The 288,358-nt window shown below is 40.1% G+C and overlaps 10 protein-coding genes and 2 long non-coding RNA genes across 20 annotated transcripts; 6 read left to right on the forward strand and 6 right to left on the reverse strand.

The window, feature by feature from the left end:
• Positions 1 to 74,684: 74,684 nt before the first annotated feature.
• RPS29 (ribosomal protein S29) lies at positions 74,685 to 76,624 on the reverse strand. Its single transcript, XM_037503277.2, has 3 exons — positions 76,507 to 76,624; positions 76,186 to 76,285; positions 74,685 to 74,812 (listed from the first exon to the last, which is right to left on the reverse strand). Exons 1-3 carry the CDS (start codon positions 76,566 to 76,568, stop codon positions 74,804 to 74,806), a joined length of 171 nt encoding a protein of 56 aa, XP_037359174.1. The 5' UTR covers positions 76,569 to 76,624; the 3' UTR covers positions 74,685 to 74,803.
• A 7,527-nt stretch (positions 76,625 to 84,151) lies between these two features.
• LRR1 (leucine rich repeat protein 1) lies at positions 84,152 to 95,544 on the forward strand. Of its 3 annotated transcripts, XM_037503278.2 has the most exons (4): positions 84,152 to 84,399; positions 86,719 to 86,817; positions 89,442 to 90,163; positions 91,819 to 95,544. In XM_037503278.2, the coding sequence occupies exons 1-4, from the start codon at positions 84,187 to 84,189 to the stop codon at positions 92,057 to 92,059; spliced, it is 1,275 nt and encodes a 424-aa protein (XP_037359175.1). In that variant the 5' UTR covers positions 84,152 to 84,186; the 3' UTR covers positions 92,060 to 95,544. The 3 variants fall into 3 exon arrangements, with proteins under 3 accessions (XP_037359175.1, XP_037359176.1, XP_037359177.1); XM_037503279.2 differs by lacking the exon at positions 86,719 to 86,817; XM_037503280.2 differs by lacking the exon at positions 89,442 to 90,163 and having other exon boundaries at positions 91,819 to 92,016.
• Positions 95,545 to 96,527: 983 nt separating this feature from the next.
• RPL36AL (ribosomal protein L36a like) lies at positions 96,528 to 97,815 on the reverse strand. The gene is made up of 2 exons (XM_037501964.2): positions 97,736 to 97,815; positions 96,528 to 96,986 (listed from the first exon to the last, which is right to left on the reverse strand). The coding sequence occupies exon 2, from the start codon at positions 96,953 to 96,955 to the stop codon at positions 96,635 to 96,637; it is 321 nt and encodes a 106-aa protein (XP_037357861.1). The 5' UTR covers positions 96,956 to 96,986; positions 97,736 to 97,815; the 3' UTR covers positions 96,528 to 96,634.
• A 143-nt stretch (positions 97,816 to 97,958) lies between these two features.
• On the forward strand, positions 97,959 to 99,857 carry MGAT2 (alpha-1,6-mannosyl-glycoprotein 2-beta-N-acetylglucosaminyltransferase). The gene has a single exon (XM_037503281.1). It carries the CDS (start codon positions 98,421 to 98,423, stop codon positions 99,762 to 99,764), a length of 1,344 nt encoding a protein of 447 aa, XP_037359178.1. The 5' UTR covers positions 97,959 to 98,420; the 3' UTR covers positions 99,765 to 99,857.
• A 287-nt stretch (positions 99,858 to 100,144) lies between these two features.
• On the reverse strand, positions 100,145 to 109,681 carry DNAAF2 (dynein axonemal assembly factor 2). Its single transcript, XM_037503282.2, has 3 exons — positions 107,700 to 109,681; positions 103,947 to 104,087; positions 100,145 to 102,679 (listed from the first exon to the last, which is right to left on the reverse strand). Exons 1-3 carry the CDS (start codon positions 109,554 to 109,556, stop codon positions 102,173 to 102,175), a joined length of 2,505 nt encoding a protein of 834 aa, XP_037359179.1. The 5' UTR covers positions 109,557 to 109,681; the 3' UTR covers positions 100,145 to 102,172.
• A 3,277-nt stretch (positions 109,682 to 112,958) lies between these two features.
• Positions 112,959 to 181,717, reverse strand: POLE2 (DNA polymerase epsilon 2, accessory subunit). 4 transcript variants are annotated; one of them, XM_054690246.1, is made up of 19 exons: positions 181,468 to 181,717; positions 132,872 to 132,972; positions 130,678 to 130,753; positions 129,269 to 129,346; positions 128,936 to 129,029; positions 127,619 to 127,693; positions 126,791 to 126,874; positions 126,118 to 126,174; positions 125,655 to 125,703; positions 124,692 to 124,764; positions 123,009 to 123,181; positions 122,413 to 122,502; positions 122,180 to 122,234; positions 121,249 to 121,308; positions 121,086 to 121,163; positions 118,680 to 118,788; positions 116,931 to 117,107; positions 116,131 to 116,198; positions 112,959 to 113,404 (listed from the first exon to the last, which is right to left on the reverse strand). In XM_054690246.1, the coding sequence occupies exons 3-19, from the start codon at positions 130,740 to 130,742 to the stop codon at positions 113,386 to 113,388; spliced, it is 1,404 nt and encodes a 467-aa protein (XP_054546221.1). In that variant the 5' UTR covers positions 130,743 to 130,753; positions 132,872 to 132,972; positions 181,468 to 181,717; the 3' UTR covers positions 112,959 to 113,385. The 4 variants fall into 4 exon arrangements, with proteins under 4 accessions (XP_054546221.1, XP_037359180.1, XP_037359181.1 ...); XM_037503283.2 differs by lacking the exon at positions 181,468 to 181,717 and adding an exon at positions 138,636 to 138,739 and having other exon boundaries at positions 112,961 to 113,404; XM_037503284.2 differs by lacking the exon at positions 181,468 to 181,717 and adding an exon at positions 138,636 to 138,738 and having other exon boundaries at positions 112,961 to 113,404; positions 121,249 to 121,305.
• KLHDC1 (kelch domain containing 1) lies at positions 141,222 to 175,280 on the forward strand. The gene is made up of 13 exons (XM_037503286.1): positions 141,222 to 141,396; positions 148,885 to 148,955; positions 149,779 to 149,896; positions 150,298 to 150,416; positions 151,429 to 151,507; positions 153,998 to 154,081; positions 156,728 to 156,811; positions 157,301 to 157,359; positions 158,945 to 159,057; positions 160,766 to 160,838; positions 165,517 to 165,601; positions 168,551 to 168,603; positions 173,993 to 175,280. Exons 3-13 carry the CDS (start codon positions 149,783 to 149,785, stop codon positions 174,177 to 174,179), a joined length of 1,050 nt encoding a protein of 349 aa, XP_037359183.1. The 5' UTR covers positions 141,222 to 141,396; positions 148,885 to 148,955; positions 149,779 to 149,782; the 3' UTR covers positions 174,180 to 175,280.
• A 277-nt stretch (positions 181,718 to 181,994) lies between the features above and the next one.
• On the forward strand, positions 181,995 to 191,260 carry KLHDC2 (kelch domain containing 2). Of its 2 annotated transcripts, none has more exons than XM_037503288.1 (13): positions 181,995 to 182,316; positions 183,495 to 183,574; positions 185,058 to 185,175; positions 186,296 to 186,411; positions 186,714 to 186,795; positions 186,952 to 187,035; positions 187,840 to 187,920; positions 188,031 to 188,089; positions 188,496 to 188,605; positions 188,991 to 189,063; positions 190,274 to 190,361; positions 190,461 to 190,513; positions 190,947 to 191,260. In XM_037503288.1, the coding sequence occupies exons 1-13, from the start codon at positions 182,164 to 182,166 to the stop codon at positions 191,068 to 191,070; spliced, it is 1,221 nt and encodes a 406-aa protein (XP_037359185.1). In that variant the 5' UTR covers positions 181,995 to 182,163; the 3' UTR covers positions 191,071 to 191,260. The 2 variants fall into 2 exon arrangements, with proteins under 2 accessions (XP_037359185.1, XP_037359186.1); XM_037503289.2 differs by lacking the exon at positions 181,995 to 182,316 and adding an exon at positions 182,527 to 182,826.
• An 862-nt stretch (positions 191,261 to 192,122) lies between these two features.
• Positions 192,123 to 234,026, reverse strand: NEMF (nuclear export mediator factor). Its single transcript, XM_037503290.1, has 33 exons — positions 233,891 to 234,026; positions 232,870 to 232,938; positions 232,114 to 232,216; positions 230,478 to 230,603; positions 224,011 to 224,159; positions 222,948 to 223,015; positions 221,932 to 222,018; positions 220,435 to 220,508; positions 218,938 to 219,008; positions 218,782 to 218,857; positions 218,343 to 218,405; positions 217,268 to 217,345; positions 216,973 to 217,181; positions 216,545 to 216,736; positions 216,166 to 216,229; positions 214,450 to 214,538; positions 207,757 to 207,860; positions 207,322 to 207,384; positions 206,476 to 206,588; positions 205,076 to 205,133; positions 204,323 to 204,381; positions 204,117 to 204,237; positions 202,857 to 203,133; positions 201,499 to 201,541; positions 201,325 to 201,374; positions 198,963 to 199,116; positions 196,647 to 196,724; positions 196,058 to 196,255; positions 194,516 to 194,548; positions 193,025 to 193,125; positions 192,897 to 192,940; positions 192,734 to 192,813; positions 192,123 to 192,489 (listed from the first exon to the last, which is right to left on the reverse strand). The coding sequence occupies exons 1-33, from the start codon at positions 233,947 to 233,949 to the stop codon at positions 192,412 to 192,414; spliced, it is 3,231 nt and encodes a 1,076-aa protein (XP_037359187.1). The 5' UTR covers positions 233,950 to 234,026; the 3' UTR covers positions 192,123 to 192,411.
• An 8,109-nt stretch (positions 234,027 to 242,135) lies between these two features.
• LOC129144989 (uncharacterized) lies at positions 242,136 to 258,054 on the reverse strand. 2 transcript variants are annotated; one of them, XR_008549935.1, is made up of 3 exons: positions 257,999 to 258,054; positions 253,600 to 253,718; positions 242,136 to 242,218 (listed from the first exon to the last, which is right to left on the reverse strand). It is a non-coding gene; the product is annotated as an uncharacterized LOC129144989 (long non-coding RNA). The 2 variants fall into 2 exon arrangements; XR_008549932.1 differs by lacking the exon at positions 242,136 to 242,218 and adding an exon at positions 248,889 to 249,342.
• On the forward strand, positions 244,012 to 260,129 carry LOC119239068 (uncharacterized). Of its 2 annotated transcripts, XR_008549931.1 has the most exons (5): positions 244,012 to 244,174; positions 258,108 to 258,171; positions 258,273 to 258,402; positions 259,199 to 259,357; positions 259,893 to 260,129. It is a non-coding gene; the product is annotated as an uncharacterized LOC119239068 (long non-coding RNA). The 2 variants fall into 2 exon arrangements; XR_005123739.2 differs by lacking the exon at positions 258,108 to 258,171.
• A 1,083-nt stretch (positions 260,130 to 261,212) lies between these two features.
• Positions 261,213 to 262,832, forward strand: ARF6 (ADP ribosylation factor 6). The gene is made up of 2 exons (XM_037503291.1): positions 261,213 to 261,263; positions 261,362 to 262,832. The coding sequence occupies exon 2, from the start codon at positions 261,844 to 261,846 to the stop codon at positions 262,369 to 262,371; it is 528 nt and encodes a 175-aa protein (XP_037359188.1). The 5' UTR covers positions 261,213 to 261,263; positions 261,362 to 261,843; the 3' UTR covers positions 262,372 to 262,832.
• The last annotated feature ends 25,526 nt before the right edge of the window (positions 262,833 to 288,358 follow it).

A 288,358-nucleotide genomic window follows, 5' to 3' on the forward strand; every position in this document is an offset into this window, starting at 1 on the left:
GATTCCTGCTATGAGTGAAACCATCTAGTATTTTTATCCCTTTTCAAGCAAGAATTTTCACTAAAGTTTGCATTTTCTCCTTCACCTGGAGTCTCTATCCCTTTATCAAGTCTTTAGAAACAAATTTGTTTCCAGGGCCAGCATGAGGCACAGTTTCTGCCGTAGTCATTAGAGGGGGCTTATTTCAATAAAATAAGAATAAAAGAATGGAGACAAAAGACCAGAAAGGAAAATAGACTAGCAATAATGTGTAAATGCGTCTGGTTGTCATGCTCTCCACTACGAGTTAGGAGCTACAGTGGCAGGGCTTTTGTTTCAGCCATATTTTTACGTGCTCATAGAAAACGGACAATAGAAGCAAACATTAAAGTAGGCTAAGTTAAGAGCAGAGGTTGTTGAGATCAGGGCTAAATCTGCAATGCCTGGTAGCCAACCCTGATTCATTTCTAATACACTTATTAATAGGAAAATCCAAGCAGCTAAAACAAAATAAAAATAGGTATTGGTGGCATAGTGGTGAGCATAACTGCCTCCCACAATAAAACAAAACGGGCCAGAGGACAAAATCATGATGGAAGTCTTGCATTGTGAAAGTCCTGTGGCTCAAAAGGGGCCATTTATACAATCTGGTCTCATCTTTTGCCACTTTCCAGCATCCTTCACTTACCACTTCCCAGCATCCTTCACTTAAAGCACTCTGAATTTACTTTTATCTGATCTTGCATGCTTTGCACACTCTTCCCTCTTTCCATTTGTTTTCTTTAAATATATTTTTTTAATATTTATTTATTTTTACAAGCACTGGCGTACAGACCAGAGGCACGGGAGGGTGAGAGGATTCACCAGCGACAGAGCAGGGAGCAGAACAACAGGCAGACAACCAAAAGCACTGCTGAGGGGAACAGCGGGCACGACAGGAGAGGTCTGCCCCATCATGTGGGAATCTCCCTGGCCGGCCGGGAATCGAACCCATGCTGCAGAGGCTGCAGGACAGCTCCACAGCGCTGCACTCAACCCGCTGTGTCAACAGGGAAGGCATTCAATTTGTTTTCAACTAAATAATTCCTACTGATCTTTCTGTCCTTTTTTCTCCAGAAAGTTCTCTCTGACACTCTAAAGCTAAGTCAGATGCTCCATTTATGTGCATCATAACCCTGTATTAAAACGGCCTCTATGCTCCTCTGTCTGACAGCAAGACTGCAAGCATCTTGAGGGCTATTACTCTGTCTCGTCCTCATCTCTCAGTGTGTGCAAGGTACCTGGCCCATAATACGTGTTTAATAAACATTATCAATGAATGGTATAGCCCACTCTCCTAGCCTAATGGTAAAAATCTTACAGTAGAGTCTACCAAGCCATTTCTTTCTTCAAAATAAAACCAAATAAACTTAAAAGCAAGGCAATACTTTCTATTCTCCTTGATGAATAGCACAGGTAAAGTGCCAAGAGCCAGGTCTGACACAAATCATATAGTCTTGTCCTTTCCATTTTTAACCCTTCATTTCATCCTCACTTCACCCCCTTTTTATATCTTTGTTTATCACACACAAACTTCAAGGATGGCTCATAGACCAGAGATTGTTAAAGATACTCTCTTAAAAACCTTACAAAGTTCCTTCTGGGGATCAAAGAAAAGGGTGCTGTCATTTAAGTGATAAGCCCTGAAAATAATTTTGGTCCCAGCATTTAAAGCCTATCAGAGAAGAAGGAATCTCTAGACTTTGTTATCAAAATATATTCAGAATCTGACCATTTCTCCAATTTTAGTGCTACCACAAGCCCCTTTCTCCTGCACAACCACAGTAGCCTCCACACTGGCCTTGCTACTCTATCCTGTCCCACATCTCAAGAGTAGGACTAATTTCAAGACAGCCAATGAGTGATCCTTTCAAGATATTTTTAAGTCACCTCACTTTTCTGTTAAAACTCTCTAGTGGACTTCCCAGTTCACTGAAGGGGAAAGACCAGCTCCCTCTCCTGAATAAAGGGTCTCCTTTTTGCCCCCACTCATACCCCTAACACGCTATACTTCCTTCCAGTCTTCACGCCAATGGGATCTGCTCAGTGAACCCATTCCTGGCTGCCCTACCTAAAACTGCAACAATTTTTAATTATTTTTTCATATCTCCTTCCCTGTTTTATTAGTGTTAACATGTCTCATTAACACACTCTATGCTTTTCAATTTATTTTGTTCACTTTCTGCCCCCCCCTCACTAAAATGTAAGCTCTACAAACAGTCGCTTCTGAGAGCTTTTCCCACCTTAGATATCTTAACACCCTTAGGTCGTAACAACCACTGCTCTCGATACTTAGCACAGTGCCTAAAACGAGTATATGCATGCAGTAAATATTTACTGAGTAAAAGAAAGAAAAGGAAGGAGGGAAGGAAAGAGGGGAAATGTCATGATACTTGGAAATAAGATGACTTGAACTAAACAAGTATCTCTCACTGAGTCCTTGTTTATATTAACCAGTAAACGATGTGGTTGATTCAAACCTGCTCTTTGCCAGCATTCTACAATTGGGTTGTGAGAAAAGCCATTGGAGTTACAGCGATGCAGACAAATCCTTGCTATAAAACACACTCGACAGGGAAGAAAAACAGCCTAAACAATGATTGGTTTCCAATATATGATGGTTTCCAGGCTCAGCTGGACTCTCCATCTTGCTCAGTAAGCCATCCTTTTTTCCAATCATGCCCTTATTCCATTCTTTAGAGCCTGATATTCCAACCACCTTTTACTGTCCTCAAGCTTTCTAAGTTCATCTCATTAGCAGAGACGAGAAACCATTGGTATCTTTCTTTTCCATTTTCAAATGTATTATAGTAAATAACAAAAAGGGTCACAGCTGTTCACAACCCCCTGTATCTACACCTTTTGCAATGTGAATTTTGAGTCCCTCCCATCAAAAGATTAAAAATCTGTCCCCCTACCCCATAAATCTGGACTAATCTCGTGGCTTGCTCTGGTTAATAAAATGCAGCAGAAATGAAAAGTGTGCGACTTCTGATCCAGGACCTCAGAAGAACGGAGCACATTTCTGCTCGCTCTTGCTGAGCCTACTGGGGGATAAGACACCACACGGAACACAGGAAACACCATGAGAACCTAGCCCAATTTGCTGGCCCACAGAACCAGGAGATACATAAATGGTTGTTGTTTGAAGCCACTAAATGTTTCATAGCAAAAGCTAATTGATAAATGTAGTTAAATCTTTTCCTATACTTATTATCTTCCTTTGGACCCCAAGTAGCTGACAACTCAGCTTTTCCAGGCTTCTTTTACCTAAGCACATTCTATTCTTTTTTCCTGGGATGCCTTCCCCACCTAATCCATGTGGGAAACTCACATCAAGACTCTGTTCAATACCAGAACGAACATCCCCCCTCCCACCAGCTGCCACCACCCTCCTTTTTGTACTGATAGCATGCATTCCTACTCCCATCACAGCACATTTTTTTTAAACATTTATTTATTTACGTATTTATTTATACAAGCACTGGGTACAGTCAGAAGCGCGGGAGGGTAAGAGAATTCACCAGAGCCAGAGCGGGGAGCAGAGCAGGCAGACTGACGCAGTACACTGCTGAGGGGAGCAGCGGGCCGCAGGAGAGGTCTGCGCGCCATGTGGGACCCTCACCCGGCGGCCGGGGATTGAACCGGCGCTGCAGAGGCTGCGGGCAGATTCGCAACCCAGCGCTCAACCGCTGCGCCACTAGGGAGGCCCCACAGCACATTTTTGTGAGATCTACTCCAGAAGACCTAAATCTCCTCCAAGGTTGAGATTATGTTTTGTTCATCTCTATAATTCAGCACTTAACCTAGTACTTGTTATATAGTTAATGCTAAGTAAGTATTGGGTAAATTGACATTAAGTGCTTTGATATCTCTCATTGCTGTTCCTTTTTTCCCCTAGCTGCAATCTCTAGCCTTCCCTTTTTAATAAACTGAGCTGCATAATTTTAAAAAAAGCCCTTCCTTGCTCCCCTGCCTCCAGTCTTGTCCAGTACTCCCCCAGGACATGGCAAACATCTTCAGCATGGTTCATTTCTAATGTGCTTCCTATAGGAGTTTCAGCACTTTTAAGGTAGAGGCAAAATACACATCATTTTTATGTATCTAATACCCGGTCTGGTAACTTATTAATAATAGGTGGCTCAGAAATGATGAAACTAATTTTAACAGTTTAAAAAAAAAAAAACCTGTCTTCCAAAAAATTTTAATTCCACAGAGCTGACTTCCTTATAAGATGCTGATTACAGTCAATACTATCAAGAGTGCTGTCTAGACTGAGCCATGCCCAGGCGAAGAAGGAATCATCTCTTGGCTTGTAGGGGTTTTTCTGGAATAACAAGACTGCAGTCCTTTTTGTCCCACTGTTGGCCCTCAGGGAAGTCTCCTCCACCAACCATTCCCTCGTGAAACTTTGCACATTGAGAGAATATGGAGTCATCCATAGGAGAGACATCCCTCCATGAACTGTCCCCAGGCACTGACAGTGCATGGGTTAACACTGATCTGCTCAAAGACTCTTCCCTTGACAGTCAACGTCATAAGTAGTTTAAAGACACAGTAAGCAGGTTTATCAAATGTGATGACTCAAATCTGGAATGAAGACCTACTACCTAAAATTCATTCATTCCTTCAACAAATACTAATTGCATATTTACCTACTTATGTGTCAGGACACTACTCCAAGTATCAGGCTATGGCAGAGAGCAAAAAAAAAAGTCTTTTTTTCCATATAACTTACATCCTGTAGATAGAAGATAGATGTTAAACAGATAAATTAATACATAAAATGAATAAGCAAAGGTGACACCTTGCCTTGCCATCACTGTGACCAAACATATCACACACTGGGGAGGGGAATTGGAGAGGAAGTACTTTACATCCTGAGATAAACTTTAAAAAACAGGGCCTCCCTGGTGGTGCAAGGGCTTAAGCACAGGACTATGAAGCAATCCGCAGCCTCTGCAGCACGAGTTCAATTCCCAGCTGGCCAGGGAGCAACCCACATGGCGCGCAGAACTCTCCTGTCCGGCCCGCTGCTCCCCTCAGCAGTGTCTTCGGTCAGTCTGCCTGTTCTGCTCCCCACTCTGTCTCTGGTGAAACTTCTTACCCCCCTCATCTCTGGCCTGTACCCAGCTCTTGTATGCAGAAACAAAAAAAAAAATTTTTAATTTTAATTAAAAATTTAAAAATGAAGGAAAAAAAACCAGATCTATCCTGTCTGACCCTAATCCTCAAAATAAATGAGACCTTGAGCCCTTTCCCAAAAACTGCTGACTCCATAGTAAACATATTTATCTCTGGATGTTGCTATCCCAGCATCAGCAGATTCTGATGATCCTACAGATATCTTTATGTGAGAAAACTGCTATTATTTCTCATCAAGAATAGCTACTAATGGTAGCCATGAAGAGTGTTTTCCTTGAATATTTGCTGTGTTCTCTCATTAGAGAACCGATTCTGAAAGCTGGTCTTCTTTGCAAAACATTGTAAGTAAAGATCTTTTTGTTTTCTTACTGCTTTTATCGCTGAGTTTTTTCTTTTAGAGCTAAATAAGCTATGTTACCTGAGAAATACATGATTCAGACCTTTTTCACCCAGGTTTGTCTTTCTCAGTTCTTGGAGTGAAAAGCTGTGGGGTGTAGCCTTACCGTAGTGACTCAAATTCTAACTATTTGTCCTTCAGTTTCTGGAGTAAGTCTGGCTCTTGGCCAGGTCTAGCTCTGCTGTATATGTAACTATTGCTTTATTCCCTCTAGTAAGTTGTTTCCTTTAGGTTGAAGACAATAGGGATTTTGATGATTTCCTTGTATTTTTTCATTTATCAGCTATCTTAAAAAGATGCTGGTGCATCCTGACATTTGAACACCTTTCTCTTTGCCACCAAGTCATGAAACTATAATTTATCCGGATCATTGTGTGGCCTCCACCACAGTGCTGAGAATTCACTCATGTCACATCCTAAACAACTGATTATACATTTTTATTTCCAACTATCAGTAAAACCCTCATGTTTGGCTTGTCAACTATGAGAACAAATCACTCAAAATAAAAATGAGGAAACTTCTGTGCCCCCTGAAACAGTCACTCCAGGGTCAAGGCAATAACAAGGAGGACACTGTGCCTGTGTCTCTTCCCTTCTAACCCTGAAGGTCCTGAAACTGATTGGTGAGTTTTTGCTAAGACCCAAAAAATTGGCTTTGTACTTATTTTTACCTCATGGCCAAGGCTGCTGTTCTCTATATATCCGTGCCCTTTCCCCTTCTTTCAGAAGGAAAGTGGTTAGTCTTTAACAATGGAGCAGGACCAGTTATAAAGGAATAAGGGTAGAAACAGAGAGACCTGGTAGGGGCTAATGCTTCATGAAGGTAAGAGATGACAGTGGCTTAGCCCAGGTGATCATGGCAAATGTATAAGAAGTAACTGCATTCAATATATTTTAAAGCTGAGGTGATAAACTTTGCAGACAGAATGAATGTAAGAAGTGGGGCGCCTAGAATAAACCCGAGATTTCTGATTGATGACAGAATAGGAATTCAAAATTATCTTGACTGTTCTGAAAAATGAAATATAATAAGAAGATATAAGCACAGCTCTTGGGTTTAAAAATTCAACAGCAAAATACAGAAAAAGGGAACACCAGCCTTACAGTACTCTATGAGCTGAGAAAGTGAGCTGAGGGGGTCTTAGTGGAACTTAAGTTCAGTGTGATTCACCTTGCAATCAAAAGAGCCTACAATTTAAAATATGGTAACTGAAGCACAGAAACTGAGTCTAGGGAGATGACACTTTCAGAATATTCTACACTAGTCAACAGATATCTCAAATTCCTTTCAGTGCTAAGATTCAGAAATATTAAAGCCATCACCTCAGAGAAGCAACATGTCCTTGTAGTGGTCTCAAGTGTGATGTGTGTAAAGAAAGAAATTACAGAGAGAGTCTATATTTTAACATAGTAAATAAGAAAGAACATTGCCATCTATCATGGGCTCAGCACCCCACTCGCTCACGTTCCATACAGGATTGCTGGGCGTTCTCTACGATTCCTTCCTTACCAAGTAAGTTGTCCATGCATGTGCACCGAGAACCATATTTGTCCCTGGAATTTCTTTTCATGGATAGGCATGGAGGACAGTGGAAAAGCTACTTTACCCAACATAGCTTGTGTGTGTGTGTGTGTGTGTGTGTGTGTGTCAGAAATGATATAAACATGAGAGCAGTCAACCAAGTCAAAAGAACTCACTCCTGGATGGGCCTCACGCTTCAACCTTCCACACGACTTCAAGCAAGTGTCCTACCCCGCACTTCAGTGTCCTAAGCTGTAATGGAGCGAATAATGGCAGCCTCCATGCTTACTGAAGAGAGAGGCTCTCAAGATAAATGGGGTGTCCTGCAATCAACAACCACCTATGGAACAGTCGTGGAGTACAAGATGGTTTAATTAAGCCCTTAGGAGAAAAATGTGCTCTGAGCTCTCCAGAGAGAAAAAGGAATGAGGAAAAAGTAAATGAGAAAGTGAAAAAAAGGACACTAGGTAGGAACAAAAGTCCCTCCCGAGTTGCTCGTTGAAGAAGTGCAGCTCTCCACAAACATCCGTCTAAGGTACCAGAGCTTTTAAACACACCAGTCGGTAATGGAGTGCAGGAGAGGTCACTGTCAGAGATGAATGCGTATTTGTGGAGCAGCAGAAATGGATGGTTTGTGTAACAAGAACAGATGGCTTTGCCAGGGCAGTATCTCCCCTGTCCCTCCCGCCCCCGTCTGCAATGCTGTGTGTAATGTCAAGGGACAAAGATCAAAGAAGGAAATGACAGTCATGGGGGCAGCACATGAAGACTTTTAGATAGGATAAAAGCCCTTCACCACCTCAGGTAAATTCCTGTTAATTCTCAGTCACACTGACACCATCCCAGACAACACCTCCCCAACCGAACAATACTTTCTTTTGTCTCTTCTCCTCCACACTTTGGACATTTAATTCCCACCTAAGGAGAGCAAGCCTTAAAACATAAGAACCCAGAAAATCAAAACCATTAGTCCTTTTTAGTAATTCCCAGATGAATCTACTAAAAACTGTTTGGTCCACTGGTTTTATACTGAAAAGTCTGTCTGGCTGAAACTATACTGTTCAGAACTAAAATGAACACGGGCATCCAGAATCTGACAGAACATAGGACTCTGTATGTCCACTTTAAAGCAACATTAGTTTTCTTTAAGATGAGTATTTTATTCCTAAGTGGCTAGACATGACCTTTACAAGTATGTGGTTTTCATCTGCAGCTAAAAAAAAAAATGTCATTCCTGCTTCTCTTTCTCTTGTTTCTATTAATCACTTTTTCTCTTTACATTCTACATAATCAATAGGGACATGTCCATTGCCCTTCTAACTGATTCCTATTACTCCTCATTACAGCCTTTGTTCCAATTCCCTGCTTCCCACGGGGTATTAAATATTTAGACACTGAATCTAAACTGTCCTATCCCCACTACTGCCAGATGACAATCCTATAGTTGTGTAATCAATTAGCTTAGCATCTGATCTCTGTTTCAAATGTCTTCTTAGAGGAAATTTAATTATGATTAATATCTTTTCATGACTTTGAAATTATATAGGCATAATTTCTTACTCAGTCATGCATATTAAAAATCATAAATCAATTTATTTTATTCCCTCTAGATGTGAAGAGACCTTTCTAATTCTGACTGAATTTTACCAACAGAAAAAGTCCAGTAGACATTAGTGACTATACTTCTTTCTTTTCCTGGGAAACCCTTCCAGTAAGATCTTTGTGGTTGGGAGATTTGGGGAGATTTCAATGAAAGCTGCACAAATACACTTTCAAGAATGCATTCTATAATTGCAACAGAAAGAATGATATCTGCAGACAAAACTAAAATTTAGATTGCAAGCATACGCTACTTCAAGCAAGAGATGTTTTTCTGGAAAGCTGCAAGAAATCAAATTTTTTTATAAATCAAATATTTTAAATAAATTCAGAAACGTGGCTATTAATAGATCTAATTCTGGCGGCAAATCCTTCTGTGAAGTAGAAAATCCATTTCTAATGAAAACACATACCTTTCAATTTAATGGTTTTAAGTCTGGATTTTGACACTTGGTTTTCCCAAACTGGGGCACATTCAGACATATCTGAATTTTGAAAGCACTTGAAACATCTGTCTTGCCTGATCAAAAACCTGTCATTATCCAAAATTAAGCAGAATATCCCTACAGCAAATTTTCATCTTCACCCTGCCACCTGCAAACATACCCCCGGAACAGATACTCATTCTTGAGAAGACTTTTCTAAAACTTGAGGTAAAGCCGAAGAGTAATTGTATGTCCTTTCAATGTCATACCTGGAGCCTTGTCTCATAGGCCCACACAAAAATTATTTCATTCTCTAGGAGAATATATCTGCTCACTTACTATGGTCCATTGATTAGGACCCATATTTGTGATGTTAACATGTTACTCATACTTGCTTTTATATAGAAGAGATGCCAATTGTCTATTCAAGAAGAAAACAACAAGGTTATTATTTATTATTGACAAGTTTTGTCTCTAACCTAGCAAGCTATTTCAGCCAATTACTCCTCAAATTCTCCTTAGAACCACCATTACCTACCCTGTCAGTCGCCTCATTAATAAATATCTGACACCTAACTCATTATCTGTGTGAGGATCAGGTTTTAATTTCTTAGAAAATTATACTTTGACACCTACCCCTGCTTTCTTTCCAAGCCTCTTTTATAGTTACAGATAGTCCTATAACACAGTTCCAGTCAATTGGATACAAGCAGAAGTCAGATTGGAGTTTCTGGAAAAGCTTTTGCTCCACTGATAAGGAAGACAGCTTGTAACTGAACTTTTCTGCCTTGCTTGTCAACATGATTTCTGGAGTTGGGGCAGCTAATCTCGGTCCCAAAAGGCAATGAGAGCAAAAGAAAGACTGAGCCCCTGACCCCTGGTGGCCCTGATGTCACTGAGCCCACGAAACAGACAGGTAACAGCCACCCTAGGAAAAATAAACACTGATGTGGTCAGGCCAGTGTAAATCATGCTTCTTCTTGCCGTCAACCAAACATATTTGTAGCCAAGACAGTCCATTTAGCCTCTTTTATACTCCCCATTTCATAAAGTACCAGGTTTTCTGCCAGAAAAGCAAGTCCCGTTAGCCTAAAGCTGTGCTGCAAAGAACTCACTTTCCAAAGAGATCATGGAGCAGGCTTGGCAATGCTTTATAAACGCTTCTAAAAATAGTGACTGGACATTTGGTGGGAGGTGTGGGGTGATGCATACAGTTGCTGAGGTGTGAAACTGTACACCTGAAGCCTAGACAGTGTTGTCACTGAATGCTACCTCAATAAAAAGAAAAATGGTGTTTCCAAAAATAAATTGGTAATCTCCATGTATGAAGAAAACAGGTGATGAACTGACTCCAGTGTTCAGTGCTCCATCCCCTGCACCCCAAACAGCAATGCTGGTGAATGATAAGCTAAGGAGACTGTTTCCTTCCAAGGTCATTTCTTCCTAAGGGATTAAAGACCAGAGGAGTTCCCTGGTACACTGACAACAAATGGGATGGTCCATAGTTGGCCATGCAAACCCAGGCTCACCCTTCCATCGCCTTCCATTCTCTTAGACAGAGCTGACTGAGACCTGGCCTTGCTTCTCCCCAAGTCCACATCACCAGAGAGTAAAGCCCCAGGGGAACGTGAGCTAATAAGTAAAGTGACAAGACCCTGAGGCATCCAAAAGGCGGAATAAAAGTCCCCTCAATTCCACTGACCCAAACTTTGTCAGTGTGACTGAGAATTCTCCCCACACTCAGGCACCTAGGAATTTTTTTCCATAGCTGTTGATTGTGTTCAAAGCTTAATCCTGACTTCTCATCAAAAGAAGAGGGCCAGTCCCTTGTTTCGTGTATCTCTTCTAAATAAAGAACATTTGCTTTATATGTACGCAATAAAAATTCTTACTTGGCCTCACACATGAGATCTGAGCCAGTCTGTTCTCTGCCTTGTATAGAAAGAAAAAGGAAGTAAAAGAAAAACGGAGGAAGAGAGGAGAGGAGATGGGATCCCCAGGGAAGTAAGGTGACACACACACACACACACACACACACACACCCCTCATCTTTTTAGTGCTCTTACTTTTTTTAAAAAGGTCAACTTTTCAACATAAAAGCTTGTCATTCAAAAAAACCAAAATGACCTATAAAAGTTGCCTATTTTTTAGATTCCATGAAGATTCTGCATGCCTTCAGTAATCCCCTCTGAAACAGCTGCTTTAGAACAACCACAGGGTAGGATATAAGTCTATTACATGAACTTCTAATATTCCTTTTGCCTCTTAAAATGATAGTGGTCACATGTTCTTTCTTTTATCTTTTTCTCCTTTCTTTTGGATTCAAAAGAGTGGCAGTGACCACTCTCTTATGCCTCCATGCTCCCATACCTTCCATGCCCTCCATGCTTCTTTTCTTGATTTTATTTCTTCCTGACTCTACCATATATATAGAAAATTCAAGTTAAAATGGGTAGGTGGATGGAAGCAACTGAGAAAAGAAAATGACAATTGGAGAAGCAATAATATGATAACATGAAAATTGCCTGAGAGAAGTCTTTAGAGTCTTTAAGCATAGTCATGTTATTTGTAGATTGAAAGTGGGTTTGCCTGAGACCCTGTGAGCTTTGCATTTGAACCTGGACCACCCAAGCAGGCCAGCAGTGGTGACCCCATGGAAAATGGTACCAGATGATGGTCTCATCTTCTCTGGTAATCTCTCCCAGGACTGGCTCTCATATGTCACCTGGCCACTTTTTAATCCGTGTCTTATCTGAGTCCCTAAACCCTTGGGTTTGCTGGATTTAGGATGGACCTAGCAGGATTGTTCCTTAATTGATCAAACAAAAAGGTTGAAAAATAACCTTTGCAAGGAAAGCAACTATGCCTTTGTTCCAGAAAGCAAGAACATGAAGGGAAGCATTTTTCTAATGAGATTATTTCTTTGACAGTCAGTCCTCAGAATGAAAGAAGGCAGCCAAGGAGTGTCTGGTAACAAAGAGGTCTCAGGGAAGAGAGCCAGATTTCCTGTTCCTCCTAACACGGATCTTCAAAAGAACTCCAATGCAAGGGAGCACAAAAACAGACATACTTTCTCAAAAGTAAAAACAGATTTAGAATACTCTCTTTTTTTTAAGTTTTATTATGTATTGCTACATTGCTAAATGTTTTGTAGTCAACATTTATCATTTTTAACCAATAAATAAGATCTTCATTCTAAAACACTACAAAACATATCCCAGAGCTAATTAGAACAGTCACTTGGGTCCTCTGTCATTTGGGATCGCTCACACTACTGATCCCTCCATTAAGTGGTAAGTGAAGTCAAGGCTGCTGGTGACAGTGACCCCAACCCTAACCCTCTCAGGGATTCTGTTGTTTTAGGAACTTATGGGTCTTAGGGAAAAGGGATCTTGTTTAAGCAAAAAGCAAAACACTTTTCCAAGAATAATTATTTTGTCCAACTCCCATTTTGCACAAGTCTTTCTCCGAGTTGACATTTCCCTGAGAGTGGCAAAGTCTTCAGCTCTATGTCAAGTGCAGCGGAGCCTTCTATTTTCCTTAAAGCAAAAAGGCTTCAAATATATTTTACCATCCTGACAGCAGTGACAAATGGGACTTTAACTTGAATGGATTACAGATGGGTTTTCTGAACCACATAAAACTCCATGCAAATAGAGAACCACCAACATTTTTTTTGAAATGTCAGAAATACTCATAGGATTTTTTTGACATTTGCTTAAAAAAAAAAAGACAATTACCAGCTCCCCTTTCTTCATTACCTTTTTCATTTATTAATGGCAGGCGATTGATACAGGATGCAAGGCAAGGAGGGGCCGAGAGAGAAGCCAAAGTCAAGAAAGCAAGAGGGCCCATAACCAGGTGATGGTGCAGAGGTCCAGAGGGCAGCAAGCAAGAGCTCCGACCTGCTGCTGGTCTGCTGAGTGTACAGAGGTCAGCAAACTCTGCCTACAAAGGACCAGACTGAATATACTTTAGGCTTTGTGGTCAACAGAGTCTGTGTTGCAAGCTTGTCTTTTAGCACAAAGGCAGCCTAACACTATGTAACAGAGAGTAAATAAAACTTTTTTACAAAATAGGGTGGTGGGTAGATTTGTCCTACAGGCCAAATGTGTGGACCCCTAGATTATAATGTGGCTGGCATTTCAAAAAATAGTACCTGGCCAGGATAAGGGGTTGGGAGAAGTCCACAAAACATCATCCTCCAGAAGCTTCTACTGGCAGTGGAGCTGGTGGGTTGGGGGCCATGTTAACCCTTTGATTATTGGATTGTGGAAGGAAGTGACTTCTAGATGAAGAAGGGGTTGCCCAGAGCTTCAGGACATCAACTAACCTAGCTAGTAGAAAAAGTTGAAAACACATGAATGAAAAAGACAAATTTTGTGTAACCAGTGGAATGGTTATAATAGGCATAATACATAATAGGCAGACATAATAGGTGACATGGTACTTATACAGGCTACCCTGCCACCCTAAACAAACCTCCAAAACATTATGCTAAGTGAATTAGCCATGCTAATCCAAACTAAAGAGTTCAAGAATAACTTGCATGTCTTTTACCTCACCGAAGGCCACAAAATACATGATAATTTAATAGGAAATATCTAGAGTGAGTAAATCCAAAGAAACAGAGAACAGATCAGTGGTTTTAAAGGGCTAGGGGATAGTGGAAAACTGTTAATGAGTCAGAGGTTCGATTTGGGGCAATCAAAATATTTCAGAATGGGGCCTCCCCTGGTGGCCCAGGCAGTTGAGCGCAGCGCTGTGAAGCTGCCCGCAGCCTCTGCAGCGCTGGTTTGGGTCCCGGCCGGCGAGGGTCCCACATGGCGCGGCAAACCTCTCCTGTCTCACCCGCTGCTCCCCTCAGCAGTGTATTTCGTCAGTCTGCCTGTTCTGTTCCCCGCTCTGTCTCTGGTGAATCCTCTGACCCTCCTGCACCTCTGGCCTGTACCCTGGTTCTTGTATAAATAAAAAAATAAATCTTTAAAAAATATATTTCAGAATAGGTAAAGGTGATGGCTATACAACATTATAAATATATTGTCACTTTTTTAAAAAATTTTTAAAGATTTATTTATTTATGCATATAAGAATTAGGGTACAGGTCAGAGGTGGGGGAGGGAGGTGAGAGGATTCACCAGAGACAGAGTAGGGAGCAGAACAGGGGAATCTACTTAATTACACTGCTAAAGGGAGCAGTGGGCGAGACAGGAGAGGTCTGCTGTGCCATGTGGGTTAGCTCCCCGGCCAGGGATGGAACTCAAGTCACAGTGGCTGGTGATAGCTTCATAGTGCTGAGACTTTAACCCCTGCACCACCAAGGAGGGGCCCCTTAAGTGCCACTTTTAAAGGGCCAAGGTGGTGGGCCCCAGCTAATCAGAGTCTGTGCACAATCTGGAATCCTACTGTAAGGTTATTGGTCTGAGGGAAGGGATTTAGAAAAAAATTAAGATTAAGAAAAATTATTCTTTTAGATCTAAGATTTTTTTCCTACCTCTTCCCCCCAACAAAACAAAAAGCTCTAAGTAAAATTTAAATGATTCATTTGTAAGCTAAAAAGATTAAAAACCATGAAAAGACAATACAATTAGTAAGCTCCAAGGTCATTTTAAAGGAGGAAGAAAGAGTAAGTGCAGTGAAACACTTCCAATTCGGCTGTCTCTAATTGCTTAGCTACATTGCTCAATAATTGGATTAGCATAAGAACTGGGAAGACCACAATAACTTATGACCTCTGGCGGGTGGGGGTACTGCAGAAATGGTGCCCTGGGGAAAACAATCATGGACAAAGGAATTATCTTTGGAGGGTCCCACCCCCCCCCCATACACCACACACACACACCCCAATTAACTTACAACTGTCCCTTCTCCCTATAACCCTCAACTAGTTACCATGAGAAAATTATTAGCCAAACTAATTCAGGCTAAAGCGCTAAGGAATAGGGCCTCCCCGGTGGCGCAGCGGCTGAGTGCTGGGTTGCGAAGCTGCCCGCGGCCTCTGCGGCGCAGGTTCGATCCCCGGCTGCTCCCCGCCCACCGGAGGAGGGTCCCACATGGCGCGCAGACCTCCCCTGCCACCCGCTGCTCCCCTCAGCAGTGTACTTCAGTCCTTCTGCCTGCTCTGCTCCCCGCTCTGGCTCTGGTGAATTCTCTCACCCTCCCACGCTTCTCACTGTACCCAGTGCCTGTATAAATAAATAAATAAATCTTAAAAAAAATTTAAAAAAAAAAAAAAGAGCTAAGGAATAACTTAAGGATGACAGATCTTTTTGCTTGCTGAGGGAACCCTCTCCTTCTGAAAACATGCTCCATTTATAACTGCCCATAGATGCTAACAATAGCACACAATGGTGAAAATTTTAAATATTTTTTAATTAAAGGTAATATCCTAATTTCCAAACATCAGAACATTAAGCATTTTAGAACAAGTTGGATCCTGCACAGAGGTCCCCAACCACTTTTCACTTTTTTAAAAGTAACACGAGACTGTTGTGAACATGGAGGCTTGCAACAGAGTTGGGACAGAGCAGGGTTGGGGGGCAAGGGGTTTCAGGCCCAAAGTGGAAGTGAGAGAGCTGGTCTCAGTGGCCCTGGCCCACTGGGGCTCCCCCGTGAGCCCTGGTCCTATAGGCCTGTAGGGTAAAGAAAATATCAGGCTTTTCTGCCCTTCCGCCATCAGGATAGATGATGGATCCTTGTCCTGAATGCATGCCTGATGGCGGGCACCTGGAATAGGGTGTGGGCATAGGTAGATGGGATTCAGCTGAGCTAAGACTGTGCTTTTAAGGGTGGCGTCACGGGCGGACGCCAGCAGCACCAATAGCAGCAGCAGCACCAGTAGCAGCAGTAGAAGCCGGAGAAGCCGAAGCAGAAGCCGAGAAGCAGCAGAACAAACGCCAGAGAGTCCAGATAGAGTGAAGACTTGCTGGGGGCCTGGGAGGCCTGCCAGCCTCCCAGCCCCCCAGCCAACACCCCTGCCTGCCATATGCCTGGTGAACCCCAAATAAAAGACCTGCAAAACCACTGAGGACTCTGACTCCTCCTTTACCCAGTCTGCATGGGATCAGAAAACCTGCACTGTGGCCAGTCCTGCCCTTACAAGGCCCCTCCCTGGAGCAGGGATACTGCCTCTCTGAAAGTTGGGTTTCACTTTGTAGAGCTCAGCTTGGGCCAGCAGGCAGCCAGGCAATTTCCTTTGTAACAAGAGTATACATGATCTAAAAAAAAAAAAAAAAAAGTTAAAATCAAAGCCTATGGCCTCACAAAAATCACAAAAGCAAGATAGAGGCAGGACCTATGGTTTCTCTTGCCCAGAACCCCAGGCCCTGTGCTCTATCCCATTCAGCCCAACCTTACTCTTTAAACATACAAGCTGCATCTCTTATAAATGTTTAGCCTTTAGCTCACTACATTTAATCAGAAGAAGGAGCTCTAAGCCCCTGGCTCCATGCACTTCAGCAGCAGTGACCTTAGAGGCACCCAGAAAGCATTTGCTTCTCAGGCCCCATTTCCTGGTAAACGCAATGAAAGCCTCCAAGTTTGGGCTAATAAAACCCTCACTATAAACTCTCTCTCTGACCTTACCTGAAGCGCAGAGGAGTGGTTTTAAAGCCTGAGCAAAACCTTTTCACAAAACCATTTAGTTTAGCCAAAGGGATGGAGGTGGGGAGAGAGAGAGGCACGATTCCATTTCAAACCCTGGGAGAGCAGTAAGTAAGCCTCTATCAGCTATGGGAATTCGATTACTGGCTTCTCCAGCCAAGCACTAAAAATGGGGAGCAGGCAAGGGTCAAGGCTGGGTCCCTTGATAAAGTACGATAATCGCCACCATAGGCAAAAGGATCTTTTTCTAATTAAACTCTCCTGTACCTCCTGGGAGAAGGCCTGCCCAGCCAAGAGCCCCAGGACCAAATGAGTCTCACAGCTGTGAGAGATAGAATTGCAAAAGAAAACCGTTCCCATGCAAGGGAGCTTCGGCTCCTTAGAGGAAATCATGTGTGAAAATGCTCCAGTTGGAAAGTCCCGGGCTGGCGCCGAGGCTGCAGTGGGTCTCATGTGAGGGGGCGACGCAGCCATGGGCCTATCTGGACTCCCAGTGCCTCCGCCCTGTGCAGCCAAGCTCCCTTCAAATCATGAGACTCTGAACCCAAAAGCATGTGAAAGTGCTAACGGATGCTGTTATTGCTGGATTTCAGGGCAGAGACCGAAATGAGGCTGAAGTTTATGGGGAAATTGGATCAGGAAGGGAATGCAGATCCTCATGCTGCAGTGTGAGCTCTTGTCAGCCAAGCCCTGGACCAGAACCTGGCCCAGCACCCCTGGGACTGATCAGGGCAGCCTGCAGGGAAAGGGATTTTTCTTTGATGCCCCATCCACCTCCCAGTCGGCATTTACTTTATCTTCTGCTCACCCCCCAGGGCTTCAGTGTCTTTATTCAATTTGTTTCTGAGCCTGTCTTCTTCCTAAGCAAGACCTCAAGCCCAGAAGATTCTCTCTCTCTCTCCCTCTCTCTCTCTCTCTCTCTCTCTCTCTCTCTCTCTCTCTCAAACATATTCTCCAGAGTTGTGTTCTTTATTAGCTAGTTTTTCCCATCAGCTAACCTCTGTTAACAAGTGATAACAAGGGTAACTTCCTCAAGATAGAGATTTGCATATTAACAGGGCCTTCCAGAATCAACACCCTACCCTAAAACTGGGTCTCAAATGCTTAAAATTACAAGTACCTACTCAGACAAAAAAAAGAAAGTATCACAGTTGCCTGCTAACACTAATACCCATAGGTTAGGCATAAAGCTAGGTCCCATCTTTATGTCACCTGAATGTCGCTGTGCCCCAGCAACTCTTATAAGCTAAAGAACAACGAAGCTTGGTATAATAACACTTCATGAGTTAAGGGTGGGAGGGAGAGAAGTGCTGTTCGGAAGCAATAACCAGGAAAGCAATGAAGGTACTCCATTTGCTCCAATCCAAGTCCTGTCTTCCAAGACACACTTCTTTTGGGAAGATTTGTCCCTGGATTCAAATCTAGCACAGGAACAAGGAGACAGGGCATGACACACATAACTACTCAGTCCTTCCTGGCTAGAAAAGAGCAGAAACTTGTTCGATGTGTTCCAATTCTAATGTCACATATTCTGAAGGTATTCTTTACTACACAGGTGTCCCCTGCTATCCAAAAGTTGAGTATTCCGATGACACCTTTTGTAAGGTAAAATGGTGTAAAGGGTAAGAAAAAGTACTATTAATTTATATGGGGAAAATTTGTGAGCATTCCTGGACCCAAAAATGAACCCCCGAATCATACGGGAAAACACTTAACCCTAAGATAATGCTAACATGCAGTGTATTTATTACATATGCTATATGGTACTTATACAGCTTATGCAAAGTACATGCCAGGGAAGGAAGTTGCTAGTACCACTCTCCTGCTAGGGGTGCTTGCTGCCTCTAGCATGGATGCTACAGAACAAATATCAAATGTTATTTTCACTTTTTACCTTTTGTCATTAAAATGGTTAATGGAAACTATTACTAAAAGTGAAGTGGCATAAGACAAACTTTCAGAAAGCAGGGCTACCTTTACATACACATCTAAATTTTTTTTCATTTTTGGGGGGGTAGGGTTCTGAAAAGATGAGAATATTGTGTCTCTTGGCTAACTTGATGAGGAAGGGATGTTTCCCTGTAACACTTAGTCAGAAACCAGAGTGCAAAGAAAAAAAAAAAAAAAAAAGCAGAAGATCCATTTTTTACTCAAAAGTTTCTCACCTGGAGCAGTGGTTATATAAGGTCAACTCAGAGAAAGGAACCTGGTGAGGGAGATGGATGGATGGATGGATGACAATGAGGGGTAATAACAGACCCAGCATTCACAATAGACTTACATAGGCTGTCAAGAAAGTGAGTGGACTCCAGACACATAAAAGATGTTGTCCTACCATGAAGGCAAATTCCTTTTGAATATCAAACTACCGATAACTAAGGGATACCCCAAAGTCTCATCTATAATAACTGAGATCCCACCATAGCAACATTATCAAAAAAACTGAGAGCTATTTGATTGCTTTAGTATGATTTCCTCTTTCTCGTCCTTTAGACCATGTAACAATTTTCCATAACCATTAACAAAAATCAAACAAACAAAAAATCCAATGTTACTGCAGAAAATCAGCCTGAGGGACATTTGAGAGGCAAGAGGGAAAAAAGAGGGAAGAGTAGCTAGATTGGCGAAAGAGAGGAGAGTCAAAATGAATACCTTTCTCATCTGCACAGTCTCAAGATCCCTAAGACACACCAGCCCCCAGTCGGGGAGCCAGGGCCAGGTCCCTCAGCTCCTGAAACTATGTGTGCTCTTCAACACACAGCCCTGAATTATGCTAAAAATATGGTTTGCTGATGAAATTGCATGTGAAACTGAATCTTCCCCAACTGTATTTTCTCGTGTTCTCCCACCCATCATCTCAACACCTCCTCCATCCAAGCAGCATCAAGTGAATGTGGAAGCACAACCTGGAAAACAAAATAATTTTTTTAAAGATTGGAACTTTTTTTCAAAGATTTATTTATTTATATAAGAACCAGGATACAGGCCAGATGCACAGGAGAGTGAGAGGATTCACCAGAGACAGAGTGGGGAACAGAACAGGCAGATCAACCAAAATACACTGCTGAGGGGAGCAGGGGAAGACATAGGAGAGGTCTGCTGCGCCTTGTGGGATTCTCGCCGGCCGGTGGGCTCGAACCCACGCTGCAGAGGCTGCGGACAGCTTCACAGCACTGCACTCAACTGCCTGTGCCACCGGGGAGGTCCCAAAATAAAATTTTTTAAAGACACATCTATAGACGCTGAACTTAAAATGTCCAAAATAGCACTGAATACGACCCACTGTCCAAAGTGCTTGATGATTTCCTGTGCTTGGGCCCACTCCACAAAATATGGTATCCCCTTAACTCCTGCATTTATAGGGGTTTTAAGAGAGTGACATTATAACATCTCTCTTTGAGTATATTAGTAAATCATTTCTCCTTCACTTCCCATGCTTAGCAGGTTGAATCTCTTATTACTAAACAAGCTACTTATTAAATGAGAGAATCAATGAGTGACTGCAACTACCAACAAAAACCCAGACTTATTTTTAGCAGGGGAGTCTGAGTTTGCCTTACAAGAGTGTCGCCTAGTGGCTATCCGTGGAACTGCATGCAATTTTTCCGAACCACGTTAAGAACCTTAACGATTGTGTTGTGGTACAGAAGAGACCAGTTTTATGAAATGCTGAAGTATATATGTTGTTGTGTTTTTGCAAATAAAATTATATTCCCAATTATTTATGGATATTTAAAATGTGCTCACATGGAAATGGTCCCTGAGACACTATAAAGATCACATTTTAAAATGACACATTTAATAGAAAAATAAGTTCCAACGAATTACAGACAGAATTTTCAATCATTAACATACCGTGTTTAAATTACCAGAAACTGTACTGGCTGCTAAAGAAAACAGTCTCAATTCGCTAGAAAAATATTTGTGGATTTTTCTAGAAAAGAACTATTTCTTAAAGAGCACATATGAATAATGATGATGATGACAGATAATTATTGCATACTTACTATGTTCTTGACATTGTGCTGAACACATTACCTACATTATTCCCACATAATACTCACTTAATATTTACAAAGTGTCTAGAGCAGCATCTGTCATGTAGTAAATGATATGTAAATGATACTGAATAAATAACCCAAATTATACTAAAGGAAAATGTTACTATCCTTGTTTTACATATAAGAAACCTGTGTTTAGAGAAGTTAAGTACCTGGCCCAGGATACACCCTTATAAGTGGTGGATCTAGGACTCTGCCCAGGTTGAGCGGACACCAGCGGCTCTGCCCCCTGCCATCTTGCCTCTCCTTACACTCTTCCTGTGGTACAGCCCTGGAGTTACCAGCAAGGGCTATTGTAACAAAGGACCACACATGAGTGGGCTAACCAACTTATTGATTAATAATTGCTTAAAAATAATAACAGGGCCTTCCTGGTGGCACTATGAAGCTATCCGCAGCCTCTGCAACACAAGTTCAATCCCCGGCTGGCCAGGGAGCAACCCACATGGCGCAGCAGACCTTTCCTGTCGTGCCTGCTGCTCCCCTCAGCAGTGTATTTCAGTCACTCTGCCTGTTCTGCTCCCCACTCTGTCTCTGGTGAATCCTCTCACCACCCCCCCACCCCACACCTCTGGCCTGGACCCCAGTTCTTGTAGCATAAATAAATAAATCTTAAAAAATAAAAATAACAACTGCAAGAAACTTATTTTCTCAAAATTCTGGAGTTTATTATAAAGGGGAAATACCAGTAGGGTTCCATCCAAACTGAATAGGACTGAAATGTTCAGTTCAACCCTAACCGCAGGGAGGGTACCACTGTACTTTCACTAAAAGTCTACAAAACTAGAGTCAGATGGTGATGGTTACAGAGCATAGTGAAAACACACTAACATCCATGAATCATGCACTTTTAGATGGTTACAATAGTGAAAAAATGTTAGAACTAAATAGGTACTTAAATATAAACAAGGAAAAGCAAAGCTAAGAAAATTTGAACAAGACCATGGATTGTCAATATCCTGGCTGTGATCCTGTACCATAGTTTTGCAAAATGTTACCATTGAGAGAAACTGGACAAAGTGCACGCTGGTATGACTCCCTACTACTGCTGGAACCCATATATAGATCACCAGCACTATCTTTTTTCAAGATTAGTTTTGTTGTTTAATTTTCTAATAGTATCAGAAGATAGTGATACATAAAACACTTTCAATGATCAGAAACATCTCCTAAATGTAAAATTTTTTCTCTCAGGTTGAAAGATCTCAGCTCTTCCCATTGGCCAGCATTCTTTACAAACTGCAGCCAGGAGTTTTCCAAGAAGTGATCTATGCTGAGATCTGAACTAGATTTTTTCCTTTTTAAATCCACATTTCTTACCTAAGAGTCATTTCTTTTGGAGATCTAGAAATAAAAAAAAAATTATAAAGTGGTTCTTTTGGTCAGTTTTGTTGTGAAGCAAAATTGACCATTTCATGTAAGTTCTTCAACCTGTTTCACTAAATTCAAATCAGGACACTGTGCACATGTGCAAATTTGCAGAAGCTATATCAGAGAGATATCCTTCATCCTAAGAGCTGGTCTTTTGCCCTCTGTGCCCCACTCTTCCAAAGCCATAATCCAGTAAAACAAAAAAAAAATGCTTATTCTGAAAATAGGACATGCTGATCCCTAAAACATTTTGGAAATTCTATCTTACATTTCCTGCCAATGCTTACAGTAGATATACTTTTGTCCATCCAAAGTGGGAATTTTTTTCCTCTAAAGTGAGAAGTTGATGAATGAGAACAGTTAAAGCTAAAGTCAGTAAATAATGTGAACAATGAATCTTGTTGAGACACTTTTTCATCCAAAATGACCATAAAGCAATGAGACTGAATTTTTACATGTGTGGCTCCCAGCACTACTTCTGAAAGCAGACTTAAGAATTCCGCTTATGTTTTAGGCAGCAACAGCAGACTCCTGGGGCTCTCTTAAGAAGACAATTGCTGGAATAGATGATTTCTTGCCGATGCATGACATCAAGGGTAAAGGACATTAAAAAAAAAAAAGAAATGGGGCTCCCAATTTGCACCCCCAGCCCATCCACAAAGTAATGACCCATGACCCCAGAAGGGAGCAAAACTTTTGAGGCTGCAGGACATACAATGGAATTGTCAGAAGCTATACTCAAGATGTATCTCCATAGATTGAGAAACAGCTTGTAGAATACTATCAATTTTTACTCAATGCAGAAAACTAAACAAGGACCTGAGACAGTGAACATCATCTTAAGGAGAAAATCATCCATTTCACAATCGCACAAAAATCATTTATTCTCTCTGTGCTCAGCAGAGGCGCCTGAGAGCAACTGATTTTCCAGTACTAGTCCCAGTCACTGGTTATATTTCCCAAACAGAAACCGTGGCCAGAACACAATGAGGCAACAATCATAATTAGCCCAAAAAAGGATGCATCTGGGCATATGTAGCTGAACTCAGAGGACCACGCAGCTGTTCTCAAGAGGTAGTAGCTAAGCCACAGACAAAGCCTAAGGCAAGGAATTAAGTGATTTTCCTGGGATTGAGAAGAGATGGAGAAACCCTTGGCTGAGAAAAATACATATGGGGATTAAAAAAATAACTCAGATAAGTAGGAGAATGTATTTTATTATCAACTACACTGTTCTTGTCAATATACTGATAACCGTCCCTGACAGTGGCTCCTGTTTGGAAAAGGTAAATGAGGGAAACATCTGCATAGACAGAGCTGATGAATTCAAATATAAATGTTAATTGGGTACAGGAAAGTTGCCTTCTAGGTCCTTAGGGACCGAAAGTTTGACTCTAACTATAGCTCTAACCCTTGTTCTGAATGTCAAAACCCTGACTTGCTTGGAGTATGCAACCTAATTAAAGAAGCACCGGGAGAGTAAAACCAATAACCTTTGTTAAATTACACCATTTTTCCAAAAGCTTATCAATAGCAAACAGCAGAGCCAAATCCCAGGGATCAAGATGAGGGGAAACACAGCCGCTGAGGCTTTTAACAAGATATAACAAGCCTCAAGGAAGATTTCAAAGTCAAGCCAAACCTTCCTGGGCACCCTACACAGGGTCACTGAATTAACCAAAGCTCGGGGAAGGGATCTTCACTCCCTTGTTCAAGAGTAGGAAGGATTTCACACTGAGGATGATGTCATTGTGAGCTCCTTTGCAAATTGTGCTCTGCTATCCCTGAGTCCAGAACAACAGCCAAGTCCCAAAGTCAAGGGTGAATACAAAGCTCTTTAACAGGAACACAGCGAAAGCAGACACACACTCCTCAGTGCACCTCTGTGAGTCCAAGTAATTAATCTGGTTGCCTGTCAACCACTGATTTCTAAAGACTGAGATCTTAGGCAACCTGAAGATCCATGCTTCTCCCTGTGCAGTTCTCACACCAGGAAGCAGGGGCAGTGCTGGGGGCCTCCACCACAAAGAAAGACTCCACCAGCAGGGACGAAGTCCTGTCCAAAAGACAGGCACCCAGCCTGGAGAGGTTCCAGGCACCTGGACATGAACGCAAATCCGCCACACGTTTATACCTGGGGTGACAAGAAAAATGACATCCAAGATCAGTTTCTAATCCCTGGCAGCTGTAAATATGAACTTATATGACAAATATTTTGCAGATGTGATTAAATCAGGGATCTTAAGATGGAGAGATTGTCCAGGAGAGCCAGAAGACAATGGAACCACGGATGCAAAAACCAAGGAATGCCAGCAGCTACCAGGAGCTAGGAGAGAGAGTGCCTGGAGGGCTTCTCCACTAGACTTCAGAACCTGGTTGCTGGATGACAGAATAAATTTCTGGTGTTGTAAGCTTCCAAATACTTTGTAATTTGTGATAGTGGCAGTAAATAACAAATACCCAATTTACCTAACAGGAGAGTTCTCATGTAAAACTTAACTGAAAGTTATTTCAGACTGGAAAAAGTACACCTTTTAATGAGTAACTACTATGTGTCTGCAAAAGGGAAAGAAGTGAGACTATATCCTTGAGCAGACTTTCACCCCCTCCCCCACACCAGAGTCCCCCTGTTTTGGTTTTTTTTTTGAGGATGATTTTTATTTATGCATACAAGAACTGGGGTGTAGGCCAGAGGTGGGGGAGTGAGAACTGGGGTATAGGCCAAGAACTGGATTCACCAGAGACAGAGTGGGTAGCAGAACAGGCAGATCTACTGAAATATACTGTCGAGGGGAGAGGCAGGCGAGACAGGAAAGGTCTGTTGTGTTATGTGGGCTGTTCCCTGGCCGGGGATGGAACTCGTGCTGCAGTGGCTGCAGACAGCATGATAGTGTTGACTTTACCCCTGCTCCACCATCACTTGTGAGGCATAAAGCAACCTTTCTACAAATGGGTTGCAGGCATCCCTCCCCCCTTTTTCTATGCTCTGTAGCATTTCTAAAGGCTAAAGCCTTCTTCCAGGAAAAGTAAACATGCCCTTTGGTGGTGCTGGAGTGCAGTCATACCTAGGAGAAAAATCCAGTCTCCCCATGAGCCAATAGCCCCACTATGAAAGAATCAGTGGGGGAGGGTAAACACTCTGCTGGGTCACTACCCTAGAAAGGGGAGAAGCCAGAAGTGGCACATGGAGACCAGTCACCTTGCATAAGAATAACTGCCCAGAGACAGTGAGACATCGTTATGAGAATGGACAATGAGCATTTCAGAGGTGACCATGATGGGCTTAGCCACATGGTCCCTCTCCAACCCAAGTGAAGGGAGGTGACCTTAGAAACGACTGTTTTAAATTTAGCACTTTTGACTGGTCCAACCACTATGGAAAGCTGTGTGGAGATTCCTCAACCTACTAAAGACAGAGCTTCCATATGATCCAGCAATTCCACTCCTAGGTATTTACCCAAAGGACACAGAAACATCAATTCCAAAGAACACCTGCACCCCTATGTTTATAGCAGCACTATTTACAATAGCTGAGCTTTGGAAACAGCCCAAATGCCCAAAAAACAGATGACTCGATCAAGAAGATGTGGTATATATACACCATGGAATATCACTCAGCATTCAAAAAAGATAAACACATGCAATTTGCAGCAACATGGATGGCGCTGGAAGGGATCATGCTCAGCGAAATAAGCAAGAAAGAAAAAGAAAAATACCGGATGGTCTCACTCATAGCAGGAATCTAGAAAACCTGGACCAGGAAAAAGAATAACTATAAGAAAGAAAAAAAAATCAAAATCAACAAACAACTATGAACCAGAGACACTCTTTGAGGAGGTGGGGAAGAGGGATTAGGGCCAAAATCAGGGTTGCAATTATATAGGGAATATAAAAATAAAAAAAGTGTGAAGGAAAAAATAAATAAATAAATAAATTTAGCATTTTTGATGGAAAGGCTAAAGTCAGGAAGGACAAGAACAAGGGGGCACCCCTAAAAGGAGCTGCCCAAATGGAACTTGATTAGGACAAAGCAAGAAGGAACATGATGGCTAGGAGGGCCCCTCAAAGAAGAGGGAAAATTCTTACAACAACTGATATCAAACTCATCACTTTGCTTTCAAATTCCCGAATGCCAGTTATAGAGAATACCTGTGAGAAAAGCTTTCCTAATTATTCCTGGTCAGATTTGGAAAAGCTTTTGTTACAGGTTGAATTATATACATACCCCCAAAAGAGAGACACTGAAATCCTTACCCCCAAGTATCTCAGGAAATGAGCTGTTTTGCAAATAGAGTCTGCACAGAGTTAATCAAGTCAAAATGAGGTCACCCTGGGTGGGCTCTAATTTGCAATAATTGGTGTCCTTTTAAAAGGGGAACTTGTACACAGGGGGATGACAAGATAAAGATCCAGAGAGAATGTATGTAAAGACCCAAGGAGTGGAGGGGAGGAGCAAAGTGACACACGCACAAACCACGGAACCCTGGAGATGTCAGCAAACCACCAGAAGCTAGGAGGAAGCGAGGAAGGAGGCCCCAAAAGGTTGAAGAGGGAGCAGGCCCCTCTCACCCCCTTGGCTTGAGAGTCATAACTTCCAGCACTGGGAGACAGTAAATGTCTGTTGTTTTAAGTGTACTCCACTACGGCAGCCCTAGGGAGCTAGTACACCATGCTTTTTCAAAAGTAAAATATATGCCAAGCTTTTCTAGATGTATTCATTTTAACTGCCATCCCTCACACCACCACCATTACCACACTCTCCTATCCCTCGCTCAGCGACTCAGGAGGGTAATGGCTCTAATAGACACTATCAAGAACTTTCAAACTGGGGCCTCCCTGGTGGCACAAGGGGTTAAGTCTCAACACTATGCAGCCACTGCAGCATGAGTTCGATCCCCGGCCTAGGAGCTGACCTACATGGCACAGCAGACCTCTCCTGTCTCATCTGCTGCTCCCCTCAGCAGTGTATTTCAGTAGATCCACCTGTTCTGCTCCCCACTCTGTCTCTGGTGAATACCCTAACCCCCACCCCATACCTCTGGCCTATACCCCACCTCTGGTATGCATAAATAAATAAGTCTTCAAAAAAAAACTTGCAAACTTTTTTTTAATGAAAGCGAATTCAACCTACCAACAAAATGAAAAAGATATTTCCCCCACATGCTTTCACTTTGATTAAATATTTATTTTAAACAACATCATGCTCTTGCTGCTTGATAACTCCCCCTTTCAAACCAGGAGGAAATGAAAATACTGCATGCTCTAAAGACAACCTGACAACAGTGCTTGATATGACAATCCTGGTTCAACAGAAAAAGGTACCTCACATATTAGAAGTTTTAAATTCAGTTTCTCATTAAAAAACCAATGCCAAGGGCAGAGAAACAAAAAAACTATCTAGCAAACATCAATTTCTGTCATGATCCTCAAGATATCTTAATGTCTTGCGAAATGATTCAAAAATATAATTACATTATAGGGCCTCCCCGGTGGCGCAGCGGTTGAGCGCTGGGTTGCGAAGCTGCCCGCAGCCTCTGCGGCACCGGTTCGATCCCCAGCTGCTCCCCGGCTACCCGAGGAGGGTCCCACATGGCACGCAGACCTCTCCTGCCGCCCGCTGCTCCCCTCAGCAGTGTACTTCGGTCCTTCTGCCTGCTCTGCTCCCCGCTCTGGCTCTGGTGAATTCTCTCACCCTCCCACGCTTCTGACTGTACCCAGTGCTTGTATAAACAAAAACAAACAAACAAACAAATAAATAAATAAAAACATGCCTCTATAAAATATATATATATAATTACATTATAAACTAAATAAAAATAATTTGCAAGGAAAAAACCTTAGTCTTTGACATAGAACACACAACGATGTTGAAGTTTAGGAGCAGGAATTCTTTAGCAAGTCACTCACTCAGGCTGTTTTGTTTTATCACTCAATGAGATAAAGCTCTGTTAGAACTACATTTGGCTGAATTCCTATGAACACAATAGGAACCTCAACTACATTATCCTCACAAATTAGGGTTTACTTTCCTTATGGAGGGGGTGTAGGGGCCGGACAGGGCACAAGGCAGGTTTTCTGATCCCATGCAGACCAGGTAAAGGAGGAGTCAGAGTCCTCAGTGGTTTTGCAGGTCTTTTATTTGGGGTTCACCAGGCATATGGCAGGCAGGGGTGCTGGCTGGGGGACTGGGAGGCTGGCAGGCCTCCCAGCCCCCAGCAAGTCTTCACTCTATCTGGGCTCTCTGGCGTTCTCTGCTTCTGCTTCGGCTTCTCCTTCAGGTTCTGCTGCTGCTGGCTGGGGCTGCTGGCGTCCCCCCGTGACGCCGCCCTTAAAAGCACAGTCTTAGCTCAGCTGAATCCCATCTACCTATGCCCACACCCTATTCCAGGTGCCCGCCATCAGGCATGCATTCAGGACAAGGATCCATCATCTATCCTGATGGCGGAAGGGCAGAAAAGCCTGACATTTTCTTTACCCTACAGGGGGAAATCCATATGTAGTAGCCCATGGCTGAAGAAGTCACTCAAGAAAATTACCAACAATTCAGGCTTCTCACCTCCTGCTCTTCCTTCTTTAGCTTGTGGCTCTTTCCTCATGGTCCCAAGATAGCCGTTTCACCTCCTGCCACTGAATCTTTCTTCCAGGCTATGCAAGAACAGACATACAGGGCCTCCCCGGTGGCGCAGCGGTTGAGCGCTGGGTTGCGAAGCTGCCCGTCAGCCTCTGTAGCGCTGGTTCGATCCCTGGCTGCTCCCCGGCCACCGGAGGAGGGTCCCACATGGCGCGCAGACCTCTCCTGCCTCCCGCTGCTCCCCTCAGCAGTTACTTTGGTCCTTCTGCCTGCTCTGCTCCCTGCTCTGGCTCTGGTGAATTCTCTCACCCTCCCGCGCTTCTGACTGTACCTAGTGCTTGTATAAATAAATAAATCTTTAAAAAAAAAAAAAAAAGAACAGACATACAGACCAATGGAATCGAATAGAAAATCCAGAAATAAACCCACAGATTTATGGTCAACTAATCTTTGACAAAGAAGCAAAGACTATGCATTGGAGCAAAGAAAGTTTGTTCAATAAATGGTGCTGGGAAAACTGGGTCGCTACATGCAAAAGAATGAAGCTTGACCACTACCTCACACCATATACAAAAATCAACTCAAAATGGATTAAAGAAGTAGACATAAGACCTGAAACCATAAAATACATAGAAGGAAATATAGGCGAAACACTACGTGATTTGCATATCAAAGACATCTTTACAGACACATCACCCAAAGCAGTGATAGTGAAGGCGAAGATCAACAGCTGGGACTACATCAAATTAAAGAGCTTCTGCACAGCAAAAGAGACAATAACAAAAACAAAGAGAAACCCCACCGACTGGGAGAACATTTTTGCACACAACACTAATGATAAAGGACTGATCACAAAAATCTGCAAAGAGCCGATGAGACTCAACAACAACAAAGAAAATAATCCAGTCAAAAAATGGACAGAGGAGCTAAAAAGAAACTTCTCTGAAGAGGAAATGCGAATGGCCAACAGGCATATGAAAAAATGTTCAACATCACTTGCAATCAGGGAAATGCAAATCAAAACTACCATGAGATACCATCTTACACCAGTGAGAATGGCACATATTAAAAAAACTAGCAACAACAAATGTTGGCGAGGTTGTATACAGGATCCAGCAATTCCACTCCTAGGTATTTACCCAAAGAACACAGAAACATCAATTCCAAAGAGCACCTGCACCCCTATGTTTATAGCAGCACTGTTTACAATAGCTAAGCTTTGGAAACAGCCCAAATGCCCAAAAATAGATGACTGGAACAAGAAGATGTGGTACATATATACCATGGAATATTACTCAGCATTCAAAAAAGATAAACACATACAATTTGCAGCAACATGGATGGCGCTGGAAGGGATCATGCTCAGCGAAATAAGCCAAAAAGAAAAAGAAAAATACCAGATGGTCTCACTCATAGCAGGAATCTAGAATACTTAAATAAGGGACCAGGAAAATGAATAACTATAAGAAAGTGAAAATCAAAATCAACAAAAACTATGAACCAGAGACACTTTTGGGGGGGTGGGGGGCGGGAGGGGAGGGATTGGGGTCAGAATGGGGGGATTGCAATTGTATGGGGAATATAAAAATAAAATTTATTAATTAAAAAAAAAACAGTATTTTGACTGTACATCTTTGATCTTTGGCAGAATGTATTATAAAGACAAAGAGAACTGCAAAGAAATCTCATTCAGCAGTTTTCTTGCTGTTATGATATTGCTATTCTTACTTCGAGTTGATTTAAATAAACCATAGGCTAAAGCAAAAAAAAAAAAAAAAAAAAAAAAGAAAGGAAGGGGGCAGGAAAGAGGCTAAAAGTAAAAGTTGGATGCCTACTGAATCTGTCCTTTTTGCCAAGAAAAAAATAGCTTTCCAGGCCTCCCCGGTGGCGCAGCGATTGAGCGCTGGGTTGCGAAGCTGCCCGCAGCCTCTGCGGCGCCGGTTCGATCCCCGGCTGCTCCCCGGCCACCGGAGGAGGGTCCCACATGGCGCGCAGACCTCTCCTGCCGCCCGCTGCTCCCCTCAGCAGTGTATTTCATCGGTCTGTCTGTTCTGTTCCCTGCTCTGGCTCTGGTGAATTCTCTCACCCTCCCGTGCTTCTGACTGTACCCAGTGCTTGTATAAACAAAACAAACAAACAAACAAAGAAATAAATAAAACATGCCTCTATAAAAAAAAAATTATTAAAAAAAAAATAGCTTTCCTGGACTTGCATCTCAATGGCCAGTATTCTGTCATTCTATCTATAAAAAATCCTGGAGGGGCCTCCCCAGTGGCGCAGTGGTTGAGCGCTGGGTTGCAAAGCTGCCCGCAGCCTCTGCAGCGCCGGTTTGATCCCCGGCTGCTGGGCGAGGGTCCCACATGGTGCGCAGACCTCTCCTGCCGCCCACTGCTCCCCTCAGCAGTGTGTTTCATCATTCTGCCTGTTCTACTCTCTGCTCTGGCTCTGGTGAAGTCTCTCACTCACCCTCCCGCGCCTCTGACTGTATAAATAAATAAATATATATATATAAACAGTGCTTGTATAAATAAATAAATGCTTGTATAAATAAATAAATCTTTAAAAAAAAAAAATCCTGGAAACTCTCATTTCAGTCAATTCCATTATTGCCCCAAATGAAATCTGGGTTGTTAGTAGGAAGCAGGGAGGAGAATGGTATTAGGAAAAGGTAGATTAAGCAGTATCGTCCATAAAGTATGTAAAAGAAATGTTCTCTCATTAAATCATAAAACTTCTCCTTGTCTTAAGTTATAATTACAGTACATATCATCACTTAATCTTATGATGCAAGGTAAAACCACCCAACCTGCAGGATAAATGGACTTAAATTGCTATTTTAGAAAAAGGAGCTACAGACTGGAAATAGCAAGAACATCTTAAAAAAAAAAAAATGCCTTCTTAGGTGTGAAAAAATCATATCCTCCAGAAGTTCTTGCACATGTACATGAGATATACGCACAAAGATATTAAATCAGCACTGTCTGTAAATGTGAAAAGTTGGAAACAAACTTAGGGGACCACTAGAATTATTCTGGAACAAATTACAAAGTATATACATGGTTGGGGCCAGAGGAGATATTTTGCTACACTACCAAGTAACCAGCAACACCAGCTGGTGTCCTACAATTTAACTCAACTCTAACATTACCTATCTGGCATAGTGTCCATCCCAGGGCTCAGTCCCATAAGACTGTCCTCCCCACATACAAGCAACCAGTTATAGATAAGAAATTCCAAAAACTCTCAACCTTGAGTCCAATTAATTTGCCACAGCACCTCACACAACACTTAACACTTACTAATTTATTAAAGGATATGATAGGGGCCTCCCTGGTGGCACAAGGGGTTAAGTCACAGCACTATGAAGCTATCCGCAGCCACTGCAGCACAAGTTCAATCCCTGGCCAGGGAGCTACCCACATGGCACAGCAGACCTCTCCTGTCTTGCCCACTGCTCCCCTCAGCAGTGTATTTCTGTATATCCGCCTGTTCTGTTTCCCACTCTGTCTCTGGTGAATCCCCACAGCCCCCCCACCACTTCTGGCCTACACCCCAGTTCTTGTATGCATGAATATATAAATATTTTTAAAAAATTTAAATAAAGGATATGATAAAGTATACAGATGGACATCAAGATGCAGAGACCCACAGGGTGAGGTCCTGAGCTCCGACTACCAGTCCCCAAGGAGTTGGGATGCATCAGCCAGCCTTCTTGTGTGAATGTGCTTGCATATCTGGAAACATCCCAAGCCCTTCTCTTTTGGCATTTTATGGAGCATCATTATGTAGGCCAGATTCATTAACTCTGTTTACCAGAGAATGGAGGTGGGGCTGAAAATTCCAAACTTCTAATCATGTCTTCGTCTTTCTAGAAACCACCCAAGAGTACACCCAGAGTCACCTCAAGCAAAAGACATTCCAATCCCCCAGGAAATTTCAAGACATTCAGGAGCTCTGCTTCAGAAGCCAGACTCTAAGACCATATATTAGAACAAAAGATGCTACTAGTGCTCTTCTTAGAAAATTACAAGGGTTTGGGAACTCTGTGCTAAAAACCAGGAGTAGAGAATGAATACATATATTCTATTATTTCACACCATTATTAGAGAAGTTTTTTGGTTTTTTTTAATGTAGTACACACAGGGGCCTCCCTGGTGGCACAAGGGGTTAAGCATAGCACTATGAAGATACCTGCAGACTATGCAGCATGAGTTCGATCCCAGGCTGGCCAGGAAGCTACCCACATGGTGCATCAGACCTCTCCTGTCTCACCCACTGCTCCCCTCAGCAGTGTATCTCAGTAGATCCACCTGTTCTGCTCCCCACTCTGTCTCTGTTGAATCCTCTCACCCCTCACACCTCTGTCCTGTACCCCAGATCTTGTATGCATAAATAAATAAATCTTTAAAAAAAGGAAAATAAAATTATGAATTCATAGAGAGCTGACAAGGGCATAGGGAGCATGATGATCCATGGTTCCACCTTCCCCTGACATTGTATTCCATGGGGAAGAACATCAAGTTTCCCCATCTAGGTCTCCAGATTTCCAGAATGCTTCTCTTCCCCAAAGATAAGCACATCACTGTGTCCGTCGGTCAGGTGTCAACAATCCTTCATCAATACAAAAAAGAAGAATGATGTAAAATATATTTTAAAATATATATATAAAATTTTTAAAAAACAAAACAATCCTTCATCGATATCAGTAAGTTTCAAAAATCTAATCCTTGGGAACCTTCAGCACAGTGAATAAAACTCCAAGGCACTACATCACTTTGTTTATTGCTTTTTTTCACAGCACATACTGGCATCTGTTCAGCCCAGGATTATTTAAGGCCTAATGTTCATGGCGCTGGAGTGTACAGTGAAATAAATGGGGATTCAGCTAATTAAATGCTGGCGCAAAGCTGAGGTGTTTGAAAAATCTCAAAATCCATCTAGTACCAGCCTGTCCCAGAGCCAAAAGCTGCTGCTGTTATATGACACAATAAAAGAGATGCTGTGTAAATTTTAAATATTTTATTGAACATAAATAATTAGACTATCTAGCCATTTTCTAAGACAGAAATATCTAGCAGCTAATGTGCAAAAAGCATTGCAGATGCTCACAAGATACAGAAATGTCAATTTGCTTTTAAGTTCCTTTTAAGCAATTTTTTACTCTAAAGAAGTAAACATTTATAACTGTGAATAAATCGTTCGTGGTTTGGGCAAATGTTTAGGAATATTCAATAAAGCACCCATATAAATATTCAGTTATGGAGATAATTTGATTTAAATAGATGGTACTTTCAATAAATAAACATTGTTCAACATGAATAAACATTTTAAACAACCAGCAAGCCTCAAACCCCAGCTGATGTTTCATGCAAATCTTTGGAAAACATTTTATTTAGCAGTTCTTACATACACCACACATTGTCGATGATTCCTTCATAGTCTTTATTATCAGGCACATTTGCATGAAAGAAGCACCTTTTCTAAAAAGAACTCATCTTTATACAGCACCACCATTTTATTACGATCTTTTCTTCTTTGCCGAGTCACGCAGCTGGCCTGTCATGCGGCAGTGCCCAAGGTTACGCAACCTCAAGAACGAGCCTGCCTGCCTTCCAACTATTGTACCAGGTTGGTCCCCAGGAAAAGGAGAGGTTCCCTGCCCCACCCAAAGGAGGGTGCAGCTGAGCAGGGAGGAGAACCTGGAGAGGAGACTGAAGAAAGAAGGAAACAGATGGAGATCAAGAAGGAGACCTGAAGGAGGCATGTGGAGCAGAGAGATGTGTGAAGAAGTTGTACGTGATTTTTGGTCCTGCCTGGACTGGAAACAGACATGGGTGAGAGACCCGTGGGGAAGTTAACAGTGGCAGCTTTTTTTTTTTTTTTTTAATAGAGGCATGTTTATTTGTTTATTTATTTGTTTGTTTGTTTATACAAGCACAGAAGGACCGAAGTACACTGCTGAGGGGAGCAGCGGGCAGCCCCTCCTCCGGTGGCCGGGGAGCAGCAGGGGATCGAACTGGCGCCGCAGAGGCTGCTGGCAGCTTCGCAACCCAGCGCTCAACCGCTGCGCCACCGGGGAGGCCCAGCAGTGGCAGCTTTTATCTTGATTTTGATTTTGCTCTTTTCCTCCCAGAAAAGAGCTGTTTCTGACCCTTTTCTGTGGGTGCCCGCCAGGAGGTGCTTTAGACTTGCGGCAGGCTTTCGGGCCTTGCTCTGGGCCAATCCTGTTTGGGTGGATTTTTACCCACAAGGGGATGGGTAACTTTGGGCACTTGATTTTGGAAACTATATTCTTTGCCTTTTCTGTATTACACACTAATTGTATTATAAAGTTCCTTTCCATTAAAGGTCTATATGTTTTATCTTGATGCAGCTGATGACAGAGTCTATTTAGAACAGCAAGTTTGGGGGTTCTGGGTTACCCCTCTCCTTGACCTGTAACACTTTCTCTGCCACATGCAATTCCACGACCTTGGGCAGTTTAGTCTTGCTTAGCCTCAATGTCACCATTTATGAAGTGGAAGTCATAATGTCCTCTTCATGGGAATGAAGATTAAATATGATTTTGTATAAAATACTCACCAAGCACTCTACAGACTTATCTATCACTTTATATGATTTTGTATAAACTGAACTTTCTATCTGATTCATTTAAATCACCCAACTTTGTGTGCCCATTGTTTTAGACTGTAACGAGCTTCATGCACTGTTGGTGGACATGCAGATCGCTATAACATTCTGGAAGAGCAAATTTACAATAGCTATCAAATTTGAAAAGCATATTCTTTGATCCAACAACTCTACTCCTGGGAATTTACTTATCACTAGCTACTTGGCAAATATATTGCTAGCTCTGTGTCCCAGGATGTTCATTGCTGCATTTTCGTAAGAACAAAATAAGGGAACTGAAATATCTATCAAGAAATAATTAAGTAAATTACCATGAGTCCCCACTTATGGGACTTGTCACAATGGAAATTTTGCCTTTGTATGCTTGATTATTGGATTATAATTGTCTTTCTTCCCTGTGAGAAAACACTTGTTCTGCCTTCTAAAGTTTCTTTCCATATGGAGAAAGCCCCAGTTAGTGATACACTGCTGTATCGCTTTCTCTCTTCTTTATGCACTCAAACCAGAGGAGGCAGAGTTATTCATGGAATTGGTAGATCTGAGGAGCATAACTGGACACACTCTGTTCAGTAGGCTCTATCACCTCCTGAGAGAGGTCAGTCCCCAGGGAACTCTGTGCTTCTCCAGTGTCTTAACAGACAGTGCCCCCCAAATGGGGAAGCTTACCCCCAATTAACCTTGCCTGTGACTGGATGGACACACCTGCCCAGCGCTGAACCTCAACATTAGCAAGTCCATGTGGTTTACACGTTGTCATCTATGTCTTTCAACTTGACCTTTAGCAACAATAGCGGTAAATAATCTTTGGTCAATGACTTTAAATGTAAGCCCTTTCTTACCTATTTCAATTTGATAAGAACTGGGAAAAGAAAAAGGGAATCTTTGCCTGAAGGTCGTCCTGAAGGTGCCCCCAAAAAGTGTACTTGGTGAATGTAGGAATTATATCAACTTGGCTCACTAGGACATCTCTAAATAGAATGTAGGCCCCAAAAAGAGAGAATAAAGAATGAATAAAGCACATGGTGACATTTTAAGGTATGTGAGATGCCTGTGTGGGATGATGTAAGTTTATTTCCCTTCGAGAGGAGATTGGAGAGATGCAGCCTGCTCAACCTGGACCTGCTAGAATTGTTGGATTTTTCTGACCATGTTTATGTCTTAGTTATTTGATTCAAGGGACAGGAGTAGAAATTGTCGACAAAAGATAACTAAGAGGTATAATTACAAATTATTTCTTTCCTATTTATTTCTGTATTAAAACATTTTTAAAAGAAATCTCTTTGGAAGGAAAGAAAAAGAGAAATGCCATAGAAAGTCCTTTTATAGAATGAGAAATCACCCCTCTACAAGTTAGAATTTTTGTTTGAAAGGAAAAGTAGAAGCATAGTTTGGCCACATTAAAAAGATAGGGATGCGGGGCCTCCCTGGTGGTGGAAGGGGTTAAGCATCAGCACTATGAAGCTATCTGCAACTACTGCAACATGAGTTCAATCCCTGACCAAAGAGGTGACCCACATGGCGCAGCAGAACTCTCCTGTCTCGCCCGCTGCTCCCCTCAGCAGTGTATTTCAGTCAGTCTGCCTGTTCTGCTCCCCACTCTGTCCTGGTGAATCTTCTCACCCCTCCACACTTCTGACCTACACTCCAGCTCTTGTATGCATAAATAAATAAATCTTTAAAAAAAAAATAGGGCATTTGTGTGCACAAACGGTTAAGAAAGTTCATTGGAAGAGTGGGGAGTCAGCTAAAACTGGAACTGGACAGGTTCCAAAGCAGCCCAGAACACCAACATAACGATTCCAGGGGAACTCACGATGATGACCAGGCCACTGAGGACACTTCCAGGACAGGCCACCACCACTGGATGCTCTCTCAGAGCCTTCGGAACCTTGGCTCTCAGTCCCACTAACTCTGCTGGCCTCCACTCACACCCTCCACAGCCAGGCAGAGGCCACCAGCAAGAGGATGACACCTGCTGAGCAGAGGGTTTAGTCTTTGTTAGGAAGGCGGACACTATTCCCTCACTCTCTCAAACCAGAGGTTGCACAGATTATTTTGGGTACAGATACTGGTGAGGAGGTGGGTTTGGAGAGAGGAGTTAAAGGAATTTCTGATTGTTTCCGTTTTCTCAATGAATTATGCAAAGGGCTATCAGCCAAGGGAGAAGAAAATAATGCTTTTGAAGAGTGATCTTCCAGTTATCCACTGTTACATAATAAGTCACCCCAAAATAGAGACTTATGAGAGTGCTAATCATTTATTTTACTCATAACTTTGAGAGTTAGATGTCTCCAGCTAGGCAGTTCTCACTCCGGGTCCCTCATAAAATTGTAGTCACATGGGGGGCAGGGCTGGGGGTCATCTTGAAAGCTTGGTCACACATAAGTCTGGCTCCTGAGCTGGGAAGGCAACAACTCAGTGCCTCAGATTCTATCCTTCTTTCTCTCCGAAGACATACTCTGTCTTCTTGTGATCTCTCACGTGGTGGTCTCTCCACATGCCAGACTTTTCACATAGCAACTGAAGCTTCCCTATATCCCAAGAAAGAGCTGCCAAAATAATCATGGTATCTTCTAACCTGGCCTCAGGAGTCACACAGTGTCCCTTCTGCTGTCTTCTAGTCCAGGCATCTGTCACAAAGTCCTGCCATCTGTCACAAAGTCCTGCCCAGAATCAGGGAGAAGATGGAGACTGTAATGGGAGAAACGTCAAAGGATCCGCAGGGATTATTTCTAACCCACTACAAGTGGAAAAACAAAAAAACTGAAGAATAAAAGTGCAGGGCTATGTTAAGTGCTCACCTGAGACAGGCAGGCATGAATTAAAGAGAGACCTACAGACAGAGTGGTGTATTTTTTGTCCATAGACTTCTGGATGCTTGGTAAAGATCCAGGGGGTCAAACATAGTTTTTGCCAACCCATCACAGATGTCTACGAGAACATAAACACTATTAGGGCAGGGACCTAACCTGTCTGGATCGCAGAGATCAGAACTGGGCCTGGCACAAAGGTATCTTTCAATATATATCTGCCTTGTGGTCGATCCGACTTCTTTTCACACCTATTATTCAAGCTGTTCTTTCTACTCCGAATGCATCCCGGCCTCCCCTGTCACCGGCTTCACCATACAATTCTGGATAGATCACTTAACTACTTGGAGCTTCCGTCTTCACATAAAATGAAGATTAGATGATCTTTAAGGTCTCTTTCAGGTATAAAAATCATATCTTTCTATCTTATCCCACTCACTTGATGACCTCCAACAATGATGCCAAAATACATCAGCTCAGATGAAGGCACTAACACAGATGCCCTCCGGTCTTACCTTACAACTGATCCGCTTAAGACGCAGCCTCTGGAAACACATTGAATCTGAAAGCAAAGCCTTCTACACTCAATAAATCCTTGTTGAATTTCAGCATGAGACCACAGAGAAAGAAGTATTGATGCTGGAGCTGTAAAGTACCTTAAAAAAAGACAAATCTAGCCCATTCTTTGCCCTCTTGGGTGTTCACATTCTTTCTTAGCTATCACCCAGCCCAGTCAGATAAATATATCTCTTTTTATCTTTCCATATATGTCAATCCCTTTCCTTCCTGAATCATTTTTGTTGCTTTTCTCTGTACCTTCCACGCTCTGTCTCTGCCTTTCTGGTGCTTAATGTTAGGAGCATCTACAAGGTATGGAGCAGGTGGACCACAGAGTCGGCAAAGGGGGTGAGTCCACAGAAACAAATAATACTTAGTCTGTGCGGCAGCATGCTCACTGAGGATTTGCTGTGCCCAGAGGCTGCAAGACATGTGGGAGTGGATTTGCAGAGCTAGCAATTGCCTGTGAGATGGATTGGAGAGCCTCAAGCAAGGTCTCCTGCTGAAAAATGACTAGCCTGTGTTCAAATCTCAACTCCATCAGTAACTAACTGTATGTGTATGACCTTGAACACACCATAACCATAACCATAACCACTCTACTCCTCTGTTTCCTTGTCTTAAAAACGAGGATGATAGGGCCTCCCTGGTGGTGCAAGGGGTTAAGACGCAACCTATGAAGCTATTAGCAGCCACTACAGCACGAGTTCGATTCCCCAGCCAGCCAGGGAGCTATCCACATGGCACAGCAGACCTCTCCTAACTCGCCCACTGCTGCCCTCAGCAGTGTATTTCAGTCAATCTGCCTGTTCTGTTCCCCACTCTGTCTCTGGTGAATCCTCTCACCCCCCTCACCTCTGGCCTGTACCCCAGCTCTTGTGTGCATAAATAAATAAATCTTTAAATATAATGTGGATGGTGGTATATCTGATTTCACAGGGTTGTTGGGAGGATTAAATGAAATAATACACATGAAATGCTTTAAGCACTGCCTAGCACATAGTAAGTGTTCAATAAACACACACTACTATTATCTGTTATCTTCCATGGTGTCCAAAATTCTACCACTAACAACATTCCTAGAATTAAGGCAGGGAATCTAGCCTTGCTGCTAGTCCAATTCTATTCATATTCCCAGGTAAGAAACCTGGTTCTACTTCTACCACTTTCTATAAGGAGTGTGATTCCTACTGTGGGTCCCTGTACCTGTATTCCTACTTGGTAACCTGTCCAATGTCCAATCCCTCTACCATCAACTTCAGTCTCCTTGTGACAAAAAAATCCAAATCCTGAAATCCAGCCCCAGGAGTAGAGTTCTGCCAGGGATAAAATAGCTAGTTAATCAATCAAAATATGTGCTAATTGACCAGCTACCTTCTCTATCTCCTCGATGCTGATGTGAAATAGCACCCCTTCACCTGCACTCCCCCTCTGAGCACTCCTGCTATCCTTCATGAGCAGATAGGTACAAAACATCATCCAAACCACCACCTTTTTTCCATCATCTTAGCTGATTAAGCCAAACCATCCAACCTCTGAGGGGTCTTCAAAAGACCCCTAAGCTGCTATATAATGCCACCTTGCAAGGGTCAGACAAGGCTCCACTGGGTATATTTATCATCACATGCCTAGGTTCTTCCAGCCTCTGCATCATGCTGAGCAGAAGGAGGTGTTTGAACTGAAATGTGAAGAAAGCTTGGGGTTACACCTAATAAGGAGGACTGATACAGGGCCTCCCTGGTGGCACAGGGGTTAAAGTCTCAGTACTATCAAGCTATTACCAGCCACTGCAGCACGAGTTCAATCCCCAGCCAGGGAGCAGACCCACATGGCACAGCAGACCTCTCCTGATTCACCCGCTGCTCCCCTCAGTAGTGTGTTTCAGTCAGTCTGCCTGTTCTGCTCCCCACTCTGTCTCTGATGAATCCTCTCACCCCCTACACCTCTGGCCTATATCCCAGGTCTCCTATGCATAAATAAATAAAAATAAATCTTAAAAAAATAAAAAAGGGGGACTGGTACAGAACCCAGCAAGGAGAGCTACACATTGCACCTTCCCTAGACCTCAAGGTCCACAGCTCCTCTTTATATTCTTGGTCAAGTGTTGCCTTATGGGAGATGGGAAGAAAGGAGGCTGCTTAAATGGAAGATCCCACAGATAGCTGAGGAGAGGGTGGGAATCAGAAAGATTTGAGATGCTGTAATAAGGAAGTTGTATTCATGAGCCTAAAAGCCAAACTGTTTCCCCCAATGATAAGATAAAGGAAAATAACAAAATGTGTAAATCCAGACTAGCATAGCCAAACAGGATCTGATTGAACGTGCCTCTGGGGAAACAGTAAAATTATCCTCAGGGAGCTCAAGGAGCCTGAGTCTTTGAATTGGGTTTTAACAGCAATGGAGCCATTTTTTCTTCTGTGGTCTGCAATTGTGTTGGCCTTTGTGATCTCTTAATAAATCAAGCACAAGGTTTTTCCTCAAGTAGGAAGCCTTCCAAGGCCAGTTTCTTGAGAAGCTTGAAAGCTGTGCTCTGCCTGCTTTGTGACTGCCCAGCAGGGAGTCCTGGAGCTTTGTGCAGACCTGGAGCCCCAGGGGAGACAAGTCAAAGAGTTCCAGAAATCTCCATCCAGAGGAGGAAGCAGAAGTGTCTAAACTTAGAAAAGAGAGACAATGGGTGTGGAGAAGACACGAAAGGTACCGGACATACTTAGAAACTAGAATAGACAAGACTGATTAATGGGAAATATAGAAGCAAAGTAAATGGAGGAATTGAGAATGATGCCCTGATTTCTTACACAAAGAACTCGGGCTTGGATAGTGCACTTTACTGAAATAAGGAGTATGGGACTCCCAGGGAGGAGAGATGGGGTTGGGGTCACTGGAAGAACAGATAATTAGGTCAATTCTACTTTGAAAGTTTTTGCTTTTGTGTACCTTAGGAGTAAACAACAAATATACATTGAATATGCAAGTCTAGCATTCAAACAAGTCTGGACAAAGAGATTTTGGAAATGACAGCACAGAAGTAAGTGGTGACCTCAGTCATAAGCACAGATGAAACTGCCCATGAAGAAAACATAAAATGAGAATACAGGAAAGCCAGGAGAAGATCCTAGGAGAAACCTCTGTTTAGGGACTAAACAGAGGAGACTGAGAAGGAACGAGACAGTCAGAATAATAGTGACAAAGAAATTAAAGGAAGAATTTCAAGAATGGAGTGGTCCAAAGGTCAAATGTCCCATAAAGGTCAAATAAAATGTCAACAGCAATGTGTTTATTAGATTTAACACTAGGAAATCATTAGTAACCTTTTCAGAATGGGTTTTTTGTAACCCATTTTTTGGGTTTTACTCTACAGGGAAGAAGTCAATGGAGAGGAAGAAGGTAAAAAAAAAAAAAGAAAGAAAAGATGGGAAATTGACAGTTGACGGAGAGGCAGCACTCCAGATCACAGCAAGAGTGGGCTTGGTGGGAGTTGTCATCATCACAATGTGATGACAGGAGGCAAAGGCTGGTGTGCATACAGCCAGGTGTGTACAGGTGAATAATTACTGGTCTGTCTTTTTTTCTTGAAAAATATTAAATAGGTTTGTCTGTAGAAACTGAAGAAGCTGGGTAGAAATAGGAGACTAGGAAGAGAGGGAGAAAGTTGAAGGAAATGTAAAAGGATTGTCAGGGTCGTCCACTCTGCTGACATTGGAGACTCCAAACCTACATCTGCACCAGGACCAGGGACTACCTCTGGCATCACTCAGAATCTCAGGTTTTAGAGAAGGAGCACATCAGGTGTAAAGAAGACAGGAGTCAGGAAGCTGCAGGACAGGTATAGCAGGTGGATGTGGGGATAAAGGCTTCAAGGGTGCCAGCAAGAGAGAGACTGAAGACCTTATACACTGTGAAGTTTCATCTGGGATGATAAAGAATTGAAACCAGGAAGGGGGTGATAGACTTGGGAGAAAGATGAAAGAGCAAGAGACTGGGGATCACAACAATGGGAAAACAGATGAGATTTCAAATCCATACTACATTTAACATTTTATTTTTTTTTTTTTTTAATTTTTTTTTTATAGAGGCATGTTTTATTTATTTATTTATTTATTTGTTTGTTTGTTTTGTTTATACAAGCACTGGGTACAGTCAGAAGCGCGGGAGGGTGAGAGAATTCACCAGAGCCAGAGCGGGGAGCAGAGCAGGCAGAAGGACCGAAGTACACTGCTGAGGGGAGCAGCGGGCGGCAGGAGAGGTCTGCGCGCCATGTGGGACCCTCCTCTGGTGGCCGGGGAGCAGCCGGGGATCGAACTGGAGCCGCAGAGGCTGCGGGCAGCTTCGCAACCCAGCGCTCAACCGCTGCGCCACTGGGGAGGCCCTACATTTAACATTTTAAAGGATGATCTTCTCTATCACAAGATGATTGATAGGTAGGTGGGTAAATAGATTTATTATTTCTGGCTTTTCTTTAAAAATTGGAACATCTAGGCAGCAGTTCCTCTGCCTACCTGCGACTATGCAGGTGCTTCTTTTCACCAAATCTGTCCCTCCACAGGGCAGCAGCCTTCCTGCCTGCGCATGACCTCTACCATGCCGGGGCTTCTCCTCACTGACCCCCCTCAGCAGAGGCAGCTCTCCTCAAGGGTGCCCGCCTGCAACCATGCAGGCCTCTGTCAGCAAACCTGCACCTTTCAGGGAAGCTCTTTCTGCCCACTTGTGGCTATTCAATTGTCCTTCATTCTTCTGTCCCTTTCCCTAACAAACCTGCTCTTTAAAAAAAAAAAAAAAATTGGAACATCTATCAACACCAGGTTTCCTATCAGATAACAGTCAGCTGGAGCTGAGTAACTACAGCCCCTTTAGACAAGGCACCCCCTCTCCAGTTTTGCTCAGGCCCTCCTGCTTTCTCTGACATGTCTAACAGTGAGGTCAAGAGTGGGCTTTCACCCAGGAGCTGTCAAGCAGCATCAGACTTGCAGGGATATTTTCTTATAACAGAAAAAACTTTTCTGCATTTATAACTCTACCAAAGTTGGAAAACAAAAGATAGACCAGGAGGACAGAATGTTTCCTGAAAAATGGAAGAGAATTCTGTAAGGTCCCTAGAGACAATTTCACTGGGGGACTGTGTAGGGCTCCCCACATCAACAAGCAATTCTCTGCTACACCGGACAATTCAACTCATGTCTGACACTATTTACCGGGAGATAGCATCAGATTCCACAGGTTAAGAGCTATCTCCCAAGTCCACCTTCCCAAGAGCAAGACACCAATTGCAAACCCAGCTGTTACCTGTGCTTCTGAACAATTAAGAATCAGAACTTCCTCCTCAGGTTTAATCAACTTGCTACGGAGGGTCACAGAACTCAGGAAAACCATTTACTCACTAGATGACCAATTTATTACAGGGATATAACGCAAAACACCCAGTGGAAAAAATGCATAAAGCAAGGTATGGAGCAAGGCTAGGGAGTTTCCAGGCCCTCTCCAAGCTTGCCGCCACTGTCCCCAAATCTTCACAAGTTCGCCAACCCAGAAGCTCTTTGAACCCTGCTTTGAGGGCTTGTATAGATTCTTTGTTGTATAAGCATGATTGATGAACTCATTAATCGCTGACAATTGATTCTACCTCCGGCACCTCTCCCCTCCCAGGAAATCAGGGACTGAAAGTCCCACCTGCTATTCATGATGGTTTCCTGGAAACTAGTCCCCCTCCTTGATTGTTTTACAAAAGTTCCCTTCATTAGCATAACAAGAGGCACCTTTAACAATCTCAAGACTTAAGAAATTCCAAGACTTTTGGAGCTTTGAACAAGGAAATGTGGATAAAGATCATATATGTAAGGAACCACATACATATTTCTTATAAATCATAATATTACAAGAATACTTTCCTTATAAAAGGGAAGAATATTCTTACATATTTTAATATGTGGGTGTCTCTGCATCAAAAAACATAAACTAAGAGACCATTTTCCTTTACTCAGTCCACTTCACTCAATTGTTACCTATCAGGAACGCTGTTAGGCATTGCGGCTTGAGATCCTGGACGAGAGCCATGCAGGCGGAAAGCAGAAAACCCATCTAAATTTCATGATGCTTAGTGATGGTATTCTTTATACTTATTGTTTTCTGCCACTGACATTAAATCTCCAATATCTCTGAGTCAAGGAGATCCCCACCATTACAGTTACCCTCCAAGTAATTTGGGACATCTAGACTGAAAGTTTTGTAGCATTGCCAAGAGACATTCTCTAGGCAGGTAGAAAAATGTTACCAGAGACTAGGAAGTGTGAAGCAGAGATAGTTGAAGGAGTGAAAGTGTTACAGGGAAACCCCAAAGTGAAATGGGTTGGCCTGAGTGTGCGTCCTCACCCATCTGCTTACAGGACTTTTAATGAGACTCAATTGCAGGCACAAATGAAAAAAGATTAATAAAGGGTTTATTTAGGTCTCCCTGCTGGTGCAAGAGGTTAAGTCTTAGCACTATGAAGCAATCTGCAGCTGTTAGGGGGAAAAGGATGTCCCAAAGCTAATTCTATACAGGCTTTGTGGACTCCACCCCCACCCCAGGCCAAAGCCAAAGACACTGGGAACTCCAAATCCCATCACCACCAAAGGGAAGGTGGCTGGGACCTGAGGGTGGGGTTAAGCAGCCAGGTGGATATAAAAGGCAGACACGTGGGCTTTGGGGGATCCCCATTTTGGCTCTCCGCCAGCTCTGAGAGTGACTTTGGGTTTCCAGGTCGGCAGATGGGGTAGGACGCATTAAAGACTTTATTTCCCTATTTTCTCCCTGAGTTGTACATTTTACTTATTTCCTTTTCCCCTGTAAATAAACCTTTTATTAATCTTGTGTGTGTGTCTGTAGTAGAGTATTCATAAGTCCTTTTTAAGCGCGCGGGTGAGGACCCACAGCCAGGAACCCGTTTAATATCGGGGCTGCTCTATAACACAGCCACTGCAGCATGAGTTCAATCCCCAGCCAGGAAACTAAGCCACAAGGCACAGCAGACCTCTCCAGTCTCACCTGCTGCTCCCCTCAGCAGTGTATTTCAGTAGATCTGCTTGTTCTGCTTTTATCTGCTCTCCACTCTGTCTCTCGTGAATCTTTTCAGTGCCTGCATCCCAGTTCTTGTATGCGTAAATTTTAAAAATAATAAAAGGTTTATTTACAAAAGGGGAAAATGAAGAGAGGAATAACCCAGGAAGAAAGAGAAAAAGATTGGTGAACGTGTCCTACCAGTTCCCCTGAGCTGGGACCCCGATAGCACGCTGAAGGCTGGTGAAAAACCAAAAACTCCCCAAAGTCCATATGTCTCTGATTATGTAACAAGCCTGACTGCTTAACTCCACCCTCAGTTCCCAGCAACCCTCTCTTCGGTGGTGATGACATGATGGGATGTGTAGTCCTTGGTGCTTTGGATCTCTTTGGTCTGGGGTGGTGGTGGAGTCCATAAAACTGTGTTTGTGGAGTTGGTTCAGGACATCCTTCCCCTACAGCACCCCCCCAGCTCCCCGCCCACAACAATTGTAGATGAATCCATTTGAATAATGTAGTACAGATAGAAAAGTGCAGAGGAAAAGAACAGAGCTATAAGAGGCACAGAATTAAAAATTGATGAAGGTGATTCAATAGGAGGAATTTAATACAGTGAATTAGTTACCCACAGGAGGCATGCACTAAGATGCTACAATGACAATGAGGCAACATAGCAAGTAACAATATCAAATTTTGCCACACTTAGGGCTAACAGAACACTAGAGGAGGTGGTGCTAGAACCCAGAGATCAGGAGTGATGGTGTGGATTAGAACAAGGACAGAGGCTGCCTAGTATGAGCTACAACAGAATACAAGAAAAGAGCATGACCAGAAAGGGCAGAGGACCCTGAAGTGCTCTGCCAGCTCACCCCACCCCGGCCACACCTACTGTAATATAGGTTGATACAGATAGAATAGGGAAAGAGAAGGAATCTGGGAACAAACACAAATAACTAGGTGGAAATCAGATTATGGAGAATATAAGAGGAATTGAAGACTAAGAAACAGAAGCAATAAATGCAAACCAAACAGTTATTTGTGCTGTTTCAATGTCCCCATGCAAACTTGGCCCTATTTGCATTTCTGAGAATTTCAGGAAACTAACTCCAAAAGGCTTACCATTAAAAAGTTCCCCAGATGGAATAGCTTTTTCCCAAGTTTCTCCTTTCTCCTTTACTGCCGAAATTTATACCCTCTTTGTTAACTTATAATTTCTTTTCTTGCAGAATACTAATGAATATAATAAATAAGTATATGATTTCCCCAATAATATCTTGAATTCCCTCTACATAAGCTCTTGTTAACACAATTTTTAACTCTTCTGCAATCAGAAATTCCTCAACAGAATGCTACTCTTGGTATTACTTTGCAATTATAAGGCAGTAAATCCATTCACTTGGAAGACAACCAGCCTGTGATTTTAAATAACATCTAAGGAGAAGCTAAGGCTACTCCCTATTCATTAAATAAAGTTTCTTTCAATCATATGAATAGCTTAGAGTATACTCTTCAAACTATATGCTCCTAAACCAAGTGATTACTGTTTTAATCATATGATCAGTCAGTGAAACAAACTCTGGTTGAGAGGAAAAGACATTCTGAGGAGATAGAACAAGACCAGGACCTGTATTTAAAACAAAAAACAAACAAACAAAAAAAAAAACTGGGGCCTCCCTGGTGGCCTAGGGGTTAAGCCTCAGCACTATCACAGCTAGGACCTGAGTTCGATCCCTAGCCAGGGAGCTACCCCCACAGAAGGCGCAGCAGACCCCTCCGGTCTCGCCCACTACCCCCCTTAGCAATATATTTCAGTAAATCCACCTGTTCTGCTCCCCACTCTGTCTCTCACCCCCTACACCTCTGGCCTGCACCCCAGTTCTTCTACAAAAAAATAAAGTCTTAAAATATATATATACTTTTTAAAAAATATATAAAGTCCTAAATCTGAACTTCCATTTCCCTATCTGAAAAATTAGAAAAATCATTGGTGCCCCAACTATCTCAAAAAAATTTGGAAGATCAAATGAGATATGTTCCCTATAAAATGCAATATGGAGGGCCTCCTTGGTGGTATAGGGGTTAAAGTTTCAGTGCTATCAAGCTATAGTCAGCCACTCCATCATGAGTTTGATCCCTGACAAGGGAGCTAACCCACATGGTGCAGCAGACCTCTCCTGTCTTGCCCACTGCTCCCCTCAGCAGTGTATTTCACTAAATCTGCCTGTTCTGCTCCCCACTCTGTCTCTCACCCCCTGCACCTCTGGCCTGCACCCCAGTTCTTGTTTGCATAAATAAATAAAAATATATTTTTTAAAAAAAAAAAGCAGTATAAAAATGTATCTGCAGAGTCAGAATGCCTGGACTCCAAACCCAACCTCACCACTTTCTGGCCATGTGAACTTGAGCAAATTATTCAGCTTCTCTGTGCCTCAATTTCCTCATTGTGTAATGGAAAGAGTAGAGAGACCCTCTCCATGGCTTGCAACTAATGGCTGGCTGGAACAGGAGGACCAAAGCCCTTGTCTCAATAGTGAGACAGGTGCAGTTTATACTCCAGCACTCACAGCAGATCACCTGAAATCCCATCCTTGCATAGTACCTTCTCTTTTAACTGCCTCCCTCCCTTACCTGCTTTTCCTAAAAGCACTCTCATAATAAATATTATGCACACACATCGGTTTGCTTTTATACAACCCAAATTTAATCAGTACTACTCACACAGGGGTGTTGATAATACAAGTAGAATACTTAGAACACACCTGGTATACAGTAATTGTTTAATAAGTCTGAGCACAAAATGAGCCAGAAAAAATAGTGATATAATGATTGTGATAAAGCTACCAACCCCTAGCTTGTATGAGCAGGCAAGATTAGAGGTTATTCCTCCGTTCTAACAAGTCAAAAGCTGAACAAACTCAATAAATGGTGCTGGGAAAACTGGGTCGCTACATGCAAAAGAATGAAGCTTGACCACTACCTCACACCATACACAAAAATCAACTCAAAATGGATTAAAGAACTAGACATAAGACCTGAAACCATAAAATACTTAGAAGGAAATATAGGCGAAACACTACGGGATTTGCACATCAAAGACATCTTTACAGACATTACCCAAAGCAGTGATAGTGAAGGCAAAGATCAACAGCTGGGACTACATCAAATTAAAGAGCTTCTGCACAGCAAAAGAGACAATAACAAAAACAAAGAGAAACCCCACCAACTGGGAGAACATTTTTGCACCCAACACTAATGATAAAGGACTGATCACAAAAATCTGCAAAGAGCCGATGAGACTCAACAACAACAAAGAAAATAATCCCGTCAAAAAATGGGCAGAAGAGCTAAAAAGAAACTTCTCTGAAGAGGAAATGCAAATGGCCAACAGACATATGAAAAAATGTTCAACATCACTTGTCATCAGGGAAATGCAAATCAAAACTACCATGAGATACCATCTTACACCAGTGAGAATGGCACATATTAAAAAAACTAGCAACAACAAATGTTGGCGAGGGTGTGGAGAAAAAGGAACTCTTCTGCACTGTTGGTGGGAGTGCAAAGTGGTCCAACCACTATGGAGAGCTGTGTGGAGATTTCTGGACCTACTAAACATAGAGCTTCCTTATGATCCAGCAATTCCACTCCTAGGTATTTACCCAAAGGACACAGAAACATCAATTTCAAAGAGCACCTGCACCCCTATGTTTATAGCAGCACTATTTACAATAGCTAAGCTTTGGAAACAACCCAAATGCCCAAAAATAAATGACTGGATCAAGAAGATGTGGTACATATACACCATGGAATATTACTCAGCATTCAAAAAAGATAAACACATGCAATTTGCAGCAACATGGATGGCGCTGGAAGGGATCACGCTCAGTGAAATAAGCCAAAAAGAAAAAGAAAAATACCAGATGGTCTCACTCATAGCAGGAATCTAGAAAACTTAAATAAGGGACCAGGAAAATGAATAACTATAAGAAAGTGAAAATCAAAATCAACAAAAAACTATGAACCAGAGACACTCTATGGAGGGTGGGGGGCAGGGAGGGGAGTGATTGAGGTCAAATTAAGGGTGTTGCAATTGTATGGGGAATATAAAAATAAAATTTATTTAAAAAAAAAAAAGCTGAACAAACTGAAAAAACGACAGCTGATCTTAGCTCTATGGGAGAAGAAACGTCAGAGCGCAGAGCCTTGCCCCCAACATTAAAGGTGGGAGGTAGATACAGAGAATTACAGCTTACCAGGGCAAAAACCTCAGTGGAAAAACCAGTGCTGAGTAATAAAACCTAAACTATAATTGATGAGCTGCTGGAGGCCCAATATGGACAAGTCTGAGAGAGAAAAATTCCAGAGGGATCCAGTTATGAGAGGAGGGAGGGAGGGAAGAAATGTTGCATTTTATTTCCAGGAACCCTATCAGAATCTCAAAGGGAAGATAAGAGAAAAGTCCCCTAGTGCTTCCTGCAGGGGATGGGGCGAGAAACCATTTTGAAATACACCAGAGCACTTTGTTAACAAGAGAAACAATAATACTAGAGCCTAATTTATTGGGGGTTTTTCAGAACCTGACTGAGCCAGTAAAAGGGCAATACCTAACTCCAGTCTCCTCTAGCCATCCTAAGGGGGGATATGGATGAGGGGCACTAAGAAGCTCTCATGAGGGTCACAGTCCAGGGACTCAGGCTCACCAAAGGACTAAGACACAATCATAGGACTCTAGAACATTCCCTTCCCACCACACCTTCCTACCAGATCATTTAAGACCTATTTACCAGTGTTCATCTTATCGAGTACATCATGTACCTCTTTCAACAATAACAACCAAAAAAAAAAAAAAAAAAACTACAAGGCATCTAGAGAGAAACAGCATAGTTTGGAGAAAGAGCATAAGCACCAGGACTAGACTCAAATATGGAAAAGATGTGGAATTATCACACCAGGAATTTGAAGGCGCTGTGGTTAGTATGTGAAGTACTCGAATGGAAAAGAGCAATCAGCAAGCTAGAACAGATGTGTAACATAAGAAAGAGATGGAAAATCTAGGAAAGAACTAAAAAGAAATACTTGAGATCAAAACCAGTAATAAACATGAAGAATACCATAGATGGGCTCATGGAGTAGACTGGTCACGGTTGAGGACAAAGTCTCCCATCTTGAGCGCTTGTCAATGGAAACTTTTCCTTAGCTTTTGAAAAGCTAAAGAAAAAAAAAAAAAGCCAGAACAGAATATCCAAGAACTATGGGACAACTACAAAAGCCCTGGCTTTTCAAGACTTTCAGACAGATTCCTAATTTTAAAAAAGATTTCTGTTTTCCTGCAGCACCTGTGCTCCAGATTGAATGAAAAAGTTCAGCTGCTCTGTCAAGCTACCAGCTGCCCTTCACAGAGAAGAAGTAAATTTCTGAAATTTGTCTCAGGGGTACATCCTGGACAAAAGGGAGTAGAAAGAAAAAAATAGCTCAGATGCTAGACAAAAATTATCATGAGGTCAGAGACCTTGTTGAAGCCCTAACACCAAGCACAGTGTCTAGCATGTCATTTTAATATAATTGATAACTATGTGGTGTGATGATTTAGAACTATGTCCAAAAATTCTCTGTTCCTCTGCTTAAGAGGTAGAGTTTAGGGCCTCCCCTGGTGGCACAGCGGTCAAGTGCTGGGCTGCGAAGCTGCCGCAGCCTCTGCAGCACCAGTTCGATCCCCGGCCACCTGGGAGGGTCCCACATGGGGCGACAGACCTCTCTTGCCACACCCGCTGCTCCCCTCAGCAGTGTATTTCGTCGGTCTGCCTGTTCTGTTCCCCGATCTGGCTCTGGTGAATTCTCTCACCCTCCCACGCTTCAGACTGTACCCAGTGCTTGTATAAATAAATGAATAAATAAATAAATCTTTAAAAAAAAAAAAAGAGGTAGAGTTTAATTTCCCTGTGACTGAGTATGGACTGCAGTTACTGAATCACAGCTATTGAACAGAGTAAGGTAGAAGAAATGGAATGTCACTTTTAAGAAAAGGTTATTAAAAGACTGGAGTTTTGGTCCAGGAAGCTCTCACTTTCTCCCTTTATCCCCTGATCATGTGCAATGCAGGAAGCCCTAGGAAAAGGCTCATACACAAGGGCCTAAAACTCCTTCCAACAACCCCTTGAGACACCTTGGAACTGGAGCCTTCAGCCCTTGAGATGGCTGCGGTCCCAGCCAGCTGCTTCACTGAACCTCACAAGAGACACTGAGCCAGCGTCTGGGTTCCTGACCCACAGAAACCGTGAGCTAATTAAATGTTTGTTTTAAAATGCCAAATTCAGGGTAACTCATTGTGCAAATAACTAACAATGTAAAAAGACAATAAAATTCCAGATATCAGTGGTTTTGGTTGAAAAACTAGGGAGAAACATCAAGACTGTGAACCAGAGGAGAGCGAGTTAGCTCAAGGATGCAGGGTGTCTGCAGAAGCCGATGGGAGAACACAAGAGTCCACAAGCCAACATGCAAAAGCAGAAACAAGTATCATGACCTACAACAAATTCAGCGGTAAAATTGGATCCCTAAGCTCACGGGGTGGCTTTGTGACTGCGGGGAGCACTAACAGGAGAAACCCAATCACTTTAAACAAATGCAAAGTGCTATTATTAAGGAGAGAGTGAAAACAGAGATTTTCCTTGGGGGAAAGAGAGCAAAGGCAACTAATCAGCCTTTTTTTTTTTTTAATCAAGAATGAATGCTTTCCTCTTCTGCTGCTAGAACACAGGGTATCAGATAATTCAAACTCTTTGTATTCAGAGATGCTTTTTCTGATCACCTGAATATAAATGAATAAGGTGTTCCTGTGAATTCAGTCTGAACTGGAAGGATTTCAAGAAACTTTCCAAAGTCATTATACATGAGTAAACTCTCCGAAATTTTCCAGAGTTCAACTTTTCCAAGGCAGCTGTGTAATTTCTTTTCGGAAGTTTTCATTACTTCGTGATAATGCTATTGTCCTCCTGGCATTATGAAGAGGCCACAGTCTTTCAGGGCTAATATTGAGTTCTGGCCTCAGCTCTATCTAGTCAGTCATCATGTTAGGGGGAAAAGGATGTCCTAAAGCTAATTCCATACAGGCTTTGTGGACTCCACCCCCACCCCAGGCCAAAGCCAAAGACACTGGGAACTCCAAATCCCATCACCACCAAAGGAAGGTGGCTGGGACCTGAGGGTGGGGTTAAGCAGCCAGGTGGATATAAAAGGCAGACATGTGGGCTTTGGGGGTCCCCCATTTTGGCTCTCCGCCAGCTCGCAGTGTCTGGCCAGCTCTGAGAGTGACTTTGGGTTTCCAGGTCGTCGGATCGGGTAGGACGCATTAAAGACTTTATTTCCCTATTTTCTCCCTGAGTTGTACATTTTCCTTATTTCCTTTTCTCTTGTAAATAAACCTTTCATTAACCCTTTTGTGTGTGTCTGTAGTAGAGTATTCATAAGTCCCTTTAAAGCGCGCGGGTGAGGACCCACAGCCAGGAACCCGTTTAATATCGGGGTTGCTCTATAACAATCAGACCTGAAAAAATATCTTTCCCTCGTGAAACTTAGTTCCTCATTTGTCACCGGTGTTGATAATGCCATCCTTCACAGCGCTGTTGTCAAAAATAGGCCATAGAGGGGCCTCCCTGGTGGCTCAGGGGTTAAGTCTCAGTGCTGTTATGCTGTTGCCTAATGCCCCTGCAGCCTGAGTTCAATCCAGGCCAGGGAGCTAACCCACATAGTGCAGACCTTTCCTGTCTTGCCTGCTGCTCCCCTCAGCAGTGTATTTCAGTACATCTGCCTGTTCTGCTGCCCACTCTGTCTCTGGTGAATCCTCTCACATACGCAAACACACACACATACACACACACACCCCAGTTCTTGTATGCATAAATAGATAAAAATAAATCTTTTTTAAAAAAATAGACAATAGATAAAAAAGCACTTGGAAAACCATAAAGTGCTGCATAAATAGAGAGGGGAATTTCTTTCAGCAGACAAGTTTTTCAAAGACGATTGCCTCTCAGCTACTGTCAACTCCTCAGTCATTTCAGACCTTTTATTAGTAGGAAATGCTTCTCTCCAACACTGCTCTCTCTTCAATTATAGCAATAACAATATCCCTGTGCTTTCAACACAGCAGTCCACCTCTCTTTCTCGCCTGTGGGTCACGTTATTATGTCTGCCTTCTCAGACACTTTTCTCTTACTCCCTCTCTGCCTCCCTCTTCCTGGGAGATACTCCTCCCCTGCAAATGCTTCAGCTCTGCCCTTGAGAAGACCATGTTCAACTCATTTTGTTTTCATGTTCCAGAGAAGAGCTGCCTGCTGATGAGGGCTCATTCTGTACCAGACTGCAGTCCTCAGTGTTGGTTCTGAATGATCTGGGCCAGTGCAGACCAGGACTCCCTGAGGACCAGGACCCTGAAATTCCAAACAGCACCTTCTTACTTTCCTAAGGAACCAAATTCCTCAGTGTTCTCAGTTGCAAGATTCTTGCTCCTATCAACCTGGCCTCCCTTCCTTCCCCAGGAAAGCAGTGGGTGGCTCAGAACATGGATTTCAGAACTACTTGGGTCACTCTGAGCAAGAAACCAAGTTTTATTGTTCATGTGGATAAGGGTTACTGCCTTCCACAGTGACATGTAAATATCAATTAAGACAACGAACATAGGGCCTCCCCGGTGGCGCAGCGGTTGAGTGCTGGGTTGTGAAGCTGCCTGCGGCCTCCGCGGCACCGGTTCGATCCCCGGCTGCTCCCCGGCCACCGGAGGAGGGTCCCACATGGCGCACAGACCTCTCCTGCCGCCCGCTGCTCCCCTCAGCAGTGTACTTCGGTCCTTCTGCCTGCTCTGCTCCCTGCTCTGGCTCTGGTGAATTCTCTCGCCCTCCCATGCTTCTGACTGTGCCCAGTGCTTGTATAAACAAAACAAACAAACAAACAAATAAATAAATAACATGCCTCTATAAAAAAAAAAAAAAAGACAACGAACATAGTGATTTAAAATGCCCCAGGCACAGAGAAAATCTAGAGTCTATTTTTTAAAAAAGATTTATTTTTATCTATTTATGCATACAAGAACTGGGGGGTAGGCCAGAGGTGTGTGTGTGTGTGTGTGTGTGTGTGTGTGTGTTTGCGTGTGTGAGAGGATTCACCAGAGACAGAGCGGGGAGCAGAACAGGCAGATCTAATTTTCTTCTTAAAATTTAGCTATTAGACTACCATTACCGTTCACAAAGGTTTTGTTTCCTCTCCCAAGCTCTCTTGGACTCCTGCACCACTATTCTACCTCCCTCCACCTCATCCCTTTCCTTCCAGCCAATCCTCATTGGCCCCAGCAGGGGCTACCTCCTTTGAAAAGCCTTTCTTGCTACATTAACTTGCTTACCAGGCTGTCTTCCTCATTAGAACACTGAGGGCCCTTGTCTCTGCCATTCACTGAAAAGTTGTCCTGTGTTCCTGACATTGCTCATTATCTTTCTGTGTGGGATTTCATTTAGCCCAAGCAGGCTTTATTGGCTGACACTGATTTTTTTACACATTATTGTACCAAACAGATCTCCACCCAGGGCCAGCCATGTATATAGATGCTAATTTAAAACAATGTAAGTAGATACTAATGAATAACATTTAGAAGAGAATTATTGGCTACCTTTAAGTTCCAACAGCGAGGCTAATTTTCCTTGCAATTTCCTTCGTACTTTCTAGAGATGTTCCTATTAAAGAAGAGTATATAGTTCCAACATTATTTTGGTAGTAAAATTATCAGAAATGGAAATAACATGAGAGATACGGACTTGTGTCCAGAAAGGTGGTGAGAGGGTTCTAGAGTGAAAAAGTCACTAGATAAAAATCATTAGAATCTAATTAAGATATGGTCAACTAGTTGGAAATTGGGCACCTGACAATTTCAATCCTTAAAGGCAGATAAAAGTTCGGGTAAGGTAAAGATAGTTGAAAGAGAGGACTGGTGATACGCAGCAAAGAAAAGCAACCAGGAGAGAGAGACAGGCCCCATCACTTCATCTGTGTCACGGCAGAGCTCCCTGAAATCCAGGAGAGGATTTCCATCAGCCCTCACAAACCAGGTGACTTCTGGGAGTGGGATAAACCCTTTGCCTATTTTCCTAAGTAAGGGTTATTCTCAGGCCAATATTAAAGGGTTATTTCAAGGCTCCTACCCAAGGAAATCTCTCTCTACCAGTTTGCTAATTCCCAAAGTCTTTTCTTCCAAAATTAGAGATGGCGGCTTCAAATGTGAATGCAGTTCCGTACATTGACTGAACAATTGACAGATGAAAACAGAGCTATGTTGTCCTTTCTGAGGCTTATTTGGATAGGAAGGAATAAAAAAGACACTAAGGAATAAAACCCCAGGAATAAATCAACTAACTCTGACTTCAAGCACAGCCAAATAGAATGTGGGTCCAGAAAAGCTCCCTCCAGAGATGCTGCTGTGTTTACAGGCAGCTGTGCTAGTTAGGACACTTTGTGACTCTAGCAAAGTCGTAGATCCACATGGGCAAGTCCTCCACATTCCTCAGTTAGTATGAAATTAGTTATAAACAGACTTGTGTCTCCCCAAAATTCATATGTTGAAGCCCTAACACCCCAAAGGGACTATATTTAGAGATAGGGCTGATAAAGAGGCAATTAAAGTCAAAGAAGCTCATAAGGGTAAGCCCCTAATCCCATAGTACTGGTGTCCTCATAAGAAGAGGAAGAGAGGGCCCTCCCTGGTAGCTCAAGAGGTTAATTCTCAGCAATATGAAGCAATCTGCAGCCACTGCAGCACGTTTGATCCCCGGGCAGGGAGCTACCCACATGGCGCAGCAGACCTCTCCTGACTCGCCCACTGTTCCCCTCAGCAGTGCATTTCAATGGATCTGCCTGTTCTGCTCCCCACTCTGTCTTTTTTTTTTTTTTTTTTTTAAAGATTTATTTATTTATTTATACAAGCACTGGGTACAGTCAGAAGCGCGGGAGGGTGAGAGAATTCACCAGAGCCAGAGCGGGGAGCAGAGCAGGCAGAAGGACCGAAGGACACTGCTGAGGGGAGCAGAGGGCGGCAGGAGAGGTCTGCGCGCCATGTGGGACCCTCCTCCGGTGGCCGGGGAGCAGCCGGGGATCGAACTGGCGCTGCAGAGGCTGCGGGCAGCTTCGCAAGCCAGCGCTCAACCGCTGCGCCACTGGGGAGGCCCTCCCCACTCTGTCTTCTGGTGAATCCTCTCAGCCCCCACACCTCTGGCCTACCACCCCCCGCCGCTCTTGTATGCATAAATAAATAAATCTTAAAAAAAAAAAAAAAAAAGAGGAAGAGACACCAGGTGTGCACAGACGAAAACAAGCCATGCAAAGACACAGCAAAAAAGTAGCCATCTACAAATCAGAAGGAGAGGCCTCACCGGAAATCGCTCTAGCACTTGGAGTGGGCAGGTGGGTTTGTTAGTTGGTTTGTAAGCCACGGACAGAAAGACAGAGAGTGTGTTCATGGCCACTACCTATGTAACCCCCAAAAGCCCACCCATCCAGTTCAGCTGGGGAAGGAAACACTGAGAAAATGCTCAGTATTATGGGTTGTATAACGCCCACAATCTGATCAGTTTGCTGATCAGAAGCACTGTCTAGCCTCCCAACTTCATTTAAATAGGGTTCTGAATAGTAATAACTTGTATTTCCACCCCTTGATCAGGAAAGCACCACTGAATGACAATGTGGTATATCCCAGAGCCAATGACCTCTTGTTTCTTGCTGCCAGAAAAGAAACTTCCTGGGTGTCACTTCCAAAGTCTATGTTTTGTCAAAGCCACAAACTGCGTGGCTCTGCTAGGCTCTCCTAGGCTTTCTCAAAGTGCTGCTCCAGAGTCACCTTCCCTGAGCACACTTTCTACAAGGTTTTATAGACACAAGTATAGAAATTAGCAATAAGTACACAAAAGGCAAGGAATTCCAATATTACAAGCCCCGTTTGCATGCTGGAGCTAAACCAGACACCAAAATTGAAAAGGGAGTTGACTGATAGAACAAATAGACCAAAATGATTCGTGCACTAGCTATAATCAAATACTATAATCAAATGCACTTGTTCCTAAATTTTATGTCATTAATTTTCTTCTCTTCCAGAGGTAATTATCCACCATAATATTGACAGATGATATTGTTATCATACAGATATTGGCATCACACAGATAGATACCTCTTTATTAACACACAGATGATCAATGAACTACACAGTTATTCAAAACCACTTTCCTTCATGAGCCAAACCATAGTTGGCTGAACTGAATCTGTTTAGATTCTAGATTTTTGTTTCCACTGCACTTTGATCCTGGACTGCCAGCCTCCAGAACTGTGAAAAACGTAATTTCTGATGTTTAAGTCACCCTGCCTATGATATTCTGCTATGTCAGCCCAGGCAGACCAATAGAGGGCTCTAATTTATCACTGCCACACACACATGTACAAACACAGAAATATCTCCCAGTGGAGAGAGAGAACAGACTGGGCCTTGCCGAGTTCATTTCATGAGCTTCAGGGTGGGGCATGGGAAGTCCATGAATAGCCTCACATTAGTCTTTTTTATTCCATTACAATACAGTCATTATAGAAGAAGGAAGTTTCCTTCCTAAGGTAGTAATACATATGAGTTAACAAACACTTATTAGGCACCTACTGTGAACAAGTTTGACAAGTCCTGCTTAAAGCTTGGCTTAAGGAGATAAAGGTTAGAAACAGCATGAGAATCAACCCTCAGTATCCCCTAGGTAACACTATTCCCAAGACTCACTGAAAGACTACTTTGGATTTGCCAAGAGTTCAATATAATCATCTATATGCGATTATAGATGAGATTTACCTGCTGTCTGTGTCTGCTGAATTCACTACATACCATAGTGTTCTAAGCATAAAGTCTGCCTGATCCCAACAGGACCCACGTGATCTGGGGCACCAGCAAGGCGAGGACATGGGGTACAGTGGTGAAGATGTCTATTTCCAAGGACCTCATGGCGGGCTCATCAAGCCCCATGACTCAGGACACTGGGCTGGCTGCTGCCTTCATAGTCACCCTTTGACAACCCCATCAGAGGGATGCTCTGTACACCTGAACTCTGCGTGTAGCCCAGTCCTCTAGGACAACTTTCTGAAGAGATTGGGTGCAGGCACTTTTCCTATCTTGTCTAGGCTTCATATGTTTTTGCCTGTAGGAGTGTTTAGGGTTGCCTATATTTAAAAAAAAAAAAAAAACTCCAAAGTTCCTCATTTGCTATTGTTTTTATTTGTAGAAAACAGGATGGTGACTCATAAAAGCCAGAAATACTGGGTGGCGTCTTGGACAGTTCCAGGCTCCCACTTCAAAGACATGATCCTGCATGGCCCAATCTCCACTGTAGGTAAATGGAAACAATGGCTACCACAGAATACAAGGATTTATATTTATAAATTTATATTTATATTTACAAGGATTTCAAGAAATGTCTTGTTTTAAAAAGCCAAAAGATTTATATGATGCGAAGAGAAATCTAGAAATGTGTATGTTTAAATGCAAAGCTACAGGGCCTCCCCGGTGGCGCAGCGGTTGAGCGCTGGGTTGCGAAGCTGCCCGCAGCCTCTGCAGCACCGGTTCGATCCCTGGCTGCTCCCCGGCCATGGGAGGAGGGTCCCACATGGTGTGCAGACCTCTCCTGCCGCCCGCTGCTCCCCTCAGCAGTGTACTTCGGTCCTTCTGCCTGCTCTGCTCCCTGCTCTGGCTCTGGTGAATTCTCTCACCCTCCCGCGCTTCTGACTCTACCCAGTGCTTGTATAAATAAATAAAAATAAATCTTTAAAAAAAAAAAAAATAAAAAATAAATGCAAAGCTACATAAATAAAAGACTGCAGTGATAATAATATCACATTTGGACTATTTGCTCTGCCCCAGGGACTGTGGTCAATCCTCATAATAACCATAACCATAGCAACTCTACAATGTAGTTACCCTTACCACCTCCATTTGAACAATAAGAAATGCAGTGTTTGAAGAATTTATCCAATGAGGCCTGGGTCATAGGAGCTTGGCTGGTAGTCTGACACCAGATTCCTAAACACCTACTGCCCCTTATATCTCCCATGATTGTGTAACCTTTTCATCAATTGTTTTAGGTACTTTCAGGTCATTTGCATTTGTTACTGAGCGTCAGAATTCAAAGTAGGTGATGTATTCTTTACAGATGAGAGCCTTGAGAAAGAGAAAGAAATACAGTGGCTAGAAACTTAAGTAAGAGGGCCTCCCTGGTGGTGCAAGGGGTTAAGACGCAACCTATGAAGCTGTCCACAGCCACTGCAGTGCCAGGTCGATCCCCAGCCAAGGATCTACCCACATGGCACAGCTCCTGACTTGCCTGCTGCTCCCCTCAGCAGTGTATTTCAATCTGCCTGTTATGCTCCCCACTCTGTCTTTGGTAAATCCTCTCACTCCCCACACCTCTGGCCTGTACCCCAGTTCTGGCATGCATAAATAAATAAATCTTAAAAAAAAAAAAAGTAACAGTATTCACTGAAAAAGTTTGGAAGACACGCCTCATCCTGCCCTCTGCAGTGTCCATGCCTCTAAATACACCTGCTCATTCTTTTAAAGAGTGCTTATCCATGAAGTTGGTTGCAATGATCAAATCTCTAGCATAGGAGAAATTGCGATTTCTGATGTTTTATAATCTAACAAACTATTCCTCTTGGAAATAGAGAGTGGTGGGTACCAGGGATTGGGAGGTGGGGAAATTGGGGAGATATTGGTCAAAGGGTACAAACTTCCAGTTATAAGATTAACAAGTTCTGGGGAACTAATGCACAATACAGTGTTATAGCTAATAATACTGTATCATATGGGGCTGCTTGGTGGGGCAAGGGGTTAAGTCTCAGCACTCTGAAGCTATCCGCAGCCACTGCAGCAGGAGTCTCCCCTGCAGCTCCCCTTAGCAGTGTATTTCAGTCAATCCACCTATTCTGCTCCCCCCTCTGTCTCTAGAGAAATCCTCACACAAACCCTCCCTCCCAATTAGTCTATACCCCAGCTCCTATATGCATAAATAAATAAATCTTTAAAAAAAACCACTGTTTCATATATTTGAATGTTGATAACAGAGTAGTAAAAGGAATGGTAATTATGTGACAGACTAGGGTAACATAATCCAATGCTTGTAATCATGTTACAGTAAATAAATATATCAAATAATCATGCTGTAGACTTTAAAATTACACAATGTTAAATATTAATATTTCAATAAAGGGGGGGTGGGAATTGTTCCCCACATTAAATTACTTCATCATTTTTTAAAACAGCAAAGTATCATAATATTTTTGTGGCACAAAACATTAAACCAAGATAGGTAAGAACAATGTAAGAAAATCTATAAAATTATAAATTACCTCTTTTCTGTCATTCTGACAAGTAAGCAGGAATTTCTTTTCCACTGGAGATGAGGCCCTCGCTTCTCTCTGCAATGCCATCAAAGCCTTTTAACCGCGTGATTACTCTGCCATCTAGCTTCCTAAGCATATACAGCTGCTCCTGAGGCTCTCCTGGGGCCTGTTAAGGCTAAGCACTCCCTTGGTTTAAAATGCATTATTTTATCACTTAGCAAATGTTCAATGATCAAACACACACACACACACACACACACCTCCCTCCCTTCCCCCCCAGGAACAGTGAGGAAAAACTGAACGACACTGAGCAAGTGAACTTACAGCCAAGGTGGAGGGTTCCAGACATAACGGCCTTACCTCCCTGAGCAGAGGCTAATGGGAATTTGGGGCAGAGCTGGTGACCATGTTTACCTTAAAAACACTGAACTTAAGCATGTGCAACTGGTTTCACTGTCTGGCTTCCTATTGTACCCTAGCCTCCCCTCCCCTCAGTTGACGCCACCTGCTGGTAGAACAGATTGCATCTGGCTATGTGAGAGCTCATAAATTCTCCCTCTCCTCTCTCCATTCTCATTTTTCTTTCTTTCTTTCAAAATTAATTAATCTATTTATTTATGCATACAAGAGCTGGGGTACAGGCCACAGGTGTTGGGGGGGTGAGAGGATTCACCAGAGAAAGAGTGGGGAACAGAACAGGCAGATTGACCGAAGTACACTGCTGAGGGGAGCAGCGGGCAAGTCAGGAGAGGTCGGCTGTGCCATGTGGGTTAGCTCCCTGGCTGGCTAGGGGATCGAACTTGTGCTGCAGAGGCTGCAGATAGCTTCATAGGTTGCATCTTAACCCCTTGCGCCACCAGGGAGGCACCCGTTCTCATTTTTCTATGTAAGTAAATTATTTCTCTCATTATTTAAGCATGCTGCTAAGGACACACCAATTGCCCCAGTGTAAGGGGCAGGATAGGGCACAAGGCAGATTTTCTGATCCCATGCAGATCGGGTAAAGGAGGAGTCAGAGTCCTCAGTGGTTTTGCAGGTCTTTTATTTGGGGTTCACCAGGCATATGGCAGGCAGGGGTGCTGGCTGGGGGACTGGGAGGCTGGCAGGCCTCCCAGCCCCCAGCAAGTCTTCACTCTATCTGGGCTCTCTGGCGTTCTCTGCTTCTGCTTCGGCTTCTCCTTCAGGTTCTGCTGCTGCTGGCTGGGGCTGCTGGCGTCCCCCCGTGACGCCGCCCTTAAAAGCACAGTCTTAACTCAGCTGAATCCCATCTACCTATGCCCACACCCTATTCCAGGTGCCCGCCATCAGGCATGCATTCAGGACAAGGATCCATCATCTATCCTGATGGCGGAAGGGCAGAAAAGCCTGACATTTTCTTTACCCTACACCCCAGTTTCACACACACCACACACACATAAGCATTTTTCTTTCTATTGAAGTATCTAGTTCTAAAATGTTTTCAGTTGAGAATAAGTGGAGAAGGAGGGGGAATATGCTTCTCATTTCCTATCACCTTTCAATTATCACAGAAGATAAGTAAAAAGTGATCAGATATGCAATGTGGCCAGTCAGGAAAAATTGTCAAAGACGTCAAAATGTGTAAAGGACAGGAATGGACGCGGTGCAGGTTTTCTGATCCCATGCAGACCAGGTAAAGGAGGAGTCAGAGTCCTCAGTAGTTTTGCAGGTTTTTTTATTTGGGGTTCACCAGGCATATGGCAGGCAGGGGTGCTGGCTGGGAGGCTGGCAGGCCTCCCAGCCCCCAGCAAGTCTTCACTCTATCTGGACTCTCTGGCGTTCGTTCTGCTGCTTCTTGGCTTCGGCTTCTACTGCTGCTCCTACTGCTGCTGCTGCTGCTTCTGGCGTCCCCATGACGCCGCCCTTAAAAGCCCAGTCTCAGCTCAGCTGAATCCCATCTACCTAGGCCCACACCCTATTCCAGGTGCCCGCCATCAGGCATGCATTCAGGACAAGGATCCATCATCTATCCTGATGGCGGAAGGGCAGAAAAGCCTGATATTTTCTTTACCCTACAGTCCACCCCCTCAGGGTTTTCTGCCATACAGTCTATACATATATATACAATTTTCTAAGCAAACAAACAGTGCAGCCATGGCCCACAAAAGCAAATACATCAAATATAACAAAAATACAATATAACAAAATACAACAGAACACAAATAGGTCCAGGCAGGGCACCAACCTAATGCAAAAGACAATTATTGGTACCAGCAGATGAGCCACCAAATCTGCTGCCGAAGGCACTGCTCATACGAGGGAGGGGAATCACTCACGACATCTACTATATCACACCAGGAGCCGTCAGGCTTCCTGGCCTTCTCTGGCTGTAGTCTCGGCTACAAGGCACACACAGCATCCACCCCCAGGATGCACTCGCTCTGGGATTGGCAATTTTATTCTGTTGGGGGTAATCGCCAACCCTCAGGGTTTCTGTCTGCAGTCGCTCCAACACTTGGCCTTCATAGCCACCCATGCGACTCACAGACCCCTGCACTCAGGCCAACCCACTGCACAAGCACATGGGTCGCGGATCCAAACTCTGCATTCGGCTTGGGCTCCACCCCAAGCCACGTTCCCCACCCGTCCCCCAAGGACGGTTCCTCAGCTCCTCACCCTCACTCAAGAACGAGCAGAGCATCACCCACAGGTGATTTTACGAGACTCACAGGTCTTCAGCATACCCAGGCTGCTTAACAGCCGCTTAGGGCTTCTCAACTTAGCATCAGCACCAGCTTTTGCCTTCTCAGTTGGCTTTTCTCCTCCACCTGGCTGCTGGGCATGCACAGGCTGCTTTTGGCCATCAAGGCCCACTGGCCACCCCCAGATTCTCAAAAAAAAAAAAAAACATAACCTGCCAAGGTCCTCCGCCTTCTGGCGGGATTGTCAGTCCAAGTTAGTCAGTCCATCAGTTCAAGTCCATTGGCCTCTCCCTGCTTCAGCAACGACCTGCTGCCTCAGGGGTCATTGGCTGGTCCTTTCCAGTGTCGTTGCCTGGTCCTCTCGGGCGTCTCCTCCATGCGAGGTCTCGTCCCACAGCTCCGGACCATATCCACCTTCTGTGCCGCCATGGCGCCTCCAGCATCGTCACAGGCAAGCAGCCTGTTCTCCTTAGTCCCTCCAGGTCTTCGGAGGGCTCCAATACCCGTCTACATGGATCTTGCCGACTTACGCCAATTGTAAAGGGCAGGAATGGACGCGGTGCAGGTTTTCTGATCCCATGCAGACCGGGTAAGGAGGAGTCAGAGTCCTCAGTAGTTTTGCAGGTTTTTTTATTTGGGGTTCATCAGGCATATGGCAGGCAGGGGTGCTGGCTGGGAGGCTGGCAGGCCTCCCAGCCCCCAGCAAGTCTTCACTCTATCTGGGCTCTCTGGCGTTCGTTCTGCTGCTTCTCGGCTTCTGCTTTGGCTTCTACTGCTGCTGCTGCTGCTGCTGGTGTCCCCGTGACGCCGCCCTTAAAAGCACAGTCTTAGCTCAGCTGAATCCCATCTACCTAGGCCCACACCCTATTCCAGGTGCCCGCCATCAGGCATGAATTCAGGACAAGGATCCATCATCTATCCTGATGGCGGAAGGGCAGAAAAGCCTGATATTTTCTTTACCCTACAAAATGGAACAAAAAAGATTGTTCAAAATGGAACAAAAAAGGTGTTTTCAGTGGAAATGTGCTGTTTACAGCACTCCCTCTGGGTTATCTGATTCTGCAGGATTTTACTGTCTTTGATCTATTCATAACTCTGTAAATCACTGATAGCAATGCAAAGATTCTTGTCTGTAGCATGCAGGTAGATTCTGCCCCTAGACATATTTTCCTCCCACCTATGGAAAAAGTGAGTTTGCATCCATTTGTATATTTTTTTTCGTCTATTTTTGCTCTTTGAACTCCCCTTGGAACTGGTTGTAATAGTGTTAGGGGGAAAGGATGTCCTGAGCTAATTCCATGCAGGCTTTGTGGACTCCACCCCCACTCCAGACCAAAGCCATCAGGACATTGGGAAAGACAAATCCCATTACCACCAAGGGAAGGTGGCTGGGACCTGAGGGTGGAGTTAAGCAGCCAGGGTTGGTATAAAAAACCGAACACATGGACCTCGAGGGGGATGGGGGGTTCTCGCTCTCTGGGGGGGGGGGGGGCGTGCTCGCTCTCTCGCTTGCCTCCTGGCTTCATGGCTCCTGGCTCGCGGCCAGTTCTCAGGGTGCCATTTGGCATTCCAGATCGGCGGATCGGGTAGGATGCATTTAAAACTTTGTCTCCCACTTTTCTCCCTGAGCTGTACATTTCCTCATTTGCCCCTTCCTTGTAAATAAACCTTTTATTAACCTTTCGTGTGTGCCTGCAGTAGAGTATTGATAAGTCCTTTTAAGCGCGCGGGTGAGGACCCACAGTCAGGCACCCCGTTGTGTATCAGGGCTGCCCTGTAATAATATCTTACTTGTTCTTGAATTAATTGATTAGTTATAACTGTGTAGGGTAAATGACAACTGCTCAGGCTTTTTTTTTCCCCCTCCGTCTTCAAAGCCAGCTGCAGACCATCTTCTAATCTCTCTGATTCTAACTTCCTCTTCTCCCTCCCTCTCCCACATTTTTTGGGGGGATAATCATTCTTTTTTAATTTTTTTTATTTTTTACATCATTGTTCACTTTTTTCCTTTTTTTAAAAAAGATTTATCTATTTATTTACACAAGCACTGGGTACAGTCAGAAGCACGGGAGGGTGAGAGAATTCACCAGAGCCAGAGCGGGGAGCAGAGCAGGCAGAAGGACCGAAGTACACAGCTGAGGGGAGCAGCGGGCGCCAGGAGAGGTCTGCGCGCCATGTGGGACCCTAGCCAGTGGCCAGGGATGGAACTGGCGCTGCAGACAGAGGCTGCGGGCAGCTTTGCAGGCCAGTGTTCAACCACTGCGCCACCAGGGAGGCCCATCATCGTTCACTTTTAAACAATATTTGCTCCCTCCCCCACCCGTTCAGGTGTAGTCCCCATAAAATTTCCTTGCACCGTTGGCCTCTACAGCTATCGCCTGTGCTGTAAGTGGGCACACCTGAGCCTGGAGGCTGAGCATATAAGGGCAGTGTCACAGAGAGCAGTGTGCAGCAGAGGATCACATGGTAGAGTGCAGTGGAAAGACAATGGATCCACAGCTACCATCCAGCATAAGGAGTCCCCCGGGGCTATTAGGCCTCCTGGTTCCCCTGATCCCACCTGACCCTCTACCTGCCCAGCACCTGGTTGCCTCACTATAAATGGTGTAGAAAGACCAATAAAAGCCTGAAAAAGCCACTGAGGGCTCCAGGACTCTCCTTTGCCCACTCTGCCCTACTGCCTGCCTGCCCTACAAACTGTAAGAGTCACAAATTACCATATCTTACAAATGTTCTTCTCAGAGAGACCTTATTTTCTTAGCAGCCAGTTTGGGCAAAGAGTAGAGATCAGGCAGAGGAGGGAAAATTGCCAATGTCTCCAATATCCTCAGATTCAGTCCAAAAGAGAAGGGGCAACTTGGAGCCCAGCCTGAGTTTTGGCATAAGGGCTGATTGAAGGGTGATGTGATAGCCCCAGGGAGCCTTTTGATCTCCCCAATCCCTTAAAACCAGTTTGGGTGAATCATGCCTTTTCCCTGCATTTCAGGGACTTCAGACACTGCATTATACACAAATTGCTATGTTTACTTCTCTTTTCCTTTAAGATATTCCAAAAACATACTCTCTCATAGCGTAAACATGGAAATTCATACAACCAGACAGTACCCACAGTTTCCCTAAAACTAAGACAACATTGAGGGGAAAATTAATTATTTTAACATCTCTCTATGCTTTGTCTGCAAGGCAATGTAAGTAAGATTTTGAACTTTGAAGTCAGCCTGAATTAAAATTCCAATTCTACCTCTAGGCAGTTAACCTGCTTTTCCTGCTCTCCTATTTCTCCATGTGTAAAATGGAAAAATAAGCTATTTCCTTTCAGAGCTTTTGTGAAGATTTAAGTCCTTGGCAGAAAGAGATGGATACCAAAACCCTCAACCAATGACATAATTATTATATTCACATTTCTTTTATATAAAACATTTGACTATAACATTTTACAATAGCAAAAAGGGTGAGAATTGAACTTTTGAGCTTCCTGATCAAAGATACAAAATGAAACTTTATTGCATTTGGGACCAACTCTTCTCCCCAATCCAAAACTCTCCTCCAACATCTAAGTATCACTGCTTATTGTCAGTATTCCCAAGGGCATTGCAACTTTACAGTTACCATAGAAAGAACAACTTAAAACTACCTGAACTCCAGTTCCATTTCACATCAAGATACTGAATTCACGTGGACAATTGTCTCCCAGATCAATGCTGGAGGAACAATATAGGGAAAACATCAAAATACAGATAATATTTTTAGAAACACTTGGGGAGATAGAGGGATGCTTTAAACTTAGGGTGGATATAGATAACCATCCAGTTAGGCATAAGCACAGGTTGATATATGCACAACAATGCAATTGCCTAGTGGTGCATTTCTCAGAACGAATCTTCATCATTAAGCAACTCGTGACTGTATATGATAAATGCAAAATACAGATACACTTATTAACTATTCCGTTTATTAATGTTTTCAATAATTCCTTGACATTTTGGTTTTGTTCATTTCTATTTTTCCCCAAAGTGCTTTCCTAAAATTTAGTGATCTGTTATCGGGTGTCAGTCTACGAAATGCTAACTCCCTCAATAGTGGGCCTAGGACTCCCAGAGCAGAAGCCCAGAAGTTGCAAGGACCAGGGGAATGAGGACAGCAGCAATGAAAACAGGACACATGGTCCTGAGGAAAAAATCGTGACACTGTAGGATACCCAAGGTTATCATTCTGCAGCATTTTGAGACTGTACTCCGGAGAACAGCAGTGCCCAGCGGGCAAATACAAAATTCGGAGCCCTGATTCCTCCGTCATTTCAACCCTTGTAGCTATTTGACAGACCAACAAAAGTGAAAAGTAAGAAGCTTTCTCCAGCTCTGTCCAGCCTCCTCTTGGGTCCTCAGATGAGGAAGTCTTACATCAAGGCCTCTGCCTTCAAGACCCTGCACCATCCAAAACCATCCAACCACCTAACTGTACACTTTTGCACATTATCCCACTGATACTTGCAACAGATCAGAGATGTAAATATTATCATTATGTTTACTTTATAGATGAAGTTATTGTTTTCTAAAATGGCCTATATTTCACTGACATTTTATAATGAAAACAACTATCCGATTAGTGGTTTAAATATGAGTGGGCCTTTTCCACCACTATATAAGCATTATTTTAGGTGATCAGATGAGAGTATGAGGCCACTAATTTCTATGTGTATAAAGAGCAATGAAAGAAAAGTTGGAGCCTCAATGCTGAGCAAGGAGAGATTTTGGAGAACATTGTTGCCTGGAGGTTGGCACAGCTGGACAGGATGCTGATTTCTTCTTCCTACATACAGTCAGTCAAGAAGTGAGCCTCCTAAATTTTACATCCTGGCTTTTCTATCTTCACCTCTCTCCATCTCTACCTCTCTCCCCCACATCTCTAGGGAAAGTTTAGCATCAGTCTTGCAGAGGAGCTTTATATGATCTACTGATTCCAAGCAGACCCAAGGATTCTTCTTGGCTTAGGCATCCACGTGATGCAAGTAGACTTAGGTTGGGCCTCAAAACCTACCACTCTCTACAATTATAACAGAGCAGAGGCTATACACAGTAAGGCCAATTTTTCTAAAGGAACTTTATAGAAGTTGTCCCATTTTCCTACAGGGCATTGCATTGAAAGAGTTAGAAAGCAGGTGGTCTGGGACTTCTGAAGCGTGGCTGGCATCTGCTGTGAGGGCAGACTCATGGTGGGTTACACCCTTCAACTTATGGGTCTGTGTGAATTCCCATAGTTAGTACTAGAATTAAATTTCAGTACACCAGTTGGTATCAGATACTCTTATGTCATTGCTGATTATTTTTATAAGGTTTTTCACTGTTTAATTGGTGAAAATGAAAATTACTTGAGTATCTTGTTTTATTAAGGAATACATCATAATTTTCCCTATAAAATTAATAAAAATATTTTTCATTTGACAGCTTTTAACTTAGTTGCAGGATTTTCAAGAGCAAATTGAAGTCATTAACATGGGATAAGCGTGTTTAGAAAACCTATAATGAAGGAACCAAGTAGGAGCAGTCATCGTCCTGATTGGCTCCCTTGGTAATAATGAGGCTGGAATACTCAAGAAGCAGATAATGAAGACTCCCTATCAGGTAGAAAACTTTAAACGAGATTATATGGAAGGAAATTACCTGCCAGTAAAACTCCCCAAAAAGTTCCAAATATGAATCCACTTCACAAACCCTCTCCTTTTGTGACTGACTGAACACATCATCTGTGCTAGATGCCCACACTTCATCTTCATAAGTGGTAATCAGAGTTAATTAGCATCAAAGGAAGAACAGATGCACAAGTGTCACCATAAAATGGAAGGTGTGGGCATGTGAAAAGAGAACACAAGATAAACCAGACATAGTCTATCATATTCCAGGACTGCCAAGAAATAGGTATCTTTTCTTCTCATTTTGTGTTTCTATTGATTTGTCTCTGCTGCCATGAACATATATCACACTGTCAACTAGTCCTTATATAAGTAGTCTTTTTATTCTTTTGGAAATAAAACAAAACCTTCTTTAACATTAATATAATGAGATATTTTTCTTTATGGGCAACAGTTAGGAGTTTTAGTAACCTACATATCTTTGGTTCCCTGGGTAAAAGCTTATTGATTTTTCTAGCGCCTGCGGTTACCGCTTGATGTTTGGCAGTGGAGGCTCAGCTCATCTACGCAGGGGAGCTGTTTACAGGATCAGCATCATTATTATTGGGTTGTATAGCTGTTTACAGGATCAGCATCATTATTATTGGGTTGTATAATGTACATGAGGCTACTGGTACTTACACTCTTACAATTTTATTAAACAAAATGGTTGTTTCCTTTCATTCCTGCCACATCTAAGGCCATAAACACACCTTCTGAAACCTGGATTACACACAGTAAGAAGTTACAAAATCAGTTCCTAAATATGGACCTATCCTAACAGGTAGTCAGAGAGATCAGTGGGGTTCTGCATTCCTAGCCCCAGAATCCCTGTCACAGGCAGGCAGAAAGAAGGCTCCTCTCGTAACATTAATCTCTCTCCTCCTCCAAAACCTTTCTTCAAAACCTCAGTAACTCTAGTCACAGCAGTTATCAGTGGAAATCTACTCCTCCCTTATCATTTGTTAGTGCTGTAATGTTAATATTTTAAGGTTATCTGAATTCATATAAGCTTTACAGAAAGCAGCTGAGGGGCAGCCCTCTGGACTGACCAAAGACACTAAAAGCACGGGTCAGGATAAATCACCCACAGAGAGGCAGAGAAGCCATACCATCTAACGATATCAGTGGATTCCACCCACCACTATCACACAGGACAGGACCAGGACGGTTTAGGGAGTGTTCCCCAGATAATGTACAATTCTTTACACTAGGTCATTGCACCAGACCAAGGCCCAGTTCATTCAAGAGACTTGATTAGGAAACCAAGTCAAACACATCTCACATCATGACGAAAAATGCTTACGTCATTTTTCCTTTACCTCATAAATTTACATTTATTCTGCCCACGACGTTTCTTACCCTCCCTATATACAATATGCTCTCCATTCCATTACCAGAAACTGCTTGACTACCTCGAGCTCCTCTCCCAATATATTTTCCACCTCCTTTCTCTGATTGAAACCTGGCTCTTTCCTCGACATTTCTCCAACTAGTGGAGTTTATCACATATTCCATGGACTCTGGGTTAAGAGGAGAGGTGGACTTACCATGAAGCTCATGAAACTGAAGGTTCTCTGTCTTCAACCGCCAAATGTTTCCTTTAAGGTCCCAGGAAGCACACTGGCCATGTACTCAGTCATGTTTTGAACATTTTGCAGATAATTTAACCAGAATTCATTAAGCTTTTTCCATTCCAGCTTCCACTCCTGGTAGGATATAGATCAGTTCTACCAATGTATACATTACAGTGCTTACTTCCCTTTCTGCTGGACATCTAAAATGTCACTTTGTTTCTCCCTCAATTTACTTTGCTGACTCCTCATCTTCCCACCTGTTTCTGGAGTAACCCAGGAAGTCCTCTCAATGTGTTACTTACTGCCTAGACTTTAGGACTTACTATTTCATCTAGTCTTAAGTATGACTTCCCCAAATATCAAATACTGCTCACACTCTAAACCCAAAATTGTATCTCCAGTTATAAGATGCTCTGGACTCTAGATCAATCTATACTGATGCCTATTTGAAAGTTCCAAATGAATGTCTAATAAGTATGAACTTAATATGCCTCAAGCTGATCTAGTCTTCCCAGAACTACTTTTTCACAGTCCTAGCTTTAGCAATAGCAACTCTAGTTTTCCAGTTGATCAAGCTAAAATCATTGGCATCATCCTCTACCAGTCTATCTCCTATATCCAGTCCTTCAACAAATCCTTTCCCCTTCAGAAGTCAGTTTTGCTACCTCACCCACTCCATTTGACCCTACTCCAAGCTAACATCACTAGTCTAGACTATTCCAACACATTTCTCAGATTTCTGCTCTTGCCCCACTAAAATGTTTTGTTCACAAGACCCCGTAAAATTTAAATATCATTTCACATCATCCATTTGTTCTCCAAACAGAAGATAACCTCAAATCACCTAACCATCTCCAATCTTACTTTCTGCTTTTCACCATGTTCCAGCCACTATCTTTTTTTTTTTTTTTAATATATTTATTTATTTATTTATACAAGCACTGGGTATAGTCAGAAGCGCAGGAGGGTGAGAGAATTCACCAGAGCCAGAGCGGGGAGCAGAGCAGGCAGAAGGACCGAAGTACAGTGCTGAGGGGAGCAGTGGGCGGCAGGAGAGGTCTGCGCGCCATGTGGGACCCTCCTCCAGTGGCAGGGGAGCAGCCAGGAATCAACCAGCGCTGCAGAGGCTACGGGCAGCTTCGTAACCCAGCACTCAACCGCTGCGCCACAGGGGAGGCCCCCAGCCACTATCTTGAAATTCCTTAGAGGCTCGATAAATTCCCTTCCCCATTGGGTTTTCACTGTTACTTCTGCTTAATAAATTCAACTCATACCCTCGTCTTGTGACAATGGCCTGTATCCAAAAACGATTGGAAACAAGTGTTGATAAGGATGTGGAGAAAAAGGAACACTCACTCACTGTCAATGGGTTTGTAAATTGGTACCACTTATGAGGAAAATAGTATGGAAATTCCTTACCAGGCTGTAAGTGGCAGGACAGGACACAGTGCAGGTTTTCTGATCCCATGCAGACCGGGTAAAGGAAGAGTCAGATTCCTCAATGGTTTTTTGCAGGGCTTTTATTGGGGTTCACCAGACATATGGCAGGCAGGGGTGCTGGGGGGCCAGGAGGCTGGCAGGCCTCCCGGCCCCCAGCAAGTCTTCACTCTATCTGGGCTCTCCGGCGTTCTCTGCTTCTCTCTCGGCTTCTGCTACTTCTTTCTCGGCTTCTCTTTCGGCTTCTCCTGGCATCCCCATGACACCGCCCTTAAAAGCAGTCTTGGCCCAGCAGTCTTGGCCCACTTCAGGTGCCCGCCATCAGGCATGCATTCAGGATCACAGGGCTCCCTCATCTATTGTGATGGCAGGAGGGCAGAAAAGCCTGATTTTTTACCTCACCCTACAGAGGCACAGAGCAAGTTTTCTAGGGGGGCCGGCAGGCCTCCCAGCCCCCAGAGTCCTCACACTCTCTGGGCTCTCTAGCGTTCTCTCACGGGCTCTTTGCTCTCTGCTTGTTCTGCTCTCATTCCTTGCTGTTCTCGTTCTGTTGCTCTTCTACTCATCATACTCTACTCTTCAACTCTTCCAAGCTAGTCTCTCAGCCCAGGTGTGCCCACCTGTGAAGGTCCACACCCTACTCCAGGTGCCCACCATCAGGCATGCATGTAGGGCCGCAGGGATCTATCATTAATGCTAATGGTGGGAGGGTGGAAAACCCTAATAATTTTCCCTTACTCTACAAATACCAATTAGGTGTTTCCCCAAATATGAACACACTAATACAGAAAGACTTATGCACACCTTTGTTAATGCAGCATTACTCACAATAGCAAAGGAATCAACCTAAATGGTCATGTGTGGAGGCGGAAAGAGGCAGAAGCAGGATCTTTATGACCAGAGCAGGCAGAGTAAAGGAAGAGAGTTCTGGAGCCCTGTGACTTTTTCAGGGTTTTGTTGACTTTACCACAGACACAGCAGGTAGGGGTGCCAGGGGGCCCAGGAGGCTGGCAGGCCTCCCAGTCTCCAGCAAGAAGGCCTCTCTGGCCTTCTCTTGTGGCTTTGTTCTCCTTCTCATGGTTCTCTTCTGGCATTTTGCACTCTTCTGCTGGCATCCCTGTGATGCTGCCTTTGTAAGCCCATTCTCAATCCACTGCTGAGGGGAGCAGCAGGTGCACCAGGAGAGGTCTGCGGCGCCATGTGGGACCCTCACTGGCCAGCCGCGCCATGTGGGACCCTCACTGGCCAGCCGGGATTGAATTGGCCCTGCAGATGCTGCGGCACTCAACCGCCTGTGCCACCAGGGGAAGCCCTAAATTCCCTGTCTTTGATCATTTCATTGAGGTTATGTAAATCTTAGGATCCTTGGAGATAGTGAATTCAAGGTTGGAGATTCTTTTTTTTTTTAATACAAGCACTGGGTGCAGTCAGAAGCGCGGGAGGGTGAGAGAATTCACCAGAGCCAGAACAGGAAGCAGAGCAGGCAAAAGAACCGAAGCACACTGCTGAGGGGAGCAGCGGGCAGCAGCCAGGGATGGAACCGGCGCTGCAGAGGCCAGCCGCGGGCAGCTTCGCAACCCAGCGCTCAACCGTTGCGCCACCGGGGAGGCCCTGGAGATTCTTAATTATTACAATTTCCTAAAATAGTCCAGGAAAATGCATACAGGGTATTTCATATATATAGGGTATGTGCCATGTTAATAAACATGCAGTTATTTTTGCATTTTTAAATTTCTAAAGTGTTTAAAGTAAAAAGTGTCTAACCCACAGGTAATCATGTCTCACTGGACCCCAAATGCTACAAATTTACTTTTCATTGTATATATTCACTGCTCCCTTCCACACAAATATTTGAGAAACTTACAACTGTTTTTCTGTCATGTGCCCCAAAAAGCAAAGACTGCCCCACCTATGGACAAATGGCCAGAGCAGGTTTTAGTGACAAAATCTTTTTTCCTCATAATCGTTTTCAACAGTTTTACTTCCACTGCCCCAGTTCAATATAAGCCAATGATTCATGAGACAGCTGGTCTCAGGCTATGATAGCTGATCCTACCATATAGCAGATCATTTATGTATACTCCTTTTTGAAATACAGAACAAAAACTGACATTTACCAGAGTTCAGCATGAATACTACTGAAGAAAAATATATTTTAAAAAATTAATCCATTGAGAATACATTTTAAAAAGATTTCTATAATCAATTGATTACACCACTCACATTACAACACTCATAATTGAAGTATTTTATTTTATGTACAAAAAACTAGTTTCTGCTTTACGGTAGATTTCTCCACAGCCAATTCAAGGAAGATCATTTAGTCCAACTGAAAAAGCAAAGATAGAATATATATTAGTTCAATGTGCTGTAAAAGGTACTTTATTCTCACAAAATGCTGGCCCATTAGTAAACAGGTTTAAAGCAGGAACTTGATCCTCCCATACTAGCAATATCTAAAAACTGCTCTAAAACCCCAACAATTAGACTATACATTTTAATACTGTCACTTCCCACAAAAAATCTTATCTAAAAAATCACTATATGTGATGATCTTCACCAAAAGCTCAGAATGGCTATTAAATAGGTAACTAATTACACAATATTTTGGTACTCAGCATGTCAGATACTATTGTAAAGGCCACTCATAAAATAACTCATTTAACCTTACACTTGATGGCTTTGGTCTGGAGTGGGGGTGGAGTCCGCAAAGCCTGCACGGAATTAGCTCATGACATCCTCTCCCCCTAACAACACAAGTAAGGAATGGGCTTCCATCCATCCTGTGATGTGCTACTGCAGTCCCACTGTGTTATCTGACTTTCCTCATCCTAACACCAAACATGAACTTTAAGTATTTGGTGGAAGATAAAAGTCTAAGCTTACAATATTTTTCCTTGGACAGAGATCAAACACTTAACAACTTTTAGCCCCTATAAAACATTACAAGGGCATCTTCTGACATGCAGGTTCCACTCAATCAAAATAATTATGCATCAGAGAGCCAATTAATTCTATCTCAAAGTGCCATAAGGAATTCGTTTTCACGTTTTAAAAAAACAAAAAACTCCAGCATTTAAGTGACTTTAGGGGCCTACAAAGCTTCATTTACAGATTTTTGCAACAAACCTAACATTTTTTACAGGCAAAAGGAGAGCTTCAATGACTTGAAAAATCAGTACTATTATTGTAACAGGGTGGTCCCCAGGAAAGGGGGAAGTTCCAGGTTCCCTGGGTGGGGCAGGGAACCTGGAACTTCCCCCTTTCCTGGGGACCACCCTGTTACATTACTGGTGGAATTCTAACTGAACCCTAAAGTTATCTGGCCCCAAAGCTAAAGCTCGTTTCAGCATATATTGCTTATTTCAGGGTAGTGGTCAACACATGTATTTGATTAGGAAATAGCCAGGAAAAATTAAATCTAACCTTTTATTTTAGTGGTTTCTGTAAAGCAGATCAGTTTATCCAAAATAAAACTAAAACTTGCAGAGCTGGGTAAAAGGGGTTAGAAAGGCTTTTCTTTTCAAGGTCTTCACCCATCCCGAGTCTTATTGTTATAGGACAGGGAGGGGGACCACCCTGTTACATTATATTACCCGCGTCGCCCCTAACAAGAGCCAGCAGTAGGGAAGGGTGCACGAGCAGTCCCGCCCTCACACTCAGGAGGCCCCTCTCACAGCAGCAAGGGCGCGGCGCCCGTACCTTGATGAAGCCTATGTCCTTGGCGTACTGACGGAAACACTGGCGGCACATGTTGAGCCCATATTTCCGGATCAGGCCGTGTCGGTTTGAGCAGACGCGGCTGTAAGGAGACAAGGCGTTGCGGAAAGTCAAGGATTTCGCATTCGGGAGCCACCACCCACACCGCCCGCCTCAGACTACCCGAGGCCTGTAATGGCGGCAGCCACCGCTCCGCCTCGGCCTGCCCCACGCGTCGCCGCCCGCCGGCTCCCCTCTGCATTAGATTTCGAACAGCTTCACGCCCCGGCGCAACTCAGCCCTGCGACACATTCTGTTTCTCACCAAGAGCGAGAACCCTGGCCGAATTTTCTCGGGTGACTCCAGTAGAGCTGCTGGTGACCCATCTTACTTTCTCGGAAGCAACGAGACAAAAAGGAAAGAACCCCCCACGCATGCGCTCTTCAACTCTTTGGGAACAAGTTTACCCAGAATGCAATGATGACAGACGACGCCTGCGCAGTGTGGCTATACTGGTTCGCGACCTCGCCTGAAGGTTTGGAAACGCCCTGGGGCGGCACAGTTGATGACGTCACCACGGCGCAGCCTCTAGTATGATTCTGTGCAGCTCGACTCACGCCGGGCGCAGTGGCGCGCGCCTGTAATCCCAGGCTACATGGGAGGCTGAGGCAGGAGGATCGCTTGATCGGCAGTTCTGGGCCACAGCCGGCCACAGTGCGCTGCACCCAGGTGCCCGCACGTTCACCTCCTCAGACGTGGTGACCTCTTCGGGCGCGGGGGTACCACACACAGTTGTTCGGAGCACGGAGAAGAGGCTCCTCAGGCGTTCTGGAAAAGAACCGCATTCGTTGCCGTCTGGTGAGACCCGGTCTCCTTTTGCACCCCTCAAAGAAACAAATAATATTAACAACTCCACCTTCTTTCCCAGTCTTCTTTTACCCCGCAAAGAAACAAATGATATTACAACTCCATGTTCTTTTAATTAAAAATGTACACTTGAAAACAGAACTTTTTCTTAACTCAGCAGTGACCTCTACTGGAAGAATGTTACAAAATAACAAACCCGACTGTAATAATTACGAGCCAACGGTAGGAGTCTCTCTTTTGATAAACAGAATACATTTTCAAAGTTTTTTTTCAATTGATTACGCACCTCCAACCACTATACCTACACCGTTCCAGAAAAATAATGCAAGGTTCTGACCCTTAGTGTGCTTGATATTTAAATTTCGTTGGTTGAATTTAAAATGAGAAACGATATATAAGTGCAATATGTGCTGCTTTGATTAGATGGCATGGTGAGGAAACAACTAGCGAAAGCCAAAGGCAGTCTAATCTGAGCGATGGCTTAAAGTTCACGTGGTCATTTATAATGACTCTAGGTAAACCTAAAACTATACTTACTTCGAAAATCAAATCATTAAGCTAGACCTATAAAATACAAAACTTTGTGCGATAATCCCAGAAATTTTTACTCATGATCTCATTTTGCAAGTGAAATATAACACTTCTTCAAACTGTAACAGCCTAAAAGAAACTGAGCTGGTAGGATGAGTTGGCCCAAGTTCTCTTTGAATAGGTGGACAAAATCATGGACTAGAGTCCAAACAATTTGGCCCACTGCACTGGCCACACGTGCCATGCTAGACAAAAAGCACTAGATCTGACTAAAGGTTATCTCACAATTTTCTGGACAGAGACAGCTGAGAACTCACACTGCAAAGTTGCAATGTGACCCATGTTGGGCATAGCCCAACCCAGAATAAGCTATGCAGCTGCTCTCCTCCTCCCCTCCCCTATAAATATCTCCTCTAATTCCCTCATGAAGTCAAGTTAATTCTCCTTTCCTGCACTGGTTCCCTCTTGCATAAGTCTAATACAACCTTGCTTAGTTCAACTATTCCTAGTGCTCACTGGTGAATTCTTTCCCTAGAGGCAAAGGATCCACTGTTTTTGGGTCAGGGCCTCTAACAAGACTGTCATTTCAGTATTTGAATGGTGTATCCCTTCCCATCATTAAACCAGGCACTTTGTTACATGATAAAGGAAGGAGGTGAAGCTGAAATTTAAAAACCAAATATGGCAAGGTTCCTGCCCTCAAAAAACTTGCAAATGTAGTGAGGGAAACAGGATGATTTCAGACCCCTGCCTTCTAGTTTCAACTTTTCAGATTCTATATTCTATAAACAACTAAGTGAATAGAACTGTTCTGTATTCAATGATGAATGTATTCATGAAGTACTGAAGAAGCAAAGTATAAATTCATGCCATCTTCAGTTACATTTGAGGGACCTTTGAGGTAGACATTGAACACTGTTATTTCTGTAGGCAAGACTTGATGAAAGGAAAGGTCAATTGAGAGAAAAAAGCTTGAGCCCACAAAATGGAGTTGAAAAGACTTGGGTAAGGCGAACAACCTTTTGCAACTACAGTGGAGGATGCACAAAAGATCTAGTGGTTAATAAGACTGAAATTGTATTTTATTTTAAAGCTTTACTGTAGAGGGGGGCCAGTGTTGTTTCTCCCATTTTCCTGGAATTTGTATCTTTTTTTTTTTTAAGTAATGCTGCATCGTAACATTACACAATTTACACGTGTCCATTACAAATCAACCTTTGTATATGATATAAGAATTGCCTGTCTCAGTTCCCCTTCACCAAAGAACAGAGTTTTGAGGAGAGGAAAGTAATTTCATTTGTTGACAAATGAGGAGCATAGCAGGCTAGAGTCTGAAAGACTACTGTCGCGCTTACTAGCATTGGAGGGGCCTTTAACTAGTTATAAGGGCATGAAAGAGGGGAGTGGTTTTCTAGTAAGGTAGTCCCCAGGAAAAGGGGAGGTTCCAGCTTCCCTGCCCCACCCAAAGGAGGGTGGAGCTGAGCAGGTACAGAAGAAACTGGAGAGGAGAGTGGAGAGCCAGAAGACTGGGGAAGGAAGGAAGCAGGAATAAGAGCCAGGAGATCTGGAAGAGGCACCTAGAACAAGGAGACATGTGAAGAAGCTGCACTTGCTTCTTGGTCTTGGACTGGGTGAAACAGATGTGGGTGAGAGACCCAGGGGGAGGTGACAATGACAGCTTTTATCTTGATTTTGCTCTTTTCTTCCCAGACTTGTCTGGCTGTTTCTGACCCTTTCCCATGGGTCCCTGACGGAAGGTGCTTTAGACTTGTGGCAGGTTTTCCGGCCTTTCTTTGTGCCAATCCTGCTTGGGTGGACTTTTATCCATGAGGGGATGGGTAACCTTGGGTGCTTGATTTGGAAACTATATTCTTTGTCTTTTCTGTATTACACACTAATTGTATTCAAGTTCCTTTCCATTAAAGGTCTACATGTTTTATCTTAATACAGGGGATGTGAGAACCTATTTAGAGCAGGCAGGTTTGGGGGTTCAGGGGTACCCCTCTCCCTGCCCAGTAATAGGTTAGGGTCACTGTGACTATTCTTATAAGCATCTGCTGAATTGGTTGATATCAGCTTGTTTTCCTCACTGCACGGTGGTCAGCAGTTCTTTCGTTTTCTTTGTAAGGTTCTGTCCATGACTTTGTTTTGAAGTTTCTTTGCAGTAAGACCCTTTGTCCTCAGAATGTAAGGAAAAAGCAAGATGTTAGCCAAACATATAAATTGAGGTTTGTTAAACTTAGAGAGTGTCTTTTTCACAGGCAGGAGAGATATTGCTGTATCATATATATATATATATATATATATATATATATACCATTTAAAGTCCAAATTTTTCCGTTACACTTGACCCACCTTTTACCCTATTGATCCACGTCACTCATTTGATCTTAGTCTTCTTAAAAATAGAAAAAGACTCAAAAAGGGAGTCCTTCTTGCTAGGCCCCCACCTATATTTAATACCTTATAGTTTCAGTTTCAGTTTTAATACCTAATTACAGTTTCAGCCTCTCCCAAAAGTAGAATCTTTTTTTTTAAAAAAAGATTTATTTATTTATGTATACTAGAGCTGGGGTACAGACCAGAGATGCAGGAGGGTGAGAGAATTCACCAGAGACAGAGCGGGAGCAGACAACAGGCAGACAGAGGGAAAACACTGCTGAGGGGAGCAGCAGGCGAGTCAAGAGAGGTCTGCTGCACCATGTGGGTTGCTCCCAGGCTGGGAATGGAATTTGTGCTGCAGTGGCTGCAGATTGCTTCATAGTGCTCAGACTTAACCCCTTGCGCCACCAGGGAGGCCCTAAAACTTATTTTTTTATTTTTAGGTCATTTGTTTGGTTCTTTATGTGCCACTGCTGACTGAAATAAAAGTCCGAATGATAGTTAAACAAAGAGTTTATTAGGGAAAAAAAAACCAGTTTATTTAGATAAAGTGAACATTCCAACCCAGGAAGCAATCTGACAAATTTTACTCTGTAAGAACTGTTTTGATCATGACAAATTTGAGCTTATTTTATATAACTTGATACAGAGTAGCATACATGCAGAAGAAAATGAATTTGACCTCAAAAATCTAATTATTCCTCACTGGGCTTTCTGGTTTTCACCATAGGTTTAGATTTTTTTATTTCCTAAGCTCTCTTGACCTAAAGAAATGCCAATGCTATCTATGTGCAGAAGAAGGCAAACGCTGGAGTTTAATCACTTTCCTGCTGTCTAAGGAATGCACTGTGGAGACACAAAGGCAAGGTATCCATTCCTCAAATTTTTTTTATCATGCTCCTCCGTCATTACTTCCTGGTGAGTCCCTCCAGAAAGGTTGGTTTACCCAAAGTCACCAAATTCTTGACTGCTTCCCAGAACAGGACAGAGCCTGTTCTGACTTAAAGCTGATGCAAATGGTTTTGGTCTCTTGCCTGCTAGACCTGAGAAGGAGAGGAATTGAGGGGGATGGTTCCCAGGATGTTCCAAATATCTTCATGCCACATATAAGTGAAGTCATATCATGTTTGTCTTTTTCCATTTTACTCATTTTGTTGGAGGGAAAGGATGTCATGAATGAACTCCACAAACACAGGTTTTATGGACTCCACTCCCACCCCAGACCAAAGAGATCCAAGGCACCAAGGACTACAAATCTCATCATGTCATCACCACTGAAGGGAGAATTGCTGGGAACTGAGGGTGGAGTTAAGCAGCCAGGCTTGGTATATAACCAGACATGCAGGCCCCAGGGGAGGGGATGCTTGTTTTGTTTTTTTTCCCCACAGGCGATTGGGGTCCCAGCTCAGTAGAACTGGCAGGATGCATTTACCAATCTCTTTCTCTCTCCTATCTCTCTCTCTCTCTCTCTCTCTCTCTCTCACACACACACACACACACACACACACACACACACACACACCCCTTCTCCCTGAGTTTATTCCTCTCTTCATTTCCCCTTTTTGTAAATAAACTCTTTATTAACCTTTTTTGTGTGTGCCTGCAGTTGAGTCTCATTATAAGTCCCTTTTAAGCGTGCGGGTGAGGACCCATATTCAAGCCAACCCATTTCACATTGGGGTTGCCCTATAACAATTTTACTAACCATACTTCCTTCTATCCATGTTGTTGCAAATGGCAGAATTCCATCATACACACACACACACACACAGACACACACACACACAGAGACAGAGCCAAGAAGTATTCCATTTCACACCTTCTTTATCCAGTTATCTGTCCATGGGCACTTAGGTTGTTTCCAACTCTTAGTTATTATAAATGTTTCCATTAAGGGTGGCTAGATCAGTCATGATACATAGTTTCCAAAATTCATATGCCTCTCAAGAGTTAATCTAACATTTGCCCACTTATCTTCTCAGACCTTTCCTAGCTGGTATCCATATCACCATAATTTTTAATAGATTACAATGATTCTAGATCTATTCCATAAATAGTACCAAGATTCTCATATATAATTCAGTCTTTTTTTTTATTTTAAACATTTTTTTTTAAATGTCACACTCACATTTTTTAGTTTCTTTTTTTTTGGTAGAGGCATGTTTTTTATTTATTTGTTTGTTTGTTTGTTTGTTTTTTGTTTATACATGCACTGGGTTTTATTTATTTATGCATAGAAGAACTGGGGTGTAGGCCAGAAGTATGGGAGGTGAGAGGATTCACCAGAGACAGAGTGGAGAGCAGAACAGGAGGATCTATTGAAATACACTGTTGAGGGGAGCAGTGGGTGTGACAGGACAGGTCTCTGTGCCATGTGGGTTAGCTCCCTGCCAGAGATAGAACTCATGCTGCAGTGGCTGTGATAGCTTGATAGCCCTGTGACTGTAACCTGTGCACCACCAGGGGGGCCCCAGTGGTCAGTCTTCTATAGTAAAAAAAAGACAATATTGACCAAGGAAACTTATGGCAGTAGGTGTCTGGACCTAAGTCAGATTCATTTATCCTTGTGCTTACCAGTCCATTAAAAACAATGAGTCCAGTTCCTCTTTGTCCTGGGACCCTTCCTGTCTCATTTACCCTGAGCAATCTTTCATCCTGCTTATTTCTTAAGTAGGTAAAGGAACTACAGTCTCATTCTCCTGTAGCTACTTCCACCACAATGGGTATATCCCCTACCGACAGGTGTGGAGTGAAAAGCTATCTCAGCCTAAGAGAAAGACAGAGACAGAGAAAAGACAGAGACAGAGGTTCAGGTCTCTGAGTTTGGGGAAAGGCTGAAACACCTGTAATATTATCATTATTTTACCTGCAGTTATTGAATGCTTGACACCGAGTTTGAACAAACAATACATCATTAGGAGGATAAGAATAACATCAAGACCTCCCTTGTTTGGAGACCCAAGATCATCATTTTGTAAACCAGTCCCATGGATTTGACATCCCTTGAATTCTACACCCTTTTGGAGACAAAGAGGACTAAATAATTTAAGAAGCAAGTACCAAAGTCAAAGGACAGAATGAGTCCATTCATCTATCCAAACCATTTAGAAAAGACTATTTATAATAGGAGTCCAAGGCCAGGATTCAGTTTCTTTTAGGTGTCCTACCTCTGCGTAATCACTTCTTTCTGTGTTTTCAGTTTCCAGGAGGCTTTGGAGCTCAGTTCAACGTTATTACTGGTCTGTAAACGCAAGGTTCAAATAAAAAAAAGTTAGATAAGTTATTTTCTTTTTGTTTCCACTAAGATCTGAGAGCACTTCTAACTATTTGGCCTCCATACACCAGGGTAAGATGAAGGAGGAGCCCAGAGCACACAATTTAAGGAGACAAGACAATGACCCTAAGAATGACAGCCACTTTCAAAGGTGCCTCCCGAGTCTCCCTGGCCCCACGCGGCCGTCTTTAACAAATGGAACGAGTTCCTTCCAGGGGCACATGGGGGTCTTTCCAAGTCTCGCATGCAGCTGAATCAGTCGCTCCGTGAGCCCATTAGCGGTTGCAAAGAGAAAATTGTTCAACAGGAATTGCCAAGTCAAATTGTTAGGGGGAAAGGATGTCCTAAAGCTAGGCAACCCGTTTTATATCGGGGTTGCTCCGTAACAAAGTCACGCCGGATCGGGCTCCAGTCCCGCGCGGTAGGTGCTGCCATCGGAGCGCGCGGAGCCACCAAAACAAAACCCCGTCGCTTCAGCGCCGGGAAACGCCGCGCCCGGGCTGGCGTCAGGGAAATGGTCGGTTCCAAATGCCGACGCTACGTTCAGGGAAAAGACTCCCCCTGTGAGACAGGGGCACCCGCCCTTCGTCGGGAAACTCGGCCCCGACGCGAGCCGGGCGCGCGGGGGTCCACGTCGAAACGGGACTGCGGGGCTAACGCGGACCCCAGCGCCGTCGCGCCCCCGCCGATCGCCTGTTCCCGGGCGGCCGGCGACGCGCCCCGCCGCCCGGCAGCCACAGAGGGGCTCGGTCCCGCAGGGGAGCACAGCCCCGCCCGGCCCCCGGGCCCGCAGCGCCTCGCGCTGAGAAAGGGGGGTGGGGGGGCCGCCGAGCGCGCAGGCGGGTCCGCGGACAGCCCGCGCCAGGACCCCGCGGCGCGGCGGGAGGCGGGAAGCGGGAAGCCGGGAGATTCCAAGGCGGGCGGGGCCGCCGGCCCCTGGTTCTGGCGCCATGAAGCTGCACTGCGAGGTCGAGGTGGTCAGTCGGCACTTGCCGTGCTTGGGCCTGAGGAACCGGGGTAAGGGCGTCCGGGCCGTGCTGAGCGTCTGCCAGCAGACGCCCGACAGTCGGGCGCGGGCCCGGGCGGGGGGCGAGCGGGGCGGCCCGCGCCCCGCCTGCCTGCTCATCGCCACCCTGAAGGACAGGCGCGGGACCAGCTATGAGGTGAGTGCAGCCGAGTAGGCTGGTGCGGGCTCAGCGGGCGCTTTTCCCCCCGAGCCCAGAGGTAAACGGTCCCCCAGCCGCCCGGGGCCCCGCCGCTCCCGAAATTGGGTGCATGTTGACGGTTCCTGAACGCCCGGCCCCTAAGTCACATCACCACCCCGGCCCCGGTTCCTGATTGCCGTCCCCAAAGCCTCTCTCTGTTGCCTTGCTTAGTACTGCTTTTCTTTGAAGTCTGTAACTAGCTGTCCCCTAACACATCTGCAGCACCAGTAGTCAGTTGCTGGGAGGAATATTAACCAAAAACTTAATCGCTAGTTGAAGACTTATTGTGTGCAGGGTGTAGTGCTAGATACTGTGGGACGTGAACTTGATTTGGTCACTCTCCTGAGACTAGAAAGGGAGAAACTCCTTTCACTCTAAGATGGGCTGTGATGAATACTACAATCAGTTTAGAAGCAAAGTAGTATAGTATCAAAAATGAGATGAAAAAAAAAAAATGAGATTAGTTGTGATTACTCAAGCTTGAGAAAGTTTTCTGGAAGAGGTGGTGCCTCAAATTTGATCGTTTTTTTTTTAAAAACGATTTATTTATTTATGCATACAAGAACTGGGGTACAGGCCAGAGGTGGGGGGGGCGGGCGGTGAGAGGACTCACCAGAGACAGAGTGGGGGTAGAACAGGTGTATTGACTGAAATACACTGCTGAGGGGAGCAGTGGGCGAGTCAGGAGAGGTCGGCTGTGCCATGTGGGCAGCTCCCTGGCCAGCTCGAACTCGTGGTGCAGTGGCTGTGGATAGCTCCATAGGTCGTGTCTTAACCCCTTGCCCCACCAGGGAGGCCCCAGAAGTTTGATAGTTCTAAGTAAACGTTTGTTAGATCGTGGTGGTGTTAGTCCTGGATCTTGAAGATAAGTATTAGTATAAAGCATGGAAGTACCTTAGGGATCTTTCTTAAGGTCAGATAGCCATCCTCCATCTGACTGACCTCCAAATCTGTATTCTTAGCCAGATCTCTCCCTTAACTTCTGGGTTGAATCTGCTGGAAATCTTCACTTGGATGTGTTGCCGCGTTTCAAACTCCAAATATCTGAAAAAACATTTTCCTTGTCACCCTAAACTGGCTTTTCTGGCAGTCTTCTGCAGCTCATTAGGTTGAGCAGCTCATAGCGTTCTGCCTCATCAAGAAAACTTAAAGCCTTTGCCTCCTCAAATCTAATACATTATTGAATCCTTTCAGTTCTACCTCCTGGATATCTTCACATTTTCATACCACCTTCCATCCCAGCTGTAATCTGGACCACCACTATCGCTTGCCTGGCTAGTCTCTTCAAGGATCTCTACCTCTACCCCTCTACCTTTGTCTTTACTCCATCTGGTTCTCCTTTCCCCAAATGTTTTCCTCTCTCCCAAAGTTTGTTCTTTACACAGGGGTAAAAGGATCTTGTCAAAATGTAGATCTAACCATGTTCCCAGCTTAAAGTGTATTTCATTGTTCTTAGGATAAAATCCAGGTTTTTAAAAATGGTTTACAAAAATCTTTCACCATCTAATCTCTACTTACTTCTGACTTCCCCCAGGACCTTCGAGCCATACTGAATTTATTTCAGTTCCTTACAGCTGCTAAGCTCTCTCTTGCTGTGAGGCTTTGCATACCTTGTCCCTCTCTATCCCCTTTCTTTCCTCATTATCTTCACTGTTACCTAATCCTTCAGCTCTCACCTTAAAGATCTCCTTCATACCCTCAAATTAGATAAGACTCCTTTGCAACATAAGGTCTTACAGCAGCCTATAATTCCCTTGTCTTCATATTCACTATGCTTTTGATTACTTCTTTAATAATTGTCTTTCATCAGATTGGCAATTTTAGAAATGTAATTACCCTGCCATTCTTATTCACTGCTGTTGTCTAAAGGCTCCTATCATAGTAACTGGTATATAGTTGTTTCTCAATTTAGTTGTTGAATATCAGTCTTCAAAGTTTTTCTGATATTTAATATATCAGTGACTGTTCTAGCTCTGGGGATACAATAGTGAACCAAGGAGACAGGATTCCTGCTTTTATGGAGTTTACAACTGGGAAGCGTGCCTACCCCAGATTAATAGACTGAAGTTAAAAAGGCAAGTAACTTTTTTCTCCAAACACTGGTGAGGAGGAAAGAGTTACTAGACAGAGAGGGTAATAATATCAAAACACCCAGTTTTAAAGACTATAAGCCAAACCAAAGCCTGGCTAGCTTGCTGGCACATTGTAATAAGTATTGTTTAGTAATAATGTTTGGTTTGTCCTTTCTTCCCCCCCCCCCCCATGAACTTTAAACAGCTGAAGGAGAACATCGAGCAGTTCTTCACCAAATTTATGGATGAGGGGAAAGCTACTGTTCGGTTAAAGAAACCTCCTGTGGATATCTGTTTAAGTAAGGTATGGTATGAAATTAACGGTTAGGGTGTACTTTGACTGTACTTTCTTTAGAGAAAAGACTATTTGAGCATCCTGATATCCCACAGAGCCTGAGGGATGGATGCTTGCCAGTGTTTGAAGCAGTGATGCTTCATGCTTGTATGGCTTCCAAAAGGGCAGTCACCCCTATTTAGGTGCTCAGAGTGGAAAGAAAAACTGGCTTTGCGTCTGTGCCCAAGATGGAATCTTAGATTGCTCACAGACTAAACCTGTATAAGGCAAGTGGTACAGATCTACATTTGATCAGCTAAATCACAGGTTACAAATCTAAGTTTGTTTGTATTTCCTTTTATTTCCTTTGCTGTAAGTATCAAGTTTCCAAAAATATCTTTATCATCAATATCATGAAATATATCACTGATGTTTTCTTCTATATATTTTATTTTTTCTGGTCTTATATGTAGATCTTTAATCCATTTGGGATTTATTTGGGTGCATGGAGTTAGAAAGTGATTTAGCTTCTTTTTTTTTTTTTTTAAAGATTTATTTATTTATTTATACAAGCACTGGGTACAGTCAGAAGCACGGGAGGGTGAGAGAATTCACCAGAGCCAGAGCGGGGAGCAGAGCAGGCAGAAGGACCGAAGTACACTGCTGAGGGGAGCAGCGGGCGGCAGGAGAGGTCTGCGCGCCATGTGGGACCCTCTTCTGGTGGCCGGGGAGCAGCCGGGGATCGAACTGGCACTGCAGAGGCTGCGGGCAGCTTCGCAACCCAGCGCTCAACTGCTGCGCCACCGGGGAGGCCCTAGCTTCATTCTTTTTTAAAATATCATCTTCTAGTTTTATTAGCACCATTTATTTAAGAGGCTCTCCTTTCCCCACTATATTGTCATGGCTGCTTTATCACAAACTGAGTATTGATATGTATGGGGATTTATTTCTGGGCCATCAATTCTGTTCCATTGATCCTTGTGTCTGTTTTTATACCAGTACCATATTATTTTTAGTACTGTTGCTTTATAGTATAGTTTGAAGTCATTTAATGTGATGCCTCCTTTTCTCTCCTTTTTTCTTACTCAGAATTGGCCTTGCTATTCAAGTTCTTTTATGGTTGCAGACTTACCAATTAAAAAACAAGATAGACAAGTTTCTGGAAAGACAGGCTAAATACATTACTTCCGCCTTCTTGCTGTGTCTTTTGACCTTTATTTTCACTGATTCATTCAAAACACTGCACTAGGGGCACAGCTTCTTTGTCAGTGCTGTTGCCATTACTTCTGAGCCTTTCTGAACACTTAGAATTTGATACTGAAGCCCTTTATTTTTTTCTTAGTAAAACTTTGCTTTTTTGGTATCTGTGACCAGTGTACTACCCTGGTTGACCTTTGGTTTACTCAGTCACTCCTTTGTCACTTATTTCCCCCCAGAATTAAAGCCCTCTCCTCTCCCTGTTCTCTGCCATTCCACAATTCATTCCTGCTTGTGTATAACTTTGCAGGCCAGAACTCTCTACTAAATCTACTTCTCCACACCTAGATCCCGACTTTCCTTGTTTTACTTTATTGTGTATACTGCTGCCAAAAGAATTTTTAACTCTTGTCATGAAATTCTTCAGTGACTTCTCATAGCCTTATCATCCCATCCTCCTTACCTTGACATGGAGCTCATCTATAATCTACCCCTATACCGTATTTTTCAATCCTTTACAAAACTCCCATATTCCAACCAAATGGAATCACATACTTAGTTTACCAAACTTGCTAAAAGTTCACTAGTCCTCCTCCACATGTAAATTTTGAGACTTCTAATGTGTCCTACAAATATTAGGATTTTTATTGATAACTTATCAGTAATTATTATTAGTAACAGTTATAACCACATTATTAGTGATTTCTCTGACCAGCTGGAAGCAATCTCTTGCTTTGGATGTTTTCTAGTACTTTGTTGCTTTTTGACCAAACCAGTGCTTCTCACAATTTCTAGATTTGTGAATGGCATTCCAGGGCATTTTGCAGTGCACAGCATTTTTCAGCTTATCTCAGAGATTGGAGATTTGAATCAGTTCATCTTAAATCCAAATCTTAAGAGGAATTTTTTTCATGCTTTCCGATTTTATCTTAATATCTTATGATTCATCCTTTGAACAGTTTTATTTAGAATGTGTCTCTTGACATGGTTTGCATTTTTTTTAAAGCTTTATTTATGTATATAAGAACTAGGGTACAGGCCAGAGGTGCAGGGGCAGGGGTGAAAGGATTCACCAGAGCCAGAGTGGGGAGCAGAACAGGCAGACTGACTGAAATACACTGCTGAGGGGAGCAGTGGGTAAGACAGGAGAGGTCTGCTGTGCCACGTGGGTACCTCCCTGGCCTGCCAGAGATCGAATTCATACTGCAGAGGCTGCGGATTGCTTCGTAGTGTGGTGCTTAACCCCTTGTGCCACCAGGGAGACCACAAACTTTTTTAGTTTTTTTGTATCTATATTGAAATTTAGTCAAAATAGAATACTGAAAACTTATTTTTATGGCCATTTTCAATAAATGATTGTATCATTTGCATATATAAATCTATAGAATTTGTGGGATGAATTAGCATGCATGTGTTATCTAAAGTAGAATTTATAGTTGTACAACTTATTTTTCCAGGCCAATTCCAGCAGTTTAAAGGGTTTCCTTTCAGCCTTGCAACTGGCTCATAAAGGCTCTGATGTTGAGGCACGACTTTCAATCCCCACGCCCGTGAAGACTTCAGAATTTGATAAATTTAAAACTAAAATGGCTATCACATCCAAAAAGGACTATCCTCTAAGCAAGAACTTCCCATATTCTTTGGAACATCTTCAGGCTTCTTATTGTAAACTTGTTCGAGTTGATATGCGTATTCTTTGCTTAAAAAATCTTAGGAAATTAGACTTGAGTCACAACCATATAAAAAAGCTTCCAGCTACAATTGGAGACCTCATCCATCTTCAAGTACTTAACCTGAATGACAATCACTTGGAGTCATTTAGTGTAGCATTGTGTCAATCTACACTCCAGAAGTCACTTCAAAGTTTGGATCTCAGCAAGAATAAAATCAAGGCACTCCCTGTGCAGTTTTGCCAGCTTCGAGAACTTACAGATTTAAAACTTGATGATAATGAATTGATAAGATTTCCTTTCAAAATAGGACAACTGACAAACTTGCGTCTTTTGTCAGCAGCGCGAAATAAGCTTCCATTTTTGCCTAGTGAGTTTAAAAATTTATCCCTTGAGTACTTGGATCTTTTTGGAAATACTTTTGAACAACCAAAATTCCTTCCAGTTATAAAGCTGCAATTGCCACTAACTTTGTTGGAGTCTTCAGCACGAACCATATTATATCATAGGTAAGACTTTAATGGTCATAAAAAGTGGTAACTTTAATAGCATGGTGTGGTATTCTTGTCATCCTCGGTGTCATACTCTCAAACATAGCTTATGATGCTGTACACAAGTGACCCCTTATGACAGTGGCATTCTTGCTACACCTTACCTCTGCCTGAATGCTTTTCTTCTAAAAAGTCTCAGGCCCTTTTATTCTATTCTCTGTGCAAGTGGCACCCCAGAAAAGGCCTTACCTGATCATCTTATCTAAAATTTTATCCCCCCATCCCTTTACATTGTTTGATTTATTTTTTGTAGGATTGTTACCTGGCATTATTTATTTTTTAACATTTGTTTTTCCAAAGCTCTCACATTCTTTTTATTTTTTTTAAAGATTTATTTATTTATACAAGAACTGGGGTATAGGCCAGAGGCGCGGGAGGGTGAGAGAATTCACCAGAGACAGAGCCTGGAGCAGAACAGCCAGACAGACTGAAAACACTGCTGAGGGGAGCAGTGGGCCAGACAGGAGAGGTCTGCTGCGCCATGTGGGTATCTCCCTGGCCAGCCAGGAATTGAACCTGCGCCACAGAGGCTGCAGACAGCTTCACAGCGCTGCTCTCAACCCACTGTGCCACCGGGGAGGGCCCCCCCCCTTTTTAAAAAGATTTATTTATGCATACAAGTACTGGGGTACAGGCTAGAGATGCGGAGGGTGAGAGGATTCACCAGAGACAGAGTGGGGACCAGAACAACAGACAGAGCTACTGAAATACACTGCTGAGGGGAGCAGCGGGCAGACAGGAGAGGTCTGCCTGCTATGTGGATTAGGTCCCTGGCTGGGGATTGAACTTGTGCTTTAGTGTCTGGTGATAGCTTGATAGTGCTGAGACTTTAACACCTGTGCCACCAGAAGCTCTAAACTCTAATTTTTTAAGTAGGTTTTATTGTTGAAAGAGATCTGAGCACATATTGTGTACCAGCATAGACTAGGGGCTACAGAAACAACAAAGACAAGACGTTGTGGGAGATAGTGACTGGGGCCTGGTTATATTTGGGGTAGAGGGGAGGGATGGAACTACACATTTAAATGATATTACAGGGCCTCCCTCGTGGTGCAGCAGGTTGAATGCAGCGCTGTGACGCCGTCTGCAGCCTCTGCAGTACGGCCAGGGAGGCCAGGGAGATACCCACATAGTGTGGCAGACCTCTCCTGTCTCGCCCGCTGCTCCCCTCAGCAGTGTATTTCAGTCAGTCTGCCTGTTCTGTTCCCCGCACTGGCCCTGGTGAATCCTTTCACCCTCCCACACCTCTGGCCTGTACCCCAGCTCTTGTATAAATAAATAAAATCTTAAAAAATAAATAAATAAAATATATATAGTTGCCATACAATATAACTTCGGGAAAGATAACTTCCATTCTATTCAAATTATGCTATAAAGTAGCAGTGCTAAAAAATACTTTGAGGAATGGTATAGCTCCTCTTAGGTTTACAATATAACATGCTCTTATAGTATACTTCCCCCATTTTTACTAGTTGGAAAGGTAAGCAATATACTGTCATTTAATTAATGAAGGAATTTTTCCCCGTGGTTATAATTTAGTGTAAAATAATGCATGTCCTCTTATATGAATCTAGTAATGTAAAAAAAAAAATTTAAACCTTTTTTTCCAATAGGTTACCGTATGGCTCACATGTCATACCTTTCCATCTTTGCCAAGATTTGGATACTGCAAAAACCTGTGTTTGTGGAAGATTCTGTCTAAACAGTTTTATTCAAGGGACTACCACCATGAATCTACACTCTGTTGCTCACACTGTGGTCTTAGTAGATAATATGGATGGTACTGAAGCACCTGTTACCTCTTACTTCTGTTCTCTAGCCTGTTATGTAAATTCTTCTGATATGTTGAAGTAAATAAGTGATAGCACAAAAAGAAATTCCATTTAGTTATAGATCATTTTTGGATTCAGTGATGGTTTAACAATGTCAATTTGGAAAAAAGGGAAGAATGTGTTCTTTTAACATCAATTATTTGACTGTAAAATCTTTACTTGATTAAATCCTAATTAATTTTGTTGTGGAGTTAACTTTTTATGAGTTTATTGCACATATGTTGTTTTCAGAATGGGGTGAGATTATGTTAATGTTAAACAGATACTGACCCCAATCATTGTAATCAGAATTTTCTTACCAACTTGCACTTCAGCTAGAGAAATTGAGATTGTGTGTACGGGAAAATATACCTTGGAGAGCAAATATGGACTAAATTGTAGTGAATACTTGCTTAATATGTACATGTTTTAAACAAACTGCTAAGATACATCGTTATGAAGAATTTTATATTCAGCAAGCAGGAAGGAGTTACTTTGGAAGACTTCAGCTTTCATAAATTTTATGTTAATCACATTATCTTTACTGTGATTTCTAAATTATTTAATTCTTAGTGTTGGGAATAAGCCTCTAGGGATTTTTATGTGTTATGCTCTTTTTATGTTTATTTTTGCCACTTAGTATTTTTTTTTTTTTTTAAATTTAAAAACTGCTGGCAATACACCAGCTATAGGATGGTGAGAATTTGAAGTAGACCAGAAGGAATAGAAAAGGAACTAACTTGAAAAAATTGTTAAAAGTGGAATCTGAACCCTTCCATTCTGATTATTCTCATTACTCTTGAGATCAGCCTTTACTCTGTCATTGCAATACTCTCATAACTGGTTTCTGGGAACAAAGGAGAGGAAAGTCAATTAACTGGAAAAAACCCTCTCCACTATTAACTATTTTGAGCTTGTAAGCAGGGGTGGGGATTTGAATTAAGACTATTTCTTATAACTTAGATAACTACTACTTTCTTTTGTCTTTCTAAAATGTTTGGTGCATATTATTTTTTAAGATTTATTTATGCATACAAGAACTGGGGTACAGGCCAGAGGTGTATGGGGTGAGAGGATTCATCTAAGATGGAGTGGGGAACAGAACAGGCAGATCCACTGAAATACACTGCTGAGGGGAGCAGCAGTTGAGTCAGGAGAGGTCTGTTGCGCCATTTGGGTTAGCTCCCTAGCCAGGGGATAGAACTCGTGCTGCAGTGGCTGTGGATAACTTCATAGTGCTGAGTGAGACCTAACCCCTAAGCCACTAGGGAGGCCCATTTTTTGAAAATTTTAATTTGCCTGACTAAGCATAGTTTTAAATGTTGAGTATTTTTATTAAAATTTTATTCAATATATGAGCTCAAAAAGTTTTTTCCCAGAGTGGATCCTCTAAGAGATGAGAGAGTGGTCCAGAGTAGTATTTCTTTAGGTAACTAATGTTCAGTTAAATTCTTCCTACGAAATAATTCTATATTCTAATTTTTCACTTAAAATAATGCCAACATGCCTTAAATCTTACTTTTTAGAACATCTTAAATTTTGAATCCTTCCTTTAGTTACCTAGACCACTTAGTGATTAAGAACCTGTAGAAAATAATTGCCGCAAGCGAATGCCAGACCAGGTGATGTGTCAATTTTCCAGAGTCCTGCTTTTGGCCTACACTGCTTGGGGTATCTGCTGACAGCTGATGTAATCAATCACGGCAGATTTTAGTCCACAGGTTGTTTTTCCCCATTTTCTTTATATATTCAATTCTCAGTTGTTGTTTTTTTTTTTTTTTAAATCATCCTTACTGTTCAGCTAGATCAACCCGAAAAGAGGTGCTGGGGCTGAGGGTCAGTCACCAGTGCTAGGAAGGGCTGGATAACTTGGTCACTTTTGGTTCCTGGCTTCCAGTTTTCAGCAAACAGAACTGCCCCTTTTCATTGGTGTTTGGATGACATATCTTTGTTTCAAATGTGATCTGGGGTGGTTTAAATAGGTACTCTGCTGGAAAGTTGATTTCAATTCTGAAGACTCTTTTATATGGAGGGTTGTCAAACAGTAATACCTTGCCAAGTCAATGAATTAGCTTTAACCTGGATGTTGTGCAAATTTTTCGTTGTACATTTGCAGATTTCCTCAAGCTTCTGCCTCCTACCGCCTGCCATTTTGGATCGGGTGCTGCTCGCCTTAAATTTAAAAGCTGCCTACTTTATCCAAGGTTTTTTTGTTTTGTTTTGTTTTGTTTTAAAGATTTATTTATTATGCATACAAGAACTGGGCCAGAAATGCAGGGGATGAGAGGATTCACCAGAGACAGAGTGGGGAGCAGAACAGGCAGATTGACTTAAATACACTGCTGAGGGGAGCAGCTGGCAAGCCAGGAGAAGTCTGCTGCACAATGTGGGTTGCTCCCTGGCTGGAGATCGAACTCATGCTGCAGAGGCTGCGGATTGCTTCATAGTGCGGTGCTTAACCCCTTGCGCCACCAGGGAGGCCCTGTCCAAGGTTTTATATATAGTTTAATCCTCATAAATCATCCTCAGGGGGAGGTGCCATGAACTGAGATCAGGGAGTTTTAGCCCAGGTTTTGTCTGCTTTGTAAAGGTAGTTCACTTGGTTTTTAAAGATTTATTTATTTATACATACAAGAACTGTGGTGTACGCCAGAGTTGTGGGGGGTGAGAGGATTCACAAAAGACAGAGTGGGAAACAGAACAGGAAGATCAACTGAAATACACTGCTGAGGGGAGCAGCGGGCAAACCAGGAGAGGTCAGCTGCGCCATGTGGGTAGCTCCCTGGCTGGAGATCGAACTTGTGCTGCAGTGGCTGCAGTGCGCTTCATAGGTTGCATCTTAACCCCTTACGCCACCAGGGAGGGCCTCACTTGGTTTTTAAAAACTGAGAGTTCTCTTAGGGCTATTTAGATTCTTCAATTACTGAGGAATTGCCCATGATTATTAAAAATCCACTACATTAAAATGTGTTTAAAGGGCCTCCCCTGGTGGCGCAGGCGGTTGAGTGCAGCATTGTGAAGCTGTCTGCGGCCTCTGCAGCGCTGGTTTGATCCCAGCCAGCCGGCGAGGGTGCCTCACGGTGTGGCAGACCTCTCCTGTAGCGCCCACTGCTCCCTTCAGCAGTGTATTTCGTCAGTCTGCCTGTTCTGTTCCCCACTGTCTCTGGTGAATCCTCTCACCCTCCCACGCATCCGGTCTGTACCCCAGTTCTTGTATAAATAAATCTTTAAAAAAAATAAAATGTGTTTAAGAAGTGATTACCTTTATTTTATTTTTTTTTTTTTTGTGGGACCCTTGCCGGCGGCCGGGGAATGAACCGGCGCTGCAGAGGCTGGGGCAGCCTCACAGCCCAGCGCCTTGCAGCCCAGCGCTCAACTGCTGCGCCACGAGGGGAGGCCCCACCTGTGACACATTTGAAAGTTAACTTGTGCACATCTGATTCTTACATGTTATTATAGTAAAACCTTTTCATCAAAAATGTAGATTAGTCTATGTTGGAATAACTATAAACCAAATTACTCCTATACCCTAGCCCTTTTTGTGTTCTTCCTCTACTCATTTACAAGCCATCCCCAGTAAATCTTTTTTTTTTAAAGATTTTTATTCATACAAGAGCTGGGGTACAGGCCAGAGTCGTGGAAGGTGAGAAGATTCACCAGAGACAGAGCCAGGAGCAGAACAGGCAGAGGGACCCAAAAGCTCTGCTGAGGGGAGCAGTGGGGGAGACAGGAGAGGTCTGCCATGCCATCCATGTGGGAATCTCCCTGGCAAGCTGGGAATCAAACCAGCACTGCAGAGACTGCAGGACAGCTTCACAGCCCTGTGCTCAACCTGCTGTGCCACCAGGGAGGCCCTCTCCCAGTAAATCTTAACCAACTTAAAATTCAGCATAAAGCAGAACTTCCTGTTCTCATTTTAAACCTTCCTTTCCCAGTTTATTTTCCCTTTAATACTCAAATTGTTTCTTTCCTTTCAAAGCTAATTTCTAGTCTCACTTTCTCAGAATTTATACTATTTTGGACTTGTTTTTTCACTACCTTCAGAACTTTTGTAGTTGGAATTTTTAACTTCTGCCTTATAATCGAGAACAGTCTACAGTCTGTCCAGAAAAACTGGTATAAATGTTGTGTTGTCCAGTAGGATGGCCACTGGTGGCTGCTGAGCACTAAATGTAGCTAGTATGAAGGAGGAACTGCACTTCTAGTAGCTATCTGCTGCTAGTGGTTCCTACTAATGGCTTATTTGCAAAATCAGCTTTTTTTAATTCCCCGACTAGAATCATCTGTCCCACCCAAATCTGGGAGGGAGCTCATCAATTATAATTATGAATTCTCGCAACATATGTATTTGAAATTGAGCAGGAAAAAAAAAAGTATCCATTTTCCCCATAATTTATCTCTATAATGTAGTTACAAAGTTTGAGGTGAGACTCCTATCTTGAGGACCTAGATTCAAAGCATAACTTATTTCCTTAATTTAGAAACATAATAAGTGATTCTATTTACATTAAGGAAAAAAAACAAGATCTGAGTAAGAATGTTACAATTTATTTCACAAAGGAAATTTTTCTGTAGCTTCAACATTTTCCTCTGAAAAGTAACAAGAGAACTCCAAAGCTTAGAACTGGATTACTTGACCCTTTCTCTTCTTATCGCCTCCCAGTTCAAAATGCTTGCATCTCTTAATGGCCAGCATTCTTTTGGATCTGCAGTTAGGGTCCACACATTCAAGCCTCAGCACTATCTTCTTTGTGGTTTTAGCCTTCTTCCGGAAAATTGGCTTTGTCTGCCCACCATAGCCACTCTGCTTCCGATCATAGCGCCTCTTTCCCTGGGCATACAGCGAATCCTTGCCCTTCTTATACTGCGTCACTTTGTGAGGCTGATGCTTTCCACACTTCTTGCAGAATGTCCTCCGGGTTTTAGGGACATTGACCATCTTTGCAAAAGAGCTGTCAGTACGATGAAAACTGTAGTAAAATATTTCAAATAATGGTAGCAGACGTTAAACGTTTCCTCAAAGTTAAAAGGGCTTTCTTTATAGGACAGTAATTTATACTTAACAGCCATCAAGTCAGTATGTATAAATCCAGCAAGGACTCGGTTTTCATGACTAAACACAAGTACACGCCTTTTTAGAACGCTTACATTAACAGGGCATTTCTAAAATGAGATTCACCAAAAAACATCTAGAGCAGCAGCACGGGGCCGCCTCGCAAGTCCGTTCCCTGTACAAAGTGGGCTCCTTTGAGTCTTGTTTACTGGGCCTGCCCCCGAAAAAGAAAAGCACCGTAGTGTTTTCCTAATCTTCCCGAAAGAGAAGGCCAAGACCAGTTTCTTTTCCACTCTGCCTCGCACCGTGCCGCCATGTTCCAGCTCCGGGCGCGCCAGGTTCCGCGAGCGGCGAGGCAGCCACTGCCACGGCCCGCCCCGGGCCGCCTCGGTCTGGCCGCACGCCCCCCCCCACCCCCGAACACACACACGGAAGACCGTCGCCCAACAGCAGCCCTGAAGGCTGACGTGTCCTTAGCGCGCGTGTCTCCCGGCCCAGGAGCCGCCATGCCTGAGCCTCCGTCCTGAAGGGAGGTGCCAGTTCTTGAACCCCGCCAAGCCACGGACGCTGGGCTCGCCCCCCCTTTGCCACAAGGGCCCAGGCCGCCAGCCGGGGTCCGGCACGCGAGGCGCGGGGAGGAAGGTTACCCGGCCTTTCGGAACTTACTTGGCAACCGGGCGTCCACGCTCCCCAGCTCGCTCCGCTCGCGCCTGACAGGAAAGGGAGGGCCCGGCCGGAAGTCGGGCCGCGTCTGAGCGACAGGCCCTTCGCTCAATAGGCGGCCCGCCACGAAGGCCGGGCGGCGCCGGCCGCGTCCCGGAAGCGCCAACCAGCCGCCGGGGGGCGGGCCGCAGGGGTGTGGGCCGGAGGCCGCGGCGCTCGGCGGGCCAGTCGCGGGTTGTCAGGACGGTCGCCGGCCGAGAGGGGCGAGCAGCGACGCCGGGGAGCTGCGGCCCGGGGCCCGCGGGAGGATGAGCGCGCAGAGGACGCGGGGCTGCCGGAGGCGCAGGTAACGAAGCCGGGTGCGGTGGGGCCGCGGCGCGACTTCTTCCGAGACCGGCGCTTCGGAATGGAGAGGACCCCGGCGACGCCGAACCGCAGCTCCTAGCGGCGGGGCCGCTGCCCGCCCTGCAGCTGCTGGCGAGGATGTGTGCAGCGCGCGAGGCGGTGGGGAGCTGAGCGCCTTCGGGCCCCAGGACCCCCGGGGTCCGAGATGAGTTAGCGGGGCGGCCGCGGGGCCAGTTCCTGCTGCTGCAGGCCGAGGCGACGGCCGCTGCCCGCCCGCCCCTTCCGTGCAGAAGCCGTTAGCTCCCCTCCGCGGCCGCCTGCCGCGCGCCTGGCCCTGGAGACCATGAGGTTCCGTATCTACAAGCGGAAGGTGCTGATCCTGACGCTCGTGGTGGCCGCCTGCGGCTTCGTCCTCTGGAACAGCAATGGGCGACAAAGGAAGACCGAGGCCCTCGCCCCGCCGCTGCTGGACGCCGAGCCCGCGCGGGGTGCGGGCGGCCGGGGCGGGGACCATCCCATCGGGTCGGTGGGTCTCCGCCGCGTCTCCAACGAGTCAGCCGCCCCGCTCGTCCCCGCGGCCCCGCAGCCCGAGGCGGACAACCTGACGCTGCGGTACCGGTCCCTGGTCTACCAGCTGAACTTTGACCAGACGCTGAGGAATGTGGAGAAGGCCGGCTCCTGGCCGCCCCGGGAGCTGGTGCTGGTGGTCCAGGTGCATAACCGACCCGAATACCTCAGATTGCTGCTGGACTCACTTCGAAAAGCCCAGGGCGTGGATAACGTCCTCGTCATCTTTAGCCATGACTTTTGGTCGACAGAGATCAATCAGTTGATCGCTGGGGTGGATTTCTGTCCGGTCCTGCAGGTATTCTTTCCTTTCAGCATTCAGTTGTACCCCAACGAGTTTCCGGGCAGTGACCCCAGAGATTGCCCCAGAGACCTGGAGAAGAAAGCAGCTCTGAAGATGGGCTGCATTAATGCTGAGTATCCCGACTCCTTCGGCCATTATAGAGAGGCCAAGTTCTCGCAAACCAAACACCATTGGTGGTGGAAGCTGCATTTTGTATGGGAGCGAGTCAAAGTTCTTCGAGACTATGCTGGGCTCATTCTTTTCCTGGAGGAGGATCACTATGTAGCCCCAGACTTTTACCATGTCGTAAAAAAGATGTGGAAATTAAAACAGCAAGAGTGTCCTGAATGTGATGTTCTCTCCTTGGGGTCCTATACTGCCAGTGGCAGTTTCTATGGCATTGCTGATAAGGTAGATGTGAAAACGTGGAAATCCACTGAGCACAATATGGGTCTAGCCTTGACCCGGGATGCATATCAGAAGCTGATCCAGTGCACAGACACTTTCTGTACTTACGATGATTATAACTGGGACTGGACTCTTCAATATTTGACTGTCTCTTGTCTTCCAAAATTCTGGAAAGTGCTGGTTCCTCAAGTTCCTAGGATTTTTCATGCTGGAGACTGTGGTATGCACCACAAGAAAATCTGTAGACCATCTACCCAGAGTGCCCAAATTGAGTCACTCTTAAATAATAACAAACAGTACCTGTTTCCTGAAACTCTAATCGTTGGTCAGAAATTTCATATGACAGCCCTTTCAGCACCTAGGAAAAATGGAGGGTGGGGAGACATTAGGGACCATGAACTCTGTAAAAGTTATAGAAGACTGCAGTGAAAATTCACAATTAAAAAAGCAAAGGTGACAGTCTTCTATTTTTGATATTTCTTCAAACAGGATATTCAATCAAATAAAAGGATTAGAAACAGGCTTCTGCTTTAATACAAAAAGTCTTGTAAGAGGTGTCCAAATATATAGTAATCTTTTCCAGTTACATCTGATTAAGATTTAATATACAAATCTTCATTTTGGGAGTCAGGTTTTAAAGATCAATCTATCTCTTAAAGGTAATGATTATTGTTAATTGATGAGAGAAAGGAGTAAATTTTATTTAAATTACATCTGTTATCTTTTTATCTGGAACTTTGTACACTTTTCCACTTTGAAAACATTTTAAGAATGGCAAAATTTTAATTGTCATAGCAGTAAAAAGTATTACAATGAAATTGATGGAAGTATTATTGAAATAAACCCAGTTTCACTCTTGACAGTTACTAGTAAGGGATTGCTTCACTAGTTTTATGATTCAAGTTATGTTTGTTAAACACCTTGTCAGAACAGTCATTTTCAGTATTAAGGATTCCTGTATTACTGTCTTAAGATTTGCCTGTGCTTTGGAACCTTCATAGAACACACTTTCTTTTGGAATGTATTTGATTGGTAAGAAAGTTTAAACATTGTTTTCACCTCAATGTAGAAATACAGTGGTTTTGATTTTTTTTTTAGTGCTGCCAAAATAAAATACTCATTTTTGCATAAAAAGTTCCTAATTATTTTGCACAATAAATTTTTACTTAATACCAACATTCTGTAAAAACTTTCTATAAGTTTTAAAGTTAGCATTACATCTTTGTATTTATTTTCGTGTACATCTTACTATATAGTGTATGTAGTATATAGTGTATAACTTAGTTTAAAGTAAAACCCAACTCTTGAGAATATGCATTCCCTTTGGATGAAACTGGTTTTCAAATTAGCTAGGATTAGATAATAAACAATAAAAAGCTGCTGTGTGAGTGGAATAACAGCCTAAATTGTTTTCGAATGATACAAAGTTCAGTCATGCCAAAGTCAAACATGCCCTCCTGCTAGCATTAACTGAAATCATACTTTCTAAAAGGACAGAGTATGTAACAGGAAACAGGCTTAAAAGTTACTCCACATTAATGTAGAAGTTACCCTTAGCTGTATATAATCGCTTTAACCAATATTTACTGATTATTTTGAGTAGGTATTACAATTAAGTCATTTCTTAGAAAGCTTACTAAGTGGATAATCTCAAAAATCATTGCACTGAACTAAGCAATTATGGTTGAAAAATACAGATGGTCATCTAAAGTGGGGCAAAGTTCTCTATATGAGCTGCCTTTATACTGCCCTCGCAGCACAATCTAGTTACAGATTCAATCAGGGTTATAAATGTAAATCAGTTGCCTCCCTTTGTATTGGTTTTTGATGCTCAGACCTCAATTCAAAAGGACTGAAGAAATGACTTAAGACCAAAAGACTCATTTTACAGCAGCTTTTAAGACAGAAATAGGTGTGACCTTGACGTTAGCAATTAGATCAACAAATATTTACCATTCTATGTTTTCTTTCTTGGTGTCCTGAAATTCTGTGACATTCTGTGAGAAGAAAATTCTGTGAGGAGAAAAAAATCTAGGAAAAAAAATTTCTTGGCTGCAAATAAAAGTATTCCACAAAATAATTTAGCCACTGTTAGATACATTATTTGCTGCCCCTTTTATATATGCTGTCACATATATATACTGTCACATATTCCTAGATTTTTGGTCCTATTCTAAAATTCATAAATGTGAAAATCAAGACATGTTTAAATATTGTAATAATTTCAAAAAAACTTAGAAATGAAATTTTCAGTCATTACTGAATAATCTATTAAATATACTTTGTATGATACAGTGAAACAACTAAAGCAAAAATATTAAATTTCATTCAGTGTGTATTTGTATTGTAACTGGATTGATGGGTAGTAAAATTTTAAGAATCTAAGAATTGGAGCATAAATACATCCTTATGAGACACATGCATTTTTGTTTCTAATGTCCCCATACATACATCCATATTTCTGGCTATTTGCATTTTTGAGAAATACTTTTTGTGACAGACAATTTAGTGAAAATTTTGAAAGTTGATTGCAAGTAATGATAAATAAGCCAAAAATAACACATACATAAATATATATAATTAGAACTAGATGTTTAATTCTCCATTACAAAATTACACATCTGTAAGAAAATCACAAAATTTATGTCCATAATTAAGGCAAGTTTGCATGAACTTTGTAGATACAAAAACACAACTGTCCTTTCGAATCAAAATTTCAAATTTTAAGTTTATACTTCCTTGAATACTGTTAGTTTTAAGATAGTAAATAGTTAACAATCTACTTTAATTCCAAACACTTTTGACTTTTAACCTTTAAATTCTAAAGTTACACAGAATTAATCCAAATCATACAGCAAAGAATTCTGAAAACTGAATGCACAATGAGTCACATGATCTTTAATAATCTTCACACTACCATCCTGCATATTGGTTTCTTTTATGTTGTCAAAACCAGGCATATTGTGAACTGTAGCATTGTTCTGTAATGAATATAGATGATGTCCATCTAATTCCTTCTCTTTGGTTACTGCTGTTTCTTTTAAATTATCCTTTTTCTCATTTGAGTAAATAGCACATTTTTCTGACACAGATTCAGGTTTCATTTGAGACTCAGGTTGCTGACACTTTCCAAATAACATCTGAGAAACATCAAGAGACTCTTGTTGCAAGCATGTAACTGTATCACCACCTTCTATTTCTGGTGCTTTAACTGCTATGAATGAATCAGAATCAGGTGTTGAGGTAGTAGGATGTTCTACATTTTCTTTTTCAGGCAGATGACTTCCTTCATTGACTCTTTCTTCTTTTTCACGAAGTTGATCAGAGCCACTACATTCTTGAAACTATGTCAAGAGAAACAACACATTCTTTCAAACAAAATTGTAGTTCCCTCTGCAAATAAGATTTTTTAAGTTGTGAGGGAATAACCCTGGCAGACCTGCATATATGCTTCCAGCCTCCCCCTCAAGTCTCCTCCAAATGCTACCAGTTTTGTTTTGTTTTTTAATGCAAACAATGCAAACCTGCCATAAGTCTCTGATTAAGCCCTTTCAATGAGTCCTCACCTTTGGATAAAATAATCCAAGCTTTCAAGTGTCTACAAAATCCTTTAACAGTTATTCTTATACAGGGATTCTTGATTTTCTTGAATGTCAAGGATTCTTCAGGGTTACTCCCATCTAGCCCTACATATATGTCAAATTGTTCTAGTTATAAAATTATTTCTGGGGACAATACTGACAATATAAAAATAACCAGGGGCCTCCCCTGGTGGCGCAGCGATTGAGTGCTGGGCTGTGAAGCTGCCCAAAGCCTCTGCAGCGCCGGTTCGATCCCCAACCGCACAGACCTCTCCTGCTGCACCCGCTGCTCCCCTCAGCAGTGTATTTCATCAGGCTGCCTGTTGTTCCCTGCTCTGGCTCTGGTGAATTCTCTCACCCTCTGAGCTTCTGACTGTACCCAGTGTTTGTATAAATAAATAAATATATCTTTTAAAAAATAAATAAAAATAACCAAACTTAAAGTTCAAGTAGACATACTTCTTAGGATTTGAGAGTGAAAAAGATTTGTTTGTCCCAGGACTAGTACTCAAACTTCCCAACTGTTAATTTCTCTGTTCTTTTTTTAAATTTTTTAATTTTTTTTAAGATTTATTTTATTTATGCATACAAGAGCTGGGGTACAGGCCAGAGGTGTGTGTGGGGGGGACAGGATTCACCAGAGACAAAGTGGGGAACAGAACAGGCCGACTGACCAAGTACACTGCTGAGAGGAGCTGCGGGCAAGTCAGGAGAGGTTTGCTGCACCATGTGGGTTGCTCCCTGGCTGGCTATGTGATTGAACTCCTGCTGCAGTGGCTAAGGACAGCTTCAGAGTGCTGTGACTTAACCCCTTGCGCCACGGGGGAGGCACTCTCTTTACTCTTTATTGGACAGTTATTTGGTATTAAATGTGAAAATGAATTGCATAGTGTTTATTAGCTCACAGAAAAACAATATCACTCTTCCTAGCCACCATGTACATTTAAAGTTATGACATTAAGAAACCAAGAATTAAGTTGTTAGGTCACATTCCAAATGACTACTCCATTAAATCCACCAAAACCCTTACCTTTGCATGAATCTGAATCTTACTATCAGTAACCTGAAGAACTTCAATTAATGGTGCTAGAGGGTTTGTCTGTCTGAATGGAGAACTTGAGACCTCTTCAAGAAACTCATTTACATTTTCTTCATTGACAAACAACCTTTCCTGAAATAAAAAGGAAACAATGTTCTGCCTTATACATCATACTGGATACAACTGTATATAAAAACCTTTCATGAAAATTCTCACAAAGTTCAGGATTATACTTGTTAAAAGCTTAATGTTACTTTTATGCTGTCCTAGCCAAAGAAAAACAGTATTGAACAGAGCAGTAAGAATAGCAAGAAAACACACACACACACACACACCTACACACAGACCTTAAAAGAAAAAAGTCCTGGTTCATTTTCTAAATTATGTTTTTTCTCCTATATATGTTCAAACAATACATTTTTCTCTTACTGTTTTATAACATTACCTCTAGAGCTATAAATGCAGTTCCATCTACAAAATGTAATTAAATTTTAAACAATTTCTAATGCGCAGTGAAGAAATACACATGCCGTTTAATTCTTGGCCAGGTAAGAGTCAAGTATAATTTTTTACTATATTCTAAAGTGTTGATGTAATGTAGTGACACTTAGCATATAGGTATTTATAAAAATCACATAGATTTCAAGATGCTGACATCTACTATTGGGAAATACAAAAATCACTTTCACCAAAGATTCAAAGCAAATCTGTTCATATTCTTGTCAAGGTATATATATATATATATATATATATATATTGGTTTGTTGAAGGAGTAACCATATTTAAAATTCATAAAGTCAGCTCATTGTTGCCCAAAACAAAAATATTTTCTTCCATATTTTCATATCAACAAATTTATAGACTACTATTTAGTCCAATAGAAGGTAAAAGTCAGAGAAATTTGAAGTTTTCTTTTAAAAAAAAAAAATTTAAAAGGATAGGCACCTGCCTAGTCACAGGTGGGCAGGAAAGCTGCCTAAAGTTTCCTTCTATTAAAGAAAATTTAAACTTGTGTATACCTACCAAAAATGAAATTTTGGTAAGAGAAATTTTACATTTGGAGTAAGTTGCTTTGCTACTATTTGAAGATCTAGACTAACATTATTATAGAAACACCTCTAACGCATCAAAAAAAGCATCTCTAAAGTTCATGTCTCTGGAAAAGACCCAACAACAAAAAAAATTACACCAAACAGTTTATTCTTTAGTTAATACAAGGAAAAATAATCTATTGAATGGAAATGGTTGTGATTAAAATACAAAGAATTTGCATAAACTTACTTTCTTCTAACTACTTATTTTTTTAAAAAAATTTTTCTTTTTTTTTTTTTTGCATACAAGAACTGTGATGTAGGCCAGAGGTGGGGGGGAAGGAGGAAGAGAGGATTCACCAGAGATAAAGCATGGGGAGAGCAGAACAGGCAGATTTACTGAAATATACTGCTAAGGGGAGTAGTGGGGGACACAGGAGAGGTCTGCTGCCCTATGTGTGTGTGATCTCCCTGGCCTTGGATGGAACTCAGGACATAGGGGCCCCTAGGCCACGAGGGAAGCCCCTGATTACTGATTTTACTATAAAAGATATTGAAACTTAGTGGCCCTAGAGCTCTAGAAAAATTCTCAGTGACTATTTAAGGCTATATATTAATATATTTTGTGCATAAAAACAATTATCTGTGCAGAAAAAACAATTCTAATCTTGACATAGATCAGTATCTTTATATTTTGATATAACAATATCTATTAATAATATATTCACTATATATCATATGTATACCCACCCACTACGCTTGACTTAAAAATTTTGCCTTATTACTTAGATAGCCTGGTCCAATACAATGTAAAGCAAAAAAATTGAACATTATGGTCCCATCAGTCTCAGCAAATATGATGATTAATGAAATAATTATGAATCAATTTCAGGCTTATAAATATAAAACACAGTTGCCTAATCCCATTTTTCATTTAACTATTTCAAGTAATGTTAAACAGTAGCAAATAAGATTAAAATAATCTTTAGTGTTTTCTCAAATGCTTATCCATAAAGTTTTCTTCCCACACTGATTAAAACAATTACAGAAAAAATGACAGCCCTTTCTTAAATTTCTCCCCTCTGATGGCATAAACAACTTCATATTTTATGTTCTCACAAAGTATCTTACCTGTTCCTGGCTACCTAATCTGCTGATTTTGAAGGGTTTCAAATTAATCACTTCTCACAGAAGATACGCCTTCACAACATAAACCCAATGTCAAAAACTTCATTTGTAATATCTGCTCTGTGCAACTGGTGTGTTTCTGAGAATTTAACCCTTGGATACTCACCTCAGTCAAAACCACCAATTTTTTGGGTCAATTTAAAAAGCTACTTAGAACTTTATATTTACTGGATCTGTGTAAGAGTACTGGATCTGACTAAGAACCTCAATAACCTAAAAAGTACAGTAGCAATTACAACAGAACATACCATTCATCAAAATTATACACTAAGCTCATTTAATGCTCAGCCCATTTTGAATATTTGCCCAGAAGAGGTACAGCTACTATTGATGCTACTCAGTATAGCAAACATTTATAGTTTACTTGTTAAATGCCAGTCATTTTGTCAAATAGTAGAAACAAAAAGAGGTAATTACAATGTGTCAATAATATAATACTAAAGAACAACCCCACCATCAGAGACTAATTAAATTCCATATGGGCATAAGATTTAGATTCACAACTAGGTGTGAGAACTGTGTGGTATTAGCTTACCTACTTTTGCAAATCATTAAAGAACGTAAAAAATTATTTGCCAGCTTAAATTATGGCAATTGTGAAAGATCAAGGACAACACCCCTCCCTAATCTAGCAGACAAGTGAGCAAAGGTATCTGCATAATCTTAAAGTCAGAACAGACTATGCTACTCAGGAGCTAGGGAAGAATCTGATGCCCGAGGGTAAAGTAACTTTTCACCCACCACTGACTAGAGAGACAAAGATTTTTACTAAATTTTCAAAAGTCAGGAAAATATTTAACCCCCAGCATTTGCCCTGTGTGCATTGATAGCATCTATATTTCTTCAAGCCATGACAACTTAGGATATCAAAAGATCTAAATCTATAAATGAAAGTCAGAAGACCCTTGTCAAAAACAATAACATTTGTATGATTAATGATTCACTGTTCTGTAAATTATTCCATAATAAAGTATATAAAATGAAGTCAAACTTATGGATGGCATTATTCTCACAGGGCAAAATCTGTCCAACTATTTCCTGGGTTTAAATCCTCACTGTAGTTATCTAATAAACGCTAACTACCAGTAAGGCTTTTAGTTCCGTTAGCACCATAATGGAGTGCTTACTAAACTGAACTGGGAATAGGTCTGAGAATATGACTGAAGTTCTAGAAAATATCCTCAACTTTTTGCATACAATTTTAGAGGTACAAAAATCCTTGGAACTCCTTATCTTCCTTTGGAGACAACGGACTGCACGTAAACAAGTGCACTCAGGACAATGTTAAAGACTGGAAACTCATGCACTAAAGGGGATGCCTAAGTTTGTGTTTTGCTTTTTTTCCCATATAACTTAAATGCTCACTGACATTTTTTCAGGTGTATAAATTTCAAGTCGCTGTGAAAAAAGTTATATGAAAAATGCTTGTTTTACAATACACTCATAAGATAGCTGTAATGGCAAGTTTTAAAAGAGGCGATAAAGTACAGCATTTCAACTGTTGGACTACAGAAAGAACCGTTACCTCCAAAGAACTGTTGTTTAAACCATAATACCACTCTCTCCAATGTCCATGGCTCTCGGGCGATTTTGCGAGTTCTATCACTGCATTGTCCGAAGAAATGCTAACCACTGGTTCTTTAGTGCTCAATTTATTCTCTGAAGCAAATTGCAAAACAACGGAATAATAAACTAAGTCGTGTGTGGAGAAGCACAATTTGTACCGAAGGGGGCTCACATCCCCTTGAAGACTCTGCGACTGAATGTGAGGCACCTGAATTAGCAGAGTCAGGGACTCCTCGTCCTGAGTACAGTGCAAAGGGGGACACAACGGGCCCCCGCTGTCGGTCTCGGTACAACCCATGGCCCGATCAGACGGGTCGCTGCTGGAGACGTCCCCGGCCACGCGCGCCTCCAGACCGAGGTCTCCCAACGCACGGCCTCTTCCCACAGAAGGTCCCCCGACAAAATCTCCGAATGAAGCACAAGACGAGCCTCCGCCTCCGTCCGCAGAAGAACTCTCCGCGGCGGGACCCGGCTCCTCGCGGACGCCCTCAACCGACGCCGCTCGCTCGGCGAGGTCCCGCTCCTCCGGCCGGCAGACGGGCTCGTCTCCAGCGGTGCACGCTGCGGCCACGGCCGCGTCGTCAGAAGCCCGGGCTCGACACGGACCTACGCCGCCTTCCCGCGCTTCAGGACCGGCCGGGACCGCCTCCTCCTCGCAAGCGGAAGGGGGGGTGGGGCCGTCACTTCCGAGCGCGGCGGCCGACACTTCCGGTTCCGGGGCGGGCTCCGGGCGCGGGGCCGGCAGCGTCACCGGCGGCGTCACCACCGGCAGCGTCACCACCAGCTGCCGGGCGGCCTTGTTGAACCGCGCCTTGCCGCGGCTGTCGTCCACCGGGTATGGGAGCGACAGCCTCAGCCGGTAGTCGGGTTTTCTCGAGTCGAGGCACAGAAGCTTCCCCGTCACCTCCAGCGCCGCCTGCTCGGCCGAGCGCAGCAGCGGTAGCTCGATGGTCACCACCAGCTCCCGGGGCACGGGGCTGGGGGCCGAGTCCCGGGAGCAGCGGTAATCCTGGAGGTCCACGTGGTGGCGCTGCACCACGCTGTAGCGGGGTTCGGTGGGGGCGGGCGGCGGGTCCGCCGCGGGAGGTGCGGGCGCCTGGGGCTGGGGCGCCGCGGCGTCCCCGGCGGCGGCCGGACCGTTGTAAGGGTAGGGGAAGGCCGGGAGCGGGCTCTCCGGCTCCCCCTGGGGCCGGGCCGGGGCGCCCCCGGGCAGGGGCGTGCGCAAGACGGCGGCCTCCGGGGTCCCCTTGTACTTGATCTTCAGGGACTTGGCGTTCCTGTGGTCCAGCTTTACACCGAACTGCTTCTCCACGGCCTCGAGGGCTGTGGCGTCCAGCATCTGGCGGAAGCGCACGTGGCGCCGCGCCAGCGCCAGCGCTTCTGGGTGGAAAACCACGTCGTAGACGGTGTAGCGGGCACCGCGGCCTCCCGCGTACTCGCGGCTGGGCGCCAGGCTGTAGGGCAGGGACCACTGGCTGCCGGACCTTGCTCCCGCGGAGCTCGGCCGACAGCTGGGCGCGCCCACCAGCGCGTTGCTGCAGATGTTCACGAAGCAGCGCCGCGCCCCGTCGAGGCTGGTGCGCAACACGTAGCCTGGCTCCGGGTGCACAAAGCGCACCTCCACTCCGCGCTCACGCTCCAGCGCGGTGATCTCCTCCTCATAGCGCCGCCGATTCTCGGGGTCGTTGAGCTCCGAGGCGTACTCGGCGAACATTCGCCTGAACTCCGGGTCCTGGAAGGCGGAGGTGAGTCGCTGGACCTCCTCTCCGCTCAGGTCTAACTCCTCCAGCCCCGAAGAAGCTGCCGTCTTGGCCATGCCACCCCCTCGGCTCCTTGCTCTAGGACCAAGAGAGAGCAACTCGGGACCGCGTAGGTGGGACACGTACTGGACGTTAGTCGGCGGAGTTCGGTAACTGTCAGAGAATTGAGTTACGCAGCGCAGCGCTTGATGGTTGCCATAGTGACACCACAACACTGGGGTGGAGGGGGCAGGAGGAGCAGAAATGGGAGTGGGATCTTGGAAGTGCTGGGAATAGTCTTAGTTTTCTTCAAACCAACCACCTTACTTTCTGCGTCTGTTAGATTCCGGTGCCATGGTGCAATAACTTCTGCAGAAAACTAACAATTTATAATTTCCAGCATTATGTGCATTTATCTCATTCATGGTTCACACCACTTCTAGATCTGATGTCCATTTCAGACCAGAGAAGTCATTTGACCACATTCACAAAACTGATTCAAACCTAGGCTTTCTGCCTTTTTTTCACTTTGCTAAACTAGTATCTCAATCTTCTGGATATTTCACTATGTATCAAGTTTGCCCTTCTGTACTTGCCCAGGCTGCTCATAATTTAACAGCTGGGAGTAACAACTCTTGTTTGGACAAGAGAGAAGTGCAGGCGATTCATAAATAACCAGTGATTGATAAGCTTTTAGGCATGTGAGGGATGTCTAAAATTGTACCCTTTTCTATTATACCCTTGATGCGCTGCATCTTTGCCAAATTTCTTACTATGTAATATTCTCTTTACCACAAGAGGCTCTTTAGGTTCTTAGGAAGAAAATAGTCTGGAATAGGTAAGCCCCCTTGCCCAAAACAAATGATTTCTTGGCCAAAATTCATGCATAGAGGAACAGCTATTGTTAGGGGAAAAAGGCTGTCCCAAAGCTAATTCCATACAGGCTTTGTGGACTCCACCCCCACCCCAGTGTTAGGGGGAAAAGGCTGCCCCAAAGCAAATTCCATACAGGCTTTGTGGACTCCACCCCCACCCCAGGTCAAAGCCAAAGACACTGGGAACTCCAAATCCCATCACCACTAAAGGGAAGGTGGCTGGGACCTGAGGGTGGGGTTAAGCAGCCAGGTGGATACAAAAGGCAGACATGTGGGCTTTGGGGCTCTCTCCATTTTGGGGCCCTCGGCCAGCTCGCGGCGTCCGTCTAGCTCTGAGAGTGACTTTGGGTTTCCAGGTCGTCGGATCGGGTAGGACGCATTAAAGACTTTATTTCCCTATTTTCTCCCTGAGTTGTACATTTTCCTTATTTCTTTTTCTCTTGTAAATAAACCTTTTATTAACCCTTTTGCGTGTGTCTGTAGTAGAGTATTCATAAGTCCCTTTAAAGCGCGCGGGTGAGGACCCACAGCCAGGAACCCGTTTAATATCGGGGTTGCTCTATAACACTATCTTTAAAGAAACATGAGAGGCGGTTATAAGTAATAATGCTATCATCGTCTACTAACCCCTCGATGCAGACTGTTTGAGGTTCCTCAGCCTTTCACAAGTACTGCATTTGGGGTCTTCAAGTGATGGCAAGGAGACAACCCACGGGAAGTGGAAGTCCAGAGTAAATGGCTACAGACTTAAGCAAGTGAAACAGTTGTGATAGAACAGGACAACTCCTAACGCATCACTGAAAAAAGACTCATGAAATGATACAGTGGAATTTACTGTTCTATGAACTTGTAATATCTCAACCACTAATGACCTCACTCCTTAGTTTATAAAAGGTTTGGAAAATTCTCTTGTATAGCTTTAGTCCCTTGGAGTAAGGGGGATTACTGTTCAGTAAAAAAGTGCAGGAAAGACTGGCCCTAGTCAAATAACCTAGAGTCAACTTAGCCATGATCCTTACCAGTGTTGTGACCTTGGGCAACTGATTTACCTCCCTGAACCTGTTCTTCTGATGTATAAATTAAAGGCAATGTGAACCTAATAGGGATTAAGTTGCACAGTGAATAGGCATTTAGCACAGCGCTTACCATAGTAAGTATTTAAGACATGTATTAAATAAGTAGAGCAGTGGTTTATAAGACTTATGCCAGCCCCCACCTCCTTTTTACTCAGAAGACCTGTCTAAATTCAAAGCCCAAGTATAAGAACAATAAAAGAGCTTCACTGGCTGAATATGGTAGGTAGGGGTCTTGGAAGTGAGATCAGTCGTGCTTCACTTATTAAATACCAAGTTGGAAGCATATACTCTCTTGCTTTTCCCCAAAGCAGAAGCCCAGGACACCCTTTTGGTGATGCTCTTCTGATGCCCCTCTTATAATTGTGTTAACTTCTCATTTTCTGATCTTTCCCTGGTTCTGGTTCCTGTTATTCTAAATACTGACCACTAGGTTTTGGCAACTTACCTCTTCTTACCTTACTTGCTTCATCTCACTTCACCTTGTCTAACACCTAAAAGTACTTTCTTTTTAGCCATTAACTCTGTTTCTGAAGATTTCAAAAACTCATCTTTAAAAAAAAAAAAGGTTTATGCATGCATAGAAAGAACTGGAATGTAGGCCAGAGATTGGGAGGTTGGGTGGATTCACCAGAGAGAGAATGGGGAGCAGAACAGGCAGATTTACTGAAATACACTGTTAGGAAGCAGCGGGTAAGAGAGGAGAGGTCAGCTGTGCCATATATGGGTCAGATCCCTGGCCAGGGATTGAACTCAGGCCACAGTTGTGATAGGGTGACAGTGAGATAGCTGAGACTTAACCTCTACTCCACCAGGGAGGCCCTCAAAAACACATCTTTAATTATAAAAGCAATTATTTGTTGAATGAATGAGTGGATGCTTTGTATACAATTTCCATTGATAGCTTCCTAACATTCCTTCATATTTAGCTGTGTGGTTTTCATAAACTGGGCCAACAACTTTCCATGTCTGTTCACTACCATTTTCAAGCAAGGCCCAAACTAAAATTGTCTAAGCAACCTAGCAGCTTTTGAATGTATATGTTGACTTCATACTTAACTTCAGTTTTTCCAGGTTGTTCTTGAAATTAACGCCAATTAATGTTGCTCTTCCAACAAATTTTCCATCTTCAAACCACATGTCAGATTACCACTTCATCCTTAACTGCTAATTCACTTACTACATTCAGATTCAATTTCCTTAAGGAATTTCCACATTACTATGTCATTTTTATTGTCTCCCAAAGAATTTTATTTGACAATGTCCTGCATTACAGACTCCCCTATATTTGAAAAACTCTTCATACCTCATCCAACAACTTGCTATTGTTTAGATTCATTTCTGGGCTATTTCAGTGCCAGAAACTAAAGGTCAATAAGGGAGTGATGCTGAGTGATTACACACAAAATAGCAAAACATATTGCTTCAAAGTAAAAGACCAAAAAGATTACGCAGAAACTATTTTTCTTTTTTTTTTTTTTTTTTTAAAGATTTATTTATTTATTTATTTATTTATTTATTTATACAAGCACTGGGTACAGTCAGAAGTGTGGGAGGGTGAGAGAATTCACCAGAGCCAGAGCAGGGAGCAGAGCAGGCAGAAGGACTGAAGTACACTGCTGAGGGGAGCAGCGGGCGGCAGGAGAGGTCTGCGCGCCATGTGGGACCCTCCTCCAGTGGCCGGGGAGCAGCCGGGGATCGAACCGCCACTGCAGAGGCTGCAGGCAGCTTCGCAACCCAGCGCTCAACCGCTGTGCCACCGGGGAGGCCCAGAAACTATTTTTCTTATAAAACTTTGTAAAGTGTACCATCATCATGGTTGCTAATACCAAAATTTCATAAAATACAAATTTAAGTACAACGTTCTAAGGTGTACTATAATTTTATTGTAACTTAATATCAAAACTACATAAAATACAAGATTAAGAAGAAAATTTACTGCAGATGGTCTGGAAGGCTCAAAACCCTTGAAGTTTGCTGAAAACAAAATATTAATAAAATTAAACATTTTGGAAACCTAAGTTTTTGCATGTTTCTTAACATTTACTTTTAGCTGAATAATTTTAAAAATAGGTCAGTACATGCACATTATCCCACATTCCATTTCTGCTCTCCATAAGCAACTGCATATAACTATAAAGGCAGTCTAGTCATAGATAAGCAAGTAGGAGAGGGAGATGTCCTTTAACAACACTCACACATGGTAGAATACTATGAATGCAATTCATTTCTATTGAAAATAAATATATATTAACCAATGTTAACCTTCAGTTATAAAAAAAGTACATTACGTTTATAATCCCTTCATTTTAAGTTAGAAAAGCTGCAAGTGTATACATTTAAATGGAAATACATTTAAAATGTTTCTTTTGATATTACATAAGCTACAATAGAAATAGCTATAACTACTTTTATGCATAAGCTCAAATATACCTGTAAGGTAAATTCCTAGAAATGGAATTGCTGGTATATGCAGTTGAGGTCTTAAGAAATCATGTCAAATTGTTCTTGTTTTCACCATTTTTTTATTCTGATCAACTATGTGTGAGAATGGTTATCTCTCCACTATATTACCAATACTTGTTTTAAGATAAAACAAACCTGTTTGAGAGTACATGTTGAAACAGTTAACTTTATCTACTTTGACTATATGTGATTAATTCTACAATGTGATTTCACAATATTCTCACAAAGATTTCTTTTTAAGAAAAACTAGCAACAGACCAAATTATTTTACTATGCCCTGAAGTATTTTTGTTCTCTTAAAAAATAAATATCGGGCCTCCCCGGTGGCGCAGTGGTTGAGCGCTGGGTTGCGAAGCTACCCACAACCTCTGCAGCGCCGGTTCTATCCCCGGCCGCCGGGCGAGGGTCCTACATGGCATGCAGACCTCTCCTGCCGCCCACTGCTCCCCTCAGCAGTATACTTTGTCCGTCTGCCTGTTCTGCTCCCTGCTCTGGCTCTAGTGAATTCGCTCATCCTCCCACACTTCTGACTGTACCCAATGCTTGTATAAATAAATAAATCTTTAAAAAAAAAAAGATAATTGACATATAACTGCATAAATCTAAAAATAAATAAATAAATTTCAAATTATTTGATCCAGTATTTAAAGAGGATACATTGTCAGTACCAAATTACAGTTTGGAAATCATGTAAAAGCTTTGCAACATCTGAATCCAGAGAAGATAATGGAATCCACAATTCGACAGTAAGCATCAAATACAAGTCAAGTACTATGCTAGAAACTTCTAAAAGGGACATGCACTTAAGTGACTTCTAATGTATTAAGAGCTGTTTTAGAAATCTGTATAAAGGCCTTAGAAAACAGGTCTGCAAGGAACATTACAAGAAATATAACAAGTGTTGCTATAATAAATCAATTTCCTATTGTGATTTATTAGCTCCAAACTCCTGTTTTATTTATTTATTTTTTAAAAAGATTATTTATTTATTTATTTATTTAATTTATTTATTTATACAAGCACTGGGGTACAGTCAGAAGTGCGGGAGGGTGAGAGAATGAGCCAGAGCCAGAGCGGGGAGCAGAGCAGGAAGGACTGAAGTACACTGCTGAGGGGAGCAGCAGGCGGCAGGGGAGGTCTGCACGCCATGTGGGGCCCTCCTCTGGTGGCAGGGGAGCAGCTGGGGATCGAACCAGTGCTGCAGAGGCTGCAGGCAGCTTCGCAACCCAGCGCTCAACTGCTGAGCCACCGGGGAGGCCCCAAACTCCTGTTCTAAAGAAAGAATAATATGGTTTGCAGAGAATAGATACTTTTATAAAGAACAGATAAAAGTAAATACGTGAGGAGGATCGGTAAGTAGAAAGTATAGGTAAAAAAAGATGAAGTCAGTGATGAGATGAAATGTTTTTGCTCTGCAGCTATAGAAATGGGCTACACATTTTGGCCATGCTTCCTAGTAGCTAAAGGAACCTGTTAGATGCATGGTTCCCCTAAGATAAAAATAATTAGTTGCTTGGGAGAGACAAGGATTTCTATTGTCTAGAGACCTGTTGAAAGTTCCCAGTACTGATTTTTTTTTTAACAGTAAGTTTTTAACAAACCTCAGTTCAGTAAAAGTACATCTAAGACAAAATATGCTCAGAGTTGACTTAGTCCTAGGGTAACAATATCAAAAATCTCTCAGGGGTATCAACAGGGAGTGGTGAGACTGGAGAAGAGCTTGCCCCACCTAAGGGCATTCCAAAAGTTCTTTAGTTTTGCTATTTTTTAGGATTCAGTATGAGACTGGTAAAGTGAAACACATGTTATGCTTAGGAAATACAGGCTAGAATATCTGATTATGTATAAGGGCATCTGATTGGTCATATTTCAAAAGTTAGGCTGTACCTGGAATACATAAAAATCAAACTATGTGTTCAATGAGTGAGTCCAAGAATATTTAATTTAGAATGTCTAATGGATTTCAGTCCTCATGACTCTTGAACAGCAAGAATAATGCATTTTTCCCCCCAGAATTATAAGAAACTGCTCATTATAATTTCAGGGTTAGGAAGCAGAGGTATTTTTCCTTTTCAATTTCATTCTTTTAAGCATTGCTTGAATTTTCTTTGTCATATACTTGTGTTCATTTCTATTTGAATAAACATTATAATTGCAAAAATTAGTTCTACAGAACAACTTATTTTTAGCAGTATAAAACCAACAGAAAGCTTCTTGCTGTTTTTATGGACACTTACCTATCTTCTATTGTCTTACTGGAAGGATAAAAAACCTTGAATGAAAATCCACTTCTTGGAAAAGAGCCCTTGGGGAGAAAAATGAATAAATACTCAAACTTTTAATAAAAGAATCGCTGTTTTTTAAATCAAGTTCCTTGGTCATAAACTTATAAGATGTGACTATAATATACAGAGAGAGATTTTTGCATGACATTTACAGACAAGAAAGTACTACTATAAAATAACTACTTGAAGCAAAAGTCAAGTTGGCTACACAATCTTAATGCTTGGGAATGGCTCAATTTAGTATTGAAAAGTACTATATGGTGCTAAACATACATAAAAGACACTCAAAACATGATGTTCAAAATTTGGATGCAATTTTATGGTTCTGCATCAAAATGAAATAATGTTTCCCAATAAGAACTGCATCATTCATCCAGTTTAGATCTTGGGACTTGGGCAATTCTCAAAAATTAAATCCCCTGCATAGGACAAGCACAATTAATATGGTTAAAGAGAATGGGATACAAGCTCTGAAAGCAATTCTCAGAAAGGAATCCCAAGGTAAGTTACTTTGAAGAGGAAAATACTCATTTGGATTTATAAACTTATGGTGTTTTATTTTTAGGAAAAATTCAACGACTTTAGAGTCTTTTGCTATATTCAAAGTTTGAGAATTCTCTATCAAGTTAATGCAGGTTTCATTAATAGTATATTTGTACTCAAACAGTAATTTTACTAAGCATACATTTTAAATTTAAAGAAATAACAACACTATTGGTAAATTATACTATAAATTTAAACTGTATTCTTACAGGATTTATGCAGAGGCATTCAGTATTGGTCAAAGAGAAAGGGTCATATTTGTCTGCGATGACAAGTAGATCAGGCACAGGATACACTCTCAAAGTATAGTCATATGCCCAGTACACTGGGCAGACATAAAGAGGTAGAGGAGTCAGGTGTCCTTGGGATAAGATAGTCTTTACAAACTACAAAAGAATGATACAAAACAAACCAGTTCATTTGTGAAAGTTAAAATGAATAACATAATTTCAAATTAAATATTACCAAAAGGACTTAGAAATTTGGTGAAATGATTAGGAAAACTTTGAATCACAGAGCTTTCAGAAACATTGATACAGGATGAAATTATTGTGTATTTTAGGGGGAAATCTATTCCTCTAATCATATTGGAGCAATTATGCTTATGGTTATATAATAAATTCATTTACCATTTCTGTTCATCTAAAAAAGAATTCCATAGCTTAACAGTGCCAAGAAAAGTCACTTAGCCTACATATCCTTAAGTATCAAAATAAATACTGAAAATGCTCTTTAAGGTCTACTTCCATGCTTTTCAAATGGGGACACATGTAATCAGGAATAGACAGCTAGCCGGGAACCTAAAGGATAAACACTATACATCCTTCTGACGTGGAAATGGTATCAGGAATATTTAATATGGGGGCCTCCCCGGCGGCGCAGCGGTTGAGCGCTGGGCTGCAAAGCTGCCCGCAGCCTCTGCAGCACTGGTTCGATCCCCGGCCGCTGGGCGAGGGTCCCACATGGCGCACAGACCTCCCCTGCCACCTGCTGCTCCCCTCAGCAGTGTACTTTAGTCTGCCTGCTCTGCTCCCCGCTCTGGCTCTGGTGAATTCTCTAACCCTCCTGCGCTTCTGACTGTACCCAGTGCTTGTATAAATAAATAAATAAATCTTTAAAAAAAAAAAAAAAAGAAATATTTAATACGATGGATTTGCTCCTGGGTCAAAAACACGAGCAGGCCAGCTACTGCAGCATCAAGACAGTGGCTGGAGGGTATTCACAAATAGTATTACAGTGCTGCACGATTCAATAAACTCGGGTTAATAAGAGATGATACAACATAGGAGGATGAAGATGTAAAAGACATAAAAGACTTCCTGAGAACCTTTATGACAGAATGTTTTGAATTAAGTGAACACTGGATCTGACCACTGGGCAGCAAATCTTGTCTAAAGAATAGTGAACAGAATATGAGGAGGATAAATTCTACTTTTAAAAACCACAGCTGAAAAAGGTTATTCAGGAATGAGAGAGAATGGGCAAAGAAATAATCCTGTAGTCAAAATCTGTGGCTGCACCTGTCCTCAAAGTATTTTTATGAAGGTGGCTAAATATACAATTTAGAACTTATTTGACATTCCTTATGTAAATGTATTACTTTAAATCTGTTATTATTGGAAGAAAAATATAGATACTAACATTTATTAAAACAAGCATAGCTATATTGTGAAGTATAATGTGATATTTGTGCATTTTAAAGGCAAAACAGGAAGCTTCAAAGAAATTTCAGCTGTTCTGGACTTTCTTCTGCCTCATACAGGATACTTCAAAGTTGAAAAACACTGATGTAGTAAATTAACTTATGGACAAAAGTAATTCAAGTTATTTTAAACCATAAATAAACATTTAAAAAGGGCAAATTTTCAAGTGGCATAACAAAATTTTATATAATGCAATATGTGAAATACTTTTTTTTTTTAAACGTGAGATACTTTAAGTAAGAAAACGTGGCTTACATGATTAGGAATATCCCAGTTTCTACTAGGAAAACGGACACAGTTCCTGCACATTTTATTCACCAAGTCTTCACGAAAGACAATAATTTCTTGTGTACAATACTGAATTCTGAAATGAAAACAGTAGTTGAATTCAACTTCCTTATAAAAAACTGAGATAATTTTGAAAGATTTTTTTTAAATAAATTTTATTTTTATGTTCCCCATACAATTGCAACCCCCTTATTTTGACCCCAATCACTCCCCTCCCCGCCCTCCACCCCCCATAGAGTGTCTCTGGTTCATAGTTTTTGCTGATTGTGATTTTCACTTTCTTATAGTTATTCATTTTCCTGGTCCCTTATTTAAGTTTTCTAGATTCCTGCTATGAGTGAGACCATCCGGTATTTTTCTGGCCCGAAAGTAAGATATTTTATAATACAAAGTCATTCCCAATTTTTGTTACTTCAGCAAAAATTTGACCAGAATTTATCTACTGAACCATTCATTTCACAGTAATTTAATAAACTCTAAGTATGTGTCCAGCACTATTCTAGGGATGAATGAACAAAACAAAAAGATCTCAAAACTTCTGCATTCTAGTGGGGAGATGGTAGGCAGAGAAAATTGTAAGACAATTATATAATACGTTTACAGTTGATTAAATGGGAAGAAGGAAAAAGATTAACAGGGATCAACTTGTGGGCAGAGGTCTAGAAGGCTAAATTAAGTATTAAATAGGATGATGGGAGGCTCATCATGAAGTGTGATCTGAGCACAAACTTGGAGGTGAGAGTCAAGCAGATATACAGAGGAACTTCACAGACTCAAGCAGAGGGAACAGATGGGAGAGGCCCTAGGCTGGAGCATGCGTGGTGTATTTGAGGAAGAGAAAGTGGTTGAGTGGTTGGAATAAATAAAGGAGGTGGAAGTAGAAGGAGAGGAAATAAGAGGGAATAGAGTCAGGTCATGCCAGAACTTGGACAGAAATGATATGGGCTGTTTCCAAATGACAGGATCAGTAAGGAGATGTGACACCCTGGTAAATTCTTTTTTTTAAAGATTTATTTATTTATTTATAAAAGCACCGGGTACAGTCAGAAGCGTGGGAGGGCGAGAGAATTCACCAGAGCCAGAGCGGAGAGCAGAACAGGCAGACTGACGAAGTACACTGCTGAGGGGAGCAGTGGGCGGCAGGAGAGGTCTGCGTGCCATGTGGGACCCTGCCCGGTGGCCGGGGATCGAACCAGTGCTACAGAGGCTGCGGGCAGCTTTGCAGCCCATCGCTCAACCGCTGGGCCACTGGGGAGGCCTCTGTGACACCTTGTTTTAAAGGATCACACTGACAACATTAAGAACAGACTATAAAGGGGAAGGGGTAGAAGCAAGAGATCAATTAAGAGGCTTTTACAGTGATCCAGGATAAAGAAGATGGTAGAGACTCATAGAAGTAGGGGTGTAGAGAGGTGGCCAGATTCTGGATATATTGAAGTACTGCTTGAAAACCTGCAGGTTAGGAAAACCCCAAAGTTTTTGGCTTGAGCAGCTAGAATGATAAAGGAGCCACAAACTAAAATTGAGGACGTCTACAGAATAGGTAAGGGATGGAGGGGGAGGTCAGAAGTTCAGTTTCAAGTTGTCTATCACACATCCAAGGGCAGGTGATGCATAGACCATTGGATATGTGAGTCTGGAATTCAGGCAAAAGATCTGAGCTGGAGGGGCCTCCCTGGTGGCGCAGCAGGTTGAGTGCAGCGCTGTGAAGCTGTCCGTAGCCTCTGTAGCGCTGGTTCAATTCCTGGTGGCCAGGGAGATTCCCACATGGCGAGATAGACCTCTCCTGTCTCGCCTGCTGCTCCCCTCAGCAGTGTACTTTGGTACTTCTGCCTGTTCTGCTCCCTGCTGTCTCTAGTGAATTCTCTCACCCTCCTGCACCTCTGGCCTGTACCCCAGTGCTTGTATAAATAAATAAATCTTTAAAAAAAAAAAAAAAAGATCTGAGCTGGAGATACAAATGTGAAGTTGTCAATACATAGGCGGTATATAAAGCATGGGACTAGCTAAGGTCACCAAGGGGTGAATGTAGGCAGAAAAGAAAGAACACCAAGGACTAGGGGTGTTCTCCCAGGAGGAGCCCTATGATTATAGTGAGTACCACAACAGAGTAAAGGTATGACCTTTTCATTCCCATTGTAACTTTTCTTAAAGGATGTGTAATGAGAGTATCTGTTTTAAAATCTGCATTTAAGTTTCTAACTTCAATATTAGGACATTATTTAAATATAGTTAAATATTTTCAGTTTTAAAAAACTTGAAATCTTTTTATTAGTTATCCCAATATAGTCAAAATTGAGAGATAAAGTTTAAGACTCAAGCTAATTTTTAAATCAAAGAGGAATAGGCATAAAATAAAACACTAATGTTTACCTGCAGGGATTCGTAGTAAAAACTGAAAATGGTACTCGTTGTTTGAATTCATTAGTGATGCATTCAGCAAGTGGTGGCCTACAAAAGCAATTTATGCGATTAAATATATATTTCAAATTTAACAAATATCCTATACTGTTGTCAAATTTGAAATAAATCTTACCTCGGTAGGATAGAACCAAATCCAGGATCCTCTGGGCCAGGTACAAACACAAAACGACTGCTGTAGCAAAATTCAAAATAACTATTACAAAAATATTGCAACATGACCCCATCTAAAAACTATTTATAGCCTTGAATTCATCATGTTTTTTAAGTTTAAAATTTGTAATTCATTTTAGTAAATGAACTATTAAAAGTCCCCAACACTTTCCAGTAAGTCTTTTTGTGAGGGACATGTTCTGTGTCTGCACTGTCCACACATACAGTGCTTGAACTTTCTAGTGTGAGTCATGGACTGAGCATTAAATTTTATTTAACTTTAAATATCTTAAATTTAAAGAGACACATGTGGCTGGTGACCATCATATTGAAGAGTGCTGCTCTCAAACCTTAGAGTAATGCACTAAGAAGTTAAAAACATGGGGCCTCTCAGGTGGCGCAGGGGTTAAAGACAGTGCTATCAAGCTATCACCAGACACTGCAGCACAAGTTTGATCCCCAGCTAGCCAGAGAGCAACCCACATGGCACAGCAGACCTCTCCTGCCTGACCTGCTGCTCCCCACAGCAGTGTATTTCAGTAAATCTGCCTGTTCTGCTTCTCACTCTCTGGTGAATCCTCTCACCCCCTGTACCTCTGGCTTACACCACAGTTCTTGTATGCATAAATAAATAAATCTTTAAAAAAAAAAAAGTTAAAAACATGGTTGAGATTGTCACTGTTCCTTTTAATACTTTCACTATATATCTCTAGTACAGTATAACAAACACTATCGTGACATGAGGACAATTTTATCTCTTAACTATGCTAATTTCCCCAAGCTTTTCTTCCATTCATTTCTTGATAATCATTGGCAAACCTATAAGGTAGGATTCATTTTTAATTTTTTTTACACACTGTTTAAATAAAAAATATAGCAGTAGAAATCATTACCTTTGGTGAATACTTGGATATTCACATATTATGTCTGCCAAAGATTTTAGGGAATCTATAATTTTAAAGGAATATTAAATTTATTTTGCATATATTGCATATAAAATCAGCTTACATTTGATTACCTATAACTCTACATCTTTTGAAAGAAATTAAAACTTTTTTTATATTTAATTTTTTTAGCATTTTAGTTCATATCAATATAGAAACACTTATTAAATAGATACTAATACCTTTCAAAGCCTTAACTTGATTTTTTCCATATGGTGCAGATGAGAAATTACCACACAGTATAAAGCAGGTTGGAGGTGCTGGTGAGTAACCTAAAAATAAAAGAATAAACATCTAGAAATGAAGTCAAAACTCCCTTAACCATGAGTTTTTAATAATACAAACTTACTATTTTAATGTTACCTTATTATAAAACAAACAATAGTAATACTAGCTCTCATTTTAGTAGTTATGTGCCATGTCCAGCAATAACTTAATTAATCCTCACAACATCCCTATAAATGGAGAGATTATGATGCTATAACTTACAAAGACTCTATTAGACGGCAAAGACCCAAGTTCTTATCCACTCTAATAGTATACTTAGTAATAATCTTATTTATAAACACACAGACACATACATGCACACTTTTTTCAAATGTAAATATTTGTCTTTAAGATGAACTTTTATTTAAACTATCTTACTGCTAAAAAAAATCTTACTGCTGAATCAACATTAGAGAAAATACTCAAAAAGATACACTTTTCAAAAGAATTGAATTTTAAGACATAAATCCTTGTAAGGATTCAAAAAACAATAGAAAAAATGATAACCTACCAGAAAACATGGTGTGAAGTTTTTCTAGTACTTCTACTCGGTCCAACCAAACATCAGATATAAACACAAACATAGCATCTTTATTCTCATCTTCTAGTTGTTTCAGTTTTGTAGAAGTCTTCACAGACGTATTAGAAGGTCCTCCAAAAAAATTAATATTTCCATAGTATGCCCTAGTAATTATAAGACAATTATTACCTTCTATCCTATATTCTGTTGGAGACAGATTTCTTTCTGTGATGCTGAGGTTTATGTTCAGGTATATACTTAATGAAGTTGCCATACAATTATATTAACTACTGCATTCCTTTCATAACTACAGGGTTATAGCAGTAAAATCATACTTTTGAAAATGCCACGCTGTTGGTGGCAACATGAAGAATGACAGCTTCCACACATGAGTGCTTACAAAGCAAACCCTGTGCGCTGAGGACTTTCTGCACATTACTCTCTTAGCCCTGGTACAGTAGGTATGGGACTATCATTTGAGGAGAGTTAAAGGGGGTTGAATAATTTGTTGGAAGTCACAAATTTGTTGGGAGCAGAAATGTGTTTTGTTCCCAAGATTTCTGACTTCAGTCATGCTGCATTAGAAAAGTAGTTGAGTGGGGCCTCCCCTGGTGGCTCAGCGGTTGAGCGCTGGGCTGCGAGGCTGCCAGCAGCCTCTGCAGCACTGGTTCGTTCCCCGACTGCCGGCAAGGGTCCCACAAAAAAAAAAAAAAAGAAAGAAAAGTAGTTGAGTGACTCAGCTTGTTTTTTGTAATTGCAAAAACAAATTAGAAAACATAAAGGCACAAAAAGGGAGTATAACCTATGATTCCAAACATATATAAAAACTATTAAAGATATTTTATAAACAAATATGAATGTAAATAAATATGTATATGATTCTCAATATCCACAGATTTCTATGTTACCCCAAAAGCAATATTCAGAGTGCTTTAGTGGTCATTGCAGACATGCAGAGAACAGGGAAAGATGTGTAAGCCCCACAGGCAATCAGCTGAGCAGAAACTTGCTGAGCAGGAAGGCAGAAGACAGTCTGCCTTCCAGTTTCAACATCATGTGGAGAGAGACAAAGCAGGAGCTGCCTGGGAACAATGCGAGAAGCTGAGTCACTGAGACTCCTGGCAAGTTTGCAAATCTAGCACTGGTACCCATTAGTGGGACAGTCATTCTTCATACTTTTGAGCCTAATGTTTACTCTTTTGTGAAATAAAGAAAACTAGAATATACTAGGCTGAGTTTATTTTTTTTAAGGATTTAAGATGATAATATATGAGAGACAGGTATATATATGGTTCAGTGTTCCCTAATGCAGTATTTACAATAATGTTCTAGAACGTAACAACTATAACAAGAACTGACTCTAACATCAACTTTAATGCATTAATACACAGATCTATATTCTTTTTGACAATACAGATAAAGTAAGACAGGCAGATTGAATATCTTTCCCTGTTAAAGTCATAGTACAGAGATGCTATTACAAGTAACCTGGAGTCAATCTTCTAGTTTTCTGTTACATATGAAGTCTAGCCTAACTCTCATTTTCCATTACTCTTTGAATGCTGACACAAAGACTACAGTCTTGTTGTAAGTAAGCTATGACAGATATACTTTACATTTATTATTGCCCATATTACAAAATTCTTACGAAATTTAAGTCAAATGTTCTTATACCTGGTAGTACTAGAGGGTTCAGTGGGTGGAAATCCAAAGGCATTGACATGAAATATTTGATCTTCAAACCAACCTGAAAAAAGATAAGTAGCATATCACTTTTATCTTGCTTGAAAGGGCAAAACTACAGAACACAAAAAGAACACAAAACAGTAACACTAGGCTACTGTTTCAGTCCTTGTCAACTAACTATAGAAGTTAATGCCTAAGAAATCAATTCCACTGAGCTACATAACAGCTTCAGATCCAGAAATGAAAAAATAATAAAAAGAAGTACGTTCACAAGTGAAACTTCACTTTTTAATTTCACAGTATGCGTTAGAGTACAGAGAGATAAGGAATACAGATAGGGAAATATTTCATTTTATGACCCTAAGTAAAATCTGGGTTGTTTATTTTTTCAACTTTATTGTGATACAATTCAAATACCATCCAATTTACCCTTCAAAAATGTACAATTCTGGGCCTCTCTGGTGGTGCAGGAGTTAAATTCTCAGTACTATCAAGCTATCGCCAACCACTGACAACTGTGTTCAATCCCAGCCAGGGAGCTAACCCACATGGTGCAGCAGACCTCTCCTATCTCGCCCACTGCGCCCCTCAGCAGTGTATTTTAGCAGATCTGCTCCCCACTGTCTCTAGTGAATCCTCTCATCCCCCAGCACCTCTGGCCTACACCCCAGTTCTTATATGCATAATTTTAAAAAAATCTTAAAAAAAAATGTACAATTCATGGTTTTTGAGTATATTCACAATTTGTGCAACACTAATTTCAGAATATTTCATCACCCCCCCCTTAAGAAAACCCATGCTCTTTAGCAGAGCAAGTTACTTATATTGTCAAAAATATGCTCTCATAGTGAAGGTTCTCCCAAATTATATCACATTGACATTTTAATCAATGTCAAAATGATTTTAGCATCAAATAATGAGGTGAAATGGGAAAAAAATATACTGACTTACCTTCTGCTAAGACAAAGCATGACTCTGTATATAAACCACTATGGAACTGGTACACAACAGTTAAGAGAAATAATCTAGTTCCATGACTGAGACAGTGAAAGTCAATGTACATTTTGGGCCCAACAGGACTCTAAATAACAAATCTGTTCACATTTGAAACTGTGAATAGACCATCGTTTAAAAGTTTTACGATTAAATGTCCCCATGTCTGATTCTAAGGCATAGTCTGGTAATAGTGAGAGTATAGATCATTCTTAGCATATTATAATAAACTTCCATAATGATTTGCCTAGATTCTCCAGAATCTCCAGGGGAAATTAAAGTTGCCCCTATTAGAACTATGGCTCTAAATCCCTATACCACTGCTAGATAGAAGTTATAATGGAAACTCAAACAGTTATATTTGAGAATGATATAACCATTTCCCCAATCATGTACATATTTTTTAAAAAGTAAAGGATATAGCTTTACTAAGATCCAGTTGTACTGTTCCTGTAGGGTCTTCCAGATAAAATTTGCCCTAAAAAAAAAAAAATCAAAGGAAACATACCCACCTTTGTGTAAAAATTAATACTATGACAAAAATAACTGAAATATTGATGATTGTGACAACAGAATGTAGTAGAGTACAGTGAATTTTTTTTAAAGCAGCAATTCCTTGTCTATGTCTTCTCATTTACTAGCCTGATGACTTCAGACTAATTACTAAATTTGGACTCAGACTCCTCATAGGTACTCAGGAAATGACTGCTAGAGACAAAAAGATGGCAAGAGAGACACTTGCTGGCTGCCAAAAAAGTGCCCCTCCAGGCATCTTCATATAAGAGAGTAAAGAGTATCTCCAATGGACCAGGAGGTGGTTTGCAACTTTTCTTGTTCAGAAAGTCAGTACTCTCAGATAAACCACAGGTCACTGGTGGAATAATCCCAGGCTATACAAACTACTTGTCTGTATAAGGTGTTCCTTCCTGATGTCAACTCAGGGAAAAGAATAGAGATGAAAAGGTGACTTAGGACTGAGGAAGGGGCCTTCAATGAAGAATATGTTCCTGTTCCTTTGGTAGAAATGCTATATGTACCCAACATTTCATCAATCGGAAGGGTGAAATAAAAGTTTGATGTTAAGTTTAACTTACCTCCTTTAACTGAGTTATCATTCCAAGAACAATCACATCTCCAATTTTGGTTGTACTGCCCAATAAGGTTTCTATTGTTTTAAGCTATAATAAAAAAAAAAATAATTCTTAGAGATTGAAACTAGCTTCTTTTTAGAAAATAAGCCTTTAAAAGTAAATTTTGAGTACATATTTTAGTGTTTACATCTACTTTCTGGTCAAAAATGAAATAAACTTAGAAATTATAATTTTGTTCTACACAAGCCTAAAATAGCAATTCTATCATGGCTTGGAAGAATTTTACAAAAAGAAACATTCTAAAAAAAATGTTGACCATGTCAATTCAAACCTAACCAGTGACTGATATTTCATACATATTATTTTATATAATGATAAGAACATTTATTGCTAAGTTTGTAGAACCCAGGGCATGGACCTTATCAACAGTGGACATGCACAGGTCAGTAAGCTAAATAAACAGTAAAATGAGTCAGTGGTTAGTTTTCATTTAAAATTCAATAAATTAGGGCCTCCCTGGTGTCCTAGGGTTAAGTCTCATCGCTATCACTGCTGCTGCCTGAGTTCAATCCCTGGCCAGGGAACTAAGTTACCACATATGGCACAGAAGACCTCTTTTGTCTCATCCACTGCTCCCCTTAGCAGTGTATTTCAGTAAATCTGCCTGTTCTGCTGCCTCTGGTGAATCCTCTCACTGACTACACCTCTGGCCTACACCCCAGCAACTCTATACTAAATAAGTAAATAATAAAAAGTTCAATTAATTAGAATTAGGCAATAAATTTTAACTTTATATAGTTACATCTTCAAATAATTAGGATAAGTTCTAACCTGGAATTTGTTTCCACTTTCATCAGGGTGAGAACCTATCACTGGAGGAGTAAATAATTCATGTCTGTGTGTCCGCTATAAAAAAGAAAGATTCATATGAATTACTAAAGCAGATATTTAAATGGAAGATATATTAGTACTCTGATTTAATACTTAGTCCTTAAACTAATGTTAATATTATATAGTCTCAACAACTTTGAAAATCCACATAATTTAATGTAAAGGTATCTAGAAATGTAATTTTGAAAATGAAAAAAAAATTTAAACAAAGACCTATTGTGTACCTGGCAGCAGCATAATGTGGGCTGAGGATATAACAAACCAAGTTGTCATCCTTGGAGCACAAGTGCTAGTGAGAAGTGTTACCAGGCCACAAATAATAAAGGACCCTGGGCAAAGGGACCATTCAATGAGATCCTAAATGGTAAATAAGACTTTGATGTAAGAAACAAAAGGAGGCTGGGTCTCCCTGGTGGCGCAGCAGGTTGAGGGCAGTGCTGCGAAGCTGTCCTCAGCCTCTGCAGTGCAGGTTAGATTCCCAGCCGGCAGGGAGACACCCACACGGCTCGGCAGACCTCTCCTACCTTGCCTGCTGCTCCCCTCAGCACTGCCCTTGGTCCTGTTCTGCTGCCCTCTCTGTGTCTGTGAATCCTCTCACCCTCCCGTGCCTCCGGTCTATACCTCAGCTCTTGTATAAATAAATAAGATCTTTGGGAAAAAAAAAAAAAAAAAAAAAAAAGACAACTGGATTTTGCTTTGGTTTAGAAACAAAAGGAGGCTGAAACAAGAAAAAGATAAAACGTGATAAAAAAGTGTTTAGGAAGTGAGATGCAGTTTAGTACAGCTGGAACATGAGCTGCACAAGACAGAATGTCAGACAAGGTAAGAGATTACTTGGGGTATCTATTTGGAGAACCATCCCTCCCCTACTACGGGACCACCTATTTAAGGAAGGTTAGTGTCCCACCCTCCTCTACAAAAAGGCAACCAATTCCTAGTTATTGCTAGTCTTTTAACAGTTGCAGGTCTAGCTTCATTCTGGGAAAAAGAAAAAAAATTGAGCAATTGGTTGAGTTTGGAGATTTTACAAGTTGAAGATAGAAGACCAAACTGCATTTTCACCATATTTTGCTGTCTTCCTTCTGTAAAGGGAAGAATGAGTATCAAGCTTGTGAAAAGTTGCATAAAGTTTACGATCACAATGCTCTACAAGAACGTTAGTGCCTACGGGGATTCATGAAATTCTGGGCTGGAGATTTTGATCTCAACAATGTCTTACCTGAGCTGAAACAATTTCTTTATTGTCTCTCAACTAACCTGGTGCAAAATGGTGTATCGTTCACGAAATAACTCTGCTTTATCTCGGGCTGTTCCAAATAAACTTGGTGCAGGGTGGTTGGTCATTGAAAGACTGGGGGAAAAAATGCCCACTTATGACTATCATAATAAGGAATGGCAGGGTAAAAACAAAACATACTATATTCTCTGAAAAAGAAATAGCACTTCTGCATTTCACAATATATGTAAATCTAACTACCTTGCTATATGTTTTGAACTTGGAGTATGTATACTGATTATTTCTCATTACAATTGGAATAAAATTTTTAATGCATATGTGAAATTAGCTTAAAATCAAGTTGGTATACTTACGGGAGAAATTTTTTTCTTTCTGAATTGTACACAAAGCGTGGAATATCAAAGGCTCCAATGATATTGAAAATATGTTCTCTGAAAAACATCCCACAAAAACACAAACTTGACTTACTAAAACACAAGTACTTTAGGTGAACATGAAAACTTGCATTATAATCTTATACACGCATACTATCCACAGGTCATGCATATAATTTCTTACAGTGCCATAATATGGGGGTAAAATTTTCCTTTCAAGAGATAAGAAGGCATTGCTAATAGTTGCAAACAAACAAAAAAATTAATCAAGTTAATTTCTAATTAAAAATGTCATTTGTTGAAAAGAATACTAATTAAAAGTGACATCTTAAAGAAATCTCTCCCCATATGTACTACTTTTGTGAATCACATTATTAAAGACTATGATTCATCTCCAATAATTTTTAAAACCCAAAATATTATGCAAAAGTGTCCCAGAAAAATATGTAAAATAGAAGAATCCCCAAGATTCTGGCTATATTCTTGATACTTACAGTGTTAGAGAAGGAAATCATTTACTTGCAGACATTATTAATAAAATAACCATGTTTAAAAGGTTTTAAAAAAATTCACAGCATTACTGCATAAATGTTTCAACTTAAAAAATTCCATAATTATCTCCCAAATTGTTTATCTCCCGAATTGCAAACAGTCAAAACAAGTTCATGCTACCTAGGAGGTAGCACTAAGTACAGAGTTACAGAGAAGCGGGGGGCTTGAAAACCTGGAATCCAGGCACAGCTCTACCAACTTTTGGTGGCTCAATCTTGACAAGTTATTAACTTGTAATGCCATTTCTTCACTACAAAAATGAGAGTCTTTTTTTTGCTGATATGATGACTGACATCTGTAGTTGCAAAGATTATTTACCCTTTAGTCCCCACTGGACCTCAATACTGGCTGAGTGTAGTATATAAACAGCTTGACAGAAACAATGGATAACTAATTCCTATTTTAGGATCAGAATCCTCATGTTTTGATACAAACATTTTGAATTCTATTGATAGCTGTAGGAGCATGTCACATATTCCAGTATTGCAAAAAATTATGCAAAGATAAAATTTAAATTCCTCAATTTCTCTGTCTGTCTCTCTCTCTCCCTCTCTCTTTTAGCAACTTTAATAAATTCTGACAGGGAAAAGAATAAAACTACTAACCAAAAATAAGTACAATGATTCCTTTCAATTATGCCCCAAATAGGAAAAAACCATTAAAGGTAAAACTGTCTCTTTATATTTTCCCAGATGTTTTTCCCCCAAGACCACTAATTATTAAGAAAATAACTTTTAAGAAAAATAAATTAAGAAGATACTTAGTAAGAAAATACTCTAAAATAAGCACTATATAACCCCTCCAGCAGGGGGCAGGGGATTGCTTCAGCCACATACATAGTTTCATCTACAGACTGACTGCATTCTTGGACTGCTGCTTCCACTACTGATCGTTCAATCATGTTTGATGACACTGAAAAGAGAATTTCAAAGTCAAATTTTAAGGAGGCATAAAAATTATTTCCACAGACAACATTTTTCTTAAAACATCTGTAAACACGAACCCTAAGATTCTCATTACATCGTTTTTAAGGAAATCAAAACAATGACAAAAGCATACCTTAAATAACCTTAATTTTCCACATTCAAATTACATTTGCAGTATCTTCCTACATAGCTAAATGCCTTACTTTTCTAAATACTGTATAGTAGCACACATTCAGGTTTACAAACATGCCTGTAAGGCCGTAAGTTTAATGTTATAATAATATAACATCTTATCACATGTGCTATGTTTCAACAGGTATGATGGTAACAATAACAACTACCACTTAATGAGCCCTTAGTCCATATGGGGCATCATGCTCAATACTTAGGAAGCATTATTCCATTAGATAGATGTCCTTGAAAATTGATGTTAATATGACTATGTCTTGGGGCTTCCCTGGTGGCACAGGTGGTTGAGCTCAGCGCTGTGAAGCTGTCCGCAGTCTCTGCAACGCTGGTTTGATCCTGGCTGGCTGGCCGGCCGGCCTGGAAGATACCCACATGGCACGGAAGACCTCTCCTATCTCACCCACTGCTCCCCTCAGCAGTGTATTTCAGACAGTCTGCCTGTTCTGTACCCCGTTCTGTCTCTGGTGAATCCTTGCACCTCTGGCCTGTACCCCAGTTCTTGTATGCACGAATAAATAAATCTTTAAAAAAAATGACTATGTCTCATAGATGGCCTTGTACAACTCTGAGAGGTTGAGTAACCTGCCAAAGAACACAGTCACAAGGGGCAGAGGGCAACACAAACCCAAATCTGATTCCCTTGCCATTCAGGTATCTTCTCAGACAAAATACCACATGCCATCGTAAATGAATATATACTAAGTTTTAAAATATAATGATTTCCTAAATTTTCTACTATAGAGGAATTTTATTTTATTTTTTTTTTAAAGATTTATTTATTTATACAAGCACTGGGTACAGTCAGAAGCACGGGAGGGTGAGAGAATTCACCAGAGCCAGAGCGGGCAGCAGAGCAGGCAGAAGGACCAAAGTACACTGCTGAGGGGAGCAGCAGGCGGCAGGAGCGGCCTGCGCGCCATGTGGGACCCTCCTCCAGTGGCCGGGGAGCAGCCGGGGATGGAACCGGCGCTGCAGAGGCTGCGGGCAGCTTCGCAACCCAGTGCTCAACCGCTGCGCCACCGGGGAGGCCCAACTATAGAGGAATTTTTAAGGTGCAAGGGGTTAAGTGTCGGCACTACGAAGCTGTCCACAGCCACTGCAGCTTGAGTTGGATCCCAGGCCAGGGAGGTGACCCACATGGCACAGCAGACCTCTCCTGTCTCCCACAGCTCCCCTCAGCAGTGCATGTCAGTCAATCTGCCTGTTCTGCTCCCCACTCTGTCTCTGGTGAATCCTCTCATCCCCCGCACCGCTGGCCTGTACCCCTGTTCTTATAGGCATAGATAAATAAATCTTAAAAAAAAAAAGGCAAAGGCATATTTAAAATTCTGCCATTTTAAGTGAAAATGAGGTATTACAGCAATGTCTCCTCTTTCACAGAATATGTTTCTTCCTGTTAAACTGAAGAAACTGATACCTATACAACACAGGAGGGCAAGCCACACCCACCTGTATCCTTCAGTGCTCTAAAACACTGGACATTTCTTTCCAGGAGAGATGCATTTTTCCTTTGTTGGCCAAGCATTTGATAAAAGGTTAAGAATTTAACTAAAACATCCCTCAGGAAAGACTAAAGCAAGAAGGGGAAGTCAGCCCTGCTCACTTACTCTTTTCCCCACATAACATTTAGGAGTGCCTAATATAAGTGAAAATAATAGGCATATAGAGAGACCTAAAAGTGACCATAAGGAATCGGAGGGAAATCCACCAGGGGGAAGAACTGTGAAAATTTCTGGGTGATGTGCTGAGGTTTAAAGTGACGTTGATATTACCCCTCAGGATGAAGTGCTGCTATGGGTATGTTCAGAGCATTAGGACATCCAGATACTGACTCCTCACCTGCTACTTAGGTCTATAAACCTAAAGATGTAGAACTATATAAACAATTTCAGAGCTATCAGAAAATGGTCCTTACAGGGTTGCTTTTCAACTGCATCGATGATCTTTTCCAGTGCATCTTCAAGCTCTATTTCACTGACGGACTGAAGAGCTTCTGTGAGGTACTTAATAGCTTCACTAAGAGAGGGAAAGGAAAGAGGTAGGTTATTGGTAATTAAGGCTAAAGTTTTTTTTTTTTTAAAGATTTATTTTATTTATTTGTTTATTTATTTATACAAGCACTGGATACAGTCAGAAGCGCAGGAGGGTGAGAGAATTCACCAGAGCCAGAGCGGGTAGCAGAGCAGGCAGAAGGACCGAAGTACACTGCTGAGGGGAGCAGCGGGCGGCAGGAGAGGTCTGCGCGCCATGTGGGACCCTCCTCTGATGGCCGGGGAGCAGCCGGGGATCGAACCGGCGCCGCAGAGGCCCGGGCAGCTTCGCAACCCAGCGCTCAACCGCTGTGCCACCGGGGAGGCCCAAGGCTAAAGTTTTTATGCCTGATACTGGCAAGCACTCATCAATTTGGCTTGGAAATAAAGATCCTCTCACCCCTCCCTGCAAATAAAACTTATCTACCCTGTGCTTTCTGAACAAATTCTTCCATCTCCTGCCAACATAATCATCCTTAAATACCTAATTCACGGACCTCCCCGGTGGCGCAGCGGTTGAGCGCTTGGTTGCAAAGCTGCCCGCAGCCTCTGCAGCGCCAGTTCCATCCCCGGCTGCTCCCCGGCCACCGGAGGAGGGTCCCACATGGCACGCAGACCTCTCCCGCGGCCTGTTGCTCCCCTCAGCAGTGTACTTTGGTCCTTCTGCCTGCGCTGCTCCCCGCTCTGGCTCTGGTGAATTCTCTCACCCTCCCGTGCTTCTGACTGTACCCAGTGCATGTATAAATAAATCAATATTTAAAAAAAAAATACCTAATTCACAACCTTCTAAGCCTCCCAACCTGCTAGACCAGACCTACCTGTTGTTGTCTCCTCTTCCTTCTGAAATTGCAAAAAATCTCACTTTTGTATATCTCAAATCTGATACGTCACACTAGCCTTGTACAATTTATTACCTTAATTTAAGGGACTCCGATATGCTTCAATGTCCTGACATAACAGATACACAAATATGCATTTGTTAATTTGATAATGGATTCGCTTCAAGTAAATTTCAGTAATTTTATCAATTCTCAATTGTAAAATTTTAAAAATTAGGTTAGAAAAAACTTTGACATTTGAGGGCCTCCCTGGTGGTGCAAGGGGTTAAGACGCAACCTATGAAGCTGTCTGTAGCCACTGAAGCACGAGTTCAACCCCCGGCCAGGGAGCAACCCACATGGCATAGCAGACCTCTCCTGACTCGCCCACTGCTCCCCTCAGCATTGTGTTTCAGTAAGTCTGTCCTTTCTATTCCCCATTGTGTCTCTGATAAATCCTCTCACCCCCCCACACTTATGGCCTGTACCCCAGTTCTTGTATGCATAAATAAATCTTAAAAAAAAAAAAAACTTTTGATATTTGAATATAGGCATAGAAGCAACACTCATTATTGAAATTCCATGAAACTCCCCTGCCTCCTAAAAACTCAATAAAGCTGAAATTTTTTTAATTACATGAATTCCTTGTTTTAAATACCAATAGTGATCAGAATGAATGTTAACTACATGCCATTCTGTAGTTGTAACGCACATTACACTTTAGTCACTATATTTTTATTATAGTCATCACACTAATATCGTGTGTATTCATTGTTGCTGTTTCCTGTGCGTGTGTGTAGTGGCAGGAATGGGCACAGTGCAGGTTCTCTATGATCGGAGCAGACGGGGCAAAGGAGGAGTCCGGGAGCCCTCAGTGGCTTTTGCAGGCTTTTATTGGGCTTTACCAGATACACAGCAGGCAGGGGTGTTGGGGGGCCAGGACAGGCCTCCCAGGCTGACAGGCCTCCCAGCCCCCAGCAAGTCTTCACTCTATCTGGGCTCTCCGGTGTTGGCTTATGGTTCTGCTTCTCTGTCTCCCATTCTTTCTTCTGCTGGCATCCCCGTGACACCACCCTTATAAGCCCAGTCTTAGCTCAGGTGTACCCACTTACGCATGCCCACAACCTACTCCAGGTGCCCGCCATCAGGCATGCATTCAGGACCGCAGGGATCCATCATCAATCCTAATGGCGGGAAGGCAGAAAAGCTTGATGTTTTTTCACTTACCCTACACCACCCCCTCAGGGTTTTCTGCCATATAGTCTATATCAGTATATATACAAGTCATATATACACGTTTCTCTTGGCAACATGAACACTGCAGCCATGGCCCACAAAAGTAAATAGAATAATACATCACAATATAACAAAATACAACAGAACACAAATAAGTTCAGGCAGGGCACCACCTAGTGGCAAAAGACAAGATTATTGGCACCAGCAGATGATCCACCACTTCTGCTGCCAAAGGCACTGCTCATGCAAGGGAGGGGAACCATTCAAGGCAGATGGCATCTGCAGTCACACACCAGGAGCTCCAGGAGCTGTCAGGCTTCCTGGCCTTCTCAGGCTGTAGAGTAAGCCACAAGCCACACACCACATCCACCCCCAGGATGCACTCACTCTTGGATTGACGATTCTGCATGTACTCTTTGGGGGTCATCGCCCAATCCTCAGGGTTTCTGTCTGCGGTCACTCCAACACTCGGCTTTCATAACCACCAATGTGACACGCAGACCCCTGCGCTCAGGCCAACCCATTGCACAAGCACATGGGTCGGGGATTCGTGGATACAAGCTCCATATGTGGTCTCTCTTGGGTCCCCTCTTTGGCTGTGGACTCCATCACAAGCCACGTTCCCCACCCGTCCCCCAAGGATGGGCTCCTCAGATCCTCACCCTTACTCAACAATGAGCAGGGCATCACCCACAGGTGATTTGAAGAGACTCACTGGCGTTCTTCAGCATACTCAGGCTGCTTAACATCCACTCAGGGCTTCTCAATCTTAGCACCAGCTTTTGCTTTTCTAAGTTGGCTTTTTCTCTGCCCGGCTGCAGAGAACTTGGCGTGGGCTTCCTCCCTCAGCCAACTGTGGGCTATTCTACCAAAGCCCAATGGCCATGCCTTGATTTTTATCTCGGGGTTTACAAACGATACCATCCACCCCCAGGGTCCCAAAAACATAACTTGCCAAGGTTCCTCCGCCTTCTGGTGGGAATGTCAGTCCCTCAGTTTCTCTGCATCAGAACTGGCGAGCTCCGAATCGTGGTCCTTTCTTCCCCGACGATTCTGCTCCTTAGGGGTCGTTGGCTGGTCCTCTCGGGCTTCTCCTCCTTCGAGATCCCATCCAGCAGCTCCCAGACCTTGTCTATCTCCTGTGCTGCCACGACATCTCCAGCAATGTCACAGGCTCTCGGGCTGCTACTCCTCAGTCCCTCCTGAGGTCTTCGGAGGGCTCCATGCCTGTCTGCATGGATCATCCTGCCGACTATGTCAAATGTAGTGGCAGGAATGGGCACGGTGCAGGTTCTCTATGATCTGAGCAGACGGGGCAAAGGAGGAGTCCTGGAGCCCTCAGTGGCTTTTGCAGGCTTTTAATGGGATTTACCAGATACACAGCAGGCAGGGGTGCTGGGGGGCCGGGAGGCTGGCAGGCCTCCCAGCCCCCAGCAAGTCTTCACTCTATCTGGGCTCTCCAGCAGTTTCTGGTGGCCTGCTTCTCTGCTCTCCCATTCTTTCTTCTGCTGGCGTCCCCGTGACACCACCCTTATAAGCCCAGTCTTACTCAGGTGTACCCACTTAAGCATGCCTACACCCTACTCCAGGTGCCCGCCATCAGGCATGCATTCAGGACCGCAGGGATCCATCATCAATCCTAATGGCGGGAGGGCAGAAAAGCGTGATATTTTTTCACTTATCCTACAGGGTGACAACATCTTTCCAATTTATTATAGATGATGTTCCTTGAGAATTAGAACTATGTAATCGCTTCACACAGGGCCAAAGCACCTTATAGTTCATTCACAAATATGGAGACCTTAAAATCACAAACATGTGGGTGAATCATGGGGCAGTTTTTAAGACAGACTAAAATCTATACAGGATCTGGCCTATGCCACATCTCAAGCTCATCCAGCACTACTGGTGCTCTCCTGCCTCAGGGTCTTTATATGGTCATTTCTCCCTACACTTCTCTTCACATAGTCAAGTCCTGCTTTAACACTCAGCTCAAACCACTTCAATAAATGCTTCCTTGATATACACCTGGCTATATACTCTCATAGCACTTCTTTCCCAAAATACTTTCCATAATTGGAATTAAGTAATTATGAATTATTTCATATTCATGGTGGACAGGCTCCTCAAGAAGCCCCTAAAAATCCATGCTTCCCGGATTGCACAAATCCGTGTGCAATTTCCTCCCTTTGAGTATGGGTTGGACCTAGTGACTTGCTTCTAAACCATAGACTGTAACAAAAGTGATGAATATTTTAACTTTTATTATAATTTTTTAAATAAAATGTAAAAAGCAACTAGAAGTCACTTCCTTGATTAACCCAATCAAGGTTGTACTTTACTTGTACTTTACTCTCTTGACTCTCTTGCTGGCTTTGATGGAGCAAGCCACAACGCTGGGAACTGGGGTAGCCTTCTGCCAAAAGCCGGCAGGGCCTGACACTCACAGTCCAACAATCCAGGAAGAACTGAATCCTGCTAATCACTAAACAAGCCTGGAAGGAATCCTGCCCAGTTGACATTTGTGATGACCCCATCTTCAACTGCAGCCTGCCAGAGACTCTGAAACTGAGGACTCAACAATGCCTACCTGAATTCTTGACCCAATGGAAAATGTGAGACAATGTGCGCTGTTATAAATCCCCACCTTTTGGGGTGATTTGCTATGCAGCAATAAATAACAAATACGCTATCTGCCCCCAAGATCCACAGTATCTTACTTTCTCTTGTAATCCCTTGCTCCAACACATTACTTTGCAGCTAACAGATTTCAGTGTATTTCTGACTGAATTAGTCAATGACAATTTGATATCATCACTAACCCAAGAGCAAAGTTGTATGTAAGTCCCATAAAATTCATCATACCAAAATAAAACAAAAACTCTCCCTACCCTGACAAGCAATCAAAACCTGATACAGAAAAAGCATATACCATCCAGTTGGTATTTAAATATGTGAAAAACATTGTATTTTACACAAAAATAAGAAAATAGATTTAACGAGAAACGGCTTGGAAAAATTCATTCTATAGGTCTAGAAAACATAGATATTGTGAAGAACCTATTAAAGAAATTTTTAAAGAAATCTCAGTTAGGGAACAAAAAAAAAAGGTCCAGGAGATTTACGAACATGCTCCAAAGGTACCCTCTTTTTAATATCCAGTAATTCTCTCTCAAGACTAATACCTGTTCCAAAATTGGGGAAGGTTAGAAGGGCTCACAATTTCTACAGAGTTGACAACTACTGACAGGCCGGTGGGTTTTCCCAGGACTCTCCTTCGAGCTGTTAAGATTCTATTTTTACGCAGGCAGCCCCTTCGGGCGGCCGAGGGGTGCTAACAAACCGCTGCTGCGAGAGAGGTCTCTACTTCTCCGGTTCAATGTGGCCCATGCAGGCCCAGGAGAGCCTGGTCCGGCCGGGAGAAACATTTCCACTCCGCAGCCTGAAGACCACGACAGGTGGTCTTCGCTTCTCGCAACTTTTTAAGGGCCGGTGTCGTTAACAGCAACCCCCCTCCGAGTGCTTCGTGGTATCCTGAGCAGCTGCCTGGCTGCTCCTGCCCTCTCGCCCGGTGACGCCGCTCCGGCGGACTCACCTCCGCAGCAGCAAACCTCGCAGCTTGAAGGCTGAGACCACCCGCGCCCGCATCCGCTCCGGCGCCATGTTCGCTTTTTGGCGCCACGACTTTGGCCCCGCCCCTTCCCGGGAGCGCCCCGCCCCTTCCCGGAAGTGCCCAGCCGGGGCCAGGTAGCAACTGAGCGGAGACCCTTTTCCGCTGCGATCTTCGTAAAGGGTTCCTGATCCTTAGCTGCCTGCGGCCAAGAACCACTTAGTCTGGAGCAGGAGACGACCCTGCACACTTGCAAGGCAAAACCGTAAAATACATTGCTATTTTTGCCTTGCTCTCTCGGGCCACCTGCAGTTGGGGACGCCAGGTGCCCTCTGGAAGCTCAATGGAAAGGGTCAAGTATTAAGATAACAAAGCCTCCTGCGAACAGCCGCCACCAACTTACCATCTACATGTCAGTTGTGTGTGGGCCAGTTCAGAAGCACATTTTTCAGCCCTAGAGAAGTTTTATGATGATTACAGACCCTCACCAATATCTGGACTCTAAACTCATGAGGGACCAAAGACTTGCTCATACAATCAGCTATTCCCAACCTACAGAAATTGTGATATTTATTTATTTATTTATTTCCAAAGCAATTCAGGAATCTAGAATATGGGTTGGAAATTAAATTATAATAAATAATAATTACTACTTAGGTGTGATGATATTGTGGTTGTGTATGTGAACATCCCTATCTTTAGGAAATGAGCAAATTGAACATTATTCCCACTTTTAGGACATGCAATCTAAAGTGTAACTTTAAAATAATTCAGCAAGAAAAATAGAGACCAAACAAATATAAAGCTATTGTAGCAATATTAATAACTACTAAACTGAAACCGAAGCTACACAGGTATTCCTTGAACTATTTTTTCAACTTTATGTTTTTTTATTTTATATATTAAGAAATTGGAGCTAAAATAATTTATCCCAAATTTCCAGCTTCCTCTTACAATCTGATAATGATTATTTTCTCCCGTAAATTTTTAATTTCTTTCCCTGTGGTTCCTTCATCTGGCTAGCTCATTGTCTTAATTCTTAAATGAACAATTATGTTGATGGCTCTCTTGAATTCCTTCTCATAAATCCTCCCACCCCAAATCTTTCTATTGACATAGATTCATTTTGTATATCTTAAACTTCATATAAATGGAATCACTTAGCAGGTATTCATTTGTGTGTATGATTTCTCCCCACCCCCTACAAATACACACTTGATGAAAAATAATTGACAAATGAAATTTATATATTTAAGGTGCATAATGTGATTGATGCATAAACCGTGAAAATGATTGCCACAATCAAGCTAATTGACATCCTCACACAGTTACCAGTTTTTATGTATGTAGTGGTGGTAACGCTCAGTAACTGTTAATAAGGGGTTCAGGGACCTGCCTATCACCACGTTTTGGGTTGGAACAAAAAGTAAATTCTCATGGCAACCTTTAGTTTTTTGAGCAAGGCACTCTAAGAAGGAATGGAGCCATTCTAGGAATGTGGCCTTAGGCTGCTAGAAACCATGCCACTGTCAGTTAAAGTCTCTTAGTTTATGTATGTTGGCAAGAGAGGGTGGTGGAGGGCCTCCAGTTTTCTCAGGCCACAGTTGAGGCCTCGTTGAGACTATGACTCAGAAGAACCTGACTAGAGTTTGGTCAAGAAGAGAACCTTTGGGGCCTCCCTGGTGGCACAAGGGGTTAAGATGCAACCTATGAGGCTGTCCACAGCCTCTGCAGCACGAGTTCCATGCCCTGGCTTGTTGGGGAGCAACCCACATGGTGCAGCAGACCTCTCCTGACTACCCCCCCGCAGTGTATTTCTGTTCTCCACTCTGTCTCTGTTGAATCCTCTCACCCCCCACACCTCTGGCCTGTACCCCAGCTCTTGTATGCATAAATAAATAAATATTAAAAAAGAAAAAAGAAGAGACCCTTTGTTACCTTTCCACTGGAAATCTCCCCTTAGTCCTCACTCAGAACCTTATGCTGGTTTTTTACCTTCTTTCCCTCCAAGATTGTTCCTGAGGAATGATAAATTCTTCCTATTCTTTACAACAACTCAGGCTACCAAATACCTTTCCCAGACTTCCAACCTTGACTCTAAGAGCATCTTTCTTTGTCCAAATCCGCCGTCGCTTCCACTCTTACCGCCTTCAATTCCCGGTGCGGGGCTCTTGGCCTGCCTCACTGAGGCCTGCCCCCCACTCTCTACTTGCGTGGACAATCGTTTTGCCAGGGTATGACTGGGAAAGGCAAACGCTCACTAAGAACCAACTGACCGATACCTGCGATTCATGCTACAACCACCACCCACCCCGTGGGCCAGAGCCCGTTTATCAGGTCCATGAGGTGCAGAGTTGGGCCGCACACTCAGAACCATCAACCCCAAGCCAGAAGCAGCCCGCGGGTGGAGCGCTCAGGGCGCGGCCCAGCCGCCGCCTCGGCCCCTCGGCTCGGAGCCCGGCCACCCCGCAGGCCGCGCCAGGGCCGGGCCTCCCGGGCGGGCCGCGGAACGGCGCAGACGCGCCGGGGCCGTCCTCCCACCAATCTCGACCCTTGACGCGCTCCGTTCGTGCGTGGAGGCGCGGGCGGGGGCCGGGCCGCTCGGCGGGCAGGGCTGCGGCAGCCGAGCGGCGGGCCCGGCGCCGGCGCGGATGGCGGACTCGCAGCTGTTCTGCGTGGCCGAGGAGCGCAGCGGCCACTGCGCCGTGGTGGACGGAAACTTCCTCTACGTGTGGGGGGCTACGTGGTAAGGGGAAGAGGCGGGACGGGGAGGACTCGCGCCGGGAGCTCGCCCGGGCCCTGGGCCAGAGCGGACGACGAGCGCCCGCCCACACCCGGCCCGAGCGGGGGCCGGTCCGCGGCCCGGGGCGCCCCGCGCTGCCCGCGCCCCGCCCGCCCCGCCGCCGCCCGCCGCCCGCCGGCCGCGCTGCCAGCGGCGCCCGGGCAGGTCGCCGCCCCGCGGTCGCGGCCACCCTGAGCGCCTTCAGTTCCGGGTGCGGGGCTCCTTGCAGGCTCGGCGCCCACCCCGGCTCCCCGCGGCTGGCCTGTGGCCCTGGCTGCACGGGCGCAGGGTCAGTTACTGCGCGGTTGAGTGTCAGCTTGAAATGCTTGTGCAGACCGAGGACGCCGTGCTGTTGTCTGGTACACAATTCTTCACACCCTCGGTGGGGTTCAATTCAGTATCGAAGTCACTGAAGTGTTTTAGTACACCGAAGCAATTTTTCGTGGCGTTTCTTGGCCCATGAGTCATTGTGATTTTTTTTTCTATTTAATATGAGTCTTAAAATGGACTCATTAGCAAGGATATACTAAAGAGTTTATGCTTAAAAATTTTTATCACAGTGGTGGTTTGAATGGGAGCATTTGTGTGATTTTTTTAATAATCATAGGATTATAGAATCCTGGGTTCTAAACATGGAAAATATTTTAGGAATATATACCAACCCCCTTAGTTACAGATGATTTAAAAAAAAAAGCCATTTGGAAGTTCTACAGGAAATAGAACTACATCTTCTGACTGTCTCGATACTCTCGTGTGCAGATGTAACATGACTGAATCACTGAAATAAAGTTCCTGTTATCTATGTTAAATGACTCTCACATCCAAATTGGTTTTTGTTGTTTTGTTTGTGTGTTTATTTTTAATATGGTGCAGTATCAGGATGGGAAAATTAGAACTAACTTTTGAGTGTCTGTTATGCCTGGCATGTGCTAGGAATTCGCATATCCCTAATCTTATATAATCCTTGTCATGCTTTATAAGGTAAATAAGATCTCATTTTATTTTTTTAAAGATTTATTTAATCGCTTCTCGGCTTTTTGGCTAAGATCAAGTGTAAAGATTTATTTATTTATGCATACAACAGCTAGGGTACAGGACAGAGATGCCGGGGATGAGAGGATTCACCGGAGACAGAGTGGGGAACAGAACAGGCAGACTGACTGAAAGACACTGCTGAGAGGAGCAGCGGGCCAGACAGGAGAGGTCTGCTGCACCACGTGGGTTTCTCCCTGGCCGGCTTGGGATTGAACGAGTGCTGCGGATTGCTTCATAGTGGGGTGCTTAACCCCTTGGGCCACCAGGGAGCCCAAGACCTCATTTTAAAACTGATGATGAGTCAATGAGTGTAAATAACTTTAATGGCAGTTTGACCTCCAGAGCAGCACATTCTATCTTGGATCTATCGGATTTCCAAAGGTGTAGCTTATGATAAAGGAACATGGATTGGTTGGATGTTTTCTTATTGTCTAGTATTACCACCATTTGTTTTTGAGGAAAAAGTAATCTAGATAGAATGATGACTTTGTGCAGAAGAGATATTTTGACTGATGGTAAGCACTGCCTCTTTACGATATAGTGGTGTCAAACTCCATTTGCTGTATTTATCCTTAATACTGTAAAAGTTAAAAAGTTTCACTTAAAATAGTAATTTGTAGTAACCCATATCTGCTGACAGTATAGATTCTTTCGGATCCATAAATGAAATGTCTGAGTTTTGACACCTTGGAATCTTGAAAGGTGTGTAATTGATGAGATTCCTGACTTTTGTAGTAGTGAATGAATAGAAATACTTCTTTCTCTACTATGTATGGATTCAGAGGTGAATGGTTCCAAGAACCACCCTGGAAAGTACCACACAGATTTAGGTTTAATCTACATTTTAAATTTCAGGGGTTATGAACAGTTAAAATGTGCCTAAGGTATAAGTGGCAGGAAAGGGGGAGTAGAGGACAATAAAGAAGAATCCTTCCAGCAATCATTTTATTCAGGTCCTTCTAAACAGAAGATAGCTAACACGCCTTGGAATCTGGAGCTAATCCAATAGCCAGAGGTTAATGTGATCAGATGATTCCAGGTAATATATTATAAACACAATTTTCTTCATTAACAAAAACTCAAAATGTATGTTTAACTAATGAACATGTCTTGTGCCCTAAAATTTGAATTTCTACCAATATTCCTATCTAAATATTACTCTATTGTATGAATTCTAAAGGATATTCTATGTGAAAACAGCCGTCCCTAAAAGTAAATGGTAAATTCTAATAGGTACCAGAATATTCTTTTTTGTTCTTTGTTCTACATAGGCTGTATACATTTACTGAAATTCATACCTTAATGCTGCTACTAGGAACATTTAAACATGAGTTTTCCCAAATTTTGGAGGAAAAGCCCAGTCAGTGTCTTAGCATATTTGTAGATGATACGCTTTCTTCTTATGACTTATTATATAAACAATTTCATTTCCATCATACAACTGATGCAAATAATTTTGCCCTGAACATTTTCTTGCAGAAAATGTCTGCTTAAGTACCTATTTCTGTCATGGATAAATACTTGAAAAAGGATTAATTTAGAAAATTTAATTTGAAAAGAATGAACATGGGAGGCTTATAGTGCCAGATGTTAAAACATTTTATGATACTGTAATAATGAAATCAATACTCATTTAACGAGGATTTGAGATAGCGTGTTAGAATGGAATGGAAAAAAAATTAAAGAGATGTATAAGACTACACTGTATTTAAAAGGTAGCATTTCCATTGTGGAAAAACAACTGCATATTCAATAAGTGGTTCTGGAATAGTTGGAAGAAAATTATATGGGGGCTTTAGGGCTGAAGAGTTAAATATAGAAAAATTAAGCTATATAATATCAGAAAAAATTACATGGCTAGTAAATTTTGAGCTAATTCAGTTTGAGAAAAACTGAATTAAGAAAAGCTATCAAGGAAAAAAATTGAAAGGTCAAGCTAAGAAAAAAATTTTGACTTGTGATTTTCAAACACCATAAAATAAGAAGTCAAATGACAAACCAAGGAAAGTATTTGCAACATAAATGATAGGCAAAGGTCTTGTAAGCAGAAATAAAAATATCGAGGGCCTCCCCTGGTGGCGCAGCGGTTGAGTGCTGGACTACGAAGCTGCCTGCAGCCTCTGGAGCGCCGGTTCGATCCCTGGTCGCTGGTGAGGGTCCCACATGGTTCGCAGACCTCTCCTGCCGCGTCCGCTGCTCCCCTCAGCAGTGTGTTTCATCAAGTCTGCCAGTTCTGTTCCCCGCGCTGGCTCTGGTGAATTCTCTCACCCTCCCGTGCTTCTCACTGTACCCAGTGTTTGTATAAATAAATAAATCTTCAAAAAAAAAAGAATTAAAAAAATAAAAATATCGATATTGAAACTGAGTGATAATGCACAAGGAATTTATGAAAGAAATACAAATGCAATATAAATTAAAGAAACCCAGATGAAAATAACATTAAGTTTTTTCTTTCCCGCTTTGCAAAGATTAAGCATTTTTAAGAAGAGCGTGAGGGAATGAATTACTCATACACTAGTAATGGAATTACAAGTTTGTGTAACCTTTTTTGAGGAGAAATTCAGCAATTTTCATTAAAAGCCTTTAGGACGTATGCTTGTTAACCTAACAGTTCCACTTCATATCTTCATAGCTGTCACTTAGGCCATCTGTCTCACACAGAAGCCATCTCTGCCATTCTTTTCAGATGCCCAGAATTTGATCCTACTTCCTCTGTCTGTAGTATCCCCAACTGAGTAACACTTGCTGGGGTATTTATTTTAGTTGTCTGACTACCTCCTTCCTAACCTCATAGATTAGACTTCTACATAATAGAGATTTTGTTTCCTTTTGTACCCCCAATGTTTAGAACTGGGATCAGCTCATAGTAAGTGACCCAATAAAAATCTGAGTGCAGGTTCCAATCTCCTTTGCAGCTGGTTTGTGGACAAATGGCCTGGACTCTGTCAGTTAGATGAATTGGACTTGGGAACAAAGATGTAAAAATCGGGACCTGATGAGGATTCTTAGCATTAGAATGTGTAGAACCGGGGCACAGGCTAGATGCGCGGGAGAGTGAGAGGATTCACCATAGACAGAGCGGGGAACAGAACAGGCAGGCTGACTGAAATACACTGCTGAGGGGAGCAGCAGGCGCAAAAGGAGAGGTCCGCCATGCCATGTGGGACCCTCACCAGTTGCCAGGATCGAACCGGCGTTGCAGAGGCTGCAGACAGCTTCACAGTGCTGTGCTCAACCGCCTGTGCCACCAGGGGAGGCCCTTTAAATCATTTTTTTTAATCTTAATATTTTGGTTGGTATAGGATAGGGACACAAGTTCATGATATTTTCGGCCTGAAGATCATCTTGCCCTTCTGTCATGTTTAATAGTTCCACCTTTCCCTACCAACATGACAACAATGTGTCAAATTTTCGTGTATATGTAATCCATTTCAAGGTTTGTCATTCTATTCTTGTGACAAAAATCACATTATCTAAATTAAAGCTCTGTTAGAAGTAAAAGTTCCATCCCGACTTGATCTTGTTTTTGTTACTCAGGAATATTTTGGTTATTTAGAGCCTATGTTCTTTTGTATATGTTTTCTTATAGGAAATATTTAACACATAAATTTTTCATTATAGAATATTTAATACATAATTTGTCATTTTAACCTAAGTTTAGTGTACAATTCATTGACATTACTTACATTCACAGTGTGTGGTGTTACCACTATGTAATTCTAAAACTCATTACTCCAACCAGAAGCTCAGTTTCCCCTATGAAATAAACCCCCTCCCTCCTTCAATCCCTGGTAACTTGTAATCCCCTTTCTATCTTTATGAATTTGCCTTTTTTAAAGATATTTCATATACATGGAATCATACAATATTTGTCTTTTTGTATCTGGCTTATTTTATGTAGCATGTTTTAAAGCTTTATCCATGTTGTCCTGTGTATCAGAACTCATTCCTTTCTAATGCTGAGTAGTACCACATGGGCTGCATACACCAATCTTGTTCATGCTGCCAATAGTCCACGGGACAATGGGTCGTTGCCACCAGTTTTATCTACTGTGAATAATGCTGCTGTGAAGATTGGGGCACAAGTACCTGAGTACTTGTTTTCAATTCTTTTGGTACCTAGGAGTGAAACTGCTGGATCATGTAGTTATTCTACAATTAGTTTTTTGCTTTAAGATTGATTTATTTATGCATATAAGAGCTGGAGTACAGGCCAGAGATGGGGGTGGGATGAGAGGATTAACCAGAGACAGAGTGGGGAACAGAACAGGCAGATCGACTGAAATACACTGCTAAGGGAAGCAGCGGGCGAGTCAGGAGAGGTCTGCTGCGTCATGTGGGTGGCTCCCTGGCTGGGGATCAAACTCATGCTGCAGTGGCTGCAGATAGCTTCATAGGTTGCGTCTTAACCCCTTTTGCCACCAGGGAGTCCCTCTGGGAGAGAGTTTCAAGAAGAGACATGAGTATAGATGAAAATCCTTATTGCAGCATGGTGAAGGCCCTACAGTAGAGGTTAAGGAGCTGAAAAGAGACTGAAGCACAATGAGCAAAAGGCAAGATGAAATCTGGAGAGGCAGCAGGTACCATGTATTACAAATCAGAAAGATTTTAGACTAACCTATGAGCAGTATGGAACCACTGAGGGGACTTAAGTAGAATAGTGACAGAATCCACTTTCATAATACTTCTGTGGTAAAGGTTTCCACACAAGGCTTCAGTTTCCACACTGAAGCGGGATGCCACTAAACCTTAAAATTATGCAATTAATTCCTTTATTCTTGTCTGTTTACTTAGCCATCTGATATGACTTCCTCAGTCAGACATGAGCAGATGTTTCCTTGGAATTAATAGAAAATAGTTTTCTATTTAGACTGGTGGTGCTGCAAGGAAGAGACTTGCCTGATAGTCAACATATTTTAGATTTCTAACTTTGCCATAAGAAAGTTAGCAAAATCTATATGTCATGTTAATAAGTTATTATATACAGTATTACAAATTCTTAAACTTGTTTAAAACTTTTAAAAAATACTTATAATAGAGTCCAAGAAATGACAGATGTATATAAGCTGTTTTAAGCCCTATATATTTTTAGAGGCATGTTTTTTTTTTTTTGTTTGTTTGTTTGTTTGTTTTTGTTTTTATCCATGCACTGGGTACAGTCAGAAGCGCGGGAGGGTGAGAGAATTCACCAGAGCCAGAGCAGGGAGCAGAGCAGGCAGAAGGACCGAAATACACTGCTGAGGGGAGCAGCGGGCGGCAGGAGAGGTCTGCACGCCATGTGGGACCCTCCTCCGGTGGCCGGGGAGCAGCCGGGGATCGAACTGGCGCAGCAGAGGCTGCGGGCAGCTTCTCAACCCAGCGCTCAACCGCTGCGCCACCAGGGAGGCCCAAGCCCTATATATTTTTAACTTAATTAAAAGATTGTTAGTCTTATTTCTCTTTTCATTATAAATGTATGAATGTAGGGGCCTCCCTGTTAGCCTAGGGGTTAAGTTTCAGTGCTATCACCACTATGGTCTGAGTTGGATCCCCAGCCAGGGACCTCACCACCCTCCCACCTCTGGTCTAGACCCCAGTCTTGTATGCATACATAAAATAAATCTTAAAAAAAAAATGTATCTTGCCTTAGATTCTATATTTAATGAACACCTAACACTGCCTTACATATAGTAGGCACTCAAAAAATATGTTCTGTGAATAAGGGTATCTGATAGAGTGCTCTTAATTACACATTTAAAACATTTCCTTCCTTAATTCCTTCCTATTCATCCAAACATTGCCTTTTCTTCCTGGCTTGATAGTCTTCAAAATCTGCTCCAAAGATTGTTATTTTACTATTTTCCCATACTCATAATCCCCTTTTAAGGCTTTATTGCTCAGTTTTTTTCTTGAGACTCATGTTCTTAATATATTCTTTGTATTGTAAACCTTTAGTGTTTGCCAACTTTCTCTTAAAAAAGACTTCCTCTTATCTTTTGATCTATCTTAATTTGTATTAAAAAAAATCTTTGAGCCTGTGTATGATTTTGTGGTTTTTTTAAGATTTATTTTTATTTACTTATGCATATAAGAACTGGGTGTAGGCCAGAGGTGCAAGGATGGGGAGGATGTGAGAGGATTCACCAGAGACAGAATAGGGAGCAGAACAGACAGATCTACTGAAATACACTGCTGAGGGGAGCAGTGGGTGAGACAGGAGAGGTCTGCTGTGCCAAGTGGGTTTGCTCCCCGGCAGGGGATGGAACTCATGCCACATGGCTGATGATAGCCTGATAGCACTGAGACCCTAACCTCTGCGCCACCAGGGAGGCCCTGATTTTGCATTTTGTAATATTTTTGTTGTAGTTTTACCATCCTAAGGAGCAATTTGTTATTATGTAATTGATAAACATAATTTTATGTATTCTATGTTTTTAGTCTATTGAAGATAATGAAGTCTATTTGCCTAATGATGAAATTTGGACCTATGATATTGATAGTGGGTTGTGGTAAGTAATTTTATATATATTATTTTATACATTTTTTACATTGTTTTTCATTTTTGCACAATGTATGCATTTTCATCTTGGTTATAGTCCCCATACAATTCCCAACCTCCCTTGTTTTGATCCTACGCCCTCCCCCTTTCCCCTAAGTGTGTCTCTGGTTTATAGTTGCTTGTTGATTTTGGTTTTTACTTTATTAGAATTAGGTTTTTTCCTGGTCCCTTATTTAGGTTTTCTAAATTCCTGCTATGAGTGAGACCATCCGGTATTTTTCTTTTTCTTTCTGGCTTATTTCACTGAGCATGATCCCTTCCAGCTCCATCCATGTTGCTGCAAATTGCATGAGTGTGTCTTTTTTGATTGCTGAGTAATATTCCATCGTGCATATGTATGTGGTAAGTAATTTTAAATTACAGAATGTTATAAATGTTGTCATAGACTACAGGGAATTTAAGACTATACTTGTAACATGCCACAACATTTATTGTCTCCTTTTTCTTTTCTATTCTTCATTCTCTCTGCCTCTTTCTGTCCCCTATACCCTTCCTTTCTCCATTCTTTGTTCTTGATCATTCCTCTCAAGACAGTGCTGTGTTTGAAGACTTAGCTTTGTTCTAACCTATTTCCAATTTTGATGACATGTGAAGATTTTGTAAGTTTTTTCCAGTAAGTTGAAAAATCTTAACCATGGATCTTCTTAGAGTTTTATAATAGTGGTTATCATATTGTTAGTAACAATTTTCATTGAAAAAGTACATGGAATTCAAAAAGAATTTTAATTTGCCTTTCTGGAAAGTTATGGAATTCTATGTTATTCTTACTGCAGGACAATGCACCTAATGGAAGGAGAACTCCCTACCTCCATGTCAGGAAGTTGTGGTGCCTGCATTCATGGAAAATTCTATGTTTTTGGAGGATATGATGACAAAGGATACAGCAATCGAGTAATATTTTCTTTCAATTCAGGAGTGCAGCAAAATGTAATATTTAACTATCACTTCATCTCACAAGTTTACGAATACTTTAAAAAGAAGATACATGTAGATGATGTTGAATTTATTATGATCATGTGGTTTTAAAGACAGAGTGAAAATGCAGCAGTTTTTTTCTTCTTGCTCACCTTTGTGCTTCAGAATCAAGCACACTTGCTGGTACCCACAGGGCAAGGGTGTGATAGGGGGCTTATTTTTGCTTCTAAAACTTAGTCTAACTTTTACTAACTCTATAAAATTTCACCTTTAAAAGGAAAAAAGTAGTAGCAGTATTTGTTGGATCACAGATCCCTCCGATATAGATTTAACTTTCAAATACCCTGCCTGCTAAACACACTCTCCTCTTTTGAAAGCTCTATTTCGTAAATTTGCGAACAAGAGACGGCACCTACATTTGGGAAAAAATCACCAACTTTGAAGGACAACCACCCACACCACGTGATAAACTTTCCTGCTGGGTATATAAAGACAGGTAATGCTGCAAAATTGTCTCATTAGTGAAGATTACAGCTTGTGGCAAAATTGAAAAAACTTGAAAATCTAACTATTTTCAAGCTACAGTTAGAAACTTGGTTTGACACTGATGGTTCTGAACACTGGAATAGAGTCATTTCATAAAAATAAGCATGACAGAGCAACTGTTTGATTTTTTTGAAAATTCTTCAGTTTATTATTAAATTTTATTTTAGGAATAAGTTAATACATTTTCATGCTTCAAAAATTAAAGCCATAATAAAATATACAAGGAAATATCTGGCTCCCACTCCTGCCCCCATCTCTCACATGCACAAATAGCTACTTTTATTAATATTTTATATTTTTACAAAATGGTTCTCAAATTTGTGTGGCATTGGAGTCATCTGGGAATCTTTTAAAAATTCCCAAGCCCAGGTGGTACCCCAGACCCTCTCCCTTGACCTTTTGATGGCATCTGTTCTATGTCCTTAAGAACTGGGCACACCTCCGAGGTATTTCTTTCAGATTTCCTGGCAGCCCCTGATTTGAGTAGTTGAAAGCTCAGATTGTCTCAGAGAGGACTGCTCAGCTCTCTTTTGCTTCTAGCTGTTGGTGACTGTGAACCCTCCGTGAAGACTATGCAAAAGATTTATTCTGTGGGTTCCAACTCCAGCTGTGGCTCAGTTTCTCAGGATTTTAATTTGCCATGCCCATTGACTTTGGCTGTTAAATTTTGGGTTGTTTCTTTAATGAACCTTCTCTGTGCTGGATTCTTCCTCCTTCTACTGTGCACAAGGAGTGAAAGCAGCCATGGTTCTTTTCTCTCCTATTAAGAGAACATCTTCTGAAATTAGTTCATTTAGGTATCTTTATTCCCTTAGCTCTTTGATTTTTGTTTTGTTTTTCAACTATGGTTCTTAGTTTATCTGACTTGTTTAGGTTGCTAAGGTAAAAGAAATGATCTCTTTCAACTTTCTATGAACAAACTGAGAATTCCGAACGTGTGTCCTTTTGTATTTGTTTTTCAGATTAATTTATTTTGGTGGCTATGGCTGTAGGAGACACAATGAACTCCAAGACTGTTTTGATGTTCATGATGCCTCTTGGGTAAGGGAGTTAACACTATTTCATTTTTCTCTTTTTTAGTATCGCCTAAAAGTCATTAGAAATAATGAATGAAATCTTTCTCGTTTTCATTTGCCATAATTGACACTATGAAAAAAATGTGTTTTCTGTCTTTTGAATTTGGATTCAGTTGGAGAAGTTTCTCTTACTCCTTGCTACTAGCCTTCATGGCTACTGAAAAAGAAATTTCTTTTACACTTGCTTCTATTAAACAAGTAGAAACTTCAGCACAGTTTTGAAAATCTTTGTTTATAGGTAACCACGATAGTTAGTGCTGACATATACCTCCCTTTAGGTACATCCATCAGGCCTATTATAGCAAAGACTGTTCGCTATATGAGTTAAGTCAGTTGTGATATTATCTTTCCTACTTATCCTTACTGGGTAGAGAATAAACTATTGTTAATGAAAGTAGTCATGACATAAAAATGAAATCTTTTAAAAGATAATGTTAAAAATCATTAATCCCACCACCAAAAAGCATGGTAACTCTTTTCAATTTTACCTCTACTAACATTATTATTATACATTATTAATGGAAATGCACATTTACATTTCATGTATGTCTCTTAGATAATGTGGTATTTTTAAAATTCTCCATGTATTTACATGGTTTTTGGGTTTTTTAATGAAATATCTTTAAAACTTTGCTATTTACAGTACTACTGATAACTTTAAGAAATATAGCTTTCTATTATTTATATCAAATTCTTTACTCATCAGTAAAATTTCTCATTTTTTTCTCTCCTAGTACAACTAGGCTAATAAATATATCCTGAAGTTCCTGGTGTACAAGTAAAATTTTTAGTTTTGATTCTAAGCAAAGTAAATAAGTTTATTTGACAACTCCTGACAAAAATGAGTGATATATTTCTGACATAGAACATAAAACTGGCACAGAGGTAAGCTAGAACAGTGATAGTGTATGCCAACTGCCTGGACAATGCCAAATACAGTATAACTGCTCACTCTGCCTTGCTGACAGTTTTGACTCTAGAAAATAAAGAAGAGGGCATTTCCGGTGGCCTAGGGGTTAACTCTTAATATTATCACCACTATTGTCTAAGTTGGATCCCACCCATGGAGCTAAACCACATGACACAGCAGACCTCTCTTATCTGCCCACTGCTCCCCCAGCAGTGTATTTCAGCAGATCTACTTGTTCTGCTCCCCACTCTGTCTCTGGTGAATCCTCTCACCCCTCCACACACCTCTGGTCTACACCCCAGTTCTTCTGTGCCAACTGCCCCCCCCCAAAAAAAAACCAACAACAGCAAATGCTGGCTAAGATGTGAAGAAAAAGGAACCTCTTACATTGCTGGTGGGAGTGCATACTGGTCTAACCAATATGGAAAGCTGTGTGGAGGATACTTAAATTACTAAAAAATGGACCAACCATATGACCCAGCAATTCCACTCCTAGGAATCTATCCAAAGGACACAAAAGCATTAATTCAAAAAGATACTTGCACTCCTATGTTCATCACATCACTATTTACAATAGCTAAAATATGGAAACAACCTAAATGCCCCCCCAAAAAATGACTGGATCAAGAAGATGTGGTACATATACACAATGGAGTACTATTCAGCAATCAAAAAGGATAAACTTTGCCACTTGCAGCGACATGGATGGAGCTGGAAGGTATTATGCTCTGAAATAAGTCAGAAGGAAAAAGAAAAATATTGAATGGTTTCACTTATAGGAGGAACATAGGGAAACCATACAAAGGATCAGAAAAAAAAGAGACAAAACTAGCAGGCAAACTATAAATCCATCAGGGAGGTAGAGGGGAAGGGATCAAAATGGGAGGGAAGCGCACAAGAGTCTACGGTGATGGCTCACGGGTATCTTAGTGGTGGTAATTTTATGGGGACAACACCTGAAAGGAGAAATCAAACATTGTACAAAAATGAACAATGATGTAAAAATATATAAATCAACAACAACAACAACAACAAAATAATACAATGAAAAGAGAGAGTGAGCATAAGTTCGACCTATAAGAACAATTGCTTGGTTAAGAAGTGATGGAAACTATTTGGAGAAAGGAGTCACATTCTCTTCAGGTTTCTAATAGCACAGATTAGGAATTCTGAGCATATACTTTTAGGAAAACTGATTTCAAAATGTAAATATTCTGTCTTCTGTAATTTCAAAAGAAAATTTTTGAGAGAAAATTCCAGTTCTCTGAGAGAATTGGAAGATTGTCAACAAGTAAAATGATGACTCACTGCAAGCAATACTATGAGAAGAAAAGTTCTGAATGGTTCTGCTGCTCTTGGTCTGGGACCCACATTATCAGTGAGCTCCGGGTCTAGTCTCACTTATCAGTGAGCCACTCATAATATGTTATGACTCTGGTAGCACTCAACTCTGTTTTTGTAAAGGTATCCACGTCTTCACCAGTAAATACGCAATAATCCAAAAATTATGAAGGTTTTTAAATATTTTTAAATTTTCTGTTTTAGGAAGAACAGATATTCTGGGGATGGCATAATGACGTTCACATATTTGACACAAAGACAAAGACTTGGTTTCAACCAGAAATTAAAGTAAGTATTGTAAAAAGTTACCTTTATATTCATGTATTCATTGATACTTTTGAACTCTATTTTTTACTAAGTTTTTTGAATATGGGTAATTGAGTTTGTAATCACATACAAAGATGTTGTCCTGAGTATTATCACAAATACAATTTTCTTTTTTTTTTTTTAAAGATTTATTTATTTAGGCATACAAGAACCAGGTACAGGCCAGAAGTACAGGAGGGTGAGAAGACTCACCAGAGACAGAGTGGGGAGCAGAACAGGCAGACTGACCGAAACACACTGCTGAGGGGAGCAGCAAGCAAGACAGGAGAGGTCTGCTGTGCCATGTGGGCATCTCCCTGTGTGGCCGGGATCCATCCGGTGCTGCAGAGACTTCACAGCGCTGTGCTCAACCACACGTGCCACCAGAGAGGCCCACAAATACAATTTTCTTAATTACATATTTTTCTCCAGATTAGCTAAGGTTTTTCTAGAAAACTCTTCTAAAGAGAAGCCATCATCATTATTTACCCACCAATGTGGTATGGTATGGTTTAATGAAGGTTATTTCAAAATGTTGTTTTATAATAAAGTTCATGAGGGCCTCCCTGTGGCACAAGAAGTTAAGTCTCAGCACTCTGAAGCTATCGGCAGCCACTGAGAAATGAGTTGGATTCCTGGCCAAGGAGCTAACCCACATGGCACAGCAGACCTCTCCTGTCTGGCCCGCTGCTCCCCTCAGCAGTGTATTTCAGTAGATCTGCCTGTTCTGTTCCCTGCTCTGTCTCTGGTAAGTCCTCTCATCCCTTCCCCCACACCTCTGGCTTATACCCCAACTCTTGTATGCATAAATAAATAAAATAAATCTTTAAAATAAAAAAATAAAGTTCATGATTTCAACAAATCTATGCTTCATAAATCCTTGTAGCCAGAGCTACATGCACTTTCAGTGTGACAGAAATACATTGTCAATATTCTTTTTTTTAAATAATCTTTAATAGTACATTATCAATACTCTTTCATGTGCTTATGAACAAACAAAAATTCCAATTAGTTTCAGCAACAGTGAATTCTCACATACCTAGAAAGTATATTTTGGACTGACTTGCACAACAGAAGAAAAGGCTACAGGTTTCAGGGTCTGGGGAATTGGAGCAACTTACTCAACACCATCACAGTACATTCCATCTCTGTTAGCACTCTCTGCTTCTCCCTGTGTGCTGACTTCATTCTGTCTGCTGTAGACCTGCTCACTCATTTAGGAAGTCACATGGCCCTGGCCACACAAGCCATTACTTCTACAGTGCTATATTTTGCCAATGTCTATATATCAGTGCTAGAAAAGAATTCAGGCTCTACCTGGGCAGTTCCCATCCCTGCTGCCAGGGGATAACTGGCTAGGCCTGGTTTAGAGGAGCAAGGAATTGTGATTGAGAAACTCACCAGAATTAGGCAGAATGGAAAGTTGAGTAGGAAAGACCAACTGGCATACCTGACTAAAATTCCTGCGGTCTAACTTCTGTTGATGGAAGTGATGGGAGGTTCTCTGCAAAACAATGTTTTGAGTTGACCCTTCTCAGTACCTTTTTTTCAAGTATTTTCCAGTGCTCTTCTATGTTCTTTACTCCATTAGTTCTTTTTTCAAAAAAAAAAAAAAAGATTTATTTTTCATTTACACAATAGCTGGGGTACAGGCCAGAGGTGCGGGAGGGTGAGAGGATTCACCAGAGACAGAGTGGGGAGCAGGACAGGCAAACACACTGAAAGCATTGCTGAGGGGAGCAGCGGGCACGACAGGAGAGGTCTGTCGCACCATGTGGGAATCTCCCTGGCAGGCCAGGAATTGAACCCGCACTGCAGAAGCTGCGGACAGCTTCACAGCGCCACTTATTTCCTAAATCATGTAGAATTGCTGCGCCACCGGGGAGGCCCCCATTACTTCTTTTTTTTAAGATTTATTTTTTATTTATGCATACAAGAACTGGGGCATAGGCCAGAGGTGTGAGGGGTTGAGAGGATTCACCAGAGACAGAGTGGGGAGTAGAATAGGTGGTTCTACTGAAATACACTGCTGAGGGGAGTAGTAGGGCAACAGGAGAGGTTTGTTGTGCCATGTGGGTTAGTTCCCTGGTCAGGGATTGAACTCATGCCTCAGTGACTGGCAATAGCTTGATAGGGTTGAGACTTTAACCCATGGGCCACCAGGGAGGGCTTCCATTTCTTATTTTATACTTATAATTATCAGTCATGCATACTTCTCAGTTGATTTTTAAGATTCATGTCTTTTATTAATGTGTACTACTCACTCAACCCTCTGTGTGTGTGAGAGAAAAAGACAGAGACAGAGAAAAGAAACATACACAGAATCTTTTTAAATCCTTATCTTTTAAGCAAAAATTTACATGAATTCTTATTTTGCTGAAGTGTCAGGTATTTAAGAAAAACACTTTAAAAGGTAAAGATCAGGATGAATCTATTTCATTGTCAAATAGCAGTATTTGTCTGTAACTTATTATTTAGAATGAAGTTTTACATTACTTTTGCATTTAATTGAATGGCATAGGTGATAGTAACTTATCAGGGAAGTATTTCTCACGCTGAGCACAGCAATGCACCTTGATTACAGATGTTTCAAGTATTTTCTCTCTCTTTTCTAATCTTTGCTTGTAGGGTGGAGTTCCACCACAGCCGCGAGCGGCGCACACGTGTGCAGTTCTTGGAAATAAGGGCTATGTCTTTGGCGGACGTGTTTTGGTTAGTGTTTTTAATGGAAATAATATTTTTATGTGTGATGCTTCTGATAAAATTTGTCCCTTGGTTTTGTGGAATAAATGAACATTCAGATAATCTATAGATGAAAATGCTATTCCATATGGCTTTTATTTTACTTTATATCCCCAAAACAGACTATACAGAGCAATTACAGATGATTATGATAATCATAATAATAATTATCTTTTTCAATCATCTAATAGTGAGGAAATTACTTCACTTTGGTGTGTTAACCAGAAAAGTTTAATTTCTATCTAACCCTCTGCTTTAAACTCCTTTCTTCCGTTCCCTCTTGTCACATTAATTTGATAGCTCTATGTTAGTTTTATTATTATTTAGCATTGTTTTCCAATATGTAGACTTTTGATATTAAGTAAAATAATCTTTTTAATCTAAACTTACCTTAAAAACTGAAATTTTAGCCCATGAAAATTGTAAAGCACTGACCAATTTAACACACTTTTATTTTAGCAAACTAGGATGAATGATTTGCACTACCTAAACTTAGATACCTGGACTTGGTCTGGAAGGTAAGTCCAAAATATAAGTATTTTTTAATCTGTAGGCATTTCTGTGTGTGTATGTTTATGTATGTGTGTATGCATGTGTGTGTGTTCATATACAAAGATGTGTACTATAATATTACTTATAAAAGTAAAAACTCAAGATCCACCCCTCATGTCACAAGTGAGGATTGTTTAAATCATTACCTGGTGGACTTCCATTACCAAAGAAAACCATGCTTCTTAGAAATATTCTACCACATATTAGTTGAAAGAAAGTTACAGGACAAAATATTTATATTTCTAAATTTATATGTTTATATGTGAATTACAGTCTGAAAGATATATAACAAATTATTATTACTTTTTAGTGCTGGAGAAGAGAATTATAGGAGAATTCTCCTTTTCAAAAATGTTTCATTGAATCTTTTGTAACCATAATGTATCTCATAAACAACAAAAAACAATAAAAATATTTCTAGTTCAGAAAAAATAAATCACATCTTCTACAAATGGCCCATATTCTTCTGGGCCATTCCAGAACTAGAGAAAGGTGTCTTTTCACCTCCTAAATTCACCTCAGTAATAAAAGTTTTAACTTTTGTGCTTCTAATTTGTGCTCACTGTTCTATTTTTCTAAGGATGTAAAAGTAGGCAGCTCTCCTGCCCACCTATGACTATGCAGGTGCCTCTCTTTTTCTTTCTCTTCTTCCTAAAATGTAAAAAATGTCTCTTATAGGGCCTCCCCGGTGGCGCAGCGGTTGAGCGCTGGGTTGCGAACCTGCCCGCAGCCTCTGCAGCACCGGTTCGATCCCCGGCTGCTCCCCGGCCACCAGAGGAGGGTCCCACATGGCGCGCAGACCTCTCCTGCCGCCCGCTGCTCCCCTCAGCAGTGTACTTTGGTCCTTCTGCCTGCTCTGCTCCCCGCTCTGGCTCTGGTGAATTCTCTCACCCTCCCGCGCTTCTGACTATACCCAGTGCTTGTATAAATAAATAAAAAAAAAAAAAAAAAAAAGAATATAATTAAAAAAAAAATATGTCTCTTATAATGTAAAAAGAGAGAATATCAAAGTATTTGCTTGGACACTTTAGAGGTTTAACCTGAATCTGGTATGGTTCACATGCTTTTATTTTGAAGTTAAAATAACTAGATTTTCAGGTGACAATGGTTCTTGAGAAAATTCTACAATAGATCAAAGTAAATACAACACAAAATCCCATAATATTTTTGGAAAAATGGATGAAAACAATAGCAATTATATTGAAAAACGGTGGAAGTTTTACTTATTAACCAATAAGTATAACCCTGAACATATTTTGTGAATCAACTGGGAATTGACTTTTCAATTTTCAGTTTGTGTTCTATAGCCAGGAAGGACAGACAATAAATGGAAAGAAATTCTTCAAATTCATCCGATTATTAATAATGTTTTTAAAAATATATATATTTTTGGGATAATGGAGAAAAAATAAAATATTCATGTATGTAGGATTATCAAATCCTTTTTAAAGTAGTGAGTGTAGCTTTTTCCCCTTAGTATCTGAGATGATCAATAATCTTTTATTTTGACTAAGACAGTATTTAGCTTTTTATATTTTTCCCTTGCCACAGGATTCCTATTAATGGAGAAAATCCCAAACATCGGTCATGGCATACTTTGACACCAATTGCTGATGATAAGCTTTTCCTATTTGGGGGACTAAGTGCAGACAATATTCCCTTAAGTAAGTCGACTGAACTTTAGCTTACAATTATTATCTTAATCATTTTATTAATTGCATTTGATATTTAATGTCTTCCCCCACACACCTGGTTTTTGGCTTACCTTCCTTTCCAACTACATGTTTGTGTTAAGAATTGGCAGGGCCTCCCCAGTGGCGCAGCGGTTGAGCGCTGGGTTGCGAAGCTGCCCACAGCTTCTGCAGCACCGGTTCGATCCCCGGCTGCTCCCCGGCCACCAGATGAGTGTCCCACATGGCGCGCAGACCTCTCCTGCCGCCCGCTGCTCCCCTCAGCAGTGTACTTCGGTCCTTCTGCCTGCTCTGCTCCCCGCTCTGGCTCTGGTGAATTCTCTCACCCTCCCGTACTTCTGACTATACACAGTGCTTGTATAAATAAATAAATAAATAAATCTTTAAAAAAAAAAAAAAAAAGAATTGGCAGAAGACCATTTTGCTGTTACCCTTGGCTCTCCATGTTCTCCTGTTTCTTAGGTACAGCGGGAAAATAAGAGTGGTTGAACCTAAATGAATTAAAGCCCCTTTCAATTTTAATATCCTGACTTTGGTTGAGATGCTTATGCTTACTGAGCATCTGTTGTGTCTGGCAAGCTGCTGACCAAGAAACAAACTCCAGAGGTTGGTTGTGGAAGCAGCAATTCCTAGCAATGGATGTTAGTTATTGCAGATTTTTATGCTTATGCATTTTTTTAGGGTTTTTAATTAAGAAATATTTGGAATCTAAAAAACAAAAAAGCCTAACATCTACTCATATCACAAGGGGTTGCTTAATTTCACCTCTTGATGAGATGTAGTGTTTTTAATTCCTGTTTGCTGTTTTGGTCACTGACCTATGGGAAATTAAATGTTCTAACTCTTAGTTCATTTTCATCTCTTATAGATCTTATAGATTCCACTTCAGATATGGTCTTATGGGTATTAGATGATACCAGGAAATTAGTTTCAATTTTGTTAACTGTGCTAATGGTTTGTGGTTTTTATTGTTGTTGTTTTTTTTTTGTGATGATTGCTGAAATATGTATACAGGAATTGATGGGCGATCTAGGATCTGTTTTAAAATAATTCAGCTACAGGAATAACCAAAAGAGTGAATGGAGCATACATGGCAAAATTTTGATAGTTGTTGAATATGGTATATATTTTGGGTAATGGAGAAAAAGTAAAAATATCCATATAAGTAGGATGAGTCAAATCAGCCTTTTTTCAGTTAGTGAGTGCAGGGTTTTTCTTAAGAGAATAGAATGTTGGGGGCCTCCCTAGTGGTGCAGGGGGTTAAGTCTGAGCTCTATGAAGCTATCAGCAGCCACTGCAGCACCAGTTAGATCACCTGGGGAGCTAACCCACATGGCACAGCAGACCTCTCTGGTCTCACCAGCTGCTCCCCTCCACAGTGTATTTCAATAGATCTTCCTGTTCTGCTCCCCGCTCTGTCTCTGGTGAATCCTCTCACCCCCCCACACCTCTGGCCTATACCCCAGCTCTTGTATGCATAAATAAATAAAATAAATATTTTTAAAAAGAGAATAGAATGTCATTTTCACTTTATTTCTATATATGTCTAAAATTTTTTTTTTTAGAAAACACGTACACACACAAAAGTTAGTCTTTTAAGTGTGGCATGGTTAATTTGTAAAATTTCTTAAATTTTTCCCAAAGACCTAATTTTAATTTCTAAACTGTTATAATATTGCAGGTGATGGTTGGATTCATGATATCAAAACAAATTGTTGGAAGCAGCTTACCTATTTGCCCAAAACAAAACCCAGGTAAGTCTAGATGTTGACAAATAGTAAAATAGTTAAGAATTTTTAAAGTATTAAAACATATCACTGGATTTGTAGTGTTTGCCATTAAAATCTTAGACATCCAGGCAGGAAATATTCCAAATAAAGCTTGATGTTATATATATAATTTTTCATTTTAATTATATTTGATTGTTAGGAGTGCTCTATTTAGCTTCCAATCATATTTGTATATTTGAAAATGTCATTCTTTTGGATAAATGCATAATTTTGCCTGATAAATATGAAAAAAGCAATTGAAACCTTCATGCAATATTATGTTTAATTAGTACGTAGTAGTAGTAGTATTTGTTTTTAAAAGATGTGTAGAGCAGTTAAATGAGGAAATTGCTTTTATGTTGATCAAGTATATGGCAGATTATTAGTTTTCTTTATTATTCTTTATAATGTATTCATTAATGTGAATTTTGAAGAAGAAAGCACTTGTTATTTATTATAGAGTAAAAAATTATAGAAGCAATATACTATTATTAAACTGCAAAGAAAGCCACATTTGTACGACAATTCTTTTTCTAATTTCTTTGAGTAGTATAATGAAGATATATCCTTAGGACATTCAAGTTTAGTGCATTATAGTTGTTATGTTGCCAATAGATTTTCTCTATCATGTATTTCAGAACTTTTTTACTTGAACTTATTTATACTAGTGTGAAATCAACTTAATGATATGCATTTTAGTAACTAGATATATTACAATTAAGTAACTTATTTGAGAATAAGGTCTGAAGATATTTATATATTTACATATATCTCAGTGTGTATGTCTATATTAACATACATGAAACATTTAGAATTTATCCTAATTTTGTGATTCTTATATTTTGATATATAAAAATTCATTGGAATATATTGTTTTAGCAATACTTGGTCCTTTGAATTTTAGTATTACTCTACTTTCTAAATGAAAAAATTTTGTAATAAGATATAGAAGCCCAGAGTTGTAGTGCTTGCTCAGCTACTACTTAGCTTTCTGGCTTTGGGCAATTCACTGAAAGATACTGTTAGTTTCTTCATCCATGAAATGAAGGAGTTGGACTAGATAAGCTGTTGTTTCTCTTCTAGTTGTTTGTATGTATGCATTATTTATAGACCAAAGTGATAGTAAGAATGTTTAATTTTTAATACTCCTATTTTATGTTTCAATCCTTAATAAGTAATTAGAGCAATACTACTATTATCAGTAATATACTAGTTAGAATTGAGCTATGTAAAGAGATTTCTTTGAATTCAGCTGATGTCATGTAAATAATATGCTTTATTAGCATGTTTAGGTGATAAGTTTAGAGCAGCTGTGAGAGGACATACACTATCAGTCTATAGAAAAAAACATCAGGTTGCAAGCTAGATGTCACCAAAATCAAGGCAGGAAAGGCTTTCCAGTGTTCTTCGATGATGAAGTCCAGGCCAGAGTTTCCCTAAGGCAGATAAGACAAGGCAGATCTATCTTCAGGTATGAGGTGAGGAGGAGAACAGGTGGGCTACAGTTTAGTGTAAGGAGAACAATGTATATCTGGTTATATACTAATTTTTTTATGAAAGTGAGAATTTAATTAACATCTAAATGCATTTTGTGCAAACTTTTCCAACTTATAATTTAAAATGTAAGCTGCCCAATTCTCCTCTTATTCGCAAACAGGATTTTTCAGCCTTGACACTATTGACACTTTAGACCAAGTTATCTTTGTTCTCAGGGTGTCCTGTGCATTGTAGGATATTTAACAGCATCTCTGGCCTTTACCCGATAGATGTCAGTAGTAGTGTCCCCCATCCCCAACCTGACTTAGCATCATGACAATCAAAAATATCTCTAGATATTGTCAAATGTCTCCTTGGGGACAAAATCACCCCTGATTGAGAACCACTGTACTATGGTGTGCCACTCTCTTTTCCATGTCTCATCTTAGATAAAAATATGCTTGGTGGAAAAGCTATCTGTATAGCCATATCTGATGGCCTTACAGTAAGGACCCTTTCTGACGTGTCTATAAAGATACCCAGCATGGTATTAATACACAGAGCCTGTTGGATCCCATGAGAATTGCCAAGGTCACACATGACCTTCTGTCCAGGAAATAAAACTATTTCTCCCCATAGATGAGGACATTTGTCTATTCTACCTCCTTTTCTAAATCCCTCTTCTAATCTCCTATCCCAGCCCCACAACATAACGTGAGTTTTGCTGAAGATTTATATTAAGTTATATTCTAACATGTAAATTGGAGAATTGGGCAGAGTATTTCTCAAACAAAATCTCTAATGATTCACTTCTATCCTGGATCTTAAGTACATGGGTCATTGAATGTGCTTATGATTGTTTGAGGAAAGTATTTAATTTAACAAATTGTGCATTATCCCATTGTTTGCACTTGCAGAGGTTAAGTAAAAAATATTAATGTACTAAAACCAACTTATGATAATAAAAAAATGACAATATATATTAATTGCATTATCTGTTGCTTCAACAATTTGGTCTATTGAGAAAAGTAATCAGAATACTCAGTAAAAAAGTAATCAGAGTCAAAACAATGACTTTGAAAATCCTTGATTTGGCCTCTAAATTGAGACATATATATGTACTTTTTTCCTGATGGTTAGAGTTATAGAAATTTTGAATGTTTATAAGACCATGAAGTTATTCTTGATAAATTATGTGAAATCAGAGATGGATATGAATTATCAGACCATTTACGAAAGAACATTACATGTTCTATTCCTTAAAAAAATAATGTGTTCATTTAATCACTGAATAAATTATGTTGGTATTTGTGTTTGCTTTCATTAATCAAAAGTTTTTGGGTACCTACTAGATGCAGAATACCATACTAGGTGTTTCTAAGAAGCATAAAATTAGATTACCTACCTTCCAGTGATGGCCTGGTAAATGGTTAATAACTGCTCTCTAGGAAGAAAAAAAAAAAAACACACGCAAAAAAGTCCTAATTTATAGCATTCATTTATTTCCATTATGGCCAATTTCAAGCTACCAGTGTGACTCTGAATACAGAATTGGAGGGTAGTAGACACCATTGATTACCTAGCAAGTAGCAGTTCCGACACCCAACAGGAGCAATTTTTGACCTCTAGGACCTAATAGTCTTTGTTGGGAGCCAAATGATTCACACATTACAGCTGTGTATAGAGCCGCTTAACTTCAAATACAAGATTATAAAAGGAGAACATAAAAGTTGAAAGGTACTGAATAGAGAGGGTAAAATCAGTTTGGATGGGCATTTGGACCACTTGGAGATTTTAAGCCTGTTGTTAAGGCCCCTGAGAGAATGACTGACTTTTTTAAAAAGATTTATTTTATTTATTTATGCATACAAGAGCTGGGGTGTAGGCCAGAGGAGCAAGCCAGGGGAGGGGTGTTGAGAGCATTCACCAGACACAGAGTGGGGGAGTAGGACAGGTGGATCTACTGAAATACACTGCTAAGGGGAGCAACAGGCGAGACAGGAGAGGTCTACTGTGCCATGTGCGTCAGCTCCCTGGCCAGGGATCAAACTACTGGCAACAGCTTGATAGCACGGAAACTTTAACCCCTGCGCCACCAGGAAGGCCCTGACTTACTTTTTGAAGCATAAGAAACGGCATGAACAAAAATCCAGAGATAAAAGCCTTTGTCTTAGGGGATAGAAATAAATGAACTTGATTGAAGTAGAGGGTTCATTTGGATAGAGGCAAGAATTAAGATTTATGAGAAAAACAAATAGCTACTGATCATAATTAGGCTAAGGAAAATGGCACAGATGCTTCCTGATTTGAAAATATCCTTGTCAAATGTCAGCATTTGAAAAATATTCTTTATTACCTATGTATAAATAGCTGGGAGAGATTAGAGAATGAAAAAACTAGAAACATGTTATGGTATCTGCACCCAGAGTGATGATATACAATGTAACCAAGTAAATATGAAGGGGATGACAGCTTGGATTTGTCAGGTCATGGGAAGGAGAAAGTAAGAAAGAGTAAAAGGGATAGGAACTGTAACGTGGCAGAAAGTAATAAGAAAATTGTGATAGTAATAAAAAATTTAGCAGTTGGCTGATCAGTTACTTTTTTTAAATTTTTATTATTATTTTTTAGATTTATTTTTATACAAGAGCTGGGGTACAGGCCAGAGGCGCAGGAGGGTGAGAGGATTCACCAGAGACAGAGTGGGGAGCAGAACAGGCAGACGGACCAAAGATACTGGTGAGGGGAGCAGCGGGCACGACAGGAGAGGTCTGCCACGCCATGTGGGAATCTTCCTGGCCAGCCAGGAATCGAACCCGCGCTGCAGAGGCTGCAGACAGCTTCACAGCGCTGAGCTCAACCTGCTATACCACCGGGAGGCCCTGATCAGTTACTTTTTAATTTATTTTATTTCCATGATAATAAGGTTAGAAAAAGTTGGGGGAAATAATAGATTTATTAGAAGTTATCTTCTTAACTGGAATGGTATGATTTGTAACAAACTCTAGAATCTAATCCTCTAGTGATTATAAATGAATCTTTAAAATCTGATCTTTTAGAGGATGTGCCAACATTCAATTATGTTACTTTTGAAATAGAGATTAAATTTTAAGAGTGTACAGATTGATTTGTATGTGATATATTTCTTCCTTGGTAGTATGTCACTCTTTATAATTTTCAATCATAGGTTATGGCACACAGCTTGCTTGGGGAAAGAAAATGAAATAATGGTTTTTGGTGGAAGCAAGGATGATCTACTTTCCTTAGATACAGTAAGAAATTATATATCTAAATATTTCCTGAGTAGTTTTGCTATTCAAACTAGGTGGCTGTTCAGCAAGATGGTTGAAGTCTCCCATATTGCAAAAGTTGGAAGGGGAAGGCCATGAAATGTTGCTCTATGGAATGACTAATCGTCAGGTAGAACAGCTTTTGTCAAGCATTTCAGCATATTTTGGATTCTCGTTATCAACACCAATAAACAATTTTCCAATTTCAGGTGGCTGACCCACAATTTAACTCAATTCTGAAACTATCTGCCCAGAGGTAGCACCAGATCCTACAAGTCAATACATTTCCACCTTAGACATCAATTGCAAGTCTAGATTGTCATGCTTCTGACTGACTGGCCATATATTGGAGGGTCCAATGCCTCCCACTGTTTTGCTAGAGCAACTCACAGAACTGGAAGAAACACTTTACTTACCAGTTCATTGATTTACAAAAGGTTGTAATTTCCAAACAGTCAGATGAAGAGATGTACAGGGCAAAGTATGTGGGGAGAGGCAGGGAATTTCTATGCTCTGGGGGTGCCACTTTACCCAAAACTTTATTAGTGCACCTGGAAGCTTTTCAAACCCTCCCCTTTTGCAGGTTTATGGAAGCTTTATTACATACCTGTAGTTGGTTAAATCAGGGGCTATTGGTAATTGAACTCCATTCCCATTCCCTTTTCCTTCCAGGAGTTGGGGAGAGTGAGGGGACTCAAAGTTCCAACCAGAAAAATCACCCTCTTGGTTTCCTTATTCAGGTGACCTAAGGACTTTTAAAAAGTCATTAATAAAAGACACCTTTATGATTCTGACCAGTTAGGAAATACCAAGGGTTTTAGATGTTCTGTGGTAAACAGGCACAAGGACCAAGTACATATTTTTTGCTATAATTCACAATATCACAAAATCACAATAGATCTATTGAAGATGAGCTTTTAAAGGATGATTCTCTTTGAGCCTCCCCATGGTGTGGATGTTTATGATTTTACTGAATTAAAATATTTGTAAGTTATACATGATATTTATATCATGTGATATGTAGGCTACAAAATATAATAAATACCCAGGAAAATTACTAGCTAACTTTACCACCAAAATATCATAAACGCTAGCTTCTCCCCTCAAGAGGAACTTCTTTTTATTTATTTATTTTTTCTTTAAGATTTTTTAAAATTTATTTATACAAGCACTGGGTACAGTCAGAAGCATGGGAGGGTGAGAGAATTCACCAGAGCCAGAGCGGGGAGCAGAGCAGGCAGAAGGACCGAGGTACACTGCTGAGGGGAGCAGCGGGCGGCAGGAGAGGTCTGTGCGCCATGTGGGACCCTCCTCCGGTGGCCGGGGAGCAGCCCGGGATCAAACCAGCGCTGCAGAAGCTGCAGGCAGCTTCACAACCCAGTGCTCAACCACTGCGCCACCGGGGAGGCCCTCAAGAGGAATTTCTTTGAAATGTTTCAAGTGTCCTTTCTTTTTATTTTATGCATCTTTTGACATTGCTTCACCTGCTTTACATTTGAGTTTAAAGCATTCCAATTTTAAAAAGTGAACGTCTGGTGAAACAAAGATCAAAGGACTAATGAAGAGCATTTTTGAGTAATGTTCCTTTCACTCCTAGCACCTTAGAAAATTTAGACTGGGTGGCCACAGTCACGTGGTGTCTGACGGTGCGGGGAGTTCAGGAATGACAGCTCTGGTTTGAGGGGGACTTTTGGGTACAGCAGCAGTCTTCAGGGGTGGAGTACAATGCACCAGAGTCCCTCTGGAGGGCATCGGCCTCATGAGGCCGATGAATGGGAGAGATTGGAGAATAATTCATCTTCAGGAATAATTATCTCCAGAGTTGCTTCTACCAAGTAGGGAATCCTGAAATACAAGGCACTGCTCCAGGGAATTTGGTTTATTTTTATGAGTTCTCCAATTTAAACATAGAGAGATTTTTAGAACTTTCTTTGACAATCAGCCCTTCCATGAAAGATCAAAATCACAACTTTGTATTTAATTAAAAAGCAAAGGTTGGGCCTCCCCGGTGGCGCAGCGGTTGAGCGCTGGGTTGCGAAGCTGCCCGCGGCCTCTGCGGCGCCGGTTCGATCCCCGGCTGCTCCCCGGCCACCGGAGGAGGGTCCCACATGGCGCGCAGACCTCTCCTGCCGCCCGCTGCTCCCCTCAGCAGTGTACTTCGGTCCTTCTGCCTGCTCTGCTCCCCGCTCTGGCTCTGGTGAATTCTCTCACCCTCCCGTGCTTCTGACTGTACCCAGTGCATGTATAAACAAAAACAAACAAATAAAATAATAAATAAATAAAAACATGCCTCTATAAAAAAAAAAAAAAAAAAAAAAAGCAAAGGTTAAGGTTTGTCTTCTTTTTCTGGCACTAGAAAGTTTTAGCTAGGATACAAAGTTTCCCATAATATAAGTTCTAATTAAAATCATGGTCATAAATTATGAAATTCTAAAGACTTATTGGAAAGGATTAAAGAATTTTTTATTGACTCATTAACTTTAGATGAGGGAATCATTACTCAAAAAAAATCTGGATCTGTGATTTCCAAATTAAGAATTCTTAGGAAATCCTGGTGCTACCTGAAAAAGGAAGCCAGGATTAAGAAAGAGATTTTTTTAGGGAGGAAAAAAGTTTTGCTTTAAAAATTTTGAAAACCACTATTTCTTATTTTGAACACACTGTTCTAAAAGATAAACATGTTTCTGGGTTTAACTTCTAATTATGTAGGCTGTGGTCACTGAAAAATAGTAACTTATCCAAAACTTTACGGGATAGCAAATTGTGTGTGTGTGTGTGTGTGTGTGTGTGTGTGTGTGTGTGTGTGTGTCTGGCTAGATAGATCTGTTTGCTGCTTTGAGTAATTTAACACTTACAAAGTAAAATATTTGATGAATAATGCATTGTTATTTTGACCACAGACCTTGATAATTCCTTTTTTATGTTGATCAGGGTCACTGTAATGATTTATTAATCTTTCAAATACAACCATATTCACTACTCAGGTAAGCAAGTTCTTTATTTTACATATATGTGCCATTAGGGTATGATCATTTCTTCCTTGGGATGCTTTGTAACCTTTTACAGGTAGCTTATGACTTGAGCTTAAGAAAATGTTTACATCTTTCTAAGTGTATAATCAAATTTGTAATGATGAACCATATACCAATCTCTAAAAATTAAAATATACAGTACAGTCACTGTTTTGTTAGTAAAACTGCGTTTAGTTCATATAGAAATATTAAGCATACTGTATTTTGCTTTTTTTCATTTTAACTTTTCTAAAATCAGAGTGTATCTAATAATAACATATATGTGCATTTAATTTACTTTTTAAACTAGAATTTCTTTTTCTTAGCCTCAAAGATGTTATTAGGTTGATGGCATGACTTACAGTGTCTTGGCTCATGAACTTTTGCTTTAAAAGGAGTGTATAAAGTTTAGTGGAAGAGTTATGGAAGCCCTTATTTATGTTTATGAGAGTTGGGAGGAAAAGTTGCAATGAAGTAGAAGTTGCCCAGTGAACAAGTGTGGGTATTTTATTCAGTGGGAATAGCACAAGAGAGTGTGTAGGGTGGGGTGACGTGTTGTTGTTTTAAAAAAGATTTATTTACTTATGCACACAAGAACTGGGGTACAGGCCAGAGGAGTGGGGGGTGAGAGGACTCACCAGAGACAGAGTGGGGAACAGAACAGGAGGAACAACTGAAATACACTGCTGAGGGGAGCAGCGGTCGAGCCAGGAGAGGTCCGCTGTGCCCTGGCAAGGGATCAAACGTGGTACAGTGGCTGAGAACAGCCTCATAGGCTGCGTCCCAACCCCCCACGCCATCAGGGAGGCTCAAGGGTTGACATGTTTTATGTCAAGTATTGTAACTATAACTTCCAGATGTTTTATCACTTGAACCACTTGAAAATCACTAGACCAGCTCCAAGTAGACCTTCCTAACAAACTGTTCCTTCTGTTAGTGCAATGGTTTCCATACTTGTCTGCACATTAGACTAGAGAGAGAACTGCCAAAAAGTATTGATGCCTGTGTCGTACCCCCATAGACTGTGATTTAATTGGTCTGGGTTGTGATATGGACTATGGAATTTTCAAAAGATCACAAGATAATGCTAATGTGCAGGTAAAGTTTGAAAATCACTTCTGTAATGACTTATACAGTTTTGTTATATTCTATTGTTACTTCTGCTGTGAACAAAACTTAAGTAGATTGAAGTTCCTTGTAGGCAGGCATCTAGAAATAGACTATTCGAGTGCCTACCATGGGAAGGCACTGCACTATGAAAGAAAAGTCACAGTACTAGCCATTTCCCTTATATTGCCAGTAATATAGAAGACAGGCTTTCAAACAACCATAATAGAATAATAAATGTGCTTTAAGAGGAACAAAGTTCTCTACAAATAGAATATTCTGTCTACGCAGTTAAAATGGCAAAGGTTTGAGAAGTCTTAGTAAAAGAAAGGTTTGGGACAAGAATTTGCTATGATCAATCAATGCAAATATGTTAGTACAAAATACATATAAGAACATGGTATGTTATGGGATTTCTGAATTTCTGCATATCCCTGGGACATAAATAGGAGGTAGGCAGTTGTAAGACACAAAGTTGGACAACAAATCAGAAACCATAATTTATCTAGCCCCTTTGTCTCTCATATAGAGAAGTGCAATTGATTTTGTAGGAAGGAGACCAGAAAATGTTTAAAATTTTTGAGCAGAGGAATGAGGTGATCATATTACAAATTAGAAAATTCATTTGAAGGATCAGGTAAACCCAAACTTAAAAATTTATTCTTGAATGCTGACTAAAGAACTGAGAAGTGGGGGTGGAGGAGAGGGTGGAGGAGGGAGAACACAGTGGAGAGGGAGCACAATGATTATGGTGCCTTGGTGGTAGGTGTACTATGCTAATAACACCTGAGAAGGGAGAGCCTAGACTCCCAAAATATAAACGACAATGTAAACCAACATTTCCTAGATAAAAGAAAGAAAATTCCTTTGGCAAGAATGTGAATGAGAGGCTGGAGGGATATGTGAGCGGGTTAGGAAAGTCAGTGAGACTATAGCAATGGTTAGACACAAAGTGAGGGCTGTTGGAGGAGGCCATGGCGAAGACATGGCCGTCAGACTGGTCTGCTGGAACTAGGCCATCAGTAGCCCTGCCCCCTCCCGTTGGAATGCTTGTAGACATAACTGTATTCCAAAAAGCACAGAGGAGAGATTTGGAAGAGAAGAAAACAACGAAGGGGAAGATGAACCAGTATAGAAATGAGGAAAGGACAGGCTACTGCATGGGCCTGTACTGGAGACTAGGCCTGGGAGTGAACATCAGCCTTAGCTTCTTGGTGTCACCTGTTGTGCCTAGAACAGTGCTCCTGTGAATGGGCATGTGCCCTTTTGATGCTGAGAATATTTTGGTACATCAAAACTTGAATATTGCAGGAATTTAGTAGTATTATTGTGAGGCATGTTTACATTTAAGTAGACCAGCTGTCCACAGTGAAGCCAGCATGCTATTTTATTTAAAACTTTAGCACTTACTGTGTTGAGATACTGAGAAGAAACAAAAAGGAATAGACATAGTTCCTCAAAGAACTTATGTATTAAAAAAATATTTTAAGCCTCCTCGGTGGCACAGCAGTTGAGCGCTGGGTTGCGAAGCTACCCGCAGCCTCTGCAGCACCGGTTCGATCCCCGGCTGCCTGGCAAGGGTCTCACATGGCGCACAGACCTCTCCTGCCGCCCACTACTCCCTTCAGCAGTGTACTTCGTTACTCTGCCTGTTCTACTCTCTGCTCTGGCTCTGGTAAATTCTCTTCTGACTGTACCCAGTGCTTGTATAAATAAAAGTAAATAAATAAATATTTTTAAAAAGATTTACCTCTTTGATTTAAAGTTTATCTGTTGAAATTACTGATGAAATTCATATGGAATCACCAAAAACCCCGAATAGCCAAAGCTCTCCTGAAAAAAACAAAAAAGAAGGGAATGGAGGCATCACACTCCCAGACTTCAAACTATACTACAAAGCCATAATCATCAAAACTGCATGGTACTGGAACAAGAACAGACACACAGACCAATGGAATTGAATAGAAAATCCAGAAATAAACCCACAGATTTATGGCCAACTAATCTTTGACAAAGGAGCAAAGAATATGCATTGGAGCAAAGAAGGTTTGTTCAACAAATGGTGCTGGGAAAACTGGGTTGCTACATGCAAAAGAATGAAGCTTGACTACTACCTAACACCATGCACAAAAACCAACTCAAAATGGATTAAAGAACTAGACATAAGACCTGAAACCATAAAATACATAGAAGGAAATATAGGCAAAACACTACATGATATGCATATCAAAGACATCTTTATAGACACATCACCCAAAGCAGTGATAGTGAAGGCAAAGATCAACAGCTGGGACTACATCAAATTAAAGAGCTTCTGCACAGCAAAAGAGACAATAACAAAAACAAAGAGAAACCCCACCGACTGGGAGAACATTTTTGCACACAACACTAATGATAAAGGACTGATCACAAAAATCTACAAAGAGCTGATGAGACTCAACAAAAACAAAGAAAATAATCCAGTCAAAAAATGGGCAGACGAGCTAAAAAGAAACTTCTCTGAAGAGGAAATGCAAATGGCCAACAGGCATATGAAAAAATGTTCAACATTACTTGTAATCAGGGAAATGCAAATCAAACTACAATGAGTTACCATCTTACACCAGTGAGAATGGCACATACTAAAAAAACTAGCAACAACAAATGTTGGCGAGGTTGTGAAGAAAAAGGAACTCTCCTGCACTGTTGGTGGGAGTGCAAACTGGTCCAACCACTATGAAGAGCTGTGTGGAGATTTCTTGACCTACTAAACATAGAGCTTCCATATGATCCAGCAATTCCACTCCTAGGTATGTACCCAAAGGACACAGAAACATCAATTCCAAAGAGCACCTGCACCCCTATGTTTATAGCAGCACTATTTACAATAGCTAAGCTTTGGAAACAAACCAAATGCCCTAAAATAGATGACTGGATCAAGAAGATGTGGTACATATACACCATGGAATATTACTCAGCATTCAAAAAAGATAAACACATGCAATTTGCAGCAACATGGATGGCGCTGGAAGGGATCATGCTCAGCAAAATAAGCCAGAAAGAAAAAGAAAAATACCAGATAGTCTCACTCATAGCAGGAATCTAGAAAACTTAAAATAAGGGACCAGGAAAAAGAGTAACTATAAGAAAGAAAATATCAAAATCAACAAACAACTATGAACCAGAGGCATTCTATGGGGTTGAGGGGCAGGGAAAGGAGGGCTTGGGGTCAAAATAAGGGGGTTGTAATTGTATGGGGAATATAAAAATAAAAATTAAAAAAAAAGCAAAAGAAAAAAGTTTTCTGTTGAAAGAGATACTTTTTTAAAAAAAGATTTATTTATTTATGTATACAAGAACTGGGGTGCAGACCAGAGATGTTGGGATTCACCAGAGATAGAGTGGGGAACAGAACACGCAAACCGAATGAAATACACTGCTGAGGGGAGCAGCGGGCGAGACAGGAGAGGTCTGCTGTGCCATATGGGTAGCTCCCTGGCTGGCCAGGGATCGAACTTGTGCTGCAGAGGCTGCAGATAGCTTCATAGTGCTATGCTTAACCCCTGCGCCACCATGGAGGCCCTGGAATAGATACTTTTAGTATCTATTAGTTCTTATCTTGATCAAATTTTTGTTATTGTTGTTATTTTTTAATATATAAAACCCCCTTCAAGTAGCTTAAGTTATAAAGGAATTATGTTTGGAAGGACCTTGCTTTCTGATGGAATCAAAAGGGGGAAAATGGAACTCCCAGATTCCCTAGGAGGAGATTAGGGGGTCTCTTGTTGGCTCCTACTGCTGCTCCCCTGCTTGGCTCAGGCCTGCCTCTCCTGGTCTACTTAACTGTACGACCCAATCTAGTCATTACAGAGACAGAAGGGGGTCATGTTGTATGCAAATGAATGTTAGATGCTTTATCTTAGGGTGATGGAGGAAAAAGTTCTCAGAATAGAGTAAGTGGTTACTGGGCTGGAAAGATACATGGAAAAGGGTATGTTAAAGAACTAACCTGCTTTGAAGTCAAGTTTAAGTCTTTTACTTAAAGAACATTCTGCATGGTTTAAGTTGTAATAATCACTTTACACTGTGTTTCTATTATAAAACTAGACACTTAATTGTGGTGTTCTAGAAAGAACACACAGTCTGTCAAGTTCCAATCAATAGAGGAAGTACATAATCAAGTAAAACTTTCTAGTGACTTTTATTTTTAAAAACACCTATAAGAATATTAATACTTTTGGCTCAAGAATTAATAATTCTGTTGTTTTGTTTACAGGTCATGCCTTGACTGTATTGGTAAAAATGCTATGATTTTAGAAAGTCAGATATCTTTATTACCTCCTAAACTTCTGCAACAAGTACTAAAAAAAATAACATTTTGGACTGCAGCTAATCACCGAGAGGAACAAAGAGCACAAAATGAAGAAACAGAAAATAACTATCATTGGATTAGTAGCAGTTAAGTTGTTATGTACTCCATATATGTCATATGTTTAAACATTTTAAACATTGTATATTTTACCCCCCAAATTGGAGGCTTTATTTAGAAGATAAAATTTGAAACAAATATGCTCAGAGACTATATGGACTAGGACATATGGAAATAAGATGTTAATGGCAGATTAATTTATATTTGTATTTTCCTTTTAAGTTGCCAAAACCCCACATTCTTAAAGAAGTATATAGTTATACAGATTTTCACTCAGTATTTATTCTTTCCTGAAAAAAATTATACATTTTTGAGGAGTATAAGATTCAAATAAAAAACTATCAACTTTCAGAAATAATAGATTTTTTTCATCACTCTAAAGTTAGCTTAAGCTTCTCCTTCAATAACTCAGTTAAATAGCTTCTTCTCAGATAACTAATACAGTCCACTAAAAATAATAAAATAAATCCTGGTTTTGTATTAAGTATTGAATTCATGCCTTCCTCACCCCCCACCCCAGCACTTAGTTCATGACATTTTCTTAGGCATCCTAACTTTCTCACCTTTATTTGAATAGGGGAATAAATGCCTTCAATTGTCTTTTCATTACTCCTAAGTTATTAGTTTGTTCTTTCATATCTAAAGACCATGTTTTAAACTGTCTAAAGAGGTTTATCATACAAACTTTGAAATATTGAGAAGCAGTATATTTCTTAACTTTTGAGACAATTAAAATACATTTCGCCTTGAAGGGTGCTTCTAAAGTAATTTTCATAATGAAATGGGATGGTAACCTACTAGCTTGCTTGTATGGAAAACCCTATATTTGGTCCATATCATTCTACAGAGTTGGTGGTCAAGATTCAGGATGTTGAAAATCTAAATTTCATTAATTTTCGTTATTACCACTTATCCAGAAATAGAATACTATGTCTTCGTAGTCTGTAAAATGGTACTTTTTCCATAACTGAGAAATTGTTAATATTATCACAGTCATAAACTTCCACTGAATTACTAATAATGTTGATACTAAAAAAATTCAGTATGTAAAATTATTCTCTACAATATCACAATACATGTTCTCTCTGAAATCTAAAATATTAGAGGAAATATATTTCTATAGTGAAATATATGTGCAGTTTATAATGAAAACTATAGTTGTTTGTAGTACCTCATTAAATTTTAGATATATTTTATATATGTATTGCATTTGGGATGTGCAAAGCTTTTATTTATGTACTGAAATATTTTGTGTTTATATTTTATTTATTATACAAAGTATATTTTCCTAGTTTTGTTAATGTGAATCAGATATTAGAGTTGCTTGTATAAACAATATTTCAGTGGAAGTAATTATTTTATTACTATGAACTTCAGGTATCAGTTTTTTATATTTAAAGAAAAAATTATCAAAACCTATTGGATAGTGATAAATGACACTGAGTGGGATGAACACTTTTAAAATGACTTAAACTTAACCTGTATATTATGCTGCTTCAAAAGGTTATGTCCTAAGGTAGCCCCACAGAAGTGGCAGAGAATTCTGATCTTTACCTTCAATTTCTAAACTTCGATTAAACCAGGGAAGCCCTGCTCTGAGGAAATGTGGAAATTTTGGGAGGAGCCACTTTTGAAGTTCTGTGTCACGCAGTATTCATTCCTTACTCTCACCAGCTGATGGTTTACTATCAGTTTTTGTGGTCGTCACCTCTGCAGTTAATAGGGGCCCCAAAAAGGAAAGCCTCATAACTTTATCTCTGAATTCTCCCTTACAGGCTGTCTGTTTGGAAGATATTTCTAGAAGTGTTGATTTTTTTTTTTTCAGGTGGTACATATGATAGTTTTCCAGTTTGGGTCTCAAGGAAAAAGAATTTCTTAGGACTCTCAGGATATTCTTCCAGTTGTCAGGAAGGATTCTTTTGCAGTATTATCATTATACATATGATATAGTAAATAGCACATCAAAATTTGTGAACATATCTTTCAAGTAGTATCTTTGCACAAACATCTTTTTAAGATAATTAGCTTCCTTTAAAAAATTAGCTTCATAATAAAAAGTTTGAAATAGTCTTTAGAACTTTATATTGTCAGCCCGGATACAAAGTGATGTTTTTACCTATACATTATTTATATGTATATATGTGTGTGAGAAAGAAATATGAAATAAACTCAGTAAGGTAGGGAAATTTTCAGGGTAGTAATACTATCTGACAGACGAAAATTTTGATTTCAGAACATTTTGAAGGAAAAGCAGCAATTTTAAGAAACAAATAATACACCCTGCCTACCTTTTTTTTTTCAGGGGAGGGGGGAGGACTATTTTCCCGTTGTGTGAATGTGATTATGTTGGAATTTCCACTTTGATGAATGTTTCATGTAGTCCATCATGTAGGTACAACAAGGACATTTTTTAATCATGGAGTTTAGTATCTTTTCAAGAGGAAAAGACAAGAGTCCTACTCCCCTTCTCTCCCCACCATGTGAGGATACGTTGGGAACATGGCAGTCTGAAAGTCAGGACAAAAGTGCTCACTAGAAGCAATTCTACTAGCACCTTGACCTGGGACTTTCCAGCCTCTAGAACTGTGAGAAGCCTCCCAGGAAAGGTATTTTATTATAGCAACTAGAGCTGCCTATGACACACCCAAAGTTCATAGTTTACATTGGCAGTGTACATTCTGTGGATTTAGACAAATATGATAACAGGTAGCCACATTACATTATCATACAAAATAGTTTCACTGCCCTAAAAATCCTTTGTACTTTGCCTATTCATTTCTGCCTACCTCCTCAGGCTTGGCAACCAATGGTCTTTTTACTGTGTTTATAGTTTTGCCTTTTCCAGAATGTCACATGGTTGGAATCATACAGTATGTGGCCTTTTTAGATTGGTTTATTTCAGGTGTAATATGCTTTTAAATTTCCCACATGTCTTTTCATGGCTTGAAAGACTGAATTTCTTTTATTCAATAAAATAGTATTCCATTGCCTGGATGCACCACAGTAATTCTTTCAGATTTTCTACATAGACAATTATGTCATGTATGAACAAAGACAGTTTAATTTCTTCTTATGCAATACTTAAATCTTTTACCTTATTTTCTTATATACCTTATTTCTTATTGTACTAGCTAGTACATCTAATAGGATGTTGCAAAGTAATGGTGAGAGAGGATCTTAGTGGGAAAGCTTCAAATTCCTCATTGAGTATGATGTTAACTCTCAGCTTTTTGTAGATGTTCTTTATCAGATCAGATTAACAAAGTTCATCTTTATTCCTAGTTACTAAGAGTTTTTTTTTAAATCATGAATATGTATTGGATATTGTTAAATGTCTTTTTTTGCATCTATTGATAAAATCATATGAATTTTCTTCTTTAGCCTGTTGATATGATAGTTGACTTTTGAATGTTGAACCAGCCTTACATTAACCTGGGATATATCCCACTTGGTCATGTTTTTTACTTTTTTGGGTTTGATATGCTGATATTTTGTTGAGGATTTTTGCATCTATGTCCATGAGAAATACTGGTCTGTTATGTTCTTGTTATTTATTTTTGTTGTTGTTGTTGTTCTTGTTATATTTTTTCTGGTTTTTTTTTTTTTAAGATTTATTTAATTATGCCTACGAGAGCTGGCCTACAGGCCAGAGATGCGGGGGATGAGAGGATCCACCAGAGACAGAGTGGGGAAAAGAACAGGCAGACTGACTGAAAAACACTGCTGAGGGGAGAAGCGGGAGAGACAGGAGAGGTCTGCTGCACCATGTGGGTTTCTCCCTGGCCAGCCAGGGATTGAACTCATGATGCAGAGTCTGTGGATTGCTTCACAGTGCGGTGCTTAAACCCCTTGCGCCACCAGTGTGGCCTAGAAATGAAAATTCTAAGAAAAAAAAGAAATATTAAATATCAAAAACACAGTGACAGAAATGAATGTCTTTCAGCGGTCTCATTAGTAGATTATATAAATCTGTGAGCTTGAGGATATAACAGTAGAAGCTTCCAAAAAGCAGAGAGAAAAAGAAAGCTGGGAGAAAAGAACACGTGGGTATCTCCCTGGCCGGCCTAGAATCGAACCCGTGCTGCAGAGGCTGTGGACAGCTTCACAGCGCTGTGCTCAACCTGCTGTGCCAGCGGGGAGGCTCTGGAGTAGCAATTTTTAAACTCCTTACATACTGGACTGGGAACTGAAAGTGTTGGAAGAATATATTTCTCAGCAAAATTTTTGTGCAGACATTTTGGAGGTAGAAAGCTTTGTAGCATTATCTGTCATTTAATTTTAAATGATTTATAAATGTTAATTATCTTTCTGAAGAGAATCTTAAAGATCTTTTAAAATTTGATAAAAGTTGAGCAATGATTTCTCTGTGATAAAAAGTTCTGGGGTCTTTTGTTGTTTTTGTTATAACTGAGATTAAATGAGAGAAATATAAATATATGAGTAGCAATATTGCATAAATAATGTGTTCTAAGAATGAAAAACACATTGGGATTTTTTGATTCTATACAACTTATGTCAAAATTAAAAGATTTTTCTGAAAAGTGATTAATCTCAAAGAACAGTTTTTTTCATTGCCTTTATAAAGTTGTTGATTGTATGCCAGTCATTATCATAGATCCTTTAGTACAACAGTTTTCTAACTAGATTCAGGACCACTGTCTTAAAAATTACTGCGTTCCTCAATGAGTTTTTGTTTATGTGGATTTTATCTATTGATATCTATTATAGTAAAAGTAAAACATATTAAATTTAGCCAATTTTAAAATAGTTTAAACTTTTTTACTAATTCATTGCAAAATAACTCATGTGTTACCATAACTTTTTTAATGAAATATTAACAATTTCCAAATAAGATATTTCAAAAAAGGATTAATACTATTTCACATTTTTATAAATCTCTTTAGAGACTCAATAGAAGACAGCTAGATTCTCATTTCTGCTTCTGCATTTAATTTGTTGTGATATGTGTTCTGACTGACTCATGTGAAGAAAATCTGGCCTTATAGACATGTAGTTAGAAAAAAAGAGGTTCTTTGAGGAACCCCTGAAACAACGTCTGGATACTGCCGGACCTGAGATCACACTAAGAGCTTATAGTACAACTAATTAATGTATTATGAAAAATCTTTTTTTGAGGGGTGGGTGGCAATTTGTTATCATAAGTAGGATGGAAAAATGGTTTGGCACATGAATTATAAGTAACTAAATCAAAGTGGTTAATATATTGTTTTATCAAATGGCATATATATGTATATATCCAGAACATTGTATATAAATAAAATTTGACTCTAGGTGAATATGTGTTGGTTCATGCATCTAGAAATGTTTTTATATATGTCTATTTAGTCTACCATTGTAACAGGGTGGTCCCCAGGAAAGGGGGAGGTTCCAGGTTTCTTGCCCCACCCAAAAGGAGGGTGGTGCTGAGCAGGAAGAAGCAGCTGCAGAAGAGAGTGAGGAAGGAAGGAAGAGGATGGAGAGCCAGAAGGAGATCTGGAGGAGGCACATGGAGCTGAGAGACATGAGAAAAAACTGCGCTTGCCTTTTGGTCATGGATTGGTTGACACAGAGGTGGGTAAGAGGCCCGTAGGGAGGTGACAATGGCGGTTTTTGTCTTGATTTTGATTTTGCTCTTTTCCTCCCAGACTTGTCTGGTTGTTTCTGATCCTTTTCGGTGGGTCCCCACTGGAAGATGCTTTAGACGTGTGGCAAGCTTTGGGGCCTTGCTCTGCTCTGGGCCAATCCTGCTTGGGTAGACTTTTACCCACGAGGGGATGGGTAACTTTGGGTGCTTGATTTAGAAACTATATTCTTTGCCTTTCCTGTATTGTTTACTAATTGTATTAAAAGTTCCTTTTCATTACAGTCTCATGTTTTGTGTTGATGCAGTGGATGGCAGAACCTATTTAGAACAGGCAGGTTTGTGGGGTCTGGGGTGGCTCTCTCCTTGCCCTGTAACATTACTATGAGGGAATTCTTCAATGATACAAATATATAGGCCACAAAAGATTAAAGTAGCATGGTTATAAATGCAACAAAAGGAATACAGTCTGTAGCAGACAGCAAAAATGATGGAAAGTTTAATGAGGAAAAGACGATCAGAACTTTCTTTGACCCAGGAGCCAATAAAACAAGTTTCTCCTGGACAAGAAAATTATCCAAATAATGACCTCGACACTTACATAAAAATGCCAAAACCAACAATCTTCCTATGTGATGGATCGCATCATCACAAAATACCAACAATGGATATTCTTAAAACTCAGTTCTCAGAGCTACAACAACTCATTCATACATAGAACAGCAATAACTTTCAACAACACATACTATGCTGCAACATTGGAATACATCCCACCCAAAATAGATATTTGGATTCCATATTTTTGTATGCCCAAAAACTCATTATAATTCTATGGATGAACGCAAGCAACCAAGACAGAGACATCCTATTCGAGAAGTAGATAACAAAATTGCCAACTGGCAATAGTATGGAGAGACCTTCCTTAACCTACCAGAAACACAACTAGGAAACCTACCATACAATTACCACACGTGGGAAAATGGACACTGTTCTGTATGCTTACAAAATAACGATTTTGAATCACATATTTGATGTTGGGTCATGGCAAGTGCTCAATCAAAAAAAAATATATGACTTCATAGCGCTGCGCTTAACCCCTTGTGCCACCAGGGAGGCCCATCCATACAGGTTTTGTGGACTCCACCCCCACTCCAGACCAAAGCCATTAAGACACTGGACACAACATATCCCATCATCACCCAAGGGAGGGTTGCTGGGGCCTGTGGGTGGAGTTAAGTACAAAAATCAAAAGAAAATATAGGTAAAACACTACAAGACATACATCGCAATGCCATCTTTAAAGACATCACCCAAAGCAAAGATAGTCAAGGAAAAGATAAACACCTGGGATTACATCAAACCGAAAAGCTTCTGCACAGCAACAGAGACATTAACCAAAACAGAGAGACACCCCACTGGTTGGGAAAAAATCTTTGCACTCCAGTCAACTGATAAAGGACTGATCACAAAGATATACAAAGAACTCCCACGACTCAACAAAAACAAAGGAAACAATCCAGTCAAGAAATGGGTGGAAGAACTTAACAGACATTTCTCCAAAGAGGAAATGCAAATGGCCAACAGGCATATGAAAACATGTTCAGCACCCCTTATCAGGAGGGAAATGCAAATCAGAACCACACTGAGATACCACCTTACACCAGTGAGAATGGCACACATTAAAAAAAAAAAGTCTAGCAACAACAAACGCTGGCGAGGATGTGGAGAAAAAGGAACTCGCCTGCACTGCTGGTGGGCGTGCAAACTGGTCCAGCACCACGGAGAGCTGTGTGGAGGCTCCTCGGCGCTGCAGACGGAGCCATCTCCGCCCGGGCCGCGAGGGCGGAGCCCGGCCCACCTGTGCAGCCGCGGGGCAAGGAGCGCGACTCCGAGAAGCCGAGACCTGAAAGTGACGAGTTGAGCAACTTGCCTGCTCTCCCCAGGCCGGAGCCCGCGGCGGCCGTTCCTCAGGCGAGGAGACTCTGCCCGGGCTCGGCCGAGCCCCCAGCGGCCCGCGACGGCGGGGGCTCGGCCCGCGTCTGTCACGCGGCGCCCGCGGGGAGCAGCGGGCGGCCGGGCGGCGGCGGGAGGACCGGGCGCTGGGGGCGCTGAGCGCCGGCCGCGCTTCCGGAGCCGCCGGGCGGCGTCAGCGGAACGGGCGGGTCCGGCGGGGCGTAAACACCGGGGCGCGGGGAGGCGGGCGCTCCGGCTGGACGCTCCCGGCGCAGCCCCGCCGCCGCCGCCCCCAGCCCGCAGCCGGGCGCGGAGGGGCCGCCGCTGCAGAGCACGGCGGGGGCCGCGGGCGCGGGCGGCGAGGGGCGCCGAGCGCCGTCCCTTCTGCCCGCTGCGCGCCCGAGCGTTCCCGGCTCCCTTTCCCTTTGTCTCGGCCCCGCGCGCGGGGGTCGGGCTTGGCGGCGAACAAAAGTGCGGCGTCAAGATGGCTGATGGCAACGAGGATCTGCGGGCGGACGACTCGCCGGGGCCAGCCTACGAGGGCTACGAGGCCCTGGAGCTCGCCTGCCCCGCCGAGCGCAGCGGCCACGTAGCCGTCGGCGACGGGCGTCACATGTTCGTCTGGGGCGGCTACAAGGTCAGTGGGCGGCGGGGCCGGCGGCCGCTCTGCAGGGCCGGGCGGGCGGCGCCCCGCGCGTCGCTTCATTTTTGTGCAAGTGGGAAGCTCGCCGCGGAGCTCCCAGCCCGCCCGGGGCCCCGGGGCCGGGGCACCCCGGCCGCCAGCCGACGGGGCCGGCTCGCCGCCACCCACCCGCCCCGCTCGCGGCGGCCCCGCGGGAGCGTTACCCCAGGGGAGGCTCGTTGGGCGGTGCTTGTCTACGAGATGTTTTGTTTTAAAACGGGGTGACGCTGTGTGATGTCACTCTCTGACCTGCTTCCAGGCTTTTTGTGAGTGGTGGAGCAGAAAGAGGTGTTTACACGGCCCGCTACTCCGTTTCTGTGCATAATCCCCAGGCTCAATAGATTCTGAAGCCTGGTCTCCGTGAACTGCAGTTGTGAACTGTATGTTGACGTTGCCCAGGAGGTGGTGAGAGGATTGAAGGTTGGCTAGTTCAGGCAGCAGCAGAGGTTGCAAATTCAGGGAACGGTAAGAGCAAGCCTGGTTCCACCTTTACCAGCTAAGTAGCCTTCGGCAAATTCCGTACCTCTAAAAAGCCTGCTTTCTTGAAATATCAACTACTTTTTAGGGTTGTTGGGAAGATGAAATAAGGCAATCCATGCATAGGACTCAGATAGTTCTGACATATTGAGAAGCGCAATGTTTGTTAGGCATTATTACCCGAAGGGAAATAAGAGCACAAGGAACGTAAACTTTTGCATGAGGACTTAATATTTGCATATTTTCAGGCCTCTGCTTCTTGATAAAATAATGGGTAAAAGGGAGATTGGCTAGAAAACTATACATCACGTGTTATTGTGGGCCAGGCATTTTCAAAGTAGGTGTTTCTTTGGTCTGCCATCAATGGCATAGGTAATCTTTCTTGAAGTCATGCAGCTACAATTTGATGTCTGATTTGTGCAGGATGAATTTCCATGACATCTCTTAACTTTCTGCACCATTGCAACTGTTGTATAAAAATCTGAATTAAGAACTGTCTATATTGTGTTACTTTGTGTGGCTTGCGGCAGGAGGATTGTACATTTGATAGAACTATAAGATCTATTTTTTTCATAACTCTTGGTATCTCAAGTAAACTACTAGAAAATATACAAGTGTATTAATTTTTTTTATATTTGCGACTTCTTTTTTCTTAGAGTAATCAATTAAGAGGATTATATGACTTTTATCTGCCTAGAGAAGAACTCTGGATCTACAACATGGAGACTGGAAGATGGTAACTGGATATTATAAAGGGACTAGGAAATTCAAAATTGCAAAGAAAACCCCATTGTAGTGAAGAAAAAATTTTAAATTAAGGATGCTAAGTTATTTCTGTGTCCTGAAAACAACGTTCTGCTAGTTAAAGCCCAACTGCGGAGCTTAGCCATTTCAGCATCTCTTCAGAAAATAGCGCTGTAATTATGAGATGCTTATGACATTTGAAGAAATTTCTATTCAGAGTATAAAGTATCAGTAATATAAAGAGGTAAAGTCTTCAGATCCTGAAATGGAAACATAACAAACATACCATATTTATCTTTTTCAAGATGTTTTAAATCTTGTTATTTGGTATCTTGAATGAGACTAGAATTTCTAGATTGTACCTGCTATAAACAAAGGTGGTATTTTAATGAAATCTAACATTAACATTTCTTTGTAGATATCTTAAAATGGTATTGTTTAAAAAACAAAGTAACTCATTTTTCATCCATATAAACTGGGAGCATTCTGAAAAGATCTTTTTGCTAGTCTTGTACAGTGGTACTCAAGAGCATAGAATTAATATGATTTTCAAAATGCTGGGTTAGCCATGTTTGGGGATTTATAGTCTTCCCCACAATTTGCTTTTTGAGAACTTTGTGCATTATGACTATCTTGCATATAATGTAGATTTCAGAATCAAGAAAGTAGTAGTGTCACTTGAGCTAAACTAAGTGCATTATTCTTTGTACATAGCAAATCTGTTAATCTGAGCTGTTTGCTAGAGGGTTTTTCTAGAGGGTTAGAAGTTTATAATAGTATTCCTTTAATAGGAGGACTATTCTTTTTAAAATTCAGCCCTATAAGTAATTTTTAAAATTAAGTCCACCAAAACTTGAAGCTTCACATAAAGTGACACTGTAAGCAGAAGACCTTGAGCATCCTCCAATACTCTGAATCTTAGATTTTTATGCTTTCTGATTCAGATTCATTTTCAGATTCAGAATGAGTTAAAACATGCAAAGCACACCTGAAACCTGTTACATATAGTGTTAGAAACTTAAACATGCAAAGCACTTGGCCTACAGTAAACACTATTAAGTGTTGAGTATTACTAAAGTCGGAATCAGATTTATTTAAATGTTGAAAGAACAATGAATTAAAAAATACCTCTTGAATTAATCTGTCAGGACTCATGTGAGGTTTTCCTTTTGGGTTCCTGGCCCACTCAAAAACAAAACCACCACTCACAGCCATGGAACTAAAAAACAATTAAGTCTGAGAAACAGAAGATGGTATACCCTTAAGACTAACAAAATATGGAATGTCTCATAGTGCCTATGTATAGGACAAATTGGCATATCTGTGAAGAGGGAAGAGCTCATTTACAGCTAGAAGAGACCCTAGACATTATCTAGCGAGCTTACTCATTTTCTTTCTTTTGGGGATAGACATCGAATTGACTTTTTGCATTTCTTCCCTTTTGAAAGACTGATTTACATTGTTTTTCCCTTTAGGAAGAAAATTAACACGGAAGGTGATGTTCCTCCTTCTATGTCAGGAAGTTGTGCTGTGTGTGTAGACAGGGTGCTGTACTTGTTTGGAGGACACCACTCAAGAGGCAATACCAATAAGGTTAGTGCTTCTAAGGATTATGGTTCAAGACAGTTTTATTCTTTTTCAGTCAACTACAATTTCTAAGGTTATCCCCATATGTTTTGCTGTCCCAGTAAAAAATGTATGTACTGGATTATGGCGTGAATGTACATTTCAGTATTTTGTCTACCAGTCTATATTTACCTAAGTCTTTTATAAAACCAGATTTGGTTGGTAACCTATGTGCAATAACTTCATAGGTTGTGTTTTCTTTCCTGCTCTTTGTGGCTAATTGTTTTCTTAGAACCCTGGTGGGTTAGATGAATATTAGTAGTATATGGATATGATGAGGTGGATATGATGTAATCGTGGAGTGGGAGGCACAGGGTAAAAATTAACAGAACAATATGCAGAAAGCCATGAAGATAAATTAATCCTAATATGATTTTACATACAAGATTCCTATATTGTGATGCCATAAAATATCATTGTTCAGACTTTGACCATTTTTTTTTCCAAATAGGAAAAAGATGTTACTTGTTCTGTCAATAAGGGACAGATTAAGTCAGTAAGAAAGGTGCATATGATATTGGTGGACTCTTAAAAGTTCATTTATTTGACAACTTATATAAAGTAAAGCACCTTATATGCTGAAAACCTGGCTAGACATTAGAGACAGAGATCAGTGATAAATTCCCCACCTTCAGCAGCTCACAATCTAGAAGGGATATATACCTTTTAAGATTTATCTTAGTTCTCAGAGTTAAGTAGGTACTAAGATGTCCTGGTTAAATTAAATTTGAGTAGGAAATTACTAAGTTGAAATTTCTTTTGTAATACATCCTTATATCATATCCATAAATTACTACCTAAGGCATAGAATGTAAAACAACACACTTCTTTTATTACTTCATTAAAAAGTGTGGCTATAGGAAAAAAAATGAATTAAAACTGGATGCTTAGTGACTTTAGGTAATTTATGCTGTGCACACATTCCTTTTGTAGACTCAGAGTGGTTAACAATTAGCAGACTGGCAGCCAGTCTACAGTCATACTTTTGAATTAGATGACATTCTTACTATAAATCACAATAAAGTTAAATGCCAAGATTAAATTTCTTTCACGTAACCAAATTGAGAGAAATCATTGTTTCTCACAGTTCTACATGCTGGATTCAAGGTCAACAGACAGAGTTTTACAGTGGGAAAGAATTGATTGCCAAGGAATTCCTCCATCATCAAAGGACAAGCTTGGCGTTTGGGTATATAAAAACAAGTGAGTTGGCACCATTATAGGTTTAAGTTTTCATGTGGAAAGTGGTTTGCCTTTAAAAATCTTCGGTCAGTAACCATTAGTCAATAGCATACGTCATAGGACCCATATGAGGATTAAGCGTTAATACATGAAAACACTTAACCTAGCATCAAAGACTGTCAGCCATACCAGCCACTGTTGTTTGAATAAGTATTTTCATATAGTCAAGTGTGCCTTCTCAGCTCTAGCATAGGACAAAATAAAAAAATCTCTTGGATCCTAACCTGAGGATGTTTGAATTTTGTCTTTTTTTTGTCAAACAGGTTAATATTTTTTGGTGGGTATGGATATTTACCTGAAGATAAAGTATTGGGAACTTTTGAATTTGATGAAACATCTTTTTGGGTCAGTGAAATTTCATATTTTCATATGGCCTACTTCTTATTAGTATATTAAAAATAAATTTATATTCACTATTTTTGTTCATTTTACCTTGCTAACAGAGACTATATACTTTCATAAACATTTGTAAAATAACTCAGAAATTCTTCTTTTCTGTAGAATTCAAGTCATCCAAGAGGATGGAATGATCATGTACATATTTTAGATACGGAAACTTTTATCTGGAGCCAGCCTATAACAACTGTGAGTTACTAAGAAATGAATTAAAGCAAGGCTTCTCAGACAAGGGCATTTGGGATGTGGTATAAAAACAGACTGTTGATTCTTGTTTCCTGGAGAAGAGCCAAAGTTTTGATTTTTATACAAAGAATCTAGAAATTGGAAAAATTTAATGAACATATAGACTAACTCATCTATCATCTAACAGGTGTTACATGGTAGTGTTTGTAACTGTGATCAAGCACTAAATTGAAATTTAAGTTATTCAAATATTAGATTTCTTTCCCCAACACAGATGTTATATAATATGCTAGCTTTATTTTAAAAGATAAAAAATCAGGGAGTCTCCCTGGTGGTGTAAGGGGTTAAGCACCACAAGATGAAGCAATCCCCAGCCAGCCAGGGAGCAACCCACATGGCGCAGCAGACCTCTCCTGTCTCACCTGCTGCTCCTCCCCAGCAGTGTATTTCAGTCAGTCTGCCTATTCTGTTCCCCACTCTGCCTCTGGTGAATCCTCACCCCCCACACCTCTGGTCTGTACCCCAGCTCTTTATTACATAAATAAATCTAAGAAAAAAATAGAAAATCAAATAAATATAAATTCTCTTATATTAAATAACTAGCCCATTTAGAAAGTACATCTCAAAAATACAAAATTAAAATCCCTAGTTTTGATAGTCAGCCTTTAGTATTTTTGACTAGAAGTCTGGATTTCAGCTAAAAAAGTCAAGGGTTTTATATATTATCCTACAGCCAAAGGCGGCTTTTTGGTTTTTTCCCTTTATAAAAAGCTCATGTATTAAGTTGCTTCTGTGACTTTTCAACAGGGTAAAACACCTTCACCTCGTGCTGCCCATGCCTGTGCAACTGTGGGAAACAAAGGCTTTGTATTTGGAGGCAGATATCGAGTGAGTATATAAAGTTTCAATGACCTGCTGTAACTTTTATCTGGAGCCAGCCTACAACTGTTGAGTTATTAAAAATTATTCAAAATGATAACCACTTAATTATTTTTTAGGATGCTAGAATGAATGATCTTCACTATCTTAATCTGGATACATGGGAGTGGAATGAATTGTAGGTATCACTTTAGATAATTATTTAGAAAAGTTTTTTTCCTAAATAAAAAGCTTCCTATTTTTCTATTCCCTATTTATCATATACTTATTTAGAATTTCTATAACCATGAATTTAAATAAACAGGACCACTTGATCCTAAGAAGGAATTTTATTTTTTTCTAGTTTCCATAACTGTGTGCCTGACACATAGTATATTTGTTGAAATTGTCCAAAGTTCATTCAGCCTTCAACAAAAATAATTCATTATAACACATGTAGCTGTTAATACCAAGAAGCTATTTAAACTTAGGGCTTTTTCCATAATCCATATAAATTTGAAAGGAAAACTTCTTTGGTATTTCTCTTCATTAAAAACAGCAGCTGCTTTAAAACATAGTTATTATAACTTTGCTATTATTTTCAGAATACCACAAGGCATATGCCCAGTTGGCCGATCTTGGCACTCACTAACACCAGTTTCTTCAGATCATCTCTTTCTTTTTGGAGGATTTACCACTGATAAACAGCCACTTAGTAAGTCCTTTAAAAATGTGACTAAGAAATCAGTGTATGTATTATTCACATATAATATATAAGTAGCTGGGAAAAAAAAATCAATATTTTAGGTGCCCCAGAGGGCTACAGGGTTGATTGAAAGGTTTGCTATTTTATTGTATTTGTAATTGTTTTCATACTGTGACATCCATCCATCCATCCATTCAGTCCAGTAACAGACTGGAATGCGTAACAGCTCTACTGAAGAGCAGTAACATCCTAAGAACCTACTTAACTGCAGAGGAAAAAAGGAAATATATTTTTTATATCTACCTGATTTATTACCTATATCTTAGTAAAGTTGTGCCTTTTAAGTAGCACTGTCACAATGGCAGAATAATACTTCATAGCTCTTTTTTTTCAGGTGATGCTTGGACTTACTGCATCAGTAAAAATGAATGGATACAATTTAATCATCCCTATACTGAAAAACCAAGGTATGAGCCAGTTAATTCTTACATGAAATGATGAGGTCCTAGGGGTATACAAGGTTAGCTGCATTAAGTCTGCCATTCTTATTATAAAAATATTAGCATTCACTAAGGTTTGACATTGTATCTTTTCAAAGAAAAGGAAACCAGTGTTATCCCTGTATCACATGCTTGCTTTATTGTCATGTTATAGAAAACAGGACTAGATTATTGCTTCACTTATCACAAAATTATTAATAGTTAAAATTTATGATACAGCTCTTTACCAAGTGAGTTGAACTAATTTAGATTTGTCATTAAAGAAAAAGGGAACTGGGCCTCCCTGGTGGCGCAGGCATTGAGCGCCGCACTGTGAAGCTGTCCACAGCCTCTGCAGCGTGGGTTCGATCCCTACTGGCCGGCAAGAAACTCACATGGCGTGGCAGACCTTTCCTATCTCGCCCGCTGCTCCCCTCAGCAGTGTATTTCAGTCAGTCTGCCTGTTCTGTTCCCCACTCTGTCTCTGGTGAATCCTTTCACCCTCCTGTGCATCTGGCCTGTACCCCGGTTCTTGTGTAAATAAATCTTTAAAAAAAAAGAAAAAAAGAAAAAGGGAACTGGAGAGAATCTCAAAATCTTAAGGTATATGGGAAAAAAATCAAGAACTTTCAAGTGTAATTTGCAGTAGTGCTATAAAACAACATATAGTTAATTTTTGTACTAATCTGAAAAGAATTGTTACAAACTGCTAAGGGAAATAAGATGTTCATAGCATATTTAGATATGTCAGCCTGCATTTTCCTCCCCAAGCCACTACCCTAATTATATTCATGCTACTTAAGATTTCATTTGAACAAATATTCTTATTGCCAGAGTTTTAAATACTTTAGGTTGTCAGTCAGGCAGATTCAGATTCCTAGCATGTATTCTGGAAGGCTAAACTGGCCTTGCCTATGAAAAGAGGAAGTAGGAGAGGGGGTATATACCCCTCATCTCCCATGAGAGTTTTTATTGCTAACAAACTTCTCTTTGCATAAGTTAGGATGAGACCAGTGAGAGAAAATAACATCCAGATAAAATACTTTTTTAGCTGTTGTTATTTAAGATAATTCTCTCCACAATGTTTTGGCCTGAATGAAGATCTTTAGTGTTAATTTATACTACAGAATAGAGCTAATTAAATGATCAGGTTGGTGTTTTGGGTGACTTTAAACTCTAACTTTTGTTTTAAATGCAGATTATGGCATACAGCTTGTGCCAGTAATGAAGGAGAAGTAATTGTTTTTGGTGGGTGTGCCAATAACCTTCTTGTCCATCACAGAGCTGTAAGTATACACTCTATTTTAGGGGATACTTTATGAATTTGCTTAAACTATTTTGTGAAATACTTGATTTTTATTGTGTTCTTCTTATCTATTTTTCAGGCACACAGTAATGAAATACTTATATTTTCAGTTCAGCCAAAATCTCTTGTAAGGTAAGTTAAATTTTTTCTTGATACCTGTTATTTTAAATTGCATTTATTTATTTTTTTAAAGATTTATTTATGTATACAAGAACTGGGGTACAGGCCAGAGGTGTGGAGGTTGAGAGGATTTACCAGAGACAGAGTTGGGGAACAGGCAGTGACCAAAGTACACTGCTGAGGGGAGCAGTGGGTAAGTCAGGAGAGGTCTGCTGTACCATGTGGGTTGCTCCCTGGCTGGCTGGGAATTGAACTCATACTGCATTGGTTGCAGAGAGCTTCATAGGCTGTGTCTTAACCCCTTGCGCCACCAGGGAGGCCCTAAATTGTATTTCTTAATAACTATTCCAGTTCCTATGAAAATATTTAAAGAAAGTGGCATTTTGTGTTTTTAAATGAATATTTCTAAACGGTAAAGTGAAATTATTTTTCTGTTCACTTTCAGGCTAAGCTTAGAAGCAGTCATTTGTTTTAAAGAAATGTTAGCCAACTCGTGGAACTGTCTCCCAAAACACTTACTTCACAGTGTTAATCAGAGGTTTGGTAGCAACAACACTTCTGGATCTTAAGGCTTCATAGATAATGCCTCTGACCACCTTGCATGGACAGCAATTCTGCAAACATCAGAGAGTGACATTGTTCAATTATATGCATTATTGTAGTTTGCAGCCTTTTGGTTTTAATGTGCATGTGAATGACCTAGAGAAAGCTATTTTTGTGTCTACAATAAATGTATTTAACAATAAATGTATTTAACACAGCAGTTGTCCTCTGTTAAAACAGGAAAATTATGGACTTTTTTAAATCACAAGGAATGGCTAAATTTCCTTATTAAAAAATATTATAGATTTTTTAAAAAAATAGTTGTAGTAGTAGTCTATTAGGTTGCATTTATAACACTAGGCTACATAATTGTAAAGTCTGAGTTTTTTTTAAATGTTTCAAATTGAAAAATATTCTCAGTAGGACTTAGCTGGTTAAAGAAATTTTGGAAAGACTAATAATAGCTGTTTATACTTATGCTTTGGTATAGGGGCTACATAAGTGGTCCTATTGACTATAGACAGCTGTTGTCTAAAATCATTTAAAACGTAATCATTTCATAGTTCATAAAAGAAGTAATGAACATATATGTATGACTTTACTCTCTTCTGACAGGAGACAAAAGAAGAAAAAGCTGGGTCAGGCGTCTCACCTATGAGTGGTTAAACCTAAAAATGCATTTCTGATCTGATCTGCTCTGATGTGTTATTCTGAACATGCTGCTGACACTTACTATAGTTGAAATATAAAATGGATGAGATTACAAAAAGATGAAAAGTGGAGTGTATGTAAATGCACCTTCTAGGTTTTAGTATTTAAAGTGAGTCACCCATAGTAATAGTTTATATATCTGGTCTAATATATTTTTGACATGTTTAAGTAAAAGCAGGAGGACATCTCCCCCTTTAATACTAATGGTTTTCAAGACTTAATTCTAAATGTTTTACCCACCCCCAATTCCCATCAGATAAGAGAAGAAAAACTTGTTACTGGCCTGTGAATAACAGATATATTAGATGTTCAATACGGCAGACTACCAAATCAATAGTCTAAGCAACTGAGCCACTTTAGTGTTCAATTTCTTTACAACATGAAATGAATATTTAATATTAACCTCCCAAATTTCAAAAAAAGTAAGAGAATAACTACAGATGTATTTATCATTAGCATTTAACTCTCCATAAATATCTTAGGGTTTTCTATCATAGACAGTATTTCCTCTATATAAAACTGGAAAAAACAATAAGTCCTTTTGGTGAATATAGCATTTTTAAATGTGGAAGTCTTGATAATATGTTTTCATCTCCGAACTTCCAAAAGGCTATATACAATTTGTTCTTCTCAAATATTTTGTGATTTCATTTCAACTATTTCCTTTTTACATTCAGAAGATTGGGTGCAGACACTTTGACTTTGCCAGGAATGTTTCTCGATAAATCCGTGTCCTAAAAAAAAGAAAACTGCTGAATATTGTCACCCTCTAATCATATGTATCTATCTCTACTGTCAAAAGAAAAGCATTTCCAAAAATTTCACCTGAAATAATCCCAATAATTTTATACTGTTTCTAGTAAAACAGCATTTATACCCAAGCAACAGCTGCAGCTTGCATCTACTAAGCAAGAAAAAAATAATAGAAAATTTTAACTTAACATTTTTAATATTATCAGAGTTCCAAAGATAAGTTACCTTTACACTGCGGAATAAGTCTTTTTCTCTTGCTGTTGCTTCTTTGAAATGCATGAAATTATTCAAGGCTGTTTTTGCAGCTGTAAAGAGAAAATACAATAATCTACTTCTGTTTAATCATGAAATAATTAAAATCATAACCAAAAAAAAAAAAAGTAAATACCTTTTCCCTTTTTCTGAGTTCCAGGAGTAAGTTTCACCTTGTATCTTTAATAAGGAATTGCATATGTTACTAGAGATTACAAAACAATTCATATGTCAGTTGTTTTTGGTAAACTAAAAATGACTTACTTATAGTTTGTCATGATAGTATAAGGGGCACATATTGGAATGGCAAATAGTAGTACATCTTCAGGATGTGGCTGCCCTGTCAAAGAGTCAAACAGATTTTCCTAAAAAGGGAAAACAAAAATAGTTATAGAAGTAATTTATTCCAGTCTTATAAAAGGAAAACTGAAAGTATCAAATTACTACCTCAACATCCTTTTCTGATACAGTCTTAAGCTCTGCTTTATAAAACTTCAAAGAATTGAAAGAATTAATGGTGCTTAAATATTCTTTACTGCTCAGCACAAAGAGTAATGAGAAGAGTAATGAGAACAGTAATTTTCAAAATGGCACCCATAGCTACACTGGAGAAAGGAAGACTTGATGGATATTACTCAACCTGTAGAAAACTATATATAATATACAAAAAATATATACAAAAATGACCACAAATAGATGTAAGTCCACTACATGGAAATGGGACTGATACTCTGGCTAGACCTGTGGTTCTCAAAAAGTGGGGCTCTGCCTCCTAAAGGAAGATAATGGGTGATATCTGGAGATATTTTGGGGGGAAGAAAGGGAGGGTAGAAATAGAGAGCAATTGGCATCTAGTGGATAGAGGCTTGGGATGGGACTGCTTCCCACAATAAGTACCTGTCTCAAAGTATTAGTGCTGAAGTTGAGAAATCCTAAACTTCTTAAAGAGTTCCTATTTGGTAGACTATGTACAAGATTGCCCATATTTATTTAACAATGTTAGTAAATTTAGTTTAGGACAAAGCGCTTGGTGCTGAGGTAGAGTGATTACATACTGAACTTTTCTAAATGTTTCATTTACTTTATGGTCTCAAAACAACTCCTGAATGGGACAGTTATTATCCCCATTCTGCAGATAAGGAAACAGAGACTGCAGTTTTGTGTAGCAAATTTAGGATTCAAACCAGATCATTTGACTCAGGAGTCTGTAGTCTTGGGGCTCCACCCCCACACATATCCCTGTGTCCCCTTGTCCCTTTCCCTTCTCTCAGAACCCTCAGGGTATTTGTCTATATCCAGTAGTTTCTGAAAACATTTTACATTGTTGAACTATCTATTATGTGACTATCCAATATTTGTTTTTATTGTTCTGACTTGCTTTTTGTCTTTGCTTTTTAAATTTTTTTTTTAAAGATTTATTTATTTATACAAGAACCAGGGTACAGGCCAGATGTGCGGGAGGGCAAGAGGATTCACCAGAGACAGAGCAGGGAACAGGCAGACTGACGAAATACACTGCTAAGGGGAGCAGCAAGAGAGACAGGAGAGGTCTGCTGTGCCATGTGGGTATCTCAGCAGCCAGCAGGGCTTGAACGGGCACTGAAGAGAGGGCAGACAGCTTCACAGCGCTGCATTCAACCACCTGCGCCACCAGGGAGGCCCTGCTTTTTAAATTTTTGTTATTTAGAAGTTAATTGTTAAATATAGTGGATTGCAATGAGAGTATTTAGTAGGAACCCCAACACAAACTCATACCTCATTTCCTTGTTGATCCGTATCTTGCTCTTCCTGCTCCAAACATACAAAAATTAAAGTGTGAGCTATAACTTAAATTGAAATTGAATATCATTAAAAACTATGAGGGGAAAGAAGCAGTAATATAACAAGGCAATTCACATCTAACCCACAGGATAAAGACCCCAAGATTCTTTACTGTCCCCAGACTGAATGAATTAATTTGTATTGTTCTCTGAAGTTAAAAAAAAAAATTTTCACATAAAGTCTATGGTAAAAGTAGTAAATGCTGTAAGAACATTTAAAATAACAGACTAAGCTTAATATGTTTGCCAGAGGAGAATAAAATGGCAAATTCTAGTGAACGGAACTCTTATTTTTTAAATCTCTGTTCAACATTTCAGGATGAATTTTCAGCAGTTTTAGGGTGTTACATAAAAAAAAAATTATCTGTATAGAGCCAGAATTATCCACAAAAGAACACCACCCTCCAAGTTAAAATTTATATGTCTAGTAGGGTTTACAAAATAAATTACAAATATGAGATCAGTGTAAAAATTCGAAGACCAAAATGAGTTTTAATATTACTAAACAAAACTATTCAGCAGAGGCAAAAAAATAGTAATGAATTTAGAATACCAAAGATAGCACACAACTCAATCTTTAACTGCCATAAGTAACTATATAGGCTCTGGGTCAAAATTTTTGAACAAATTTATGAAACCTCCTTTGCTCAAACTGCAAAATGTATATATTCATGCAAGAAGATATAGATACATATTTTTTAACTTTTTAAAAAAATTTATTTTTAACTGAGGTAATATTGGGGTACCCTATCAGGTATACCACTATAGTGCACCCAGCTCACCCATATTCCACCATCACAGACCACTATGCTCCTGCAAGAATATGTATTTAGAGCAATAAGAGATATTTATTTATTTATTTTCCTCCTCTTTTTTTTTTTAATATTATAAATTTTATTTTTATATTCCCCATACAATTGCAACCCTCTTATTTTGACCCCAGTCCCTCCCCTCTCTGCCCCCCAATAAGAGATATTTAAAGCTGGGTCTTTTGTAAGCAGTTGATAGAACAATTAGGCAGCCATCTTAACTGGAAAAATGTTAACTCCTTGGTGGTTTTGCAAATGGGGGCACCTGACACTAAATTGTAGCTAACTTTCAATATTATGTAAGACGGTAACTACACATTCCTACAGAAAAACTTAGAGAAGTAAAATTGTATTTACTAGTCATCTTAAACATAATTAAAACAAACTGTTGAGATTTAAGTAGAGATGCCCTGAAAATCAAAGCCTCTCCAAAAAATAGATTATTTATTGTAAAAGTGTGTGATAAACATTTGTTATCAGCTAACAGAGCTACCGTTTTAATGCTTTTATACTGCAATTTTAATCTTTTAGGTTGTATTTCTAAGTTGACTTTCCACTAACAGGGTTAAAACACTGGTTCTGGTTTTAGCACTCTAACTCTCATGTCGTGGGAACCCAAGGACAGCTGACCAGTATAAGCAAAAACTCACATATGTGATAACCTTTACCTTGTCATCATGTGGCTCATCCACAGTCAAGTCTTGTAACTCATGAGTTACAACCTCAAGGGAAGGAGTGTCTTTCTTTATGCTATCTGAGACTCTTGGCCCACCTCTAGGTTTCTGGGGTTGTTTCTTCACTGGTTCATCCTTACTTTTTCCTTTCTTCCCCTTCTTCCCTTTTTCTTCTTTGTTTGAACCTGCAGACTTGAATTCACAGATTAAAAATATAGTTAATGTAGGGCCTCATTGGTGGGTGTAGGGTTTAAGTCTCAGCACTATCAAGCTATCACTGCTGAGGCCAGAGTTCGATCCCCTGCTAGGGAGCTAACCCACATGGTGTAGCATACCTCTCCTGTTTCGCCCACTGCCCACCTTAGCAGTGTATTTCAGTAGATCTGCCTGTTCTGCTCCCCACTGTTTCTGGTGAATCCTCTCACCCCACCCCCCAACACCTCTGTCCTACACCCCAGTTCTCCTATGCAAAATAAATCTAAAAACAATTGTTAATGTAAATATTTTCAATACTTTAATAGATATGATAAGCAGTGTTTTACATATCCTTTGAAAAGCAAAACAAAATATTTTTAGCTCTTACCCCTAGCAATTTCATGATGAGTTCACGGTCTTCTTCATCTTGGTCTTTGTATTTTTCTTTCATTTTCTTCATTTTACTCTACAAAATCAAAAGACTTTGATTGGACTAATTCAGCAGTAAAGAAATCTCAAATGTTTGTAAAGAAATGGTGTTTCTTTCTCTGTCAAAAAGTGTTTATTAAGCAATAATAAACTATGAATTCTACAAAAGCAGGTACCCATAGTCCTTCCCTTTAAGGAATGTACCACCTTGTGGAAAGTGAAGATACACATAGAAGGATAAATAGGCATATTTTAAATATTATAGGAGAAATGCAAACCAGAAAAAGGAGACATTCTTCCAGCTTGAGCAAAAATTGTGGGAAAGAAAGCAAAACTTCAAAGTCTTAAAGGAAATATATAGTCCATAAGGTGAAAGCAGGACACAATAAGGCCAACCATTGTACCTGGGAAAACATTAACCTCTCACTGGTTTTGCAACCAGGGGCACTTTGCAATTAAATGTGTAGCCACTTTCAACATTATATAAGTATTTGGAAGAACAGGAAATAAGGCAGCAAAGCTAGGTTGAGTTTTTACTGTAGAAGCTCTTAGGATTTTTTAATTAATTTGATAAAAGTAAATCTAAAGTTCCCTTGATAAAGTAAATACTAGAATATTGCTAGGGAAATCTTACAAAAGAAGATTGAGAGATTTTCCTACTAGGTTACAAAACTAGTGTTAGAATTATTACACAGTATGGTACTATAAAAATAAACTACATAGAAAAGTGAAGCAATAAAACCTAAAAACAGGGCCATTAATTATATATTTAAGAATTTAGTATGTAATGAGATAGTACTATTTGGGAAGGTGTGAAATAATTTATACCCTGATTGGTAGGAAGTTGGTACTATTTGGTAATATCTACTAAAGAAAATGCTATAACCTAACAATTCCAGCCCAGATATACCCAGCAGAAATGCATTTTTTGGACCTAAAAAGACATATATAAGAATGCTTATCAACAATACATCAGATAGATAAAAATTGTGACAGAGACATTCAATGGAATACTATTTAGCAATCCAAATTAACAACTTGCTGTTACATACAATGAATAAAGATTTTTTCCTTTAGGATACTATTTAGAAAGGGGTAAGAATGAGTCTTCTAGAGTACTAGAAATATTCAATTGTCTTGATCTGGATGATGGTTTCACAAGTATGTGCATGTAAAATTTCACTGAGCTAAACACTTAAGATTTGCCTGTTTTACTCTATGTACATTATTACAAAAAAAATTTAAAAACCTTGAGAAAATGAACAATATTACCAATATATTAACCCTATGAATGGAAAACATGAAGAAAAGAATTTCTTGGGAAATATAAATTAGAAAATAAACTTTGAGAAAACAGAAAACCTGGATGGACCCATAACTAGGAAATTTAATTAGTACTTAAAAACTTATCCACAAAACACAAAGGCTATCAAATTTCAAGGAACAATCTATTTTATAGAAGTTCTAGAGAGCTGAGAAAGAGGGAAACTTATTTTATGAAGCTGGTATATAATCTAGATAACAAAACCAAGCAAGGGCACTACGAGAAATTAGAGACTAATTTCACAGATTTTTCTCAAGTAATTCACAACAATTGATTATGAGAGAATAGATGCAAAAAAGGCATTCAATAAAATTTAACATTATTCTTCAAAATAACCTTTTCTCAAAAGGATCAACAACCCACAATTAAACATCCCACAATTATAAAAAAAATCTTAGAAACAGTACCTTTACTATAATTAACAAATCTCAATTCTGAAAAATCATGTTGAATTTACATAATATGGGGAGAATTTTGCCCTTCCATATCTGAAGCCCACTGGGAAAAAAAGCCCAGGAAATTCTGACTACTACGGATGGAGGAAAGAGTACGAGATTTACCTTAAGATTTCAAAGGAATTTAATTTTTATAAAGATACACTGATTTATTAGCTCATAATTCCCCTTAATATGCACTTAAAAAAGCATATTCTACATCCACTACCTTCATCCCCACCTTTAATAAAATATGTAATAACTTGTCTAAACACGTCACAACCTCCTATTCCTCTTTAAATAAAAGGATAAAAGGAGAGCTTCTATCTAGATCATCTTAAAGGAATATGTAACAGTGATTACAGACTATCGTTTCAACTAATTTTCAGCCAGTGGAAGTCACATGGGATTACATCTGCTGTTTCACTTAAACTTTAAAAATTAAGAGCAACCGCATAACTTTACTTTTGAACCATACAATACTAACTTTTAACAGTACACGCTAAAGTTTTATTACCTTTTGTCCTCGCTTCATTGGCTGTACAGCTGGAACATTTTTGCTTGTGTTCTGATGAGTTTCAACATGTAGAGCATTTTCTTTTTCTTTGTCTTTTCCCTCTATGACTTCTAAATCCCCTGAGTCACTCGGAAGCTTTTTCTTTTTCATTTCCCTAAGTAGAAATGAGAAGGAAACATCTAATTCTTAAAATTTCAAATTCATAGTGCCCTAAAAAAATACATGGAGTGGAAAACATATACAAGACATAAAAGATCATGACTTCTGGTTATCTTAATAACGACTAGACTGCAATATACAAAGAAGAAAAGTTATATAGGAAGAAGCTGAAGAATTTTCCCTCATGGATTTATCATTCGTTCTGTCAAGGGTTAACACACTATAATCTTTGATTTTTTCCTTAATGAGTAGCCACGTTCAGTCCCTGAGTACCTTGATGGTGAAAGGCTGGGATTTGGAGTTTTAGTATTTAAAAAATTGTCTTATTTGTATCCTTGGCAGATCTTAGCTATTCAATAAAAACATTTGGTGACTGAATGGCTCAAAATAAATGCATAAAAATAAGGTTAAGGAAAATGAGTAAATTCTATCATTGATTATTTTCATGTTCAATCTCCTCTATTCCCAGGGCCATGCCTTGGTCCAAGTCGTCCTCACTTCCTACCTAGACTACCTCCAATGTTTCCCCCATATGTAGAACATAAAATTTCTACATGAACAACTTCTGGATTAATCTTCCTTGTTTACCTATCTTCCAAATGTCCTGATTACATCATTTGAGGATAAAGTCCAAATACTTAGTTTGTCTCATAAGTTTTCCATTTTTGGTCCTAATTCAACTTTTGCCAATCATATCAACCTACCAGTTTACAAACATGAACTCTGTACTCCATTAACCTTGATCATTTCACCAAAGTATTTATGTATTCCAAAGCCCTGCCCTTCCTTGTTCAAGTTAATTCTTGGAGTCTCCAACCTTCTTATATTCATTTACTTATGTCTTAAAATAGATTTTCAAAGTATATTTCTAATGGCATTTCCCAAAACACCTGTATTCACAGCAATTTATTACTCCTGAAATATTGTATCACTTTATAAATAACAGTAGTTGCAGCTTTATGGCTATTTCTTTAATCCAGAACTCAAAAGCCTTTTAAGGCAGAAACTTTATATTTTACCTTCTTATTGTATATTTAGTATCTAGCACAGTGCAATTTACTCAGAGTTCTAATTGTTTTAATGATTGCATTTTCAACCAAAGGGCTTATCGTCCATTCCAACATAGGGCCTCTTCCTAGAGTGCTTTACTAGTTTTAGTCTTTTTCTCTTCTTAGTAGCTGTCTCATTCATACCCTTCCTTCTGCCTCCACCTTTCTATTTGCAGCTGGAGAACACCTATATTTAAAAAAAATAAGACAGGGCCTCCCCGGTGGTGGATCAGTTGAGTGCTGGGTTGCGAAGCTGCCTGCAGCCTCCGCAGCTCCGGTTCGATCCCTGGCCACCGGGCGAGGGTCCCACATGGCGCGCAGACCTCCCCTGCTGCCCACTGCTCCCCTCAGCAGTGTACTTCGGTCCTTCTGCCTGCTCTGCTCCCTGCTCTGGTTCTGGTGAATTCTCTCACCCTCCCACCCTTCTGACTTTACCCAGTGCTTGTATAAATAAATACATAAATCTTTAAAAAAAAAAAAATAAGACAACCATGTCTTCTCTGTTACAGAAATCTTTAATTAGCTTTGAGCTATACTTGTCAATATTACCATAAAGCCAGTCTGTCCATTTAGTATACTGCAATCAAACTGTAAGTATTTATGTAACAGAAGGTCTGTCTTATGTCACCTGACGTATATCACTGATGATAGCGACAGAATAGGGCCTTAAAACAGATAAAGTGGGCCTCCCCGGTGGCGCAGTGGTTGAGCACTGGGTTGCGAAGATGCCTGCAGCCCCTGCAGCGCCGGTTTGATCCCCGGTCACCAGGCGAGCGTCCCATATGGAGCACAGACCTCTCCTGCCATGCCCACTGCTCCCCTCAGCAGTGTACTTCGTCAGTCTGCCTGCTCTGCTCTCCGCTCTGGCTCTGGTGAATTTTCTCACCCTCCCGACTTCTGATTGTACCCAGTGATTATATAAGTAAATAAATAAATCTTAAAAAAAAAAAACAGATAAAGCTATTAATGCTGAATATTAAAAACTAACAGACTTGTGCTAAATCTTGGTAATTTAATATGGGGGGGTCTTTATTTTTTATTTATTTTTCTAATAATGGGAAGTTTTTAGAACAGTCAAGTATGTTGTCATAAGTGAGTCGTCAATTAAAAAAAAGAACACATGCTTTTCTGTTAGATAACACAAATATGTTTACCTTCTTTCCTTGGCTGACAAATGTCTCCGGCTCTGTAATTTACTGTCATTCTGTTAAAATTAAAACAAAAAAAAAAACACAAGCAAATACTAATAATATCACTACTATTAATTTTTCAAAAAGTAAAATTAGAAAGTACATGATATTCTTTGTAGAAGTTTAAAAACAGCTTACCATATTTGAAGATTCCTCCTTTGAAGTCAATTTCTGGAGGGACCTATGAAAACAGAAAGAGGAGTCCACTAGCCCATAAAAAGCACTGATTTACAAAGTTCCAATACATTTCTGTATCATAATTGTTGGCATTCCTACAAATTTTCAAGTTTGGTAAAATTAGAAAAAATAGAAACAAATTGTTCATCTCACATTTTTATATATATATATGTATGTGTGTATATATATATATATATATATTTTTTTTTTTTTTTAAAGCTTTATTTATTCATACAAGAGCTGGGGTACAGGCCAGAGATGCAGGGGGTGAGAGGATTCACCAGAAACAGAGTGGGGAACAGAACAGGCAGATTGACCAAAGTACACTGTTGAGGGGAGCAGCAGGTGAGACAGGAGAGGTCTGCTGTGCCATGTGGGTAGCTCCCTGGACGACCAGGGATTGAACTCATGCTGCAGAGTGTGTGGATTGCTTCATAGTATGGTGCTTAACTCCTTGAGTCACCAGAGAGGCTCTTTTATATATATTTTTAAATAGCTCATGAACTCTTCATATGTGCCAGGCATTGCTAGGTGTTTTACATACATATATTGCTCCCCGAAACCCTACGGAGGATTATATTCCATTGCAGCAAGAAAAAACTGAATCTTAAATACAGAGTAACTTGCCAAGGACACACCCTGATACTCAATTCTGGTTTGTCTGACTTGTAAACCTGTCTCAACTCCAATGATCATGGTTTCGTAACTATGGCATTGTTTACATGGTGATCAGTAAGATTTTAAAGTTAATAAAAATTTTTTGGATGGAATTGTTTTTCTTACTATTAGCATTTCTAACCATTTGCAAATGTCTATTTTACCCTTATTTGGCCACTTATATTTACTGTACTTTTCCATCCTAGGCCCTGGGAATTTCTTTAGCCAGATCCACCCCCCAGTTAAATGGTGAAAAGGTAGTAAGACAGTAGGACAAAAGCACTGAAATCAATCTTGGTATCATTTTTGTATGGATTCATTCTTCATCATTCCCACCTTATAAAATTTTAACTTATGGTTTTTAAAATTACTTTTGGGGGCCTCCCTGATGGCGCAAGGGTTAAAGTCTCAGTGCTATCAAGCTATCTGCAGTCACTGCAGCACGAGTTCAATACCTGGCCAGGGAGCTGACCCACATGCTGCAGCAGACCTCTCCTGTCTCGCCTGCTGCTCCCCTCAGCAGTGTATTTCAGTAGATCTGCCTGTTCTGCTCCTCACTCTATCTCCGGTGAATCCTCTCACCCCCTGTACCTCTGGCCTGTACCCCAGTTCTTGTATGCATAAATAAGTACAATATAAATCTTTAAAATAAATAAAATTACCTTTGGGATTGAAGATGTGACAAGTCAATAGTAGTATCAGGATAATTTAATGTCTCTTCCCCTTCATCCTTTGTTTCACCATTAGGCTCCCGATCTTTTACTACCTCATCAGATTCCCCATCTTCAGAGTTTTCTTCTTGAATTAATTCTTCATTTAGTTCATCACCACCACTCTGAATAGTAATATCCTCTTGGTCAACCTGAGTCATAAGTTCCATTTCTACAGGAGTTTCAAGTAATTCCTCTTTATCTTCTTCACTGCTACTGTCACCTCCATCTGTAGAATCACCATAAGGAAAGTCACCTACCACAGCAAAGCCAGATGATTCTCTGAAAACCTCATGAAAATATTGTACTGACTCTGTTTCCCCAAAAGATCACTAGAAAAATGCCTGATCATCCTCAAAGGGTGACAAAAAGATTCTTTGTGTCATTAATTAGTTGTAATAAATGATCTCCAATAAATGTTTTGGTCATTGCAACAACTTCTACAATGAAAACTATACCCTGTCTTTGTAAGGTATTTCAAAAAAGTGACAATATAAGAAGTTCTATAAATTCTGACACTTTATTCTAAGTTGCATGTGAGAACAGAGATAAATACATGTTATATAATTGGCACAGAGCAAGTATTTATAGTGTTGCAAAAGGAGCACTATATAGTTACAATATGGTCTAGTTGCCTCCTCTATAATCTACACAAAGTCTTGTAGCATTATAGTTGTAAATAAAACAGTGCAGTATTACTCCTAAAAAGGAATGACTCTAGGAGAAAGAGGAAAAATAGTTTAAAGGGTATAGTTTCTGTAGTTCCTTCAGGTAGGCCAGTAAATTTATTTTAGCAACACGCTTGCTCTTTATTTAATACAAATACATTATTAAATCAAGGTAAATTCTCATAAGAAATTGCACTTGCTTTAAACTCTTCTTTGTATCACTTCTAACTCTTAAACCCAAAGGTAAATGCTCATTCATAAATACCTGAGTCTATCTCTGTTGAACACATTTATTCCTTACCTATTAAATACTGGTTTGACTATATAAGCATATAATCAAAAATATTTGTTATGCATCTAATTAAATATTTTACAATTCACTAGAATAAGAACTTGACATTTCCAAAAACAAAATTCAGTAAAATTGATAGCAAGTGTTCTTTTTTGGTTACAATTTTCCTAAAGGAGCTATGACAGTCTAAAAAAGAATCTAGAAGCAAAATTAAACAATATGAAATGCTGAAAGTTCCTTTTATAAAACTACCTAATTGTTCCATTTCTTCTGATATTAGTTCACTTGTACAGCTCTCCAAAGTCTCCATGTCTTCATCCTGCACTCTGACTTTTCGTTCACCCCGATGTCTCCAAACACAAGACTCATCTACCTACAGAAAGAGGTTTTCTTCACTGATGGAACTTTGTTAGACTAATAAAAATCAGAAAAAATATAACAAAGAAGCTGAACAGTACCTTAAAGAGAAAGCTAAACCCCATCATTAGATATGAAGGAGGAAGAAAGTTCTTTTTTCCTACAAAAGATAATGCACACAAATGCATTAAAAATGTAATTTCTCCATTTTATACTAGCAAGATATCTGACACTACTGGATACAACTGTTTTTTCTGTCTCTGAAGGAACACTTCCCATTTATAGAATTTGGCATTATGTATAGGAATAAAAATTAAGAAAGAAAAAATATGAATACTTGCTTTCATTTTTTACATCAGTTAGACCCTGAATAATCAATTTTTTTTTTTAAAAAGGGCGTGCTGTACTTCCTTATCCTTATAAACTATGAAAAAATACATTCTCATTAAGAAAAATAGCCTAGGGATTAAGCCTCAGCGCTATCACTACTTCAGTCCACGTTTGATCCCTGGCCAGGGAGCTAACCCACATATGGCACAGAAGACCACCACCCCCCCTCGCCTGCTCCCCTTAGCAGTCTATTACAGTAAATCTGCTGTTCTGCACCCCACTGTCTCTGGTGAATACTCTCACCCCACACACCTCTGGCATATACCCCAGGTCTTCTATGCAAAAAATAAATAAAAAATAAAATTATATACGAAGATGACATGACAATTACTAACTTTGCTACACAAAGGCAAAAATGTCCTTTATTTCCTAACAGACTTCATATATGAAATCAGATTTGCTTCTGAGAATATTTAGTAGATGGTCTCTATATCTGTCTCCATCATCCACTGCCAGGTTATTACCTCTAATCATGAAGCTTCCCGTTGTCAAATATTCTCCAGTTGGTGCTGTTTTAGACACCTGAGGAACACAGTTACAATTATATTCTTGACTTAATAGTTTTTTTTTCACTTGAGAAAGTAAAATTACATTCAAGTAAGCAGCAGTTATGTTTGAAAAGTTTATAATTTAGAAAAATTTCTCAACATTGACGAGGTATCTTTCTGATGATATACTACTTTGGCAATAATAAAGAAAAAAATAATGAAGGATGCACTATATCAGTAATTTCCAAATACTATGGACTACAGGCAGAACTGATGTACGTATTTCCTCCAATGCGAGAGATAAGAAGTAAAATCAGAATTGTTTAGATAGCTTATCATAAAGCCATGCTTACTAAAATAAAACTATTAAATAAAATCCTTTCTGGAGATGCTTTACTTGGTACTCAAATAACCTTTTACTTTAGGAAATAAAGATGCCAGATTAAAAAAAAATATATTCTAATTTGGTAAAATAGGAATTGAGCAAGATAATACCACAATTTAAAAAAAAAGTATATACATCTGTGAAATCCTCATATCTCAGGGTCTTTATATTAGTTATAGTTTTATTAAAATAAGGGAATTTCATTATTAAAAAAACCCATTTATAAAAGCATTAAAATAACTTATTAACAGCACTGAGGCAGTAAATACAATCCCAGAAGTGATAATTTTCTAAAGCAATATCAGACCATAGAAGATGAAAATAAATATAAATAGATACAAAATCTGAGAAGATAATGGATGATCTCTTTAAAATTTGCTGTATAATTTAGGAACTTGTAAAAGTATATCATTATCAATTATAATTCTTGAAAATGTGATAATCAATAGCAATGTTAAATCAAATATGGAATGAAGTATCTCTAAATAAAACAGCAATAACCACAAAGAATGACAATTACTAAAACCAAGTAAGTGAAAAACTATTGAATATACCTATTTTTATGGAAGAACCAAAGAGAAATCAGAAAATCTGAACAAAGATTAACAGGAAAAAGACCTTTTAGGACAGCATGGCAGTCACGACTGGTAATCTATCCCACATAACCCTATGGCTCACTGTAAATTTAGGTATCTGCTCAAATCTTACCTTCCCAAAAAAGACTTTCTTCACACTTTCACACTTTATTCACAATGACATCCACTGACACCCTCTATTCCCTTAGTCTGCTTTTGAAAAAAAAAAAAAAAAAAAAAAAAAACAAATACCAAACCTTATATATAGTACTTGTTACCTAACATTACATTTATCGTTTTCTCACCATCAAAATGTCAGCTCCATTAAAGTAGGTATTTTGTCTGTCTTGTCACTTCCATATTCTCAACATTTGGCAAAGTAGCTCTTAGTAAATTAAGAAGAGAGCCCTTATTACCTGATGATGGTACACCCACCAAGCACTGGTGATAACTCGGGCATCCCAAGCAGCACTGTAGCAAAGTGCCATTGTGCCAGCTTCCGTTAAGGTCCGAGGAGGAATTGGCTCACCTGTAATAACAATCCTATACCACTTCAGTACTTAAGTAGATACTTTCTACAGAGCAAGATAGGAAAATTGCATGCAGCATAAGCTCTTAAAGTACAAATATACATTCATTTCAATATTATAGAAAGTTACTATTTCTATTAAAAAAGGATTTTACATGGAAGGCTTTTAAATGGTCTCAGCAGTAAATCAGAGAAGTATCCTCAGCATGATATTAAGATAGTCAAGCCACAAACATTGGAAGTCTTCCCAATTATTTAGATCTTTATTATCTTTCAGTGATGTTTTATGTTTTAATGTATGTCTTACATTTCATTTTGGTACATTTATTCCTATTTTGTTCTTTTAATACTTGTAAGTAGATTTGTTTCATTAATTTCCTTGAGAAGACTAAGTAATTACTGTTTTTATGTAGTATGTATTAGATATAGTTGGCGTATAGTGTTGATCAAGTCTTCTACTTCCTTACTGACTTTATAGCTAGTTACTGTATCCATGACTGAAAGTTGGGAGTTGAAGTCTTGAACTATTACTGAATTATCTCCTTCTGTTTCATGTTTCATTCTAAGTCTCTGCTACTGGGTGTATATATGTTTATAATTATTATATCATACTGATGGATTGATCCTTAAATCATTTTACAGTATTCTGTATCACTTGTAAATACTTTTGCTTTATAGTAAACTAAAAATATTTTAAAGAAAGGAATTAAATTTCTGAATAGAAATATATTACCTGTTGGATTCTTAATTACACAGCTAGTAGCTCCGTGCAGATCAGCATGTACATAAATGTCCCCTTAAAGACAAATAAGAAATGATACCTTAAATCCTGTTTTTTTTTTTTAATATGAAAAAGGGTTACAAATTTTAGTACTGAGAAATTAAGTTTTAAAACACTGGAGCTACAATGACTTTGGAGGATGGAAATCTATTTTGTTAATGCAGTAGAAAATCAGAAATCCAGCATTACAAACAGAAATAGTCACTTAACATGAGAATGAGGTATGACAGCACATATTCAACAACTCATAAACCATCAAGCATCAAACTCTTCCTACCAATTAAACCAATCAGACAAACTAAAAAAGGACAAATATCTACACCTAATATTGAGATAACTAATCCAATTATTTTAGACAAAATGCATTAGAATTTTAATCTTACCTACCTGGTGTCAAGTATCTTTTCACAATTATTTCATTCTGTTGCTGATCTCGTCCACCTATAATTAGATAGTTCTCTGAGCTAATGAACCACAGAAACTTCTCAAACCTACCAAATTGAAAGGAAAAAAGTTAACATTCATTTATCTTATAGCTGCCTGATTTCACACTGTTCTTACAAACAAAGCAGGATACTATCCTGTCTTAACCTGTGTAGGTTAAGACAACCTGATGATTTAATTTTCTTAAGACATCAAGCCTGGATTTTACTGAAAACTCATGGTACAAATTGTCTAGGATATTCTCAAAGTCTTAGAAGAAAGCAATTAAATTCTGTTTAAAAAATAATCTCTTCTTTCCTCGCATAGATAACTTCCTTAAACTTAAAGATAACGTTAACAATGAATTACACAAAGCAAATGCACAAAATGTAACATGGTTCTGAGGTTTAGCTCTCTTTCAATGAGTACTGGAAAGCTTTGTTACTAGTGGTAAGACAGAAAAGTTGTTTTCTCATTCTGCTTCTTTTTGAAAAAGATTTGTTTATTTTGCATACAAGACTGGGTACAGGCCAGAGATGAGGGGGGTTAGAGGATTCACCAGAGACAGAGTGGGGAACGGGACAGGCACACTGACTGAAATACACTGCTGAGGGGAGCAGCGGGTGAGACAGGAGAGCTCTGCTGCACCATGTGGGTTGCTTCCTGGTCAGTGGGGATCTGCAGAGACTCATGCTACAGAAACTGTGGATTGCTTCATAGTGCGGTGCTTAACCCCTTGCACCACCAGGGAGGCCCCCCATTCTGCCTTCTAATCAACTGAATATTTACATATATGACATTCTTATACTTTTTTATGCATAAGACCAAAAACTGCCATTGGAAGTGTAAAATTCTAACTTTTCTCAAGAGACAAAATAATTTAGGTTTTCATAATCAATACATATCTTCATGATACATTTATAAAATGACTCAACAGAAACAAACACAAATATTTCCTATTTCCTACATAACTGCTGAGAAAATTTTCTTTATGGTTTAATCTACAATTAAAAAAAAAAATATGGGGACCTCCCTGGTGGCCTAGGGGTTAAGTCTCAGTGCCATTACCAGTTTGGTCTGAGTTCGATCCCTGATCAGTGAGCTTACCCACATATGATACAACAGATCCCTCCTGTCTTGCCCACTGCTCCCCTTTGCAGTGTAGTTTAGTAAATCCACCTGTTCTGGCCCCTACTCTGTCTCTGGTGAATCCATTCACTCTCCACCCCCCACACCTCTGGCCTATACCCGAGTTCTTCTACGCGAAACAAAAAAAAGTATGATTAAAGATGACAGATTGAGCACAAGTATTAAACTCCCACATATCCCCCAAAATAAAACAGCAAAATAATTTTATTACTATTTTCTAATCTGATCTTTAAATTAATACATATACATGATTGAAAAAAACTTTTAATTTTATAAAAAGGTATAGTGAGAGGTCTTGCCTCCCTTCGTTTTCACCATGAACAAACAGGGAGCCACTGTGATGAGCTTCCTGTTTCTTCATACTTACAAAACCTAAAACAAAACTATTTTTCTAACCTTTTCCTCTTTTTTAGACACAAACACTTTTCTGTATATTGCTTTCTTTGTTCACTTAAAAATAAGCATCAATTAAAAATAAGCACTGCTGAATATATGTACTATACAACTACCCTGTTGATTGTGAAGAGGTTTGTAAAAAGACATAAATCCTCAAAGAAAATGGGTAAGATAAATCAAGGATGTATTTTGTAATCATCCTAGAAAAGGAATGTATAACTAATAGATGAATTGAAAATAATCAATAATAAAAAAGGCAGTAAGACAAAAAAAAAGAACAGAGAACAAATGGCAAACAAAAACCAAAGAGTAAGAAGGGTAGATTTATACCCAAACAAATCACAAATTATGTAAATGTAATCAATACTCCAGGTAAAAAGCAAATATGTCAAAGCAGCAAACAACGACAAAGATGCTCCTTTAAGATACAAGAATATATAAAGGTTGAAATATAATGACAGAAAAAGATATATGATGTAAACAGTAATCAAAAAAAGGTTGATTTAGTGATTTTATCTGATACAGAAAGAAAAAACAAGTACAGGACATTTTATTAAAGTTAATAAAAGGTTCAATTAACCAGAAAGATATAACATTTCTGTACTTTTATCATCTAATTATATAGCCTCATATACATACTGCCAGAAGTAAAATTAGAAATGGACAAATCCATAATCATATGATAGTTACCTCTCTCAGAAATTGAGAACACCATTAAAAAAAACAGAAAATAATCATGGGTAAAGATGATAAAGACTTAAATGATAATACATTTTATTATATGATTAATAAAATATATATAAAATAAAATTTCAAAAATGATTAATACATTTTACCTAACTGATATTTAGAAAAATGAACTGAAAAACTGTGGAATTGACTTTTTTTTTAAGCTATCTATGAAACATTTATAAATAAAACTAACCATAAATATGCTGTACTATAAAGCAAGTTCCAAAAAAAAATGTCAAGGGCTGAGATAATTCAAAATACCATCTATGAGCATTATGCTAGAATTTAATTAAAAAAGCCCAAGACCTCCATATATTTAGAAATTAATATACCTCTAAATATGAAGAAATTCAATGAAAATTCAGAACATATTTTGACATTAAAGATAATAAAAAATCTACATTAAAAAAAACTTTTCAGATTCAGTTAAAACGATGCTTAGATGGAAATTTATTGCCTTAAATATGTATTACAAAAGAAGAGCGGTGGGGGAAAGGAACTAAGCTTCATCTCAAGAAATCAGGAAAGGAACTGCAAATGAATTCCTAAAAAAGTAGAATAATGAAAATAATAGAGAGCAGATATATAAAGAGGAGATCAATAGTTATAAACTGACTTTTAAAACATATTAATAAAATGTGTTTTTGATTGCTGAGTAATATTGCATTGTGTATATGTACCACATCTTCCTTTTTTTAAAAAAAACATTTCTTTTATATTAGTCAGGACAATTTAAATTTTTTTTAAAGATTTATTTATTTATTTATACAAGCACTGGGTAAAGTCAGAAGCGCAGGAGGGTGAGAGAATTCACCAGAGCCAGAGCGGGGAGCAGAGCAGTCAGAAGGACCGAAGTACACTGCTGAGGGGAGCAGTGGGCAGCAGGAGAGGTCTGCACGCCATGCGGGACCCTCCTCCAGTGGCCAAGGAGCAGCTGGGGATCAAATCGGCGCTGCAGAGGCTGCAGGCAGCTTCGCAACCCAGCGCTCAACCGCTGCGCCACTGGGGAGGCCCTGTACCACATCTTGATCCAGTCATCTATTTTGGGGCATTTGGGTTGTTTCCATAGCTTAGCTATTGTAAATAGTGCTGCGATAAACACAGGAGTACAGGTGCCCTTTTGAATTAATGATTCTGTGTCCTTTGGATAAATACCTAGGAGTGGAATTGCTGGATCATATGGAAGCTCATCTTAGCAACATGGATGGAGCTGGAAGGGATCATGCTCAGCGAAATAAGTCAGAATGAAAAATACCAGATAGTCTCACTCATAGCAGGAATTTAGTAAACCTAAATAAGGGACCAGGAAAAAGACTAATTATAATAAAGTAAAAATCAAAATCAACAAGCAACTATAAACAAGAGACACACTACCCGGGAGGTGGGGAGGGAAGAGGGATTAGGGTCAAAATAAGGGGGGTGGGAATTGTATGGGGACTATAACCAAGATGAAAATGCATACACTGTGCAAAAATGAAAAATGATGTAAGAAATATATAAAATAAAATAAAAACAAACATATTAATAAAATGGACAATCCTCTGGTTAGACTAATCAACAAAAAGGCACAAGTAACAACCATCATGAAAATGAGAGATATCATTAAAGACTGCAGGGATGTTTAAAAGTTCTTCAGTGGAATATTAAAAACATTTGATCAGTATAATTAAAACTTCAAAGTCTTAGAAAAACACTGCTAACCAACATCAGAAAATTTGAGTAGTTTTATATTTACTAAAGTATTTGAATCTGTAATGAAAAGTTTTCCCATCAAGAAAACTTCGTTACTACCCAGCTTCAAAGGTAAATTCCATAAAACATTAGAGGACAATAATAAATGAGTATTTCCCAGTCTGTTTTATGAGGTAATACAACCTTGCTATCAATATCTAATAAGACAAAAATTATAAGTCAATCTAAGTCATTCATAGAGATGAGAGAATAAGGAGAAATGAGAGAAGTGAGAGGACACATTAAAAATCAACAAAATTTTGAAAGTAGGAAAACAAAGGAGTAGTCAGTCTCAAGAAGTGGAATCCTGAGTTGACAAATCAATTTTACACTGTACAATCGATACAAAGCTTAAAAATGGCAGCATAAGATACTGTAGAAATAGGGATTACGATGGGGTTTATAAACAGGAAAATGAGTGAAAATGAATGAAATGAATGAAAATTCTGATCAAGAAGCAGTTACTTTTCTAGATCTTTTCAGCTCTGAACATGGTAATAACTGCCCTTTCCATACCCTAACAGAAAGCCAGAAGTTAATTCTTCTAGAATATAAAGAGGATCACTCAGATAGAGACAATGTGAAATAGTTATAAGTAAGGGTAAAAACTGCCCTGTAAAACAGGCAGGTAAGTAAATGTAACTACTGGTTACTAAAATTCCCCAGCTGATTATTTACACTGGGCTCTCAAAATGCTGACAGCCAGGTTTTCATTTTATAAGCAGGAGCAAAATGGAATCTTTTCTAGAAAATGAGAACACCTCAAGAAGAAAAAAGCTAAGGGCATTGAGCAGCCCACAGAAAATAGACCACACTGATCATTTACAAGCCCAACGCACCTACAAAAAAACTTCCATTCAGCATTTTAAAGTTCCACTATAAAATACAAGCAAACAATCAGTGGTCACCAGACATTAATAAAAATCTCTAAATGGTGGAAACAAAACCAATAAATAGAAAAAAAAATGGGGGGTGGGGGGAAGATAAAAGATGTGCAAGAAAAGATTGTAAATAAAATTTAATATATAAAGAAACCAGAGCAGGAAATTATAAAAGAGAAACATTCAAAAAAAGAAAACAGCTTTAAATTAGAACAAAAGATAAGGAGTTGAAAAATAGAAAATGCAAAAAATTTGAGGACTTGGGGATCCCATATTTAAAAATAAGACTTCCAGAAAGAAAAAGAAGAAAAAACAGAAGAAAACAAAACAGGGCACTCAGTTTTCTAAGAAATATTAAAAAAAAAATTCTCAAACTGAAAGCTTACAAATTAAATAGACCCATAAGTACTCAGTGTATCGATAAAAACATCCTTACCCACTACATTGTGAAATTTTGGAAAATTGAAAGGAAATAAAAAGATTACAAGTTTGTACAAAAGCAAAATTAGGTTTCCTATTAAATATCAATTATCAAAATGACATAGGACTTCTCATAATCAAATCTGGAAATTAATACAAGGACAATGCCTTTAACATTTGAGGAAAATGTATTCTCAAACTAGGACTCTCTTGCCTAGTCAAGCTGATAATTAAGTGTAATTAACCTGTTATATACCCCTTCTAATGAAACTTCTAGAACACATACCCCTCATCAATGAAGAAAAGGAAGTATGAGATCCAGAGGAACAGGTGAAGAATACTTCCAGGATAACAATAAAAGAGATTTGTAAATGTTTAATGTAACCAATATAAAACAAAGCAGATAAAAAATTCCAGAAGAGACTTCTGCAAGAATAGGATACTGGGCCTCCCCGGTGGCACAGAGGTTGAGCACTGGGTTGCAAAGCTGCCCGTTGCCTCTGCAGCACCGGTTTGATCTCGGCCTCCGGGCAAGGGTCTCACATGGCGCTCAGACCTCTCCTGCTGCCCGCTGCTCCCCTCAGCAGTGTACTTCAGTCTGCCTGCTCTGCTCCCCGCTCTGGCTCTGGTGAATTCTCTCACCCTCCCGCGCTTCTGACTGTACCCAGTGCTTGTATAAATAAATAAATAAATCTTAAAAAAAAAAAAAAAGACTAGGATACCGATAGAATTCCAATGTGTTTGCACACACTTGGAACAAACAGTGGAGATAAATTAATAAGAACAAAAATAAAAGCAAGCAAATGAAACAAGAAGATACTTAATAATTTCAGGAAAGACAAAAAAGCTAAGGAAAACAAAATAGAAACCCATGATCAACTCTGGCTACAATTTAAGTATTACAATATTGATATTTTATTATAGTCAATATTGGCACAGGGTAAAAATATGATAATAATTAATAATGTTAAACATTTACAATAATGTTCATATTAAATACCAATTTTGATAAAATATACTATAATTACACCTAGAAATTATGTGTGTGTGTGTGTCATGGAACATTAGTGGAAAGAGTTTCCAATGGGAAGATATTAATAGTGTTAAACAGGACAATAAGAAAGCTGCAATATAAGCATATTACAACAGGTATGGAGGTAAATACCAAGAGTCGCAAAAAAAGCTTAAAGTAGTTTTTTGGAAGGAGAAGCAATAGGATAGGGTAAATAACTAAGGGCTACTGATTTTTAAAACAAACTTTACAGAAGTGCTTTATTTTCTAAACAATATACATGCATAATACTGATAAAAACAATTACTGTTTTTTTAAAAAGGTGTTAACACTTACCAATATACTTTTCTTGCTTTTTGAATAGAAGTAACTGTTTGGACTTCTTTTAAGGTTTGTTTTGTTTTCTTTTCTGCTGATTTGAATGCCTATTAATAAGATAAACATTTTTTAAATAACCTATTAGGAATATATTTAACACCAAGTAAATGATAAGAGTATGAAATTACTTTTTTGATGGCACAAAATAGACAGGAAAATAATGAACAAGTATGTTTAGCTTAAATATTAAAATAATTTAGCTTGAAAATTTACTGATGACATATATTTGCTCAAGACTTATAAATTAAAAAGAATACATTTATTTACCAGATACTGAATGCCTACCACTTAACAGGTTCTGAGCTAGATGTTGGCAATACAATAGTGACCAAGACATTTACACACACACACACACACACACACACACACACACACACACACACCCCATCCCACTGGAATCTAGGAGAAGAAACAAATATAAAACACATAGTTATTTAAATAAACATATAGTGCTTCTCAGGATACTCTAGAAGTATAATAGGTGAACCTAATTTATAGTTGGTTATGGACAAAAAAGAGATTCTTTGAGGAAATGGTATTTAGGTAAAAGCCTAAAGGATGGCCAAGAATAGGAAGAAGAGTTCTACAAGCAGGAAAAAAAGGCCAGCTTGACTAGCAAGCAGTAATCTCAGGGTAAAATGCCAAGAAACAAGGTTGAAGAGGCAGAGGGTCAAGTTATAAAGGCCACTCATTTAACAGATGATATTGTGACTATATTCCAGACAATACCAGTCACAATGATATTGTGACTAATTCCAGACAATTAACAAAACAATTACTCTGTCTCTAGTAGACAGAGTAATTAACAAAACAAGGACTCTACTATCATGCAATCCACATTCTAAAGGGAAGATTAAAAAAAACATTGTGTAGTGTGTGTGTGTGGGTGCTTTTTCTAAGAAGGAAAACAAAAGTAGAAAAAAGAGTGATTGAGGGTGGTACTATGTTCAATAAGAGTGGTCAGGAAGGCCGGAAAAGTCTCATTTAGTAGACCTATGAATAAAGTGAACATAAAACCATAGAAATTTTGAGGAAAGAGCTTTCTTGGTAAAGAGCACCATGTGCAACGGTCCTGAAAAGGCTGCATGGGTCACTGCTGCAGGAACAGCTAAGATAGCAGTATAGCTGGAAATTATATGTAACGAGAGCAGTAGGCCAAGGGAAGGGCTCTGAATTATCTTGAGTAATATGGGAAACAACTGGAAGATTTTTGAACAGAAATAACTAACTTCAATTTTGATTTAAAAGGATCACTATGGCTGCTGTGATAAGAACAGATTTCTCCACTTCAGAACTGGGAAAAAGGCTAAAAGATGAGAGACCCAGGAAGAGTCAAAGTCCATGTGAATACAGAGATTATGGGGGCCAGTTTCTGGTTATCTAAAGGAGAGGCAAAAGAATTTGTTGATGGATTGGATATGGTTTACAAGAGAAGAGTCCAGAGGTTTTAACCTGAGAAAAGAGAAAAATAAAGGTTCTATATACTGAGATGGGTGAAGACAAGGTGCAGTTTTCGGCAAGAAAATAAATACTGGAAATAACACATTCTAAACAAAATTAAATTCAAAAGATATTTCTGAATTAGAAAACCTCACCTAAACAGAAGAAATTCTTGAGGCCATTAAACTAAATAGGGAAAAATAATTAACATTCATTCTAAGAAATATTAAGTACCTTCTCAGCAGCTTCAACAGTCTTTTGTGTTTTCTTAGCAGCATATCTCTTATGATCATAATACCTAAAAAACATATTTCTCTTAAATTTTAAGTAAACTATTTTTAAGTTTCCTATTTCTAATAGTAAAACACTTAAATCACACAGAACATCAGTTGTGCACATTATGCAATTTTGTATTGTATGTTCAGTATGAAAATAAAGTTGTATACTGCACAAAATAAGATCTCAAAAAATTATCTTCACCCCAAAGTACAAATAGGCAAAATAATGATTTTTCTAATCTATAATATTCAAACTGATTTACTGGAGATAATACTTTACCTAAACTTTATATATTTCCCCCCCCCTAAATTTTATACTTAAATTTAAGACTTACTTTTTGGCATTGGCATATGCTGACAAGCTGAGATCAACATCAACAAGTAATGGCCTATTTTTCTGTGGCTTCTGCAGTTGTTTATTCTTTTGCTTTTTCTTTTTTCCTTTTGGTGGTTCGGTTTCATTTTTCTCAACATTGGTATCATCATCAACATCGTCATCTTCCTCCTCTGATAATAAGTATGGATTTCTATTAAAAATATTCAATAGTATTTCACTAATGTCAATGATATCACTTTATTTTCAATTTTTTTCTCCTGAATTTTAAATTTACAGAATTGTGATCATTACATATTTGAATGAATATTAATTTTTTCTGTATCATTGAGGATAAATTTACAAATAAAATTGTATTTTTTTATGGCTATACTAACAAATAACAAAATAAAAACAAGCATCAACTGCTTAACTAGAAATCAAACTTACCTTAGCAACATTGTAACATGATTTGTTTGTAGTTTTAATTCTTTGATTGCATTTGCAACAGGATCTCCTTGAGCTTGGGCTTCTTTCACAATTATCCCAATTTCTGTCCAGTCTATCTGGTTAGCTAAAGCACTTCGAACTACCTGAATGGCTCTGTCAACTATTTGCAGGTTCATTTCTATGAGCTCTCCTTTAAGTTTGTCTATTTCCTTAAGAAAGAAACCAAAAATATTACTGTCATGCCAGTTAATGTTACCACTTTTGAGAAAGCATTTGAAAAAGCTAAGCATAATACCTGAGCCTGTTGAAGAGCTTCTAATCTGTTTTCGTGATCCTTTCGGACATTATCTAATTTCTTCAATGCTTGTTTCTCCTTTTGTTGATAAAATAGATTTTATTAAAACTTAGATTTCTCTTATCTCCTATACCTTCTCTTAATAAGTCTCACTATTCCCTACTTCAGCCCTTTAATGTTGTTACTTAGCTAGCTCAAGTTCCCCTTAGTCCACTTCCCAGGTCTATCTTACCCTGAAGTTGTTTCACACTCTAAAATCACCTCTGCCTACTTCCATTCCCTATATTGGAAGGTATTTTCATTACTGGTTATATTTATTGTACATAAGATTTGCCCCAAAAGAACTTGCATTATTCAAGCAGGCAGAATTCAGTACATTTTTCTCAAGAGTATAAAAGTATAAAGTTTGGGGGAATGTGGTCTTAGAGAGTATATATTTCCAAAATAATCTCTTTTTATTTTACTGCTGCTTTTCATAGAAGGGTTACAGGGAGTAACAGAATTTCTGATTGTTATGCTCATATTTTAAGACTTCATATATTTTTGAAAAATCAAATCTTGAAATAAAAAATGTGGGCATTTCCTATAATTGTTGGGCAACAAATGCTCCAAAAACATTTTTATATGTGCCAGGGAAACATGACATATTAAACTCTCCTTTGTGGACGCACAATACACAATGCTTATTAAAGGCCCAAATTTAAAAGGGCACTTAAAAACTGAGCTACAACAAATATACTCATTTGTACTTATTTGTACAGAAAAAAACTATACCTATTCCTTTGGCCCATTTACAAACCATCTCAGAATAACAAAATTTGAGAAGCTTTGGGTTGCTGCAATAAAGCAAATCATACTAGGATATAAATAACTGGCCTCGTCTCCCCACTATATTTTCCATTTCAAATAAGGCTATTTGAGACCTCCCCAGAACCTTTATCAGTAAGCCAAGAGACTAGGACAACCCCATACCACTTCTAAAAGGCTGTCCATTCCTATATGAAAAGCATCATTCACCCAGCAAACCACACTATGACTAAATGGTTTAATAAGAATGTTTTCAATAATACCATACCTGCTGTAAAGCTTTTAAATCTATTTTCTGACCTTCTATCTTGGAATAAAATTCATCCACAGCCTTATTTTTAAAAAAAAAAAGACAAAAACAACAGACAATAAGTAGCTGGGGGAAAAAATATGGTCTCTAGTTCAACTTATATGCATAGAAGTTTAAAGTTCATTTTGTTTCATACCACTTAACAAATTTTCAGTAAATGTATTATATAGATAAATAGTTTAGAATCAAATTAAGTTCAAATATTTGGTCTTTCATCCTGAAATAAAACAGTAACAAATGTTTTCAATAGTTTGTATCTGTGACTTACTAATATTTACTGCCAGATACATAGTGACTATACAGCAAAAACACTTCTCACTGGGCAACCAAAACAAGCTCATATTAGTTTAACAACTCATATCTGTTAACTGGTTAAAAAACAGAACTGGAAACCCACCTTATCAAATGATTCGAATTCTATATATGGACATTGTGAATGTTGAGAAAACAAGAAAGGATGAAATTCCTCATACCTGTAAAATATATTTATTATATCATACTCAAGAACATTAATAAATATCCAAAGCAAATTGTCCCATGTCTAAATGCTTACGTGAGTATGTCTTCAGTTGGTTTATCTACTTCCAGGCTTGGTTTTACTTCTCTTTTCTGAATGATATAACCCTATAAAGATCCAACATTAAAACTCATTTCTATCCATAATTAAGGAAGATTTACTTTCCATGAATGTTATTAACTTTGTTATTTGACTTGTGAAATTATAAGCTGCATCTGTTTATCACTTCTAAAAATAATAGGAATTATTAGAAATACTGTTTTATTCATATGCACAAGAAAAAACCAGAAAAGGGGATAAACGAAATAACTAGGTATTTGATAAAGTTGTGAGAATCTGTATGTGCATTTTGCTTTCCATTTTTAAACGTTCTACAGTTTTATTTATTTATTTATTTATTTATTTTTTTTTTTTATAGAGGCATGCTTTATTTATTTGTTTTGCTGGTTTCTTTGTTTGTTTTGTTTATACATGCACTGGGTACAGTCAGAAGCGCGGGAGGGGGAGAGAATTCACCAGAGCCAGAGCGGGGAGCAGAGCAGGCAGAAGGACCGAAGTACACTGCTGAGGGGAGCAGCGGGCGGCAGGAGAGGTCCGCGCGCCATGTGGGACCCTCCTCCGGTGGCCGGGGAGCAGCCGGGGATCGAACCGGCGCCACAGAGGCCGCGCGCAGCCTCGCAACCCAGCGCTCAACCGCTGCGCCACCGGGGAGGCCCACGTTCTACAGTTTTAAAGAGCAAACAAAGCACTTTACTTCCAGAAGAAAAAGTCCTGGGTTCACTTTGTTGGTAGAAAATTCTAATCATTTAAAAAACTGGGAAGGTATATTTGAACTGAATTTAAGTATAATTAATCAGAAGTTTTTCTGTAAGTTACACTTTGAATAGGGAAGAACAACACTCAAAAAGTATGAGGGATATAAATGGCCAAATTTTTGAAAAGTACTAGCAAATTAAAATAGGCTTCTCTATTTAAAATCAACCTAAGGGTCTCCCTGGTGGCATAAGGGTTTAAGATGCAACCTATGAAGCTATTCGCAGTCACTGCAGCACGAGTTCGATTCCCTGGCAGGGAGCTACCCACATGATGCAGCAGACCTCTCCTGACTTGACCGCTGCTCCCCTCAGCAGTGTATTTCAGTCAATCCTCCTGTACTGCTCCCTACTCTGTCTCTGGTGAATGCTCTCACCCTCTCCCCCTGCACCTCTGGCCTGTACCCTAGTTCTTATAATGCATAAATAAAAATCTTTATTTAAAAAATTAAAAAATAAAATCAACCTAAGAGGAAATATTTTCAAAGTGTTCATCCTTTCGAGACTGTCAACTAATAGTTCTCTAAAAGGTAAGGTACAGAACAAAAATCACATACCAAAAGCCAATTTAAAAAAACCCAATTACCCCAGAATAAGCATATCACAACTATCATTTCCCAAATTACAACAATACATACAATAATCCCTTAATTAACACTTAAATTTGTCAATCTGAATAAATAAAAACACAACAATATACAATAAGTACACATGGTGCTACCTTTCCACTGAAGTTAGATGTTATTTTCATATAGTCTTCTGCTTTCTGCAGACAAACGAGTATTTTTTCAATATCTAACAGGGAAATAAAAAAGGAAAAAGGGGGTGTCAATAAAGTAGCAATCAACTTATTAAAAAACTACATAGGAAAAGTATTCAAGAAAAGCAGATAATTTCATGCTTATAACTAGTACATGTAAACAGTGTATGTTTTGTCAAGCCTGTTGTTCCAATACCTTTTATTGAATCTGTCTTTCCCCTCATGACTGAAAGGTATTTTGTTCATAAATTAAAATCACATATACATTTGGGTCTGTTTCTGGATTCGTCAGTCTGTCTATTCCTTTTCCAAAATTTTAATATTTTAATTACTGTATCATAATGTATTTTAATCTATGAAATGGTTATTCTCCATCATTACTATTATTTTCCAGTTTTCCTGAACATGTGCATGCTTCTATTTCACATACATATCAGATTTATTTTCTTTAAAACACTGCGATAGCAAAAATAGTACCATCTATTGACATTTTGATAAGGATTGCACTGAATTAACATATTTCAACACCATTCAAAAGTGTTCACTAAAACATTCATTTTGAATTTTTAAACAAAAAAAATTACAGCATAAAAATTATCCCTAAACCTTAAGAAATTACATATAATCCCATGGGGCCTCTCTGGTGGCGCAAGAGGTTGGGATGCAGCCTATGAAGCTATCCGTAGCCACTGCAAGTGCGAGTTCGATCCCTGGCCAGGGAGGTGACCCAAATGGAGCAGCAGACCTCTCCTGTCTTGCCCACTGCTCCCCTCAGCAGTGTATTTCGGTACATCTGCTTGTTCTGTTCCCCACTCTGTCTCTGGTGAATCCTCTCATCCCCCACACCTCTGGCCTGTACCCTTGTTCTTGTATGCATAAATAAATAAATCTTTTTTAAAAAAAGAAATTATATATAATCCCAAAATACAAACATCAAGAGTGATTGTTTTTTTGCCACACATGAGAATCTGTAGAAAATTTATCAAACACCAAACCTTCCATTTTCTATGTATTTCCTCTAGTTGTTTATTGTTCTAATTAGGCTGTCAAGTTAGGTTCTCTTAAGTAGTTAAAAAAAACCTAACTCATCATATGCCATACTACAGTACTTAATAGAATTAAATTGCATGAATAATGTTTCTAGGTACACTCCAAGTTTTGAATCAGGTAAATAATTCACCTCTCCAAGTTTTGTACCAACTGTTTCAAGTTAACTAACCACTTCAAAAATTTAGAATATTCTAAAGTCAAATGTAATAGGGAGGTCAAAAGGCTGAACTGTACATTACTGGAGGTGAAGTGCCATATTAGAAATACTGTATCCATTACGAATTCATTTGGATAGAAAACTTAGAGGTAAAATAATTTGAAGTAAAGCCCTACCTGCTTTGTTACTATTTTCCCAGAAATAACTTTTACAGTTTTTTAAATGGACATATTTGTACCATGCAGACATACCTTTACTTTCTAATTTTTCATCCACTTTAACATTGCCAGAGAATCCATTTTCTATCAGACAGTGTTCAATGAGAGCTGGCCCATAGGCTATAAAAGCAAGGTATATTATATTTAATATTTTCTTATAAAATTTAACATTCAAAAATATAATACAAATTTATACCCCAACATAAATGATATACTTAAAACAGTAGCTGCTAAATATAACAAATAGTTTAACTTATTTTAAAATGCTACTAGAACTGATAATTCAAGTACTTATAGACACTGGAGAATACAATGAAATTATTGAAGTCAGTGCAAAAACTATAGGATTTTATAGAATTCAGCTACATACAAAAAGGATTATAACTAGGAATACAAGGTTGGTTTAGCATCCAAAACTGGTTAATGAAACATATGATGTTAGCAGAATAAAAAAAATAACAGGAAAAAACCACACAAATTTTATGCATGCTTTACTAACAGTTAGAAAGCCCCAAAGATAACTTTTTAAATACATTCTAATTTCATATGAGAAGAAGAGTAACTCCTTAATGCTCAATAACCAAGGGAACCTGCCCATTTCTATGTGCTCCCCAGATTCCTTAGTATAGAGATGTGATGATTTTCTCAAATATAAAAGTTTATTGGATTATCTTTACCTGGCATTAAAAATATCTGACAGATTCTTGGGTAACTCAAGACCCACTAAAAAAAAAAAAAAAGCCTCAACAAAGTAAGTGGCTATTAATCCCAAAGATTTATGTTGGGGGGAAATAGACTGTTGGGGGGAAAAGCTTACAACCAGCACTAAAGAGTTCAGTAACACTTCAAGTTATACATAATTATTGCTCTTAAATTTAACAGGTAAATAAAGGTAAAGCTTCCTTGAAAATAAACTATTAGGAAATATTAAACTCCTTTCTACGTTTATATTGTTCTAATTTCCTAACATAACTACCGGGGATTTAAATATATTTCTGAGAACCACAATATCCTGCAAACATTTCATTGCTTTTTATAGGATTACTCACGAAATAATGGGATAAGAACTCTTTTCAGTAGTTCGCCTTTAGGTGCACTGGTTATTATTTCAGTCAATCTGTGAAACAAAGTTGATACATTCCTTACTATCTTATATATAATAAACCTTACAACAATATTCATATTCATAATACTTTCACATGCATCAATTCACCTGATCTTTATAATACTCCAAAATATTAATGTAATTAGTTCACTTTGTGGGTAAGAAATTGGGTCATAAAAATAATTTATGCAAGGTTAGTAAGTTCCTGAACAACAGACTGGGACTTGAATCCAGGTGTTCTAGGAAAAAAATCAATACTTTTTCAACCAAGTTGTATTGCTTATATCACTGACATGTCCATATATGACATGAAAGAAACCTTTTTTATATAACAGTTAAATGTTGTTTTGTGGAGCATGGTTATATATGTTGAAGAAATGGTGTTAACTTGAAATGGTGTTAACAACTCTTAAGGGTGCTAGAGGTCACTGTAGTTTCCAGATCAACATCACCTAAGAATTTGCTAGACCTGTATATTTATGGGCCCTAAACCAGATCTGGAGAGAAGAGGGTTGGGGGAGGGTCGGGGGAGCAGAAGTCTGTTTTATCCAAGGTCCCTCAGTAATTCTAATGAATGCTAAACTTTGAGATCTACTGCTGTAGACGATTAGTCAGCAAAAGTCTCCCAGTCAGAAGAGTATAGCTACAATCAGCACATTACCCCATCCTCTACAAGCACATTACCCCACCCCTACAAGCTTTCTCTAGCCAAACCAGAATTTCTGTTTCCTTTTACACCTGGCCCAATATATCCATATGTCCCCTCACTTTACCAAGAAATCATAAACATCTGAAGTAATACCAACCTTAAAATTAAAAGTAAAAACCTTCCAAAAAAAGATTTAATTGTTTACACATGCACTATGGAATGCAAGCAGTTCAAATTTAGTTATTTCATCCAAGTAAACAAATTATTTTCTTATGTAACAATACTTTCATATTATAACATATGACCTATTTTACCATTTAATACAATATGAAGTGAGTTTATAAACCCAACATGTTACCTTTCCAAGGCAAGCAAAGGTTCAGCAGCTTTAGCATGATCAATTGGATAGCGTTCACGAACAGCAAATTTAACATCATCTGACTCATCAGTTCGGAATCTTAGGATATTTAAAATTAGATACTCATAATCTGTAAGAACAATATTCCCCTGTAATAGATTAAAATATAATTTAATGCTTTTCCAAATTATTCTTGGAACTTCTTTAAAACTTTTTTTTTAAAAGATTTATTTATATATGCATACAAGAACTGGGTACAGGTCAGAGATGCAGGGGGTGAGAGGATTCACCAGAGACAGAGTGGGGAACAGAACAGGTAACTGACTGAAATACACTGCTGAGGGGAGCAGCGGGTGAGACAGGAGAGGTCTGCTCGCCATGTGGGTTGCTCCCTGGCCCACTGGGGATCAAACTCATGCTGCAGAGGCTGAGGTTTGCTTTACAGTGTGGTGCTTAACCCCTTGCGCCCCAGGGAGGCCCACTTCTTTAAAAGTTGAGAAAAAATATGTAGTCTCTTAAAAAGCCTAATCAAGCCAACAAAAATGAAGTTACAAACAAAACAGCATGTTAGTCACAGCTAAACAGTGCTTCTTGGATTTATCCAGCACAAATTGCTAGATAAGACAAACATATTTAAAGACCCCATGTTTAAAACATCATGAAAAAATCTAGAGTAACTGTAGACTCATTGGTTTAAGAGTCTTATATATTGGTATAGTAGTTCAGTTTCATTCTTTTGCATGTGGCTGGCCAGTTTTCCCATCATCATTTATTGAAGACACTATGCTTTCCCCATTGTGTATTCTTGTTTCCTTTGTCATAAACTAGTAGACCAAATATGCATGAGTTTTATTTCCGGGCTCTCTAGTCTAGTCCACTGATCTATGTCTCTGTTTTTATGTCAATACCATCCAGTTTTGATGACTAAAGCTTTGTAATAAACTTTGAAATCAGGTAGCATGATGCCTCTAGCTTGGTCTCTTTGTTTAAGATTGCTTTGGTTATTCAAGATCTTTTGTGGTGCCATATGAATTTCAGACATTTCTGTTCTGTGTCTATAAAGAATTCCTTTGGAACCCCTTTGATAGGGATTACAATGAATCTTACATTGCCTTGAGTAATATGGACATTTTAATAACACTAATTCTTCCAAATCATGAGCATAGAATATCTTTCCATTTTTGTGTGTCTTCTTCTATTTCTTTCAACATTCTTATAGTTTTCAGTGAACATGCCTTTTACCTCCCTAGTGAAATTTATTCCTAGGTATTTTTTTTCCAACATATGAATTTTTTTATTTAAATTTTATTTTTATATTCCCCATACAATTACAACCCCCTTATTTTGACCCCAAGCCCTCCATTCCCCGCCCCCCACCCCCATAGAGTGTCTCTGGTTCATAGTTGTTTGTTGATTTTGATATTTTCTTTCTTATAGTTATTCTTTTTCCTGGTCCCTTATTTAAGTTTTCTAGATTCCTGCTATGAGTGAGACCATCCGGTATTTTTCTTTTTCTTTCTGGCTTATTTCGCTGAGCATGATCCCTTCCAGCACCATCCATGTTGCTGCAAATTGCATGGGTTTATCTTTTTTGAATGCTGAGTAATATTCCATGGTGTATATGTACCACATCGTCCTGATCCAGTCATCTATTTTTGGGCATTTGGTTTGTTTCCAAAGCTTAGCTATTGTAAATAGTGCTGCTATAAACATGGGGGTACAGGTGCTCTATGGAATTGATGTTTCTGTGTCCTTTGGGTAAATACCTTATTCCTAGATATTTTTATTCCTTTTGATGCAACAGCAAATGGGATTGTTTTTTAAATTTCTTATCATAATTAGCTATTAGTATATGAAAATGCCATAGATTTTTGGATATCGCTTTTGTATCCTGCAACTTTACTAAATTTGTTTAAGAGCAAAAAAATGAAAGCAACCAAAAAATACGGAGATAGACGACAGAAGACATGGGGTATGTATGTATGTGTAGACACACACACGCATAAATTTTCAATTTAAAATAAAAAAGTCATGGGGCTGTAATGTATAGCATGGGAGCTAAAGTTACTGATACTATACTGCAAAATTGAAAAATGCTAAGAAAAGATTGTAGATAGACACTGTAGTGATCATTTCACAATGCATACAACTATCAAGTCACTATATTGTACACCTATGTCAATTATATATCAATTAAAAAAAAACTTTCTAAAGGATACAACTTTCCAAATTTACTATAGAGACTGAGGATAGGGGTTGCTTGTATTATTAAAATACAAAGCAATATATCCACAAAAATATTCTCAAATGCATTAACAACAGCTGAGAAGTTGATCACAAAAGATAGTGGGAACAGCCCCCATTTCACAGAGAATGACATGTGGCAAGCTAAGTGGCTCTAGTAGATAGGGCCATCATTCACCTTGATCAGAGATATAGACAACTATAAATTACTAGGTGTTTAAATAGTACCTACTGCTAAAGATTCTGACTTCAAAGTAACCATGCATTTCAAATACTTATTTAACTTAAAGAACAGGAAAGTTTACTAGAGAACAAAAGTAGAGGACCACATAATGTCTGGTTCAAGAAGCTATGACCTAAAAAAATATACCTGGTCAAGCAAAAAGACTAATTATAATAAAGTAAAAATCAAAATCAACAAGCAACTATAAACCAGAGACACACTACATGGGGCAGTGGGGAAGGGAAGGAAGGGGGTAGGATCAAAACAAGGGTGGTAGGAATTGTATGGGGACTACAACGAAGATGAAAATGCATACATTGTGCAAAAATGAAAAATGATGTAAAAAATATATAAAATAAACAAATTAAAAAAAAAAACCTGGTCAAAGAGTCAGGCATATATTCAATAAATGTTTTTTGGTTTTTTTTTTTTTTTTTTTTTTTACAGAGGCGTGTTTTATTTATTTATTTTTTATTTGTTTGTTTGTTTTTTGTTTATACATGCACTGGGTACAGTCAGAAGCGCGGGAGGGTGAGAGAATTCACTAGAGCCAGAGCGGGGAGCAGAGCAGGCAGAAGGACCGAAGTACACTGCTGAGGGGAGCAGCGGGCGGCAGGAAAGGTCTGCGCGCCATGTGGGATCCTCCTCCAGTGGCCGGGGAGCAGCCGGGGATCGAACCGGCGCCGCAGAGGCTGCGGGCAGCTTCGCAACCCAGCGCTCAACCGCTGCGCCACCGGGGAGGCCCCTCAATAAATGTTTTTTGAATCAAATAATGTTGTTACCAAGAAGATATAGAATATTTCAAGAAGGGAGTTACTTCCCTGAAATGATGCCAAAAATAGTCTTTGAGATACTACTTTGAGATACTACTATCTTTCTATAAGAAATTTAACTGAGAGAACCAACTAGATGGCAAAACTGGTTATGAGAAATAAAATAAGTGAAGTATTCACAATGGTTGAGAGAATGATTACATTAGATTGCCAATTTAGATAAAAATTGGTTAGTGCCTTACAGAACAATAAAACCCTAACTTTTGGAATCACCTTTTCTTTAGACAGATACAATCTCAATCTTGACTGGAAAAACTTTTCATTTCTATCAGACAAGAATTACTTGCTGGGCCTCCCCTGGTGGCGCAGCATTGAGCACTGGGCTGCAAAGCTGCCTGTAGCCTCTGCAGCGCCGGTTCGCCTGCAAGGGTCCCACTTGGCGCACAGACCTCCCCTGCCATCCCACTGCTCCCCTCAGCAGTGTACCTCCGTCCTTCTGCCTGTTCTGCTCCCTGCTCTGGTTCTGGTGAATTCTCTCACCCTCCCGCGCTCCTGACTGTACCCAGTGCTTGTATAAATAAATAAATAAATCTTAAAAAAAAAAAAAAAAAGAATTACTTGCATTGCTATCAGTTTTCTACAATTGTAGTTTTCTACTGTTGCCAAAAAAAACCCTAATCAACAGAAAACAGCAAATCATTCGAAGATATGTAGCATGGAGGGAAAAAAAAATCCTCAGAAGTGCCTCTAGACAATATCCAGCAGGATAACGTTTTATCCTTGTCTTTCTTCAAATTTTGTATAATTTTTAACAAGTCCTTCTCATGAACCTGCTTAAAATTATTTTTTTAAACTTTTTTAAAAAAAGATTTATTTATTTATACAAGCACTGGGTACAGTCGGAAGAGCGGGAGGGTGAGAGAATTCACCAGAGCCAGAGCGGGGAACAGAAAAGGCAGAGTGACGAAATACACTGCTGAGGGGAGCAGCAGGCGCGGCAGGAGAGGTCTGTCATGCCACATGGGACCCTCGCTGGTGGCCAGGGATCGAACCGGCACTGCAGAGGCTGCAGTTTCGCAGCCCAGCAGTTAACCGCTGCGCCACCAGGCGAGGCCCTAAAATTATTATTTTTAAAGATTTATTTTTTTTGAAGATTTAGATTTTTTTTAATGAAGATTTATTTATACAAGAACTGGGGTACAGACCAGAGGCATGGGAGGGTGAGAGAATTCACCAGAGACAGAGTAGGGAGCAGAACAGGCAGACTGACCAAAACACACTGCTGAGGGGAGCAGCGGGCGAGACAGGCGAGGTCTGCCACGCCATGTGGGTATCTCCCTGCCCAGCCGGGAATCGAACCTACACTGCAGAGGCTGCAGACAACTTCACAGAACTGCGCTCAACCTGCTGCGCCCCTGGGGAGGCCCTTAAAATTATTTTTGATTACAGATACATACACAAGCTACTCCTGTAGTTTCTAGTTGGCTGAATCTAATCTAACCAGGATTAATCTCCCCAGTTTATTCTGTACTGGGTAATTAATTCTGACTGTGCTAGACCAAGGTTACCACTCTTTGTAAAAGCATCCGCTTCTAGACAAAAAAGAGCCTTATAAATCCTAACTCATTATCTTAAAGTCTGGTATTTGTCTAAGCAACATCACCTCAAACAATGAGTCTATTACTTAAGAGCAAGGGTAAGCAAGCTTTTCTGTAAAAGGTAAGAGTGTAAATATTTTAGGTTTGTGGACCACATATGATACATTGCATATTCTTTTTTTTTTTAAGAGCATTTCTAAAATGTAAAAACCATTCTTAAATTATAAGGCTTTTTACAGAAAGTGTCCACAGGCTGTAGTTTATCAACTCCTATTTAAAGAGTAGCTAGTCCATGCTTTCCACCAAAGCTCTAAGATGGCCTTATCTGTTGAAACCTCAATGTAAAAACACAAAATTAGAGCAACTAAATACACACGTAGTTGCCAGGAGGTAGGGAAAGTGGGATGAAGAGGGGTATTACTACAAAGGGATAGTACAAGGATGATCTCTGTAGTAACAGAGAATTCTTTTTTTTTTTAAGTGAATTTTTATTTTTATTAATATTTATTTTTTATTTATACAATAGCAGGAGTACAGACCAGAGGTGCAGGAGAGTGAGAGAATTCACCAGAGACAAAGCAGGGAGCCGAACAGGCAGACAAACCAAAAGCACTGCTGAGGGGAGTAGCGGGCAAGACAGGAGAGGTCTGTTGCACCATGTGGGACTCTCCCTGGCTGGCCAGGAATCGAACCCACGCTGCAGAGGCTGCAGACAGCTTCACAGCGCTGTTGAGCACACAATGCTCAACCTGCTGCGCCACCGGGCAGGCCGGGTAACAGAGAATTCCGAGTCAGACCACTGATACTACAGTCAAGGTTACATGAATCTGCAAATGTGAACTATACATAGAAGTACATGCATATGGGCCTCCCTGGTGGCGCAGGCGGTTGAGCACAGCGCTGTGAAGCTGTCTGCAGCCTCTGCAGTGCCGGTTTGATCTCCGCCAACCTCGGAGCAACCCACATGGCGAGCAGACCTCTCCTGTCTTGCCCACTGCTCCCCTCAGCAGTGTATTTCATCAGTCTGCCTGTTCTGTTCCCCCACTCTGTCTCTGGTGAATCCTCTCGCCCTCCCATGCATCTGGCCTTGTATAAATAAAATAAATCTTAAAAAAAAAAAAAAAACTACATGCATATATTGTATCAATACAAATTTCCTGGTTTTGATATTGTACTATTATATAATTATGTAAGATGTAGCACTGAAGGATAACTAGGTAAAGGATACATCAGACATTTACTTTATCTTTGCAACTTTCTGTAAATCTAAATACATTTCAAAAATAAAAATTTTTAAATATTTTTAAAAAGAGGGTTTCATACAAATTTTAAAAATTGACCACAACCTCAGACCACATGCAAGTCAATTCCAATGGGCAGCAGCTGCAGTTACTGCTGCCTATAGGGGAGAGGACAGAAAGATGATAAATTATTGGCAAAGAGAAGTATATAGAGAGAGACAAGTGGAAGGAACAGCACTTGTATTTTAGTTGAGTTGTTCCGATTAGTATCACAGTATATCAGTAGTTCTGATTCAGAAAAAAATGTCCCCCACCATGTTTTACAGTATTTACATGATTAATCAATAATACAATTAATTCTCCATCCCATCCTCCAAATTTAACTTACCCTATCATAGAGCTCAATGATTAAGTGATAAGCAGCTTCATCACTTCCAAATTGAAAATCTACAATTCTATCCACACCAAGCTGTTTTGCACTGACTAATCGCCGACTCTTCAAATGTTTTCGGCACTAGCAAGAAATAGAAGAAAAGGTACTGATACAGTAAAATGGAATTCCTGATTATTCGGTATTAGTTTAAAGTAAATCACCTCCTAAATATCCAAAAGTAGCAAGTAAAACAGTATAGTCATAAAATAAAAGCTGGCAGCTAGGTAATAATAGAGGGAAAACATTTTATTTTATAGACAACTGACAACTAACTCTAAAATAATAAATTTAATCCTTGAACAACTTAGGGATAATGCACCCCCCCTACACACACAGTAGAAAATCTGAGTATAATTACTGTCAGCCCTCTATATACCCAGATTCTACTTCCATGACTTCAATCAACCCTTATTTGGAGTTGGTTGGATCTCTGAATGCGGAACCCACAGAGAGAGAAAAAAACCCACATATAAGTGGACCCACACAATTCAAATCCTAGTGGTTCAAGGGTTTTTATATTAAATTTTATATTCAACTTTTAAGTTATTATTAAGAACAATCACTACAAGAACCAGTGGGGTTACTATTAAGTAATTTAATAATTTTGTAACAGTCTTTGTGACTAAAGAAACACCTAGCTTGTAATTCAACAAGATTCTAAGTTGCTGGGAGTAAGGCTCTTTTCTATAAAGCCTCTAATGAAATAACACAATGTCAAAACAAATTTCTGAATGAAATTGAGGAGGAGAAGGAGGAAATTAATACATATGGAACCCAAATCTGTCTCAGGTATTGTGTTAGATGCTTTACAGTTTTACAATTAAAAAAACTAATTTCCAAGAGGTTATAAGCAACTGTTCTAGGTTTTAAATTATTTAGTGAATAAAAAACATTAATTCAAAGTTAGGTGTATCTGATTAATACCTTTCCTCTTTATCACTGAACTGTTCGTATATTTGTTATGTCAATAACCAAATATGTAACATGCCCAAAAATGCAGATTTCAGTTTAGAGTAAACAGGATTTCAGTTAAAGAGTAAAATCAAAAGCAAGGAGAGAAGTGAAAAAATAAAAGGGTATAATGATTCATCACATACTAATGTTACTGAGTATTCCAACGGAATGCAGATTGCTATTTCAAAAGTGAAATGAGGATGATTAACATTTTGAGGTAGGGGCAGTTCACAGACAAGAAAGCTAGGATACAGAATATAGATTAAGAAATTAGGTAAACATAAAAGGTGAGATAGAGATAATGAATGAAAATGATGCCTTAAAAATAAATGCTGATTTAACATAGAATTGTTTCGATAGTAGGAAGTAAACTGTAAGGTCAAACATTATAAAAGTCTGAATTAGAATAGTGACTGTGGGAACAGAAAGATTTGGAGCACAACAGGTGTGAAGGGTGATAGGGAGAAATCAAATAATAAACACCTTCTTTAGTCATCCCAGTATCTACCAACTGCTCTTTGTAGCTTTATTTCATCTTCATCAGTTAACAGTGAAGGAAAACCAGTTTAAAACCTTGGTTGTTAATAACTAGTTTCAGGGCTTCAAATTTTAGCTTCCAGTCTAATTTAAAACTTACCTTCATGGCAAAACTTGATGGCATCATGTTCTTAGGCCATTCAAATTCTGTTGTGTGAATTCGTATGCCAGATTCAAGTAAAAGTGTAGCTTTAAAGTCGGGTCTGTAGAAGGAAAAAAGTAAAGTTTTTCTTTAGGTCATTTGTCTGCACTAACTCAGTGAAATATTCTAAAAAGAAAAGCTTAACACTATTTACAATAGGTAAAACCTGGAAACAACCCAAATGCCCAAAAATAGATTAGTGGATCAAGAAGATGTGGCATATATACACAATGGAATATTATTCAGCAATCAAAAAAGATAAACTCATGCCATTCGCAGCAATGTGGATGGAGCTAAGAGGAATTATGCTCAGTGAAATAAGCCAGAAGGAAAAAGAAAAATATCGGATGGTTTCATTTATAACAGGAATATAGGGGAACAAAATAAGACATCAGTGTAAAAAAATAATAATAACAGTACAAAACACAATAAAGGAAAACCAGACAATTATAAACCAGAGACATATTGCAGGGGAAGAGGTGGGAGAGGGATCTGAGGGAGGGAGGGAGGAGCACAGGGGACTGTGGTGATAGTGCATGGGTGCCTTGGGGAAGGAAATTCTATGGGCTATCAATCTGAGGGAGTGGGGGGAAGCAAATAGTCTAAAAAAATTTAAAAAATGATAAATGTTAAAATAAAAAAAAGGAAAGCTTAAAAAAATCAATAACCTCTTTTAATTACCACAGATAAAACAAGGTTATAAAATGTACTTACTTCTGAAGGCGGATAAGATATGTCTTATTATCCACATCATAAACATTGTTTACTCTCATTCCTAGCAAGCTGAAAAAGAAAGAAAACAACAAATTATACTATTATTTGAAACATAAAACCACACAAAAAGCTGTAGGCAGACGCAGGGCCTGGGAAGGAGGGAATGTTAAGCTGCAAGGATACAGTCAATCAGGGAGCAGAGTCTGAAGGTCATCAGGCAGGCATTTAAGTCCTATAGTTAAGAGTAGCTATTTATGAACAAAAGTGGTGCCTGACAGCAATAGGAAAATGCGTGTCTCTAAAATAATTCAATTTCTAAAGGAAAGAATAAAATTTTTATTATTTTCTTACACTGTTGCTTATTTTTGTATAGTAATTTTGTACATACTACTCCCCTCAGGTGTGTAGTGTGACTACAAACAACTTATTTTTAAACACTAAATTTCAATCCACTTAATTTATTAAGTGGAAAAAAAGATAAACGAGGCCCTTGGAAAGATATCAAGGCTTACACTGCTAAGCAACAGAATGCACAGTAGAACCCAAATCTCAGGCCAAATTTGTTATCTCCAGCTGAAACTGCAATGTTCCCGATCTCTGGGATTAGGAGTGTTCAAGAAACCAAGCTTCCAGTCTGGAAACCTAAGAAAGCAAAAGACTACTCTGCTGGCCCAGCGTCCACCTGGCCTCTCGTGTTTTACTACGTTTGCTGCCAGAACAGGGCGACTCTGGCAGACAAGGCGAGAGCCCCATATCGGCGAGACACAAGACCAAGCGGGAGAAGCCCCAAGCGGGGGCGGGGGCGGGCAAGAGGAGTAGGGGGACAAGGCGGCTGGTGTCCTTGGGGTATCCAGAGACTCCTGGAAAGGCTGTCACACAGGCGTCCACCCAGGCCTAACCAGCGCCACAGACGAACAGCACTGGGCAGAGTAAAGGAAAACATCAGTCTGGTCTTGTTTCCACCATGGGGCCCCCGCCTTCTTCAGTGTCCTCACGAGCCGGGTCACCTTTCGTACATTACCTGCCATTCAGCTCCGCGAGGACGGCGCGGAGGTCAATAGTGCTAAAGCGGGTCTTCATGATGAGACGCGAGCCTGGCTACCGCGGCTTCCTCCACTCACGGACTGAGTCGACGCCGCGACCCTCCTGCGCAGGCGCACTTTGCGGGAGAGCTACGGTCGCGCAGAAGGCCCAATATTCCTCGAAGCGAAGCCTTTGCGTCACTTTTCCTGAAGAATCCGTCAGTTTAGTCACCACCAGTTCGTTTTTAGTTGCACCAAACAACTCGAAATAAATCCAAATCACTCTTTTGAGCCCTCATTCCTTCCTACAAAGCGTAGGGACTAGTCGGATTGCACATTTCAGGACTCAATGCAGTCTCTACAGTGACTCCTGCTGGTTCCAACAATTTATGAGGCGGGTTCGGGGAATAGTTCCTCAAATGATCTGTAGGGCGCTGTATGGGAGAGCAACGACTCCTTTCATTTCAGTTTACTTGAACCTGTAGAAAACTGAAATGCAACCAGATGACACTGTTTCATTTGCTCTACAATGACCCTCCACGACTGAGACGCACCAACCTTCAAAAAGAAGGCCCCATTTTGATGGGTCCTGCTCTCCGAAGGATTATTCCACCGCGGCTTGCGTGGGATTTTCAGCTAACCTTTCTCTTGGTACCCTCTTGACGCAGCGTGGTACTTGCTGTCCGATAGGACCTCCACAAACGCTTGGCATCCTCCAGTGTGTCAGTTAGATAATGAAGAAATAGAAGGGGGTGGGGGGGCATGTTGAAGACAAGATTGCCCCCATTGTTGTAGAGCAACCCCGATACATCATTTCCCCCTAACACCATCATGCGGACTTCATGGGGTAGGGGCAGTCAGTGCTGCAAAAATAAAAAGACGGCAGCTTTTAAGTACATGGGAAAAATGACTAAGGGACTCAAAAGGCGAGTCAGGGTCTCGCTATGTTGCCCAGGCTGGAGTGCAGTGGCTATTCACAGGCGCGATCCCACTACTGATCAGCACGGGAGTTTTGACCTGCTCCGTTTCCGACCTGGGCCGGTTCACCCCTCCTTAGGCAACCTGGTGGTCCCCCGCTCCCGGGAGGTCACCATATTGATGCCGAACTTAGTGCGGACACCCGATCGGCATAGCGCACTGCAGCCCAGAACTCCTGGACTCAAGCGATCCTCCTGCCTCTGCCTCCCGAGTAGCTGGGACTACAGGCGCGCGCCACCACGCCCGGCGGGAGGCGGGGACCGCCGGGGAGCTCTTGAGTCTGCTGGGCGTGGTTGCTGTTTCAAAAGACAGGGAATTACAGATCTGAAGGGAGCACAGCATTACTGCCTCTTTAAAGGCGCACAGCATTACTGCCTCTTCGGCGGCATAGTAAACCATACAGAATAGCTCAAAATATGAAATAAACCACTTGGAGGGTTTAAGAAATTCAGGGAACCAAGCACACTGTACTCCAAACTGTAAAAGTGAGTTTAATTGTACACAAATGATACTAAGGATTTTTAAAAATCTCTTATACCTATACCCCTTTGATCTTTTTTTAATTAATTTTTTTAGTTTTTACATCATTGTTCATTTTTAAACAATATTTGCTTCGCCCCCCCCACCCCCTCAGGTGTAGTCCCCACAGTTTCCTTCACCAATGTACCTGTGCACCATCACCTCAGTCCCTTGTGTTCCTCCCTCCTTCCCTCTGATCTCTCTCCCTCCTCCTTCCCTCCCTTTGACCTTTTCTTCCTCTCCGTTCCCTCTTAGCCTCAGAAACCTCACTTTGTTACTTGTTTTTGTAAGTATTTTACTTTGTCCAATGTCTGCTATGTAAATATCCAACATTGGTGTTTGCCATGGACTTGACTTCCACACATAATTCCCTTGAACTCCTTCCATTTTGCTGTAAGGGGCAATATTTTGTCTTTCCTGTGACTGAATAGTATGGATATGTCTTGGTGCAGTCCTCTATTCGTGGTCACTTAAGTTGTTTCCATGCCCTAGCTTATTATAAGTAATGCTGCAATAAGCATTGTAGAGCATATAATTTTTTTGAAGGGTTTGTTTCATGTCCTTTGGATAGATGCCCAAGAGTGGTATTGCTGGGTCATAGGGTATTTGCATTTTTAGTTTTTTAAGATAAATTCAGATTGCTTTCCAAAATGGCTGCACCAATTTATACTACCACCAACATAATAATCCTCTTTCCCCAAACCCTCTCCAGCACTTGCTTTTGTTGGGGGGGGGGGACTTTCAATATGACATTCTCACCAGTGTGGAAGATTTCTCATTGTTATTTTGACCTGTATCTCCCTTATTAAAAGCGCTGATGATTTTTTTTTTCATGTATCCATGGGCCTTCTGGATATCCTCTTGTGGTAAATTGGTCAAATCCACAGGGTTGTTTGACTTTTTATTATTAAATTATATATGTTTTAACATCTTGACTATTAACCCCTTGTTAGTGGTATACTGTGTAAATATTTTCTTCCATGTCTTTGAAATATACTTATATTTCCTCTGTGTAGAAGTGTACTAATTTGAGGTAATCCTAATTGTTATTTTGCTTTTATTTTTGCCAAGGGGGTCAAGTCTCCTAAAACATCTTTATTATTGATGTCATGAAATGTATTACCAATGTTTTCTGTAATATTTTAATTGTTGCAAGTCATATATTAAGTCTTTCATCCAGTTTAAATTTACTTTTCTGCATGGAGTCAGAGAATGATCTAGCTTCATTTTATTTACATATGGTCATCCAGTTTTTCTGACTCTCCTTTGCCCATAGTGTGGTCAAGGCTCCTTTATCATGAAATAAGTATTGATATACACATGACTTTGTTTCTGGGATACTGACCCTGTTCCATTGATCCATATGTTTATTTTCATGTCAGTACCATATTATTTTAATTACTGTTGCTTTATAGTATAATTAAAGTCAGGTAACATGATGCCTTCATTTATCTCCTCTTTTCTCAGGATTACTTTTGCAATTTGAGGCCTTTTTGGTCCATAAAAATTTTAATATTTTTTGTTCAATTTCATTTAGATGGGGATTGCATTGAATTTATATATTACTTGTGGTAGAATAGTCTTTTTAAATACATTGATTCTCCCTATCCTTAAGCATGAAGAGCAGTTCCATCTCCTTGTCATGATTTAATCCTGTTATAATGTCTTGTAGTTTTTATGGTGTGAGTTCTTCACCTCCTTGATTAATTTATTTCCTAGGTATTTAAGTCTTTTTGCTTCTTTTTGAAACAATTGTGAATGGAATTATTTTCCTAATTTTCTTCTTCTTTTTCATTGTTTGTATGCAAAAATGCAACTAATTTTTGTGTGTTGATATTGTAACCTGCCACTTTACCATATTCAATTGTTTCTAATAGTTTTGGGTGAAGTCTTTTTAAGTTTTTCTATATATAGTATCATACTGTTTTTGAATATTAATAATTTCACTTCTTCTTTTCCAACCTGGATTCCTTTTTTTTTTTTCTTCCTGCTGTTGTCTTATTGTTCTAACTAAAACCTCTAATAGAAAATTAACAGAAATGATGACAGTGGGTATCCTTGAATTGTTCTTGATCTTTAAAGGAAAGCTTTCAGTTTTCCAGCACTAAGTATCATATTGGTTGTAGGCGTATATGACCTTTATTATATTGAGGAAGGCTTCTTCTATTCCTATCTTGTTTAGCATTGTTATCATAAATGGGTGATGAATCTTATTAAATGCTTTCTCTGGCTATATTTATATCATCGTATGATTTTTATCTTTATTTTTGTTGATAAAATAGGTACTTTTATGTATGAGGTAAAGACACTTGATCATGAAATAGAATCCTTATAATGTATTGCTGATTTCAGTTTGCCAGCATTTTGTTGAAGATCTTGACTTTATGTCAATATTCATAGGAATGTTGGTCTGTGGTTTTCTTTCCTTGTGTTATCTTTATCTGGTTTTGTAACAGGGTGGTCCCCAGGAAAGGGGGAAGTTCCAGGTTCCCTGCCCCATCCAAGGGAGGGTGGAGCTGAGCAGGAAGAGGAGAAGCTGAAGAAGAGACTGAGAAAGGAAGCAGGATGGAGCAAGGAGACCTGGAGGAGGCACATGGAGCCTAGAGACACGTGAAGAAACTGCGCTTGTCTTTTGGTCGTGGACTAGGTGACACAGATGTGGGTGAGACCCGTGGGGAGGTGACAATGGCAGCTTTTATCTTGATGTTGATTTTGCTCTTTTCCTTCCGGGCTTGTCCAGTTGTTTGTGACCCTTTTCTGTGGGTCCCCACTGGAAGATGTTTTAGACTTGTGGTAGACTTTGGGGCCTTGTTCTGGGCCGATCCCATATGGATGGACTTTTACCCACGAGGGGATGGGTAACTTTGGGTGCTTCATTTAGAAACTAGACTCTTTGCCTTACCTGTATCGTTTCCTAGTTTTATTAAAGTTCCTTCCCATTAAAGTCTCCTATGTTTTGTGTTGATGCGGCGGATGGCCGAACCCATTTAGAATAGGCAGGTTTGCGGGGTTTGGGCTGCCCCTCTCCCTGCCCTATAACAGTTTCAGTATTAGGGCAATGTCTATATAATAAAATATATTAAGAAGCATTCCCCTTCTTCCAATTTTAGAAATAATTTCAACTAGCTGGGCATAAGTTCTATAAAGTTTTGACAGAATTCACTTGTAAATTCACCTGGCTCTGGACTTTTGCTTTGGGGGAGATACTAAAGTTCTTATGTTGCCTCTGAAAGTATTCCTAAGAATACCTAAATATTTTGCAGGAAAACAGGTCATATAAAAAGTCCACATTGAAGGGGTAAACATTCAGTTTAAAAAAAAAAAAAAAACTGAAGTACTTTAATAGCAAAACTCCCACCTTAGCATCAAGAACAGGAGCGGGATACTAATTTAAATTATACCTGGGGTAGTCAGTTCATTGACTAACTCATAAATTTTTCTGCTTTGTCTATCAAGGAAAATACAAGAATATAGGTGAGGGTGAAAGGCAAATCAAGATAAGTGAAAAAATTACAAGAGACCTTCATAATTTTTCTACTGAATTCCATGTTACCAGACATGAATTCTATCACTTCTAGCTTTTGAAATAATTTCTGAACCAGGGATATTTGAGGCGTTGCATAAAAGATAGTTGGCAAAAGGAGATGACCAAGTCATCTTTGGATTTTTCAAAGGGAAGATATTTGTAAGTATTTTAAACTACAGACAGGCACTGTTGAAATTTATCCTAACTAAAAATTTAGGGGAAATTACTGATGGGTAATTTAAGGGTACCTGTCTCAAAATTCAGCATACAGGGCCTCCCCGGTGGCGCAGCGGTTGAGCGCTGGTTTGCGGACCTGCCCGCAGCCTCTGCGGCACTGGTTCGATCCCCGGCTGCTCCCCAGCCACCGGAGGAGGGTCCCACATGGCGCGACAGACCTCTCCTGCCGCCCGCTGCTCCCCTCAGCAGTGTACTTCGCTCCTTCTGCCTGCTCTGCTCCCCGCTCTGGCTCTGGTGAATTCTCTCGCCCTCCCGCGCTTCTGACTGTACCCAGTGCATGTATAAACAAAACAAGCAAATAAATAAATACATAAATAAATAAACATGCCTCTATAAAATTAAAAAAAAAAAATTCAGCATACATTCAGTAGTTGCTATAGAGATAATTCAAGCAAATTTCTGGGCACCATACTCAGATTCTGAATCAGTCATTAACTTTGTCTCAAGACACCTGCATTTTTTTCTGCCAAAGATGAAAGGGACGTGTGGCCCACACCTGGAAATTCACTGATCTTCAAAGTGGTGACCAATAGGAACCAATATAGTTTTACTTAAAATATAATTTATTAATTTACTGACCACTCAACTCATGGAGATGTTTTACGCATATTCTTTGAGTTATTTGTTTAATTGAGGTAATTTAACATAGCAAAATTTACCACCTTAACCATTTTAAAGTATACAATTTGGTAACTCTTAAAATATTCACAATGTTGTTACAAGCATCTCCACTGTCAAGTTCATTTATCATTTAAGAACTCCTCACTGACCTTGGAAGGGTCTAGAGAACACACTTTCACCACAACAGTGAGACAATCATCTGTAAGTGGGTCCCAGAATCCTCTCAGTGCGAAGATCTCAGTGATCACATTTCTCCATAAGCTAAAATCTTGCACTGGGAATTACTGAATTGGGAAACTTACAGGCAGTGAAAGTAATTGGATCCAGGAGAGGCAGAGTCCATCATGAAAGGCAATGGTTGCTCTAGCAGACAGCAGCAACAAAGCAACAGAGTAGTCTGATCATTGGAGACCTATGGTGTTGGGAATTTAATTATAAAAGTGAAACAGACAGGAAGTCTACCAAATTCTTACTTGACATATATAAGCATAAGATTTCTAGTTCAAGTGAACAAAAATCAAACTTGAAACATAAAAACAGTTACAGCCTCTCAGTCAATTCAGTTTATAGACCCAGGCCCCTTGAACAAAAGGCAAACTTTGAAGGTCCCCTTGAAGGACCTCAGTATATTGCCAAAAATTTACACTGTTAATCCTCCTTCTAGTCTTCTCCAAAAGGGACCTATGGCCTTTTACCAGGGTAATTGTGCCTTGGGGGAAAGGACATGCTGAGGCCTCTAGGGCCTGAACTGGCTCTGAAGTGACACTACTTCTAGGAGATCCCAAAATGTCACTGTAGTCTACCAAAGTAGTGACCTACAGATGTCAGGTAAACAATGGAGTTTCAGCTCAGATCTGTCTCACAGTGGGTCCTCTGGGTCCCTAACCCCATGCTGTGTTTATTTTTACAGTGTTTGGAGTGCATAATTGAGAAAGACATACTCAGCAACAGACAGAATATCGATACAGGTTTCCTGACCTGTGGCATGAGGACTATTATAGAGGTGAAGTGGAAGCCGCTAAAACTACCTTTGCTGAGAGAAATAGTAAACTGAAATCAAAACTGCATTCCTGGAGGGATTGCAGTGATTAGAACTGCCATCAAGAACTTGAAAGATGCAGTGATGGTAATTCCCACATCAGATGCAAGTTGTCTACTTGGCCTCTGCAGAAGACTGAGACCTCTACAAAAGAATGATGTATCTTGGAAAAAGACAGTGGATTATTGTAAATTTAACCAAGTGGTGATTCTGTTGGGGGAAAGGATGCCCTGAACACACTTCACGAACAGGTTTCATGAACCCCACCCCCACCCCCACCCCCACCCCACCCCCACCCCAGACCAAAGAGATCCAAGACAGCAAGGACTACAAATCCCATCATGTCATCACCACCGAAGGGAGGATTGCTGGGAACTGAGAGTAGAGTTAAGCAGCCAGGCTTGGTGTATAATCAGACATGTGGGCCTTGGGGGTTCCTTGATTTTTCACCAGCTTTCAGTGTGCTATTGGGGTTCTAGCTCAGCAGAACTGGGAGGATGCAGTCACCAATTTATCTCTCTCTTTCTCCCTTAGTTATTCATTTCTTCATTTCCCTTTTTGGTATATAAAACACTTTATTACCCCTTTTTGTGTGTACCTGCAGTTAAGTCTCATTATAAATCCCTTTTAAGCGCATGGGTGAGGACCCTCAGTCAGGCCAATCCTTTACACATTGGGATTGCCCTGTAACAATTCTAATCAGAGTTGCTGTACCAGATGTGTTTTCATTACTTGAGCAAATTAATGCACCCCCTAGTGGCTGCTATGCAGCTACATGCTCTGGCAATGTCTTTTTGTCCATCTCTGTTAGTAAAGACCATCAGAAGTCATCTGCTGTCAGCTGCCAAGGCCAGCAATATACCTTCAACTGTCCTATTCAGGGGTATGTCGCTTCATCAGCCCTATCATAATTTAGTTCAGAGAGATCTTACTTGCCTCTTTTCCACAAGATATTACACTGGTCCATTACATTGATGGTATCTGCTGATTGGATCTAGGTAACAAAGAACTAGCAAATATTCTGGACTTACTGGTAAGACATTTGTGTGTCAGAGAATGGAAATAAATCTGACAAGAATTTAGAGGTCTGTCTCTGAAATTTTTAGAGGTGTGGGATATGTCAAGATATCTCCTTTAAGGTGAAAGATAAGTTGTTTCATCTAGTCCCCCTTACAACCAAAACAGGCACAAAGTCTATGTGGGTTTTGGAGGCACAAAACATCTGTGGGTTTTGTTCAGAACAAGAGAAGACTATTATAATTACCTATTATATCACTGTTATAATTACCTATTATAAACACTATTATAGTTACCTTTCCTGAGATCTTTATGAAGCTGTGGGCCTGAGGAGACATGTCCACAAAAGACATTGAAAAGTGGCAGTGAAGTGGCATCCAGATCAAATTCCTGTGAATAAGGAAGCAGAGAAAATTCAAACAAGTAGCTGAGGCATATGAGGTGTTGCTAAATGCTAAAAACAGGACATTTATGACAAGGCAAAGAAGGGTTAAATGGCAGAAGTATGGGTGGGGGTGATTTTGACAGTTAATGTTAAGCTGTAGTTTAAAAAGATGGTAAACTGGATCTTTGTCATTTGCTTTTAAAAATAAATGCAAATATGTTCGGTGCATTCTTCCCCCCCCCAAAAAAATGAATACAATCAGCTTTATGAAAAGTTTATATATTGTGCCCTCTTCATTTTACAAGCAGTGAAAATTTGTTTAGTGCTTATATTCTACAGTTACAATAGATTATCAGATTAATGTTAAGACAGATGTGAAAGTTTGATCATTCTCCACTGCCGCTGACATGCTTGAATTTGAAAGGGAATTTTTTAAATTCTTTCATAAAGATGGAATTACTATCACAGATCACCAAGAACTTCTGACAACTTGAAATATTCCCTTCTTTTATACTTTATTCACTTTTTTCTTTTTAAAATGAGGTAAAGATACAGCACTTGCTCAATATAACTCAGTGAAGAGCGCTGAGGCTTTTTCACATCTATGTTTGGTTCAAGACGCTTTAAGGGAGCTTTAAGCTCCCTAAACTTCAACTGCAGCTCTACAAAGTTCTGAGCCGCCGCGCAACTTCACTATCAGCAATCAGACCATCAAGGCAAGAGACACGGGACGCGTTCTCTCTTGCTGGCCCCTCACTTCTGCAGTCTCAAGGGCATCTTGGGCGCCTCTTGGAGTCTTTCCTCCCTCCTCCCCCACAAGGAAGGGGTACAGGGTCCCCCTTATCGGCCTTATCGGCAAACGCCTATATTGTAAGGATTAGGTGGTTAGTCAGATCTTCCTTCTGCAACATTTAAAAGCAAAAAACTTGACAGGACAGAGGTGAAAAAAGCTGACATTCCGTGGCAGGAGGTGAGGAGAGAAAGTATGGGCAGTGCAGGGAAAAATAGTGGTGGAGCCAGAGCAGCGGGAAGAACATGGGAATTCTGGAATCAGAAGTTCGGTTTTCTGCGCAGTCGCCCGGCGGCCATTTTCTCCCCCAGCGTGTGGGTGAACGAGCATCCCCTGCTGGCCGCAAGGGTAATAACACCTTTTTGCAGCGGCATTTCGACGGTTCGCCAGTAGGGGTCAGTAGTGAGGCACAACTCTCCGCGTGAAAACGGGTTCGTTTTAACTGTAAAATAAATGTAAAATAGACAAACATATAGTGGGAAGGCAGCAGCAGTAATAAAGACCACATTATTATTTTTTGGGTGGGTCTAGGAGACATTAGTAGCCTCCTGAGGGTTGAGAATACGAACATGAAAAAGGGCAAACTTAAGTGGAAAACACAGGAATCTTTAATTCAAAGGGTGTTTAATAAGCAAAAGAGACGGGGTCTCGCTATGTTGCCCAGGCTGGAGTGCAGTGGCTATTCACAGGCGCGATCCCACTACTGATCAGCACGGGAGTTTTGACCTGCTCCGTTTCCGACCTGGGCCGGTTCACCCCTCCTTAGGCAACCTGGTGGTCCCCCGCTCCCGGGAGGTCACCATATTGATGCCGAACTTAGTGCGGACACCCGATCGGCATAGCGCACTGCAGCCCAGAACTCCTGGGCTCAAGCGATCCTCCAGCCTCAGCCTCCCGAGTAGCTGGGACTACAGGCGCGCGCCACCACGCCCGGCGCTCGCAGATGCTGCCAGGAGATACTAGAGGCTACGGGTGTGGTGACGTCACGGGGAAGGGCGCGGCTGGGGTTGTCAAGGGAACAGGCACGCCCGGCTCGCGTTAGTCTGGAGGCTGAGTCACTGTGAAATCCTCCGGGCGGGTTCGCTGTGCTGCTTTATTAGTTCCGGAGAGCGTCCGGCCTCGGCTCCGGGTATTTTGCTCCGAAAACGGTGTTCTTGTATAACAGGAATTGGTGAGTGTGAATTTAATGCTAGTAGGCAAAAAGGAAATGCAGTCACCTGAGGATGGCCTCCGCAGGCCTTAAGACCTGCTGCACCTTTTGGGGGGACGTTATTGACGAGGGAAGCGTCTGTACCTTAATCTCCCACTGTCCGCAGCGAGCATTTGGGAAGTGCGGTCAGTGCACTGAGGTGTGTGGTCGATAGGACGAGAATTTGGGGGTCCGCAGAAGTGCGGGAGGCTGTGCAGACGTCGCTGTTTGAACCGAGGGACTTTCGGGGAGTGCTGTTTTCTTCTCACCCGCTTGTCTGTTGGCCATTATCGTTGTGGGAAAAAAAAAATCTAGTATCTGGGTAGATTGGTGCAAAAATTGGGATTTGGCAGTCTGAAGTCTTTTTTGAGGACAAGTGTAGGTTAGGAAGGAATAAAGGGGGGAAGGAGGAAAAGTGAATTGCCAACCATAGTAGATCTGCAAACCGCAGACCTTTTATTTGTTCCCATCGCAATCTTTCCTATCCATTTTTTGTTTTTGAAGCAAATCCAGACTCCCCCCTCCACGCCTCCCCTGATGCAGATAACTTTGCTCCCTTCTTCATAAATTAAAGGCCATCAGAAAAGAATCCAAACTCCTTGTTACTCCCTGTTTCTCTGCATTAATTTTCACATCTAGGAAAGGCAACTCTGTTGTACCTTCCTATCTCAAATTCAGTAGATCAAAATTCATCAATCGTTTCTACACCCAACCTATCTTTCTAACTTACAGATTCGCGCTTTCTTACAAACGCTCCTTTGACTTTGCCTCTCATTTCAAATGAAATCTCTCTTGTTTTCATGGTGTGGTTCTTGAAGATATGTTCTACAATTACTGCATTCATTTCCTACTTTCTATCTGTGTCTACTGCCTACCGGTCCGCCTACCGGTCCACTGGGACTATATATAGTAAGGCTTTCATACCTAAGCCTCATATCTAAGAGGCCCTTTTAGACCAATGGCTTAATTTATCCGAACCAACACCAATCTATACCACTTATGACCACTACTCTCTGCCTGAAAATTACTTCTCCCCGATTCTTGTTGACAGGTTCTGCCCTATCTCTGCCATTTAACCCTTCTTTGCCTTATTTGTCATAAATAAGCTTTTACTGGTCTCTCGTCTACCCAGTCTATAAATGTTGTTGTACCTGTAGTTCTCTCCTAAACCTTTTTGTTTTCTTGCCATGTTCTTCACTAGGGATTGCATGAATTTGCAAGACTCCCAAATCTGATTATCTTTCTGGAGCTCCAGATTCTATATTTTTAGGTGCCTACTGGAGGATGCTTTGAAAATATTCAAAACATCAAATTCAAATCGGCAAGCAAAACCGATCATCTTCTGACCTCTTCCTCCAAATTTGCTCAACATTCTTGCTCTTCACCATTATATCTAATCGGTCACTTCAGAACTGAGTCATCCTTGACCACTCTTTCATTAAGTTAAAACATTCATTTCTTGCCTATACAATGACAAGCAGTGTGCTAGATGATGGAGATGATGTGGTAAGAAAAGAACACATGGATGTGATAAACACAGACATAAGGAAAATCATTTATAATTACAACTGTAGTAAGTACCATGAGGGAAACAAAAGTGCTGAGATAAAAACAATGGTGACAGGGAAAGTGGAGGGGATCTACTTTAGAGAAAGTAGTCAGGTAAGTCTTCTTGAGGAGGGGTTATTGAACTGGGGCCTGATGAATGAGGCATCATTTGCAAGGCATAACGATTATCTCTAAACTGAAGTAAAGGAACTTCTATTAAGGAAGAATAGATTGGAAGGGATTGGAGGGAATATTTGTTACTGCACTAACAAATTTTTAGTTCAGTACATGAAATCCCAGTTAGAGACTACATTTCAAGTTTCTCTTACAACCAAATGTGATCAAGCGCCCACCAACAGAATATGATTAAAAGTGCTATGTGCAACCTTTGCATCACTTGCTTAAAAATAAATCAGTTGTCTTCCATTTCTGTTCATTTGCTCTTCACAACAGCTAGATGGCGCTGTGCAAATGACTGTGCCCCAGCATTTATCATACAAATGAGAAAAATAGTCTAGGGTTAACAAGAGGAAGGCCCCTAGAATTTGGTCTTCCTTTGTTATGTACCTGCCTGTATGGAATTAAACTGGTGCTTGTTTGTTTTGAAAGCCCTGCTTCCCTGCTACCCAGCCCTGGTGTTCAACCCCATGAAACCAAGACCCTGCCACTCTTAGGTCAAGAGTGTGGTGTGGGGGAGTTGCTGCCCCTCTCCTATATTGTGATTCACAATAAACATTCCTTGTTTGAATCTTTGATTGGGTTTCTCTCTAAATTCCTTCCATCCTATCAATAAAGCCAGAAAAGAACCCTAACAGAAAGAAATCAGGGTCCATGGATGACTCAATGGAGCCGAGCCAACCTGCCAGCCACCCTGCCAGCCTGGACCACTCTTACATCTCTGTATTGTTATATGAAAAATAAACTATTTCATCTAAATCTTTATATTTGGGGATCTCTTTGTTATTGCCGTGTACTCTGTATTCTAACTAGTATGGAAGCCCTGGATAACTAGAACTCAGAAAGGGCAGGATTCACCTCCAGGGATCTCCAGGGCACCCTAATGGAATAAATCTCCCTCAACTTCCTATTCTGATTTTCTAGTCCTGTATCCTCCTACAATCTCTACATTCATGTCCATTTTAATTATAATTATGTTGTAAATAAACTTTTATGTTTTTCTTATTTGCCACTAGACGTCTAATGACAGAAAACAATCTTGATTTATACATCATAATTCATGATTTAAATTTCATTATCGCCAATTACATTTACCACTTCATTACTATACATTTTATATATTATATGTTTTATATATAGTATATATAATATAAATACATAATTTTATATAAATATAAAAATATATGTATAAAATATCCAGTGCAAAGTCAATTATGCACAAGCTTGACTCAGTGTTCTGTTTTGTTGGTTCAGTGACTTTTCTCCACAAGTTTGAGATATAATTGAAAAATACAATTTTAAGATATATAAAGTTTACACAGTAATGATTTGATATACATTGTGAAAGGATTTTCTCCACTGCATTAACATCCATCACCTCACATATTTTTTGTGGGAACATTTAAATTCTATTCTCTTTGCAAATTTCAGTTATACAATACAGTGTTATGAATTATTGTCACATTACACATTAGATCCTCAGACTTTATTCATCTTAGAGCTGAACATTTGTACCATTTTACCAATCTCTGCCTATATCTCCCACTGCCAGCTGCTGGCATCACTTTTCTAGTATTCGTATGAGTTCAACTTTTTTTTTTTTTTTTTTTAAGATTCCTCATATTGGTACTACCAAGCAGACTGTCTTCTTTGGCTTATGTACTTAGCATAATGCCCTTAAATTTCATGTGCGTTGTTGCAAATGACAAGATTTCCTTCTTTCTTTAAAACTGTAATATTTCGTTGTAGAGACTACATTTCCTTGATTCCTCCATCCATTGACACCGAGGTTGTTTCTGTCTGTGGCTATTGTGATTAATGCTGCAGTGTTCACGAGAGCAGATGTCTCTGCCAGATAACGGTTTCCTTTCTTTGGATGTATATCCTGAAGGGTACTGCTGGATCCTATAATAGTTCTATTTTTAATTTCTTGAGGAACTTCCGTATTACATTCCATAGTGGCTGTACCAGTTTACATTCTCCCAAATGGGTACAAGGAATTCCCTTTCCTCCACATCCTCTTCAGCACTGTTACCTAGGTTGGTTGTTTTTAAACAATGCAAACCGGTCATAGCTGGCTGTATGAGTTTTTTGTTCTTTTCAAAACATAATCTGAATAACGGTTAATTTTGAGGCACCAAACATTACAATAACTAATGTACCATTCCAGACTCGTTGGATATCTCCATCTATCTACAGAACAAGACATTTATAAATTAGTACTGAGGGGCCTTAAACGAGGAAGAGCATGGGATCAAACGGAGAGGCTTTCTGCTCGATACAGAAAGAAGGCTTGTGGCAAGCTGAGTCCCCAGCCTTCTGTCTCAGCTGCCATCAGGGCAGGAGCTCTGGAAAAGGACACGGGCCACACAGCAGAACACCCGAGGAGGAGGCCCGGTGCAGCTGAAGAAAAGACGGCGTAGCGGTGACAGACCAACAAGAGAACAGGACCGGTGCTGGGGACCACTGCCAGTCACCAGTGCTGTCCCACTTTGCGGCCAAAGGACTAGACAGGACCCCGGGGCGCGGCAGCAAGGCGGAAGGCGGAGAGGCAGGTCTCGCGGAGGAAGGTGGAGCCACCAAGGAGGCGAGAGGCAGACCGCCGGGAAGATGGGGACACCTGGGCAGAGTGAGCACGAAAGGTGGGGGCGGCGAGAGGCGGGGTCATCAGGGCAGAGATGGGTGGGGGGCGGCTACCAGGGGAGGAAGGGCGGGACCCGCAGAGAGGTAGGCGGCAGTGCCGCCGGGAACCAGCGAGGAGGAGGTGGGGCCAGCAGGGGAGGGTGAGGCCCGACCTGCAGTGAAGGAGAAAGGGGCCGGCAGGGGGCGAGGCGGACTAAGTCCGCGCCGAGACCTCGATGCCCGGGATTTTACGGGGCTCTCCTGCGTGCTCCCACGAAGGCCACGGTCCCCACCCCTAACAGACTGCAGGTTCTCGGCTGCTCACCGCGATGGGATCACTTACTGCTGCCAGCAGGATTTTCCTTCCCATAGGTTATTTGCATTTCAGAGATGTGCCCTTGTGGGCTCACCCGTGTTCTATTTCATTTAATAAAGGAACAATGGGTTAACTGTAATTAACACTGACATAATACACGTTTACTTCTTGGCGGTATTCTGTGTGGAGGAAGAGTCTTTAATATGGTTAACACATTATCTCATTGATCCAGAAACTTAGTTCCTGTGTCAGGTTTTAAAATATCAGAATAAGCCCTAACAGTATGCAAAGTGACTTATCCAGTGTCGCCTGCTAGAAGTACAAATATAAACTAAACTTGAGGGGCTATTTCTTCGAATTGAATAGGCTTTGACTTTCACCCGATAGCTGGGTAGAAGTGTTTCAACGTTTCAGCCCTTGAGAGAGCTCCATTACAACATGGCTATTTGTTTCATTGATTCTGATCTGACGTACAATCAATCACCTCCTAAAACCAAAATTTTATAAATTAAAATCCCGATTTTTAAAAGACTTTACCGCTGCTATTGATTCTATCTCTTCACACCAGTGTGGCAAAAGCTTTCTGCCCATATTTAATTTATTGGTTTTAACAGTATTATAATGCATTAGACTGTTTCCCTTTCATCAGATAACTCCTGAAGAGTGTTTCCTTTGTTTGGGGACACAACACCCAGAATAATGGCAATTCGATTTGCTTTCCCAGTACTATTCTCAAGGCTAATTATTTACGGAGGTTAGTTTATTTAGAGCCTGGCTTTTGGTATGAAAACGAATACTTTAAATTGCATACAGCAAAATAAATAAATAAATACATTGCATACAGCTTTTACTAAGGGGATACAGGTTCATGATAACATTCTCTACTTAAATCATGCACTTACTCAACCAACAAATAATTATTGAGCACCCACAATGTCAGAAGTGTTAACTATTAGTTATTGGGGGTAAAGTTTACTTTCGAGAATAAAAGTGTAAACCTAGAAACAATGGAGTGCTTCACATGACACAAGTAGACATATATAGGTGTATGTCTAATCACCTTGGTCAGGAAAGGTCATCATTTTTAAGAGAGGGATAGCTGGAAAATTGTCTAAGCTGGAGTGACTGGAACAATGTCTAATCTTGTCTGACTGCTGGCCCCAGCTATGACTAATATAAAAATTCTAGGGCTTTCCCTATGTGGAGGTGTTGAGGAGGCTAATATCTTCCCCTAGATCTCCTCCCCTTAACATGAGTCAGTGGAAGAACACTGAGACCTTCTGAGGTTCAAATGGCAACCTACTTTCACTTTTACTTCAGAGGGCAAAATTTTAAGCTCTCTGTGTGTGTGATTTACACAACTTTTGGACATTTCTTTGTCGTGATTTTATGATATGATGGTTGAGTATGTAGCACCATGGGTGTTTGCTAGGGGATGTTTTATTAGTACATTATGTTATCACAATTCCCAAGATTAATAATATAAAATATATCCTGTTACACTATGGTTTCTGCATGTAATGATTTATAATCAAATAGATGCAATTTCCTTAGGGGTTGCTTTTAGGGCTAGTGTACCCTGAATATAGCCCTACTTATGTAGAGAATACTAAAGACACAGGTTACCTGTGCCTATTCTATTGAACCTCCTTGTAAGTGGAACAGCGAGGAGCCAGCAAGCTCAGAGCCAGGGGATAGCACTTATGGCCAATTTGATGGTAGCTTCCCAGACTACTCCCAGACCTCCTGGGATGGGGGCCAATGGAAATAGGCGGAGAGCTGGTGCTTTGAGCAGTTAAGCTGCTGGGGTGCTGACCGTTGAACTAGTGGTGAGGCGGGATGTCTGTGGAGGAGCTGTCAGTTTGCCACATGTGGCTTCATTTTGGACCCCAATATCTGCTCAGTGTGTGCTATCTGGGGTAGGGCAGACAGCATCTGGCTACCTGCAGGCCAATAATTTCTCTTTCTCAGTTCTCCCTTTTCTCACTCCCTATATAAATAAATCCTGATATTGTTGTTTCTCCCCATGTGTATCTGCTTTGAGTCAAGTTCTGCAGTCATAAACACATGGGTGAGGACCCACCAACCAGGTGCCCACAGTCTCCCAGATTTGTCTCATTTTACCCTAACTGTACAATGATGGAGCCCTAATTCATGGATGCATCTTGAAAATACTATGTTAAATGAAATAAGTCAGACTCAAAAAAAAAAAAAACAAATATTGGATGATTCCACCTTTGTGAAATATAGAAAAGGCAAATACATGGAGACAGAAAGTAGATAGAAATGAAGGAGAAGAGAATGGAATGTTATTGTTTAATGGATATTAAATTTCTGTTTGGGGTCATGAAAAGTTTTAGAAATAGGTAGTAGTGATGGTTGCACAATTGTGAACATGATGAATGCTTCTGAATTATTGTACACTATTAATATACACATGCATATGATGTATATACATACAAATCAGTTGGGTATATTTATGAGTCTGTTTCTGCATTTTGTATTGGGTTCTTTTGATTTGTATCTATCCATCACAATCACAGTCTTATTACTATAATTATGTAGTAAGTCTTGAAGTTTTATGCTATGAATAGGTGCAGAAATTTGTCAAATGTTTTTCTGCATTGATAGATGTGATCATGTGAATTTTCTTCTTTAAACTGTTAATTCAATGTATTATATCGATTCTTCAGAATACTGAAAGACTTGTATCCCTGAAATAAACTTCACTTGGTCATGGTACATGGTTTAAAAAAATATATTGCTGAATTGTATTTGTTAATTTTTTTATTTACACAAATGAAAAATATTGATCTCTATAGCTTTGTTTATAGTTCTTTGTACTATATTGTTTGGTTTTAATATTTGGGTAATACTAGTTTCCCATAAAATGAATAGAGAACAGAACAGGCAGACTGACTGAAATACACTACTGAGGGGAGCAGCAGGCAAAACAGGAGAAATCTGCAACGCCACATGGGTCAGCTCCCTGGCCAGCCAGGGATTGAACTCATGCTGCAGAGGCTGCAGATAGCTACACAGTGCTGTGCTTAACCCTTTGTGCCACCAGGGAGGCCCAGAAGCGTATAATTTAATTTCCAAATGTTTTAAGACTTTCCTGTTAATTTTCTTGTTAATAATTTCTAGTTTGATTCCATTGTAGTTAGAGAACATACTCTAAACTATTTCAATTAATTAAAATTTGTTGAGATTTGTTTTATGGCCCAGGATATGTTCTATTTTCAGTTTTTGGCACTTGATAATCATGTGTGTACTGTGTTATTAGGTGAAATGGTTTGTAAGTGTTGATTATATTGTCTTGGTTAATGTTGTTGAGTTTTCCTATATAATTGCTGATTTTTTTTTAAAGATATATTTATTTATTTATTTATACAAGCACTGGGTACAGTCAGAAGTGCGGGAGGGTGAGAGAATTCACCAGAGCCAGAGCGGGGAGCAGAGCAGGCAGAAGGACCGAAGTACACTGCTGAGGGGAGCAGCCGGCAGCAGGAGAGGTCTGCGCACCATGCAGGACCCTCCTCCAGTGGCCGGGGAGCAGTCGGGGATCAAACCTGCGTTGCAGAGGCTGCGGGCAGCTTCGCAACCCAGCGCTCAACCGCTGCGCCACCAGGGAGGCCCTCCTCAGTGAGTCTTATGTCTCTTTTCCCACATTAAGAAAATATTGCTTTAACACAAGAGTTAAATTATTCTAAGAGATCTATGAAGTAATTCAGGGATAGGTCAAAATACCAAGTTACAAATCTGAGGTACTTTTTATAAATTGGATTATTTATCAAAAACTTACTTCTACTCATGTAATTCTTTTTTTTTTTTTTTTTTTTTATAGAGGCATGCTTTATTTATTTGTTTTGCTGGTTTCTTTGTTTGTTTTGTTTATACATGCACTGGGTACAGTCAGAAGCGCGGGAGGGTGAGAGAATTCACCAGAGCCAGAGCGGGGAGCAGAGCAGGCAGAAGGACCGAAGTACACTGCTGAGGGGAGCAGCGGGCGGCAGGAGAGGTCTGCGCGCCATGTGGGACCCTCCTCCGGTGGCCGGGGAGCAGCCGGGGATCGAACCGGCGCCGCAGAGGCCGCGCGCAGCTTCGCAACCCAGCGCTCAACCGCTGCGCCACCGGGGAGGCCCCTACTCATGTAATTCTAATGGGTCATTTTATGATATAACAATGATAGTAGTATGCAATTATTGTATATTAGGTATTATTATATTGTATAGTTTACAATCCTCTAGGAAGCATTCAAGTCTACTACTTTGATTATTCACCTTCTTTGTTAACATTTTGTTTTGCTTCCATACTACTTTACAAGGATATGATTGATAAAACCATAATTTTTATTTATAAGTAACAGAGCCTTCTGAAGCTAACTTTAACAACAAAAAAAAAGTAATTTTGTATAAAGATACAGTGTTTCCCATGAAACTGAAGGGTTGGTAGGAAACCCTTCATAGGCAACCCTTCATAGTTCCAGGAAAATCCTGGAACTATTCAATGGAACTCAGGGAATAATTTCTGTTTTGTCTCTGCTCTTTTCTACACATCTGTTTTTTTTTTTTTTTTCTTTCTCCCTGAAAACTAACTTCTGTCCACCACCCAGTACTCAATGCAGAATACGGCTGTGACATAGTCTCTAGTTAGTAGGAAATGGATCCACTGGGAAGGGACAGACTGATTTAAAATTCCCAGGAATACGAATCTGACTAGTCAATTAGGGCATTGAGTCTACCTGTGGTCCAGCTGTTTTGGCCAGAGATGTTTTTGCTGAGGTGTCACATGGAAAAACCAGTACTGTCGGAGTCTATTTCTGAATTCCTGAGGATAAGGGTGGACATTTCTAAAGACATCCTAAAAGTGTCAAAGACATTGGGTTACTTGTTTTATTCCTAGAATCTTTGATATACTGTTAAAGACACATCCAAATCAAAATTGTTACATAGTCCAAGGTTAGCCATCTTGCATAACCAAATTATTACTTTGTAATAATTACTTTGTAATGATATTGAACTCATTACATTAGTTTTATAATTATTATTATTGAGGTAACATTGGTTTATAGTACTGTATATGATTCAGGGGAATAGTTACATACCTTCTCAGATGTACATCACCAAGTCCCGCCCACCACCATAATACCCATCTCTTTTTTTTTCTTTATCTCTTTATCATACACCACTGGACCCCCTCCTGGCTTTGGCTCCCTCTCCCTCAATTCTCCCCCTATACTAGCCTCAATTCTGCAATCATATTTCTAGGATTTGTTTTGGTTTAGTTTTGTCAGTTCCTTTGACAGTTTCACATAAGCAAAATTATCTGGTATTTCTTATATATCATGAATAACATTAAGCATCAAACTTCTATTTTTACATTCAGAAATGAAGTCAAACATCAGAAACTTTCAAAAGCCCTTGAAACCTTCCTTTTCTGGCATTAATCTAGTTAGTTTGGGAAGTCAGTACACAGGGCAACTGACCTCCTTCCCACAGTGAAGTGGCTTTGGAACTGTTGTCTTAGTTCACCACAGTGGGTCACAGCACCAATTGACCTAGGTTTATAAAACTGTAATGTAACACAAAGTCAGTCTTTAGCTTAGCAGGTTTATGTTAACTGATTATTATCTGTGGACATATAACTCAGTAAGTGTCTTTCTAAACCCACTGGAACGTAAATCTTTCTTATATGAAATGAAACAAACCCATACATTTTGCCCACCTAAGTTGTTATTAAACTGGTTATAGTGTAACATTTACTGAAGATTTTACAACCATCCACACTCATAAATCTTGGTAACTGTGCTTATAACAGTATCATAGACTAGGACCTTCTACAGTCAATTGTATACTGATCTAAGGTACCGAACAGTAAAAAAGTGCACCATTGTTTGTTCTTGATACAATACTATGTATGCATAAAGCAAAACCAAAAAAGGCAATAAAGGAGGAAATCCCATATGATTATGCTTTTCTAAGGAAATTTTCCTTTCCAACCCAAAGCTGGGTTTTAGAGTAGGTCAGAGTATCAGTTTACAACATTGTCGAATTTTTTCAGTATATTTCTTTCCTTTTCATTCTTCCTTCCTTTTTCTTCTACTTTCTTTCTTTTCTTGCTTCCTTTCTCCTTCATTAGTCATTTTTTTTTAAAGATTTATTTATTTATGCATATAAGAACTGGGGTACAGGCCAGAGGTGTGGGGGTGAGAGGATTCACTAGAGACTGAGTGGAGAACAGAACAGGCAGAATGATTGAAATACACTGGTGAGGGGAGCAGCAGGCAAATCGGGAGAGATCTGCTGCGCCACGTGGGTATCTCCCCAACCAGGGATCAAACTCGTGCTGCAGTGGCTGCGGATAGCTTCATAGGTTGCATCTTAACCCCTTGCACCACCAGGGAGGCCCCCTTATTCGTTTTAAATTCATTCATTCTTTCTTTCTCTTGAAGTGGTACTGTATGACATTAAAATTTACTTGTTTTTTAATCTATTAACAATTGCAAACCTGGGGCCTCCCTGCTGGGGCAAGTGGTTGAGCGCAGTGCTGTGAAACCACCCACAGCCTCTGCAGCGAGGGTTCAATCCCAGCTGCAAAGAAAACCAGAAACAAAGGAAAACAACATAAAGACAAAATCTATAAATGAGAAAATTTAAAGCTAGAGCCACTATAAAGACAGAACAAGGATTTTTAGCCCTCAGGTGTCTGGTGTCTTATGAATGTTTTTCTACAGAATATGCCATTTACACCCAGTCATACAGCATGTTACTGTATAATAAACAACATATCTGCATAAATGACAGCACAGAGTTCAACAACTGTTGAACAACAAGACCACCTGCACTGTTGTGTTATTTAATTACAAAGTTTGGAATATTCAGTCAATTAAGTAGACTGAATGAATTAGCTTCTGTATTCCTAAAAAACAAAACTCTTTTAGAACATTAACACTGTAAATTCTTCATTGGTTTAAAGTAATAATCTTGCTCTAGCTAAAAGTATTTTTCAGATTTTGAAAATGAAATTTCTGAGATTATATGTTCCTTCTTCACAGGGAAATGTTATGGATATTTCAAGGATATGAAATGTTTTTCATTCCAAGAATCTTAGTGATTCAAATGGCTTATATAAAAACAATACTATATTCATAAACTTCCATGGGAAAGAACAAAATTTTAAGGGTGATGGCTTTAGAATTCTACTTGTCTAAATTCATTTTCAAATAACTGCCTAGTGGAAAAATTATAGATAACCAGTATGTACAATGTGGATAAAAGATTTTGTTTTGCATTCTTTAAATTGTGTTACCATTCAGGGCTCTTATTTGCAATCAATAAAAAGTGAATCTGGTTAACTTGAGAAGAAAGAACTTTTATTGGAAGTGCATCAATAGACCCACAGGATTGTCAGAAAGGCTGTAGAGACAAGGGGAGAAAAGGCATGCTAGCAGTATGCTTTAAATACACCCACTGGAGCTTCTGCCATACTTGTTACCACTGAAACTTCTCTACTAAATATTTGCTACCATGATGTTGGACTCAATCACCCTAAATACTTGTCCTAGGAACTGTCAAAATTCAAAGCTTGGACTAGGACAGTGATTAGTTAATCGGTTGACCCCAGTTCACTTACCCAAATTCTAGCTACAGGGAGACAGGAGAAGGAATATCTATTTGCCCACCTTCATCTTTCCTTCTACCTAATTTGGGATTAATCAGGGGTGTATGCATTCTAGGCAGTCAAATGGCAAGTATTCATGGACAAAGGTACTCTAGTGCTTATGAGTTTAATCATCCTATGATAGCCAAGTATTCTTATTTTGTATTCACTTAACAGTGCTGGTTCTACTAATGATCAATAAACTTAGTTGTATATTTTCTTTTTTTAAAGATTTATTTATTTATGCATACAAGAAGTGGGATACAGGCCAGAGATGTGGAGGGGTAAGAGGGTTCACCAGAGACAGAGTGGGGAATAGAACAGGCAGATCGACTAAAATACACTGCTGAGGGGAGCAACCAGTGAGTTAGGAAAGGTCTGCTGCACCATGTGGGTAGCTCCCTGGCCGGGGATCGAACTCATGCTGCAGCAGCTGCAGACTGCTTCATAGGTTGGGTCATAACCCCTTGCACCATCAGGGAGGCCCTAGCTGTTTATTTTCAAAATACATTTTTTGCAAGGATCTTAGAAATATTTATACTATTGTCAGTCAGGTCTACTGTCTTGGTAGGTTATACCAATGATAAAAGTAGTATTGCACTGTACTATGTAAAAAACTGTGTCTCTATATATATCTTGGGGTTGAGGAATTAAAATGAATAGGGCTCAGAATCATAATTTTTAAGAAGAAAGGATGTTAGCTATTAGTTTCGTGGTTGTCAATCTCGGCTACACGTTAGGCTCATTCAAGGAGCTTTAAAAAAAGTATTAGTGGGTAGACACTCTACCTCAGATGGTTTGATGCAATTGATCTGTGTAAGCCCAAACATTTTTGCACTTTAAAAACACCCAGGTGATTTTAATGTGCAGTCATGCTGAAAACCATTGGCCTAGTCTTCTTCTCACAATAATTTGATACAATAGAGAAAAGGACACCAGCCCTTAATCAAAAACTCTTCATTTATTTCCTTTGCACCATTTGGTGACTAAGAAAGCTGCATATCCTTTCAGGGCCTCAGGTCCTTCAATAGTAAAGGGCAATGATATATACTCCCTAATTGTGATTTCCTTGTGGCAGTAATAAAGAAGTTGATGATCAGTGAGGATGAATGACCTACCAAGTTAAACCTAAGTCAAGAAGTCTTGAGAGGAATTCAAGAGAGTAAATTTACCCTTTTTCCATTCACTTATGCCACTAGACCATGTTGCCTCGATGTTTATCTTTACTATCCGAAGCCATAACTATTAAACAATTTGCTAAAATATCAATATAAACTTGTTTTTACTTCTACTATTCCCACTTTCAATATTGCTAAAAATGAGATGATGTCTTCATACTCAGCTATAACTAATTATCAAGGTTGTGGCTGGGATATTACCTTTACTTTTAATGGTTAAAGAGGAAGATCCACAGAGAGGCTCCTCAGCCCATAGTGTCCCTTTAAATATTTACATTGCTCAAAGTTACCAAAAATACTTACAAATGAAAATGACTTGTTTTCACTGGATTGTTTCTGTTTTATTTTTGAGTCTTAATCTTTCCTGTATTAACAAAAAAAAATAGTGAAACTTCATTTTACTGCATACTAGACATTATACAAGGGACTACGGCACAAAGATGAAAAGGATGTGAAACCTCTCTTAGCGGTTTCATGTAAGTAGAACAAATTCTCCTGTCTAAATTAGTTTCAGTTTGAAAGGAGTAGTAATTTTTTCTAAAGATATTATAGCTCCATATTTATTCTATATTTCCAGGGACTCTATGCCTTTGTTAAACTTCTTGAAGAAAATACAACACTTGCCTCTATTTCCTCAATTCTGGTAAGTTTTGACCAAGGACTCAAAATGAAGCCATTAATGGGATGAACTCTTCTTTCTCAAACAGGTATGTGGTCAGAATTGTCATTGACCCTGCATGGATAAAAAGAAATATTTGATAGAGCTATACAGAATGAATGAATTTTAAGAACTATAGAAATTCAAGAAATAAGAATAAACAACGTAATTATTAAAGATGTTCATTTTAAAAGCAAAAAAGTTAAGCCTTTTTAAAAATAAGTAAATCTTTTTAAATTAGGAATATCACATGTAGTTGTTCACCAGATTAAAAATTATGGAATGTTTTCTAAAAGGGAACTTGGTTTGTAAATAAGCTAGAAAAAAATCTATTTGCAGCTTTAAGTTAAAAAACAGAGATCAATTTTTCTATAGTTTTTGGAACTTTCACTTATGTCTAAATGAGTGCAAACTTAGTAATATATTTCATAAAAGCAAATTTTAGTTTACCTGAAAATATTTCACTAAAATATTTTTTAAATAGAAATTTGCTATTTGAATTGTTTCAAAAGGTATTAAGAAAACCAGGTGTTTCCTTCCTCAGTGAAATAAGATTTAGTAGTTGCCTAAATTATCTTTTGCTGATATTTTGGTTTTATTGAAATTCATTTTTTTAATTTCCAATATTTGTACAAATTTTTCTCAATATTTTTAGTTTCTGGCAATTATTTTCTTATTTTTATTTAAAATAATTTATTGTAAAATTCATTGCATTATGAGCCACTCTAGACATCCAATACTCTAAGATATGTCATTGTATAAAGAGCTTGCGGATTAAGTTATTATTTCAAATCCCCAGTTATAGTATGTACATTTTTTGTTTTGTATTATCTGTGGTATAAAAGGTACTCATTCATTCAAGTAAATGACTGAACTCTTGATATCTGACACCTTTGTTGACAAAACAAAGCGCCTGTCTCATGAAGCTTGCCTTCCTGTGGAATATAAATGGAAGATGACTTTCAAAAATAAACTGTTGAGCCCCGGCATAGTTCCAGTTCCAGGTACATGCCAGTGCTTCGAGTTGCTTGTGTTTCATTATATGCCTCCCATTAAAAATTTAATTCAAGTTCAGCAGATCTATCTCCCACTTACTTAGAAAAACTGGAAAATGCAATGAGAAAACTATCATTTTGAAATGGAAAAAATGTAACAATTTGCCTCTATTTGCCACATATATAAAAGTTCCTCAAACAAAACAGAATAATTACTATGGCACATTATTAGTTACATGGCATTTAAAAGAAAATACTGTAATTGAGCTTCAAAATAACTGAGAGGTAGTCAGGGAGACAGCATAATTTTGGGGTTAAGAGAATGAACTGTACATTTATGATTTAATCTCATCTCTGCGACATTTAAAAATTACTTAACCTATCAGACCCCCATTTCCTCATATGTAAAATATTAATACCCAAAGCTACCTCATATAGTTAGTATGCAGATTAAAATATTTGAAGTGTTTAGTAATGTTTGCATAACAAACAATAAATGGTGACTATTTTCATTAGTGATATCATTCTCCATTTGATTTTACAGGTAAAAATATGAAGATTACAAAGGTTGAGACGTAAGGATTCAAATCTACAAAACGGAGGAAAGACACAGTGGACCTCAATTTACTGACTCCAAATCCTCAGTTTTATGAGTGTATAATAAGGCAGAGAGAAGGTAAATTAGATCAGTATTAGAATATTTATACCTTTAGTAAATCTGTTTCAGGTTGACACTTAAAAACTTACCTGTCATCAAATGTTCTTAAATTGTGAAATAAAACCTGTGTTATCATATGTTGTTACAGCATGTTCCTTTCTAAAAACCCATTTCTTGTTTTTTCCTTTTCTTTAGTTTCACCTTATGTGACGAACCGTTTGAACACAAAAAGGTGCCCTAAAGTCGTCTACATTATTTAATCGTTAGGGATGTGAGACCAAGGTCTCTAACACTCCATTTACACAGCAAACCAAACTCCTCAAGGCTAAATGTCTCCCCCAGGCCACGGAAACGGCCTTTCTGAATCTAAATCTTATGTTAATATCAAACCGGCCAAGTTTTTTTTTTAATGGGTGGGTGGGTGAAAACTAGTTTCTAATCAAACTAAAAGGTGGTATTTAAACATGAAAAGCTATGGCCTTCTAAAAAGTTGAAAGCGCATCCAGGCGAGGAAACCTAGTCACTACTAATTCTTAAGAAACGTGGGCCGGTCCTGACGAGCTGCAGAGCTGGAGCTCAAGCGCAAAAGGGCTTCGCAGCAAACCCAGACCTCGTAGAAGCGCTGTTAGGGGAAAGGAGGTTCCACAGTGACTGGCAGACTCTGCATAAAACTCTGGCCTCCCACGTGTCCTCCAGGAAGCGCACAGAACAGGCGGAATCGGGGAAGTCACAGAGGGGCGGGAAAGGGAAGGCGGCGGGAGGCCTCCCGGGGCGGCCGAGGGCGCCAGGGCCGGGGCAGGATGGGGGTGGCCCGCGGACTCTCGCGCGGGCACCGCGTTCCGGGAACGCGCCGGGACGCAGCCTGAGGGAGGCGTTCGTCGTGGGCCCCGTCCTCTTCTGGCTCGTGTGGGGGCTGAAGAGAAGGAGCGGAAGCGGAACACAGAGGAAGAAGACGCTAGAACAGCGACAGGTGGGCGCGAGGCAGGACCTCAGAATCGCGGGGCAGGGGGCGGCGGCACCTGCGAGCCCTGCGGGCCGCCGTAGCCCCGCCCCCCAGCGTGGCGCCCCTGACGGCAGGCGCGCGGGCCGCTCTCCTCCCAGAGGTCGCTCTAGTGCGAACGGTCGGTTTCTGTTGCGCCTGCGCGCTCGGGAGGGGAAGTGAGGCGGTTTCTTCGGCGCCTTTTCCGGCGGCGGCTGCAGCAGAGCTGGGAGGAGGTGGAGGCCGGAGGAAGCCCGCGCTCGGGGCGGCGGCTGGAGGTAACTTCTCGCGCCGAGCCAGGAAGGCGGGCCAGCGCGGCCTCCGCGGCCCTCCGGACCCCGGCAGTAACTCCCTTTCCCCCTCTGTGTCTCCACAGGCGGCGCGGCGAGTTCCCGCGAGGATCAATGACCCGACGCGGTGCCGGAGCCGCGCTCCCTCTCGGCGGCCGGGGTTGCTGGTGAGCCTGGTGCTCGCGGGCCGGAGGGCCGCAGTCTCCGCGGCGGAGGCAGCGAGGAGAAGGCGGAGTGGGAGCCGCGGCGGCGCTCGCGCGTCGCCTGCGGGGGGAAGGGCAGTTCCGGGCCGAGCCGCGCCTCAGCAGGGCGGCGGCTCTCCCGGCGCAGACTCAGGGCCCCGGCGGCGGCGGCGACCGGAGAGCTCAAGTTTTGAGGTTGGTGATGCCCGAGTGAGCGGCCGTCTGGGCCTCTGCCCCTAGGAGGCACCTCCCACGCAGGCCGCACGGGCGCCCTCGCGGCCGGGAGGCTTCGTTTCGGTTTCGCGGCGGCGGCGACGGCAGCGGCGTGGTGGGCTTGAGGGGACCCGGGACACCTGAATGCCCCCGGCCCCGGCTCCTCCGACGCGATGGGGAAGGTGCTATCCAAGATCTTCGGGAACAAGGAAATGCGGATCCTCATGTTGGGCCTGGACGCGGCCGGCAAGACGACAATCCTGTACAAGTTGAAGCTGGGCCAGTCGGTGACCACCATCCCCACCGTGGGTTTCAACGTGGAGACGGTGACTTACAAAAACGTCAAATTCAACGTGTGGGATGTGGGCGGCCAGGACAAAATCCGGCCGCTCTGGCGGCATTACTACACGGGGACCCAGGGTCTGATCTTCGTGGTGGACTGCGCCGACCGCGACCGCATCGACGAGGCCCGCCAGGAGCTGCACCGCATTATCAATGACCGGGAGATGAGGGACGCCATAATCCTCATCTTCGCCAACAAGCAGGACCTGCCTGATGCCATGAAACCCCACGAGATCCAGGAGAAACTGGGCCTGACCCGGATTCGGGACAGGAACTGGTATGTGCAGCCCTCCTGTGCCACCTCAGGGGACGGACTCTATGAGGGGCTCACATGGTTAACCTCTAACTACAAATCCTAATGAGCATTCTCCACCCATCCCCAGGAAGGAGAGAAATCAAAAACCCATTCATAGGATTATCGCCACCATCACCTCTTTCAATGGCTACTTTTTTTTTCTTTTGAATTTGAACTCTGGCGTTACTGTTCTATGTTCGAGGGGGCGGGGGCTCGGGGTTTTCTTTATTTTCCTTTTTCTCCGTTTCGTTAAGATGTTCAGATATGACCTTTGACACGAACAGAAAGTACTAGATGCTCTTGTTGACGCCAGCAAATGGGATGGGAAAAATACAGCAGTTATTCGGAAAGTCCTTTATAATAATGGTTTGATTTTTTTCATTTCCAGAGAAATCTTTTTCCAATGTATGCTTTTTTTCTTTTTTGCCCACTTATCACTTGCTGTAGATGGCTTATTTTGCATTCATGCAGACTATGTTGCAAGTCTTTCTCATCTAGTAAACTGAAAATTATTGCTTAATCAAACTGCCGTTTGTCTTTTATATTTAAGGCCTTTCCCCCCTCCTTTATGAGTTCTAACTTTAAATCAGTCATTTCAAATGTGACCTTTTATATCTAAGACCAGTATGTTAAACTTAGCCAATACTTGGCAAATAATGGGTAATACTGTAATAACGTTCCAGTTGCACATCAGTATGTTAAACAGGTAATGTAAGAAGTTCTTGATAATGTCAGCTATTAAGTTCTGAAACATACATCATGCATGAGTAGGGATAAACCCAAGTTCCCCATTACATAGTTAACTTACACAGCATAAAAATAGTGTAACCCATCATGGGAGGGCACTGATTTTTTTGGTCACTGCAAAGTTAGCAACTTTGCTGTGTTTTCCCTCTTTTTTTTAAACTTTAAATGGACTCCACAGAAAATAGAGCAATAATGGTGTATGCCACACAGAGATGAAATATTTGTAGATATTTTAAGTGACTTTTGGGCAAAACTGGAATATTTACCTTTGCCATCTTTCAATTGTCTAAGACCAATCATTTAAAAATCATTAGAATGTTTACTCTGTTCATTAATAAAGCATTTAATTCAAATTATAGCACCTTTTGCTTAGTTGGAAAAATACACATTCCTGTTTTCACTTTACAGCAACTGATTCTTTTTTATAGACGAGTAATCCACATCTCCATTAATTAGAACACTGGAAAAGATGTTTTATAAAAAAGGTATTTAATTCTGTTTGATTATAGAATTAGCTCATGCAAATAGGCAGTTACTCTGTTGGTTCAGTAATATACTATCTCCTTTACAGAAGGGAATGTGAATGATGTGTAGACTTGAGGAATGACAATAATAGGGGAAATAGGATGAAGAGAAGGAACCTACAGATGACGATGAATGTACACTTGACTTCGAGGGTAAGCAGTGTGCTCACTGGTGATACCTAGGTCCTAACTTGTTTAACTGGTGAGGGCCAGTAACTAGATTATTAAGACCACTATGGTAATACTTAGAACCAAATGTTAATGCTTGAAAGATGAACTTGGGAAGCAGCATCTGGTTTCTATGTAGCCTTAAGGATTAGTTTTAGAAATCCTCAAGGAATTAAGTGTAGGGAATTTCAGAAAAGCAGACTGCAAAGGCAGTAGACAATAAAAGGTGGAGTGGGTTTTGTTTATGAGGGTATCTGAAAACTTAAAATTGAGCGGGCTATCATGGTATATAGTTGGACAGTATTGGTCCTTCATGCTTTGGCCATATTATGGAGCTTTTACCAAAGATATATGAAAAGAATAAGGCTATGAGAAATTAAAGTAAAACTCTTGACAAGCATTTTATTTACAGCAGATGAGAAAAGGTGCTATGTTGTAGGCTCCTGTTGGTGCAGAGGGATTTTTGAATTCAAAATGTGAAGTATAAAATTCTCAGTTTCTCTTTAGTAGAACTATCTCTAGAAATGAAGCTGACAGACTATCTGAGAACATTTTATTTAGTTGCTTTTAAAATTCCCAAAGCTCCACTGCAAGTTTAATTCTTAGTGTTTTAATAATTGCATTTTAAGGTACATAAACGTGGGTTAATAAGAATACCAACGCTATAGTAACATCCTGAAATAAGACAAGCACAAAGGTATAAATGCCTAAACTGGAGGAAACTTGAACCCTCATATTAAATGTATTATTTCTAACTTGTGACAGATTGGTAGACAGCCATTTTTTGTGTGTCTTAAAATAACTGGGGGCATAGTTAAAATTTTATACATTAAGTGATTGCTTTGAATGTTGCAGGTGAGATGTTATTTTTAGTTTTTTTTTTTTTGAAATGTCTAACTGAAAAGTGGGGGAGGGAGAAGCAAATATTTGAAATTTGGAATACCCTAAACTTTTGGCAAGAAATTGTAACTTTGTTTATATTATCTTTAACGATATTAAAGTTTGATAATTGATGTAGTTAAATTGAACCATAATATTGGTGATCCTGGGGCAGCTACTTATAGCCTGCAGAAAAAATTATAATCTAAGAATTAAAAAAAAAATAAGATTCTGAAGTTTTTGTTTAATTGCATCAATTTCTGTATTTATGTGAATTTATAAACTGCAGTAAGTTTTGAATGAGGTTAATCTTGTCTAATATAAGTAAATGAGTCTGTAGACTGTGATCTCCCCAAACTAAAAAGTACAGTGCTTGGAATTGTGTTCTTCATGGTTGTAGTGTTGGTAAAGCACTAATATGCAGAAAATAAAGGAATTACACAGTGCAGTTTCTCACGTTATGTTACTCGCTTGAACTAGATAAAGTGGAATGTGTGCTGTCTTGGGCCATGGTATTCTCCAGAGATGTATGATATACAATGACTTAATTTGGGAGTCACCTATAGCATTTAGAATAACAAAAGAGTCAGTTTGGTTTTTTTAGTGCTGACTGTATAAGGAGTTTTTTTCCTGTTTGTAGTTCCACCAAACTTAATTTAGTTTTATGATAATTTAGGACACAAAAGCAGTTGAAAATTTAAAAATTTTAAGATTCTGTGGCAGTTTTCATTATTCTTTTATTTTTATTTTTTTTTCCAAATCACAACCTTAGCAATTTTAGGAGTACAGAATTATATCTATAAAGAATTGACCTTATGGAGTCATCTTAACCTTTGACAATTTACGTGGAGTTTAAAAAGTTTGTCTTTTAGAAGTTAAATTTGCTTATCTGATTAGAAAGGCAAACTAGCTATTTAGAAAGTAAACTAAGATGAAGGGTAACTTGTTGGATAAAAGGTTTTAAAAAAACACTTTTCCTCTGGTAACAAATTTTTGTAGTTTTGATCTTAGAATGTCTTAATGTGATCTTAGTATGACTTAAGCCACATTAACATTAATACATTTGGTACTGTGATTTATTAATGGCTATCAAGTACCAATTTATCAGTGATAGCAAGAGAAAATATTTTACTCTGGTGGGTTTTTATGTTTTGGTACAAGTTTGGAAATGTAGCCACAATTTGAATAGTGGGGTGTGTGTGTGTGTGTGTGTATCAGTGTTATAGTGAGGCAAATCTTTTACAGGTAAAAACTAAAACTACATAGTAATTGAAAATAAGTCTTAAGTCTGTCTAATCATTGAGCATTTTGAGAGTCAATAGAATCTTTTGCTTGCTTTATGCTGAATGGTAAAGACAAACTAGGAAAGATTACAATTAATTGATAAAAAGAGAATTTGTGGAGATGGAGCCCTAGAAGAGGCAAAGTACTTAACTTTTTACTTATTGGTTAAACTTTAAAGTTGCCAGACTAGATTAGTGAGTCGAGAGGGCAGGAAATACAAAAAGGTGAGACCAAAGAGGCAGAACTGGTCTTAGAGGGGTTTAGGAATGACAACTGAAATAAGCTAATGTAATAAGTTTCTAGAAAATTAATGTATAAGAACTAACCTTACTTTGTGGGACAGTATGAAATTGCTTTGATTTTGAACCTTTATTTCCTTTTAACATGTTAATATTTGCTTTCATGGAATTTATGTGGGTGATGGAGGAGAGAAGACAATGATCAGGTGATAAAAATATGTTAGGTGCTGTATATTACATAGTATGTTACATATTACTGGGGCATGGCTAAGGTGTTCATTGAGAAGGTGACTTTTGAGCAAATATTTGAAGGGAAGAGGTTATCAGTAGAATTAACATAGTAACAAAAAGATAATATGTAAAGTGTAGAGCAAGGGTGGAGGAACTATGATCAAGGGCAAATCTGGCTGTGACTGAGTTAGGAGTGGTTTTGAAATTGTAAAAAGATTTTTAAGGATTTTATGGAAAACAAATGTGAATCTGTGGCAGAGATAGTAATTAGCTTGAAAAGCCTAAAATACTTACTATCTGGCCCTTTGTGAAAAGTGTTTGTTGATCCCAGGTGTAAAACCCAAATTTTAAATAGGACCAGAACTTTAGGAAACAGTGGTACATATAATTTATCATATTTGAATATTTAGTGATCCTTCAGACTTGTTAGTGTGTAGTCTAACCTGGTCTTCCCCCCACCTCCAAATTAAGTAAATGTGTGAAATCATTTTTTTAAGTTTCAATTTTAGCATTCCTTATTTTTCCCTTATTTTTATGGTAGTTATAGTCTTTGGATATAAGTTAAATGTGCTTCTGTTAAAGTGCCCTTCTAATCTAGATTAGTTTGGGAATAGTTTCACATGACATCACTTATAGTCTTTGGATATAAGTTAAATGTGCTTCTGTTAAAGTGCCCTTCTAATCTAGATTAGTTTGGGAATAGTTTCACATGACATCACTAAACTATAGCTTTTATGCAATTATTACAGTCAAGTCCTGAGTCCAGTATTTCAAAACTTGATGAGAGGTAGTATATTATTGACTTGGAAACCAATGTTATATGATAATTGGTCTATTCTAGAACTATCCATGTAATCAGTGTAAACTAGGAAAATAATTTACTTCACACATGAATTATTAGAATTTCTCTATACTTCTTTCATAGTAGAATGTAGGAATATAACAAAAAACTAAAAATAGCAGGAGTTATAAAAGTAAGTTTTATAGAGGAGATTTAAAATGGATTATAAAAAATAAAACTATTGGTAGTTCATAGAACAATCTGTGTGAAGTTGGTTGTTCATGACCATAACAGATGTTTCCTATTACAGCTGAAGAGATCAGTCTGAAAAGGTCAGAGCATATGAGGGGAATAAAACAAATTTGTTAAGGGAGTTATAGAAGCAGACATTTGAATCTTTCAAGTTTATTTTAATGTGGCAAACCAAAGTGCTTTTTCTCCATATATTTTATTTCTAAGTAAAGTTTCATGAGTAAATTCTAGGTTGGAGCTAGGCCTGAAGAAATCAAATCGGGAAATAGCATTTTTTGAATGTCTGCCACCTGTCAGTACCAACCATTTCATGTGTGACAATTCCCTTAATCTTCATGATCTTAGGAGAAAGGAGTCCCATTTTATAGTTGAAAAAACAGGCTTGGAGAGGTATAGTTAATAGTAGTAGAGCCAGACTTAATCAGGCTGGCATTCTGAGTAACAGAATATACTGTTGAGTGTTACTGAGAACAAGTGATTAATAATGTGCTCAATTAGTTCTTGCGTATATATTTGCTTGTAAAATGCTTACTTTGAGTAATATAGATAATTTTCTTGTTTGATTATCATAGATTTTGAGTTGTCTGTGTAGTGGTAGTACGCCCTGCTTGAGTTTTTTTTTTTTTTTTAAACATGTTTTTATTATACTTTTAAGGCTCAGTGGCACAACTCATAGCATTCCTTTTATTTTATTTTTAAAGATTTATTTATGCATACAAGAGCTGGGGTACAGGCCAGAGGTGTGGGGGGTAAGAGGATTCACCAGAGACAGAGTGGGGAACAGAACAGGCAGACTGACCAAAATACACTGCTGAGGGGAGCAGCGGGTGAGACAGGAGAGGTCTGCTGCGCCTTTTGGGTTGCTTCCTGGCTGGCCGGGGGTTCGAACTTGTGCCGCAGAAGCTGCGAGCAGCTTCATAGGTTGCATCTTAACCCCTTGTGCCACCAGGAAGGCCCCCTTGAGAAATTTTTTGTATGTAAAAGTCAAAAGTGATTACATGATAACTGTGAATTTTAGAGGTCATTGTGAAAAACGAGAAGTTAAAAGCTTTAAGCAGGCTAATTATTTGCATGCTTATGTATATATTGGCCTTTGATTTAAGAAATACGTTTGAGAAAATTTAGAGTGCACAATTTCTATCGTGTCTACTTGATAAATTCATAACTACAGCTATTCCAGGTATTGTTTAATAAGGTAATCTTGTTTTAAACATACCTGTACAACTCACCTGTTAGTAGAAGCCTAGAGTCTAAGGTCAGCTAGAGTGCTTTAATCCTGTTCTTTGGAAAATAACCTGGGACCTAGAATAAAAGCTGATTTTGGCAAAATTCTTACTTAAAAATCCTATTTGTCAGCAATTTCTATATGAGGTAGAAATTTAAGGATAGTTAAGACATTCACATGGAATGTCAAAATAAGTAATAAAGTGCTCAATCAAGTAAAAGAGAGGGAGAGATTGTGAGCTGATGTGAGCTAGAGAAGACCAGTGAGAACTGAGTTGAACCCTCACAATCAGAGAAATTAATAGTATTACTATTGCATACTTATTGTGACTAGGCACTATTTTAAGTGCACTATGTGTTGTTTAAAATTTGTGAGCAAGGGTGCAAAGGTTAGTAATATACATCTAGTATTTGGAAGATAGAGAATTGACTTGTTTGACTTGGGTTGCCAGATTCAGTAAATAAAATCTGGGCACCTAGTTAAATTTTGACTTCCCATAATACTTATAAGTATATCCCAAGCAATACGCTAGAATTATATACTGAAAATTGTTTATCTGAAATTCAGATTTAACTGAACAGCCTATATTATATATGTAATCCTGTATGTATATGACTTGAGGGGTAGAAAAGAGGATAAGATTCAGAACAGAAATTAATAATAAGAATTTTAGAAAGCCTCAAGAGCTAGACTAAATAGTTGGATATTGCTCTGTGTGTAATGGGACTCATTGAATTTTTAAAATATAAAGTAGGAGCGAGTTCACAATGTTTTTGGAATTTTAATCCAGTAGCTCTGTATTGAATCATTTATCAGGGTCATGAATAGAGACAAGAATAAAGTCCTATCTTTTTTTTTTTTTTGGTAATGAAAGATGATCGTTTATTGTTACCTTTCTTGGTAACAGAAGACTGTTAAAAATGTAAAGGAGAAAATTAAGACCAAGTATAACATAAAATGAAAAACAATGAGGTAACAAAATAAATTGATGGATATGCATTACTTATGGAGGGACAAAGGTTTGATTCTTAACTCTTAGGTAAAAATGATAGTACTAGAGATAGAAACTGGGATTATAGTAAATTTGAATAGGGACACTGATAATTGATCAAGTGTGCTATTCATAATCTTGAAAAGAGATTGAGTCTGTTAGACATACTCTTTTGTAACTATCTTGGTTTAGAGTAGTGCTGTCTAAAATAAAGCAAACCAAGTATGTAATTTTAAATATTTTAGTGGTCATCTTTTAAAAAGTAAAAAGAGGGGCCTCCCTGGTGGCCTAGGTGTTAATGCTCAGCGCTACCACCGTGACTGCCTGAGTTTGATCCCTAACCAGGGAGTTGACCCACATGGTGCAGCAGACCTCTCCTGTGCCACCCTCTGCTCCCCTCAGCAGTGTAGTTCAGTGGATCTGTCTGTTCTGCTCCCCGCTGTCTCTGGTGAATCCTCTCACCCCCACATCTCCGACCTTCACCCCAGTTCTTCAACAGATAAATAAAATCTTTTAAAAAAAGTAAAAGGAAATGGGTGAAATCAATTTAAATAATGTTTTATTTAATCCAACAAGTCAAATGTGTCATTTCAGTGTCACCAGTATAAAAAGAACTATTGAGACATTTTACATTATACTTAGATACTGTATTACATATGTATTATACTTGAAGCACATCTCTACTCAGATGAGCCACATTCCAGTCCTCCATATCTCAAGCTTTATTGGTATATGACTATGGACAATTTTTGGCATTGCCTATCTGCAGTAACAGAATTGAGCAGTGATGACTAGAGCAAAAGGCCCCCAAAGCCCAAGATGTTTACTATCTCACTATTTTTTTTATTTTATATATATTTTACATCATTCTTCATTTTTGTACAATGTATACTTTCTCAGGTGTAGTCCCTGTGAAATTCCCACTACCAATTCACCTGTGTACCACACCATAGTCCCTTGCGCTCTTCCCACCCCTGTTTTGATCCTTCTCCCTCCTCCCCTGCAGAATGTCTCTGATTTATAGTTGCCTGTTGTATTATCTCACTCTTTATAGATGTTTGCTAACATCTTTCTGGATTCAAATTAAAATCTCAGATGAAACCCACATTTTAAACATTTAAATGTTTTTTTAAGAACAAAATAATGTTGAAATGGTTAGAAGATTCATTTACAAGGTGACAGGCACTGTTGTAGGCTCCATGAGCAGGAATAACCAAATGTTCTTAGTCTTCAAGTAATTCACATTCTACTGAAAAACAGAGATGTGTACACAGATAATTACAAGATGTGCTATAACAGAAGGTACTTGGAGTGCACACTAGTGAGGCACCTTCCTCTGGGAAAAGGGAGGTACAAGAAAGGTAGGCTTCAGAAGAAGGTTCATTTGAGGTGAATTTTAAAGAATGAGTAAGAGTTAATTTAGATAAATAAGAGGTGGATGGCATTTTAGTGAGTGGAATAGTTATGTGCAAAATAGACAGCTGCTTTATGCCTGGAGCATAGGGTGGACTGGATATGAGATGAAGATGGAAAGACTGCCAGGGACTGGATCATGAAGTACCTTTGGTTTTTGAAAGAACTTTGGATTTTATAATTTGGGTACTGGGAAAATCTTAAGCCCAAAATTGCAAGAGAATTATATTTTAGGGAACTTACCAACTACTGTGTAAGGGATGAGTAATCCTAAGCAGGAAATCTATTGTAGACTAAGTGGGAGAGAATCCCCTGGTTGAAGCAAGGGCTATGGTGATAGAGAGCAGAGAACAAATTTGAGAAATATTTGAATGATATCTTGCAAAGTGTATTCCGATCATAGAAAGTAATCTTTGGAATAAAGGCACCTAAACTATTTGGGAAATGCTTCATATTGCTTCTATTTGGGAGTTACAAGTCACTTTTAGCACACCGAAAGTTCTTGGAAGTCCTGCTTAAACTCAGTATTTCCCAAACTCATTTGATCATAAAATATTAATGTTTAAAAAATACCTATCATGAGCCTATGAAACAAAGATTCCAAGGATGGTTATTTTGGAGGCCCTATTTTAGAAGCAGAATTAATAAGTTTGGCCAACAGAATGAGAGCAAACAAGGGAAAAGTTAACTTGAATTACTGCTAGTGAAAGTTAAATTTACAAAGATATAAATTAGAGGGAAAAGAACAAGTTTAAACTAAGATAAAAGAAGGGAGATTCCATACCCAGTTTTGACAAGTTTTAGATGCCTAATGCCATGGACATCTACATAGAGAGATCCGATAGGAGGTCAGGAGAGATCTAGCCTGCAGATAAAGGTTTAGGAGTTAGCTTTTAAATGTTGAAATTCTAGGGCCTCCCTGGTGGCACAAAGGGTTAAGATGCAACCTATGAAGCTATCACAGACACTGCAGCACGAGTTCGATCCCCACCCTGCCTGGGAGCTACCCACATGGAGCAGCAGACCTCTCCTTACATGCCCACTGCTCCCCTCAAGCAGTGTATTTCATTCTGCCTGTACTGTGCCCCACTCTGTTTCTGGTGCATCCTGTCACTCTCCACACCTCTGGCCTGTACCCTACCTAGCTCTTGTATGCATAAATAAATAAATCTTAAAAAAAATTAAAATGTTGAAATTCTAGAGGCCAGTGAGATTTCCTGGGAATGTGAAGCGTAAAGGGCAGTGAATGAAACACATACACACACACACACACACACACACACACACACACGGGGGGGGTGGGGGATGGGGGAGGACTAATGTTTAAGGGTGGATGGAAGCAGAGGAAGTTGAGAAGACTGAGAAGAAATAAGGGAAAGAATATCAGTGATGTCATATCCTATATGACAGAAGTTTGAAGTTGAACATGAATTCTGGAGATTTGACATTAGAAAGTTGGTGGGATCTTCCTTAAATATGTTTGAGTGGAATGGTCACAAATGAGATTTTTTTTTAAATATCTTAGTTTTGTAAATTGGGGAATCTTTAGTAAATAGTCAGCTGGCAACCTAACAAATATATTTTAATGTAACAGAAATTTCTTTTGATTGGTGCTTCAAAACTTCTACAGTTCATGAGAGATGGGTATGCATAATTTTCCTAAATCTTTGCTTCAGGGGATGATGCGACAAGACCAGATCAGGAGGTCTTGTAATTATTGTGTGTCTGCCAGTATGCTATGAGCTGTAAGTGTAACCCCCACAACACACTAGCAAAACAGGTGGCATTAGCTCCTATTTTACAGGTAAGAAACTTAATACACAAACATTTAAGTAATTTGTTCATGATATAGTTATTTTTTTAAAAAGATTTGTTGGGCCTCCCCGGTGGTGCAGCGATTGAGCGCTGGGTTGCGAAGCTGCCTGCAGCCTCTGCAGCGCCGGTTCGATCCCCAGCTGCTCCCCGGCCACTGGAGGAAGGTCCCACATGGCGCACATACCTCTCTGCTGTGCCCGCTGCTCCCCTCAGCAGTGTACTTCGGTCTTTCTGCCTGCTCTGCTCCCCGCTCTGGCTCTGGTGGATTCTCTCACCCTCCCGCGCTTCTGACTGTACACAGTGCTTGTATAAACAAACAAATAAATAAATAAATAAAAATCTAAAAAAAAAAAAAAATATTTGTTTATGCATACAAGAACTGGCATACAGGCCAGAGGTGTGGGGGTAAGAAAATTTACCAGAGACAGAGTGGGGAACAGAACAGGCAGATTGACTGAAATACACTGCTGAGGGGAGCAGTGGGCGAGTTAGGAGAGGTCTGCTGCACCATGTGGGTGGCTCCCTGGCCAGGGATTGAACTCGTGCTGCAGTGGCTGCAGATAGATTCATAGGTTGCATCTTAACCCCATTGTGCCACCAGGGAGGCCCTATCATAGTTATTAAATGGCTGAGTCTATATTCAATACAAGTCTTGTCTCCGAAGTAACAGACTTTAAGAGGGGAGGTTCTATCAAACTGTAATAATATTTTTTTTTAAATAACAAATTTTATTTTTATATTCCCCCATACAATTGCAAGCCCCCCATTCTGACCCCAATCCCTCCCCTCCCAGCCCCCACCCCCCAAAAGTGTCTCTGGTTCATAGTTTTTTGTTGATTTTGATTTTCACTTTCTTATAGTTATTCATTTTCCTGGTCCCTTATTTAAGTTTTCTAGATTCCTGCTATGAGTGAGACCATCCGGTATTTTTCTTTTTCTTTTTGGCTTATTTCGCTGAGCATGATCCCTTCCAGCACCATCCATGTTGCTGCAAATTGCATGTGTTTATCTTTTTTGAATGCTGAGTAATATTCCATGGTATATATGTACCACAGCTTCTTGATCCAGTCATCTATTTTTGGACATTTGGGCTGTTTCCAAAGCATAGCTATTGTAAACAGTGCTGCTATAAACATAGGGGTGCAGGTGTTCTTTGGAATTGATGTTTCTGTGTCCCTTGGGTAAATACCTAGGAGTGGAATTGCTGGATCATATGGAAGCTCTATGTTTAGTAGGTCCAGAAATCTCCACACAGCTCTCCATTGTGGTTGGACCACAAACTGTAATAATATTAATATTGAATCCAGTAGGACATGGTCCCCGTGATCCAGCAGATCTGTCCATCATCAATTCAATCTATCAGGTGCTTATGTTTGCTCCTGAAGACAAAGTAATGTTTTGGTGGGTTAGGGACTTACTGAATTGTATGAACAAGGCGCTTCTCTTCAATGAATGAAAGAATTGGCAATTTAAATAACATCCAAGTATTCCTTTGTATTTTTTTTTTTAATGAGGTACCATTGTTTTGCTTCCTTGTTAATATTCTGACAATACAGGATTTCTCCCACTGGATGTGGTTACCATACTCTCCCATCACCACAGCATCCATAGACCTCCACCATAGTACATTGTGCTCTACCCCACTCTTCCCCACCTCCTGGAGGCCTCAAATCTTTGGTCAGCTTTCAAGGCTGGTTTTAAAACCAAACATTCTTTTTTCTGTATCCACTAACACCTGAGGGCCTGGTTGATGAGATAAGCTTTGGGGATAGGGTATGTGTCCTACAATAGGCAAGGTGCCATCAAATTAGTTTCAGTTATACTCTTACACGTCCCCAGTAAGGGACTGATTTACAAGTTGCTCTTTTTCTTTTTTTTTTTTTTAAGGATTGATTTATTCACCAGTACAAATGATTACTGAACTATTTAGAGATGGCTAGATCATGTGTTGCCCTTACTTGGAGAGAAGGAACCAGATGTATTCCGTTTCTGTATTGCATTTGGCCAAGGGTTATGGACAATGTGTTATCATGTATTGGTGTTTAATTCTTATTATTTGTCTTCGTGGGTCTAGACTTTGTATTAGGTAACCATATGAGCTTATTCACAAAGAACTTATTCGAAGTATATAAATATTTCAAGAATACGTGGAAAAACAAGATCAAATGCAGACTTACTTTCAAAGGTTTGTGCAAAGTAGTGGAAAATGCATATTTTAATGAAATTATCTTTGTGCCAGTGGCAATTTCACTAATCATTTTTAAGAGATGGAAAAAAAGGTCCCTGAATTTTTTTTCTCATTAACTTTTAGAAAAGTCCATGTAGGTGTTTGGGTTTATCCACTGTTAACTGGATTATATAACAGGCCTTCAATATCAAACCATACAAAAGCTTACAGACTTTGTTGATTAAAAGAGCATGATGTGGTAGCACAGGAAAGCCAGTTCTGTGGTATCAGAAATTTATTTCCCTATTCTGAATTAAACTGGGAGGGAGAGGCCAGCTAAGCAGTGTGAACGCCGGGAGGTTGAATCATCCAAGGAAATGAGTCAGTAACTGTGAACCATGACTTTCCTTTTTCTGAAGCTTTGGCTTGGAGAGCTTAAGGTATTATTAATGTATATAAATGTATATAAAAATCTTCTTGCTTCAAATCATTTTTTTTTAAGATTTTATTTATTTATTTATATAAGCACTGGGTGCAGTCAGAAGCGTGGGAGGGTGAGAGAATTCACCAGAGCCAGAGCGAGGAGCAGAGCAGGCAGAAGGACCCAAGTACACCGCTGAGGGGAGCAGCGGGCAGCAGGAGAGGTCTGCGCGCCATGTGGGACCCTCCTCTGGTGGCCGGGGAGCAGCCGGGGATGGAACCGGCGCTGAAGAGGCTGCGGGCAGCTTCGCAACCCAGCGCTCAACCGCTGCGCCACCGGGGAGGACCCTCAAATCATTTTTTTAATGGGGTTTTAAAAAAATTTTAATATTAGTACTTGGAGTTCATTTGTTCAATAAATATTTAGATAATTAAAAGTAGTGGTTATATTCTTGAACTAAGAAAATATGTAGTGACTTAAAGATGAGATTATTTGACTAGGATTAAGCTGAATGGAAAGTGGGATCATAGATGAACCAATATTGACCATGATTTCGTAAATGAAGTTGAGTAAATGGGTATTCGTTATTTGTATGTTTGAAATTGCCCATAATAAACATTTAAAACATGGGCCTCCCCGGTGGTGCAGCGGTTGAGCGCTGGGTTGCGAAGCTGCCCGCGGCCTCTGCGGCGCCGGTTCGATCCCCGGCTGCTCCCCGGCCACCGGAGGAGGGTCCCACATGGCGCGCAGACCTCTCCTGCCGCCCGCTGCTCCCCTCAGCAGTGTACTTCTGTCCTTCTGCCTGCTCTGCTCCCCATTCTGGCTCTGGTGAATTCTCTCACCCTCCCGCGCTTCTGACTGTACCCAGTGCATGTATAAACAAAACAAACAAACAAACAAATAAATAAATAAAACATGCCTCTATAAATAAAAAAAATAAAAAATTAAAAAAAAAAAAAAAAAAAAAACATTTAAAACAATTATGCTGTACATAAAAAAATATTTCATGAACAAAGACTTCCTCAAAATGATTAGAAAACCAACTATTTGTTGTAGTATACTTTTTTAAAGATGATGACTGAGAAGAGTCTTTATGGATTTAGGAATGGTAGTAGATATTTTCTGTGTTTATCAATTTGTAGTTGCCAATTCTCTGACTAAGAGGAAGGAATGTCAAAAGGGTAGCATGAAAAAATCCTGAAGAGGTTTAAATGCTTTTGTCTAATTATCTGAGTCACTCCTCGGGGTGGAGATTCTGTGGCATGGCTTCCAGCCAACATAATGAAAAAAGAGAACAGTTGGGCTAAGAAACACAGTAACCAAAATGACTACTATGACACTGGAACCAGCTTTATATAGAGATGTTTTCTGTTTTGCCAGGGTAGTATTGAAAATGTACCATGCTTCCTATTCTAAGCCATATTAATTTTCTAAGAATGAACGTGTACCAAGTTACAAACATAATTGAAAAAATTCCAGAGAGTGAATAAATCTGGGCCTCTTATAGGGATGTGGCTGTTCTTTATGTCATAGAAATGTAGGAGGGAAAAAATATAAATGATTTTCTTGTGTTTAATGATTGTTTAGAGACATATTGAATGCTGAAGAAGGCTAACAATCTACTTTTTAAAAACTTCCTGCAAATCTTGGAATGAATGTTAGAGACTAATGTATTTAAGAAGATTTCTTGGAAAAAACAACCGCGATTGAAATATTTGAACAATTGGTAATCATAATATAGGAATATAATTAGATTAATGTGCTTAGTATTTCAAACTTGGTGCTCTTTATTATTAATTAAAGAGTTATTTTTAAAGACTGAAATTGGGAATCAAGAGTCAACTTAGAACAGAAACCTTTACTTTCCTGTTCTGCATTTATAAAGTTTATTTCTTAAAGTTTATTTCCTACAGATGTTGCTGTATGCTTACTGTAACTTGGTATATTAAACTGATATTAAATAACTCTTCATTAAACTTTCAATTCAGGAATTACAATTATTCAAATATGAACCCACCTGTAGAATGTCATTATGAAAGAGCTATAAGCAAAGTCCTGCTTTAATTCTAATGGGATTTGGTGGTAGTGCAGGAAGGAGAAGGACAGGAATGGAAGTGATCTGGAAGGGAACTAACATTTATTGCCAACGTTTATTATTTATTAATAACACTAACATTTATTATTATGGGTACTGAGTCCTTTTATGTAGTATATTTTTCTTGTAAGAACTACTTGAAGTTACTTGAAATTAACAACTGTGTTCCAGAGTCAATCTGCCTAGATTCCTCTCCTGGGTGTAAGAGCATATGTGACCAAGACTCCTTAAGCAAAGATTGCATGGACGTAATGTATACTGAAAAAATATTTTTAATCTGAAATTTAAGTTTATCTGTTGTCCTATATTTTATCTGACAACTCTACCACAGTGGATTCAATTAGTAAAATCTTGGAAATTATAACAGAGCTGGTATTTAGTATAAGTATTTAGTAAATGTTAGTCTTTATTTTTGGAATTATCCCACTTTATTAACTATGGGATACTCAGGTTAAATAATTCACATTTGTTTCCATTGATTAAAAGTAGGTTATTTGGGGCCTCCGTGATGGTTAAGCACAGCACTGTGAAACTATCAGCAGCCTCTGCAGCACAAATTCAATCCCCAGCTGTCCAGGAGCTAACCCACATGGTGCAGCAGATACACTGCTTCTCCCCTCAGCAGTGTATTTCAGTCAGTCTGCCTGTTGTGTTCCCCACTCTGTCTCTGGTGAATCCTCTCACCCTCTGCACCTCTGGCCTGTATCCCAGTTCTTGTGTGCATAAATAAATAAATCTTAAAAAAAATGTAGATTATTTGGACTGTAAGATGCTATAGCTACTTTACAAAAACAGCTTGGCAGTTCGTCAAAATGATAAACACAGAATTATCACATGACCTGGCAACCAAACCCAACCCACACTGTAGGGAGAATATTAAACAGGAGTGTAAATCCTGGACGAGGGGAAACATTAAGAGCCATCTTATTAACTCCATCATCACAAAGACGGGTCCAAATCAGAACAGAGACTGTTAGAATCTACTCTGAGGGTTTGTCCATCTCTTTTTAGAGGGAAAGCAAAAAGATACCAAAATTTAAGAATTCAGAATCTTTGAAAAGCATGTCAGAGAGATAAATGCTCATTGAATAAGCAAACATTGCTATTGAAGAATTGAAACTCTCCCTTTGATACAAGTTAAGCATTTTAATTTTTGGCTCTCATACATTTTGTGACTTTCAGAGAAAGCAGCTGCTACAAAAAGCCATAGTTGATGAAATATGTGTGCATCTACACATCTTAGCTGCTTAACAAAACAATTTGTCATTATGTTTGAACTATCAAGTAAAAGTTAATCTTTCTGCATAGCCACATGAATATATTAGCTAGAAATGTAGTTTATTGTTGAAAATATTTGTGAGCATACTATATATAACAATTTGGAATTTTTTTCTGTAGCAAGAAACAACAAATAGGCAAACAACAACAACAACCACCAAAAAAACAGGCTTAAACAATTATGGACTTATTTTCTCACATAGTTTAAGTTTCACATAGTTTAAGAAGTAGACAGTCCTGGCTTCATGACTTAGGGATGTAATCAAGGACCCAGCAATTTGTGTTTACCAGTCTGTAATCTTTAGTGTCTGCCTCGTTTTGATTTATGATCCCAAGATGACTGCTGCAGTTCAAGGACTGCTGCCCATTTCTACAGCAGGACATAGAAGGGCACCATTGGCCAGAATTGTGTCACTTCCTCTCCTAGTTCCAGAGGAGCTTCAGAAAACAAGCATTTAATTTTCCAACCTCACTATTGGAAGGAAGAAGGAAAGGAAAGTTTGACAAGAAGAAAACTTTGAGAATGAATTTTGTGTTAGCTTTATCAAAAGGACTCATGGTCAGAAAGTTGCGAAATAATGCTTTAAAAGATCATCAGATAAACTAGAGAAGCTGAGGAGATTCCAGATTAGGGGCACAACATGAGCCAAGGATAAACACGGTGGGTTGGTGCATCAGATGTTGTAGAACTCAGTCCTATTAGGTAGATAATAATGTTGAGAAGTGATAGAAAGTGAGTGTGAGTTACCTTGGCTGTAGTAATTAATAAGGCACTGCAAAAGAGGAGAACATTGAAGGAAGGGATGAGAAGTGTTTGGCAATATGAATTACAAGGAGGTGAGTTGGAAGAAGCCAGAAGAGTGCTGTGATATACAGATGTGAAATGCCAGTTATAAAAGTTGAACCGTATATAATTCTAGTAGTCAATCACTTCTGACCTTAAATATCATTATGTTCATTCCTGTTTGAGGCAGTGGTAGCATGTCCAAACAGAAAAGTCTGGTCAGAAAAGTCTGATCAGTAAATAAAAATTGATAGAGAGTATATAGACTTTCTGAAAGTAGATAATTGGAGAAAAATTTGAATAGCTAGCTAAAAGTAGATATTTTCCATCCTATAGTTCCTGTATGGCTGCATTTCCTTTCAAAGCTGAAGCTGTCACTTGCTGATGACTTGAATCCCACATTTATTTCTAAGTTCCACATTCTTATATTCAACTGCTCACAGGACATCTGCCCATGGATATTACTATGGACTCTTCCAATTTAACCATGTCAAAATGGATCATTTTCCTTCCTTTCCTTTGTCATTCTCATTCCTGCCTCCTATTCTTTATCTCATTTAGTGTTATCAACATCCAGCTAGCTTATTATGCTAAAAACTTTGAACTTGTCTTTGATCTCTCTCCTTATCCCTTACTTCTTACCTTGATTACATATAATCAATCTAATTGATCAGATTAGGCAGACCAAACCAATTCTGCCTCTTGAATTTCATTCTCCTTTCTCCATCTTTCACTGCCTAGGTTTCCATCATGTCACACCTGGATTATTGAAATACCTTTTACCTGCTTAGATCTTAGCAAGGAAACACCCACACTGCTACCAACTGGATCGTTTCATGATGTAAATATGACTGTCTCTTTCTTGCTTTACCCCCTCTTTAGTGGATTTCAATACATAATGAATAAAGTTGGCACTTATTAGCAGGGCTTAGAGGCTCCCCACAGCTCTCACTTTATCTCCAGTCTCACTTTCTTGTTTCTCCTTAAATCTCCCTAAATTCCTCCACACGAAACTTCTTGTTCTTTTCAAAACTTGCTAAGCTGTGCCATTATTCCACACCTTTGTACTTATAGTTCACACAATCTGAAATTGTCAGGTCTATCTTTGAATCTTATAGTCTTCTTTTAGCACCATCACCTGCAAAGGCTGCTCAGATGTCAGCCACACCCTTCTTTTTTGCTCCTATGGTAATTCACAGTAATCTTTGGCAGTAGAACATGTATCACATTATATTATGCAAGTATATGCAAGTGTTTTGGTCTGTTCATGGACAATGTGAACTTGGTGTGTCCTGATATCTAGCACAGTGCCTGGTTCATAGTTGGTGCTCAGTATATGTTTGGTGAAGCCATTGCCATGAATACGGATAAGTTGTCCCCAGAAAAATAGGTTAGGGGATCATAAACTGATCCAAAGGGAATGTTCACTAATAGAGGATGGAGAAAACAGAGGCTCAATCAGTGAGGTTAGACAAAAATCTATTTCCCCATGTTATAAACTCAAACATAATTCTTTATGTTCCATTATGCTATCTTGTTTCCTTTTTAAGAGCACATGATAATTATTTTCTGTTAGAATACTGATTTTAAAAAAGACCACTGACATAATACTAACTTTTTGTCGGAAGAAACCAATTGCTGTCTCCAACTGTAATATGTGAGTTCTAATCTGCCTGCATTTTTTCCTTTGTTGAATACTATTATGCTAATTTAATACAAAGAATTTTTTTTAAAGATTATCAAGAGTCCTGAAAAACTACCCCAGTGAATTCTTACAGCTCACAGAGTCAGAACTTAGGAATTTAAGGGAACTAGAGAACTCATCCGGTCCAGTTCCATCATCATTCCAATGAAGAAAGGAATCTTTAGTAAGTTGACTTTACCGATGCCATAGACAAATAATGACAAAATTAGAACTCAAATTTAGGTTTCATGAAATACAGTTCTTTTCCCTGCCTCCATTCTTTTCTTTAAAACAGTACTGAAGTTAATTCATTTTACATTAGTGAATGCTTTGATTATAGTTTTTAGGATGGGCTAGCATACAAGAACTTTCATTGCTATTGCTTTTTAATTTCCACAGTAGCTTATCAGTTAGGAATGTCTGCTTGCAAATAAAAAGTTACCCAACTAACAGTGGCTTAAACTATTAAACTCTTAAACTCATAACAAGAATTCTGATAGATTTGTTACCTAATGCTGTACAGCATTTATATGATATCTAATTTAAACTATTTCATAGGAAATCAGTTAAGGACACTCAGTGTTGCTAGCTCACTTAAAACATTAGGAGAATGTGGTATATTTTGATATATTTTGCCTGGAGATGGGGTATCCATGATGTAATATTCCCAGGGATATGAATATGGAACTAGATATATGGTCTACCCACCATCTCAGGATTTTCCCTATCACTTCTCCAGAAGTGACTCAATCTTAGTGACTTTTGTGAAAAATTAAAGGAAGTTCCTGTTACGTTAGCAGAAAATCTTGATGCACCAGTGTTATTGCTGCCAACACAATGGGCGGGTAGAAGAGAGATCATTTCTAGTTTGCCCTCTTTTCACTAACTTGTTGGGAATTCAACAACATAAACAAGAAGGTGGGTTTGGGGACATCATTATCCCAGAAAGAACCAAGTTCAACCAGGACCATTCCAATTTGTTCCCTATCCATGGTTTTGTGTTGATTTGGCAACCCACTACCAAGGTCTTCAATAGTGAAAAATGAGTCATTTGTCACAGTTGAGGTCCCTATTGAAAAACCAGTTGATGATGCTGTGAGAAAGACAGACTCTTTTCTAAATAAAATCTAAACTTCTGTAATGACTATTTCCAAGAAGAAAAGTATTTGAGAAGAATCATATGTTTCATGGCAGGTGGATTTAGCCAAAATAAGAAGCCCTTGAATGATGGAGATGCAATACATAATAAGGAAAATGTTTAAGTGGTGGTGTTCTGATCTTAAGTTCAAAAACAAAACAAAACCCCTCACAAACCACAGGTATTTTATTTTTCAAAAGTAGGCCAGTGAATTGCTCAGCACTAGCCTATGGTTTGAGTTTAGTATTCCAAGAAGGGCCTTCTCATCTGGTCTCATTAATCTTGTAATTGGTCATGGGAGTCCTTTCAGAGGATGTGACACTTGAACATCGGAGAAAGAATCAATCTTGGGGAGATCTGGGAGCAAAGCACTTAAAGAGGGCATATGTAATGTAAAGATCCTGAGGGGTGAGAAGAGTGAGATATCTATAGTATGCAGGATTTAGGGTTGGGATTGGGAGATCATTTTTATTATATTAAGGAGTTATAGCGATACTTTTATTTTAGTGAGAGTTTCTAATCAAGAAGTGATAATGCATTTTGTTTCAAATCCTTTTGTGGCATCCATAGAGATGATAATATATATGATTTTCTCCCTAAGTCTATTAATGTGGTGAGTTATAAAAATAGATTTTCTAATATTAAACCAAACCTGCATTCATAGAAGGAAACCCCCTTGGGTTAGTTATTATTATAATGTGCTTCTGGATGCTGTTTGCTGATACTCAATTTAGGATTTTGGGCATTGATAATCATTAGGGGTCTTGTAGTCTTTTCCCTCTCTGCTCTCTGAGCTGTTATTTCTTTGTTTCATGCTTGTTTTCTGGAAAAGAATGACTATGCATTTTTTTTTTAATGTCAGGCAAACTGTGTTTAAAATTTTCATTGACTCTGAGTTAATATTTTCATGATGACTATTCATCTGCATTTGCTTTTTTGGGTTTTATTCTTATACCTTTGTTGATTTGTTTTGGATTCCTCATATTTGAGTAAGAAGAGTTTATCCTTGATTCTTTTTTTTAAAAAAGATTTACTTATTTATGCATGCAAGAGCTGGGATGCAGGCCAGAGGTGCAGGGAGGTGTGGGATGGGTGAGAGGATTCACCAGAGACAGAGTGGGGAGCAGAACACTACTGAAATACACTACTGAGGGGAGCAGCAGGCAAGACAGTAGAGGTCTGCTGCGCCATGTGGGTCACCTCCCTGGCCAGCTGGGGAATCAAACTGGTATTGCAGTGACTGGCAAAAACTTGATAGCACTGTCTTTAACCCCTGCGCCACCATGGAGGTCCCTCCTTGATAAATTCTTTACTTTTAGGAGGTTTTATTGTAACCAAGAATACTTTCTACAATAGTAAGGATTTTTCTTTTGACCCAGGATTTTGCATGTGAGTTATTTTTAACTTTTTTCCCCTCCCCAGGCAATGAAGATGGTCATCTGCAGCTCTGCTTGCTGCTCACAGTGTAGTCTCTTTTCTCTCCTCATGAACATGTGACCACCTTGTGACTATGGCTTGTTTGTGGAATTCTAGTTTAGTCCCACATCCTCTGCTACTCCAAATCAAACTAGATCCAGGGAAACTGGTGCGATCACCTATTTATCTATATTAGCCAGCTGCCATCACAAAGTACCAAAGACGAGGTGACTTAAAACAACAGAAATACTCTTACAGTTTGGGAGACTGGAAATTTGAAATCAAGGTGTTGGCTTGGTTGGTTTCTTCTAGAGGCTCTGGCAGAGAATCCATTCCAGCTTCCATCCTGGCTCCTGGAGGCTGCTGGCAGCCCCGGTATTTCTTTTTTCTTTATCTTTTGAAGTAACATTGCCTTATAACATTACATAGGTTTCAAGTGCACGTCATTATAAGTCACCATCACCATATACTATATTATGCCTGCCTCCTGAATTCTAGTTTCTGTCCTTTACCACACCATTGACCCTTTGACCCAATTTACTCCCCTAAACTTCTAGTAACCACTATTTCTTCCCATTGATGAAAAGCTTTTGTTTTATCTTGATCATTCATTTGTTTTTTCTTCATCTCATATATGTAAGTAAAATAATACAATGTTTGTCACTCACTGTTTTGACTTACTCACTAAGCATGATACATGCTAATTTCATCCATGCTGTTGTAAATGGCAGGATTTCATTTTTTCTCAAGTAGATGAATAATATTCCTTAGTGTACAGACCAGAGGCGCGGGAGGGTGAGAGGATTCACCAGAGACAAAGTGGGGAGCAGAGCAGGCAGAAGGACCGAAATACACTGCTGAGGGGAGCAGTGGGTGAGACAGGAGAGGTCTGCTGTGCCATGTGGGAATCTCCCTGGCTGGCTGGGAATCAAACCCACGCTGCAGAGGCTGCAGACAGCTTCACAGCGCTGTGCTCAACCTGCTGCACCACCAGGGAGGCCCTTCCTTAGTGTATTTATAACACATTTTCTCTAACCACTCATTTGTTAATAGGCACTGAGGTTGTTTCCAACCTTGGCAATTGCAAATAAAACCATGATGAACGTGCTTATTGCATATATATCTTCAAATTCATGTTTTTTGTATTCTTCACATAAATGCCCAGAGTAGAATCATATGGTGTTGGGTAAAAGGTTTTCAGGCTTTTCTGCCCTCCCACCATTAGGATTGCCCTGCCAGATGGGGCACCTGCAGTTCTTACATTGTTGTAAGCTGTGTTGTTTACTTCTGTGGGCCATGAGTGCAGTATTGAGATATCTGCCAAGAGAAGCAGAAGTAGAAGAGACAGGAGAGAGAGAAGGGGAGAAAGAAGTCTAGAGTGAAGACTTGTCCGGCACGCCAGCCTGCCATGTACCCGGTTGCTGCACTACATGTGAAAGCTCAATAAAAGCCTGGGAAAGCCACTGAGGGCTCCAGGACTCTCTTTTACCTCATCTGGTGTGCTCAGATCATAGAAAACCAGTTCAGTGGCCATCCTGTCACTACACATGGTATTTTTAATTTTAATTTTTAAAAAAGATTTATTTATTTATGCATACAAGAACTGGGGTACAGGCCAGAAGTGTGGGAGGTTAGAGGATTTACCAGAGACAGAGTGGGGAACACAACAGGCAGACTGACTGAAATACACTGCCGAGGGGAGCAGCAGGAGACTCAGGAGAGGTCTGCTGTGCCATGTGGGCAGCTCCCCTAGCCGGGGATCGAACTCATGCTCCAGAGGCTGTGGACAGGCTCACAGGTTGTGTCTTAACCCCTTGAGCCTCCAGGGAGGCCCTAATTTTTTGAGGAATCTCCATATTGTTTTCCAAAATGGCTGCACCAATTCACCTTGGTGTTTCTCAGCCAGGAAATAAATCTCTCCAGTCTGTCTTCATCTTTACATGGCATTCTCTCTCGTCCAAATGTCTCTCTTCTTATAAAGAAGAATTATTATACTGCAGACATTGGATTAGGGTCTATCCTAATGTAGTTGACCTCATCTTACCTTGATTATATCTGAAAACACTATTTCCAGAAAAGTTCACATTTATAGCCACCAGGGTTAGGGATTTAACATCGTTTTGGGGGGTGAATACATTCAATCTATAACACCACTTTAATTCCATTGTCATACAAAGGAAGCTATTGATTTTTCACCTCGTATATGCAGCTCAGAAAAAAGTTCTGAGATACGTAGGTCTCTTTCAACTTCCTTTTATGCCTTTGCTCAAACTGCTCTTGCTATCCCCTCCACATATTTTGTAGTTAGGAGCCTCACCTGTTTAAAAATTTTTTATTGAAGATGGGATTTTCATTTCTGTCTTGTGTCCATTATTTTTTGTTGGGTGGTTTCTGAGAGATGACAGTGTAGGGGCAGGAACGGACACTGCAGGTTTTCTGATCCAGCAGACTGGGTAAAGGAGGAGTCAGAGTCCTCAGTGACTTCTGCAGTTCTTTTGTTTAGATTACCAGGTACAAGGCAGGCAGGAGCGCTGGGGGCTGGGAGGCTGGCAGGCCTGGGAGGGGCTGGGAGGCTTGCCAGCCCCAGCAAGTCTTCACTTTGGGCTCTCCTACCTTCTCTCACATTCTCTCTGCTCTTCTCATGGCTCTGCTTCTCTCTCGGCTTCTGCTCGGCTTCCGTTAGTTCTCGGCTTCTTGGCTTCTGCTGGCGTCCCCGTGACACCACCCTTAAAAGCCCAGTCTCAGCCCAGGTGAATCCCATCTACCTATGCCCACACCCTACTCCAGGTGCCCGCCATCAGGCATGCATTCAGGACCGCAAGGATCCATCATCTATCCTGATGGCGGGAGGGCAGAAAAGCCTGACATTTTCCTTACCCTACAGACGGAAATGCCAATTTTACATGATATTTTCAAGCTGGAAATGCCTGGGGTTCCCCTCATTCTTTAGAAGTCACTGACACATGGAATTGAACAAGAAAGGAATGTACACTATTTTCAGTACTTATTTCAGTAGTTTTCTAGTATCCTATTTCAGTCTAGTATCTCAATTTCTACCAACACTGCCTCATAGGTAGGAACTAATAGAATCTATTTATAGCAAGACTTAAAAATCTTTCATAAGGATCACATTGAACTGCAATTATTTTTACTTTTACATAACAATTACATGATAACTAGAAAGGTATTTTTCATCATATAATAAGTGTGTTATATCTTTAGTACTAAGTACTGACTATTTTTTTGATAGCTAAATTATTTTTGCTCTAATTGAACCTTTCTAAAAATAAGCATTTTAGGAAACCTAAAACTATTCTGTCAACTGAAGGGATTCACTTCCAGGAATAACCTTCACTTATTATATATAGAATATTTTAAAAATTCTTAGCCCCAAATTGTTCCTGGAATCTGCTGATTTATTGAGATTTATTTTTGTAATACTTTCTACTATAGTCTACTAAATACTTGATTCCATTAAATGCTAATAACAGACCGGACTTTTCAAATCTCTCCCAGCTTGTCAATTTGAATTACTACCACTTCAGCTTCAATGTAAGCCTCCTGAATGGCAGAGTCAGCAGCTGCATTCTACTAAGTGATGGCTGCACTCAACATAAAGAATTGCTCACAATTACAGAGCCCATTAAGCAGCTCATTTTAACCATTTTTTTCCCTCAAGACTAGGAAAGGTAAAATGTAGTTACATGAATGATTTTTGCCAGGATTGGCAGGAATAAAGCATTTGTCTGCTTTTTGAATCACATTCTTAAGCTACCACTAATCAGGTAAGAATCAATATAATATAGTGTTTAAGAATGTGGACTAGGAGCCCGACAGCCTGAGCTCAGATCTTGGCTCTAAAAGCTGTGTGAGCTTGGGCAAGTTTCTTAACCTCTCTGTGCCTCAGTTTATTCTTCTGTAACATGAGGGTTGGTGTTGGATTAAATGGGTTAGTATCTGTAAAGTGCTTTGCATGATCCCTGACCCACAAGTAAGCACTGTATAGGTATTGGCTATCATCATGAACTTTGTTTTCTTCATTTCTTCCCTGGGCCTGCAGTCAAAGCAGCAGAGTGGGGGCTATTGACCAGCTTCACTGTCAATTAAGCCTACTGATTAATAGGTGTTCAGAAACCACTTTTGGAATAAGTCACTGACTGGAGAAGTTGTGTGTGAAGGAGGAACGACAATCTTGAGTCCTCACCTCAATATCTGCCAGACAGGAAGTTTCCTTCAAGAGATAATGCACCTCAAATTTCCAAAACCAATGTCTGGCCCGTGGTTGCTTAATAACTGTCTGTGAAATCTGAATAGTTAATGATAATATTTGAGAGTGGAATATGTCTTTCTAACTGCAGAGAAGAAGGGGTAAGGAATCGTGTATTAAAACAGATAGTTGCTAAATAGGAGATCAACTTGTGTCTCTAAAAGCAAATAAAAATCACTGACCCAAGAAATAAGCATTTGGATTAAGTAATTAGATTAAGTTACTGTATCTGGTTTGTTCTTTGACTAATTT

This window comes from Talpa occidentalis, unplaced genomic scaffold, assembly GCF_014898055.3.
Source record: "Talpa occidentalis isolate TD23 unplaced genomic scaffold, MPIMG_talOcc4v2.1 talOcc4.11, whole genome shotgun sequence".
NCBI classification, from domain to species: Eukaryota; Metazoa; Chordata; class Mammalia; order Eulipotyphla; family Talpidae; genus Talpa; species Talpa occidentalis.

Bases quoted from the DNA above. Each gene is read 5' to 3' on its own strand.
- RPS29 (XM_037503277.2), bottom strand. From the start codon at position 76,568: ATGGGTCACCAGCAGCTCTACTGGAGTCACCCGAGAAAATTCGGCCAG. The intron at 76,286-76,506 runs GTGAGAAACAGA...GTCTCCTTACAG, and splicing joins GGCCAGGGTTCTCGCTCTTG to CCGCGTCTGCTCAAACCGAC.
- LRR1 (XM_037503278.2), top strand. From the start codon at position 84,187: ATGAAGCTGCACTGCGAGGTCGAGGTGGTCAGTCGGCACTTGCCGTGC. The intron at 86,818-89,441 runs GTATGGTATGAA...TTATTTTTCCAG, and splicing joins TGGATATCTGTTTAAGTAAG to GCCAATTCCAGCAGTTTAAA. The intron at 90,164-91,818 runs GTAAGACTTTAA...TTTTTCCAATAG, and splicing joins CGAACCATATTATATCATAG to GTTACCGTATGGCTCACATG.
- RPL36AL (XM_037501964.2), bottom strand. From the start codon at position 96,955: ATGGTCAATGTCCCTAAAACCCGGAGGACATTCTGCAAGAAGTGTGGA.
- MGAT2 (XM_037503281.1), top strand. From the start codon at position 98,421: ATGAGGTTCCGTATCTACAAGCGGAAGGTGCTGATCCTGACGCTCGTG.
- DNAAF2 (XM_037503282.2), bottom strand. From the start codon at position 109,556: ATGGCCAAGACGGCAGCTTCTTCGGGGCTGGAGGAGTTAGACCTGAGC. The intron at 104,088-107,699 runs GTAACGGTTCTT...TTTTTATTTCAG, and splicing joins TAAACAACAGTTCTTTGGAG to GAAAGGTTGTTTGTCAATGA. The intron at 102,680-103,946 runs GTAAGGGTTTTG...CTCTTGACATAG, and splicing joins AGATTCAGATTCATGCAAAG to TTTCAAGAATGTAGTGGCTC.
- POLE2 (XM_037503283.2), bottom strand. From the start codon at position 138,703: ATGGCGCCGGAGCGGATGCGGGCGCGGGTGGTCTCAGCCTTCAAGCTG. The intron at 127,694-128,935 runs GTTAGTTGAGAG...TCTTTTTTATAG, and splicing joins GATACACCATTTTGCACCAG to CGGACACACAGACATGAATT. The intron at 121,164-121,248 runs GTAAGATTTATT...TTGCTTTTGTAG, and splicing joins TTTGGTTCTATCCTACCGAG to GCCACCACTTGCTGAATGCA.
- KLHDC1 (XM_037503286.1), top strand. From the start codon at position 149,783: ATGCACCTAATGGAAGGAGAACTCCCTACCTCCATGTCAGGAAGTTGT. The intron at 149,897-150,297 runs GTAATATTTTCT...CTCTTTTGAAAG, and splicing joins ACAAAGGATACAGCAATCGA to CTCTATTTCGTAAATTTGCG. The intron at 154,082-156,727 runs GTAAGTATTGTA...CTTTGCTTGTAG, and splicing joins GGTTTCAACCAGAAATTAAA to GGTGGAGTTCCACCACAGCC.
- KLHDC2 (XM_037503288.1), top strand. From the start codon at position 182,164: ATGGCTGATGGCAACGAGGATCTGCGGGCGGACGACTCGCCGGGGCCA. The intron at 188,606-188,990 runs GTAAGTCCTTTA...CTTTTTTTTCAG, and splicing joins CACTGATAAACAGCCACTTA to GTGATGCTTGGACTTACTGC. The intron at 190,514-190,946 runs GTAAGTTAAATT...GTTCACTTTCAG, and splicing joins CAGCCAAAATCTCTTGTAAG to GCTAAGCTTAGAAGCAGTCA.
- NEMF (XM_037503290.1), bottom strand. From the start codon at position 233,949: ATGAAGACCCGCTTTAGCACTATTGACCTCCGCGCCGTCCTCGCGGAG. The intron at 218,858-218,937 runs GTAAGCATTTAG...TATATTTTACAG, and splicing joins CCAACTGAAGACATACTCAC to GTATGAGGAATTTCATCCTT. The intron at 201,542-202,856 runs GTAATTTTATTT...CTGTTTTCATAG, and splicing joins TCACATCTTCAATCCCAAAG to GTCCCTCCAGAAATTGACTT.
- ARF6 (XM_037503291.1), top strand. From the start codon at position 261,844: ATGGGGAAGGTGCTATCCAAGATCTTCGGGAACAAGGAAATGCGGATC.